The 288,358-nt window shown below is 40.9% G+C and overlaps 3 protein-coding genes across 5 annotated transcripts; 1 reads left to right on the top strand and 2 right to left on the bottom strand.

The window, feature by feature from the left end:
- Positions 1-77,440: 77,440 nt before the first annotated feature.
- LOC127441487 (BMP and activin membrane-bound inhibitor homolog) lies at positions 77,441-83,503 on the bottom strand. Its single transcript, XM_051698990.1, has 3 exons — positions 83,056-83,503; positions 82,278-82,559; positions 77,441-82,050 (listed from the first exon to the last, which is right to left on the bottom strand). Exons 1-3 carry the CDS (start codon positions 83,129-83,131, stop codon positions 81,632-81,634), a joined length of 777 nt encoding a protein of 258 aa, XP_051554950.1. The 5' UTR covers positions 83,132-83,503; the 3' UTR covers positions 77,441-81,631.
- Positions 83,504-86,623: 3,120 nt separating this feature from the next.
- Positions 86,624-106,983, bottom strand: LOC127441483 (WW domain-containing adapter protein with coiled-coil-like). 3 transcript variants are annotated; one of them, XM_051698980.1, is made up of 13 exons: positions 106,723-106,983; positions 106,480-106,513; positions 105,692-105,881; positions 103,840-103,916; positions 100,672-100,787; positions 100,473-100,585; positions 96,496-96,732; positions 94,743-94,865; positions 92,914-93,059; positions 92,342-92,433; positions 90,499-90,670; positions 88,194-88,321; positions 86,624-88,052 (listed from the first exon to the last, which is right to left on the bottom strand). In XM_051698980.1, exons 1-13 carry the CDS (start codon positions 106,761-106,763, stop codon positions 87,983-87,985), a joined length of 1,539 nt encoding a protein of 512 aa, XP_051554940.1. In that variant the 5' UTR covers positions 106,764-106,983; the 3' UTR covers positions 86,624-87,982. The 3 variants fall into 3 exon arrangements, with proteins under 3 accessions (XP_051554940.1, XP_051554941.1, XP_051554942.1); XM_051698981.1 differs by having other exon boundaries at positions 90,499-90,667; XM_051698982.1 differs by lacking the exon at positions 94,743-94,865.
- A 1,209-nt stretch (positions 106,984-108,192) lies between these two features.
- LOC127441480 (MAGUK p55 subfamily member 7-like) lies at positions 108,193-261,036 on the top strand. Its single transcript, XM_051698974.1, has 20 exons — positions 108,193-108,276; positions 108,369-108,451; positions 109,420-109,491; positions 115,441-115,559; positions 134,803-134,880; positions 136,563-136,643; positions 179,758-179,898; positions 183,252-183,333; positions 186,909-186,994; positions 187,306-187,380; positions 187,474-187,670; positions 188,435-188,493; positions 196,424-196,435; positions 196,620-196,706; positions 237,741-237,902; positions 244,870-244,950; positions 250,615-250,708; positions 252,232-252,340; positions 253,023-253,166; positions 260,292-261,036. The coding sequence occupies exons 3-20, from the start codon at positions 109,464-109,466 to the stop codon at positions 260,469-260,471; spliced, it is 1,815 nt and encodes a 604-aa protein (XP_051554934.1). The 5' UTR covers positions 108,193-108,276; positions 108,369-108,451; positions 109,420-109,463; the 3' UTR covers positions 260,472-261,036.
- Positions 261,037-288,358: the final 27,322 nt, after the last annotated feature.

Genomic DNA, 288,358 nt, shown 5'->3' with positions numbered 1-288,358 from the left:
CTGAGGATGGGTGCTTCCTGTTTCAGTTTCTGCCTGTAAGCGGGCAGAAGCAGAATGGAAGAGTGGTCCAATTTGCCAAATGGTGGGTCGGGGAGGGATTTGTAGCCATCCTGGAAGGGAGAGTAGCAATGGTCCAAAACCCAGTCCCCTCGTGTGTTGTAACTAATGTGTTGGTTGTATTTTGGTGCGACTGATTTGAAACTAGCTTTATTAAAGTCCCCGGTCACAGTGAATGCTGCCTCAGGGTGCGCGGTTTCCTGCTCACTTATACTCCCATACAGTTCCTTGAGTGCCCGGTCTGTGTCGGCTTGTGGGGGGATGTACACAGCTGTGATAATGACTGCTGTGAATTGCCTCGGTAGCCAGAATGGTCGACACAGAAGCATGAGAATTTCCAGATCAGGAGAGCAGAAAGACTTGATAGAATGTACGTTCCTCTGATCACACCAGGATTTGTTGATAATAAAACATACACCACCACCTCTGCTTTTACCTGAGAGGTCTTTCGCTCTGTCCGCTCGGTGCACGGAGAACCCCGCGGGTTCAATGGCTAAGTCTGGAATCTCCACAGACATCCAAGTTTCTGTTAGGCAAATAATGCAGCAGTCCCTCGTCTCTCGTTGGAAAGAGATCCACACTTTCAGCTCGCAGAGCTTGTTATCCAGAGACTGAACATTTGCCAATAGAATACTGGGTAGCAGGGGTCGATTTGCACAGTGTCTTACTCTGATGAGAACGCCGGCTCTGTTTCCCCTTTTCCTCCTGCAACATCCAAGACAAAAAACATAAGAATTGTGAACAAAACAAACAAAACACTACTATGTTGTGTCGGAGCTCGCAACGCAGCAGCCATACTCGGCGCCATCTTGAGTCACAGTCGACTTGTACCTGAGGTGCAGGGGACCGTACGGCGGTCGTAAGAGCATTGGGGGAGGTTACGTGACGGCCGGATGTGCTGGCTACGAGGCACACAATGGTCTGCCCATCTTGCACTGCCAGTTCACGTAACACAGTTCAGCTAGTTGTGGCATTTTGTATAGGGACCCCTAGTGTCACTACATCAACACAACGTCGAGTGAGTGACAGATAGGGAACGTCCTGGTTACTTTCGTATGCAACGTTCCCTGATGGAGGGAATGAGATGTTGTGTCCCTCCTGCCACAACACTGAACTACCTGCTGAAATGTCCGGGACCTTGTCTCGGCTCCTCAGCACAAAACCTGAATGAGTGGTTGCAAGCCAGCTCCTTTTATACCCGTATGTCCGGGGGAGTGGCATGCAAATTCCACTCGCCAATTCCCATTGGCATTTTCTCAAAGATCAGAGGTGTTTGGGGCTCCCAAGGGCGACCCCTAGTGTCACTACATCGACACAACGTCTCATTCCCTCCATCAGGGAACAGAGGTTATGACAGTAACCAGGACGTTTCTCCACTGAGCTTTACATGGATTATTGCATCAATCTCAAACCTCTACTGATCAGGATCCACATCGATCTCAAACTCTTGCCGCTCAAGAACAACCATAACAACAACAACAAACAAATGCGGTAAGTCATGGCATCCGCTCATATAATTTCTTCCTGCATTGCATGCCATATGTTTACTACAACTTCTTCCATCAGCAGTGAAGGATTCACATGTGATAAATGAAAGAAACTAGTCAGCTTGACGGAGAAGGTTAATGAGTTAGAGACACGCATCCAAACACTAGTGAGAAAGAGAAGCCGGTAGATGTTGTTTCGGATGTGGGTAGTACAGCAAGCAACACACACACATTGGTTCTGGCTCTAGAGCAGTGTTTCTCAACTGGTAAGTCATGACCCAAAAGTGGGTCACACTTCTATTCGGAATGGGTCGCGGACAGCAGGGAAAGGACAATGATTTTTCGGTGGCCGCCCAAGTGATAGAGATTATTTAATGATAATAAAATATATAATGAAGAGGTTTCATGATAATCTCTCATTCAGCTAAAGACTTCTCATTTGCACTGCGATATTTTCATGGTGCGCTTAGCTTTCGTGCGAGTGTAACGTTACCAGCCCACGCTAATGATCTCCTCTGCTCTCTAACGCGTACGCGCAACAGCCGGCCTTCCCACGATATTGTGGCACACAGACCGTAAAACTGATGTGACTCATTTCAATTCTAGTAAGACTTTTCTAGTTTAGGTAGTCAAGTCAAAGTCAAACCCATCAAACAAGCAGCCCTGACATGCCAAACAGCACTGATGAGGAAAAGAGCAACGCTGTGTTATGTGCTAAAACAATTAAATAAAATCATTACACATCATCACCTTTACAAAGTTTCACGATTTTACATGAGTAAAAGTAACTGTAATATTTTGAAAAAACATTTATAGTTTCATATTAAATAATCTATAGGTAGAATCTATTAGACCTCATTTTAATATCAACAGTGGCAGTTGTAGTTAAAGTTTCAAAATGTGTTTCGGCTAGTATTCTTTTCATCAATAGGCTACTATAATTTATTATTATTATTACTATTATTTTAGATTAGCTACACTGACCTAACCATGGTTATGAGGAGTCTTTCCTCCTGTGTAATATGTATGTTCTGTTTGAATGATGTTTGAAATTAGGAAACAAACGGGATAATAATGGGCTCATAACCTATAAATAAATCTGATCTTCAATTTTTACATTTACATTTACATTTATTTATTTGGCAGACGCTTTTATACAAAGCAACTTACAAAAGAGGAAAACATAAGCGAATAATCTTAAGGAGACAGTGGTATGAAAAGTGCCATATTACAAAGTTTCACTAGCATCAGAATAGCATTCAAAACAGATTAAACTGCAACAAGGAAAATGTTTATCATTTGCAGGGGTCTAATTGCACATGCAAGGAGGCCTGCAATGAGAGTGTTACAGTAGTCCAGTCTAGTTATGACAAGTGACTGAACAAGAAGTTGTGTGGCATGTTCAGAGAGGAAGGTTCTTATCTTCCTGATATTGTAGAGTGTAAATCTACATGATCTTGCGGTCTTTGAGATGTGGTCTGTGAAATTTAGTTTGTTATCGCTGGTTACCTCTATATTTCTGACCGTTTTGGAAGGCGTTACTGTAGTTGCACCCAGCTGCACGGTGATGTTGTGTTCAACAGCAGGGTTGGCTGGAAAGACAAGGAGTTCGGTATTGGTTGGGTTAAGTTGCAGGTGGTTTTCCTTCATCCAGGCCAAGATGTCTGCCAAGCAGGCAGAGATTCGAGCAGTCACTGTGGTGTCGTTGGGCTGGAAAGACAAGTAGACTTGCGTGTCATCAGTGTAGCAATGGTACGAGAAACCATGTGCCTGAATGATGGGTCCCAGTGAAGTTGTGTATATAGAGAAGAGAAGAGGCACAAGCACTGAACCCTGAGGTACCCCAGAAAGTAGCTGATGTGGCTTGGACACCTCACCTCTCCAGGCAACCTTGAAGGATCTACCTGAGAGATAGGAATTAAACCAGTCAAGCACAGTTCCTGTGATGCCCAGCGAAGAGAGGGTGGAGAGTAAGATCTGATGGTTGACTGTGTCGAAGGCTGCAGAAAGGTCCAGTAGAATCAGGACGGATGATCTTGATTCAGCTTTCGCCTGTCTCAGCGACTCTGTGACAGACAGCAGGGCAGTCTCGGTGGAGTGTCCACTTTTGATGCCTGACTGATTGTCATCCAGCAGCTTGTTCTGTGAGAGATAGGCAGAGATTGAAAACTGCCCTTTCAAGTGTTTTTGCCATGTATGGGATGAGAGAAACTGGTCTGTAGTGTTCTGTTTGTTTGGGGTTAAGTGCGGGTTTCTTCAGCAGCGGGGTTACTTGAGCCTGCTTAAATGTAGTGGGAAAAGTGCCTGTGTTGGGCCTCATGTACTCAGATAGAAGACAAAGGCAGGCCTAACCCAGTTGTAAAACCTAACTGAGGCCCACATACAAAGTCATAAATCTTACTGATAAAAACCGCACCAAAATCAAACAAAATCCCATGAAGCCTTGCTCACTAAAGGATCTAACTCTCAACTCCTATTGGATGAGGCACAGGACAGAACGCCCCTCAACCATGATGTCATCAGGAGTAGAAATACCTCTGAAATGCTTCCGGGATTTGCTTCCAGCAACTTTGCTCGCCATGCGTAGATGCAGCTCATCGCTGCTCTCAGGTGTAGCCTCGTGGTACAAGGAAGTAACGTCCGACTTGAAACTGTGGCCATACAATCTTCATCTCGCTGGACGAGTTGAGATTACTCTGTGTTTCATCGAACACTCTAACGGATCCGAAGGAGACTGCCAAGCAATCTGCATCTTCATCCGTTTGCCTGCAGAAGTGAAGAGAGAAAAGATTTCTCTTCCATCTTCAATCAAGTCGATGTCGCTGATTTCTCCATCAGCCCGCCGAGAATCATCAGCCATACCGCCCGCTGACAGAGCAAGGAAACGGCCTCCCGTCATCACCCGAGCCTTGAGAAACCGAGTCGGAGTTAAAGGACGGATGAACACACATTCTAGCCGCATCCTCATGTGATTCAAGTAAGAGGTTTACGTCTGGGCAGAGATAGAATATTATAGTGTGTTATTCTTGTGTATCAAGGTTATTGCTTGTACAGTTTACGGACCGCCAAGTCCGCTCATTGTGGCTAATACTCAAGGTATTAATTATTACGAATGAGATCTGCTGTGTTGTAGTCCAACCACACTGGACTGTTGTGCATTTCCGCCATCGTAGGTGAGACCGGCACACTGAGTTTATCCATTAAAGAATCAAAGACTGCGGAATGGTTTACGAGCCGTCCACCGCGTCTCTGAGTGATAAACTAACAGCTGCTTTCTCTCCCATGATCGCGAAATCGGCTTTGGGCCATCACTTTATTCTCTCTCGTACTAACCACAAATACACACATACACACACACACACACGTGACCCCTCACAACCATTCTCGCACAAATGTTTGGCTAGTAGATAGCTTCGTGATAAAGCTCAGCTTTGTCCCTAAGCTATCGTACAAGCGGATACACGCAGTAAACTGGCAGATGCCATTGACCGGTTTCTCTCCGCCCACATTCGCGGCCATATTCTCTGGCCAGAAATCTCGCATGACATTCTCTCCACGAGAGTCACGTCCACCATTTTGTGCGCATCCCTCCTTACACACACACACACACACACACACTCTCTCTCACACACACACACAACTTCCTCATGTGTTGTAGGATTATTTTGGTTACCATATCTAATCATATCACTGTTTAGTTTGTAGTTTTTAGTCGGAAGTTTATTGACTGCATTGTATTAATTATTAATTGATATTACTGCATAAATAAACGTTGTTTTGGTTTGTTTTGCACACACCTGTGTCAGCTGCTGACAGGGGATGTACGTGCTCAGATTCAAGCCTTCATTGTTTCTTTTTCGAAAATCGATGTCAATTTTCCTAAGAGAACAATCTAATATTGAGACTGTTATACTATCTGGTTATTAGTCCCTGATTCCAGGGTGGTGCCCCGGCGAAATTAATGCTAATTAATATTCTGTTGATTTTTTTGATAATTGATAATTATCTTTGATGATTGTTGAATTTGAAGGATCAATAAGCTAGTGTTAATTTTAATTAATGTTTCATCGATGTTAACAATTAATGATTATCTTTGATAATTGTTGATTTAAAGGATTAAAAAAGCTAACATTGATTCAAATCAATGTTCTATTGATTTTAATAATTAATAATTATCTTTGATAATTATTAATTATTGCTAATAACCAAACCTGCTCCTAAACGTAGCGCACTACATTTACTGGAGCCCCATATGAGGTTTTAATGAGTTAGATTATATTATTTAATTTAAATATTAATTAATAACTAAAGAAATAATTATAAATTATTTATGATAGTAACACTGATCTAAACAACCAGTAAAGCCCTACACCTGTAAGTAGAGATGTGTTAATTATGTGAGTGAGTGCAGGTAAGATGGACAGAGAGATGGCCTGGAGAAGGTGAGAAGGAATGGGGTCAAGGGAACAGGTGGTGGGGTGGTTGGAGAGGAGGAGTTTAGAGACCTCAGTGTCAGTCAGAGGAGAGAACATAGAGACATAGGAGTTGCATACAGGAGACAGGTGTTTGACAGGGTGTGGTGCTGAGAATGTATTGCTGATGGTTGTAACCTTATTAGTAAAAAATGTGGCCAAGACATCTGCTGTCAGTGATGTGTCAGGTGGTGGAGGAGGAGGGCAAAGAAGTGTGTTGAATGTTCAAAACAAGCTGCGAGTGTCTGTGGTGCTGTTGATCTTGTTCTGGTAGTAGGAAGTTTTTGCAGATTTAACGTTATCTGAAAAAGTTGCAAGCAGAGACTGATACTTACCTAGATCTGCTGGATCTTTAGATTTGTGCCATCTCCTCTCAGCTGCCCTGAGGTCAGTCCGATGTTCACGAAGGATGTCAGGGAGCCAGGGGCTGGGTGGTGTAGCACGTGCTGGTCTTGAGGAAAGAGGACAGATGTTGTCTAGACAGGTTGTTAAAGTAGAGCTTAGTGTGTCAGTGTCAGTGTTTACATCAAGGGTGGAAAATATATTTTGTGTGGGAAGAGAGGTAGAGACAGCAGTGGAAAGGCTAGAGGGTGAAAGAGAACGGAGGTTATGGCAAAAGGAAACCAAAGGTGGAGTCTGTTTTAATGTAGATGGGAGAGTCATGTTGAATTGAACAAAGTAGTGATCAGAGACATGTAAAGGAGTAACAAGGAGTAACTGGTGTGTCGAGGGGTGTGAGAGAAGGAGAAGTTGTTGGAGAAAGCAGCAGGTGTTTCTGTATCCTCTGGACGTATCCATCTTTCTGTCAGTGCCAGGATGCTGAGGGTGGACTGTGTGGCAAAGGCTGGAATGAAGTCAGCTTTGTTCACAGCTGACTGGCAGTTCCAGAGTCCCACTGAAAAAGAGAGCAGAGCAGGTGCTGAAGTGCAAAGTGGTCATAGGTTGTGTTGGTTGTGTTTTGTCTTGCATCTATATCGTGTAAATGGTCTGTAACAGATAGCAGGGATGTGCTTTAAGGCATATGTTATTCGTGAAGTAGACATGTTAGTATGTACAAGGAAAATAAAAAAGAGATCAAATTAAAAGATACTCTTTAAAGTACTATGGTGAGTGGCGCCTTGTCAGTGTCCTTGCTTAGTGGACTCGCACAGGTAGACTCGCTGGTCTTTACACAAGTAGGTCTTCACACGAGGAGGGCTTTACATGAGGGCTACCACTTCCGCTGCCGCTTCCATGTCAGCATTCACGTCAAATATATACACGATACTAATGAGCCGTACAGTGAATAAAGCAGGACATGCCTTAATGCTACTTAGCATAAAGCTAATCACATGGGCAAACAAAACTATGGGTCGCGCGAGGTGAACAGCGCAGGAACAAACGCGACTTAAGTACACCGCAAATAAATGATGCTACACTTTAGCAATAAATAATACTCTAAAACAAGTGAAGCACTTTTTATAGACACTAAAAACAACAATGGTTTTACACACACTGGACAAACAACTCTAAATCTTGCAGTGAATACCCTGGGACAAGTCAAAACAATATAGCACACACACCAACACATGTTTAAGTGATGCGAGTTCAAGCCAGTAAACAAACAGCACAAGTCTAGCAATGAATACCACTCTACAACAAAGTAAAACAATTAAATAAACACATTTAAAAAATAAAAATAAATAAATAAATATTTTTAAAAGAGGGAAGAGAAAATTTCCCGTAGATTTTTTTGTTGACATCAACAACAAAAATAATTTCACTTGATGCATGCCCTTATACTTGAAAACCATGAACAAAACTATGCAAGATAAAAGGAAATGCGACCCAGGATACATTAAATACAGGTTACGTTTATACTATAGTGGGTCTCTACTTGACTTCCAATGTAAAATCTAGTTCCCTAAGCAAAACCAGTTGAGAACCACTGCTCTAGAGCCCCTGCAGCAGGGCGTTTGGGTGACGTCTCGACGGCATACTCGCTCAGCAAAGCGATACCACTCTCCCATTCCTGTTAGGGTTTCCAATCGATTCTCCCCAATCAGCGATGCACCCACTGAGAATCATGTTGAAAGACCCTTAATAATTGGTAAATGTGGTAAGAAACGTGGATATAGAGACTCCAGCCACCAATGTTAAATGCATTTCCGGGGCTCAAGCGTCTGACATCAGAACAAATTTACAAGTGCTGGCTAATGCTAAACGTAGATTTTCAATTTTTTTTATTCATGTCAGCACTAACGATGTCCGGCTTCACCAGTCGGAGATCACTAGAGATAATGTTAAAGAGGTGTGTGAACTTCCAAAAACGATGTCAGATGCTGTAATATGCTCTGGCCCCCTCCCTGCTCATCATGGTGACAAGGTTTATAGTAGATTAGTGTCACTGAATGGCTGGATGTCTGAATGATAGCATAGGATTTATAAACAATTGGAAGAGTTTTTGGGGTAGACCTGACCTGATAAAGACAGATGGACTCCATCCCTCCTGGGAAGATGCCACTCTCCTCTCTAGTAATTTGGCTCATAGTCTTAATAGTGATAGTATTTGAATAATTGGGGCCCAGGTCAGGAAGCAGACAAACTGGTTAATCCGAATGTCTGCTAGCTGCCTTGAGACATCACACAGGTCACATAAACTACAACACATAGATTCTGTATCACCTAGATATCATACAGAGTCTGTGTCTGTTCCCTGAACTACCAAACACAAACCCCTCACTAAATCATTTAGAAAAAATGTGATTAAGGTCAAACTTAAAAAATAAATAAATAAAAACATCATATAAAGGTAGGGCTACTAAACATTAGATGTCTTTCTACCAAAACACTAATTGTAAATGAAATTATTACAGATCATAGTTTGGATGCACTCTTTTTGACTGAAACCTGGTTTAAACCAGATGAATATATTAGTTTAAATGAATCTACTCCCTCAGGTTATTGTTAAAAATATGAGCCTCGTCTGAAAGGTCGAGAAGGAGGTGTTGCTACAATTTAAAGTTAAGTTTTTGTTGTTACTCAGAGGACAGGATGTAAGTTTAAGTCTTTTGAACTAATAATGCTTAATGTGACACCGTCATATATAAATAAAAAATCTCTGTTTTCTTTTACCCTTGCTAGAGTATATAGATCACCCCGGCCGTACTCAGATTTCCTTGGTGAATTTGCACATTTTCTAACAGATCTAGTAGTTAATGTAGATAGAGCTTTAATTGTTGTTGATTTTAACATTCACATATGAAAATGACACATTGGGATTAGCATTTATCGATATTCTCAACTCCCTTGGAGTCAGACAAAATGTGACAGGACCAACTCATTGCCATAATCATATGCTAGATTTAATTCTGTCATATGGAGTTGATGTTGATACTATAGAAATTCTACCGCAGAGCGATGACATCTCAGATCATTACCTCGTCTCTTGCTTGCTGTGAACAGCTAATGTCACTCAATCTACACCACACTATCATTCAGGTAGAACTATTCTTTCGACCACTAAAGATAGCTTCACAAATAATCTTCCAGAATTGTCTCACATACTCAGTAAGGCAAAAAGTCTAGAAGAACTTGATGTAATAACAGAAAATATAAATACAGTCTTCTCAAGCACTCTTGATATCCCAATTAAAGAAAATTAAAGAAAAAAGTCCCGCACCATGGTACAATGATCACACTCATGCTCTCAAGAGAACAGCTTGGAAAATGGAGCACAAGTGGAAGAATACAAAATTAGAGGTATTTCACGGTGCATGGAAGTATAGTGTCTGTAGGTCAGCATATTTGAGCAAACTCATAGAAAATAACCACAACAATCCAAGGTGTTTATTCAGTACTGTGGCTAAATTGGTTGGGAATAAAGCATCGACTAACCCAGATATTCTGTCGCAGCACAACAGTAATGACTTCATGAATTTCTTTACTGATAAAATTGAAAAAAATCAGAAATAAAATTGGAACCATGCAATCAACTGTCACAGCACCTCAGAAAACAGAGTCTCATAATTTTCCTCATGAGCAACTTCAATACTTCACTGTCATAGGTCATGAAGAGCTAACAAAACTTATAAAAAAACAAAAGCCACAACATGTATGTTAGATCCAATACCAACTAAGCTCTAAAAAGAGGTATTCCCTGTAATCTCAGAACCTCTTCTTAATATTATTAACTCCTCGCACTGTTCGGGATGCAGGCACACTCAGTTTAAGTCTAGACTAAAGACTCATCTATTTAGCCAGGCATACACCTAATTTATCCATCAACTCAAAATTAGGCTGCTTTAGTTAGGTCTGCCAGAACCAGAAACATCTATCATGATATATAACTCTGCATAAAATGTAATGACATCTATGCTAATATTATTCTATTTGTTTCCATGTCTCAACCTTGGGATTCATATCCTGAGGTTACCAGAGCCGGCCAGATACAGCTCCGTTCCTGCTTGGTGTCGGACTCCACTGCTATGTGTCTCTGAGTGATGACAACTAAATGCAGCCGGTGCTAGCCAGACATCACTTCAATCTTTTACAATGGACTTCAGAGGATGAACTGATGCCAACTCTACTTGGAAGACATCAGATACTTCATATGCCACTTCCTGAACTTTGGACTTAGGATGGCCTAACAGTTGAACTGCGATACACCTCACTGATCTCTGCCTGCATCACCTTTGTCCATTAATGGACTACACTCTTGAAATGGAATACATAAACTATCATTTAATTGCCAAAAAAAAGCCTTCATCAGCCAACTAAGAAAGTACAATGCATCTATGAACTTCTGCAGTTAATCCAGGATGGACTTCAAAGACATTAGTCATTAATCTTACAATTCATAAAAAATATTTTATGTTAAACACTGGACCTTAACACTTTCTTAGTTTACTAACCTTAAACCATGACCTGCATTGCACATAAACAACTAATATTGGCAGTATATTCATGCTGGTTAGCCAGAGGGGAACTGGCCCCCACAGTGAGCCTGGTTTCTCCCAAGGTTATTTTTCTCCATTAACCAGCATCTTATGGAGTTTTGAGTTCCTTTCCACAGTCGCCTTCAGCTTGCTCACAGGGGTTCTAAATACAATTATTATTTAATTATTAAATTTTTATACAAAATTTACAATCATATTTAATCAAGCCACATAATAATCAGTCTAAGACTTTATGGATATAACAGTTACATTTTTTGTTGCATGATTTTCTGTAAAGCTGCTCTGAAACAATGTGTGTTATGAAAAGCGCTATACAAATAAAAATTACTTGACTTGACACACACAAAACCGCCTGTCAGTCAAACAGTGCGCTGCTGCAGAAGCGATGAAATAAAAAAGTAAATCTTTAAGATGTTCTTTATTTGTGGTTTTTCTTTCTCTATTCTCTTTCCCTTTTGACCCGTTATTGAGATGTAATGAGCACCAACTGGGGTATGCGTACTGCCGGTTGGGAATCACTGAGATAGATGGCCTTCATTGTGGCTTTGAATTTTAACCCACCAAATTGGCTAGTGAGTTGACAATGTTACCCACCAAGGTTGATTTTCACTCGCATTTGGTGGATTGGCGGGTGCTAATTTCAAACCCTGAAAGTAACTAGTTACTCACAACTTGAGTATTCTTTTAATTGGATACTTTTTTACTCTTACCCAAGTAATTATTAACATCATTACTTTTACTTCCAATTGAGTAATATTAATTAAGTAATTGTACTTTTACTTGAGTACAGTTTTTGGCTACTCTACCCACCTCTGAGGACCAGTTACACAAAGGTGTTGTGAGTGGTTGTTAGGTGGTTGCTAGGGTTTTCTGGGTAGCTCCTAGGTGGTTGCAGGGTGCTCTGGATGGCTACTATAAGGCATTACTAGGTGGTTGCTGTTCTGGATGGCTGCTAGAGCGTTGCTAGTTGATTGCTAAAGGATGTTCTAGGCGGATGCTACATGGTTGCTAGGGTGTTCTGAGTGGTTTCTATGGTGTTTTGGATGGCTGTTATTTTGTTCCAGTGGTGTTCTGGGTAACTATTAGGTGATTATTAGGTTGTTCTGTATATATCCTTCAATAAAAGTATATGTCAAAATCATACGTCAGAAAACAAGCCACATGATTTGAGGTATCATTCATGTCAGTAGCACAAACGGTGCAGGACAAGTTAAACACAAAAATTTTGTACTTAGGGTTAGGAGATTGTTCAAATTAGCAAGCACCTTAGTAAGCACCACAAATTCTTTTGAACGCATTTATTAAAGTGTAACCGGTCCTGCTCAACCTACGGGATTCGAACCAGGTCTCCGGCATGGGAGGCGGGCACACTAACGAGGAGGCTAAAGGCCACAGCCTCAAACATTAGTCGCTTGTGCGCCTCTTGAGGTGAGGGGAGTGAGCTTTACACACACTGCACAGCACGTACCAGCTGGCTATCATTACAAAAGTATTTATATATCTATATCTATATATATATATATATATATATATATATATATATATATATATATATATATATATATATATTATTACCAGGCACCAGCACTGTGCTTACAGATGATAATCATTCAGATTTGAACAACTATCCAACTGAGTATAAATGAAGAATGCATTGTTAGTGAATATTCTGCAGACAAGGGACTGATAAGCACAAAATCCCACTGTTGAGGGCTATAGGCCCAGACATGTCTTATGCTCACCATAGTAAGACGCAACAGAAGTGTGTAATAGATTTGCTATATGATATCAAACAGCACAGGTATTCTAACCATCTCAATGCTGTAGTGACTGAAATCTCTGCTCTTGACTGCAATGTGTTGTTTGGGGTCCCCAGTTTTAACTAACTTTGGCAAATGTTTTTATGCTAATACTATTTGCACTAAAATGTTCATCCCTCAGTTCCTGAAAGTGATTTTTTTTTTCTTTAAATTGTTTAGTATTAGAAACCACTCAAAAGGATGTATTCTGTTGATAACACTGGTAAAAGTTTCAAGAGGGTAAGTTAATCCTTCTAATGATGACAAAGATGATACTTTGATTCAAAAGCAGCCATTGCTTTTGATGCTGGAGAGACCACAGGGTTAGCAGGGAGCAGTCAGAGCATAGAAGGACAAGAGGGGTTTGATGGCAGGCCATGATAAGCAGGTAAGCCTCTGCCTCTCACCATATAGTCAGCAGGTCCAGACAGATCAGTGGTGAGAGTGAGGTACACATGTGATAGAAGATTAATACAACACATTAATCTCCTGTCACAGAAAGAAGCAAAAATAGTGTGTAACTAAATGTGCTTTGTGAACTGTTTTTGTCTTTAATTTGTCAAGAGGTGTAAAAAGAGAAATTACACTTAAGTTAAAATATGGCTAATATATTATGTCAAACTTTTACTTCCTTACTCCATAACATTGAAGTATTTAGCCAAAAACATTTCCAACTTTAATGTATTTAAAAGGATAGTCTACCAAAATTCAAATGTTGTCATCATTTACTTGTTACTCATTACCTATCATTACCCTCATGTTTTTTTTTTTTTTTTTTCAAACCCGTATGACTTTCTTTCTTCTATGGAACACAAAAGGAGATGTTTGGCAGAATGTTATGGACTGACCACCTTTCAGTTTCATTATTTTTACACACACTGACACATTTACTGACACATCTCCGATTGTGTTCCACGGGAAAAAAAATAAAAAAATAATGGGTTTGGAAAAACATAATGGTGATTATGTTAGTTATACTGTAAATTATTTTTGATGTTTTGACAGTATTATTGCTGTATTTCCAACTGCAACTTCTTGTAGATACTGTTTACGGTATGTTACTGTCAAACGGAGCTGTATTCTTTAGGAAAAAATTTGCATGAAAATAATTACAGTAATTTACTGTTAAATCGCATGAATTGCATCCAATCTCAAACCTGTACATACACAATTTAGAGGGGAAATTTGTGGTATTATTCAGTGATCTATTATCAAAAAGACAAAAGCCTGGAGATGTTTTCTCTGCATTGGACTTATACAATCACATAAAAAGTAGAACTGTATATGGGAATGCACCTGGCAACCTATGGACATTGATTCTGCACTCGACTTGTCACTTCAGCCTTGAGAGGAGCAGAAGCAAAGCGATCTCTTTTCAACAACAAGGTTAAATCGCACAAAAAATTGCTTAATTTTTTAGCAGTTTATAATATTTTTTTTTTTTTTCAAACTTTCATCATTTAGCAATGAAGATCTGCATGTAATTTTTGACAAGTAGCTTTGTAACGATAAAGTTTACGTACTCAAACAGATACTAGCATTAGTCATAATGGCCATTCTGTTTAGTACTCAAGTAAGCACTTGCAAGTTTTGAAGTACTATAAGTAACCAAATTACTTTGTCTGTGAACAAATGTTGTTTTTAAACCAGTCGAATGTGTGCAACTCGTTGGACACCCTGTTTTTATTTTTTATTTTGATGTGCCACTTTATTTGACCCGTCCATCTAAAATAAAGTTATGTAAAGTACAAATGTAACATCTCAGTCCTTTCTGAATGATGCACAACCTTGGTTGTTGAGAGTGTATTCTATTAATTACTCTAACTCTGTAAGCTAAAACTGTGCTTATTGTGGTTAGTTATACAGTATGGACACTGCAGTTTATTATACAACATACAAACAATTACCATAATTAATTTTATTGTACAGCTAATACACTGTATTTTAATATGCATAATACAAACAACTACCGTAATTAATATTACAGTACAGCACATACTGTAAATCATTATACAGTATGCTGTAAATAGTGTAAAAAACTGTAGATAGTTTTACAGTAATTTGACTGTGGTATGGAATTCAGCAACTTGCTGGCTATTTGTTGCCAGTAAGTTACTGTTGATTTTACATTAAAAAATTTTTTTTTACAGTGTATGACAGAATGTTAATTTCTGACCACTCTTTAGAAGTCAAAAGTTAAATATTTTCTTTTAATATTAAAAATTGTTGATGAAATCAACAACAGTGAATGGGATTTCATTTAAGTAACTTTGATGTACAAACCTAAACATATATCCTGAAACAGTGATTGTAACATAATTAAAAGCTTGTTTTAGGTCAAATGTTTTGGAGACATCTCCTCACAACCATATGGTCAGTTAAATAAAAGGATAAAAGTTTAAAACAGTTGTGTGAATATGATTTGATTAACTCAGTAGGATAAACATATATGCTTTTTAATAAGAGGACAAATACATGATGATGACTAGTGAAATATGTACATATGAAAAAAATAAAGTAAAAATATGCTAGTATTCCATTTCAAAATTATTAAAAAAAATTAAGTATAAATTCCCTAAAGTATTACTGAACAATATTATTAATGAAGTGCAATTACTGAAGTACTTCACACCCCTGAACATGTCCAAAACGTTCCTCACCACATTGGGTAACTTTCAAGCTGGGGGCCCCTTTTTGGGGTACAACTGGGAGAAACTACATAAAACGGATCTTATATAATAATTTTTAAATAATTTTTTAACAGCCATTGTAGCCAAATACATTCAACATGTTTAATGAGATACAAATCTAGATAAAGATAAACAACAGTTATTTTCAGCTATCAATCTATATTAAAGATTACACAACAGAGATCTGTTTCCCTGAGTAAACAAAATTACAATTTTTCCTTATTCTGCTGAAGAGGAGCAAAAGTCTTCTCACAGACCTTACAGAAACTAAATCCTTAACCCAACAGAGGAATCTCCTTCAGGTTAGTGGCAGAGCCCCAGGCTTCAGACAAACAGGCAAATTTTTGGTGAACCATTCCTGGTCCTGAGGCCAGTCCTGTTAGTCTCTATGGAACCAGGTTGTCCTGAAGACACAACAGACTCTTCTTTGTTTTCAGAAGAGGGTCAACAGTGCTAGTCATCTACATCTTGAAGGGAGAGGAACAATGGTACAGGTATTCAAGCAAACCCTATTTGGCAAATTCGTAAATCACATATTTTATTTTTTTTATCCTAAGCTTTTTGATTAGCCATGATCACATTATCAACAAACATAATTAACATTAGGCCTCTTTGTTAAGCCTGGAAGTGGATTCAATTTACTTACCACGTAAACATAAAATGAAGTAGACTCCCACATTCTCAGCTTCCTCTAGATTCTCTAAAACTTCTTCTACAGGACATCCACAGTCTCAGCTTTCTCTAGATCCCACAGAAGTTAATCTGCAGGTCTTTCACATCCTCAGCTAGTTCTAGATTCTCTTGAACTTTCTCTACAGGACTCTCACATTCTTAGCTTCCTCTAGATCTCCTAGAACCACCTCTGAAGAACTTCCACATTCTCAGCTTTCTCTAGGTTCTATAAAATGTCTTCTGCAGGACAGCCATATTCTCAGCTACCTCTAGATCAACTAAAACTTCCTCAGCAAGACTCCCATATTATCAGTTTCCTCTTGATGATCTAGATCTGTCTTCACAGGACTCCCACAGTCTCAGCTTACTTTGAATCCACTAAACCTTCCTTTACAAGTCTCCCATGTTCTCAGTTCCCTCTAGATCTTCTAGAATTTCATCTACATGACTCCCACAGTATTAGCTCCCTCTAGATCTTATAGAATGCCCTCTATATGACTCCACTTGTCTCAGATTTCTCTTGATTCTTGAGAACTTTCTCTACAGGACTCATACAGTCTTGGATCCCTCTAGATCTTCTAGAACTTCATCTACATGACTCCCACAGATTCAGATTCTCCAAGATCCTCTAGAACATCATCAACATGACTTTCACAGTCTCAGCTCCCTCTTGATCTTCTAGAACTTCCTCTACATGACTCTAACTGTCTCAGCTACCTCTAGATCCCCTAAACTTCTTCAACATGATTCCTACAATCTTAACATCTGTCGAAATGCCCTAAAACTTCCTCTACAGGTCACCCACATTCTGAGCTTCCTCTAAATTCTCTAGAACTTCCTCTACAAGTGCCTCTTAAAAGCACATTAAATTACTGGCCTTGAGTCAATATTTATAGAGATCTGACTACATCTGTTTGAATTCAAAGCCACGAACAGATATGTGAAATATCCTGAGGTGTGTCACATTTGGGCATAGCTCATCTGGGTGGCAGCTGAGAGCTGTCAAGGATGAAGGCATTGAAAAAAGGCATATGTAAATGATACGGCTGTTGGCATTAGTAGGAAATGAGCAAATGGGGTTTCCGTTCCTGAATCTCTTTTTCCCATCGGGGCTTCCAGGTCTTATCTTTTTATTGAGTCCATAAAAACAGAGGATAAATACACCAGCATACTTTGCCAAATTGTTCCCAAACTTGAGGGTAAACTTTGTGTGTTGTGTGTGTAAACACACTGAGTGGGAACTATTCTTCCAGAAGATCGTGAGGTTTATGACTGATCACCAGGCCAGAGATTGTAATTGTACTCTAACACAATGGCATCATACATATGCATTTCACATTATACCCTGGAGAAATTGACATCTTGCTTACATCTCAATAGAGATTGTGTCTCCAAAAGTTTTTAATTAGGTAACCACATTGAGAAAAACCTTGTTCTCTTGAATTGGACCTTGCAGCCAAGAGCAGTATTTCCTCTCATTTGGTGAGCTTAAAGCTTTGATTATTTGCCATATATTGTGTATTTTTCAATGCAAGTCTGTAATTATGGTGAATTATCAGGAAGCTGGGTTTCCAGTGGTTTACTGTTGATTTTGAGTATAAAAACATTGGAACAAACTTGCAACAAACACCTTCTAAAGAGCTTGTCTTGATTGTTTCTGTGTTTGCGGGTATGTTAAATACTTAAACCTCACCAAAAGCATGTTCAAAACAGTCCCTGTAGACCTGGTCTTACCAAAATCTAAATACATTTTTAGGTCAATCTCATAAAAAAAAAATAAAAATAAAAAAAAATCACTAGGTCACAATTCACCCCAAATTTAAACTAGAAATGAAATTGTACTTTGCATAAACAAAATGAAGCATATTTCAAGGACCATTTATATTTTCTGCATTATTTTCACATTTAAGCACATTTCCCCCAAAATTGTCATTGCAGTAATGATGCCAGATGCTTTGCTTGAGTATTTTTGTGTGTGTGTGTGTGTGTGTGTGTGTTTTGTAATTAGGGCCCAAAAACTGAAAGTGCAGAGACCCTATTGTTCTTCTAAGGATTATTAGGGCCCAAGCACTGAAAGTGCGGAGACCCTATTGTTTTTCTATGGATTATTATTAGGGCCCAAGCACTGAAAGTGCGGAGACCCTATTGTTCTTCTAAGGATTATTAGGGCCCAAGCACAGAAAGTGCAGAGGCCCTATTGTTCTTCTAAGATTACTGTTAGGGGGACAAACACAGAAGGTGCTGGAACCCTATTGTATCCGTTAAGATTTTCTTCTTCTTCTTCTTCTTCTTCTTTTTCTTCTTCTTCTTATTATTATTATTATTAGGTGGCCAAGCAGCGAAGCTGCTGGAAACTTATTGTACTTGTACTGATTTTCTTCTTTTGTTTCTGCCCTAAAAGTGTCTGGACATCAGAGACCGTAAGTCGAGGAGAAAACTCAAAGCCGCATATCAAATTTTGTGACAATCGGCCACACGGTGGTGGTATAATTAGCTAATTTGTGTTTTTGCTCATAACTCCGGAACTGTATAGGCTACAATATAAATTTGTAGCTTCTCTGTATCCACCAGTGCCCCACAATGAGGTAACTTGAATTTCCATTTCAGTAAGAAACTTTTTTACAATTTCGATTTATTCAAAAAACATACTTTTTCGAAATCGTCCAAGGCCGTTTGCCCGATTCTCACAAAACTTGGTATATATCATCTACAGACCCTCCTGACAAAAGGTTATCAAAAGAATTTTGATGCATCGAATCGTTCCAAAGATATAAGCAAATATGTTTCGTCCGTGGCCTATAATTAGCCTGTATCTTGTGAGTGCAATGGACAAGAGAACACTCTGAGGTAACATGCCAAGTTTCATTCATTTTTGATGCTAGGGGGCGCTATAACTTAAGAAATCCTATTTTTGCAACTGTGCTCAAAGCAAGTGAAATGTCACACCAAAATAGCTGTCCACAGCATCCGCAGGATCTTTTCTGTCAAATTTGATTATTTTGGTCATCTCGCAATATGTGCTTGGCCCTCGACAATATCCACTTGCGGCTATATTTAGGGGGCCAAGCAGCGAAGCTGCTGGAACCCTATTGTAATTGTACTGATTTTTTTTTCTGCCCTAAAAGTGTCAGGGAGTCAGAGACTGTAAGTCATGGAGACACCAAACTTGGCAGGATGATCCCAAATTCCCCCCACTACTCAGGTGCAGAAACGCACACCCATCTGACCCTAGGTGGCGCTATAATAACACTTTTACAAGGATTTCCATTCCCGCAAGAAAACTTTTGTATCACAAATATTTTTTTGAAAAACCTACTTTTTCAAACTCATCCTAGGCCGTTTTTTTTTTTTTTTCAATTCACACAAAAATGAGTATACACCATCTAAAGACCCTCCAGACAAAAAAACTTTAAAATAATTTTGGTATTTCAAATTGTTCTGAAGATATAATCAAATACATTTTGGTCTGTGGCCCATAATAACTAATTGGCCTTGTATCTTGTGAGCACAATTTTAAAACTTAGCAAAACTTTAAAAAACATGGGAAAAGGAACATTACTGTTTGTCCACCAGAGGGAGCCACATGACAAGAAATGTCTTCAAAGAATACTAACAGTTATATTCTGCCATTCAGCCACTCCTTGTAAATCAGATAAATAAATTATTAAATTAACAGATTTTTTTATTAATTTCTCCTTTGGAAGAATAGCTTCTGTTGTTCTTATTTGTCAGTTGCTTTGGATGAAAGCATCTGCTTAATGAAGAAAGGTAATAAGCATACATAAGCCTATAGATCTTGAATTTTTTGGGAAATGAAAACAAAGGCTGAGGGATAGATTTAAACCTTATTCGGACAGGATTAGTTTTATATGTGGATGTGGGGGAATTTAATAATTACCAGATCTTCAGTCATTTTAATTCCTTGTTATGTCACTAATTTTATTCAGACTTTTTACAATGTGCACATTCCCGCACTGGTAAAAAAAAAAAAAATACAGCGTGTTTTATCTACTATAAAATGCCCTGTAATAATAAGCCTTGGTGATATTAATAGCCTGTGAATTGACATGTTGGTAAAAAGCCTGTAAATGAGCACTTTTCAGCCATGTTGGTTAACAAGATGCCAGAAAATGTAAGACGCTGCTGAGTTCACTCCACGAACCTACTTAAGATTCCGAGTTGGGCTCTCTGCGTCATTATTCAAACTTTTTGCATCCATATGACCAAAGTAAGTTCTAGTTGTTGCTTCTTCCCCGAATACAATTTAATATGATAATATTGTGATTGTAGACTGTGTGTATCAACCACATGCTATTTGGCTTCTAATGAAGCTAATTCATTCACTAACTCACGCACTTAGGCATAGTAACGGGAGAGTTTATTCGTAATTAGTCAACAAACAGCATGAAAGATGAGCTCGCACCCGTAATTGCACTAATTCACACAACAGGAAAAATCCTCTTGCACTCTGTATTTCATTGGCTTTTGTTTATTGCCGATCTCATGCATGTCGGCATGAGTGCACACACCTGAAAACTCCTCAAACAAATTTCAAGCAGGTGACACTTATACTACCAGAGTAAACAGATGGACCAGTGCATACAGTGGTGGATTTAGGCATGGGTGACATAGGCAGTTGCCCAAGGCGCCATACAATCCCCCCCCCCCCCATCCCCCAGCATCCACGAGATCGGCAATAAACATAAGCCAGTGAAATACAGAGTGCAAGAGGACTGAAAGACATTGGGAAGCATCAGAAAAAATTAAACATCACCCACGGCTCCTGAAATGTGTCTCATCATTATTTTCAGCTGTTTTTTCCTGTTGTGTAAATGTTGTGTATTTGTGATGTTTTCCATCACCCATGATGAAGATAAGAGAAACTGACATCTGAACTCTCACAAAAGCAGATATCTTACGGACCAGCAACCTCTAGTTATAGTTAAAATACATTTTACATTCTGAGGAAACATGTTAAATGTCATGAATTTCCGATGAATGGGAGGCCAACACCAAATTTTAAATGATCAGGCATTTCAACTGACAGATGATGGCTGTAATACTACAGGATAAGAAGTCCTTTTAGATGGCTGAATAACTTGTATTTATGTATTACATCAATGCATAGAAATGTATTTGAAGAACTATGGTACACTGAAAATGTCTTCTGAGTTTTATATAATTAGTTTGCAAAGAAATCTGTCATCTCCAAAATGCTTGTAGATAAACAAATGTCTAATCTAATTTTTATATATCTTAAAAATATTGAAAACATATTGGTTAAGTTGCCAGATAATTAAATATATTGTTGTCCAATTAAAATGAAGAGACAATATTGTTTGTTTGTTTTAATAAAATATATAAAATATTATATTTCTATAAAGACACTTATTTAGTGTAGTGATAGGAATAATAAAATAAACACATATGTGCCTAAGTACAAGCATATAAGTGTTCATGAAAAGAGCAAATTCTCGTGTAACCTCACCAGCCCATAAGCAGCGGCAGTAGTAGGCTAATCCTAGATTACTGTACTCTTTCTAGCACGTTGCCTGCAGTATTATGACTTTTTGGTCATATTATACTGTATTATTATTATTATTTGTACAAATGTTATTATATGAGAAAAATAATTTTTGCATGCCCACATAACGTATGCATTTTGCATCAATCATCATTTCATTATGTTCTCCTTAATCTGATGTAGCCCTATGTTGCCTTTTTTGTTTTTAAATATTTAGAAGGGAGCTATATGCAGTGATTATATCAATATATAAATTGCTTTCCATATAGCGATGCTTATGATGCTAAATTCTTGCTGATTCTTAAATTCAGTTCCTGGTTACTAAATGTTCTACTGGATTATCTGTTCATTTTATTAAATTTAACACATTTCATGTCTCTTGGACTATCTATTTGGTGTTTTATGCACAACAGTAGGTAGTTTCATATGTTTTACCAATGTACAAAAACACAAAAGCTGTGTACCCAGTTGAGCTGATAATATATTTGTTAAAGTGTTTACATGGTTGTAGTTTCAGTTCTATAAAAATGTTGCACATTAGAGTTTAAACACAACAGTTCATGAAAACACATAGTTTTATAAGTTAGATGGCCACATATGTTTATTATAGAAATACATATTTATCTAAAAATAATTGATTGTGGACTTACAAAGTTTTGAACTGCAGATTGTAAATTGACATTCGATTGAAATGGACCTATTGGATCATATAACTCGACAGTGGAGAGCGAGAGCATTCTGCCCTGCTCCATTTGAATTTCTACTGCAATCTGTCAGGCACAGCATTAAAGAGCATGAACAAAACATTTATTGTTTGATTTCATGATAAAAGTGACAAATTGAAAGCTGAAACTAAAATCGTGTTTCTAAATAATCTACTTCTCACTCAAATGATAGTGCATATCACATTTGCGGATATGTTGCTGTAGCTGGTGCTGTTCAGTGCTTCAAATTTGCATTAAATGTGCAGATAATGATGCTGGTTTCTAAAGTCAAATTTGGCTGCTGTGGATCTGTGTGGGTTTCTATTAATGTATTGTCCCGTGAACAGTCTGTAGTACAGTATGGACTGACAACTTGCAAAACCGAAGTAGAACGCGAATAGCTATGGCAAGTGCTTTTGGACATCTGTTGTCAACATAATTTTTCAAAATAAATGTCCCACACTGAATGAACTAATTTTGTATTTAATATGAACATAAATTACATAGTTAAAATAAACAAACGTGAATAAATTAAAAGTAATACAAAATAAAATATTTTACTACACTTTTAAGATATCAAATAAAATGGTGAAATTAGCTTTATATTCATATGCTCAGAAAAAGTAATTGAAGATTCATTTTAATATTGTGTGATTTAGAATATTTTATTAAGATGAATACAGGTATTGATATGCATTTTGTCATGTTTATGTGTTTTGTTCTTGTATTTCATGTCTTTTATTTTGAATATTCTATTTCCTGGTTCATGCCATGTGGTTCCCTAGTCATGTGTTTCCTGTATTCCCTCCATGTTCATGTGTCTTGTTTTCATTGGTTTAATGTTTAATTATCTTGTTTAGAGTTCTGTTTGTTCATTGGTTTGTTCTCCCATGTCCATGTATTTAAACCCTCATGTTTTCCATTGTCCTTTGTCAAGTATTGTATATGTTTGGTACGATGTTCATGTCATGTCATGTCATGTCATGTCATGTCATGTCATGTCATGTCATGTCATGTCATGTCATGTCATGTCATGTCATGTCATGTCAAGTTTATGTCAAGTTCATATTTATGTCTAATCAAGTTCATGTTCATGTTTATGTTTCAAGTTTATAGTTAGGGTTTTATTGGATTTCACTTTTGTTTAATAAATTGCACATGGGTTCTTCTCTTCATCTTCGTCTTTGCCAGTGTCAGCAGCCAAACTTTACACATTTAGGAAAGAGGATGTTTTGTTTTATTTTGATAGTAGAATTGAACATAATGCATGGTATATTATAAATGTATTGTTGATTTATGGAAAAACAAAAATGTATTCATAAATGTAAATGGTCATCACAGAAACCAAATTTCACACACTTCAAAATAGAAGTATTACTTTAATATGTTAACAGGAAAAGCAGTAAAGCACTAAAGAGTATTAACTTTTATAAAACCTTGAATATCCCCTTTTGAATCTTAATGTTATATGCATTGTATATTGCATAATTTATAGCCTTTTGTATTCTGTATATTGTCAATATACCTTTTTGTAAGCATTTTTTTTTTAATTATTTTTCTTTTAGTTTATTTCTTATGCTTTCAGTTGGTTTGACTGTCATGTTATATTGATTAAAGCAATAATAAAAAAAAAAATATATCTGCTACATAGCTAATGGTAAAACTGTGCATATTATACACAGTCTATATGCAATTTGGAACAAAACATATTTATATTTGTGATCTCTGGGATAGATGATCCTTTTTTATTACAATAAACTTCAGTTTATTTGGGTGGTGGGGGTTCCGGTGATCTGCATGCTTCTATGACATCATTATAGCAATATCGTATCACATATCACATTTTTCAACAACTTATCACATTTTTCCTCAATATTGTGCAGCCGCGATTTTTCATCATACAATAAATACCATATCTTATCACCTGTTCTTGTCTTTTGATTTTCAAACTATTTTTTTATGTCTGGCTTGTCAGGACCAAGTTGTTTGATAGCCAATTTGTCTGAAATTGCAATAGAAATGACACACTGTTACACACAAGTTTATCAATAGCAGTTGCCATGTTCACAATCTGTAAGACTGCTGGCACATACTAAATTACCTTTGGTTTGATACTTCATTATGGGCAGACTCATTTCTGGCCCATGGCATCTCAATGAGGGCTCATTGCAGTACCATATTTGACCACAGATTTCATTTGAAAAATAAGGAGTGCTGTGGTGTTCAGGATAGCAACAGTTTCTTTACCCCACATGCACATATCTCTATCATACAAAGTGTAACAGAGTTTTCAGATAAATTATTTCCAACTAAATTATCCAAGGCCTGCTTTTAAATACATATTTCAGTATTTTTAACACATTACGGGTCAACAAATTCCATTATTGGAAAATGTATAGTATGGATCTAGGTTTTCAAATGGATTAATATTTAGGTTGGGCTCTGCCCTACCTGCCTATATGGACGAGCCGTGCCTGTGTATACAGTAATAAAATCAGAGACACCCTCCTTGATTCACATTCATTGTGCATATCACCAGAGAATTTATAGTAAAAAAAACTTAAACATTGACCTGTTTCTCACCCTCATCTATCATTTTGCTTCAAAAGATATGGATTTAACCACTGGAGTCGTATGGATTAATTTTATGCTACCTTTATGTGCTTTTAGCAGCTTCAAAATTGTGGTACCCAATTCACTTTTCAACAAATTTAGTTTAGGCAGTACCTATTCTGTCAATTCGTATTATTTGGCATCCACTGAATCATTTCTGTCAATTCTGACTATTTTGGTCATCTCTCCACATGTGCTTGGACCCCGATGATTGCCACTTGTGGCTATATTTATTAGGGCCAAACACTGGAGGTGCTTAAGCCCTATTGTTTTTGGAATGTTTTTTCACAATTATTAAGCATTCACCCGTTGTTTTAGGCATTCATCATGCTTGAAAACTCAAGAAACTTGGCACACACATCAGACCTGTGTAAAATCAAAAGTTATGTGGTGTTTAGGCTTGGGTGTGGTTGAGGAGCTCTATAGCGCCTCCAAATGCAGGCAATGGTTGGGATGAAGTTGCTCAGATGTGCACAAGATTTGGTATGGTTACTGCTCTCATCATGTTAGACAAAGTCCACTTGGTTGTATCTGACTCCACCCAACAGGAAGTCAGCCATGTTGGATGGAATGTGGGATTTTCAAATTTTCCCGCAGTGTTTTGAGGGGCTAACGATGGCTGAAAACTTATGAAAATTTACACAAACATTTGTCTTAGGACATCTTTTGATTTGATACTGCAATTCAGAATAGACGTGCCTCATTGGTTCCACAGTGCCCCCTAGTTCGTATATGCATATTTCATGCCTTTGGAATACTCAAAAACCCTTGAAACTTGGCACACCCATCAAAGTTTGCCAAGATTTTATAATTCCTTTGTCATTTGTCTTGGGTGTGGCCAGTGGACTCCATAGTGCCCCCTAACATTTCCGAATGAGTTTATTGCTGTGGTTGCCACAGAGTTTATCTGATATTCATACGTTTTGGTGGGGACATTGTTCTCACCATGACAGACATATTTCCCTTTGGCTTGTATTAGCTCCACCCAACAGGAAGTCGGCCATTTTGGTTTGTTTGAAAAAATGCATGCTCTGGAATTTGAAATACTCCACCTAGGGGATTTATGTGACAGGCACCAAATGATATATCGAACGGTGTTGCCATGGCGAGGTGATAAATGTATGGTGAAAAATGAGAAAGAGGAAGTGCTCATATCTTTGGCGTGCATTGTGTGATTTAGATCAAAATTTGAGATTTATATTTGGTATTGGGGGCTGATCATATTGTGGGGCATGGTCATAGTGCCACCAACTGGCAGCAGGAAGTGTGGCAAGTTTTACAGACTTTGGAATAGCGCTCTAATGTTTACCTGAATTGCTTCAAACTTCTTTAGAATAATGTCAGGACAATGCTGATGTGAAATTGGTAAGGATTTATTGATATCTTTTATAATATTGCCATGGCAACACATGGAATGTTATTATTCCTTTCTTTATAAATTAGGTGTGTTTTGAGGCACTTGAAATGCTTAAATTTACATGACATTTGGCACACACATCAGAGTTGTTAACCATTAGGGCTGGGCAAAAGTTCACAGGGGGGGTCGTGGGGGGTCTCTGTTTTGCCACCTTTAAAATATGCATTTTTGGGATGCTCTGTAGCACGCCTTTTTTCAGCTACAGTCTCCAAACTCGGTACATATAGAGATCTCATAACTCATCTCTGACATTTTTCAAACAAGTTTTATTATGCAAATGAATTTGGTAATTTTCATTATAGTCACTGAGAATATATTTCCTTTAGTGTTTTGATAAAACCTGTTCTTATACAGCATGGACAACCACAAGGTGACAAAATTGACCCCTCCATTTTTACAGAAAGTAATATGCAACTTTGGCTCTATTTTAAAGACTTTTGGGTAAATTAAAGCATTCTGGCAAAGTGTTCTTTGTTTATTAAAAAAAAAAAAAAAACATGTTGTATGATGCCGTGTTTATTTGTTGTTCTTACTGAAAAAATTAATGTATTAAAACTACAAATTTCTTTGAATTACAATCTGTTTAAATTGTAATTCCTAAAAAATTCCATTTGAAATTTTTAACTCTGTATCCTATTTGATACAAAACAAAAATGAAGGAATTTATCTATGCTGTACATGATTCGAACAGATTTTAATATTTTGTTTACTAGGTCTGGAGAGGACAAGATATGGATTCTGTTTATTGTTACTTCAGTAACAAAATTGTAAAATACATTTGAATAACTTTGAATTAATTAAATGTTCAATAAATTGTTTTACATGAAAAAAGGATACATTTCTTTAACATGTGTTTACAGCTATAGAGTATGTGTTTACAGCTTTAGAGTAAAATCACTTTAGTACCTACTAAATAGTGAGTACTAAAGTGATTTCACTCTATAGCTGTAAACACACTTTAACTGTTAAATGTACACATCTACAGTGATTAGTTCTACAGTACTTTATATATACTGCAATTTTAATATAATGTTACAGGTACCAAATGTGGGCGACATCATGCCAAGACATTGACGATCCTAAATTGCTAAAGGGATTTTTGATATATTGAACAGTGTTGCCATGGCGATGTGATAAATTAATGTAAAAAAAGGGAAACTGGAAGTGTCTCATATTTTCTGCATGCATCGTGTGATTTACATCAAAATTGAGCCATATGTCTGGCCTTGCAGGCTGATCACATTGATGTGGCTATTGTGGGTCACAGTCGTAGCACCACCAACTGGCAGAAGGAAGTGTGACACTTTTAAAAGACTTTGAAATATCCCTCTTATGTTTAGCTGAATTGCTTAAATTTTTTTGAATAATGTCAAGACAGTGCAGATTAAAAATTCTGAAGGGATTCTTGATATCTTAAATAGTGCTGCCATGGCAACACATTAAATGTCATTATTCCTTTTTATGTATATTCACATGTTTTTGAGGTACTTGGCATGCTTGAATTTTCATGATAATTTGCACAAATATCAGAATTTTCGGCCATTAGGCCTGGAAAAACTTAAAACATGGGCGTGGCTGGGGAGCTCTGTAGCGCCACCTTTTGATAAAAGTAGTGGGGTCAGTTTCTTCTACAGTCACCAAACTTGCTACATATATTGTTCTCATCAAGCTGGACAACTTTCAAAATTACAATCATTATCTCCACCCAACAGGAAGTCATTCATTTTGGATTTTCTGAAAATCGCAGGCTCTGAACTTTTAAATACTCCTCCTAGGGGATTCATGTGACTAACACCAAATTTGTGCAACATCATGCCAAGACATTGTAGATGTTTCATTGATAACAGATTTTTGATATATCGAACGGTGTTGCCATGGCGACGCGATAAATTAACGTCAAAAATTGGAAAAAGGAAGTGTCTCATATCTTCTGCGTGCATAGTGTGAATTGCATAAAAATTGAGCCAAATGTTTGTCCTTGTGGGCTGATCACATTGATGTGGCTATTGTGGGTCACAGTCGTAGCACCACCAACTGGTTGAAGATAGTGTGGCACTTTTAACAGACTTTGAAATATCCCTCAGTAATTAGCTCCACCCCACATGAAGTTCCTTATAACTTCAGTGTGCATTATATGATTTTGATGAAAATTCAGCTGTATGTTTTGTAATGGGCTGATCACATTTATGTGGCAATTATGGGTCATGGGCATAATACTTAATACATAATATAAATACTTACAGTAAATAGGACAACTTCTCTCTGTAGAAAGTTGACCCACATGAAACATAGGCAGAGTGTCCATCTACAGAGCCATACAAGAGCATTAGTGGAGGTTACAACTGCGCATGTCTATTTGGCACTTTATTTTCTTTGTCAAAGTGTATGATCCAGATGCGCTATTAAACTAGAGATGAACCGTGGAGCAAATGCTTACCAAATCGTGGGTGGTGAACTGTGCGGTTTGTTTTTTTACCGAGAACCGTTACACCCCTAATGGATAGATAGACAGACAGACAGACAGACAGACAGATAGATAGATTCACATGTATATTATATTATGTACATTTATTTTAACAAATAGCATTGAACATATTTACATACATAAAAGCTTATCCTGTATAATACACTTCTGTTAAAAACAATTGGCATAATGTTAGTGGACATTTCAAGTGAATAAAGCTGCCAAATAATCACAAATGCAGAAATATTAACAGAACTAGAAGGTAATAATGTTACTTAACCAATCTGATGTGGTTGTTGCATTTTCATCAGTGGACCCTCACAATGAAATGCATGCTGTTTTTTCTTCAATCATTGGACTGGATCATAAGCAGAGAACATGAAACATAAGTACTGTCGCTCACATGTCGCATGTTTTAAAAATGCACTCTTTTAACATTTTTAAATGTTTTCACTGGAATGTTCTAATTGCAAATTAGACTACAGAAGATTAAATTTGAGTTTTTTAGCTTTAATTGTATACCAAGTTTGTGAACATTGATTAAGTTTTTGATACAAAACAAAGCATTTGTTTGATAGCCACATTCAAACGGCCCACCTGTTGGCCAGTGACAGTTAACAAGTTTAAAATGGGCATGTAAGATGGCCCCTGTAGCACCCCCATTTTCACCTACATTCACCAAAATTGGTCCGTATATAGTTCTCATCAAGCTGGACAACTTTCAGAATTAAAATTATTAGCTCTGCCCAACAGGAAGTCATCCATTTTGTATTTTTTGAATATTGCATTCTCTGAACTTTTAAATACTCCTTCTAGGAGATTCATGAGACTGTCACCACATTTAGACAACATTATGCCAAGATATTGAAGATGCTAAATTGCAAACAGCTTTTTAAATATCAAAAGGTGTTGCCATGGTGATTCACTAAATGAATGGCAAACAGGAAGTGTCTCATATATTCTGTGTGCATGTTGAGATTTACATCAAAATTGAGCCAAATGTGTTTCCTTGCAGGCTGATCACATTGATATGGCTAGTGTGGGTCACGGCCATAGCACCACCAACTGGTGGAAGGAAGTGTGTCACTTTTAACAGACTTTTAAATATCCCTATTATGTTAACCTGAATTGCTTAAAAAAAATTAGAATTATGTCAAGACAGTGCAGATTGAAAATTCTGAAGGGATTCTTGATATCTTAAATACAGTTGCCATTGCAATGCATTAAAAGTCATCATACCTTTTTGTGTATATTCACATGTTTTGAGGTATTTGGCATGCTTGAATTTTCACGTTTATTGTTAATAAAATTATTTCTTATTTTTTATATAAATAAAATATAATGAAAATATCAACTGAAATGTAAAAATACTAGAAAATCATGCCATTTGTCTAACACAGTTCTGAGTGGCAATTACAAGAAATGTCCAATAGAGGGCAGCCAAGCTCCATTGTTGAATGAATCCCAACTCAAAGTCCCTTTTGGACTTTGAAGGGATCCCTCTCTCTTTTCTCCCCAAAAAGAGTGGAATTTGTTAACTGACTGGGAGCCATAAGTGTCTGCGTCGGGGGGTGTCCCTCCCAAGGGGAAGACACCGCGGAGACCACACACCACCCAAAAGGGGGGGGGGTATTTTGAGTGGGATACGTCACATGGTCTTACCGAGTCTTGTCATAAGTATGTCATGTGGAGAGGTCCCATGGTAGGTCCTAGGGGGAGGAGTTTCTACAAAGCATGGTGACAAGGAAGATGCAGTTTGCCATCAGGGAAACAATTTTGCAGAAGATATCACATGGGGTCGCCTTCGGGGAACCAGCCCATGTGGAGCACCTACCTCAGTACAGGGGCTCATTAGCGCACGTACTGGGCCAGTACTGGGTACTGGGGTACTGAGCCTGATATGCCATCGTGATGGCATCAATGATCCAGTGGGCGATCCTCTGTTTGGAGACAGCGCTTCCTTTCCGCTGTCCACCAAAGCAAACAAAGAGCTGCTCGGAGTTTCTAAGGCTCTGCGTGTGGTCCAAATAGATGTGAAGCTCACACCGGACACAGCAATGCCAAGGCTTGGTCTGCCTCCTCCTGGGGCAGCGCTTGCATGTTCAGCGCTTGGGCATATAGCCTGGTCGGGGTCTCAGGATCACGTGAGAGTAACCCAGACCGAACTCCAGGCACGATTCGCTGACAGAGAATGCCTGCAGGTCCCCTATCCTTTTGATGGCAGTGAGCGCAGTCAGGAGGGCAGTCTTCAAAGAGAGTGCCTTAAGCTCAGCTGACTCAAAGGGAGCTCCCTGTAGACCCCGAAGGACTACGGAGAGGTCCCATGAGGGGACGAGGTGCGGTCTGGAGGGATTCAACCTCCTAGTGCCTCTCAGGAACTTGATGATCAAGTTGTGCTTCCCCAAATACTTACCATCTACTGCATCATGATGTGCCGAAATAGCGGCTTTATACACCTTCAGGGTGGAGGGGGACAGCTGCCCCTCCAGCCTCTTCTGCAGGAAGGAAAGCACTGATCCAACTGCACATCTCTGGGGGTCTTCGCGTCGGGAAGAACACCACTTAGCGAACAGACGCCACTTCAAGGCATACAGGTGCCTCGTAGAGGGAGCCCTAGCCTGAGTGATCGTGTCTACCACCGCGGGTGGTAGGCCACTTAGCTCTTCTGCATCCCATCCAGGGTCCAGATGTGGAGATTCCAGAGGTCTGGTCACGGGTGCCAGATGGTGCCCTGTCCCTGAGAAAGAAGGTCCTTCCTTAGGGGAATTCACCAGGGGGGGCTGTTGTGAGGAGCGTGAGATCCGAGAACCATGTCTGGGTTGGCCAATAGGGTGCTACTAGGATGACCTGCTCCTCGTCCTCCCTGACCTTGCACAGGGTCTGTGCAAGTAGGTTCACTCGGGCAAATGCATATTTACGTAGTCCAGGGGGCCAGCTGTGTGGCAGTGCATCTATACCAAGGGGTGCCTCGGTCAGGGCGTACCAGAGCGGGTAGTGGGAGTATTCCCGGGAAGCAAACAGGTCTACTTGTGCTTGACTTAATCGACTCCAAATCAGCTGGACCACCTGAGGGTGGAGTCTCCACTGTCCCCTGAGGGTAACCTGATGTGACAGCACGTCCACTGTGGTGTTGAGGTCACCCAGGATGTGAGTGGCTCGTAGCGACTTGAGGTGCTGCTGACTCCAGAGGAGGAGACGGCGGGCGAGTTGTGACATGAAATGGGAGCATAGACCACCTTGGCGGTTTATGTATGCTACCGATGCTGTGTTGTCCATCTGGACCAACACGTGCTTGTCCTGGATCAATGGCCGAAATCTCCACAGGGCGAGCAGTACTTCCAACAACTCTAGGCAGTTGATGTGCCAACGCAGCCGCGGGCCAGTCCAGGAGCCGGTGGCTGTGTGCCCATTGCATACGGTGCCCCAGCCCATCTTGGAGGCATCTGTTGTAACCAAGACATGCCTGGAGACCTTCTCTAGGGGATCCCCTGCCCATAGAAATGCAAGGTCGGTCCATGGGCTGAAGAGGCAGTGACAGATCGGCGTGATGGCCACGCAATGTGTCCCGCAGCACCATGCCCACCTCGGGACTCAAGTCTGAAGCCAGTGCTGAAGCGGTCTCATATGCATCAACCCGAGTGGTGTGGCCGCTGCTGAGGATGCCGTATGCCCCAGGAACCTCTGAAAAAGTTTCAGTGGAACAGCTGCTCTCCGTCTGAACGCCTTCAGACAGTTCATCACCGACTGTGTGTGCTCGTTCGTGGAGACGTGCTGTCATCGAGACTGAGTCCAACTCCAGACCGAGAAAAGAGATACTCTGGACGGGGACAGCTTGCTCTTTTCCCAGTTGACCCGGAGTTGACCTCGGCTGAGGTGTCGGAGCACGAGGTCCCTGTGTGCACACAGCAAATCTCGAGAGTGAGCTAGGATTAGCCAGTCGTCGAGATAGTTGAGGATGCGGAGGCCTACTTCCCTTAGTGGGGCAAGAGCAGCCTCTGCGACCTTCGTGAAGATGCGAGGGGACAGGGACAGGCAGAAGGGGAGGACCTTGTACTGGTTCCTGGCCTTCGAAGGCAAACCACAGGAAGGGTCTGTGTCGAGGTGAGACAGAGATGCGAAAGTACGTGTCCTTCAGGTCTACTGCCGCAAACCAATCTTGATGCCGGACACTCGCTAGAATGCATTTTTGCATCAGCATCTTGAATGGGAGTCTGTGCAAAGCCCGGTTCAGTACTCGCAGGTCCAGGATTGGTCGCAACCCACCGCCATTCTTCGATACAGGCTGTAGAACCCTTTCTTCATCTTGGCTGGAGGGACAGGCTTTATCGCGCCCTTGTGCAGAAGGGTAGCGATCTCCGCACGCAAGGTACCTGGGCGGGTGCCTGGCGAACTGAATCATGTAGCCGATTCGGACGCTCTGGGTCAGCCACCGCGATGGGTTGGAAAGCGCGAGCCACGCGTCCAAACTCCGGGCAAGGCGGACCAAAGGAATGATCATATCGGACGTACCGGCGGGTGGGGCCTCGTGGCGGAGCGGAGCTCGAGGTGCCACGTCAAGGAGATTCAAGTCCCGTGGCCGTGCTGAGGCCAGGGACATCGAAGCACTTACCTGGCTCCTGCCACCCACCATAAGATTGGCCGAGGAGGGGGGAGGAGGAGTCTCGTCCCCGTAGTCCACTGGACCCAATCCCGTGTGGGTGTGTTTGTGCCACAGCTGGGCGCACAGGGGCGGGGGGACCACCGCTGGGGCGACATACCTGCAAAGATGGGACGGTGGATGGTGGTCGTAACGATGGCTGTGCACACTGAACATGTAACCCAGGGAACAAGAAAACCGCTCTTTTATTGATTTTTTGGTTACCGCAGCCTCTTGGACATGCGCCGAAATTAAATGAAAACTAAACAAAAGATTCTCCTCCCGGCCCTCCACCAGGGGATGGAGTGGTCTGCTCACCAGCTCCGGAGAAGCGGGTCTCCTTGCCCCTGGGTCGCCCATCTCAGGGGTGCTTCGAAGCCTTCCTCAGGTTCTTGGCGGCCGGCCGTGAGACGGGTGGCGTCTGACTCCTGTGCTTGGCTCCACGCCGCGGCCAGGCCATGGGGGCAGGCTGTGGTGGAGCCGGTGTTGTAGTTGCAGGAGGATGCCTTTGGTGACGAGCAGACAGGGTGCGGGGTCTTGAGCCGCGCCGGGGCAGGATGTGCTGTATGGCCTCCGTCTGCTGCTTCACCGCCGAGAACTGCTGGGCAAAGTCCTCGACGGTGTCGCCAAATAGGCCAACCTGGGAGATGGGGGCGTCAAGGAACCGTGCCTTGTCAGCCTCGTGCATCTCAACCAAGTTGAGCCAAAGGTGGCACTCCTGGACCACCAGGGTGGACAACGCCTGCCCGAGAGACCGTGCCATGACCTTCGTCACCCGAAGAGCGAGGTCGGTCGCCAAGTGCAGTTCCTGCATCGATCCTGGGTCAGAACTACCCTCGTGCAGTTCTTTTAGCGCCTTGGCTTGCTGTACTTGCAGGAGAGCCATGGCATGCAGGGCGGAGGCGGCTTGTCCAGCGGCATAGTAGGCTCTAGCCGTCAGGGATGACGTAAACCTACAGGCCCTGGATGGGTGTTTCAGGCGCCCACGCCAGGTGGCGGCGTTCTGCGCACACAGGTGCACCGCGAGCGCCTTATCCACCTGGGGGATCATCGAATACCCCCTGCCTGCTCCGTCATCAAGGGTAGCGAGAGCAGGGGAGCTGAAAGACTGGGACCGGGAAGTAAAAGGTGCCTCCCACGATCTTGTCAGCTCCTCATGCACTTCCGGGAAGAAAGGAACGGGGGCGGGTGTGGCCGTGGGCGGCGCCCCGAGCCCAGGAACTAATCGTCAAGCCGCGAGGGTTCATGGGAGAACGGAGGGTTCCACTCTAGCCCGCGCCCAGACACGAAAGACAGCGATCGTGGCCATCAGAAGCGGAGAGATATCGACCGCAACCAGGAATAACAGACAGACAGAAAGGCATCTTTAAAAAGACGTTCCGTGTGTGCCGCTCTTTTAGAAAGAAAATATACTCTTTTTTTTTAGAATATACTCTTTTAGTTATTTCTGCCGAAGCGCCCAGGGGCGTTCTCTGCAAACCACAGATGCAGAGGGGGAGAAGCCGCTGAAATGCGCCGTAAAATCCAGCAGAGAGAGGTGAATGAACTCGGCGGATGAATTCAGCTCAATTAATAGAACCGCTCGGCTCCGAAGAGAAAATCTGAATGAGTGGTTGCATACCAGCTCCTTTTATACCCGTATGTCCGGGGGAGTGGCATGCAAATTCCACTTGCCAATTCTCATTGGCCTTTTTAAAAAAAAGCAGAGGTGTTTGGGGCTCCCAAGAGTGACCCCTAGTGTCACTACATCGACACATCTTCGAGTGAGTGACAGATAGGGAACTATCAGGGGTGCAATAACATGCAGTATTTTCTCGAAGTTTAATTGCATAAGTTAAATTTAAATGTAAACACATATATTTACATTTAGCAGGGAAATAAATATGCAGTGCAAATTATAGTTTCTCCAGGGATACTTGTGTATCAGACGTTGGAAATGTCCCGCCCCTTACTAAACATAAAACCCGCATTTATACAAAGAATCCCTCACATTCACTTAAAATCCCCATTAGTTGTGTAATAAAATGTGATTAGAATTTTAAGTGCTATCAATACAGAAGGCTACGAATCTGAAAATGGCAATATATGCTGAACACTTGTATGCTGAAAGTGTTCATAAATGTTTTTACTGATATACATAACATTTAAGCATACGCCTTCAGATCAAATGGTTTTTAAGATCATGAGAACATTTCAGTCAAGTGTCCCCAAACTTTTGAACGGCAGTGTATGTAACATGTTTTTTAAACACTTGTGGAATTTAAATGTGTACACAAATGCTTAAATATATTAACTCTAATTGTATTTGTTCGTATATGGCCAGTGGCAATTTCTCAGGGCCAGCAAATCCTTCTCTGCTGGCGTAACATGCCTAATAAATACATATTTTTTCATCCTTTCATTCTCATTGACCTTTTTGATGTATTTTCAATTACTTTCCACTCCTAATTAATCTACAAACGAATAGCAAAAAACAAAAAAATGTATCCAATCAGAATTTATTCCATGATGCTTACAAGCAAAGTGTGCCAATTGTTTCACAAATCGCATGCCCGAAACCATGCTGGTTAGCCGAAACAGCGCGTGAGTCTGGGCTCCACCCCGTCAGACTTTCAGAATTCCACAGAATCCCTCAACAGTGTAAGTGAATATGCATCTAAAGCCAGATTGTCAGATTCATCAGTCAGTCAGATTGATTTATTTGTTCTTGTGGGTGTGGTCTTTAGGATATGTCCCAGTCCAGGCCTTGAGTGACGCAAGCACGCTTTAAGTGATGTAGGTCATTTGAAAGCGAAGAGCATGAGATGTTGCTGATGAGTCGGCTGTCACTGCTGGAATTGCAGTCGAGAAAGAGATCCTTATGGATTTACAAACCTAAGATGTTCTGCATGATCGTGCGATTGATTAATTAAACAGGAAAGGAGGGCTGGTTTTCACTTCAAGCAAATTGGTAAGTGCTTTTTGCATTGTTATAGCAACATCAGGAGTTTTTTAAGTGTAAATTAGGCTGCTTGAGCATTCAGTGTCGGATCAAGTTTTGAAAAGTAACCGTATACCCTGACGAATCAAAATGTATTGCAAGCAAAATTTAAATCTCAAATATTATTAGAGAGCTTTTTCTTGGTATTAGACATCCTTGGTTCTGGCTTTTGTGCATGGACGTGTTTTTAAAATGTCAATTGGTATTATTAGTTGACTGCCACGTAATGTATGATGGGCATACAGCGTCTTACTCATTGTGAAACTGTGTTTTCTTAATGGCATGAATCACACTGAAGGCCTAGACTTAAAATGCACAGGCCACGGCTGTATATGTCCATATACCAGATTTAAATATCAGTATGTAATGTAATAATGGCAACAGGACTAATTATTGAATCCTCATTTGTGCTTTTAGCTTACAGATTTATTGTATGTCTATTTTAAACTTACATATACATTACACATACATTTTATTGCATTCTCTGCGGCAGAAAATTATAGTACAAAAATAATTAAGGATCTTTCAATGCCCACAGCTTTCACTTAAATGTATGCTATTTTTGTGTGCTTTTTTTTTTTTTTTTTGGTTGCTAACTGCATATTTATTTATTATGCACTAAAATATTTACATGTAATTGCATTTAAAATGTAATTAGCACAATTACAAAGGTATATAATGATGATTTGTGAGTTTTCACTGCAAAACAACCCCAAAAAATGCAGCAAATTGCATAGCAAAACTTTAGAAAAGCAGCAGCAAATTCAGCCATTTTGTAATCCCAGCTAGCCAGATTACATGGCCACTTCCTAACCACACCGTAATTTGATGACCAAACTTTAGTTGTGGCAAAGTAACTGATTACGTTGCGACAACCGGAAAAGTTAAATTCCTGTATTCGTTGGCACAACGTAACTTTGGAACGGTGCCAATCCGTCATGACGATGATGTGGCAAGATTGTGGATCAGTAGTGTCACGGGGGCGACAAAGGACCCAAAAGCAGAGATGACGGTTCAATGGTTTATTAACAAAGTTCTCGATGTCAAGATAAGGCGCACCTGGCCCTGGCTGCAGAAGGCTGAAATCCAGCGAGCCGCAATGGGCTAGTGAAGGGTGTGTTCGTATGATAAGTGTGCTTTGTAGAAGTCATGAACAATCTGAAGAGAGACACCTGAAGCTGGTGTGGTGCGAAGCAAAGCCCAGATGATATATTCCCTGAGACGTGGGCACAGACTGAGGAATCGTCCTCCACATGATGGTGCTTGGGCCCGTCATCACTGCTTGCAGCTATATTTAGGGCCAGAGCACCGATGGTGTGAGGACCCTATTGTTCTTCTAGGCGTTTATTATTTTTTTCACAAATGAATCGCATTTTTGAGGGCCTAAACATACTCGAAAACTCATGAAACTTTGCACACGCATCAGAAGTGGCGAAAATGAACATCTGATATGGGTTTCAGAATTTTTTGTGGCAAAATGGCTCAATAGCACCACCTATAAACATTCAACGATGTGCGCTTTACGCTACGTTTCACCTACACGTAAAATCGGTACATATGTGTAACATGCCAATACCTACAAAAATGTCTCTTGGACCCATGCTCTAAACTCAACAGGAAGTCAGTTTTCACTGCACAGCGTGGCCGTGACGATCTGACAAATTCAATGTTTCTCCATGAAACAGGAAGTTGTTATAACTCATACATACAATGTTCAATCTGCCCCAAACTTCACATGTTTGATAATAGTCCCGGCCTGAATATATCTATGTGCAAATATTCAGTTATATTCATAGCACCACCTACTGGAAACAGCCAATTCCAGGTCTTGTACTTTAACAAACTCCTCCCAGAGATTTAATCAGATCAACATTATATTTAGTCAGTCTTAATCTAAAGGCCTTGGTGATGTTAAATTGCGAAGCTTTTGAGTTTTCGTTGAAGGGCGTGTCTGTGGTGACCTGACAAAGTTCGGTATGAAACGAGTCACATTTTTGAGGCCTAAACATGCTCGAAAACTCATGAAACTTTGCACTCATCTCAAAAGTGGGGAACATTTACATCTGATACTGGTTTTAGAATGAATTGTGGCAAAATGGCTCGATAGCGCCACCTACAAAATTTCAACGAACCAGCCCTCACGCCACATTTCACCTACACGTAAGAAAATTGGTAGGCATATGTAACATGTCAACGTGATCATATGAAGCCATTTATTATCACATAGTTGTTTGGCTCCTTTTTAAATCATAATGATAACAGAAATCACCCAAATGGCCCTGATCAAAAGTTTACATACCCTTGAATGTTTGGCCTTGTTACAGACACACAAGGTGACACATGCAGGTTTAAATGGCAATTAAAGGTTAATTTCCCACACCTGTGGCTTATTAAATTGCAATTAGTGTCTGTGTATAAATAGTCAATGAGTTTGTTAGCTCTCATGTGGATGCACTGAGCAGGCTAGATACTGAGCCATGGGGAGCAGAAAAGAACTGTCAAAAGACCAGCATAACAAGGTAATGGAACTTTAAAAAGATGGAAAAGGATATAAAAAGATATCCAAAGCCTTGAAAATGCCAGTCAGTACTGTTCAATCACTTATTAAGAAGTGGAAAATTCGGGGATCTCTTGATACCAAGCCTAGGTCAGGTAGACCAAGAAAGATTTCAGCCACAACTGCCAGAAGAATTGTTCGGGATACAAAGAAAAACCCACAGGTAACCTCAGGAGAAATACAAGCTGCTCTGGAAAAAGATGATGTGGTTGTTTCAAGGAGCACAATGCGACGATACTTGAACAAAAATGAGCTGCATGGTCGAGTTGCCAGAAAGAAGCCTTTACTGCACCAATGCCACAAAAAAGCCCAGTTACAATATGCCCGACAACACCTTCACACTCCACACAGCTTCTAGCACACTGTAATTTGGAGTGACGTGACTAAAATAGAGCTTTATGGTCACAACCATAAGCACTATGTTTGGAGAGGGGTCAACAAGGCCTATAGTGAAAAGAATACCATTCCCACTGTGAAGCATGGTGGTGGCTCACTGATGTTTTGGGGGTGTGTGAGCTCTAAAGGCATGGGGAATCTTGTGAAAATTGATGGCAAGCTGAATACAGCATGTTATCAGAAAATACTGGCAGACAATTTGCATTCTTCTGCACGAAAGCTGCGCATGGGATGCTCTTGGTCTTTCTAGCACGACAATGACCCTAAGCACAAGGCCAAGTTGACCCTCCAGTGGTTACAGCAGAAAAAGGTGAAGGTTCTGGAGTGGCCATCACAGTCTCCTGACCTTAATATCATCGAGCCACTCTGGGGAGATCTCAAACGTGCGGTTAATGCAAGACGACCAAAGACCTTGCATGACTTGGAGGCATTTTGCCAAGACGAATGGGCAGCTATACCACCTGCATGAATTTGGGGCCTCATAGACAACAATTACAAAAGACTGCATGCTGTCATTGATGCTAAAGGGGGTAATACACAGTATTAAGAACTAAGGGTATGCAGACTTTTGAACAGGGGTCATTTAATTTTTTTAATTGTTGCCATGTTTTGTTTTATGATTGTGCCATTCTGTTATAATCTACAGTTGAACATGAATCCCATAAGAAATATAAGAAATGTGTTTTGCCTGCTCACTCATGTTTTCTTTAAAAATGGTACATATATTACCAATTCTCCAAGGGTATGCAAACTTTTGAACACAACTGTATGTATAGTTCTCATCAAGCCGGACAACTTTCATAATTATAGATATTAGCTCCGCCCAACAGGAAGTCGGCCATTTTGGGCTTTTTGAATATTGCAGTCTCTGAACTTTTAAATACTTCTCCTAGGGGATTCATGTGACTGTCACCACATTTAGAAAAATTATGCCAAGACATTGAAGATGCTAAATTGTGAACAAGTTTTTTATATATCAAACGGTGTTTCTATGGCAAGGCATTAAATTAATGGGGAAAAATTGGAAACAGGAAGTGTCACATATCTTCTGTGTGCAATGTGTGATTTAGATCAAAATTGAGAAGTATGTTTAGTCTTGGGAGGTAATCACATGGATGTGACTATTTTGGGTCACAGTTATAGCGCCACCACCTGGCAGCAGGAAGTTTTTGCCATAGGAGACTCTTACAACAGTCTATAAATTGTCCTCTTATATTTACCTAATTGTTTCAAAATTGTTTAGAATAATGTAAAATTCCAAATGCATGTGTCCACCTTGCATTGTTTTTCGAAAGATGGAAATGGACCTGTGGTGCTTGGGCCCGTCATCGCTGCTTGCAGCTATATTTCCCATTATTCTCAAAAGTGAAACAATAGTTATTCTTATTGCAGTAAGATTTTTTTTCCAGATTTTTTTTAAAATCAACATAGATCATTAAAGTACAACAACTACTACCATGACATATAAATATACTATTTAAGTAATATATATATATATATATATATATATATATATATATATACTTCATGGTAGTAATCAAAAGAAATATATATATATATATATATATATTTCTTTTGATTACTACCATGACGTGTATATATATATATATATATATATATATATATATATATATCTTTTGATTTTGGCATGAAATATGGCCTGCACATGTTCTTGGCAGATTCACTGTTTCAGGTGCTTTTTCTTTTAAACTGAATTGAGTGATCTGTTGTCTCCATGCCAGTTCAGCTGGCATTCTTTATCTGACTTTTTCCATCTGTGTTTTGAGTTCTGTGTGAGGTCTTTAAAGAGAATGAAGAACTGATGGACCAGTCTGAGCAAGAGCTCACTCCACGTGACTCATTAGATGTGTAGCTTGTGAATGCTTGTGTCTGTGATCTCTCTGACCACCATCACAAAACAGACATTCCTCTCGTCTGAGATCTAATCAGGCAGGGAAGTGGCACCTCAGGGTTCTTCAGGTCAGATAACGACCTCTCCCCTGGAGCTGTCATTCTCTGTGACCATCAGACTGACCTCTCTCTCACTCTCTCGCTCTCTCTCTCTCACTCTCTCTCAGCTGATATTTTGATTTATACAGTGTTAATTTTTCAAGAGCTGCCAAGAAATTGGACAAAAGTATGGGAAGCTCTCAGAGAGGTTATTCAGGAAAGACGGTACCCTGTGAGCTTAGTTCGGAGTCCAATTATAAACACAGCTGAGCAGCTATTCAAGACAAACAAAAATGTATTTTAAGGGTAAATCAAAAAAAGTTTACATTTTCAAAGACATCAACTGTTAAAGTGTAATGCAACACTAGGAAGGGGTTATTGACCTTATTCAGGGTAGATGCCATTTTTATTTGACACAAATGAAAATGTGGCTGTCCATTCAATTCACTGTTCAGTTTTAATGTCTTAAAGGTAGTTCACCCAAAAATGATCATTCTCTCATAATTTATTCACCCTTATATTACCTCAAACTTGTACAACTTTTGTTCTTCTGCGGAACACAAATGTAAGATTTTTGAAAGATATATGGGCTGTTTCTAAATGTGCATTCATATGTGTTTTTACATTCTCGTGGACTCGCGCAACATCATCATCCACTGCCATAGTTCTATTCAATACTCAAGAATGCAAGTACCAAGAATGCATAAAATTACCTGCATGTGTTCTCGATCAGGCTGAATATCGAGGATGCATCGGATGGTGACTTTTGGGCAAGAACCAATGTCCCTGAATTCATAGCAGCACTACGGTGGCAAACGAAGGGCATTTATTGTTGTGTTTTCCCGCTGTAAGCTCACTAAAGTCTGACAGCGAGCTCGTGAGAGTTGTTATTCTCAGTCAACATTTGTTGTTTTGGGCATCATTTTAATAAAATAATAAACACATGGAGAAAACGATTGTTATAGAATTTATTCTTTTAACGTACAGCATAACCTACAAATCCTCACTGGTGCGATGATAATAATGCTGTCACAGTACATATTAAAGCTTGCAATAGATGGGCTCTTCATCCTCCTGTCCTTCCGAGTTCATTCTTCCAAGGTAGCTAGGCAAGACTGGTGATAAGAGCGCAAGTATGTTCTCTGTGGACTTTGCATTAAGAAACACCCACGATGTTTGTCTTTGTCCATACAATGCAAACTCTGCACATACACGTGCTATACATGCACTCTGTGCATGTGTTAAGCACTAGGAATTGTAATCAAGCTTCTCTCATGATCACGCCTAAGAGATGGCAGTGCCCAAGATTTATAGTGAATAAGGACTTACATTTTAATCTGTTTCTTACCAAAAACTGATCCTATCATTTCAGATTACATGGATTAATCCACTTGAGGATTACCTTGCCTTTAAAGTATGTCTTTTTTGGATCTTAAAAGTTTTGTTCCCTGTTGATTTGCATTGTATGGACAAACACACATTCTTCAAAAATCTTTGTTTTTGTTTCACAGAAGAAAGAAAGTCATGCACAATTGAGACAGGAGAAGGGTGAGTAAATGATAGAAGAAGTATAATATTTGGAAAGAATATGAAAGAATATAAAAAATTTTACAACACAAGCATTCCGTAATTTATTTGGCTACTGGAATGTTTTGGAAAGTGGGTCTTTTGGATCTTTTAGACTGTACTTCTGTTTGGTTTTTGAAGAAGTCAGAGAGGCAGAGATAGATAGAGTCATATAGCTTTATCTCTTATCAATCCTTTGCTGTGACAAAGAGTCAGGGGAGGAAGAAACATGCACTCACTGTTTTAACATAAAACAGGATCTGGACTGTTTGTCTTTCTGGCTGTCTGGAGTGATACTGTTGGCTTTTAATGATTAAAGAATAGTCTGGCACTGAGTGTGTTTGAACTGCACTCTCTAAGGCCCCATTATTTCAGTAGTAGTAGCGCTACCTTCAAAAACAAAAGTCAGAAACTCTTAGTTAATTTTAACATTGCCTTAATTAGCGAACTAATATGATTATGGCTATCTACAGTATATTGAACCTCTAACACTGCCTGAATTTTAGGATTACTGGTTAGATTGACAATCCCAGAAGCATCTCTGAAATGAGTATGTGTTGTTGGTAAATTATTTGGTGATAGAAGTTTTAAAATTGTTCCCATTCAGTAACCACATTTTCCACAAAGAATAAAGAAGAGCTTACCCTAAATCAGAGAAAAAGTGAAATGCCATAAGGTCATCACATGTGAAGGAAGATTAGAGTGATGTGTATGATTCAGAGATTATGGTCGGGGGCAGTCAGATGGATGGATGGATGGACAGATGGACAGACAGAGTAACACCGTGGACAAAGATGACCCACAACAGTCAGATTTAGTCTTTAGTGCACAAGGTCTTGAGTACAGCCCAACATCAATATGACTAAAGATGTTGTAAACAGATTAAAAGCGCTTAAAAAAATAAAATAAATAAAAATGTTTTACAGTCACATCCATTGATTCCATGAGAACATTACGTTTTATACAGAGGTTATCCTGCATGAAAATAACTTTATTAAAGCTTAAAATGAAAACAAACAGAGATGAACAAAGATAAATACTATGTGAAGTATGTTTGTGAAGACACCACCATCTAGCAGTGCATGTAAACAATGCTGCTATAATTAAATTACAAATAACAGACTATGGAGGGGTAAATAAATCAACAAGCGGCTTGTTTATGTTGGATGAGAAGCAGATTTTATGAAGGATTTTTTTTACAAGGCCACATCTCCAACAAAAATCATCAGACTTTGTTAAGAACAATTTAAATGGACAGATCACCCAAAAATACAAATTCTGTCTTACTCGCTCTCATGTTAAATCCAGATGATTTATTTATTCCATGGAACACTTGAGGAGATGTTATGCAGAATGTTAGAGACCCACAGCCTCTGTCACCTTTCACTTTATTGTATGGGAAAGAAATGTCAACATTCATCAAAATTTCTCTTCTTATGTTGCACAGAACAAAGTGAAGTCATACAGGTTTGGAATGACATGAGGGAGAGTAAATGATGGCAATTTTTTTATTTTTGGATGAACTAACCCTTTAAGAGCAGGAGTATAATGTATTTGTGTATCTGCACTACTATACCTTCTCCACCAAGCATGTATACATTGTTCAGTTCAGTACACCACATAACCACATCTGACATGCATGACAGTAAGTGCTTGCTAATTACAGCTCAAATGTTGCAGGACAAGGTTTTGTGTCACCAGCCTTCCGGAACAATCCACCGATTGTTGTGTGAGTTGATTAGACAGACAGGGTGGGGCTGTTTCCCCCAATTATCTCCATTTGGAAAAGTATTTTCATGCCTCCATGCTCACGACAGAAAGAGAATGGGAGTGGTTGGAGAGGTGGAAAAGGGGGAGGGGGGGGTTGGAAGCTGGAAATGTAAGTTCTGTTGGTTCGTGGTGTTTATGAGGTCTGTTCAGAGGTCCTCTCCAGGGTATTTAGTTCACTTACAACTCTAGTGTGGCTGGAAAACGTCGACATTGTGCCCAGAGAAAAGAGAGGAAGAAACAGGTCACATACCAGTAGCAATCCAAACAAAGTATATCAGATTTTACCGCTCACCATGAGACAGTTTATGAGTGAGTGCAACTCATTTGTGAATGGGTCCATGAGTGCACTTTGATTTTGTTGATACAGTGAGGCATTTCAACTGAACATTTACACTTTAGCTTATGTTTTTGTCTTTTTTATGCACGTTTGCTTGTGATATTTGTGAAAGGGAATAAAAGTAATTGATGTTGCTGTGCCTATAGTGTTCATTTCACCAGGAAACTGAAGCATTACATACAACGAGCCACATAAAAATTATTTTGCAAAAATTTATGTATTGTAATGTAGACCAAGTTGGTTATTTTGACTGTTTTTTTTTTTTTGTTTTTTTTTCAAAGCATCAACCATTGTGTACTGCAGAGCAATGCACAGATTGACAGCCTGTCTGGAACCCTGCAAAAACAGACAAGGGGAGTGATACAAGTAAAGTGTCCCAGTGCTGTTATATATAATATCAGAATTTTTGGAACACCACTTGTCCAATCAGATTAGAGGATTAAAATTAACTGTTGTATAAAACAGCAATGCATTTGTGGGTTTTGTTTGATGATTGCTGTGCCATCCCTTTCTTTGTTATTTTGGAAGTTTAGTTCCTGTTTTAGTCATGTGTTCCATGTCATGTTATTCCCTGTTTCCATGTCAAGTCATGTGATCATCCTGTTTCCCTCCATGTTCATGTGTCTTGTTTTCATTGGTTTATTGTCGAGTTCTGTGTGTTCATTGGTTATCATTGTCATCTGTTCTCTCTTGTCCATGTATTTATGCCCTCATGTTTGCCTTGGTCCTTTGTCAGGTATTGTGTGTTGTAACATTGTTTGGTAGTCAAGTCAAGTCAAGTTATGTCAAGTTATGTCAAGTTATGTTATGTTATATGTTATGTTATGTTATGTTATGTTAAGTCATGTCAAGTCAAGTCTAGTCAAGTTCATGTTTATATTTTGTTCACATTTGGATTTCACATTTGTATTAAACTGCACCTGGGTTCTGCACTTCATCATCATCGTCTGCCTGTCATTGCCAGCATCGTTACAGAATACCTGACTGCAAAATGAACTCAGCAGTTCAGCTTCTTCGTTTATGTTAGGGGAATCGTCCCTGGAGGAATATGTAGAGGACTTCTGCTCCCTGGCCTGCAGGGTCGACTTTTATGAGATTGCCCTCAAGGACTGTTTCCATTTTGGGCTGAATGAGCCGGTCTCCTCCCTGATGCCTGACGGTTGGAGTACCTACAGCCTGACTCAGTATATCGACCTTGCCCTACTGATAAGTGGTTCACTGTTCACTGTGGGGAAGGTGGATAACAAGCCAGAGTCCCACGTTATAACGACCAAGCCAGAGTCCCACGTCATGACGGCCGAGCCAGAGTCCCACGTCACGGCCACCAAGCCAGAGTCCTACATCACGGACACCGAGCCAGAGTCCCACGTCATGGCCGCCGAGCCAGAGTCCCACGTCACGTTCGCCGAGCCAGCATCCCACGTCACAGCTACAGAGCCAGTGTCCCACGTCACAGCCACCGAGCTTGCGCCACCTTCTGCCCCAAATCCTGAGTCTGCTCCATGCAATGTCACAGCCACACCTCGGCCTGCTCCATGCCACTTCACAGCCACGCCTGAGTCTGCTCCATGCCATGTCACAGCCACGCCCCAGCCTGCTCCATGCCATGTCACAGCAATGTCTCAGCCTGCTCCATGCCATGTCACAGCAACGCCTCATCCTGCTCCATGCCATGTCACAGCAATGCCTCAGCCTGCTCCATGCCATGTCACAGCAATGCCTCAGCCTGCTCCATGCCATGTCACAAGCAAACCTCTGCTCCACTGTCCTGGCCCACCTCTGCTCCACTGTCCTGGCCCGCCTCTGCTTCACGGTCCAGTGCTCACACCTGCCACGGCCAATGAGTCAGCATCCACGCCTACCACGGCCAAGTCAGGATCCTGCCGTACCATGTAACCACATCAAGTCACCACGCCCCCCCGCCCCTCCCCCCCAGCTCCCTCTTGAACTCTGTGTTTTTGTTTTGGGGCATCGGGAGCCACCCCTAGTGGGGGGATATGTCATGGTTTTATGTGTTTTTGTTCATGTTTTGTGTTAATGTCTTTTAATTTGGAAGTTTAATTCCTGTTTTAGTCATGTGTTCCATGTCATGTTATTCCCTGTTTCCATGTCAAGTCATGTGATCATCCTGTTTCCCTCCATGTTCATGTGTCTTGTTTTCATTGGTTTATTGTCTCGTTATCTTGTTTAGAGTTCTATGTGTTCCTTGGTTATCATTGTCATGTGTTCTCTCTTGTCCATGTATTTATACCCTCATGTTTGCTTTGGTCCTTTGTCAGGTATTGTGTGATGTAACATTGTTTGGTAGTCAAGTCAGGTCAAGTTATGTTATGTTATGTTATGTTATGTTATGTTATGTTATGTTAAGTCATGTCAAGTCAAGTTCATGTTTATGTTTTGTTCACGTTTGGATTTCACGTTTGTATTAAACTGCACTTGGGTTCTACACTTCATCATCATCGTCTGCCTGTCATTGCCAGCATCGTTACACTTGCTAAATGAAAGGGCATTAAACAAGCTAACTGGAGGGGATATTATAGCTACCACTGTGAGGCTAATGTTTTCCATCTGTTGGTTTAATTTAGGCTTTCTTCTTAAAACTCAACCCCCTAGGCTTATATGAAATGCGTGCTAGGGAGGGGCTTGAAGAAAAGATAAGCTGCAGTAGGCCAATCAGACGCAGCTTTACTGGACACCGTACCTCCCTTAACCACTTTAACTGGCACCTTGGGGTCCACAGATGTTCCCCTGTAATGATTTTTCTACCCATTAGCTAAATAGTTGTTTATGGCTGTGAAATGCAGGAATGTGGCCGTCTCAAAAAGAAGAGAAGGAATAATGAGGGATATGGGGAATGGGCCGCAAGGTACTGAAAGTACAAAGTTAGACAAATGTCAGAACCCGATTGTTACTACTGTAACATAATTTCATAGATAAAAAAAAAAAAAAAATGGCCATTGGATAGCCAAACAAAATGTAATTGTTTCAGTAGTCACAAACATTGCCATAAGAAACATTTATTGCTCAGAGACTGCTCTTTTATAGCTCTTAATGGAGGTCCTAGTTAATGTTTATTTATTAAGTTACGTTCAAGTATCAACTTTGTCTCATACGTTTCTCCTAAAATGCCTAAGGAGAAATAAAAATGAGACAACTGCTGACATGCAATAAGACTAAAGGACTATAAAATGAATGTGGATAGCATAGCATAATTGGGTCTTTTTAGTATATGATGAGAAACATTTGAGTTCATATGGAAATTGAAATTACTTTAGTATCTTGGCAAATCGGTTTGAGACGTGAGATAAATGATTCTATGTTTAATCGTGAAACTTTACATGGCGCAAGCTGATGTTCCTTTGAACATGTATACTGTTAGCCTGTCAGCTTGCATACTCTATGATCAAGCTATTAGGTGTTTTGACATGTAATATGTTAAGCAGATCAGCTCACATGGTGCAGATGATAGGTCCTTTGACATAATCATAGCCAATCAACTTTCTCTTTGTCTAATAATTTAATTTGTTTGCAGGTAAGCCGGTTTCACTACAGCACACTATGAGAGCAGTGGCAGATTTAGGCATGGGCAACATGGGCATCTTGCGGGGGGGCGGCACGAGGTACCCACACAGACAACAACTTTGGCGGCGTGTTGAAGCGGGTTTCGCCCAGGGCGCCATACAAGCTAGAACCGCTACTGTATGAGAATTTTCTCTCTGAAACCCTCCTCCTCCCCAAAGCTGTTTCATGAGGATTGTATGTATGTTTAATTGTGCAGCAGCAACATGTAAGCAGATCAAGTGCACCAAGACCAAACCAAACAAATTGTCTTATCCATTCAAACAGCTTAAATTTGCTGAAATGGAAAAAGTAAGAGACTGTACATATTATTCCAATTACTGTATGTTAAACTTCTCTAAAAATTCAAGGTTACAGAACTACACTCACACATTTTTGTTACTTATTGCATTTGATGCACATGGAAAACAATTTCAAATTACATTTGCAAAAAGTACAGAAATCAATAGACATAAAATATTCAACATCCACCACAGAACACAGAAGCCTTTGCATGATTAGGCAATGAGTCCTTGCTGGCTCAGTTCACATCAAACTATAAGCTATAAAACAAAACCCAGTTTCCTCTAAATTGCAATAAAACAATTCTGTTTTCCACTACTACAAAACCACCTAATACAAGATATTCACTCAGCATAGGTGTTAGTCACTGTGCCCGAAAACGGGCAGCCCTTGTTCTGATATGTAGAGAGCTGCTCCAGGGCTCAGTTGCTTTCTCTACCCACCAAAGGGCTTAATGAACTCCAGACCCCTCAGTAAAAGGACCAGGGACTCTCTTGTGTACAGTTGTTGATGGCGTTAACACGAACCTCCTGTTCGAACCAAATAAAAAGAGGCCTTTATGGAGAGCACAGTTTCAGAGAAGTTTTTTTTTTATGGAGAACAGAGGGAATGGTTTTCCTCATCCCCTTTCCTTTCATTTCCACCTCTTTCAGACCCAGAGCACTCAGAACCATGTAGTTTCATGTGATGCAATTCCCCAGATCATAAAATTTCCATGTACAACAAGATTAAACAGTACAAGCATTAAACAAATATTTATTGTCAGATAGGACTGAAATGCATCTGAACAACTCACGTTTGGAATTTATTGGATTGAACAGGGTCTATTTTAAAATGTGTTGGCCAAAGCGGTTATAAATACAGTGGGGTTTAAAAGTCTGAGTCTGAGTTCAAAAGTGTGACATTGTAAATCTGGGATTCAAAATCTAATTTAAACCTGAAAATTAACAGAATAGTTGTATGATTGTTAAAGATATAAAAAAAAAAAAAAAAAAAAAAAAAATACGTTATGACATAAAATGAATACGATTCTACACTTTCTAGATAAATCATCAAATAAGCATATTTGTGACATTGACTATGTTAACTCCTTTCTACAAAAAGTTCAGTTCCCTATCTGTCACTCACTCGACATTGTGTCGATGTAGTGACACTAGGGGTCACTCTTGGGAGCCCGAGACACCTCTGGTCTTTGATAAAAGGCCAATGAAAATTGGCGAGTGGTATTTGCATGCCACTCCCCCGGACATACGGGTATAAAAGGAGCTGATATGCAACCACTCATTCAGATTTTCTCTTCGGAGCCGAACGGTCATGCTCATTGAGCTGAATACTACTGTTCATTCACCTCTGCTGGATCTGACGGCACATTTCAGCGGCTTCTCCCTCCTCTGCACTGGTGCACTGCAGAGAACGCCCCTGGGCGCTTCGGCAGAAAAAAACTAGAGAGTATATTTTCTGAAAGAGTTTTTCCCCTCTAAAAGTGTATATATTTCTCTAAAAGAGCGCACACACAGAACGTCTTTTTAAAGACGTGTCTTTTTAAAGATGCCTTTCCGATTGTGTGTTATTCCTGGTTGCGGTCGTTATCTCTCAACTTCGGATGGTCATGATCGCTGTCTTTCGTGTCTGGGCGCGACCCACATGGAGGCAGCCTTTGTTAATGGTTCATGTTCTCACTGCGAGAACATGACCATGGCAACGTTGCAGTCGTGGCTTGCTTTCGTAAGAAAGCAAGCCACCCCAGCGGCTCCCCGCCTTGGTCCTTCTACCTACGGGTTTGAGGCCAGCGCGGCTAGCACTGGGGGCGATTTGGGGACCCCAATGGGATCGTCTCTGCCGGGTATCCCCCCGCGGACCTCCCATTCCCCAGCACGCTCCTCTGCCCCAATCGGGATTCCGGATGAGTTCACCGGCTCGTATCACAGCGAGTCTGGCTTCTTGTTCGGAGCCTGCGAGGATGATGAGCTCTCGAGCGCAGCATCGGAGAGCGGGCTTGTCCAGTCGGATGCAGAAGCCTCAGCTGGGCTTCCCCCTTCGGGGACGATCGCCCAGTCACAGGCCGATGCCGAAATGACGGACATGCTTTCCCAGGCGGCCGCGAGCGTCGGGTTAGAGTGGAACCCTCCACTCTCCCCTGAACCCTTGCAACTTGATGAATGGTTTCTGCGCTCGCGGCGCCGCTCAAAGCAGCCACGCCCCGCTCCAGTGCAATTCTTCCCAGAAGTGCATGAGGAGATGACGAAGTCGTGGGAGGCACCTTTTACTGCCCGGCCCCGACTCTGCAGTTCCCCCGTTCTCACTACCCTCGATGGCGGGGCGGCCAAGGGCTATACGCGATTTCCCCGGTGGATAAGGCGCTTACGGTGCACCTATGCCCGCAGAGCGCCGTCACCTGGCGTGGATGCCCTAAGCTCCCATCCAAGCCCTGTAGGCTCACGTCGTCCCTGACAGCTAAAGCCTACAGTGCTGCTGGACAAGCCAGCAAGTTCCTTGCTACCCCCATTTCCCAGGCGGGCCTATTCGGCGACACCGTCGAGGACTTTGCCCAGAAGTTCTCAACAGTGAAGCAGCAGACGGAGGCAATCCGGCACATCCTGCCCCGGCACGGCTCAAGATCCCGCACCCCATCTGCTCATCGCCAAAGGCGTCCCCCTGCGGTGACTGCACCGGCTCCGCCGCAGCCCGCCCCTTCGGCCCGGCCCCGGCGTGGAGCCCACCGCAGGAATCGGAAGCCACCCATCTCACAGCCGGCACCGAATAACCCAAGGAGGTCCTCGAAGTGCCCCTGAGACGGGCGACCCAGGGTCGAGGGAACCCACTCACGTGGAGCTGGTAAGAAGACCAATCCATCCCCCGGTGGAGGGCTGGGTGGAAAAATCTTTTGTTGCCTTTTTGTTTGATTTCGCCGCACGCCCAAGTGGCTGCGGTACCCAACAGTTCAGCAAAAAAGCGGCTTCCTTCCTCCCTGGGTCACATACCCGGTGTGTACGGTCGTCACCACGACTACCGTCCATAGGCTTTTTCTTGCAGGATTGGCGCTCCAGCGGTGGCCTTTCTGCCCCTGAGCGCCCAGCTGTGGCACACAGCCGCCCCCGATATGGCAGTCTCCATGGGTTACGAGGACAGGCCTCTTCCTCCCCCATCCCAGGCTGTTCCGGGGGTGGTCACAAGGAGCCAGGTAAGTGCTTCGATGTCTCTAGACTCAGCACGGCCACGGCGTGCTGTGGCACCTCATGCTCCACCCCGCCGTGAGGCCCCACTTGCCGGTACGTCCGACGACGTTGTCCCCTTGGTCCCCCTCACGCGGAACTTGGACGTGTGGCTCGCGCTTTCCAATCCATCGCGATGGTTGATCCGGACTGTCTGACAAGGCTATGTGATTCAGTTCACCAGGCGCCCGCCCAGGTTCAGCGGTATTCACTTCACCTTGGTCAAGGGCAAAAACACTGCCACCCTGTGTGCGGAGATCGCTACCCTCCTACGGAAGGACGCGATAGAACCTGTCCCTCCAGCCAAGATGAAGAAAGGGTTTTACAGCCCCTACTTCATCGTACCGAAAAAAGGCGGTGGGTTGTGGCCAATCTTGGACCTGCGAGTACTGAACCGGGCTTTACACAGACTCCCGTTCAAGATGCTGAAGCAAAAACGCATTCTGGCGAGCGTCCGGCATCAAGATTGGTTCCCGGCGGTAGACCTGAAGGATGCGTACTTCCATGTCTCGATCCTTCCTCGACACAGACCCTTCCTGCGGTTCGCGTTCGAGGGTCAGGCGTATCAGTACAAAGTCCTCCCTTTCAGCCTGTCCCTGTCTCCTCGCGTCTTTACGAAGATCGCAGAGGCTGCCCTTGCCCCGTTAAGGGAGGTGGGCATTCGCATTCTCAACTATCTCGACGACTAGCTAACTACTCTCGAGACAGGTTGTGCGCACACAGAGACCTGGTGCTCTCGTACCTCTGCCGACTAGGGCTTCGGGTCAACTGGGAGAAGAGCAAGCTCCTCCCAGTTCAGAGCATCTCTTTTCTCGGATTGTAGTTGGACTCAGTCTCCTTGACGACGCGCCTTACGAACGAGCGTGCCCAGTTGGTGCTGGCCTATTTGAAGGCGTTAAAACAGGGAACAACGGTTCCACTGAAACTTTTTCAGAGGCTCCTGGGGCACATGGCATCCTCGGCGGTGGCCACCCCGCTCGGGCTGATGCATATGAGTCCCGAGATGGGCATGGCGCCACGGGACACTTCGAGTGGCCATCACGTTGGTCTGTCACCGTCTTTTCAGCCCTTGGACCAACCTCTCGTTTCTACGAGAAGGTGTTCCTCTAGAACTGGTCTCCAGGCACGTCGTGGTCACGACAGATGCCTCCAAAACGGGCTGGGGCGCTTTTTGCAATGAGCACGCAGCCGCCGGCCTCTGGACGGGCCCGCAACTGCATTGGCACATCAACTGCCTCGAGTTGTTGACAATTCTGCTCGCCCTGCAGAGGTTCCGGCTGTTGATCCAGGGCAAGCACGTGTTAGTTCGGACAGACAGCACGGCAACGGTAGCATATGTCAACTGCCAAGGCGGTCTGTGCTGTCATTGTATGTCACAACTCGCCCACCGTCTCCTCCTCTGGAGTCAGCAGCTCTTCAAGTAGCTGCGAGCCACTCATATCCCGGGCAACCTCTAAACTACAGTGGACGCGCTGTTATGGCAGGTTAACCTCAGGGGAGAGTGGAGACTCCACCCTCAGATGGTCCAGCTGATATGGAGTCAATTCGGACGGGCACAGGTGGACCTGTTTGCCTCCCAAGAATCCTCCCACTGCCCGCTCTGGTATGCCCTCACCGAGACTCCCCTCATCATAGACGCGCTGGCACACAGCTGGCCCCCTGGCCTACGCAAATATGCGTTTCCCCCAGTGAGCCTGCTTGCACAGACCCTGTGCAAGGTCAGGGAGGACGAGGAGCAGGTCGTCCTGGTAGCACCCTACTGGCCCACCTAGACGTGGTTCTTGGACCTCAAGCTCCTCGCGACAGCTCCCCCCTGGTGAATTCCCCTGAGGAAGGAGCTTCTTTCTCAGGGACGGGGCACCCTCTGGCATCTGCACCCAGACCTCTGGAATCTCCATGTCTGGCCCCTGGACAGGACATGGAAGACCTAAGCAGTCTACCACCAACGGTGGTAGACACGATCACTCAGGCTAGGGCCCCCTCTACGAGGTGCCTGTATGCCTTTAAGTGGCATCTGTTCGCTAAGTGGTGTTCTTCCCGACGCGAAGACGCCCAGAGATGTGCAGTTGGATCAGTGCTTTCCTTCCTGCAGGAGAGGCTGGAAGGGAGGCTGTCCCCTTCCACCTTGAAGGTGTACGTTGCCACCATAGCAGCACACCACGACGCAGTCAACGGTAAGTCCTTAGGGAGGCACAACCTGATCATCAGGTTCCTAAGAGGCGCCAGGAGGCTGAATCCCTCCAGACCGTGCCTCGTTCCCTTTTGGGATCTCTCCGTAGTTCTTCAGGGTCTACAGAGAGCCCCCTTTGAGCCTTTGCAGTCAGCCAAGCTTAAGGCACTCTCCTTGAAGACTGCCCTCCTGACTGCGCTCACTTCCATCAAGAGGGTAGGTGACCTGCAAGCATTCTCTGTCAGAAAAACGTGCCTGGAGTTCGGTCCGGGTTACTCTCACGTGATCCTGAGACCCCGACTGGGCTATGTGCCCAAGGTTCCCACCACCCCTTTTAGGGACCAGGTGGTGAACCTGCAAGTGCTGCCTCAGGAGGAGGCAGACCCAGCCCTGTCGTTGCTGTGTCCGGTGCGCGCTTTACGCATCTATTTGGATCGCACGCAGGGCTTTAGAATCTCTGAGCAGCTCTTTGTCTGCTTTGGTGCACAGCAGAAAGGAAGTGCTGTCTCCAAGCAGAGGATCGCCCACTGGCTCATTGATGCCATAACAATGGCATATCTCGCTCAGAACATGCTGCCCCCGGTAGGGCTATGAGCCCATTCTACCAGAGGTGTAGCGGCTTCCTGGGCCCTGGCCAGAGGTGCATCTCTAACAGACATTTGCAGAGCAGCGGGCTGGGCAACACCCAACACCTTTGCAAGGTTCTGCAACCTCCGGGTGGAACCGGTTTTGTCCCAGGTAGTGACACGCAGCACAAGCGGATAAGCCCGGGATAGCTGGCCGGGTGTATTACTTACACATAGCGCCTTCCACCTCCCTTGGAGCTGAAGACATGTGCCATTAATTCCCAGTAGTGTTCACAAACTTTGTTCCCTGGTTAACTTCCTCCGAGCCCTGTAGCAGTCAAGTTTTTGGAGAGACTCGCTGCCAGCCCAGTACACATGCTAATTAAGAGTCCTGTTCTGGGGTAGGTGCTCCGCATGTGGCAGTTCCCTGTAAGGCTAACCCCATGCAATATATATCTTCTGCTAGTTAATTTCCCTGTTGGCAAACTGCGTCTTCCTTGGGCAGAGTCCCTCTGCCCCAGTCTCCATGTTTGTAGTAACTCCTCCCCCATTGGGCAGGATCTACCTTGAAGACTCTCCACATGGTTGGAAAGACCATGTGATGTATTCTTCCACTTAAATATCCCCCCCTCTCTTTGGGCGAGGTGTGGTCTCCGCTGTGTCTTCCCCTTGGGAGGGACACCCCCCGACTAGACCTGGTGGCCCAGTTGGATAACCCCTTTCTTTTTTAGGGAGTGGAAAAAAAAGAAGGGGAAAAGAGGCCACGACTGGGTTAAGCCTGTCTCTATCTTTTGGGTAGTCGACTTGTCCCCAAAAAGGGCTGTTCGACACTCATAACTATGTTGGGGGAGGTTACGTGTTGACCTGGTGTGCTGGCTATGAGGCACACAGTAGTCTGCCCACCACACACCGCCAGTTCACATAACACAGTCCAGCCAGTTGTGGCATTTCGTATAGGGACCCCTAGTGTCACTACATTGACACAACGTCGAGTGAGTGACAGATAGGGAACATCATGGTTACTTGTGTAACCTCCGTTCCCTGATGGAGGGAACGAGAAGTTGTGTCCCTCCTGCCAAAATGCTGAACTACCCGCTGAAATGGCCGGACCTTATATCGGCTCCTCAGCATAAAACCTGAATGAGTGGTTGCATACCAGCTCCTTTTATACCCGTATGTCTGGGGGAGTGGCATGCAAATACCACTCGCCAATTTTCATTGGCCTTTTATCAAAGACCAGAGGTGTCTCGGGCTCCCAAGAGTGACCCCTAGTGTCACTACATCGACACAACGTCTCGTTCCCTCCATCAGGGAACGAGCTTACACAAGTAACCATGATGATTTCCTTGCTTCCATTGAAGAACAAATATGCTCTTTGGAACATTCTAACCTCAAGCTAGGAAAAATTGTCACATCAAATCAGACATCACCTCGAGTGCATGCTGCCGTAAAGCAAAAGGGGGACATGCCAAATACTAAAAAAATACTAATAAATTCTCAAATTCAGGTTAATTTTTCAATTCAACTTTTCACTCAAATCGCAATGCTGATAATTTGTAATACAAAAATAAAAAATAAAAAAAACTTTATTGAATAAGAAACAATTTAAAACAAAATATTTTTCCATTTCAAGTGGACCCCACTGTATCTAACTGGAGTAATTATTAAAGACTGGTGCAATAGTTTTGCAGAGATCAAGGTCTTTGCTTAAACTGTTTAATAGTTTAAACTTTAAAGCACTAAGGCCAGATCAACTCCAGTTCTGTTCTGGAGTCCAGACAAACCACAAACAGATGCCAATTTACTGATGTGCCCATTTGTTTTTACATCCTGATCCCCTCTAAGGAATTGTTTCAGATGGAAGGTAATGTTCATTTGTGGGGTAACCACAAGTGTTTCCCGATGCCACTTCCACGTTTGATGAGGCTGTTAATACAAACAGACTACTGGCAGAAATCATTCTATTTGGAATGGCCAGAGGTGTCTCCACCATTCTTTCCACAAACAGTATTTCCTTTGTGGTGCAAGATAGATCAGATTCAGCACATATTTGTTCATTTAGTATGAATACGGTATTGTGGTAGATGGCATTGTGGTGTGGTGTGATGTGTTAGTGTGTGATGTGTGTACTTAATCTAAAACTACTTCAAAGGTGAAGGGTGTCATTTTCGATGTTTAAACACTTTCTCCTATCCCAGCTTAATATGCAGAATCAACTATAAGTAAGCCATATGTAGGGTGATATCCCCCCAAAAGTATAAACACTGTGGCTCGGTGGCACTATCAGAATATTCATCTGTTTGTTTGAGCATCCCAATCAGCCCAACACAGCAACATTAACTCAACCAATTGTGTGTTTAGGGTCTATATGTTTTTCCAACCAATGGAAGGCAGGGGGAGTGCTTAAACAATGACTTGAAAACCAACACACTATCATAAGGAAATGTCACTGACTACCCTGATAAATTTGTCTGTTTCTTGTATAATTTAAATTTGTGCCATTTTAATGTCCTTGTTAATTGAGAGAATCCATAGAATATTGATTTAAAAAAGATGTGTATATATACAGTATGTGTGTGTGTATATATATATATATATATATATATATATATATATATATATATATATATAAATATTTGTTACACCACAAAACTAAAGGTAAAATGTGATTGCAAATGGCAAAAAAAAAAAAAAAAACATTTAAATTAAATATCCACATTATTTTCAACTACCGATTTAAAATTATTCATTAGTCTTATAATAGTCAGATTTGTTTAACCAGCAAACTTTAGATGCTAATCTGACATTTTGTTACTGTCACACGTCATGCCCTTTGATGAGCCTTGCATATGGGTCAGACTAATCTCACAGTGATATTGGAAACAGTAAGCTGACTTTTCTTTAGCTAAAATCGGTCTGTGCTAACTGAAATTAGAAACACTGCCGAAGTGTTGTTGGGCATATGGGCACGAGTGAGCTCCATTTTCCAGGTATAATGTCCACAGAGGGGGGCCAAATGCAAGTTGTGAAGCTAGTTATTTTCGGCTGTACAGGCTGTAATAAAATGAAGAGGAATGCATATATTATAAACTGTACCCCCAACCCAAACCTAAACCTAAACCTATCCATCAGTGGAAATGTAATATTAGAGGGAAAAATAAAACCTCCAAATCGTGCTTGCATTGATTATGCGTACACAGTTACTTCCTGATCTGTACCCGGATCTCCCACTCTGCTTACACAACGCACTTCAAATCGCACAACAAGGAAAGGTAAACACACTGAAGCCGATGCAAAAATGTCTGATGGGAGATGCCGCTTGTTAGTGAGTCGCCATAATGTGGCTGATCGTAGGGTAGTGAAAGTCTCTGAAAGAACATGCCGACTTCCTGTGTGATCATGTTGCATGGGTGGAGAGTTCATTGTAATGATGAATGACTACCACTCTTATATCACTACTACACCCCATCATTGCGCAAAGCAGTAAACTGTAATAGAGCAATTTACACAAACCTAAATAACAAAAGGACAAAGGGGAACAATAAAAATAATTTTTGGCATGTTCTAAACTGCCACACACAGGGAAACAGAATGGTCTGCACTTATATAGTGCTTTTTTAACCTTAGCAGCTCCAAAGCAATTCACACTGTGACTCATTCACCCATTCATGCACACACTCACACACCAATGATGGTGGTGCTGCCAGGCAAGGTGCTAGTCTGCCATTGGGAGCAACTTGGGGTTCAGTGTCTTGCCCAAGGACACTGTGACATGTGGAGTCATGTAGGCCAGGAATTGAACTGCCAACGCTGTGATTAGTGGCCAACCTGCTCTACCACCTGAGCCACAGCTGCCCCTGTGTGACTAGCTCACAATCTGAATACAGCACACTGTGCCCAGTATATACTCTATAGTGCCTATGATTTAAAACAATATGTCAAATAGAAGCCATTATTCCAAGATAAACTTTTCAAATAGTAGTATGCTACATTGTTGTCACATGACCTCATCACATTACATGTGTAGAATCTTGAAAAACAAATGTTCAATTTTTTATTCAATTTTGTGTCAAATGTCGTAACTTTTGGCAGTCCGGCTATTAATGAATTTAATGGAAAAAAGAGATGTTGAATATCACGTCTGATATTACTTCTGGTTCATTCATGGCACTGGAAATTGAAGCTAAATTTGCAAACTGTGCACAGTATTTATAAAATGTATTGCATAAATAGCAAAGGTAGTATGTTAGTATGATATTCCAAACATAGTCACAGGGTTTGTTGTGAATGATGAGATATGATAATGATAAGCCTATGGGATTTGAATTATATGAGACAAATGTAACTGTTCTTCTGCCTGCACGCTTGGCCAAAGATAGCAGCTGTACTTAACTGATGTGAGAAAAGTTGACAAAGTACTGTTCTCAGCTGATCATGAGTACATGTTTCATGTTCATTTCATTCATGTTCATGTTCATTCATTCAAACCATTATGCTCTTAACCATTACGCTGTCTTTACATTTTTTACCACTTGTGGTGTTTCCGGTCAAAAATAACAGACCTATTAAAAATTGCTTATAAATCTCTAATTTTGCTATATTATCACCAAAAATTGGATTAGATCTTTTTGTCAACTCATTTTCTTTCAATTCATTTTTGAGTGAAAAAAAAAAAAAAAAGAAGAATTATTTGTGGATAATTTTGGCAATATTAAATTAAATATAAAAACATGCTTTACTATTTATCACACTAGTATGCTTTAATGTTTAAACAGGAAGTTTGTTTTGAAACACTTTTTATTGCACAAAGTCACACTTGTGGTGTTTCCAGTCAAAAATGACTGGCCTATTAAAAATAGTTTATAAATCTCTCATTATGCTATATTATCACAAAATTTTGGATAGTTTTTTTTTTACTTGTTTTGTTTCCATAGAACAGGCTTTGTATTTATTTTTGGAACTTATTGATCACAGGCCTCACTGACCTGAGCTTTTTGAGTGAAAAAAGCATACTTTATGGGTTATTTTGACTAAATGAAATACCATAAGAAAACATTTGTGCTATAAAAATTACACACTAGTTTGTTTAATGTTTCACAGGGAAGTTTGTTTTGAAGCACTTCTACTTTGTAAAAAAATGGCAGGAAATCACACTTTTGGTGTTCCCGGTCAAAAATGAATAGGGAAAGATCACAAAAAAACTAAGGCAAGTGGTCTAATGTCATGATCAAGGATGTGATCAAGAGCCTCATGCACAGAGAACCGATTGGCATTGTGCTGCCACAAAATGAATGATAAGCAAGGCCCTAGGCTTTATTTACCTTAGCTGCGGGAAAGCTTCTGTATATTAGTAAACATTAGCCCATTCGTTTTCACTATCGGGCCAAATGAGGGAGTGCTAGTGCGTGCCAGAGCCAGTTGTGTTCTCACCGTCCATCTGGGGATTCATCGTGCCTCCTCTGGGCTTTCTTGGGGCTAATGGACAATGGCCTTTAGCCCGCCAATAACCCTTGGGCCAAAGAAGGCCAACCTTACATTCAATATCAACTCGATATTCTAGATAACTAGATAACATGATACCTCAGCTTTAGCTTCCTTTTTTCTTGTGAAATGGGCGAGGTGTGTGACATTGGCACCAGCTATTGGCCCCGGATGGCCAGTTGATAGCCCTGGCTTGCACTGGCCCAATAGTGGAAAAGCAACTATTGATCTGCTTCTTTGTGAGAGCATGAAAATTCAAAAAAACATTGTCATAATATTTTGTCTGAAAGGTGTGATGAAAGAAAGATCGTGAAAGAAAGATTCTATTGGAGAGGGGTCACTGTTTTTGATACCCTGTTTGAACAAAGTCAGAAAGTTTTAGTCCAATAGGATAACATTAACTAGCATTTTTAGGCAAAAGAATATCCTCTTTGGATCAGAATGACCCAAAGACAACTTAAGGGTTAAAGGGATAATTCACCCAAAAATGAAAATTCTGTCATCATATACTCACCATCGTGTTGTTCCAAAAACAGTTGTCTTTCTTTTCTCCATGAAACACATCAGGACATATTAGGAAGAATGCTGAATTCACTTTAATTTTATGGAAAATGTGTCAAAATTCTTCTAAATCTTTCTTCTTGTGTTCCACGGAAGAAAGAATGTCATACAAATTTACAAAGGGTGAGTAAATTATAACAATTGAATTTTTGGTTGAACTATACCTTTAATTTGCCTCAGGCTAGCAGATTAATGTTATAATGTGAGTGAATGACTCTACGTTAGCAGCATTTGCTTTTCATTCAGGTTCATTCAGATAAATCAGTCTCAATGTGATCTCAATCAATTTCAATTCAGTTTAAAGTACTTTATTAGCATGATTGTATTTACATACAATATTGCCAAAGCATTAATACACAAAACAGATAATGACAAGACAAATAATAATAATAAAACAGTAACAAATAACAATAAAAATATAATTAAAATAAGGTGCCAGGTAATTAATAAAATAAAATAAAAACTATAATAACAATATACACTATACAATATAAAATAAAATAAGCATATAACAAGACATTATGACATAAAAAAATAAAAATACTGTGAACGGAGTACATTAAGGCAGTAATTGTTTTCTGAGGGTGTGCACTTCAAAAAATGAATTTTGCTGCAACTGATGCATGATTGTCCTCCCCCAGTAACACCTGCATCTATCTTTCTATCTCTTTCTCTCGCTCTCTCTCCCCTAGCCTGTTTTTCACCAGACAGCCTGCCTGGAACACATATAATTACAGAGCAGTGCATGTTTAAACGCAGAGATGAGCTCAGCAATCATACGGCAGGACCCAGCAAGGCATCCTTGTACATACACAGCTCAAAGAAACCACCTACACAAGAAGCAAGTAAAAAGAAAACAAGTCATTAAACAACAAATATGTTTTTGAAACACAATATATTTGTAAACCATTGTCAGCATTACTGTCACAAATTCTTGGAAGGGGAGGAAGTTTATCTGAGATGACAATTTGCTGACTGTTGTTCATGAGAGTCTCTGGGAAAAAAGTGATGTAACACCAAATAACAGGCATTTTAGGGTGAACTATTCCTTTAACCCAAAATTGTTTATCTTGGATGTGTGAGGCTTTTTGTGTGAGGTCTTATGTAAAATAAGACACCAGCAACTGATATTCTTGTTTCATGACACTAAAGATCTTATCGGATCTTTTAATTGGAGAGATTCATTATAGAGAACTGACTTGAAAGTGTGGTATCATGGTCTGTTTGTAATTCACTCATTCTTTAAAATCCATTAATCACTCCCAGACATTACATAGGCATTCATTCATATGTTTTCTGTGCACAGGCATTAGAGAGTTAGTTAAATTTAGATCCTCATTTTTAAATTTAGTTTTTGTCAAATACTGCAAAACCTGAAAGAATCCCAGTGCACAGAGATTGTGTAAAGTTAAGGGTAAGCTAAAGCAGGTAGGAAACTGTCACTGTGTTATGCTGAAAATGTGTGTATGGCTCCATCTTTGCAGCTTCTTACAACAAACTGCCATACTTTATTAGATGAATGGAGCCACAGTGCATCCAAGTACACACTTTGTCATAAACATTGTCGTTAAGTGTCAGTTTCACTGAAACCAAAATCCCCATCTAAAATTACCAAGCATGATATCTCACTTCGGTTGTGCTTCATATTTATCATAGATTTTTTTCTGACATTTTCCCTGTATTTATGGCTAATTAAAAGTAAAGCATTATTAAATCACCATGATGGAGCAGACCAAGTTTCTGAACAATGTAAATGTGACATGTACAACCCCAATTCCAAAAAAAAGTTGGGACAGTATGCAAAATGCCAATATAAACAAAAAGGAGTGATTTGTAAATATACTTTGACTTGGATTTAAACAAAAGCAGTATAAAGACAAGGTACTTCATGTTTTACCTATTAACAGCATTTGCTTTTTTTTTTCTGAAATTGATGCCTACAACACATTCCAAAAAAGCTGAGTCAGGGGCAATTTAGGACTAATAACGATGTGGCAAATTGAAATAACAAAGTGATGTGAAACAGGTGATGTTAAACAGGTGAGGCAATCGTGTTAATGTCTATAAGGAGCTTAAAAAGCCTTGTCATTCAAGAGCAAGGATGGGTCGAGGCTCGCCAGTTTTCCAACAGAAGTAATCCAGCGCATTGAGAATAATGTCCTCCAAAGACGAATTGGACGGATTTTGGCCATTTCCTACAGTGCACAATATAGTTAAAAGATTAAAAGAATCGGGCCAAATCTCAGTGCGTAAAGGGCAAGGCTGAAAACCACTTCTGAATGCTTGTGATCTCACATACCTCACACATCACTGTCTTAAAAACCATAATTTGTCTGCAATGAATATCATGACATGGGCTCAGGAATACTTCGGTTGACCTGTTAGTCAACACCATTCGCTGCTGCATCCACAGATGCAAGTTAAGACTCTACTATGCAAAGCAGAAGCCATACATCAGCACTGTCTAGAACAGGGGTCAGCAACCTTTTTGACATGGAGTGCCATTTTTTATTTTCCTGGTCAATGGCTGTGCCGACAACTTTTTGTTTAGCCTCCCATTCAGCTCATAAAAACACACTGCATGATCACGAGGAAGGATTACATCATGATGTAGATTGGAATGCAGGTGCAGAATTTATATAAATAAAATAGTCTGTTCCTCTCTCGCCGTTGCTGGCGTACCAGTGATTACCCCTTCATAGGTTGCCGACCCCTAGTCTAGAATATACAGTATATATATATATATATATATATATATATATATATATATATATATATATATATATATATATATATAAACTCTCCTTTGGATGATGTTTTCAGCTTGTCACATAATATTTAGTACAGATAATATGTACAGACAGGGCTTGTTTATCCTCTCACCTTTGTTCTTGTTTTATTTTATTTTATGACTTTTTGCCATTGACATGCAAGTGACATTTGAACATTATGTTCTATTTTTATCTGTCATATTATTTTAAATTTCCCTAATACATAGTATCTTTAATGCCCTCTCGATATAAGCAACGTGTTTATTAAAAATGGAAATGCTTAGTAAGCGTGAGTCTGTTCTATTTAATGATTTGCAGAGTTGGGGAACTAACTTTTAAAAGTGTACTTAAGTTATTGATTTTTAGAGATCGGCTCTGGTGAACTCTCTTTTGCGCACACACATACTGTACTGCGTGTGCAGAGAGAAAGCAAGCAGGCGGTAGGGTGGGCAAACTAGAGAGTGTAAAAAAGTCCTTTGAAACTTTCGCTGCTTTCAGAGAGATTTCGTCGCAATTTCCTGGTGAAATGAACACAAGGCGCTACAACAACTGTGCTTTTTATTTACTATCACACAAATCACAACTACAACGGCTGATTATGACTTTATAAACACTTATGTGGAGGTGGGGGCATGGTGAAGCATTTGTCCAGAGATAGAGAAATCGGTAAGGGTGCACACACCTGAGCACTATATGTCTAACACCTGTTTCTGACTGCAGTGAGCAATGGGGAGAGCGATATAAGGAGGAACAATGCCAGAGACTGAGAGAGAGAGTCACACAAAGCTATCTGTGTGTTAAATGCTGGAAAGCCATTTTGAGTTATTATTAAAGACTGACCTTTTTGAGTTGAAGTCATGTTTCCCATTTCCTCCTCTACCCCACAAACAAACTCTGTTACACTGGTGCCTAAACCCGGGAATTTGTAGGAAATATACGTCAGCATGGAGTCCTCACCGTTGGTGGAAGTTATCCAGTCCCTCGCCAGCATGCATCATGCTTAACATCAGGCCCTGATTGAGCTGCGCCAATAACCCTTGGGCCAAAGAAGGCCAACCCTACATTCGATATCAATTCGATATTCTAGATAACTAGATAACATGATACCTCAGCTTTAGCTTCCTTTTTTCTTGTGAAATGGGTGAGGTATGTGACATTGGCACCAGCTATTGGCCCCGGATGGCCAGTTGATAGCCCTGGCTTGCACTGGCCCGATAGTGGAAAAGCCACTATTGATCTGTTTCTTTGTGAGAGCATGAAAATTCAAAAAAACATTGTCATAATATTTTGTCTGAAAGGTGTGATGAAAGAAAGATCATGAAAGAAAGATTCTACTGGAGAGGGGTCACTGTTTTTGATACCCTGTTTGAACAAATTCAGAAAGTTTTAGTCCAATAGGATAACATTAACTAGCATTTTTAGGCAAAATAAAATCATCTTTGGGTCAAAATGGCCCAAAGACAACATAAGGGTTAAAGGGATAATTCACCCAAAAATGAAAATTCTGTCATCATATACTCACCATCGTGTTGTTCCAAAAACAGTTGTCTTTCTTTTCTCCATGAAACACATCAGGACATATTAGGAAGAATGCTGAATTCAATTTAATTTTATGGAAAATGTGTCAAAATTCTTCTAAATCTTTCTTCTTGTGTTCCACGGAAGAAAGAATGTCATACAAATTTATATAATTTATAAAAATAAAATTTTTGGTTGAACTATACCTTTAATTTGCCTCAGGCTAGCACATTAATGTCATAATGTGAGTAAATGACTCTACATTAGCAGCATTTGCTTTTCATTCAGGTTCATTCAGATAAATCAGTCACCTCATCATTGAGTATTACAAACCAAACAGCCAGACAATGTACAACAAAAAGGTGGCATGGAGCCAGCATGCATCATGCTTAACATCAGGCCCTGATTGAGCTGCGCCAGGACCAGGATCGCCGATTCCAGGAGGTGCTTCGGGCTAAAGCAGAGGACCGGCAGGCGATCCGGAGCTTACTGCACCAGGAGAAAGCCCCAGCTGTGACCCTGGACACAACAGCCCCAATCCGTCTGGTTGCCCTCATGAAAATGGGGGCAGAAGATGATCCGGAGGTGTTCCTAGACCTCTTCGAGAGGACGGCCGAGATCCGGAGCTGGCCGCGTGCTCAGTGGGCGGTCAGACTCATATCACTCTTTTCCGGGGAAGCCCGGCTCGTGACGCAACAACTACCGGTGGTGAATATCCTGGTGTATGACCTGAAGAAGTCCATCTTGCAGTGAGTCGGTTGCAGCCCCAAACAGCACCGACAACTCTTCCGTTCAATTAAGATGGTTGTGCGCGGCCACCCGTTTGCCTTCACGCAACAGCTCCGTGATGCCTGCCGGAAGTGGCTGCTGGCTGAGGACTGCGATGCCGAGGGAGTCATCGTTCTCGTGGTGCTGGAACGGCTGATCCATCGTCCGCCGAAAGAAACAGCGGAGTGGGTCCAGTGCCACCATCCGGCATCGCAGGAGGAAGCCGTCCAACTGGCTGATGAACATATGTCGGCATATTCGAGGGTAGAGCCCTCCCACTCTCTCTACCCTCCCTCTTGTTTTCCCCCTTCTCTCTCACTCTGTCCCTGTCATACAGCTCGTCCCGGTACCCCAGAGGCAAGGAAAGGTACCGCCAAAGCCGGCTCCCCGTTCCCAGGGGGTTTCCCTGCTTCCGGTGTACCCGATGTCTTTTTGCTCTCCCCCTCAGGTGGTTGAACCCACTGTCGCAAGTGCAGGTGTAACGCCTGGGCTGGCCGGTTGGAGTCACAGGGAACCCAGGCATTTCAGGGACCAATGCCCCGTTATGAAGGTGGGAACATTGGTCTGGGTCCCCAACACTCTGCGGGCTGCCCCCGATCGAGCTGGAGCATACAGAATACCTGTGAGTATCAGGGGAAGTACATATCAAGCCTTGGTGGATACTGGCTGTAATCAGACCACTATCCAACAGTGTTTGGTTCAAGATGAGGCTTTGGGCACAAATAAAAGGGTGAAGGTGAGGTGAGTGCATGGGGATATTCACAATTATCCTGTAGTGACACTCATTATTAAATTTCGAGGGCAAAATCAAAGAGTGGAGGCTGCGGTTAGTTCCCACCTCACCCATCCACTAATTTTCAAGAAAATTATGTGCGATGCGCTGGCTGGGGAGGCAGAGCCAGGGCCGTCTACGTCAGCTCCACATCAGGATGAAGTAAGGGAGGGGGAAGTCTCGGCTTCCCCAGCTTTTAGAGGATTCCCGGCAGGGGATTTCCCTCTGGAGCAGTTGTGAATGTCTAATGTCACGAACACTATGGGAAATGTATGGATTACTGGGTATTAAATCGATTTGCACAAGTGTTTACCACCCACAAACAGATGGGCTGGTGGAACGGTTTAACAAAACTCTGAAGAGTATGATTCGGAAGTTCGTACACGAGGATGCTAGAAATTGGGATAAGTGGCTTGAACCCCTGTTATTTGCAGTTTGAGAGGTCCCACAAGCCTCCACAGGGTTTTCCCCAATCGAGCTGCTGTATGGGCATCAGCCATGCGGCATGCTCTACGTCATGCAGGAAGCTTGGGAGGAGGGACCTTCAAACAGCAAAAATTAAATTCAGTATGTTCTTGATCTTAGAGCAAAACTTCACACTTTGGGTCAACTAACACAGGAGAATTTGCTCCAAGCTCAGGAACGTCAAAGCCGACTGTATGACAGGGGCACTCGCCTATGGGAATTCGCACCGGGAGATAAAGTGCTTGTATTACTCCCAACACTGAGCTCCAAATTACTCACCAAGTAGCAAGGGCCCTTTGAGGTCACACGACGAGTGGGAGATCTCGATTATGAGGTAAACGAACAGATAGAGGCGACGCACGTCAAATATACCATCTAAACCAAATTCTGGAGAGAGGCGGTCCCTGTGACGTTGGCAATGGTAGTTCTGGAGAGGGCAGAGCTTGGGCCAGAGGTGAACATAAAAGCCAATCATGTCACCCTGGTCACTTGTGGAGACCATCTCTCACCGTCTCAACTCATTGAGGTTGCCAAGTTGCAGAAAGAATTTGCAGACGTGTTCTCGCATCTGCCTGGTCATACAAACCTCATAGAGCACCACTTCGAAACTATGCCAGGCGTAGTGGTACATAGCCGTCCCTACCGGCTTCCCGAGTACAAGAAAAAAAGTAGTTCAGGAAGAATTAGATGCAATGCTCGATATGGGGTAATAGAAGAATCCCACAGTGATTGGTCCATCTCGGTCGTGCTAGTCCCTAAGAGCGACGGTTCGGTTCTGCGTGGATTACAGAAGTCAATGCGGTGTCTAAATTTGATGCATACCCAATGCTTCGTATTGATGAAATGCCTGATCGGTTGGGCACAGCTCGCTTTTGACAAAGGTTATTGGCAGATCCCATTAACACTGATGTCCCGTGAAAAACTGCCTTCTCCACACCGTTTGGTTAACACCAATTCATGACACATCCGTTCGGTTTGTTCGGGGCCCCAGCTAAGTTTCAGCACCTTATGGACTGAGTTCTCAGACTGCACTCAGCTTACACCGCTGCCTATCTTGATTGGCAGTGACATATGCAGCATCTGGCCATATCTGATTATTGTCACCCTCTAAGTATATTGTAACGGCCCTGGGTGACGTTGTTAATGGGGCCCCCCTAGGAGTTGTGGGCCCCTGGGCTTCAGACCGTGTAAGCCCATGCATTAATGCATCCCTGGCTGTAATAATGTGATTCTGTGAGACCAGGATGAAATGTGATCATGTTTTACAGTGTGTTTATCAGTGACATCAGAAAGAAGTACAGCGTGAATTGTTTTTGCAGCGTAGTTTCAATAAATTATCTTTTTGGACCGGTGTGGAAGTTTTGAGATGTTAAAATTACAGTATGTTGAATAGTACAACAGACATTATCTCAAAAATCAATATGAGCCCTTAAAAAAACAGCAACAATATTTATTGCCATGAATCCCACTTAGACATTATTCTAGTGAATTAAGACATTTTCACTGAAACCCTTTTAATGCCCACCTCAAAAAACAACAACAAAAAACTGAAATTTGAGGTACAACTATCTCGCAGATCAGATTATACTATACACATATTGGTGATGCATGGATAACCCAACTTAAATATAAATATGCACAAACAAAAAATAAAAAAAACCAATACATATAAAAACTCTTCTACTGCCACTTGAGGAACACACACCCTTTCAAAACTGCTTCAGAAAAAAAGTTCAGAAGTCTCTTAATCTCATCAGTGTGCTGATTCCATCTCTTCCTGTTTCTCAAGCACAGTGTCATGCAATCCAGCCGCCATCTCTGTGACCACGTCAGAGAGCTTAACTCAACTGGTCTGGTTGCCTGATCTCTATCATCACTACCAACTGTGCCCTATCAATAGTGTGTTTAAGCACTCATACTTTTTCAGCTTAATGCTCCTACTTTCTTTTGACACAAGGTCTTTATTAGCACTCACAACAACACAGTAAGACAAAGCTTCATAACGGTACTGTTCACTTCTTCAACAGGGCCATAAAGGAAAGCTTGTAAATTCTGTCCTAACTCTCTTCCAATCAAATGACACCCTAAACAAATAAAGTAACAAGAAAGAAAAACATCTCAAGTCAGTTTACATGTTTCTCCTTAGATCTTGTAGACGTTTGGGCTAACACAAACCAAATGGAGGGGAATGAATGGAAATGGATCACTTACGTATGTCTGGCAGCCACTCAACAAACAGGGCCTTATGTTTGAGCTAAATATGAAGATTTGAAACAAAATATGAGGCTGTTTCTCTTACAAAGCTGACTGTGTATGTAATGTTTCATGCTGCATGCATATAGTGCCCATATTCTGTGTCTATGTTATGTGTGATTAACATTCAAGACCAGCTGATGTATTGAGGTGACATCTGGTTTTGGTTGGTCATTGGGAGTTATTTAGTTGGCCATAAGGCAAAGTGACATCCTACGTACAGGAACAAACATCCTGGCCTGTTATTAAGTCCTCAGCCACTGGAATGCACTCCATCCCATGTGACAAGGAACTACAGTTTAATGTCAAAGATATGTGTGTAAGTGCGTGTTTATCTTCTCCATGTGTACCTGAGATAGAAAGAGGGAGATGATAATGTGGAGTCTAAGGGCTTGGCTCTGAAGCAGACAGCTTTCTGTAATTACGAGCATGACAGGACATGATAGGGGAAGATCTGTTGTCGGCTGCAGTAAGCCTCTATGGAGTTGTGTGCTCCTTCGATCAGCTACTATCAGCCCCATACTACATCTCCCACAAGTCAACACAACAGCTATTGACAGACAGCTACCCAAAGTATAGTATGTTGAATCAGCATGTACTGTACTCAGAACATTGCCTGACTGCTGCCGGTTCATAATGACAGCAACTTGTAGCAACAAAGGAAGTCATTTTTAATGAGCAACATGATAACATTAGCAAGAGCGATCATTGTCGATGTGTTGGGGCATCTCCAGCAATGCAACAAAGTTGCTGGAAGTTTAACTCTGATTGTCTGACATGGAGAGTGTTCCGCGACTGCTATCGGGTCCTTAAATAACATATAACATGCTAGAAAAGGCAGCCTGTGGACTTTTTGGTGCCCCCTAGGGTAAGATGGTGCCCACCCTGGGGGTTGGTGTACTACAAAGACAACATGATCACACGGGAAGTCAGCATGTTGTTTCCGAGAGTTCCGGTACCCTAGGATCAGCCACATTATGCCGACTCACTGACAAGCGCCATCTTCTATCAGACATTTTTGCATTTGTTGAAACCAGGAAGTAATTGCGTTCACATAATCAGTGACATGCGTGATTTGGAGGTTGCATTTTGTCCACGGACATTTCATTTTTATTTCACTGATGGCTAGGTTTGGGGTACAGTTTATAAAATATTAATTTCTCTTCACTGTATTACAGCCTGTAAAGCTGAAAATAACTTGCTTCACAGCTAGCATTTTGGCACCCGTCTCTGCACATTTCAGGTACAAAAAAGTTGTACCTATTCGTAAGAGCCAAGTTGTATGTTATCTTGCAATTTAGAAAAAAATTTCAGACATGAGAGTCATGAGACAATGTTACAAACTATCCGACGAAAAATCACTGATCCAAAAACAGTTCTTGGCTCTCATGTGCCAAAGAATATTTTTAGAAACACAAAAGGAAACTGATCCTAGATCAGCACATCTCAGACACTTACAGGTCATGATCTCTCCTCACCCTCCTGCACAGCTGTTCCACTACTGCACAATAAATCTTCCTGTCCTCAGCTCAAAAGCTTATGTACACCAACTAACCAGTATTTAACGAAGGCCACAAGGCGATGGAAGCCAAGAAGAGAAACGCTGTGGGGGAAAAGGGCGGTGCTGCTTTACAGACAATATTACACAAATAAGAGCCTTCTGAGAATACAATCAGTCACAGCTCAATTCCTCTTTCCCCTCATCCATCGGCAACAACTGCTTTTGTGAAGTAAATATTGTTTTTCAGCAATTTGCATGATACTTTTATAAAACAGAACGTAGTAGTTTCTGTGAAGCAGTGTGGCATGGCTTTGTGAAGATCTGCCATTTTCAAACTTGCATTAAAATCTTTGAACATCGTCCAAGAATATTACAGTTTTGAAAATCACTCCCTCGCTTAAACTAAATAAAAATAACTGCAGTTGGGTTTCTCAACACATCTCATATCTCTGGCTGTTTATTAGCTAAACACAAGGGTAAAACAGATATTAAACGTCTCTGGGTGTTTGTGTTGAAATCAAATAAGATACAGTACAGACTCATGTTATTTCATTCAGAGTGTGACTCCGACATTTTAGGGGGGTTTACTATACATTTTAAGATAATATTTCATAGAACATTGTGTGAAACCAAGCTTGTTCCTTTGTTATAAGACCTTAAAGGTTTAGTTCAACCAAAAATGAAAATTCTTTCATCATTTACTCACCCTCATGATATCCCAGGTGTGTATGACTTTTTTTCTTCAAGGTCGCTTTTATTGTGAAAAAGACCAATATTTAAGTACTTTGTAACTCTAGATTTTATGCTAACAATTTGACATTGATGTCCAGAACTTTGAAAATTCTTTGGCTCTGTTCTAAAACATAGAGAGCTGCTGTCAATTGTCTGTAGGCAGCTACCTTCCAAAGCAGTCATAACTGAAATGGAACATCAAAAGAGACTGATTTGTAGTGTTCTACAAAGGCAGTGACTTCTGTAACTGTCATAACTGTCAAGTGTCAACTAATGCTTACCGTTGATTGAAGCAGAATTTGCCATTATCAAAGGCTGCTAAGCTAATGACGCAATACTCTAATAAGCACCAAAGATACATAGCTCACACAAATATTAGGTGAAATCTTTTATTTATAATTAGATCAAACTATTTTTCAATACTTTCACTATTCAATTAAATTTAAGCAGCCTATATCTATAATCTCCATTTCTCTGAAAGCTGTTCCCTGTTCTGATGCCCAGAGACTATTTAGCCTGAGATGGATCTCTTGTATTAAAGGGTCATGAAACCCCAAAACAATTTTTTTGAGATGTTAACAGTACACATTGTAAATCACTGAAAACAATGATATCACTCATTATGTTTAATACTAAGGGGAAAGTGGTTAATTTTTCCGTTTTTTTTCTTTCTTTCTTTTTTATTTTTGTTTTATTTTTATTTTTTTACAATTTTTTTTTTTTTGAGCCATTTCGTTCTTCCGGAATAAAATCAGAAGTTTAAGCAACGTCACAAAATGTGAGGTATATGATTAAGGCCTCAGATGTGACTGGTTAGAGAGTACATGACTACGTCATTAGATTCTAAGCATTTCTTACAGTATTCATGAGAAGGAACGCTTCCATCCAATCACTGCACTGCTTCATGCATGATCTCGCATTACAGCGAAGAATGGCCGCAGTTCTCCTACCCGTGCCCCAAACATATAGTTATGTTAAGTCTCAAAGCAGTAGTTTTGGTGACAATGCCTGCTCTGAGTGCTGTTCTTACTTCATTATATCCAACATAATATCCAAATCTGTGATTTACAAACTGTTCTATTGTCTTCACACACTCAATCTTTTGTCCCATGACTGATATGGACCATTTCAAGGACTATTCGTTGGTCTTTGTTCTTTGAACATTTCCTACTACTTGTCATATTCATTTATAGTGACTTTAACAGGAATAACGTTACTAACGTTAATACTATTGTCATAAAATGCCATTATTACAATTTTGACCATATTGTTTGGTGGCTGAATGCTCCCTGGATGCCTGGAACTAAAGTACATCAAAGTGTTTAGATGTCTGAAAAAGCAACCTCAAATGGATGCATAAACCACTGCATTGAAGAGAGACAGCTGAATTCGTACAGTACTAACAACTGTAGCACACATCATATCTCTGGTAGGTGAACAAAATTTATGTCTAATTGTAACTAATTGTAAGTTTGACAGGTAGAGCTCTAAAAGTGACTATAGATAGCTCCCATTATAATGCATGATGCTGTGCAAGTAATTTACTATTAAATTTAGTCTTTTACCAGATGCTTTTATCCAAAATGACTTACAAATTAGGAACACAAAAAATAAAGCCTTACCTTGTCCGCAGGTCACGCAGACAGCTTTATTGAACGGCTTCATTGATTATAACAGGCACTATCCAATATTCCAAATAGCTCCGCTGAGGAAATAATTGTGAGCATTTAAACTATGATACAGTTTCATCGCCAATCTTGCGTAGACGCTCAGTATCAACAAAACATCTGGATAAGTCACTTCAGTTAAAGTTTGATGTTCTATGAGAAAATATTTTAACTCAGAGCCTTATTTAAAGGATCCGGTCATAAAACCGGAAGTTCTTCCAGGCCAGCAGTTCTAATTCCTTTGATATTATTTACATCCTTTAAACGGTCTATACAGCACAGTCCCCCCAAAACTCTTTTGTTTTTGTCTCCATTCACATTTTGATGTTCAGCCATCTCTATCGTGAGTCTGTTGTGGACATGAGTTTTTGTGCTTGACCTCCCCCCTTCCCCCTTCATACCCGCTACTCTCCCACCTTTCTACATATGTTCATGCCAATTTCATGAGCCTTTTTTTAAGTATGAGGTGTAAATGGCTGATGCTGATCTAGAGGAGTTTCTATCACGGTCCTGTCTCTGTCAGTCTGGATTTTGGTCTGACAGAGCCATGGCATTATCCATCCATGTCTGTTTTTGTGTGAGCACACGGTCTCTGTTTTATTCCCGGTCTTCTGTCTGTTGTGTTTCATGTCTGGAGTATGGTGTCTGGGTCCTGACTTCCTGTCTAGTTCGGTTCTGGTCTGTGTCGGGACCCGGACATTCATACTCCTTGTCTGTCTGTCGCGTCCGCGGATGCATGTTGCGCTCATTTTGCGCCGCGTGCCTGAGTCACGAAGCTGTCTTTTTGTTTGTGCTGAGGTTTGGTCACTTCGGTAAGGCGTCGGGTGTGTGTGTGGCCGAACTCTCACACAAGTATCTGCTCTCGTCTTGTTTGTCGATTGGCATTGGAGTGTATATCGTTTCATTGTCTTGGCGATGTGCACTCATGCCAATCGGATGTTTTGCCTGCTTGTGAGAGCACGTGGCTTTGTTATTGTTTTTAGTGTGCCACGTGCTTCTCAGTCTGACGTCATACCCCGTCTCTTTGTTTGCTCGTTATTGTTTCATTGTTTACACCTGCCCTGGATTAACCCTCTTGATTTCTCTCCCTATTTTAGTCTCCTCGTGTTTGCTGTCCAGTACCAGTTCATCTTGTATTGTTCTCTAGTCAGTACCTGTGTATGTTCTTCTGCATTCCAGTCATATTGTCACCTTCCTGGTTCCAGTGTGATCCGGTTTGTCCTGTTCCCCGTTTTCCCTCTGCCCTATTTTCTGGATTAATTTTGTCCCCTTCGGGGTTGTTTATATTATCCCCCTCATGGGATTTTGTTTATTTTTATTAATAAAGTATTTTCGGTTTTTCACACTGCGTTTGGGTGCTTACCTCTCCCCAAAACCCGTGACATTACGAACTGGCCAGCAAGGATTCAGCAGAGTTCAAAGGCATTTTTCTTTTCCCTTCTCCCTCCCTCGAGGCCACCTGCAGCCGGCAATCGGCCCATATCGCCCAACTCCGCTCTCTCTGGGAAGGAGAGGGCGATGTAAGAGACTTTGCTTCCAGGTTCATTATTGTGGCGAACAACTTGGGTCACTCAGAGGCTGAACTCAACAGTCTGCTGAATGGGTGCCTTAAGGACCCTCTTGGAGCCTAGGAGATGGAAGGGCTGGGGCCCATCTCCTTCTGGGATTTTGTGGGCTATGTCCACCACCGGAAGGAGTGGATAACACCAGAGTACAGGCAGCTCTCCCACCCTGGCCATTTCACCATTCCAGCCGGAGACTGCCAAGCCCCCAGCCATTCCCGAACCCATACTAGGAGGAGGAGGAAAGGAGCACCTTCTCAGTCACTGCTGGCATCTCCAGCCAAGAAAGTTGCTCCCCTGCCGCAGCCAACGCCCATGCCTACCACGGCCAACGAGCCAGCACCCACGCCTGCCACAGCCAATGAGCCCCCATGCCTGCCATGGCCTACGAACCAGCACCCACACCTGCCACGGCCAATGAGCCTCGTTCATGATGGCCGCTCCCACAGCAGTGCTCCCGGCTGTCCGGAAGAGGGGGAGGAGAAGGGCTCCTGCTTCTCAGTCGCTGCCAGTGCTCCCGGCCATGAAGGCCACTCCCCAGTCACTGCCAGTTCTCCTGGCCATGGAGGCTGCTCCCCAGTCACTGCCAGTGTCCACGACCACGGAGGTCATTCCCCCATCACTGAGACTGCTCCCCTGTCACTACCAGTGTTCATGACAAAGGAGACTGTTACCCTGCCAGTGCCTGTGCTCACAGCCACTAATACTGTTCCCCTGTCATGGCCAGTGCCCGGGCCTTTCCACAGCTTTGCTCCCTGAGCCTTCCAAGGCTTTTCTTCCTGAGCCTTCCATGGCTTTGCTCCCTGAGGTGCTCCCTCCTGAACCATGTCCAGCAGCCATAGCCCAGAATTCTGTCCCTTCTGACCTGAGGCCACCAGACCCCATCTCTTTCTTTATGTTCCCTTCCTGGTTTCCCTACCCTCCCTCCCTCTCTGTGCTTTCTGTTCTGTGTTAGTTTTCGTTCTGTGTGTTTGGTGTCTTGTTTGATGTTCCCACTTTGGGGGGTGGGGTGGGGTGGGGATGGGTTTGTCTCTCTGTCAGTCTGGGATTATCTACCCATGTCTGTCTTTGTGAGGGTGCAGTCTCTGTTTTATTCCCGGCCACGCGCTCTTCGATCTGTTGTGTTTCATGTCTGGAGTATGGTGTCTGGGTCCTGACTTCCTGTCTAGTTCAATTCCGGTCTGTGTTGGGACCTGGACATTCATAATCCTTGTCTGTCTCTCATGTTCGCGGACGCGCATTGCACTCACTTTGCGCTGTGCTCCTGGGTCGCAAAGCTGTCTTCTTGTTTTTGCTGAGGTTCGGTCACTTCGGTAAGGTGTTGGGTGTGTGTGTGGCTGAACTCTAACACAAGTGTCTGCTCTTGTCTTGTTTGTCAATTGGCATGAGTGTATATCGCCTCATTATCTTGGCGATGTGCGCTCATGCCAAATTAGATGTTTTGCCTGCTTCTGAGAGCATGCAGCTTTGTTTTTGTTTCTAAAGCGCTGTGTGCTTCTCGGTCTGATGTCATACCCCACCTCCTTGTTTGCTCATTATTGTTTTATTGTTTACATCTGCCCTGGATTAACCGTCTTGATTTCTCTCCCTATTTTAGTCTCCTCATATTTGCTGTCCAGTGTCAGTTCATCTTGTATTGTTCTCTGGTCAGTACCTGTGTATGTTCTTCTGCGTTCCAGTCATCCTGTCACCTTCCTGGTTCCAGTGCGGTCCGGTTGGTCCTGTTCCCCGTTTTCCCTCTGCCCGATTCCCTGGATTACTTTTGTGCCCTTCGGAATTGTTTATGTTTTTCCCCTCATGGGATTTTGTTTATTTTTATTAAAGTATTTTTGGTTTTTCACTCTGTGTTTGAGTCCTTACCTCTTCCCAAAACCTGTGACAGTTTCATGACACTTTAAAATGAATAGGAGAAATTGGAACACCCAATTTGATGAGTGTAGAAAAGAAAGTCCTGCCTTACAGGTAAAAGTGCCATTCACCTTTTAGATACAGACATCTCCTGTAAGTCAACTCGAGAATGTGCATGCACATTTGCTGAACCAGTGTTTCTTTAGTGTGATCTGAACTAAAGAAGCAGTTTATGAGACCATTGTTGTCACATTTTACTGCTGATTTGAAATATGTTAACCGTTTTTAGGGATTTCAGTCTTTCCTCATTCAAGTAGACAGGAGCTGTACTTTAATGCTGTTGACATCAATGGAAAATAGCTACCCCGCGAGCTTTCCCAAGATGGCCGCAAAGTGGACTGACTTGCCTTAAAAGGGACTTTCTTTAGACTAATTCACAAAGGAGCATACATATTATGCCTTAAAGAAAGTTTACAATCAAAAATAATTTACCCACCCTCATGTTTTTTTCTAATCTGTATGACTTTCTTTCTGTGCAAAACACAAAAGGGGAAATTGATTAATATTCCATTATAAATATTAGCGCTAAACAACGGGTTGTTTCTCACCAAAACCTATCGTATGGCTTCAGAAGACTTGGAAAATAACACAAGAATTGCATGGACTACTTTTATGATACTGTATTTCTGCATCTTTTTTGAATCTTAAAAGTGAATCACTACCCACTGCTGTTGCATTGAAAGACAGACCAGGATATTTATGAAAACATCTTTGTATTCTGCATAAGAAAAAAAGCAATGTAATTTCAGAATGACATGAAGGTGAATAAGTGATAATAATGATGGTGAACCATAACTTTAAATAAAGAGCAAAAAAATTTGATAATTTAAGACTTATTATGATCTAAAATCAACAAGTAAAATATAATTTTCATGGACTTTTTCATCATTTAAATTTTTTGCTTTGGACAAATAGTTTTAGCATCTTTTTTCAAAGACCCGAAATGGCTGATACAATTGTAACTTTTAATATACAAAGTGAAAACTATTACATTTACATTTATTAATTTAGCAGATGCTTGTATCCAAAGCGACTTAAATGCATAGGAAATTGTACCCTTTTATGTCTAACTTGATCAAATGTTTTAACAATTCAACTGATAAACATAACAACTGTATCCAAAGGTGTAGATTTGGCTTGAACACTGGGGGGGGTTGCAGCATGAAGCATTTGCATGTTTCCATTAATCATGGTTTAAATAATGTGTGTGTGTGTGTGTGTGGGGGGGGGGGGGGGGGGGTGCGGTACTTGTTTGTTTTGATTATTGGTTACCTCCCCCCATCCCCCCAGAATCTACACCCCTGCCTGTATCTCAGTGTGGCTGTTCTCATTCTCCCTTATTCTACATGTCTGTATTTCAGCTGTCATGGGTGAGAATATGTCCCATGTGCCCTTGAAGAGAAGACTTGCTATGCGCTCATGCATTAATCCACATTCCTCACACTGCAAGTTCAAAGTGCACACTCGCTCTGCTGATCATGTTCTGAACCGGCCTTGGATTTGAGGGAGTCTTGAAAGGTTGAAAGCATAAGGCATTTCTGAAACACCCGCAAATGCGACACCTTCCCTCTTTAGACACACAACTTAGAAACTCCTTTTCATTTAATGCTGTACAATGCAAAAAAAAAGATGAAACCATATAGGTCAGACCTATTTTGAGAGAGCTAGAACACTGACCCTGGTCATATTTTTTTATTAAGCTAATTTGATGGGTTTTGCAGGGTTTTTTCTTCTTCTTTAACATGTTTTATTTGACTGCAGGGACACTGGATTCCCTCCAGTTTCTAAGACTCTCATTAAACACTGATATTATCTGACATGTTTGAGCAGGCAAATATTAACAGCACTTCAGAGGACGAGAGTGTACTGTATGTATGAAACATGCTGATGGTTATTGTTAACAGCTCATAAACATTTGTGATTCCAATGGAGAGGTTCATAAATACATCCAAATATGATTTAATGGATTCAGACAAATTCCAAATACTGCAATCCGGACAATCATGAGACCCTCTTATGACCCAATAATGATTACCAATCCATAAACATGCTTCACAGTATGTTATAACCACAGATGTATTTTGCAGCACCAGTGCAGGGTTTGTCAAACACATTGAAATATCTTCTGGAATAAGCAGCACCCTCAAAAGCCCTACAAGGCGAAAGAAAAGAGTGGTTCTTTTTCTCTAGCCTGATGTTAACCTCTGCAAAAATGCAAATTAAACCATTTCAGAGTTTATGTTTTAAAATATATGTGGGCCAGGGAAGAAGTTCCCTGTTATTACTGTCAGAAGAACATGACTTTTATCCAATTCACTGCAGTAAAGCTTGCATTCTCCTCCAATGGCCAACAATAACTGTTAACTTCTTGTGCATTGAGCCAGAGGCTTAGTGTGCAGGGCTGCAATTATTTGGAAAGTGTACAGGGGACAAATTTGAGAGGAAGCATATGAAAGAGACAGTTAAGACTCAGTATCCCAAAGTGAACTATTTGTAAAATGACAGTACATGTTTTTTCCTCTGAGAGCATTTCCTGTATTACCTCCTAGTATAAAAACTGCTTTGTGAGGAAACAAACAACAGTGTTTAAAGCTGAAATGAGCAATTTTAGCGCCACTAATGGCACCAAGTGGAAATGCAAAAATAATGACTGTTTTCAAACAGGTTTCCAGACAAAGGGATAGTCCCAACCCAAACTCAAGCCACTGCTTGAGTCAATGTTGCTGTGCCAGGCTGGTAAAGATACTAAAACAGAGCAATTTTTTGATAGCACCACAGAGCCAGTGTTTACAATTTTCAGGGTAATCAAACTTCTTCTAGTCGTCTGCATATTATGCTTTGATTGTATTTAAACACATTTCAGCTTTAAGATCTACACTGACAAAATAAAGCCTATGGTTAAAGAGACATTCTATGCTATGATTAGAGATTATTTTTAAGGGGATTTTAGGACTCACTTCACTTTGTGTTTGCAATGCAGCAAAATTAAGGAGTACAAACAGACCGTCTAGCTCCACTGTCAACCACACCTTCCTTCAGTACAGTGGAATTAACAATAAGTAGTGTGAGAGGCTAAGTTTACATAGAGGATCATTTCCCATCTGACTTATTTTCCAAAGAATTCCAGCAGCGGTGTGAAAGAGTTTGAGGCTGACTGAGTGACTGTGGCCTGGGGAAGAGTTTCCAGGGAGAGTCAGTCAAAAGTGTAGTGCTACTGTAAAAGAAGACATGATTGTAATAGCTACCACACTACACTCCCATGCCCTCATGCTGCTAATGATTCCAATGTCTCAGTCAAGCGGTTGCAACTGTGTACGTGTTGACACAATGAGGCATTAGCCAAGACTTCTCCCTCTGGGGATAATGAGCTTGTCAATATCGTATGAAACTCAGCCTCACAGTACAACCCAATGTGGCGCCAAACACTCGGTGAATAAGAGCATTATAGAATCAAGAGTTTTGACAGCAAAAATGACACTACTAAAGCGATGCCTTGTTGAACATGTAAAATGTACAATGAAAGATCTGTACAGTGAGCAAAATCTAAGCAGATCAAAGGTGACTGGTGAATATTAACACTGAAATATCAAACAACAGCCCTGGTCCAAAACATAGAGAGCTGCCTCGCTGGCTACTGCCTATAAAGGGCTGTTCAGACCGAATGCAATCTTGTGCAAAAAAAGCTAGACACAGCCGAACTGTGAATTTGGAAACAGTAGTTGGATATTTCTTGTGCTAAACTCTTTCTGTGCTTCAGTTTATGGGTGAAATGTCCACAGAGGGACGCCACAAGCGAGTTGTTATTAACCGTAAATGTAATAAAGTAAGAGGAATGTATGTTTTAGTAACAGTACCTCCAAACCCCAACCTTAAACCTAACCGTCAGTGGAGTAAAATGCAACCTTAGAGGGGAAATGTTGCTTGCACCACCGGAGAAGGTAATTGCACATTAAGTGATGCAAAAATTTCCATCTAGTGCATGTTTACCAAGAAAAAAAATGGAAAAAGAAAGTAGACGCACACAAAAAAACATGTTCCGTGTGAACGGCTCTTAAGGCAGCATGATTATAAGAGGATGATTTGGAATGACCTTCGCAGCAATGTTGTGTGTAGTACAAATATTGCTTCTCACTCAAAACTCATTGGAGACTCAACTAATAATTTATTCCAGTAGATGTTGATGATAGCATATTGCTAACACTGTGATATTCTCATTAGCATAATAATAATAATAATAATAATATATATATATATATTTGGTCAAATTTGGTCAATTTAAATTAAGCTAAGCTATTTTTATCGATACTTTTCGATAAAGTATATTTAAAATTGACATTGCTTGAATTTAAAAAAAGGCATCTAAGAAGGCAGAAATAAAATGCTTCTAATTTTGGAACAGCCTTCTCGCTGGGGCCTTAAAACGCTGCCCGTGTAGGAAGCTCACTAGGTTTTGGAACAGAGCAAATACACACACCAGAGGTTATCTTTAACCAACTAGTCTAACACAACTAATAAAGCAAATCAACCATAGTCTCTTTATACAAAAAGTGCAAATTTCAAAATAGAAATATCTTATTTGGAATCCTTCGGTGATAAGAAATAATACCAGCACGAAGCCGCTCAACATTTCGGTCTACAATTCAAAACAGTCTCTCTTCTCCTCAAGCCTCTTATTCAAGTAAAGTGCTTCTAGAGTTACAAATATATGGTTAGCGCTTTCAAGTGTTCTCTTTTTATTTCTTGTTTGCAGTACCTCCTTTAGAAGGATTAAAATAAAAAGTCTTATCCCAGTGAGTCCTTTCCAAATCGACGAAGGATAACAAACTCCAAAGATGTCAGACAAACTCCAGCTTCCCTCGGCCACTATACTTTCCCCAGTGGACCAACGATAGAAGTCTCTGGCTACTAAGGTCAGAGTGCCGAACCTTGTCGCAGGTCAGGCAACTGTTCTCATGGCCTCCGACTGGCACCATACACTCTAGGTCCAGTTTGGCCACGTGACCCTTGGTGAGGTGCTGGCTGTGGAAGCTGTAGTGAAGGCGGGAGAGCATCTCTCGCCGCTGCTGTCGCAGTTTGCGGTTTTCGCTACGGAGCATGCGCAAGGCCAACATGATGAGGAGGACCAAGATGAGGCCACCAGCGATGGGTACGGTGATGACCGCAGCACGGAACCATACCTCCTTGGAGGATGGGATTTCCTGGAGTCGTGCTACCACGTGTCGACTGCCTTCAGTTTGATGTTGACTTCTTCTGTCTGAAAATGAACAGAACAATTGAACAATTGTGTCAAGTCTCAATGAAGATATTACAGAAAAGCACAGACAGAAGTAGTTTTATTTTATTTATTTTCACATTTTCGGGAGACTAAATTTAACGCTTCAGCTTCAGTTTATCTCAGAATGGCCAAACATCAGCCAACGTATCGGTCTATCCCTAACAATAACTAAAGACCACTCTTATTTTATTAAGATATCATCATACCATGACTTTCTTCTCCTCTGTACAAGAGATCTTGCAGGCCTCTGTAATTGCACATATCGTCATGGCAACACTGAAGTGTAGCAGGTCCATGGATGGTATCATAGGTTGACTCTGGATGGCAAATGTTTCCTGAGTTCAGGAGAGTGTCGTAACACCCATGAGTGAGAGGAGACTTGGTGCTTTGAGGGTCTAAGATGCGTGTAAAGCAGGAGTTCAGCTCCGATTTGCACATGTAACCAGTAGCCACGCAGTGGGGAGCATCGCAATAACATCTTATTTCTCCTGTTAAAACAAAATAGAAATTTAACATAGTCCTGCCTATGGCACATGTATTGATGAAAAGCACTTCATTACAAGTTTGACACATGAAAACATAATAGAGGTTAAACAGAGAAAACAACAACAGTTTGGCATTCAATTTCCATTACTAAGCTTTAAACTTTAATTCTGACATTTATTAATCATTATACATTATTGTATAATTATTCACCTATATATTATTTAAGGTTCATTTGATGCCATTTTGGTATATGACTAACATTACATGTTCTTTTAGACCTTTGTAAAGATGCTGATCAATGATAGTAATGCAAAACAATACAATTTTCGAATTAATGTTCATATTACATTACAATTACTGCATAATAATATTGCACTTAATATGTAACTATGCTAATTGCTTGTAAATACCCTGTAAATATTATTACAATTGAAATGAATTACATATGCATGAAGGCTAATGTGTGTAACATGGACACAGGTCGCTTCATTCACTAACCTTTAGTGAGGAGAACAGCCATCGCGCAAAACTCGAGCTGAAGCCACATGGAAACGAGACTGCTGTGTCGCTCCATATGAGAAAAACACTTTCGTCCTCCGTTTCAGATTTTCATCGAGACTGACTTTATACCCATTAAGACTGCATTACTGTCCGACACGTTTTCCAGCTCGCTCTGTTCAATACTTCTCTTACCATTTTTGGATGGAAATGATCACATCGCGGCTCCGTCTTCGCGGCTCTTCAAGACTTCCAGATAAAATCATCTGCACACAGAAGAGCGGTTGTTTGAATACGCGTTAAAGAGACATATTAGACATAATCCATTTTCTGTTTAAAGTTCAAAGCAAGACTCTTATGTTCGACAACTGCTCAGACGGAATACGTCTTTTGTAGTCTGCGCTTGAGCACTGTTGAAGACTTGAGAATGAGAGAGCAGCTCCTCCCATGAGAGTCATTGGGCCAGTGGGGCTTGTTCATTGACATACATGCATGTAGAGGCTGTGACTGTTGCCTCCCCATGTGCCCATAGACAGCAAATACAGTTTAACCCTCATGTTCTGTAGGAATTTACTTGACTTTCTTATTGTTTGGGGTGCCAGTGACCCCTACAATGTGAAAATAGTAATAGTAAATAAAATAGTTTGTTTTGTTCTACTGAAAAAATAGAAGATAGGTTTAGATAAGGGACAAAACATGTTTTAAATATTAGTTTATATAAATATATCTATTTCAAATATATATATATATATATATATATATATATATATATATATATATATATATATATATATGAAATAGATATATTTGTAGACAAAAATCTCAGCTAACGAACCGCATGAAAAAAAAAAAATTTTATATATATATATATATATATATATATATATATATATATATATATATATATATAAAAGCGTTTTATAAAACGCTTATGAAGTGACATTTTTCACTTCATAACTTACATCTTACTGTTATTTGTGTCAACTCCATCAGACACACTAAAAAGCATGCTATATTAATTTGATCCATCCAACAAGAGTGTAAAGTCTTAATTATCTAATAATGCTAGTATAGGAGTTGTGATAAAAAACAAACAAACAACAACAAAAAACAAAAAACATTCTAGACATTTTCTATTCTATTTTCACACTGTTCTAAAAAATTCTGAAAGAAATAACAAAATTGAATATTTTTCCATCTTAACCATGTTTCTACACTTGAGCCATTTTGTTTATTCCTCAGATAAAGCTGTCTCAGAGTTACAGCTGACCATGACATTGTCTGATTTAATCAGGATTATATATTTAAAAAAAAAAAAAAAAAATCAGTAGTTTTTTTTTTTTTTTTCATGGAAATTATAATTAAAAGTTTACTTTATTTGTTGTTTGATATCTTACAGGTCCTTATCTTTCATTTGATATTTATATTTATAAATGTATTGCATTTTTACATCAACACTTTGTTTAACATTGTGACCTCTTGCTGAGGACAGGTTAAATTACATGTGCTTCTAAGAGCATGCATAAATAAAAAATAAAATAAATAAATAAAAAAAATTCTAATGAAATTATTTAAAAATAAAAGTAATAAATGCCTTGAGTATACATATTACCTTTAGATTGAACTTTTTCAGTATTTTTATTATTGTGAATTTCTATATTTTTAACTTAGAGAATTTTTGTACTGTGTGTAGAACGTTTTGTCGATTATCTCAAGAAACAGTAAGGGGTTTTTAAAGCTCTCACACTGTTATCAGGCATACATATTTCAGAAAGGTAATAATAAATAAATAAAATATAAAATTATCTTACAACAATATACCAAATCATGAAGTATTATGATTTTTATATTATAAATGTTATTTATAATTTTATACAATTACTTTCAAACTATATATTAATATAATTTAAATGCATATACATTGATTCACATTAAAATAAAAAAATCTGCTTGAAATAAAATACAAAATATAAATTAAAATAATGATAATAATAATTAGAGAAGGAGAGGGAAAATATCTGGAGTGCCTGAGATCACAAACATTTTTATGGTGGATGAAAAACTTCTAAAACATTCTCATAATACTAGGAAATGATAAACTGTTTTTTGAGTGAATATTAAAAGACACTAAACAACATATGCTGCCATTCCTGTTGAGGACTTGGGTTCCAGAAATTGTGTCTTGTGTTTGACATGAAGTATCACCACAGCTTTTTGGAAAGTCATTTTTTAATAAAACGGTAACACTTACAATAAAGGTTCCATCCTTAGTTAATGCATTAGGTATCATAAACTAACAATTAACCATGTTTTTTTTTTGTTTTTTTTTACAGCATTCTTTAATCTTTGTTAATGTTAGTTCATAAAAATACAATTGTTCATTGTGCATTAACTAATGTTAACACATTCTAATTTTGATTTTAAGATGTATTAGTATATGTTGAAATTAACATTAACTAAGATTAATAAATGCTGTAAAAGTATTGTTCATTGTTAGTTCATGTTAACTAATGTTGTCAACTAATGTTAAAAAATGGAACCTTATAGTAGTGTTACCCATGAAACTGTTATGTACTATCCCAAACACTTAAAGGGATAGTTCACCCAAAAAAAAAGAAAAAAAAAGAAAAACAATTCTCTCATTTATGCCATTCTCATGCCTTCCCAGATGTGTATGACTTTCCTTCTTCTGCAGAACATAAATGAAGATTTTTAGAATATCTCAGATCTGTGGGTCCATACAATGGAAGTGAATGGTGTCCAGAACTTTGAAGGTCCAAAAAGCACATGAAGCAAGCATAAAAGTAATCCATAAAACTCCAGCAATTAAATCCATCACTTCAGAAGCAATATGATAGGTGTGGGTGAGAAACAGATTAGGTTTAAGTCCTTTTTTCCAATAAATCTCCACTTTCACTTTCTTTTCGGCTATTCACATTCTTAATGCATATTGCCACCTACTGGGCAGGGAGGAGAATTTATGGTAAAACAGGACTTAAAAATTGATCTCTTTCACCTTAAGTTGTATGGATTACTTTTATGCTGCCTTCAAATGCTTACTGGAGCTTCATTTTTCTGGCCACTATTCACTTGCACTGCATGGACCTACAGAGCGGAGACATTCTTCTAAAAATCTTTGTGTTTGACAGAACAAAGAAAGTCATACACATTTAGAGTAAATTATGAGAGAATTTACATTTTTGGGTGAACTATTCTGTTAAGTAATCAATTACCTTCTTGTTAAACTTCCTACATTCAAATTTGCACATGTAATTCCAAGAGCAAATCAAACCGGGTTTTGCATACCAAGAAAAAAAATTCCCCTGTACTTTAGCAAAACTATTCCACTTTGATAACTAGCAAGCCTTCTTTATTATTTACCATTGTAAATTGAATTCTAAACACTTCCTCGGTCCCTGCATTGTCTTTTTCCACATGCAATTAATCTTTGTCCCATAAGAGGGCGGACATTGGAAACTCTAGAATCTCTCAATGTCTTTCAGAAAAGTCAATTACAGAACAGTTAATTAAACCAGCCAAATGACAAAAGCAAACAAGTACCAAAACATAATGTGGTAAATGTTTATTTCCAGTAACTTTTAGAAACCATAATGTACAAAGCAACATACCCATTTCTAGTCTGACAGTGACCTTCATTTACACAGTGGAAAGCATTTAAATTGGTCTAAGCTCAAACTGCTCACTGGAGGGCAGTGAAGACAGAAAGGACAGTAGATCAGAAACTATGAATGCAAACGTCTAAAAGGATGCCCCTTTTTGCATTCTTGTCACACACAAACTGACAAACTGAGTAAACGCTTACTGAATTTTCAAAGAACTTGTTGATATTTTATGTGAAAGCTGAGAAAAACGTGATCTGGTTCTCCATATTCTCCCCCGCTGGCCAGCTTGCACAGCCCCATGGTCCCATTCCATTCTTGAAGGGTGCAATTTTGATGTGCAACATTAGCTCATGAATGAAATACAGAATCTTTTCACTGCATCATCCTAAACTTGGGAAATAAGGAAATGGCTTAACTTAAATCGAGGAGTTAAAGTACAGCTGAGCAAATCTAAACTAATACAAAAACAATAATGCAAAAATAGTCAAGAGTGCTGGGGTGCAGCATGAAAGTAATCTAAGTTAGATGTGTTAACTGTACATAACAGGGACAATAGAGGCATATAGTGACCAAACCATTTTACCAGGGTCATGATCTTGTAAAATGTGCATCTACCACAACAGCAAAAGCTTTTAAGTGCCTGTCATCAATTCAGAAATCCTTAGCACTGCTTTTGTTTGTCTTAGTGAAACAAGCTTGTTGAGATTTAAGGAAGATCACTTATACGTTCTATTTAATCCTGCTGAGAATCAGAAAATTATGCCTAAAGTTTAAGAATGAATACTCAGAAGTACATTGGGTTTATTTCAGTTGGTCACTTTGTTAATGCCACCACAGCTGGAAATGTCCTTGTACACTGACAGCCCTTCTGACATTATTCAAAATCACTGTCAGTCACTGCAGGATGGAGGTATATTAAACCTTCAGTGTGACAGTGAACTTTAGGATCCATAATAAGCAAAACCTTGAAGAACCACCACATGAATCACCAGATCCAATGTACAGTGTGATTCCTCAAAGGTTGCTCTGGGTTGGAGAGTGCTTCTCTGCACATATCTCTTATCACATGTGGATTGGAGAATAGAGAAGTGATGTACATCAAAGGATATTCAAATTAATTTATGATATCAGGACTTTATTGTGCCTTGATAAGCACGTTTGTCAGCTTCCTTCTCTCAGTCCTGTTACAGGCACTACAGCCAATAGTTCAACTGCAGTTCTGAGAGCTCGGCGGAGAGCAGAGGTCCCAAGAGCCAGTGGCTGGACTAATTTGAAGAGAGTGCCAAGAGCTCCATCATGATCTCTCAAACCATGAAGGAATTCTGATTCTTCAGTTTATCAAGTTCTTTGATCTGCTGTCTCAAAAACAGAATCCTGTGTGGAAACAATGAAAACAGTACTTTAAGCTTCATGAAATATTCCTTATTTAGTTTCAATACTGAAACAAATCCAAGATAATCTTGGATGACACAAGATGGAAATATATTTGATTTAGTCACAATCCGCATTACAGACCTTTGCTCTCTCAATGTGGCCTGGATTTCACACACTCTCACTAGCGAGCGAAGATTTTTAAGCTCAGTGCAGATCTCTGACATGTAAAGGGTTCCCATGTTGTGGATGTCCTCACACAACCGTGACACCTGGTTGACAGGAAATTGAGAGAGAAAATAAACAGTCACAGTTGAAATCAGAAGTTTACATACACCTTAGCCAAATACATTTAAACTCAGTTTTTCACAATTCCTGACATTTAATCATAGCAAACATTCCCTGTCTTAGGTCCGTTAGGAACACTACTTTATTTTAAGAATGTGAAATGTCACAGAATTAGAGAATTATTTATTTCAGCTTTTATTTCTTTCATCACATTCCCAGTGGGTCAGAAGTTTACATACACTTTGTTAGTATTTGGTAGCATTGCCTTTAAATTGTTTAACTTGGGCCAAATGTTTTGACCACTTCCAGAGTGAGGAAAAAGGCTGGAAAAATCACTCTGGACCCCACTTTTTTGAACTGTTGCCTTCTGGCTGACGCTTCAGAGCACCAGAACAGTCAGGCACAAGAACATTTTTTCCTGCTATCCATCTCATGAACAGTTAAAACTGTCCCACTGAACAATAATCATGTGCAATTCACAGTATAGTCTTTTTATATTCATCCAACCTCTTCTGCCATTACATTCCCTTGCACAGTATATAGCAAATTTGTATATATAGAACAGATTTGTATGTATATATTATTGTCTTGCGTATTCTATATATACTTTTTCTATTCAAATGTTTTTTTTTTTTTTTAAATTACATTTTTAAATATTTTTTTTATTATTATCTATGTCTTGTTGCTGTTTTGTATTGTTGTGCACTGGAAGCTCCTGTCACCAACACAAATTCCTTGTACGTGTAAGCATACTTGGCAATAAAGCTGATTCTGATATGTTTTGGGTTGCCTTCCACAAGCTTCTCACAATAAGTTTCTGGAATTTTGGCTGGAGGTTTGTAGGCCTCCTTGCTCGCACATGCTTTTTCAGTTCTGCCCACAAATGTTCTATCAGATAGAGGTCAGGGCTTTGTGATGGCCACTCCAATACCTTGACTTTGTTGTCCTTGAACCATTTTACCACAACTCTGGAGGTATGCTTGGGGTCATTGTCCATTTGGAAGACCCATTTGCGACCAAGCTTTTACTTTCTGGCTGAAATCTTGAGATGTTGCTTCTTTCCTCATGATGCCATCTATTTTGTGAAGGGCACCAGTCCCTCCTGCAGCAAAGCACCCCCACAACATGATGCTGTTACCCCCTTGCTTCACGGTTGGGATGGTGTTCTTCGGCCTGCAAGCCTCACCCTTTTTCCTCCAAACATAACAATGGTCATTATGGCCAAACAGTTACATTTTTGTTTCATCAGACCACAGGACACTTCTTGATAAAGTAAGATCTTTGTCCCCATGTGCACTTGCAAACTGTAGTCTGGCTTTTTTATGGCGGTTTTGGAGCAGTGGCTTCTTCCTTGCTGAGCAGCCTTTCAGGTTATGTCAATATAGAACTCGTTATACTGTGGATATAGATACTTGTCTACCTGTTTCCTCCAGCATCTTCTCAAGGTCCATTGCTGTTGTTCTGGGATTGATTTGCACTTTTCGTACCAAACTCTGTTCATCTCTAGGAGACAGAATGCGTCTCCTTCCTGAGCGGTATGATGGCTGCGTGGTTACATGGTGTTTATACTTGCGTACTATTGTTTGTACAGATAAACGTGATACCTTCAGGTGTTTGGAAATTACTCCCAAGGATGAACCAGAATTGTGGAGGAACAAAAATAGTTTTTTCTGAGGTCTTGGCTGATTTCTTTTGATTTTCCCATGATGTCAAGCAAAGAGGCACTGAATTTGAAGGTAGGCATTAAAATAAATCTACAGGTGCACCTCCAATTCAGTACCCCTCCTATCAGAAGCTAATTGGCTAATTGTCTAAAGGCTTGACAGCATTTTCTGGAATTTTCCAAGCTGCTTAAAGGCACAGTTAATTATGACCCACTGGAATTGTGATATAGTCAATTAAAAGTGAAACAATCTGTCTGTAAACAATTGTTGGAAAAATGTATTGTGTCATGCACAAAGTAGATGTCCTAAACGACTTGCCAAAACTATAGTTTGCTAATATTAAATCTGTGGAGTGGTTAAAAATTGAGTTTTAATGACAACAACCTAAGTGTATGTATACTTCTGACTTCAACTGTAGATATCTGATGTCTGATCATTGAAGATCTCAAACCTGCTTTACATGATCTTGTTAACATTTGATAAAAGTATGCTTGCACCTGCTTCTCTACATGTTCTGCAGGCCAGCCTTGAACATGTCTGATGAGATTTTCATCAAAGTGCAATGCTAGAGAAGGAGTGAAAGTGCTCTGGGTTCGAGGGGTGCTGACTGGGGCAGGGAGGCTGCTGCTACCCGCACTGCTATTAGAGCCCAACATACTCTCTTGACTGCTACAAAACAAAAATAGCACATTCATCATTCAATAGGGAAACATCTTCACCCTCTTAATCAGTAAAAACACAAAGGGCATATATATATATATATATATATAGAGAGAGAGAGAGAGAGAGAGAGAGAGAGAGAGAACTGCAAAATTATCTCTGGATAGTTTCTCTGGATTTACTATTTAGAGTGTGTTTGAGTACTGACAACATTTCTCCCAAATTCCAAATAAAAATATTGTCATTTAGAGCATTTATTTGCAGAAAATGACAACTAGTCAAAATAACAAAAAAGACCTCAAATAATGCAAATTTAGTAAGTTCAAACAAGTTAATATTCATTTTTAAACAACACAATACTAATGTTTTAACGTAGAAAGAGTTCAGAAATCAATATTTGGTGGAATAACCCTGAATTTCAATCACAGCTTTCATGCGTCTTGGCATGCTCTCTACCAGTCTTTCACACTGCTGTAGGGTGACTTTATGCCACTCCTGGCGCAAAAATTCTTGATCACTTTCCAGAGGTTTTCAATGGGGTCCAGGTCTGGAGATTGGGCTGGCAATGAGAGGGTCTTGATCCAGTGGTCCTCCATCCACACCTTGATTGACCTGGCTGAGTGGCATGGAACATTGTCCTGCTGGAAAAGAGCCACAGTGTCTCGCACCCACTGTGAAATTTGGTGGAGGATCGTGATGATCTGCGGGTGCTTCAGCAAGGCTGGAATCTTGGATGCAAGAATCAAGCCAAGTACGAAGTTATCCTGGAAAAAAAACTTGCTTCCTTCAGCTCTGACAATGTTCCCCAACTATGAGGATTGTTTTATCCAGCAGGACAATGCTCCGTCACACAGCCAGGCCAATCAAGGTGTGGATAGAGGATCACCGATCAAGACCCTGTCATGGCCAGCCAAATCTCCAGACCTGAACCCCAATTGAAAACCTCTGGAATGTGATCAAGAGGAAGATGGATGGCCACAAGCCGTCAAACAAAGCCAAGCTGCTTGAATGTTTATGCCAGGAGTGGCACAAAGTCACCCAACAGCAATGTGAAACACTGGTAGAGAGCATGCCAAGACGCATGAAAGCTGTGATTGGAAATCAGGGTTATTCCACCAAATATTGATTTCTGAACTCTTTCTAAGTTAAAACATTAGTATTGTGTTGTTTAAAAATGAATATAACTTGTTTTATTTACATTATTCAAGGTCTGAAAACAATGCAACTTTTTTGTTATTTTGACAAATAAATTTCTGCAAATAAATGCTCTAAATGACAATATTTTTATTTGGAATTTGGGAGAAAAGTTGTCAGTACTTTATAGAATAAAACAAAATGTTCATTTTACTCAAACACACACCTATAAATCCAGAGAAACTGATAATTTTGCAGTGGTTTCTTATTTTTTTTCCAGAGCTGTATTTAAACATATAAACCCAGCCTTGATTGCACTTACACATTGAACAGGTAGATGGTGCTCTAACATAACTTTTGATAGGCTGCTGCTACATTGTCAACAAATAAATGTTTACACAGCAGTCATTGCTGAAACAAATTTTACGATTGCAAAGAAGCAGGCCCATGTTTTCTGATTTTAATCATAAAAAAATAAATTAAAAAAAATAAAAATGAAAAAGGCTATTTTCTTACAATGTTAAGATTAAAAGAAATGATCATTACATTTGCCTGTGAAGACGAGGATCACTGAATTGTTTGTCAGAGTTGGCTGACTGCTGGGATGTTGATCCTGATCTCTGAATTGATGCAGTAACCTGAAATTGAAGAGGGATTGTTTGCATCTGAAATGTGTGTTGATAGTGCACTGAGAGGTTAAACACATAGATCCCAAAAAGTATACGGACACTAAAAATGTGTGTTACATTAGATTAAAATTGGTTACACCAAGAAGCATTTATTTTAAAGAGAGCAGTTCACAAAAAAAAAGTCTGGTAAGTTTAAGTTATAAAAATATAATTAAATATATACTGATCATAACTGATGTAATTATAATAACGATTATAACAGATTTACTTTTTCAATTATATTTCAACTGATATAATTGAGAAAAAATGGCTGATGTGCAATCATGGGTTTGCAGATGCTGCTTGATTTTATATTCAATATTTATGTAATGAAATTCATACATAAATTTTTTTTTTTATGCAAGTATGTATGTCCAGATGAAATGTTGGACGCATTTTCGTTTCCACATCTAAAGAAAAAGTAGTAAATAACTGTTGGCTGCTACTGACCTTTGGTTGAGAGAAGAGGGTTGCTAAGCTGTGCAGAGGTTTAGAGACAGCGTTGGTCTGTGGTGTGCTGACTCTAGGAGACAGATACGACCTCGGTGAAGAGGCATCTGATGCCAGTGACATGGGCGACTGACCGGACTGTTGAGCTGTTCATTAGAAACAAAAAATAAGATAAATTATACTATGGACCCCAGTAACTATCTAATGAAATCAAGAGTCCATACATTTAATTAGCAACAGATAAAATGTAAACACCTGAGACCTGATGTATAAACATTGCAATTTCCCACACACACACACAAAAAAAAAAAAAAAAAATCCAATCAGAAGTAATGCTATGCAGCTGATATTAGGCTATATTAACTGTTATTATTTCAATTATTTGAATTCAAAATGCATTAAAATATAAGCTGAAGGAAGAAAATATTGGTAATGGATGTGCTGCTTTGGGAGACTTTCCCGAAACATCATATGGAGGAAACTTTGACGAACTTGCGACTCCAGGTGTGGTAGTCAGCCTCTTTACTTGCTGAGCTACCCAGACCCCCCATGGAGGAATCATACTTTTAACGACTGCAAAGATTTCTTGGATCGTGATATTTTTAATTCAAGGCAATCTGCTTGGAATTGTGTTTGTTTCCCTTCCAGAAAAAACAAAAGCTTGTTTTTAGTGTATTAAAAGGTTCACATATTTTTGAGTGTGCAGCACATTGATTATATATTTAATTACATTGCAGCCTTTTGCCATTTAAGAATAATAATAGGACATATGATTCTGTCCGTGTTTTCCACACTGCGGAAATTTTTGGGCCCTACATGTGGTAACCGCGGTATAGCGAAATCTGATTGTTTAATTACTGAAAATGAATTCACATCCCAAGTCATACAGGAAGCATCACCACACTACCACCTTCAGGTGTGAATTAATGTGAAAAAAAAAATCAGCGGTCTGACCGTCGTCATTGTCTAAATTATACAACTCATATATTTTTGTAGTTAACACATCAGCAATGTTGGAATGAAAGAATTACATTTTGCACTATATCCATACTTAAACTATTTTGTCAGAGCAAAGCAGAGACGACAGCTGATGGTAACAGGGATTCGTTTATGAGTCAACTGTTGATGTTTCACAATGTGCAGGCTGTGACAAAACAATACAAATTTGAGTATCTGACACCTTTGCTGATTCCCGATTGTTAACATGTTTTGGCGTTACAAAATATTTTAGTGACACAAATAGTTTTATTACACAAGTATTTTCCAGGATAAATAATTATTTTCCAGAACATTTAGGTATTTTTCTCATTTACCATGACTTTTCCTTGGTTTTCCAGGATGCTTGGAATGGGGAGGGGAATGGGGAATAAAGCATGCGCATGTACACACAATCTTTTGCTAACTGGAATTTAAATAGGGAACTTTGTGTTGGTTCTGGCGCACATACATTTTTTATAAACCTGAAAAATTTTGTGTACCCAACATTTGACTTTTGTGCTTACCCACACTTATAGTATAAAATCTATGGCAAGTTTTATTTATGAAGCCCCTTGTGTGAGAATGCAACGCCTTTTTAAAATGTGTTGATCACCTATTTTTGAACAGCTGCAATATGAAACGCTAAAATATCTGAATTTACTATCCTAATTTGGTTAAATAAACATATCATGTTTCTGCACAGGGGTCTGATCATTTCTAGCTTTAGCCTTAAGAACAAACATGTTTGTGTCCATAGTCCTGGGTGTGTGTGTGTGTGTGTGTGTGTGAGAATGTTAAATATTACTAACACAATGGTGTAACACAAGTCATGACTAGGACTTCAGCAATACCTTGTGTGGACAGCTGAGCAGCTTGGGAAAGCAGAGTAGTGATGTTGAAAGTTGACGGTCCAGCAGTGAGAAGTTTATGAAGCAGAGACTGCAAGGAAGCTTGTGTGACAGCGGCTGTGAGGACTTGAAAAAAGACAAAGGCAGAAAAAGACAAACACACAAATAATCAAAGCAGTGCTAAACACTGAAAGCAAACTGAGAAAGGCTCTTTCGGTGAACATAAAAGCAATATTTTCTGCTTATTATACATTTTCTCAATGGACAGAAAATGCCACATATTGTGCACAAAAAACAGGTATCAAGACTACCAAATAATACAAAAACAAAAAACAGCTAGAGCACAACATTTATAACAGTTTGGGTGTAGGCCTAAGCAAGTATTTGCTGCTCAGTGAATACATTAGGATAGAGCCTTATTCTTTGTTTACTACAGACATCTTCACCAACAAAAATCAAAGGCAAGAAATGAGGTAATTTAAGAATGTCAAGGAAATCTATTCGTCCCTTGAAAGACCAAAAGCCCTGTGATTTCAGCAGAAGCCTGTTTGGAGCACATCTCATTCAACTAGGGTCTAGGAAGCATCTCTTCTTGATCAAGGGCGGACCACACACTTAGGCCCCGTTTAAACCTGGTATTAAGATGCATTTTGGAAGATTCGATTACAAGTGGTCAGTGTTAAATACAGCTCTAAATGGGGTGCAAAACATTTTGTGATCGGATCACAAAAATCACATCTGTCATCAAAAACACATGTGACTACATTGCATATGAGGTGTAAATGCTAATCTGCCTGAATGCATCCTGGACAACAGTGTAGATCCACCCCTCACCTGTCAATCAACCGCTGCACTACATCAACAGTTTAAACTTTGCCAGTTATGAGCGGCTTTAAAGGAAATAAATGGGAAAATAAGAAAATAAATAGGAATTTTTTTTTTTTAAATCTGAAAAAGCAGATACATACACAAGCACGAGAACTTCATGTAACTTCAGTGTGTTTGATATTGACATACAGAGGCACAGATGACAAGCACGCACATCTGAAGCTCAGGTTAATACTAAAACAACAGAGAATTCTGCTTGAAATGATGCGTTTGTGCTTGATTGAATTTGAACTGAATCTGAGAGAAATAGCGTGCCGTTTTTTCCTCACGCTTTCTTCGTCTTTATGACTTTTTTGTGGTTTAATATCATGCAGTAACATACTGACATAGTGATTGATAATGTCGTCATTAAATAAGAGACCAGAGAAACTCCCCTCGAAATCAGAAAACAAGTGGTCACAGGAGACGCATTTAAGCGACCAGGTGTAAACAGCGATGTGTCTCGCATGATCATGTGATCGGATCACCTGAGACGCATCTTAATGCCAGGTGTAAACATGATCTTACTCAATGGAGTAACACTTGGTAAGCTCTGCTTTGAAAAAAATGACACTTGAAACATGTGATCAATAGCACATTTTGCAAAGCCTTGAAAAGAAAATGGCAGCAGCAGCAGCAAGAAAAGTTGAAGGACTGCTAAAAACTCTTGAGTGCGAAAAGATTTATAAAACCAAAATAGTTTAAAATAAAGATTTGGGTTCTTCAGGAGTTAAACGGTAGTTGTCACCTGCCAAAATTTGGCAAACTATTCTTAAAATCAAGAAAGAAGCAAACAAAAAATGTAAAATCAATCTCACCCTTCAATCTCTCACATTACATGTTGTCATTAGCCTTGGATTCAGAACAAACTACGCTTGGACGAGCTTACCTTCATTGATTTTGCTTATGTCAGCATTGGCATGGTTCATCTGCAGGGTGGCTTGCAGTGCAGGCAGCAGCTGTCGGAGGAGTGCTGGGTCCTGGAGCAGAGTGGAGGCTGAAGCCTGCAAGGCAGGAGACACAGGCACCGTGGAAGATGAAGAGGAGCTGGATGTACTGGAGGGGTTTATGGAAGAAGGCTGAGAATAACTGGAGTTTGATATCGGCTTCTCCGCTAGAGTTGATTCTGATTGGAAGAAAGAGGATTGAGGGGAAACAAAGACAAATGTGTTATAAATAGGGCTGAAATGATTAGTCGATGTTATTGACAATGTCGAAAATAAAAAAATTGTCCACAAAAATGTTCATTGTAGAATAGTCATTTGATCTAATTTAACGTAACATGAGATCACATTAAACTCTAATGATGACGCACAAGAGCAGCACTGCAGCTCACGCCTGACTGAGGAGAGGAAGAATTACACAGCTCACAGTCCAGATGCACTCTAAACTTTCACAGCTTCGGTGATGTAGATCGCAAAGTATGAGGGAATTATAATGCAAAAATACAAAATAAGTAAATACAGAAGCACTCTCACTGTGGAATAAGTGGAGCTGGAGCTCTTTAAAGGAAATACCCCGGCGTTACATCTTAAAAGCAGTTATATTTAATGCGTTATATCTTTATTAAAGTTCAAATAATATGGAAGCAGATCATGTAAAATAACTAAAAACTCCGGTCAGCACCTCTTCTATGAGTTGCGCGAATGCCCTGATCTAAGGAGAAGAGGTTGAAACTGCATCCGGCTGATGCACACTCTTGTTACGGGGACGCTCGAGCGCACACGCTTAATGAAGCTAGATGTCACTGTGCATTTCTTATCGTTAAGAAAATTGGCAATACGCAGCTTTATTAATAAGAGAGAGTTTGTTTTTTTGTGATTTAAAGATGAATTGAAGTGAACATTCTCAGGTAACAATTTTTTGGGGGCCATTATACACTGCAACAAAATACCTTTTTGATTTGTTTTTGTTTTGGCTTGTTTTCCATTATAAATATCTAAAACTTCTTTAAAACAATATGCATTTTCTTTAGCAGCTATACTGCAGAAGAAAAAATTGTTATCTGAGAATGTTGATATTTTAAAATATCTAGAAATCCTTAAAAAAAAAATAATAAAAAAAGATGCATTCCCCTGAGAAGCAGCATATAAGATATTTAGACTTGCTTTTAGAGAATAGATCTTGAATATAAGTATATTTTGTCTTTACTGCACTCGCAGAAGTATAACTAAGTGAAAAACAAAATACACTTATATACAAAATACACTTCTCTTAAAGCAAGTCTAAATATCTTATATGATCCTTCCTTCTCAAGTAAATGTATCATGTTTTAAGGATTTTTAGACAATTTTAAATGGAAAACAAGACAAAAACACTTGAAAATAGGATTTTTTGCAGTGAATTTCTTTACTGAATTAAACTTAATGAAAAGTATTTTTCCCTTTAATTCAATGAAAGTCATTTACACTGCGTGCCCAATTATTAGGCAAGTGAGTATTCTAATCTTATCATTATTTCCATGCACATTTTCCAACTCCAAACCATATAAACTTTTTCAGGTGGTATGCATTTGTGTAATGAGGGAGGGTGTGGCAAAAGTGACTAACTCCTTATATCAAGATGTGCATAATTATTAGGCAGCTTCATTACCTAATAATAATAATTGTGCACACTAATAGTTGCCTAATAATTGTGCACACTTATATATTCCCCTGAGAAAGACAAAACTCAATTTTTCTTTGTTAAACATTCAGGTGAGGTTCAGTAACATTTTGGATTGACTGAGAGCATTGTGTTTGTTCAACATTAAAATTTATCCTGAGGAATACAATTTGCCTAATAATTGGGCACGCAGTGTAGAGGTATTTTTAAAAGATGATTTTGTCCTCTTTATTGTTAGTAAGCACGTTTAATACAAACTTTTATGTCGGGAACAAGCTGAATAATCAGTTAAGAGCTAATGATTAATCGTTGCAATAATCGCTGAATGGTCATATAATTGTTCTAATAATTGTTAGATTAATAGATTATCAAAATAATCGTTAGTTGCAGCCCTAGTTATAAACACCAAACTCATAGGAAATTGTATTTTTACTTACTAAAACCACTTTATTAATAAATGTGGTCTAACACCACCTGGCCCCGTTTACACCTTACATTTTTGGTCTGTTTTCACTCACAACCAATTAGATCGGCTCAGAAGAAATGGATTAAACCACTGGAGAGGTATGGATTACTTTTAGGCTGCCTTTATGCGCTTTTTGGAGCTTCAAAGTTTTGATCACTATTCACTGGCATTGTATGGACCTTCAGAGCTGAGATATTTTGCCAAAAATATTTTGTTTTCTGCAGAAAAAATAAAGTCACACATCTGGGATGGCATGAGGGTGAGGAAATGAGAGATTTATTTTTTATTTTTGGGTGAACTATTCCTTTAACATCCATCTCATGTGATCTGATCAAAAGTGGTTAGTCAAGACAGAATTTGAGATTCTAGAGCAAACTTATATGATCTACATTAACTCATTTAGCAGATGCTTTAATCCAAAGTGAATAATTTGTGTTGCTGTATATAGATACCTGGCATATCAAAGATCTGAAGTCTTGTGAATACAAGTATGGGTTTTTCCAAAATTTTTACTGGAAAGTTATTTTCTTTTAAACCCATACCTAACTAAAACCCAAACCCTTTGCTGTTGTCCAGGATGCATCAGAACACATTAACGTTTATACTACAAATTAGTGGTGTAGTGGTGTCTGATAAATGTAATGATAAAGGTGTCTGTAAATATCTATTTAAATTAATAGGTTTCATTAGCCTAATGTTCTTTCTATTTCTAGTGAAATGGGTAATAATTTTTAATTACTCTTAATTAATAAACTTATTCATACATAATACATAATAAACTATTAGGCATTGCATAGATAATATGAGTGTAGTGATGTTCACTATTGTATATCATTAAATATATATAAGAATTAATGGTAATTTGTATTATTTGTGTACTATACTGTGTTTTTCTGTGTATAGTGAAATTGTTTTCCTACTTAGAAATATAAATTGATATGATTTGATATCTTGAGAAAAAAGGCACCACTAACAGCAATTAAAGGCTGACAAAATAGCATTAGATATAATTACGGGACAACTCAGTTAACTGGCACAGCATCTGCAAAGATCATCTAAAACAAACACGGGTGTAGTCAATAATTTAACATAGTTTTTTTTTAGCATAAGTTGTATTTAAAAGCATAAATATTTTTACATTTAACAGCAAGTAAATTTAAAGCACAAATTATGGTGACTCCAGCGCTGCTGGCGCATAAGCATTTCACTGTAGATGCTAGAAATGTCCCGCCTCTTACTGAAACTGAAAATATGATTGGTTTGCAAAAATCCAATCGCATCTGATGGGTTGCTCAGCTGAGTTGGACTATCTTTCCCGTGCCGTCACTTAACCGCTCCTGCTACTCTGCGTGCTTTTAGAGAGAATCTGTACACATAATTTTTTTTTTTTTTTTTTTTTTAATAATCACAATTCACTCAACGGTGCTGCTCCAACACCTCAGTAGATTGAAAAGTTTTGGGTCAAAAGCCTACTTGTTCTGTCACCCATTCACATCATCACTCATTTTAGGTGAGCATACGCAAAATCCTTAGAAATATATAGGTAGGCATACAGTGTATGCTTGCATATGTATGCACTAGACTGCACTACTGCTACAAATGCAAAGTCGTCACATGAATTTCTGGTTTGAGTGATTCAATCATAATCTTTGCTTTGGATCCTGTTTACACTTGTATTTAGCGCTTTTCACTTGAAATCAGATAACCTGAGATGGATGTTAATACCAGGTGGTAAATTGGACCTTGCAGGGACCAAATAAACAACTGCCTGTGTTTCTGAAGGTTCTAATACTTACTTGTACTACTGAGGACGCTTGTGGCACTGGCCTGCATTGCCTCTTGTCTGTAGTCTCTGTCTTTGGGAAAGCTGTTAACCACAGTCTTTGAACCTTCTCTCGGTCTCTGTTCTCTGTTCAGACAGGATGTTTGGGGTCAGTTGATGGCCGAAGAGAGGCTGTGACAGTTATAAGTAACATGAAATCAAAAATAAATCACCTCTCCTGCCATTCTTTAGGTTTCTCCCACTGAGAGACCTCTGTCCTGCAGTTATAATAGTACTTTTTCCCAGAGGAACTGATATGCTCTGACCAGTCATCTGCTGGCTCACGAGGCTGTAGCAGACAGGAAACATGTGGGTTAATTTAGATGGACAGAGTAGAGAAATCTCCCAGGAAGTGAATGTGTAAGTAACTGTCATTTAAGAAGTGCAAATAGGAATGGGTTAGGAAATAGGATTGTCCACTAGTCATTCAACAACAGACTAGTCGATTAGTGAGTTTTTGATTTTAGCAGGGGTACCATAAAGGGGATGTCAGCAACCTAAAACCCTCTCTTAACTCATTGCATTGAAAGCACTGCCGTAATAGTCATCAAACTACAATCTTTTGTAACAAATGTACCACCTTCGGCAAAAAAGAACAAGACAATTAGTCAATCTGCACGTCATGCTGTGAAAACTGTTCCCCTTATTATGCATAATCCACAGGTTTCTCTTTGTTTGTTAGGACTATGATAATTTTGTGCAATAAAAAGGACAACTGTAACCTTTTATTAAGTTACCCTATTAAAAAGCTTTGCCTGGCATCCACTACATGTCACTAAAACATTAAATATCACCATATATCAGTTCACTATCACAAGAAATCATCTGACTGGTGTCTAGTGTCCAAGTTATACAGGGCTTTCTTAAAGGGATAGTTCACCCAGTAATGACAATTCTCTCATCATTTACTCACCCTCATGATATCCCAGGTGTGTATGACTTTTTCCCATCACCAGAACACATTTGAAGAAAAATAGAAAGAAATCTTAGCTCAATAAGTGGATGGTGATCCAATTTTTGAAGCTCCAAAAATCACAGACAGTCAGCATAAACGTCATCCATACGACTCCAGCTGTTAAATGAATGTCTTCTAAAGTGACATGATCGCTTTTGGCACGGAAAAATATCAATATTTAAGTACTTTTATCTTGCAAAAAGAGAGACATTAAGTATTTAGATATATTTTGATATTTAAAATATTTTTAATGTCATTCATTGGTTTTCAAAGTCTTAAAAGGAAATCACATATCCCTATTTTATTTTTTGATTTATATATTTGAAGCTGAATATGTAAAAATGACTTCTTAATGTGTATGAAGCACACATGCACCTTAAGAGATATGACAATTAATCATGTAAGTCCTAAAAGACATTAATCGTCATAGCCATAAAACTGACAATTACTCTGCTTATTCGCAATTATTTGTTTGACAATTAATCGTCATCCAAATTTCATAATCATGACAGCCCTCATTGTGAGTAAAGAAACAGATAATTACAGATCTAAATCCAAATCAACAAAGCTTCTGTACAGCATTTCTTCTACTCACTTGTAAACAGTGCTGCTCTTTCATGTGTGTCGCACCAACGTCAGTTCTCACGTAAACGTGATTACGTCACAAGCGCATGCCGCTGGTGACCGGAAGCGATGATTCAGAGTTCAAAAAGTACTTAAATATTGATGTTTTTCTAACCAAAACCATGTTGCTTTAGAATACATTAATTTAACAGCTGGATCGGTATGGATGACGTTCCTGCTGAATGCCTGTGATTTTTGGAGCTTCAAGTCAGATCACCATCCACTTGAATTTTAAGGACCTACTGAGCCAAGATATTTTTCTTCAAATGTGTTCAGCTAAAGTAAGAAAGCCATACACATCTGGGATGTCATGAGGGTGAGTAAATGATGAGAATTTTTATTTTTGGGTGAACTATCCCTTTAAAGGTTCACTCAGTAACAAGAGTGTTTAGGTTGAGCTAACACCCAACAGTGTAAATATAGCATCATGCAAAAACAGAAGTTCCCAGTTACCAACGTCTTTGTAAAAATGCACTATTCACAAACAGGATAATTGAGATTATAAACAAGTAATAATCAGACAGTTATAGGATCTCAAGAATTTGCACTCAGCACCATATGTAGAATAATCTTTTTCTCCAAGACTGTGTAAAAATAATTTTTAAACATCATTTAAAAAAAAAACAACAAAAAAAAATTATTCTACAAGGGCTGGGAAATATAGGCAAAAATGTATATTGCAATATTCTTTAAATGTTTGGTCGATGACAATATTTATTACACAGCTCTCTGGAATACTCTATTTTGATTGTCAATGGCGCCATCTAGCAGTCTGATATTTTTCAGTAACAACCGCTCATCCTGAGCTCATCTGCTTCTCTGATCACTGTGCCATTTCTACTAGAAGACTAATAAAATAATTTCAACTCAATGTTTCATGTGCATTTATTTATTTATTTGTCAAGTACTCTTGTAATAAGATGCATAAGGAGCAGTCAGACATTTATTAATTACAAAATAAATACACAGAAGTCCAGCGCAAACCAGAGGTGGAATTCAGCTGTTCAGCGATTTATTTCTTCTCACATAATTACATAATTTCAATCAATGTTTCATGTCCATTTATTTGTTTATTTGGCAAGTAGTCTGGTAATAGTCTGGATAATGAGAAGTCACATGCCCATTTTCACAGAAAAAACACCAACAGAACTCCGACACATACCAGAGGTGGATTTCAGCTGTTCAGCAATTTCTTAAATTATATAATTTCAATGCAAATCAATATTTTATGTTCATGTATTTGGCTAGTAGCCGTGTAATAAGCAAGAATGTACAGTCAGCCCGTTGTTATTGCAAAATAAACCCTGATAGGTTGATCAGGACCCCTATGCAAAGAGGGGTCTTGCTTCACCCTGAAGGGGTTTATTCTGCGATAACAACCAGCTGACTGTACATTATTCCTTTCACGTTTTTGTATTGATGGATAAAAATAATACAATAATTATAACCTCTGATTGGATTGCGCATTCCCTATCATGATGTGGCATTCTGCATAACCACAACAGGAATGATACTCAAAAACTGTTGTCTGTTGACACATTTTTGCCGGTAAATCAATTTAACCGCTCTATCACCCACCCCTTTACTGAACTATTACTTTCTATTTAAAAGTTTAGCAATTAGTAAAAAAAAAAAAATAAAAAAAACAACAGAGTACACCTTTAACACTGACTAGACTTTCAGTCAATCCACCGGCTAGTCGATTTTGGAAATACATAGTTCTCTACATCCATACAGTCAAAGAAAATTTAAGTTGACTTACTATCTCTGAAGTTCTGTTCTGATGAGGGTGAGAGCTCGAGACATGATGGGAGTTTTCTTGTGGAGAAGAACTGATGCCTGAAACATTAACAAGATTTGAAAAAAACTACCAAGCTTATGAAACTCCGAAGCCTTTCACAGAATATTAAACAATTTTATTGAAATAATACCTATAGTCAGGCTTCTGTACTTCTGTTTAACACACTGAGCAGCTAGAGATTACAGTCCAGTGACTGAGCTTTGGAAACATGGCCTTATGACAGGATGAGCTACAGTTTCCACAGACTAGTTATATGACCAACAAGACACTACACATGGCTTAATAGGCTTTGTGATTTTCACATTTTTGTTCAGTTAAAAAAGACTGCCAAGTAATCTGAGAATACCCATGTTAAAGTATGGTATAAGAAAACTAGCAACAGAACCAAAAGACAATTAAAAAACAGCCATAAAAGTGATGCTATAGGCTCTATAGCAAAGTATAGTATAGGGCCTCTGAATAGTCAGGATTACAAGAAAAACAGCACTGTGCACCTGCTGCAGCCTCATGCTTGTGGCAACAACAGGAAGTAGAATAGCGTGAATAGAGCGCAAGATGTCTCAGAGAGAGTATTCTCTGTTTGCATAATGTGCTTGTTTTACTTCCTGATAAAGTATGGCGATCATATTTACTACATGAACTTTAACTACCTTAGGCATGTGTTCAACATCAGTACGTTTTCTCAAATCATCTCAAACCCAACAGCCTCAAAATTTATTTTAATACCCTGTCATATCCATGTCTGATGGATTCAACTTTATTTTAAGGAATAGTTCACCCAAAAATGAAGATTCTCTCATCATTTACTCACCCTCATGCCATCCAAGATGTGTATGACTTTCTTCTGCAGGACACAAAGTTTTTAGAAGAATATTTCAGCTTTGTAGGCCCATTCAGTTCAAGTGAACTTTGAATCTCCAAAAAGCACATAAGGCAGCATCAAATTAATCCAAACAACTCCAGTGGTTATATCCATATCTTCAAAAGCAATATGATAGGTGTGGGTGAGAAACACCTATACCATCTGCATTTAATGTGCTGCTACTATGACAAAGAAATTTCCCCCTGCTGGGGTTAATAAAGTATTTTTCAATTTAATTCCAACTTTTAAGTACTTTTTACTATAAATTCTCCTCCTTGCCCAGGAGGAGGCAATATGCACGAAGAATGCAAATAACGAAAAAAAAAAACAAAAAAAAAACTCCTCTTAGGATAGAAGTGAACGCATAGGGGGGCTGTTTGTAAATGGAGATTATTAGTTAAAAAAAAAGGACTTAAATATGAATCTGTTTCTCACCCACACCTATCAAATTGCTTCTGAAGACATGGATCAAATCACTGGAGTTGTATGGATTAAATTCATGCTGCCTTCATGTGCTTTTTGGAGCTTCAATATTTTGGTCACCATTCACTTGCTTTGTATTGACCAATAGAGCTGAAATATTCTTCTAAAAATCTTCATTTGCATTCTGCAGAAGAAAGAAAGTCATACACATCTGGGATGGCATGAGGGTGAGTAAAATATGAGATTATTTTTATTTTTGGGTGAACTATTCCTTTAATCAAACAACCCATCCTAAATCCTTATGGTAGTTCTGTTCTGAAAAGTTGAGATCTAACATTGTAACTTTTAGAGAAACACATGAATTATAGCATGTGAGGACAACAAAGTTTAGAACATAAGGGCATCACAAAGCCCTTACTAACAAACATTAAAATTAAGAAATAAAGACATTTCCCCATATGATGTTGGGTTACTGCTGAATTAGGGCAACATTATCCATGTCCAACCTCTTCTTGCTCATGTTCTTACCGCTCTCCCTCTCTCTGGGCCTATGAATGTGCAGTGCTGTAGTTTGGCTGTGTGTTCCGTCACTGTGCTTTTTGTCTGGACTGTCCGATCGCCGCAGCATTTTAGTTGGTGGTGTGGAGTCTGATGAGTCTCGCATCTTCTCATGCCGATGGTCATTTGCCGAGTGACCCTTTGAATGGTATCTGACAGACTGCAAATTCCAATGAATGAGAAAATAACTACATAAGGTTTTAAAAGCCATTGAAATAATAAAAATAAAAGCAACTGAAGCAGGTAAAACCTGATACTTCTGATAGGAATTAAAAGAGGATGTTGACAAACTAGAACTAGATTAAGTGCACCCTTATCTGTGTTTTTGTTGACTAAGTCAATATACAATAACATTTGACACTATATCTGATGAGTTCACAAGCTGATAGTGGTAATTTATGTAACATTATAATTTATTTACTAATGGTAGTGGTAAATGTAATTAGGGTAGCTCACTTCAAAACGAGCTAGCAAGCTAAATACGTCATTTGCATAGAGATGTAAGCCCTCTAGACAAACCATTACTGAACTATATAACTAGCAGTCTAGTTAAACTAGACAATAATTTTGCCAAATATTGAAAACTGAACGCTATATACGTATTTGTAATGTATGTCTTAGTTTCAGTTAGCTAGCAGGAACTAGGCCTGTGAGCACTAGTGTTATACTACAAGTGAGCTACAGCCGGCTAATCCACAATTTCGGCTTCTCTCCCAAATATATAACTACTTTTGAGGGTAAAATACTTCTCTATGTACCTGGCAGGCTTGAGGATCTCTTCGATCATTACACCTGTAAAAGAGAGAAAAGTTAATAAAGTCAGAAACGCTTTTCGGCTAGCCACCTACAATGCTAACTTACTTAAAATGACTTAAAACAAAACAACTCGCTAGCAAACTAAGAGGAACCAATATAATTTGAAACAATTTCTTCAAACATGTGTAGTTTAAGGTTTAAAAGACAGAGTGAAGAGTGTAAACTGAAGGTAAATGTGTGTTTACCCATCACTGACTCTGGATGGATTCGTTGCATGCATTACCATTAATGCTGCACGAATGTGGAAAAGTGTTTTTACTGAAGCAGTTCTGCTGAACTACAGCTCTCAATCGCTTTACAGATTACTGTCGCCAACAACACAGTTTGATCTGTAAAAATAGCTTTTGCTGCAGTGCTATTCGGGAAAGGGCTGACGATCCATTGCTTCGTTTTGCTCGCGACTGCACCCCGCAAGTGTACGAGCACAGCGCAGCTACTAGTGCCAGACCCGACAGTTTGCTAGTGCTCGCCACCGGCCAGGCGCGCGACGCGCACGTGCACGAAGTCATTTTTGCTCGGGCTCATTTAGGTTTTGTTTTGTCAGCTGCAATTATGTTGACACATTAGTTTATACATTATAACTTACTCACGCGATTAGTTATTTAACTTTAAAATAATAATAATAATAATAATAATAATAATAATAATAATAATTATATATATATATATATATATATATATATATATATATATATATATATATATATATATATGTATATATGTATATGTATATATATATATATATATATATATATGTGTGTGTGTGTGTGTGTGTGTGTAGGGTTAGGGTCACAGTCACAGGCATGCTATGTACATTTTCAGTTGGTGACTTCTTAACAAATAATTTGTTTACATTTTCAGATAGGCAAATATAATATGCTTAAATTAGCCTACATCAGTTAACTAAAACAATTTTACGTGTATGACCAATAAATTATATGATGTTTTATAATATCAATAGTAGGGTATACCAGGGGTGAACAACACAATAAAATTAGCTAAGCAAATAAAATCTGAAAACGAAATTAAGCCACAACAGAAAGAAAAAGCCACATCAAAACATAATTAAGCCGCAACACAAAATTATCAGAAAAAAAGAAGGCTTAATTTTGTGGTGCTTATTTCCATTGTGTTGTGGCTTATTTTCATTGTGTTGTGGTTTAATTTTATTTTTCTGTGGCTTTTCTGTTATATTGCGACTTTTCCTTTATGTTGTGGCTCAAATTTTTTGTTATGTGGCTTAATATTGTTGTGCTGTGGCCTTTTCATTGTATCTTGGCTTAGTTTTGTTGTGGTTTAATTTCACTAAACTGTGGCTTTTCTGTTATCTTGCGGATTAACTGTGCTTGTGTTTATTTCTGTTGTGTTTTTAGCTTTTATTTGCTTTGCTAAAATTAATCTAGGCCACCATACTAAGGTAACGAATTAGCTTTGTATTTGTTTTAATGAGATAGTCAGGGAGAAGATGAGCTCACATAGAAGTTGTCACTGAAAAACACTAGGAAATGAGCTCTTTGTTTCCTTCTCTTGACTGGAAGATCTGTCAGTCTTCAAAAATGAAAATAAATAAATAATTTTGTCAGCTATTTACTCAAATTGAGTAACAAAATTTTGAGAGTTTTTTTACTTATTTGTTTGCTTGTTAGTTGCAGAGGGCTGCTGTCTGTGTGATACAGGAGCTGAAGAGGTCAAACACGATGCTGTTTTATTGAGTACTTCTGCTTGTCTGTTCTATTTGGGTCAGTATTGATGATGATCAGACAATGATACCGTTTGAAGTCTTTGCTTAGACTGTGAGTGAGCCATTATCACTGTATTTTCCTTCATTCAGAATTCATATGACAACTGGACTACTAGTCAACGAGAGTGGGCTACTGGAGAGTATTGGAAGTGGAACCTAATTCTGCAGACTAGGTAAGCTATGTAAGAGCAATATATATATATTTTTTTATTACAGACTTGCACAGACAGATTGTGATGTGAACAAAATTTTCTAACTGTCTGGAGATTGGGAACTATAGTTAGACTCAACCCTGTTGTAGTAAAGATTGCTTGTACCTATAGGAATATTAGGCTAAGATACATGAAAAACATGTATGTTGTTTTGCCATGTACTGTATGTTGGGTCCATTCGTTGGGTCACTTGAAAAATCTGTTACGCTAATACCAAGTGAACCGCAATAATGTGCTGTAAGGAATCCTTTTATCACATATAGTAACTGCACATGTATATGTATTTTATGTGTACTGAAAATGCATTTGTTTAGTGAAAAAGTGACTAACAAATGAGGATTACAGCAAAAGCGATTCATTCTAAGGAGGCAATAATAATAATAATAATAATAACAATAATGAAGAATTAATTTTAATTAAGATTAAATATTTTTGATTATAAAAAATATAAAAAGTGATGATCACTATAGTAAGATATTTGCAAACAAGATAAACTAATTTTATTTGTGACAATAAAAATCATGGAGTTTAATGGGAAATACTTACAACTAGATGGAAGTATCCTCATTTGTGAAACCACTTACAATTACACATTTACACAATTACAATCTTTATTTGGTTTAGTCATATATATATATATATATATATATATATATATATATATATATATATATATATATATATATATATATATATATATGTATTCACACAGAATTTTATTAAATGTAATATTCATTTAATTAAACAATAATAATGTTTTAAAATGTATAATGCAAATAATATCTATTGCATCCAGCATTATGGATCAACAGTTACAGTTTGTTCCCCATAGGCCATGTGCAAACATTGTCAGCATTCTTTTTATTTTGTTTTGTGGGTGATTTACCGAGGCATTAAAGCAAATCATCAAAATTTAATTTTATTCACAGAGTCATCACAGATCCTTCTTCTATTGTCATAACACCACAGAGTGATGATTAACTCAGGAGCTGGATCAGGAGGTGAGTAGGATGTTATATTGCTGTGAATTCTGAATGGTAAATTACAGTAGAAAGGTGATGAATGCAGTTTAGTGCTTGTGAATAATATGGCTCAAGGCTTAGGACTGTGTGCTGAGGTTATTCAATGGCATGTCAGAGGCCTCATGTAATGTCTAGGTTAGCCTTACACCAACTCAACCTGTGATAAAAAAAATTAAAAAAATCAACCTGTGATCTGTGAATGTAAAGTTATTTTTACTGATACGCTCAGCTTTGGTTAAGGGGAGGATGTGAACAGGTGGACAACAGCTGGACTAGACTATGCATCAGTTTCAACAGAGGGTGAGGGTTGCAAACTTTTACTTTGTGCCAGTAGAGGACGTTATTTCAATGAGAAAAATCTGTCTGATTGCAGTAGAGGCCCACTTGATTTAAAGAAAATGTATATTGAAGGAGCAACATTTAGGAGCAAAATTAGAGCCATGTATATAATACATACATACATACATATATATACAGTTGTGCTCAAAAGTTTGCATACCCTTGGAGAATTGGTAAAATATGTACCATTTTTAAAGAAAACAGGAGTGAGCAGGCAAAACACATTTCTTTTATTTCTTATGGGATTCATATTCAACTGTAGGTTATAACAGAATGGCACAATCATAAAACAAAACATGGCAACAAAGAAAAAAATGAAATGACCCCTGTTCAAAAGTCTGCATACCCTTAGTTCTTAATACTGTGTATTGCCCCCTTTAGCATCAATGACAGCGTGCAGACTTTTGTTATAGTTGTCTATGAGGCCCCAAATTCTTGCAGGTGGTATATCTGCCCATTTATCTTGGCAAAATGCCTCCAGGTCATGCAAAGTCTTTGGTCGTCTTGCATGAACCGCACGTTTGAGATCTCCCCAGAGCGGCTCGATACAACCACACCGTCTTTTTCCAGAGCAGCCTGTATTTCTCCTGAGGTTACCTGTGGGTTTTTCTTTGTATCCCAAACAATTCTTCTGGCAGTTGTAGCTGAAATCTTTCTTGGTCTACCTGACCTTGGCTTGGTATCAAGAGATCCCAGAATTTTCCACTTATTAATAAGTGATTGAACAGTACTGACTGGCATTTTCAAGGCTTTGGATATCTTTTTATATCCTTTTCCATCTTTATAAAGTTCCATTACCTTGTTACGACAGTTCTTTTCTGCTCCCCATGGCTCAGTATCTAGCCTGCTCAGTGCATCCACATGAGAGCTAACTAACTCATTGACTATTTATACACAGACACTAAATGCAACTTAAAAAGCCACAGGTTTGGGAAATTAACCTTTAATTGCCATTTAAACCTGTGTGTGTCACCTTGTGTGTCTGTAACAAGGCCAAACATTCAAGGGTATGTAAACTTTTGATCAGGGCCATTTGGGTGATTTCTGTTATCATTATGATTTAAAAAGGAGCCAAACAACTATGTGATAATAAATGGCTTCATATGATCACTATCCTTAAATAAAAGACAGTTTTTTTCCATGATCAGTCATATTTTCAAAATAAATGCCAAAATTTCACAATTTCTGCCAGGGTATGCAAACTTTTGAGCACAAATGTATATACAGTATATATATATATATATATATATATATATATATATATATATATATATATATATATATATATACACCAGTGGCCAAAAGTTTGTAATAATGTACATATTTTGCTGTTTCGAAAGGAAATTGGTACTTAATTCACCAAAGTGGCATTCAACTGATCACAAAGTATAGTCAGGACATTACTGATGTAAAAAACAGCACCATCACTATTTGAAAAAAGTAATCAAATCTAGACAGGCCCCATTTCCAGCAGCCATCACTCCAACACCTTATCCTTGAGTAATCATGCTAAATTGCTAATTTGGTACTAGAAAATCACTTGCCATTATATCAAACACAGTTGAGAGCTATTTGGCTCATTAAATGAAGCTTATCATTGTCTTTGTGTTTGTTTTTGAGTTGCCACAGTATGCAATAGACTGGCATGTCTTAAGGTCAATATTAGGTCAAAAATGGCAAAAAAGAAACAGCTTTCTCTAGAAACTCGTCAGTCAGTCATTGTTTTGAGGATTGAAGGCTATACAATAGTTGAAATTGCCAAAAAAACGAATATTTCATACAAAGGTGTGCACTACAGTCTTCAAAGTCAAAGGACATCTGGCTCTAACAAGGACAAAAAGAAATGTGGAAGGCCAGATATACAACTAAACAAGAGGATAAGTACATCAGAGTCTCTAGTTTGAGAAATAGACGCCTCACATGTCCTCAGCTGACAGCTTCTTTGAATTCTACCCGCTCAACACCAGTTTCATGTACAACAGTAAAGAGAAGACTCAGGGGTGCAGCCCTTACGGGAAGAATTGCAAAGCCACTTTTGAAACAGAAAAACAAAAATAAAAGGTTAGAGTGGGCAAATAAACACAGACATTGGACAACAGATAATTGGAAAAGAGTGTTATGGATCTTAACCCCATTGAGCTTTTGTGGGATCAGCTTTACTGTAAGGTGCGTGAGAAGTGCCCGACAAGACAGCCACATCTATGGCAAGTGCTACAGGAAGCGTGGGGTGAAATGTCACCTGAGTATCTGGACAAACTGACAGTTAGAATGCCAAGGATCTGTAAAGCTGTCATTGCTGCACATGGAGGATGTTTTGATGAGAATTGTTTGAAGTAGTTTAAGATGTTTTGAACATTGTTTTCAAATTGTAATGACGTTATTAATGTCCTGACTTTACATTGTGATCAGTTGAATGCCACTTTAGTGAATAAAAGTACCAATTTCTTTCCATAAGAGCAAAATCTGTACATTATTCCAAACTCTTGGCCGCCAGTATATATATATATATATATATATATATATATATATATATATATATATATATATATATATATATATATATACTCTATCAGTCAAAAGTTTTGAAACATACTCATTCTTTATTATTATTTTTTTTCTTCACATATAATAATAGTAAAGTCATCAAAACTATGGAATAACATAAATGGAACTATGGGAATTATGTTGTGACTAAACAAAATCCCAAATCCCAAATAAAAACTGTGTTATATTTTAGCATCTTCAAAGTAGCCACCCTTTGCCTAGAATTTGCAGACATGACTCTTGACATTTTCTCAACCAACTTCTTGAGGTATCACCCTGGGATGCATTTTAAACAGTATTGAAGAAGTTTCCATCTATGTTGGGCACTTATTGGCTGCTTTTCTTAATTATTTGGTCCAAGTCATCAATTTCAAAAACTTTTTTTTTTTTAATTAAATTTTAGTTTTATAATGAAATAATGGGGGCACAATTATATTTTTTCTACAAAACTCATTTCAAACATTTAAGCATACACCTTCAGATCAAAAGATTTTTAAGATCATGAGAAACATTTCAGTCAAGTGTTTCAAAACCTTTGACTGGGATATATATATATATATATATATATATATATATATATATATATATATATATATATATATACAGTTGTGCTCAAAAGTTTGCATACCCTGGCAGAAATTATGGAATTTTGGCATTGATTTGGTAAATATGACTGATCATTCTTTTATTTAAGGATAGTGATCATATGAAGCCATTTATCATCACATAGTTGTTTGGCTCCTTTTTAAATCAGAATGATAACAGAAATCACCCAAATGGCCCTGATCAAAAGTTTACATACCCTTGAATGTTTGGCCTTGTTACAGACACACAAGGTGACACACACAGGTTTAAATGGTAATTAAAGGTTAACCTCAGGAGAAATACAGGCTGTTCTGGAAAAAGATGGTGTGGTTGTTTCAAGGAGCACAATATGACGATACTTGAACAAAAATTAGCTGCATGGTCGAGTTGCCAGAAAGAAGCCTTTACTGCACCAATGCCACAAAAAAGCCCAGTTACAATATGCCCGACAACACCTTGACACGCCTCACAGCTTCTGACACACTGTAATTTGGAGTAACGAGACCAAAATAGAGCTTTATGGTCACAACCATAAGCGCTATGTTTGGAGAGGGGTCAACAAGACCTATAGTGAAAAGAATACCATCCCCACTGTGAAGCATTGGGGTGGCTCACTGATGTTTTGGGGGTGTGTGAGCTCTAAAGGCACAAGGAATCTTGTGAAAATTGATGGCAAGATAAATGCAGCATGTTATCAGAAAATACTGGCAGACAATTTGCATTCTTCTGCAAGAAAGCTGCGCATGGGACGCTCTTGGGCTTTCCAGAATGACCCTAAGCACAAGGCCAAGTTGACCCTCCAGTGGTTACTGCAGAAAAAGATGAAGGTTCTGGAGTGGCCTTCACAGTCTCCTGACCTTAATATCATCAAGCCACTCTGGGGAGATCTCAGTCTTGTGGTTCATGCAAGACGACCAAAGTCTTTGCATGACCTGGAGGTATTTTGCCAAGACGAATGGGCAGCTATACCACCTGCAAGAATTTGGGGCCTCATAGACAACTATTACAAAAGACTGCATGCTGTCATTGATGCTAAAGGGGGCAATACAAAGTATTAAGAACTAAGGGTATGCAGACTTTTGAACAGGGGTCATTTCATTTTTTTTCTTTGTTGCCATGTTTTGTTTTATGATTGTGCCATTCTGTTATAATCTACAGTTGAATATGAATCCCATAAGAAATAAAAGAAACGTGTTTTGCCTGCTCACTCCTGTTTTCTTTAAAAATGGTACATATATTACCAGTTCTCCAAGGGTATGCAAACTTTTGAGCACACTGACAGCCAAAAGTTTGGAATAATGTCCAAATTTTGCTCTTATGGAAAGAAATTTCACGAACCAAATAGCTTTCAGCAGTGTTTGATATAATGGCAAGTGATTTTCTAGTACCAAATTAGCAATTTAGTATGATTACTCAAAGATAAGGTGTTGGAGTGATGGCTGCTGGAAATGTAGCCTGTCTAGATTTGATCAAAAATTACTCTTTTCAAATAGTGATGGTGCCGTTTTTTTTACATCAGTAATGTCCTGACTATACTTTGTGATCAGTTGAATGCCACTTTGGTGAATTAAAGTGCCAATTTCTTTCTGAAACAGCAAAATCTGTTCATTATTCAAACCTGTGTTTTTAAATCATTTTTCAATTTAAATCATTGGTAATCAGAATACAGTTACATTCAAAAAGTATTTTGATTACTGAAGAGATTACTTTGCATTTTATTATAATTTGTTTCATTTAATATTTAGTCCTTTCAGATGGAAAACATTTATACATATAAATGATGCAATCCAAAGTGCATTTGAACAGTGGTGAAACACTTTCTTATGATGTGTTACATTCATACGAGCAGACAGAGAAGTAAGCTTGAATTAAGTTTGGAGCAGAAGAAATAGAAATAAACCTTGTGTAAATTGACAGCTTTATGCTAAGCTAAAATGCTATTTCTAGTCATTTTACATGACATGTTACCAGGCATGATCATATGTTTTTATCAAAAAAATTCATGTTGGATAATAATTTATTTTCTTTTTTTCTAGTAATACCTTTGATATTAGGGCAAAATGTATATTCTTGATAGTCATTTTTGTATTGTTTTCCTGTAAAAATATCAAGATCTTGTTTTAGAAACAGCACTGCATAAGATATTTAGGTTTTTCAGATGTATTTTTAACGTGTGTATTTTGTCTTACTGTACTGGCAGAGTTTTTATAGCCAAAACAAGTGAAAAAATCTACCAGTGTTGAAGAAGTAATCCAAAGTATTTAGAATATGTTACTGACCTTGAGTATTCTAACGGAATACATTACAAATTACATTTTATAACATGTATTCTGTATTGGAATACATTTCAAAAGTAACCCTTCCAACCCTGTATATATATATATATATATATGTATATAACTTATTTGTGAGTACACTTTATTGTATTCCTCTCCTTCATCTTTCACTTTTCATTTTCAGGTGTGTGTAGGCTGCTGGCCTCTTTGCTTTATGGGCTGGAGTCGCACATGGACACCACAGAGGACAGCACTTTTCTACAGGACATGCTCATGGGCAATACTCTGCATCTTCTTATTAAGGTCAGACTTTATTTTAGCTGCAACCAAATATACACTATATTGCCAAAAGTATCCGCTCACCCATCCAAATAATTGAATTCAGGTGTTCCAATCACTTCCATGGCCACAGGTGTATAAAATGAAGCACCTAGGCATGCAGACTGCTTCTACAAACATTTGTGCAAGAATGGGCCGCTCTCAGGAGCTCAGTGAATTCCAGCGTGGTACTGTGATAGGATGCCACCTGTGCAACAAGTCCAGTCGTGAAATTTCCTCGCTACTAAATATTCCACAGTCAACTGTCAGTGGTATTATAACAAAGTGGAAGCGATTGGGAATGACATCAACTCAGCCACGAAGTGGTAGGCCACGTAAAATGACAGAGCGGGGTCAGCGGATGCTGAGGCGCATAGTGCGCAGAGGTCGCCAACTTTCTGCAGAGTCAATCGCTACAGACCTCCAAGGTTCATGTGGCCTTCAGATTAGCTCAAGAACAGTGCATAGAGAGCTTCATGGAATGGGTTTCCATGGCCGAGCAGCTGCATCCAAGCCATACATCACCAAGTGCAATGCAAAGCGTCGGATGCAGTGGTGTAAAGCACGCCGCCACTGGACTCTAGAGCAGTGGAGACGCGTTCTCTGGAGTGACGAATCATGCTTCTCCATCTGGCAATCTGATGGACGAGCCTGGGTTTGGCGGTTGCCAGGAGAACGGTACTTGTCTGACTGCATTGTGCCAACTGTGAAGTTTGGTGGAGGGGGGATTATGGTGTGGGGTTGTTTTTCAGGAGCTGGGCTTGGCCCCTTAGTTCCAGTGAAAGGAACTCTGAATGCTTCAGCATACCAAGAGATTTTGGACAATTCCATGCTCCCAACTTTGTGGGAACAGTTTGGGGATGGCCCCTTCCTGTTCCAACATGACTGCGCACCAGTGCACAAAGCAAGGTCCATAAAGACATGGATGAGCGAGTTTGGTGTGGAAGAACTTGACTGGCCTGCACAGAGTCCTGACCTCAACCCGATAGAGCACCTTTGGGATGAATTAGAGCGAAGACTGTGAGCCAGGCCTTCTCGTCCAACATCAGTGTCTGACCTCACAAATGCGCTTCTGGAAGAATGGTCAAAAATTCCCATAAACACACTCCTAAACCTTGTGGAAAGCCTTCCCAGAAGAGTTGAAGCTGTTATAGCTGCAAAGGGTGGGCCGACGTCATATTAAAACCTATGGATTAAGAATGGGATGTCACTTAAGTTCATATGCGTCTAAAGGCAGATGAGCGAATACTTTTGGCAATATAGTGTATATGATTAGGTTAGTGTTGTTTGCTCACTTAAGTGACTGCTCTTAGCAAGTGCTGCGACTTGAACTGGGTGAAATTATGCAGTTCAAGTTGTTCCATCTGCTTGACCAGAACAAGATACAATATAGCTTCATTTACTCGCTTAATCACTCACACATTATCTTACTCTCTCACTCATTCATTTGCTCACTCATTCACTCACTCAGTTACGCACACTTTTATTCAGTCACCCACTCATTTACTTTAACACTCACGTATTTATTGACTCAGTCACTTGTGTACTCACTCACTCACACACTTACTCTCTCATTTATTCAGTCATCCACTAAAGTACATCACTTGTTAATTCATTCACTCAATCAATTATTCACTCAAATTAATTTAGTCACCTACTCAATCACTCTTGCATTCAAATATTTAATCCCTCACTCTGTTGTTCGTTAGTTCACACACTCATTCACTCACTCACTCACTCACTCAATTACCTACTCTCTTAATCAGTCTCACACTCACATATTTATTCCCCCACTCTGTTGTCCGTTCACTCACTCATTCATTCACACTCACTCACTCACTTACTCACTCACTCACTCATTCCTACACTTGCTTATACCACGTATCTGTTAAATGCTTGATTCTGATTGGTTGACAGATGTTGTAAGGTGTGCAATTATTTACCAGTAAACGCACGGCTATGAAGTAGGTCCAAGTCTTGACCGCATACGGTTCCATATCACTTCGCCAAATCGTTATTTCAAATAGTACAGGCTACCACAGCAAAATAACCAATTAATACAAAGACATTGGCTAAGTACATTGGATAAGAACGACAAACAATGTCTATAATATCCTACATTTATTTAAATTTCGGTTGAAAAGCGCTCTCGCCCTCCCTCTCTATCTCTTTTGCAATCAACTCACCCACTCTCACACATGCTGACATTGACACACCTAAATACACACACACAGACGTAAATGCACCCCTCGACTTGATCAATACAACATTTACCTTTCGATTAATTTCACTCAACATTGCTTGCTATAAGGAAATACTTTCTCCTACGACCTAGTTGAAATCCTTGTACAATAACGCCAATCCTCTGATTAGCAATGCTGTTTGAGCCCCAGCCCTCTAGGTGCACAGTTGGCCTATAAAAGCAGGTGCTCAACCACCATTTCTTCAGAATTTTCTTCCTTCATGACTGCAAACATTCGACTTCATCTTGGAAATCCTTCTCTGCTTCACCACCAAAATACACTTACAGCGGACGGTACTTTGCTGTGAGAAGTGAACAGGACGACTCGTCGCCTGTGCTCCTAGCACCTGCAGCGAGAAGGCTTACTGCTCCCCAGTGTGTTGGTTGGAGTTGTATGATTTCGAGGAGGACTTCGTGCCGGTGCAAGCCCCACGAGCCCCCCCAAACTTCTGATTTTGCATACAATATGTGTGTGATGAGCTCCGGCCCTCTGTTAAAGCGGTCATCCTCATCAGGTTTGGCAGTTCTGACAATAGGGATGACGCTGTGTCCCTCACAGCATCAAATATGAGCGACTGGTCCACGGAGGATATTGCCATTGCTTCCCCCAGTGAGGGTGAGGAGCATGTGCATTTCACTGATATAGAGCTGATTCATGTCCTCTTGCGGGCGGTTGAAGAACTTGGTTTACAGTGGTCACCTCCAGCCGAGCCAGAAATATAGATCCGCTTGCGTTCTAACTCGCCTTATAAGTGTTGGCCTTAGAGTCAGAGGACTGTGGTTCAAACCAGCCGTCGACTCAAGCTGATACGTGCCTTGATTAAGTCATGAATGTGATGCGAAACACATACAGTTACACACTGCTTATCCCCGCCGAGTATGCCGGGATGGTAGACAAATATGTTTCTATGTTGTGCTCTCACAAGAAACAGAAATGCACATGCTGCACATGATGCGCGCATTCGCACACTGTTCATCCCCGCCGAGTATGCCGGGATGATAGACAAATGTGTTTCTGCTTTGTGTTCTCACAAAGAAACAGAAATGTGCTCACTGCTCATGATGCGCACATTCGCACATTACTCATCCTCACTAGGAATGCCAGGATGTTAGACAAACGTATTTCTGTGTTGTGTTCTCATAAGAAACAGAAATGCACTTGCTGCCCGTTACGCGCACATTTGCACGCTACTCATCCTTGCTGGGTATGCCGGGATGGTAGAAAAACTTGTTTTTTGTGTCTTGTGTTCACATAAGCAATGTTCTCACGCAATAGAGAAAGCGCTTGTTGTGTCTGCTCGTGCTGCACCTGCTCGAGATGAGTGCGCGTTTACACGGCCTCCCTGCCGGAGTTTGCTGAGCGATTGCATATATGTTGTTTCTGTGTGATGGTTTCCACATAAACAATGTTCTCACAAAAAGTTTTCTCGCTGCGTGGACATGTGGTGAGCCCTTGCGGGCGTCTCAAATTGGGTGCTAAAAACATTAGAACATGGCTATACGATTCAGTTTGTACAGCGGCCACCTCGCTTCAATGGCGTTGTGCCATCTGTGGTCCCACTACAGGATTCACCGGTATTACGTGCAAAAATGCACAATCTCCACACAATAGAGACTGTCCCAGACTGCGACGCCGCAATGGGGTTTACATCCGTTATTTTCTCATTCCAAAGAAAGACGGCGGTCTCTGGCCCATTCTAGATCTGAGGTGCTTGAATCATGCGCTCGCAAAGTGCCCATTCAAAACATTATCTCAGAAACAGATCTTCTCGCATGTCCGTCCACAGCACTGGTTAGCGTCAATCGACCTTAAGGATGCGTCACAGGCGTTTTTTGAGATTTGCTTTCGAGGGAACTGCTTATCAATTGAGAGTCTTTCCTTTCGTCTGACTCTGGCTCCCCGCGTGTTCATGAAATGTTTTGATGCGGCGCTCATCCCAATGAAATTGAATGGTGTGCGTGTGTCTAATTACCTCGACGATTGGCTGCTACTAGCCCAATCAAAGGCCCTGTTGAGTGAACACAGAGACTTATTGCTTTGCCATCTAAAAAGCCTGGGTCTGAATGTCAGCTGGGTGAAAAGCACACTTCCCCCAGCCAACAAATCTCCTTTTTAGGGGTTCAACTCGACTCTGTGAGCATGCGTGCCGACCTCACAAGCGAGAGCGTTCAGAAAATTTTTCAGTGTCTGTCTCAGTTCAAACTTTTCAGAAAATACTGTGTTTTATGGCGGCAGCATCCACCATCATACCGTTAGATCTGTTACATGAGTCCTCTCCAGTATTGACTCTAATGAAATTGCCCACATCAAGCCTGGTGCCACGGACGCATATGCATTAGGGTAACTCGCCACTGTCTGGCTGCTTTAGCACCTTGGACAGCTTCAGCCTTCTATCAGCAAGGTATTATGCTGGGTCAAGTATTCAGATGAAATGGTGACCACGAACGCATCCAACATTGGTTGGGATGAGGTGTGATGAATGCCCGGCTTTCAGCACCTGGACAGGTGCGACACATCAACTGCCTAGAACTACTGGCTGTCTTTCTAGCCTTGAAGGCTTTCCATTCCGACATTATGACTCACCATGTTCTGATTCGTTCTGACAACACGACAGTAGTGGCATACATAAATCACCAGGGCAGAATCTGATCGCCACAAAGGATGAGAACGCCATCTCCAATGGAGCGGGCGTCATCTCCTCTCCCTATGCAAGACATATGTCCCAGGCCACCAGAATTACAAAGTGGATCTGTTGTCATGCCAGGGAGCGTTACCGGGGGAGTGGAGACTTCACCCTCAGATAGTTCTTCTGCAAAGCTGAAGTCAACCTATTTGCCTCCGTGGAGATGCCCACTGTCCCCTCTGGTATTCCATGCCCAAGCCCTGCTGGGGGTGGACACATTGGCCCACAAATAGCCTGTGAAATGCAAATATGTGTTTCCCCCGGAACACCTCCTTCATTCTGTCATCAGCAAAGTCCGAGAGTACAATGAAATGGTTCTGTCAAAAAAATCTGTCGAGTTGCATGTGCTTTAGTTAAAGACCACACTCCTGGTGGCTCTGGCCTCATTTAAATGGGTGGGTGACAAACAGGCGCTGGTGATTGACAGCTCATGCATGGAGTTCGGACCAGGTCTTTCAAAGCCAGGTTTTTTCAGCGCCCTTCAGGGCTCTGGTGGTCCATTTGCAAGCCTTCTGTCCCCCACCATTTAATTCAGATAATGAGCAATCTATGCATTTGTTATGCCCTGCGTGGCCATTACACACATATGTTGAGCGCACCCACCAGCAGTGTTGTAATACTCGAGATCGGTCTCGAGACCACTTTTTGAAGGTCTCTGTCTCGTCTCGGAATCGACTGCATTTTTACTCGGGTCTCAGACAAAGAGGACTCTGGATTTTATTGTCTGATTTATTTGTTAACATCATTACTGTGATTGGATGTAAAACTTCCTACTTTAATTATTCTCATTTCTAATTTGAAATTTTTGTTACTGTTAAAGGCTGTCACCCCTCCCCGCCCCCCTTCACACGCACTCCAAGAAAGTGAATGCAGGAGACAGGAGAAGAAACTGTGGCTGTCTGAGAGATGTCAGACAAATCTTCTGTAAACAATTTGTAATACAATTTGGCTACCTAAACCAGTGTTTCCCACCACTGTGCCCACAAGTGTGCCATGAAAGATTGTCAGGTGTGTCATGGAAAATGTCAGATTCCTTAAAATAAATAAATACCATTTTTTTCCGGTATTTTAGTGAAGGCATAGAGACAGTAGAAGAGTTTTAAAGTTGCCAATTCAGTATATTTTCCATTACAAAGTATTTTATGCAGCCATATTAAATATTTTGTCCATCATAACATTATTGTTCTAACAAACTCTCATGCCCACAAAATTATGCTTCATCATCACACTTGTAGTAAAAACATTCAGTCAGTGAACCAAATGAATGAATAGGATACAACATGTGTATTGTTTTACTCAAAGACTAAAAGCTGTTTATATGTGCACAGCATAAAGTTACAGATGTTATGAACAGATGTGGCTTACTTGTCGTGTTTCTCTCATGAAACATAAAAAGAATATGAGAAACTGTTACATATGATTACTAAAAGCGAATTCTCCTGTTTTAAACAAGTCCAAAAACACCATGATTCGATGTGTAGATTCTGAAGTACTGTAATCTTCACAGAGCCTTTGTCATCTGAACCAGTGAATGGAGGCCGGGCGGCTGCTCCAGGGTCCTAGTGCCTGCCGAATCCAACCTCTGTCAGTGTGACCTAAATGTTTTCTCTCTCTCTCTCTATCAACAACGCGATTTTGACCCAGTGCGACTTATAGTCAGGTGCGACTTTATTTCCGGAAAATACAGTAAATCAATTAATACATTAAAAATTAAAAATGTATTTGCTGTGCCGTTGCAAGAATTGATTTGCAAGAACAAATCTACAAATTGGAAAAGACACAAATTTGTTAGTTTTTCATTATCCAATTAGCGCTCTTGGCACCTTTGACCTCATTATGCAGTGTACCTATATTACTTGCGTTTTTTGCATAGCCGAATTTTAAACATTACAAGTTCACATTACTAAGACAGACAGAAAACATGGACAAGTTCTTGAAAAGGAAAACTATTGACTATGGTTATGTGGGATAGTGGTCTGCTATGGGATTTTTTAATCGTAAAAAGTGTGCCATGGCAGAAAAAAGGTTGGGAAACATTGACCTAAACTAAAAAGAGTTCATCTGCAAAAAAGCGTCCAAAAGAAAACACACAGCAGTATGTAAATTCTGTAATGCAATGTTACCGAGACGGCTGGGACCACGTCAAACTTTTATCGGCACTTAGAAAGGAAACATAAAGAAATGTAAGCTAAGTGTAAGTGATGCTAGCAAAGTTAGCTAGCTAACATTAGCAATCTGCCTCTTGCTGCATTCCATTCAACTCCAAAAGTAGGATTTTCCAACTTCCTACTGGGAAAAGTGCAATGGAACACCACTTGAAGTCGTAATTACAACTTGGAAAGTCGTGCGGAAATTTTAAACTCGTTCTAACTCATTCAGTAGGATCTTAAATTTCGCCAAGATGCACATCACGGCACCCAGGAAGCTGTACAAAATAAGTGATAAACATTGACTTTTATTAAATAATATTGATAAATTAGTCAAAGTTCCTACATTACATGATATTAAAGCTTGTTTAACAAATGATAGCAGAATAGCCGGTGTTCAAAACATAGTAAATTATACTCTCTTTTGATAATTGTACACCTGTAGCTCAAATGCTAGTGTTGCAGATTGATTATGAATTGGGTTGTTAGGAGACATCTCTGGTGACAGTCAAACACCTGCTAAGCTAAAGGGAGCATTGCAGTTTTGTTTCCTTTAACGTCATCTTCCGAGCATCTGGCATTGGAATGCCTTTAGTCGGAGATCGGAGATATCAAGTGGAATATCCCACATCCGATTTGTACCTAAACTCATCTTCACCCCTCACCCAAAGAGATTTAGTGAGTATTAGCTATATATATTAGCTACCTATGTATTTACAGTTTTTTAGGGCGCTAGTTTCAGTTGCTTTCCAGCTATTTGCCACCTAGCCAGGTGCGCAAGCTACCTAATTTAGTTAATATATATTGAGGGATGTAGCTAATGCAGTGTTAACTTTGTTAGAGATTGAGGGGACAGGGCATGTAGTGAAAAATTATTGTTCCCAAGGTACGTTTTTGCTGGTGATAAACAATGACAAGACAGGCCACATAAAGCTATGTAGCTAATGTACAGAAAGTTACGTTACATCAACGTTAGCTAATGTCAGCTCCGACATAACCGCTACACACCGTGGTAACGCTCCCTCACTTGGGTGAGAGAGATAGAGATGTGACAGCAGAGAGTGGAGACCAAGTAATGCACCTCCACTTATATAAAAAATTTAAATTTTAAATAGGTGGCTTTGCTTATGTTTGGCATTCTTTGTTCTATTTTCTAGATTTAGCTAAGTGGTAAGCAAATTGCTCACATTTATACAAGGCTTGTTGTTGGTTCAAAAACAACAAAAAAACTTACTATATTGTTTAAGAAAAGACAGAGAAAAGTGAAGACATTGAATAATTGTTTGATATATTCTGTACTTAATGATGGTTTCTAGGGGAAGAGTCATCCAGTAAACCTGATGCAATACTTGCACAAAATGTTTTATTGTTTTAGGTGGATGGGAAAACTTGGAAAAGGAGTGTTGAATAAAGATGGTTAAGTTGATTTCAGCTCCTAAGTGTTTGTTTGTATTTGTTTGCTCATAGAAAACAAAGGAAAATTCACACATAAAATTCACCTCTGCAATGCCTTTTGATTATTTTATCAAGATATTTCTCATGGTACACTGATACACACACACACACATACACACACACACACACACACACACACACACACACATATGGCAATTAAAGAGGTGCATGAAGAGGAATCTTCATTTGTTTTCTGTGGGTGCTTTTATGGGAATGTTGGTCTTTCAGATCAATTTGAGGAATGCCTATGGTTTGCATGTTCCACATTTTATCGTAAGTGTGTCATGCAGTGTGGGACTCGCACTGGTCTGGTCTTGGTTTTGACTCGGTCTCGCCTTGCCTTGGTCTTGGTCTTGACTTGGTCTCAACCCCTCAAAGTCTTGGTCTTGTCTCAGTCTCGATACTGTCGGATCAGCTCTTTAATTGTTATGGAAGATGCGCTAAAGACATGTCCATTTCCAAACAAGGCTCTCTCACTGGATTGTGGATGCGATCGCCCTCACCTACAAATCACAGGGCGTAAATTGCCCTATTGGTGTCAAGAGCATGGCGTCTTTATGGGCGTGGACAAAAGGTGTGTCTTGCAGCAGGCTGGTCTTCACAAAACACATTCGCGAGTTACAACCTAGACTTGGCATCCATCTTTTCACAAGTCCTTTCTGTCTTGAGCGCTTATTGACCTACATTCAGTGGTGAACCTAAGCCCTTTATATGGGTAGGTTACCTAATATATATGAATACAGCCACCTGTATATAGGCTGTCATTGGATTACCCCCCTTAAAGTCACAAGTACTTTCAATAAGAGTAAAACCTACTTTTCCAACCACAGTTGTGAAAAGTTAAAATTGTACTGTGTATTTCTATATGGTTCATATGGATTCCCAGATTAGATTAATTTACCATCTGGTGTTCACCACGTGGGGTTATTCATAAATGAATTATACACTTGAAGAAATATCTATAAGTTTTCACCCTGTAGGTCTGTGACATCTTATACATATTCTTATTCAAGTGCATGATGTCACGTAGTGCGGTGTGATGGGATTCGTTTCCCCGTAGCAAGCAATGTCGTGTGAACTGAATCGAAAGGGAATGTATCTGGATACACAAGTAACCTAGGTTCGCTGAGATGAAGGGAACAAGACATTGTGAAAGCTGGCCGCACTACTACTTCAGAGTATCTAGGTATGAGTATGCCCTTTGTTCCTCAGTCAGAAAATTCTGAAGAAATGGTGGTTGAGCGCCCACTTATATAGGCTGACTGTGCACCTAGAGGGGCAGGGCTCATACACCATTGCCAATCAGAGGATTGGCGTTATTATACAAGGGTTTCAACTCGGTTGTAGGAAAAAGTATTTCCTCATAGCAGGCAATGTCTTGTTCCCTTCCTCTCAGGGAACCGAGGTTACATGTGTAACCGGAGACGTTTCTATATTATCTGAAATATCTGGGGGAAGCACCCTCACGCTCCCCCTCTCTTTCACTCTCACACATACTCTCACAAGTGTACACACACACACACACACACACACACACACACACGCGCATTATGCACACACTTACTTGTGAGTGAAAAACAGAGCCGTCATATCAGCGCACACCTGCATCTCAGTGGGGTTGAGAACAGTTTTTAAGGTTTACAATGGAAAAGCTATATACTAAAATGGAGTCACACACTCCTGCTGAGAAGTGAGCTTAAACTCACATCTTGGTGATTTTGAAGCAATGTTACTTCTGACAAGAGATGCAACAAATAAAGGTAATCACACACGCGATCTCTCAGTTTCTCTCTTTCTTTTTTTATTTCACAATACAACACATACTGTGGACAGAAATAAAGACATGTACAGAGTAAGAAAGGGGAATATATATATAACTTACATATACTGTATATACATTGTGGCAGAATGATCTGCCCGTCCGGTTCGTCATCTTCGCCCCGCCTCTTAGGGCCGCCCTTCAGCAAGGCTCACAACGGGAGTTGGGCAGAAGAGCGAGAAGAGGTGCATAATTAATAAGCCTCATTCTGACAGGGTGAATGAAGCACACCTGATGGGAATAATGCTTCATCACCGCTGTCTTTAAAACGCAGACCGCACCTCTCCTCGGGGAGCCGGCTTCAAATCTCCATGTGTGCACACACTGGCATCCTCGCACGCCCAGGACCAGAGCTGGGAGGGTTCGGAGTTGGACGCGCTGCCAGACCCGTTCCTCGGACCCCCGGACGCATTAATGAGTCACCGGGGGTGAACAGCTCATGTCGCCGCAGATGTGCTAGATGCCGGGCCGCCTTCCCCTCACACCTGCCGCGGGCCTGGGAAGACAGGTCGCCAAGGACGCTTCTGCCCCTCGCGCCATGGACCCTGGAGGGGAGCGTGAGTGGCCAACGGACCCAGCTCATGCCTGGGCCATTCTATGGACACTTCCCTGCCCTTCACGGAGCCCTGTCTCACCGTGAGGATGCCAGATTCCCCCTTTATTATGAACACTATCCCCCCCCTGGACACTTTATTACCCCTTTTATGGACTTGTTATTTTTATTATTATTTCCAATAAATGCCTCTCCGAGGCTTGACGCCACACCCACTGTGTCTGTCTCTTGCTCACCCTGCCACAACATATATATATATATATATATATATATATATATACACTTTATAGCCATGATTTGATGTTACTGTCCCTGAAGAGTTGACCGTCTATGTACAGTTTGACCACGGTCAGTGCCACTCACTTTCCTTTTTCTCTAAACTGCTTCATCAATGGGATAAATATTTTTCTTCTCTCATGGATTTCTCTGGGTAATTCCTTTCCTCTACTCTTGACCAGTTCTTTGTGTTTGTAGTGTTCAAATTTTGCAATGATTGGTCGATTTGCATTATTGTGTGTATTGTTTTTGGAGCCGAGGTGATGAACGTGGTGAAAAGTGATGCTTTCAACAGTTTCTTTAGGATGTTTTAGGGCTGTAAGCATGATGTCTTTAATGGTGTGTTCTGGATTATCCTGAGGTTGTTCTGCTATTCCTGAGAATATCAAATTGTACTGTAGGCCTAGTGTAACGTATGCTGGAACTGCTGACAATGATGGCAATAACGAAGACGATGATGAGATGAAGAACCCAAGTGCAGTTTATTAAATATAACCAATAAACCCTAACTACAAACGTGAAACGTGAAACATAAACATGAACTTGACTATGACTTGACTACAAACATGGCTTGACTATAAACATTCACATTTAATACTTCACAACTACACAATGGAAAACATGAGGCTTAAATACAAGACATGGGAGAACATAAACCAATGAACAAACAGAACTCATAACAAGCTAATTAAACAATAACCCAATGAAAACATGACACAAGAACATGGAGGGAAAACAGGAATCACATGACAAGGGAAACAGAAACACATGACATGAACCAGGAACTAGAATTTCAAAATAAAAGACATGAATCAACACAATACACATGACACCTAGTATGGATTCTTTCAGTTGTTTATTTTCGGCTGTAATGTTGTCAACTTTCGTTGTGAGGGATTTGACTATTATTTGCGGTTCATTATTTTCTTTTTGAAGTGCTTGTGTCTGTGATTGACTGAACTCAAGACTGGTTTTTAAGTCTTTGATGTCTTGATGAAGCAGGTCTAGGACTGATAGTTTATTATTTACGGACTCTAATACACTGACCTCCACAGTCGGTCTGTATCAAAACAAGATGCTGAATCCATGGCGGAAGAAAGTAGGTCCACTCACAAGAGCGTTTAAGGGACGAAAACCATCAAATGTCTTGAGATAAAACCCTGATCGATGTGTTAAGGTGTGGTAACCATGGTGTAAGCGGATAGCTGTGCGTCGTGGCGCATTCCATCCTCAGGTGTGCATTTTTTTTTCTTTTTTCAATAATTCAACAGTCCATCGTTAATTATTCCTTACATATTTAATCCCTCACTCTGTCCTTCTATCACTACCTCAGTAGGTCAATTTATTCATTCACACTCACTCAACCAGACTTTCATATCTACATTCACTCATTCACTCACTCTCACTCACTTACTCATGCTCAACTAATGGGCACACTGGCATTTGTTCATGATGAAATCTGTTGTAAGCTGAATTCTCTAAACACTGCAGCGAGTGCACACCCAGCATCATCATTTGCTGGCAGACGGGTTTAATGAATCCAGCACATGCTGTCTGCGACACTGAGAGGGGGAAGTGGGGAGGGAGGGAGGCAGGAGAGGTCGAAGGGGAGATTGCGATGAAAGCGCAAACAGAGCTCAGCTGGACTGCTGGGTGCTTGGTTCAATGAGTCACATGTAGCTGTTAGGTAGTACTCAGTGCTCTTGCTGAAAGTTTGTCGTGTAAGGCAAAGACACAGTCAGATTTTCCATTTGATCGGGCGTAGACTACAAAACTGCAAATTGTTTTGATAGCAATGTCTGTCAGTGATACAGAAAATACTGGTCAGATTTATGAATACCTACATTAAATACTCAATATCTACCAATATTTAGAGTTTCCCCAGTGGTCTAAGAATGAACCATACTATCATAAGACATATACTCACTCAAGTATACAAACACCCAACTCCTGAGTGACCCCATCCAAGTTTAGTGTTTGTTACATTGACAAGTGTCTCTTTAGAGGCAAGCTATGTAATTATTTACGAGCAATACATTTCAGCGTGAGTCTGAAATATCTTAGATTGATATTCCATTTCTCACAGTACAGCATGTTCCAGCTAATGTCAGAGTCCAGAATCTCAGCGCAGAACGTAAATGTGCAACTAAAGGGTTATACTAAGTATGCTTGAAAAGAACATTCTCGGTTTTTCCAAGGCACTGACTGTAAAGGATATCGGACTCTTTTTCTGTTGGAAAATAAGCAATTACCAACAAGAAGAAACTTTACAAGAAATGTACTTTAAGAAACTGATTTAAATGTAGCATGTGATCTGACTCAGAATATATGTCCATAAATGAGTTTTTGCAAATCACTTGGCTTTTAATATTTCCCTGCAGCAGTAATTGGACAGAATTACGAGTGATTTATGTTGTGAAAATAAATATTTTATATATTTATTTAGCTTCATGTATTCAGATTATTTTTTGGCCTACTTCTATGTAAGGTGTGATAATTGGATAGGATGTGCTCTCTAAGACAGAGACAGCCAGTGTGTAGAGAAACTTTATGTGCAGTTTTGAGTATCCGGTCTTTGCTCCATACCAACATCCCTACAAATGGAGGTTTTTAGTGTGTGATTTCACCATTTAAAAAAAGTAACATTCTTTTACTTAATACAGCTGTTATGAAACATGTTCATCTTTATGAGCACTGTAAGCTGTGTGAGGGCCATAAATATGATTACATCTTTCTTGGCTAATATTTTAATAGCTTTCCCATTGCCTACACAGTACATCAAATCCAGCCAATGGACGGACCAATGGCCAATGGCTTCTTGTTGAAGCTCGATATTTTTTGTTTTTTTTTGTTTGAATGTCTTTGAATGATTTAGCACAGTCTTGTGGCTTATATGCTCAAAAGATTCTCAGGCCTGGTGAAAGTGATATATTGGTCAGATAAAACATAGAAGTGTCAATGATGATTCTCTTTTCTTTTCTTTTTTTTTTTTTTTTTGTCCAGATCAATTAAGTTGTTTAAAAATACATAAAAAATGCAATTCACACAAAATAATTACTTTAATACATCTCTACTGTGATAAACATGTTACAAATTCCTGAGTTTCAAGTCACTTTGATATTTTTTCAGCTGATGCCATTTGCACCCTGATGCAAATAATGGTATATGCTATTTACACCCCAGTGCAAATAGTGGCAGATATTATTGCACCCCAACCCTGGTGCAAATAATGGTAGATACTAATTGTACCCTGGTGTAAATAGTGTCAGATTCTATTTTCACCCATATTTAAATATTAACATACAGTATGGGCATCACTGCAGTGTGTTTATTATGTTTATTTAGAGTCCCACAGACACACTACATTAATCCTACCCCTAAACTTAACCCTTACCTTACCTTAGAAAGAATAACCTTGGTTTCACTTCAGTAACCATGGTCATATTTTTTGTAAATTTACAGTAACAACAAAATTAACCATGGTTAATATATTACCACTATATTACTGTACTAACACAATGGTTAATTGCATTAAAACTATGGTTTCTGCCAAAAAAACATGGTTACTACAATATTAGTAATACGGTGATGCAAACTGCACACAAGCGATGCCGGCCGCGGGAATGAATGAGATTGACAGACCCCGCATCTGGATCAAACCCTTCTTTGCACTCCTCGACATTCACCGTGGCTAAATCACTGTGATAAAATCAACATTTGTGTTCATTATTATCTATTATTTTAAGTAGTATTAAAGGAAATATTAAGAGTGGAAACAGGAAATCGGTTGGGAAAAAGAGTCGGACAAAAAACGGATTCAAACTGCGGTCGCTAGGACAACAATACACATTCACACACCGTCTTTACACCCCACACCACTGCAGCGGCATCTATTGTTTGGTTTGTCATAAATGTAATTATTTTTATTTTTATTTATTATTTATTTTATTTATATAATTTTTGCTTTAAAATATTATTAAAATTTGAAAAACCTTTGTCCACCAAATAAAAAAAAACTGCACATTTTGTTCAGGTTCAGGTTCGTGACTTATCTCTCTCTCTCTCTCTCTCTCTCTCTCTCTATATATATATATATATATATACACTATATTGCCAAAAGTATTCGCTCACCCATCCAAATAATTGAATTCAGGTGTTCCAATCACTTCCATGGCCACAGGTGTATAAAATGAAGCACCTAGGCATGCAGACTGCTTCTACAAACATTTGTGAAAGAATGGGCCGCTCTCAGGAGCTCAGTGAATTCCAGCGTGGTACTGTGATAGGATGCCACCTGTGCAACAAGTCCAGTCATGAAATTTCCTCGCTACTAAATATTCCACAGTCAACTGTCAGTGGTATTATAACAAAGTGGAAGCGATTGGGAATGACAGCAACTCAGCCATGAAGTAAAATTACAGAGCGGGGTCAGCGGATGCTGAGGCGCATAGTGCACAGAGGTCGCCAACTTTCTGCAGAGTCAATCGCTGCAGACCTCCAAAGTTCATGTGGCCTTCAGATTAGCTCAAGAACAGTGCGTAGAGAGCTTCATGGAATGGGTTTCCATGGCCGAGCAGCTGCATCCAAGCCATACATCACCAAGTGCAATGCAAAGCGTCGGATGCAGTGGTGTAAAGCATGCCGCCACTGGACTCTAGAGCTGTGGAGACGCGTTCTCTGGAGTGACGAATCACGCTTCTCCATCTGGCAATCTGATGGACGAGTCTGGGTTTGGCGGTTGCCAGGAGAACGGTACTTGTCTGACTGCATTGTGCCAACTGTGAAGTTTGGTGGAGGGGGGATTATGGTGTGGGGTTGTTTTTCAGGAGCTGGGCTTGGCCCCTTAGTTCCAGTGAAAGGAACTCTGAATGCTTCAGCATACCAAGAGATTTTGGACAATTCCTGCTCCCAACTTTGTGGGAACAGTTTGGGGATGGCCCCTTCCTGTTCCAACATGACTGCGCACCAGTGCACAAAGCAAGGTCCATAAAGACATGGATGAGCGAGTTTGGTGTGGAAGAACTTGACTGGCCTGCACAGAGTCCTGACCTCAACCCGATAGAGCACCTTTGGGATGAATTAGAGCGAAGACTGTGAGCCAGGCCTTCTCGTCCAACATCAGTGTCTGACCTCACAAATGCACTTCTGGAAGAATGGTCAAAAATTCCCATAAACACACTCCTAAACCTTGTGGAAAGCCTTCCCAGAAGAGTTCAAGCTGTTATAGCTGCAAAGGGTGGGCTGACGTCATATTAAACCCTATGGATTAAGAATGGGATGTCACTTAAGTTCATATGCGTCTAAAGGCAGATGAGCGAATACTTTTGGCAATATAGTGTATATATAGCTCTGGAAAAAAATAAGAGACCACTGCAAAATTATGACGTTCTCTGGATTTACTATTTATAGGTATGTGTTTAAGTAAAATGAAAATTTTTGTTTGGTTTTGGAAAAACCAATCCTCAGACTTGGGAAACATTGTCAGAGCAGAAGGAATCAAGTTTTCTAAGATGAATCTGCCAGATTCCATCGTTGCTGAAGCACCCCCAGATCATCACCAATCCTCCACAAAATTTCACAGTGGGTGCGAAACACTGTGGCTTGAAGGCCTCTCCAAGTCTCCGTCTAACCATTAGATGACCAGGTGGAGGATTGGTGATGATGTGGGGGTGCTTCAGCAAGGCTGGAACCAGGCAGATTCATCTTTGTGAAGGACGTATGAATCAAGCCACGTACAAGGTTATCCTGGAAGAAAACTTGCTTCCTTTTGCTCTGACAATGTTCCCCAACTCTGAGGATTGATTTATCCAGCAGGACAATACTCCATGCCACATAGCCAGGCCAATCAAGGTGTGGATAGAGGATCACCGATCAAGACCCTGTCATGGCCAGCCCAGTCTCCAGACCTGAACCCCATTGAAAACCTATGGAATGTGATCAAGAGGAAGCTGGATAGCCACAAGCCATCAAACAAAGCCGGTCTGCTTGAATTTTTGCACTAGGAGTGGCATAAAGTCACCCAACAGCAATGTGAAACACTGGTAGAGAGCATGCCAAGATGCATGAAAGCTGTGATTGAAAATCAGGGTTATTCCACCAAATATTGATTTCTGAACTCTTCCTAAGTTAAAACATTAGTATTGTGTTGTTTAAAAATGAACGTGAACTTGCTTTCTTTGCATTATCCGAGGTCTGAAAACACTGCATCTTTTTTTGTTATTTTGACCAGTTGTCATTTTCTGCAAATAAATGCTCTAAATGACAATATTTTTATTTGGAATTTGGGAGAATTGTTGTCAGTAATTTATAGAATAAAACAAAAATGTTCATTTTACTCAAACACATACCTATTGTATAAATAGTAAATCCAGAGAAACTCATAATTTTGCAGTGGTCTCTTAATTTTTTTATACAGTATATATATATATATATATATATATATATATAGTGTATATACATATATATATATACATACAATGGTGGCCAAAAGATTGGAATAATATACAGATTTTGCTGTTTCAAAAGGAAATTGGTACTTTAATTCACCAAACTGGCATTCAACTGATCACAAAGTATAGTGAGGACATTACTGATTTAAAGAACAGCACCTTCACTATTTGAAAAAAGTCATTTTTGATCAAATCTAGACAGGCCCCATTTCCAGCAGCCATCACTCCAACACCTTATCCTTGAGTAATCATGCTAAATTGCTAATTTGATACTAGAAAATCACTTTGCCATTATATCAAACACAGCTGAAAGCTATTCAGTTCGTTAAATGAAGCTTAAAATTGTCTTTATGTTTGCTTTTGAGTTACCAGAGTATGCAATAGACTGGCATGTCTTAAGGTCAATATCAGGTCAAAAATGGCAAAAAAGAAACAGCTTTCTCTAGAAACTTGTCAGTCAATCATTGTTTTGAGGAATGAAGGCTATAAATGCTTGAAATTGCCAAAAAACTGAAGAGTTCATACAAAGGTGTACACTACAGTCTTCAAAGACAAAGGACAATTGGCTCTAACAAGGACAGAAAGAGATGTGGAAGGCCAGATGTACAACTAAACAAGAGGATAAGTACATCAGAGTCTCTAGTTTGAGAAATAGACACCTCACATGTCCTCAGCTGACAGCTTCATTGAATTATACCCACTCAACACCAGTTTCATGTACAACAGTAAAGAGAAGACTCAGGGGTGCAGGCCTTATGGGAAGAATTGCAAAGAAAAAGCCAATTTTGAAACAGAAAAACAAAAAGAAAAGTTAGAGTGGGCAAAGAAACACAGACATTGGATAACAGATAATTGGAAAAGAGTGTTATGGATCTTAACCCCATTGAGTTTTTGTGGGATCAGCTAGACTGTAAGGTGTGTGAGAAGTGCCCGACAAGACAGCCACATCTATGGCAAGTGATACAGGAAGTGTGGGGTGAAATGTCACCTGAGTATCTGGACAAACTGACAGCTAGAATGTCAAGGATCTGTAAAGCTGTCATTGCTGCACATGGAGGATTATTTGATGAGAACTCTTTGAAGTAGTTTAAAAAATACTGAAAATTTTTTTCAAATTGTAATAGTAATTTTTCATGTTATTAATGTCCTGACTATACATTGTGATCAGCTGAATGCCACTTTGGTGAATAAAAGTACCAATTTCTTTCCATAAGAGCAAAATCTGTACATTATTCCAAACTCTTGGCTGCCAGTGAATATATAAGTAAAATAAATAAAACATTTTGAAAACATTTTTGCAAATTAATTATGAAGTCATATACCCTCTCGTGTATTCAAGGTGCAAGTAAAATAATTGTTGTGCCTTTTACTGGGTGGTTACACCACTTGACATTTTAAAAGTCAATAAATATTTTTGTAGAAAATGCTATAAATGTTTGCTTTTTTTAAAAGTATGAAACCAACATGGACAGAATTTAATTTCAATGAACTTACAAACTCTTCTAATTTTTATTGTATTGAACAACATTATTTGTCACATTTTGCTACTAGATGAATTTTGGGGTTGTCGGTCTGCAGTCTAACACCACTTCTCTGCTCACAGGTCTATGATAGGCTGCAGAAGTACAGGGCTCTGCATCCTGCTCCACTGCTGGATAGCGCGCAGGGCCTGGCTCAGGAGGTAAGTGCTCCTCTGGGGCATCTTGTGGAGTTTGTCTCCAGACCTGAGAGATCATACAATCCAGTAGGGCTGAAAAAGGATTCAGTTGCAAGAACTTTTGTCTGTTTAGTGTTGTGTTTTTAAAGCATACTGAAAGTTTTTACTAGTGAACACTCTTGAGTCACATAAATAGATGTGCTGCACACGCATTTACACAGACACTCACTCAGTTATTGTCTTATGTTTTATGAAAATAGTGGTTTGGCAGATGTTCTCCATATTCAGGGCCAAAATTGCTTTTTGTGTATCAATGCCCGAAAATGACCAAATTTCCACTTGACTCTAAAACTGTAGTCATACAGCATAATATCTGATGTTAATGTTATCAGTTATATTGTAGTTAAAGGGATATTTCACCCAAAAATGACAATTCTGCCATCATTTACTCATGTTGTTTTAAAACCGTATGACATCCCTATGACACATAAGGAGATGTTATGCAGAATTTTAGGCACTGACAGTCTCAGTCACCATTAACTTTCATTGTATCTTTTTTTTTTCTCCATACAGTGAAAGTGAAAGCTGACTGAGACTAAACATTCTGCCTTTGTGTTCCGCGGAAGAAAGTTTTTTTTTCTTGTGTATCCCTTTAAGCCCCTGTCCATTCTCATTACAGTTATCTCCCTTTAATAGTATTAAAACTTTTATTATAAAAGCTTTAATAAATCCTCTTCCTTACACATCTTGCGAAAATAATAAACCCTTTCTTTGTGCTGGTATCAGCTCAGTTCTGCAGAGACTCAAAACAGAAGGTTATCTTCAGCCTGTGACTATACATGCCATATTTCATTAAGGCAAAGAGTAGGTTTAAAGTGATATCACTTTCCATCTTACCTCTGCCTGAAAACGAGGGGGACATTTTGGAGCATTATGCCATTGAAAGTGTTTTCCTTACGTCACAGCTCAGTGTAAAATTTCAGTTTTGGAGATTTAATGTATGTTTAATGTCAGGTCCGGTGTCACTTGCAACCGCATCCAGTCTAGCTGGTCTCTGTTTGGCTGAGCCACAACAGAAACAGCAATTTCTCCAGGGCTTCTGGTACTGTGGCTTTTTGACCTGCTATGCAAACACTCGCATAATATTGTCAAGTGGGCTTGGATAGATTGAACCAGACTCTCAAGCATTGCCAAAGCATACTGGCACCAAATTGGTTCTTGATACCTGGAGCATAAACTAAGATAAATAAGATGGTCAGTGGTTAAAAGGGACTAATTCTTGCCAAGATGGCATATGAATTCTTTTTAAATTATATTTTACAGACTGTCATAACATTGTAACGTTGGGTACGTGGAGTGGAAGACGCAGGAGTAGATACTTTAAATATTTTAATAACAAGCGCTGGTGTGGAACAAAACAATAAATCTAGATGTAACACTTCAAGGACTGACAAAGGAATGAACAAAACAAGAGGGTATTTATACACAAGGAACTAAATGAGGGAATGGAATACAGGTGAGGATGATGAGGAGCAGATGGAAGTAACGAGGGCAGTGAACTATGGGAGATGTAGTCCAGGTGAAAACTTCAAAATAAGAGTCCTTGAAGAACACGAGGGAGACAGACTGTGACAAACATGCTGTATAGAGATTATTAAGTGGAGAATGTTGAATGTCTTTTGCCTTTGATAAAATTTGCCTTGCAGTTGGCAGAGGAGCTGCATGGAGTAGTTGCCTTCTCAGAGACGACAGAGCTTTTATACCTCCTCTCCAAACCTCATTTACAGGTGAGAAGAGAACATACATTGTAGTTCAGAAGTCCACATTGAAAATCTTGGATTCAAAATCAGAATCAGAATGAGCTTCATTGCCAAGTATGCTTACACATACAAGGAATTTGTCTTGGTGACAGAAGCTTCCAGTGCACAAACAATACAACAACATGACATAGATAATAATAATAATAAAAAAAGTAGAATAAAAATAAAAAGTGGACAGAACATAAAGTATATATAGAAATACACAATATGACAATATGAAGAAGAAGAAGCCTTTATTTGTGTCACATATTATACATTTTGCACATATACAGGCGCCCCTGGAGCAGATGGGGTCAAGGGCCTTGCTCAAGGCCTTAATCGCTGAGCCACCACTGCCCCCATATATACAGGTGCATCTCAAAAAATTAGAATGTCGTGGAAAAGATCATTTATTTCAGTAATTCAACTCAAATTGTGAAACTCGTGTATTAAATAAATTCAATGCACACAGACTTAAGTAGTTTAAGTCTTTGGTTCTTTTAATTGTGATGATTTTGGCTCACATTTAACAAAAACCCACCAATTCACTATCTCAAAAAATTAGAATACATCATAAGACCAATAAAAAAAACATTTTTAGTGAATTGTTGGCCTTCTAGAAAGTATGTTCATTTACTGTATATGTACTCAGTACTTGGTAGGGGCTCCTTTTGCTTTAATTACTGCCTCAATTCGGCGTGGCATGGAGGGGATCAGTTGGTGGCACTGCCGAGGTGGTATGGAAGCCCAGGTTTCTTTGACAGTGGCCTTCAGCTCATCTGCATTTTTTGGTCTCTTGTTTCTCATTTTCCTCTTGACAATACCCCATAGATTCTCTATGGGGTTCAGGTCTGGTGAGTTTGCTGGCCAGTCAAGCACACCAACACCATGGTCATTTAACCAACTTTTGGTGCTTTTGGCAGTGTAGGCAGGTGCCAAATCCTGCTGGAAAATGAAATCAGCATCTTTAAAAAGCTGGTCAGCAGAAGGAAGTATGAAGTGCTCCAAAATTTCTTGGTAAACGGGTGCAGTGACTTTGGTTTTCAAAAAACACAATGGACCAACACCAGCAGATGACATTGCACCCCAAATCATCACAGACTGTGGAAACTTAACACTGGACTTCAAGCAACTTGGGCTATGAGCTTCTCCACCCTTCCTCCAGACTCTAGGACCTTGGTTTCCAAATGAAATACAAAACTTGCTCTCATCTGAAAAGAGGACTTTGGACCACTGGGCAACAGTCCAGTTCTTCTTCTCCTTAGCCCAGGTAAGATGCATCTGATGTTGTCTGTGGTTGTGTAGCCAAATTCCTTGACACGTCTGTGTGTGGTGGCTCTTGATGCCTTGACCCCAGCCTCAGTCCATTCCTTGTGAAGTTCACCCAAATTCTTGAATCGATTTTGCTTGACAATCCTCATAAGGCTGTGGTTATCTCGGTTGGTTGTGCATCTTTTTCTTCCACACTTTTTCCTTCCACTTAACTTTCTGTTAACATGCTTGGATACAGCACTCTGTGAACAGCCAGCTTCTTTGGCAATGAATGTTTGTGGCTTACCCTCCTTGTGAAGGGTGTCAATGATTGTCTTCTGGACAACTGTCAGATCAGCAGTCTTCCCCATGATTGTGTAGCTTAGTGAACCAATCTGAGAGACCATTTTGAAGGCTCAGGAAACCTTTGCAGGAGTTGATTAGCTGATTGGCATGTCACCATATTCTAATTTTTTGAGATAGTGAATTGATGGGTTTTTGTTAAATGTGAGCCAAAATCATCACAATTAAAACCAAAGACTTAAACTACTTCAGTCTGTGTGCACTGAATTTATTTAATACACGAGTTTCACAATTTGAGTTGAATTACTGAAATAAATGAACTTTTCCACGACATTCTAATTTATTGAGATGCACCTGTGTATATATATATATATATATATATATATATATATATATATATATATATATATATATATATATATATATATATACACACACACACACACTACCGGTCAAAAGTTTTGAAAAACACTCATTCTTTATTATAATTTATTTTCTTCACATTTTAGAATAATAATAAAGTCATCACAACTATGGAATAACATAAATGGAACTATGGGAATTATGTTGTGACTAAACAAAATCCAAAATAAATAAACTGTGTTATATTTTAGCATCTTCAAAGTAGTCACCCTTTGCCTAGAATTTGCAGACATGTACTCTTGACATTTTCTTAACCAACTTCTTGAGTTATCACCCTGGGATGCTTTTTAAACAGTATTTATTATTTGGTCCAAGTCATCAATTTCAAAAACTTTTTTTTATTTATTAAATTTTAGTTTTATAATGAAATAAATTAATATGGTGGCACAATTATATTTTTGTCTACAAAACTAATTTCAAACATTTAATCATATGCCTTCAGATCAAAAGATTTTTAAGATCATGAGAAACATTTCAGTCAAGTGTTTCAAAAGTTTTGACTGGTAGTGTGTATATATATATATAATTTATTATAATTAATTTTTTTATTTTAATTTTTATTTATTTATCACACATTATACATTTTGCACATATACAGTGAAATTCTTTTTTTCACATATCCCAGCTAAGCTGGGGTCAGAGCGCAGGGTCAGCCATAATATGGCACCCCTGGAGCAGATAGGGTCAAGGGCCTTACTCAAGGGCCCAACAGTGGCATCTTGGCAGTGCTGGGGGTTGAACCCCCAACCTTCTGATCAGTAACCCAGAGCCTTAACCACTGAGCAAGGGAATGTAATGGCGAAGAGGTATGGTATGTTGGATAAATATAAATAGACTAAGCTGTGTATTGCACATAATTATTGCTCAATGGGGCAGTTTTAACTCTTCATGAGATGGATAGCCTGAGGGAAGAATCTGTTCCTCTGCCTGACGGTTCTGGTGCTCAGTGCTCTGTAGTGCTGACCAGAAGGCAACAGTTCAAAAAGGTAGTGGGCAGGGTGAGTGGGGCCCAGCAATTTTCCTCACTCTGGAAGTGTACAGTTCTTGAAGGCAGGGCAGGGGGCAACCAGTAATCCTCTCAGCAGTCCAAACTGTCCTTTGTAGTCTTCTGATATCCGATTTTGTAGCTGCACCAAACCAGACAGTTACTGAAGTGCAGAGGACAGACTCAGTGACTGCTGAGTAGAACTGAATCAGCAGCGCCTATGGCAGGCTGAACTTCCTTAGCTGGTGGAGGAAATACAACCTCTGCTGGGCCTTTTTCACAGTGGTGTCAATGTGGGTCTCCCACTTCAGGTCCTGTGAGATGGTAGTGCCCAGGAACCTGAATAACTCCACTGCTGTCACAGTGCTGTTTAGAATGGTGAGGGGATCAATGTTGGGGTGTTCATCCTAAATTCTACAATCATCTCCACCGTTTTGAGCATGTTCAGATCCAGGTTGTTTTGTCAACACCAGTGAACCAGCCGTTCAACCTCCCTTCTGTATACAGACTCATCGTCATCTTGGATGATGCTGATGATTGTAGTGTCATCTGCAAACTTCAGGAGCTTGTCAGAGGGGTCCTTGGCAGTGCAGTAATTTGTATACAGGGAGAAGAGTAGCGGGGAGAGCACACATCCCTGGGGGGCACCAGTGCTGATTGTACATGTGCTGGAAGTGAATTTCCCCTGTCTCACTAGCTGCTGCCTGTCCATCAGAAAGCTGGTGATCCACTGACAGATAGAGGTGGGAACAGAGAGTTGGTTTAATTTAGTCCGGAGAATAGCTGGGATGATGGTGTTGAAAGCCAAACTGATGTCCACAAAAAGGATCCTTGCATAAGTCCCTGGTCTGTCCAGATGTTGCAGAATATGATACAATCCCATGTTGACTGCATCATCCACAGACCTGTTTGCTCGATAAGCAAATTGAAAAGCATCTAGAAGGGGTCCAGTGATGTCCTTCAGGTGGGCCAACACCAGTCTCTCAAATGACTTCATGACCACAGATGTCAGAGCGACAGGTCTGTAGACATTAAGTCCTGTGATTTTGGGTTTCTTTGGGACAGGAATGATGATTGAGTGTTTGAAGCAGCATGGGACTTCACACTGCTCCAGTGATCTATTGAAGATCAGTGTGAAGATGGGGGCCAGCTGGTTAGCACAGGATTTTAGACAAGTGGGTGAAACACCATCTGGGCCTGTGCTTTTCTTGTCTTTTGTTTTCAGAAGACAGTGTTGGGGGATGGAGTCTTGTAGTTAGTAAATTGTTTCAGGCCTCTCCACACTGATGCAGGGCCGTTAGCTGATTTTTTATTTTTTTTTAGCTTATCAGAATAGCTTCTTTTAGCCACTCCGATTTCCTTATTCAGTGTGTTCCTGGCCTGATTGTACAAGATTTTATCCCCACTTCTGTAAGCATCCTCTTTTGCCTAATGAAGCTGCCTGAGTTTTGTTGTAAACCACGGTTTGTCATTGTTGTATGTTAAATAAGTCCTAGTAGGAATGCACATATCCTCACAGAAACTGATATATGATGTCACAGTATCTGTGAGCTCGTCCAGATTGGTGTCTACAGCCTCAAATACACTCCAATCAGTGCAGTCAAAACAGGTTTTATAGTTCCAGCTCTGCTTCATTGGTCCATATCTTTACAGTCTTTACTACAGGTTTAGCTGATTTTAATTTCTGCCTGTAGGTGGGAAGAAGATGAACCAGACAGTAATCAGAGAGTCCCAAAGCTGCTCTAGGGACAGAGCGATATGTATCCTTTATTGTGTTGTAGCAGTGATCCAGTATATTTCTGTCTCTGATTGGGCATGTAATGTGCTGTTTGTATTTGTGCAGTTCATGTGTGAGGTTTGCTTTGTTAAAATCCCTAAGAATAATAATAACTGAGTCCGGATATTTTTGTTCCATGTCTGTTTAAACCTGGAAATAAACTGAGTGGGGAATTCACTAAGAATGAATTGTGCCCGTTGAATGTGCTATTTATTAGCATGCACATTCTGCGCTGGTTTAGCAGCTCATTCACTAAAGGAATTATGCAGATCAGTCAACAGCAAAAAGTGTGCAGAATTTAATTTGCTCGCGCAATTCAGATTTTGTGGGCGGATTCTGAGCGCTATATAGCAGAGGATACCGCAGACCACTGTATTTGACACCCTGCTGGGACTTTACAGCATTACTGTGATCCAGACACTTAAATAATCTTTTAAATATGGCGAAAGTGCGCTTGACTACACCACGCATTTGAAAATATATAAGGCTATTGTAAAAATGAGGATAATTTTCTATCCGTTCTGGAATGGAACTTCAATAAATTGTCCTTGAAGGTCTCTGCGTTGTTCTGTCTTTTCTGAGCGCTGAAGTAAAGCAATTATTTTTAATTCACACATTTGATTCCATTATTCACTTTATCTGACTCCAATTTTATATTAATCTGACTCCAATTTTAAGTTGAACTCTAATTTATATTTAAGCTCTGATTAATTACTGATCATTCTTTTAATTTAACATTTTTAGTTTATTGATTACTCTAAATCCTCTTCTATTCATTGTCCTTTCGATCTTTGGAGACTTATGCCGGACGTTATTAAATTACGTAAACCTCCCGAAAATGGATAGCCAGTTCCTTTCTTAGTCAGCGGTTGTAGGGTTAACTAATATTGTCTGGTTTGGCTTGTCTCATAACCAGACGATATTGCCACTTAGTCACCTACATACAACTTGCTAAGATGGGCGGTGAGCAGTGACTGAGAGTCTTTAAATGGCTTTCTCCTACCCAGTTGTCCTGAGTGGTTTCTCCTATATTAAAGCTCCAGTATGGTCTACCCTGGTCTAATGAAATTCAAATCCTACCCGTCTGTCCTAGGTGGTTGTCCTACCTGGTTGTCCTGAGTGGTTTAAATTCAAACTGAGAGTCTTTAAATGGCTTCCTCCTATATTAAAGTTCCAGTAATGATTTCAGAGGAATTCAGAATAAATCAAATAATAACAATTTATTTGTCAGGTAGGATATAAAACATTGTTGCAGAAATTCAAATCAAAGCCAATTTCACATGATCAGAATAAACAAGCATTACTAAAAATAAAAGACAAGTCAAAGAAACATACCTGACAAAATTACATGCAGCGGTACAGCATGGGAGATCTGCTTACAGATCCCCAGAGCTTCCTGCCAACTTTCCTTAAATATCTAGACAGAATAAACATTGTGTACCAAATGGTATTATCCTTTGAACAATGAGAATTTGGGGGTGAATGGTTTCTTGACTTCCTGGGGTTTAACCTTGTTAACATAAAGAAGATCATTTCAACTGTAGGTCAAGGAGGGGGATAGACCTCCAGAATTATACAGTATTTGGCAAAGACCTTATAACTTTGTTACCATTAGTTTTATCAACATGGGAAAGAGACCACTATATCAGTCGCACAGAGACCTCTTAAATGATATCAAACACATACAGTTGCATTCTTTGTTTTCATGGTATTTGTTATATTTTTACATATAAATCTTGTGTCTTTGTGTTGGTCCAGAGCTGTTGAAGGGGAGAAGGGGGAGAGAGAAGGGTGGGGGGGCAGCAAGGTGATTTGCAATTTATCACACTATGGTGATATTCAGGCTTTTGTGAGAGAGTTCTATGACGTTGATTCTCGCAGAGTTCTTTGACTTATACCGGAAATGGCGCCTTTTGGTTGTAGACATTCTGGTGCCAGCCTTACACTATAATGCTCTTCTCCATCATATGATCAGTATTTGATGGGTTGAAATGTTCACAAACTTCTCTTTAAAAAATGTCATTTGGCGGTAATAGTGTGAACTAAATTGTGCCAGGCAACTTATGTGAATGAAACGATCAACAAATGAGCCTAATTTACATCAGTGGCGGCCCATGCATTTTAAGTCTAGGCCTTCAGTGCGATTCATGCCATTAATAAAACACAGTTTCACAATGAATAAGACACCGTATGCCTATCAAACATTATGTGGCAGTCAGCTAATAATACCGTTGACATTTTAAAAACACGTCCACGCACGAAAGCCAGAACCAAGGAGGTCTAATACTTAGAAAAAGTTATCTAATATTTGTGATTTAAATGTTGCTTGCAATAAATTTTGTTTCGTGAGGGTACACGGTTACTTTTCAAAACTTGATCCAACACTGAATGCTCAAGCAGACTAATTTACACTTAGAAAAATCCTGATGTTGCTATAACAATGCAAAAAGCACTTACCAATTTGCTTGAAGTGAAAATCAGCCCTCCTTTCCTGTTTAATTAATCAATCATACGATCATGCAGAACATCTCAGGTTTTTAAATCCATAAGGATCTCTTTCTCAACAGCAATAACAGCAGTGACAGCCAACTCGTCAGCATCTCACACTCTAAAATCAAAGTAAAATCAAAGCATTTTCACAAGAGAACATTTAAACGACACTGTAGTTTATGTGAAGATTTGTTTGTGATCATGAGAAAGGTGGAGGGTGGATCACAAAAGAGTGTGACTATCTCTGACTGACTGAATGTAGAAGCTGAAGAATAAATGCCTGCTTTGATGGTGGGCTGTTGTCTCTAGAAGAAAGATATATGAATAGCATTTAATGGAAAATTAATCCAATTGATGCTTGTTTCTTTCTTTTCTCTAAACAAGTCATCTGCTTTAGACATGCATGTTCTTCTTTTAGAGCAGTTGATCAAAACATAATCATATACAGTTGACAAAATATAAAAAATAAGCTTTCTCTTATTCAAGACACTAAGCATGCAATTGAAAAGACAAGGACAAATAAGTCACCTTCAGGACTGTAACTGTTAAAAAAAAACAGACTTACACATTAAGTTTGTTGAGTTTAGTTTTACTGAAGAGGTCCTTGACAGCTTTATTTTTTGATAAGTTTAATTATATGTTGATTCTTGGATCATTTGTTTGGCTCTCAGATTTTATGGAGCAACTTTCAGTTGCCTGAGTGAGGTGACTTTATATAACCAAGGGAAAAGACTATTCAACAGTGCTGATTGTTCACTTGTCTTCTGACTTCACAACATTTTTATTTTAGTTATGGACAGTTGATGCATGATGTCCATGATGTTTTATTTATTTTGTATCAACATAAAAATTTTAGGTTAAAGGGATAGTTTACCCCAAAATGAAAATTCTCTCCACATTTACTCACCCTCATGCCATCCCAGATGTGTATGACTTTCTTTGTTCTGCTGAACACAAACAAAGATTTTTAGCATAATATCTCTGCTCTGTAAGTTCATACAATTCAAGTGACCAAAACTTTGAAGCTCCAAAAAGCACATAAAGGCAGCATAAAAGTAATCCATATGGTTTGATCCATGTATTCTGAAGAGTTCCAATTGATCCTGGGTAAAATCAGACCAAAATGTATAGTAACTCCTTTATGGAGACTGCAAATTTCAGTGTTTATAGTGAAAAAATGACTTTTTGTTCTGAATATTTTGGTCTGTTCTCACCCGAATACAGTTGGATCGCTTCAAAAGACCACTGGAATATATTAAACCACTGGAGTCGTATGGATTACTTTTATGCTGCCTTTATGTGCTTTTTGGTGCTTCAAAGTTCTGGTCACCAATCACTTGTATTGTATGGACCTACAGAGCTGAAATATTATTTTAATTTTGTCTCTAAATATATAATAATTATAATAATAAATACAGTTGCAAGCAGCGATGACGGGCCCGAGCACCATGGGTCCATTTCCACCAGGTGGCTTTAGGAAACAATGCATGATGGACATGCATTTGCTCAAGTAAACAAGTAAGACACCATGTCTTACCTTCTGCTCAGACATAAAGTTTAACAACTTTGATGGGTGTGGCAAATGTAATAAATGTGTAATTAGGGTAAGTGCTGGAAAACCCTTGAACAGTCCAAAAAAACAATATTGTTATTTGACTTGTTGATATGATAATATCATGTAAGATATTAAGAAGCGTTTCGAATAAAAATAACAGGACTATTTCAAAGTCTGTTTTAAGTGCACTGGCGTAGAACTGGGTGAGACGGGGGGCACACTTTCCCCCCAGTGCTGTGAAGGGTGTGACACCCCCCCCCCCCCCCCCCCCCAATCATGCATCTGTCCTTTTTATATATTTTTATCAACGCTGAAAATTATTTCAAATTAGATACCTTGCACTTGCGTGGCTGTGAGTCTGTCATATTGATACAAAAAACTGAAGTCCCCCCTCCGTTGTAAGAGTTGGTATCGCCCAACTAGACGGCGGTGTCATGTGGTACCTGTTACTTTTCTCAGCGCTGACCAGGATGCATGAACTCACAGTCGTTTATTATTACTGGATGAGGATTTTTAAAAATGATTTTATAGATAATGCTGAGGCAGATTTTCATTGACAGATATGAATCCTTGCAATTATCAGTTTTTATTAAAAATAACTATCCAGTGTAAAATGTCTCCAAATGGATATAAAGTGTTCTTAGATTTAAATGTGGATGAATTGTAGATTCGGATTTTAGAACATCAAGCACCCCCTGCAGGAATAAAACTCACAAGACAGTCAGTGGCTGACCAAGTGCAATTTCGGTCTGTAACCCACACAAAACTTTCATATGAATTTATAAAACATGAAATATACCACATGAGTCATATGTGGAGTCAGTAAAGATGTTAAAGGTGTCCATAGAAATGATCAGTTGTTATTCATGGTGAGGAAAGCATATAGGCATTTCAAATGAGCAGGTAAGAATTTTAATTTTCTGAAAGGGTAAACTTTTTCTGAAACATTAACCCTAATGCTTTCTCTGAATGTTTGATATGATACAGTGTATAAATATTTAAGAGTATGCATTGAATTAGGGATGACAGGATTATACAGTTTTACTGTTAACCGCGATTAAAAATATCACGGTTAAATATATCACAGTTAATTTAACCATAATAATTTGTAATTTTTAAAAACAATGAATGCTTTATTTACATGTGGCAAAAATATTATATATAATCTAAAAGATTTTGTAAGCCTAAATGGGAAAACTATTGTGCCTGTGTGGGTACTGGAGCTGTTGCTATGGTTATGGATGGTGGCCATGGTGCTTTAATGGCCAGGTGTCATGAACTGAACGTGAACTTTCAATTCACGTGAAACTGAAGCTTAAACACACAAATTCCAAAATATAACAGAGGAATTCGATCTACCAGATTCATATCTATAAAAAAAAGCTACTTAAATTGGCTGTTTGGTAGCATTTAAATGACTGACTGAAGACGACGGATGTAAATTATGCAGACAGAAGTCATAGAAAGAAACACATCCTACAAATGGGACAGGTTGCTCCACTAGTCATCCAACAATAAACTAGTAAATTTAATATTTTTTAGCTGTGGTGATTTTAAAGTGATGAATTAAAGATGCCACTTTTTGTAATGTTCAAGCCTGCTGACAGCGCATGGTGCATTTGTGTGCAGTTACTATCAGCGAGTAAACTTTGAAAAGTTGCATCTTAAATCGTCCTCATTATTTAAGCATTGCTTCTGTACAAATTCACCGCATTCAACAATAAATGTCAGTTTTAGCCATGATCGGACTTTAAATCGCCTGCTGTAAGCAATATTCCCATTATTATGCATAGTCCAAAAGTTTATTTGTGTGTTGTGGACAGTATTTAGAGTCTGTTGCCGATTCTTTATGTTAGGGTGTCTGACAGACATCGGATTTCTTTAATAAACTGATGCAGAAGAAAAAACTGTTGAATGCCGTAAACTACATGTTGCACACCCACAACAATCTCCCGATTGGGAAGCTCAGCAAAAACCGCTTGAAGGGTAGTTTTGGGTACACGTGCGGTGCGAACACACTGTTGTCAGTGCTCTCAGAGCAGTCAATGTTAGAGGTCTGCCAGGTTTGTAAGTCAGTTTTTCAAATAGTATTTTGTGTTCGAACTTGTTTCGTCCACATGCTCACTGACATACGCGAACGGATGTGTTAGTGGTCGTTCACACCAACATGTTTTTGCCTAGTCCATTGTTTTCCATTGTAAACACGCACTGGACGAACGTCCATACCTGCTGCACCACGTCTCGCTATCTTCAGTGTCTCATGCAGGAACGGCACATTTTTAGACACCATGTCAAGTTAAAAAGAACTTCAGGTCTCAAAAACGCATCTCGAGACCCCTGCGTTTCATTCATTGTGCTGCGTCTAGAATGTTTTTTAATGCAGGTGTCACAAATCTTTAACGTTCTAAACAAGTTCAGGTTGGAAATAAGTGTCTGTTAAAATGTTTGACATGATTCCAGATTGTTCTGAACCAAGCAAATTTCAGCACTTGATAAATGGCAATGTTTTACCCCCCTTCTGCTCTAGTGTACTGATGGGCTGCCATGCCTTTTATGTTTACTTTTTCAAGACTACTATGAATGTTGCCTACGAGGCTTACATAAAATATTTATATAGGGTTTTGCTCACCCTGTTCACTGAAAAAAAAAAAAAAGTATTTTGTAAAAATATATGTATTGCTTTTTTTTCATCACTGTATTGTGGAAAAACTGGAAAACATGTATTATCTTTAACTTGATTTTTATTTCATGAAACATTTTGAATGTACTTGGCTACAATGGCTGATAGGATGAATTTAACTTTATAATTTAAAGTAAATTTTATGTAATTTTTAAGCAAAAATTTCCTAAATTGGGGCCAACTGGTCGGTTGCTTGGGGCCTCAGAAATCATAAACACGCCCCTGTGTGTGTGTGTGTGTGTGTGTGTGTGTATGTGTGTGTATTAGTTTTCTTATTATAGGGCTTCCCGTACCGTCCACATATCCCCCATAAATACGTCCACTTAGACGTTTAGACATTTGTTATATGATATGCATTTTTTTGCATCAGTGCTGTTGCATAACAAGAAAATGTGCATATAATTGTAAAACCGGTTAACCACGTTTTTTTTTTATCAGACTGTAATCTAACCATCAAAAGCTCACACCGTGGCATCCCTACATTGAATATACATTTTTTATTTATCTGTGCTTTAATTTGAACTGTTATTATGCATTGTGTAATGTGTTGTAATGAAACATTACGACCCCCTAACAAACCACTCCCTATTTACCTGAAGCAATTCAGGTAAATATAACAGGACTATTTTAAAATCTGTTGTAAAATCCACACCTCCTGCTGCCAGTTGATGGCTGTAACAGGTTCCTGCTTTATCAATAAATGAGGGAGCAGTGCGCCAGATAAGTATTTCACATTCTCCGTATTTATTCAGTTTCAAACTTTTCAGTGCTGACAAGCACAAGCACACACACACACGCACACGCACGCATGCACACACACACACAGAGAACGGCACGTGGCATTCTCTCTCCTCTGTGTAAAGCTCCCCTTTATCTCTCTGTCACCTCTCACTGCAACACAGAACAGCTGTTAGTAAAATTGCCCACAGGTGTAACTCCTTACTTCTCTCATCTCCCGGTTTCGCTCTCCATTCACAAATCGGCACTCGACCACGCCTCCACCTCCACAGTGGTGCTACGACCGTGACCCACAATAGCCACATCCATGAGATCAGCCCCCATTACCAAACATTAAAGGTGTGCAGCGAAGCCATTATCTGTATCTGTTCAAATGACAAAATTATCTGTATCTGTCTCTGATAGAACCGGGTGCGGTTCTATTTCCTTTTCCCCATTTTCTTCCATGAATTTATTGCCTTGCCATGGCAACAATGTTCGATATCAAAAATCAAAATCCATTCATAATTTAGCATCTTTAATGTCTTGGCATAATGTTGCCTAAATTTGGTGACAGTCACGTGAATGCCCTAGGAGGAGTATATAAAGTTCAGAGCCTGCAATTTTCAAAAAATCCAAAATGGCCAACTTCCTGTTGGGTGGAGCTAATGACTGTAATTATGAAAATTGTCCGGCTTGATGAAAACTATATATATACCAATTTTGGTGACTATAGACGAAAGTGGGAGTGCTACAGAGCCCCCCTTACACACCCATGTTCAAGGGGGCGCTGCAGAGACCCCCTTCATGCCCAACTACAATTTTTTTCTAGCCCTAACATCCGACAACTCTGATGAGTGTGCAAAATCTTTTCAGTTTTTAAGCATGTTAAGTGCCCCAAAAGCAAAAACCTTGAAAATAATAATAATAATAAATATAGCTGCAAGAAGCAATGACGGGCCCAAAAACCATGGGTCCATTTCCACCCGGTGGCTTTCAGAATACACTGCAAGGTGGACACATACATTTGGCATTTGACATTATTCGAAACAATTTTGAAGCAATTTGGGTAAATATAAGAGGACTATTTTAAAGTCTGTTGTAAGAGCCACACTTCCTTCTGCCAGGTGGTGGTGCTATGAGTGTGACCCAAAATAGTCACATCCATGTGATTAGCCCCCAAGACTAAGCATACAGTTGTGCTCAAAAGTTTGCATACCCTTGGAGAATTGGTAATATATGCACCATTTTTAAAGAATACATGTGTGAACAGGAACACATTTCTTTTATTTCTTATGGGATTCATATTCAACTGTAGGTTATAACAGAATGGTACAATCATAAAACAAAACATGGCAACAATGAAAAAAATTAAATGACCCCTGTTCAAAAGTCTGCAACCCTTAGTTCTTAATACTGTGTATTGCCCCCTTTAGCATCAATGACTGCGTGCAGTCTTTTGTAATAGTTGTCTATGAGGCCCCAAATTCTTGCAGGTGGTAAAGCTGCCCATTCGTCTTGGCAAAATGCCTCCAGTTCATGCAAAGTCTTTGGTCGTCTTGCATGAACCGCACATTTTAGCTCTCCCCAGAGTGGCTTGATGATATTAAGGTCAGGAGACTGTGATGGCCACTCCAGAACCTTCACCTTTTTCTGCTGTAACCACTGGAGGGTCAACTTGGCCTTGTGCTTAGGGTCATTGTCATGCTGGAAAGTCCAAGAGCGTCCTATGCGCAGCTATCGTGCAGAAGAATGCAAATTGTCTGCCAGTATTTTCTGATAACATGCTGCATTCATCTTGCCATCAATTTTCATAAGATTGCCTATGCCTTTAGAGCTCACACACCCCCAAAACATCAGTGAGCCACCACCATGCTTCACAGTGGGGATGGTATTCTTTTCACTATAGGCCTTGTTGACCCCTCTCCAAACATAGCGCTTATGGTTGTGACCATAAAGCTCTATTTTGGTCTCGTCACTCCAAATTACAGTGTGCCAGAAGCTGTGAGGCGTGTCAAGGTGTTGTCGGGCATATTGTAACAGGGCTTTTTTGTGGCATTGGCGCAGTAAAGGCTTCTTTCTGGCAACTCGACCATGCAGGTCATTTTTGTTCAAGTATTGTCGTATTGTCCTCCTTGAAACAACTACACCATCTTTTTCCAGAACAGCCTGTATTTATCCTGAGGTTACCTGTGGGTTTTTCTTTGTATCCCGAACAATTCTTCTGGCAGTTGTGGCTGAAATCCTTCTTGGTCTACCTGACCTTAGCTTGGTATTAAGAGATCCCAGAATTTTCTACTTCTTAATAAGTGATTGAACAGTACTGACTGACATTTTCAAGGCTTTGGATATCTTTTTATATTCTTTTCCATCTTTATAAAGTTCCATTACCTTGTTACGCAGGTCTTTTGACAGTTCTTTTCTGCTCCCCATCTAGCCTGCTCAGTGCATCCACGTGAGAGCTAACAAACTCATTGACTATTTATACACAGGCACTAATTGCAATTTAAAAAGCCACAGGTGTGGGAAATTAAACTTTAATTGCCATTTAAACCTGTGTGTGTCACCTTGTGTGTCTGTAACAAGGTCAAACATTCAAGGGAATGTAAACTTTTGATCAGGGCTATTTGGGTGATTTCTGTTATCATTATGATTTAAAAAGGAGCCAAACAACTATGTGATGATAAATGGCTTCATATGATCACTATCCTTAAATAAAAGACAATTTTTTTGCATGATCAGTTATATTTTCAAAATCAATGCCAAAATTTCACAATTTCTGCCAGGGTATGCAAACTTATAAGCACAACTGTACATCTCAATTTTGATCTAAATCACACATTGCACACAGAAGATTTGAAACCCTTCCTGTTTCCCATTTTTCGCCTTTAATGCCTCGCCATGGTAACACTGTTTGATATATCAAAAATCTGTTCACAATTTAGCATCTTCAAAGTCTTAGCATGATATAGTCTAAATGTGGTGACAGTCTCATGAATCCCTTAGGAGGAGTATTTAAAAGTTCAGAGACTGCAATATTAAAAAAATCCAAAATGGCTGACTTTCTGTTTGGTGGAGCTAATAACTATAATTATGAAAGTTGTCCAGCTTGATGAGAACTATTTATGTACCAATTTTGGTGACTGTAGGTGAAAATGGGGGTGCTACAGAGGCCGTCTTATAGGCCCATTTTGAAGGGGGCACTACAGAGCCCCCCTACACGCCCATGTGTGAACTTTTGCCCAGCCCTAATGGCCAACGGCTCTGATGTGTGTGCAAAATTTAATGAAGTTTTAAGCATGCCAAGTGCCTCAAAAACACCCAAATATAGGAAGAAAGGAATAATAACAATTAATGTGTTGGCATGGCAACACTATTTAAGATATCAAATATCCCTTGATGATTTTACCTCATCAGTGTCTTGACATTATTCTAAAGAATTTTGAAGCAATTTATGTAAACATAAAAGGGCTATTTCAAAGTTTGTTAAAAGTGCCATACTTCCTGCTGCCAGTTGGTGGCACTATGACCGTGACCCATAATAGCCACATAAATGTGATCAGCCCCCATTACCAAAAATACAGCTGAATTTTCATCAAAATAACACAATGCACATAGAAGATAAAAGGCACTTCCTGTTTCCAATTTTTTGCCATAAATGTATTACTTGGCCATGAAGACACTGTTCAAAATATAAAAAATATGTTCGCAATTTAGCATCTACAATGTAATGGCATGATGTTGCACAAATTTGGTGCCAGTCACATGAATCCCCTAGGAGGAGTATTTAAAAGTTCAGAGCCTACGATTTTCAGGAAATTCAAATTGCCAACTTCCTGTTGGGCGGAGCTAATGATTGTGAGTATGAAAGTTGTCCGGCTTGATGAGAATTATATATGCACCAAGTTTGGTGACTGTTAGTGAAAATGGGGGTGCTACAGAGGCGGTCTTACATGACCATTTAAAAGGGGTCACTACAGAGCCCCCCTGCACACCCTCCCCCCCAACTTTTGCCTAGTCCTAATGGCCAACAACTCTGATGTGTGTGCAAAATGTAATGAAATGTTAAGCATGCCAAGTGCCTCAAAAACACCCAAATATAGGAAGAAAGGAATAATAACAATTAATGCGTTAGCATGACAACAGTATTTAAGATATCAAACATCCCTTTACAATTTTACATCAGCAGTGCCTTGACATTATTCTAAAGAATTTTTTAAGCAATTCATGTAAACACAAGAGGGCTATTTCAAAGCCTGATAAAAATGCTTTACTTCCTAGTGCCAGTTGGTGACGCTATGACCATGACCCATAATAACTGCATAAATGTAATCAGCCCCCATTACAAAACATACAGCTGAATTTTCATCGAAATCATACAATGCACACAGAAGTTATAAGGAATTTCCTGTTTAACATTTCTGCCCTTACCTTATTGCCTCGCCATGGTAACACCATTCTAAAAATCAGTTTGCAATTTAGCATCTTCAATGTCTTGCCGTAATATTGCCTAAGTTTGGTGCCAGTCACATTAATCCCCTAGGAGTATTCAAAAGCTCAGGGCCTGAAATTTCCAACATAGCCGACTTCCTGTTGTATGGAGCTAATGATTGTAATTTTGAAAGATGTCCGGCTTGATGAGAACAATATATGTAGGAAGTTTGGTGACCATAGAAGAAACGGACCCCACCACTTTTGTCAAAAGGTGGCACTACAGAGCTCCTCAGCCATGCCCATGTGTTAACTTTTGCCCAGGCCTAATGGCCGACAACACTGATATGTGTGTGCAAAATAATGTGAAAATTCAAGCATGCCAAGTACCTCAAAAACATGTGAATACACATAAAAAGGAATAATGACATGTAATGCGTTGCCATGAGATTATTCTAAACAATCTTGAAGCAATTTGGCACACTTCCTGCTGCCAGGTGGTGGCGCTATGTCCATGACCCAAAATAGTCAAATCCATGTGATTAGCCCCCAACATATCTCAATTGTGATCTAAATCACACATTGCACGCAGAAGATATGAGACACTTCTTGTTTGCAATTTTTCACCATTTAATTTAATACCTCACCATGGCAACACCATTCGATATTTCAAAATCTGTTCGCAATTTAGCATCTTCAGTGTCTTGGCATAATGTTGTCTAAATGTAGTGACAGTCTCATGAATCCCCTAGGAGGAGTATGTAAAAGTTCAGAGACTGCAATATTTAAAAAATCCAAAATGGCCAACTTCCTGTTGGGTGGAGCTAATAATTATAATTCTAAAAGTTGTCCAGCTTGATGATAACTATATGTATAAATTTTGGTGACTGTGGGTGAAAATGGGGGTGCTACAGAGGCTGTCTTACATGCCCATTTTAAACCTGCTAACTGTCACTTGCAAACAGGTGGGCCATTTGAGTATGGCTATAAAAAATGCTTTGTTTTATATCAAAACCTTCATCAATGTTCACAAACCTGGTATCAAATTCAAGATTAAAAACTCAACTTTCATCTTCTGCAGTCTATTTTGCAATTAGAACATTACAGTGAAAACATATTTTAAAATGTTAAAAGAGTGCATTTTAAAACATGCGATATGTGAGCCACAGTACTTATGTTTCATGTTCTCTGCTTATGATCCGATCCAATGATTGAAGAAAAAACAGCATGCATTTCATTGTGAGGGTCCACTGATGAAAATGCAACAACCACAAAAGATTGGTTAAGTAATATTATTACCTTCTAGTTGAAGTTCTGTTAATATTTTTGCATCTGTGATTATTTGGCAGCTTTAATCACCTGAAATGTCCGCTATCATTAGCCAAATATTTTTAACAGAAGTGTATTATACAGGATAAACTTTTATGTATGTAAATATGTTTGATGATATTTGTTAAAATAAATGTATACATAATATAATATAAATGTGAATCTGTCTGTCTGTCTGTCTGTCTGTCTGTCTATCTATATATCTATCTATTAGGGGTGTAACGGTTCTCAGTAAAAAAACTAACTGTACGGTTCACCACCCATGCTTCGGTAAGCATTTACTCCATGGTTCATCTCTAGTTTAATAACGCAACTGGATCATAAACTTTAGCAAAGAAAATAAAGCGCCAAATAGACATGCACAGTTGTAACCTCCACTAATGTATCTGTATGGCTCTGTAGATGGACACACTCTGCCTGTGTTTCATGTGGGTCAACTTTCAACAGAGAGAAGGTGTCCTATTAACTGTAAGTATGTTAAATCATTTGATGACATCACAGTTCTGCACGCATTAATGTGAAGTTGAAAATGGCAAGCGGAGAAAACAAGTCACAAGATAGAAGCCCCTACGTCATTCAAGTCTCCTGTCTGAGAACTTTTTATTTTTGTGGTCAATCACAACAGCGATGGTCATAAAACCTTTACAAAACAGGCACTGTTTGCAGACATTGCTTGACGCGAGTGCCGTATACTGGTAATACATAGATGTTTGATTATTTATTTATGCTGACATCACCCGTGGATAGATAGCGCACAGTGCACACAGAGCCGCAGGTGAGCCCGAAACTGCACACAGACACAATCCCTTCTGTCTTTAAACAAGCACTTGGTGCTAGTTCGGACAGATATGAAACAAGAACTATAGCGCTTGGGGTGTTCATTGTCAAAGTTATGTTGCCCTACTCCATTGATGAAGATATGGGATTTCCACATATGTTTAAAACACTTGTGCTGCGTTACAACATCCCTTCTAGCATCCATTTCAACAGCAAGGTTATTGTGGTGAGCAGGGCGTGGCCAAGCAGCATCGGGCATAGTGAAGCTGGAGAGCTAAATGGTAAATGAGTTCCACCTGTGCGCCACACTAGTCTCACGTTCCAGGGAGAAGAGAAGACAGTGGCAGATGGGGAGAGAGAGACACATGGAGCTGTGTGTGTGACTGTGTCACAATGACTGCTGAGTGTTGTTGAATGAGTTTGATTATTGTGCTGAAAAGCATGTTTATGTATTGAGGTACACTGAAAAGTGTGGCATTAAAGTCTTATGCGGATTGTTCTCCCAGCTCTCACTTCCTCCTTCATAGGAAAGGCAGAGGTCTGCCACATATATATATATATATATATATATATATATATATATATATATATATATATATATATTTATACACTGGCGGCCAAAAGTTTGGAATAATGTAAAAATGTTGCTGTTTCGGAAAGAAAATTGGTACTTTAATTCACCAAAGTGGCATTCAACTGATTACAAAGTATAGTCAGGACATTGCTGATGTAAAATACAGCACCATCACTATTTGAAAAAAGTCATTTTTATCAAATTTAGACAGGCCCCATTTCCAGCAGCCATCACTCCCAACACCTTATCCTTGAGTAATCATGCTAAATTGCTAATTTAGTACTAGAAAATCACTTTCCATTAAATCAAACACAGCTGAAAGCTATTTGGTTTGTTAAATGAAGCTTAACATGGTCTTTGTGTGTGTTTTTGAGTTGCTACAGTATGCAATAGATTGGCATGTCTTAAGGTAAATTTTAGGTCAAAAATTGCAAAAAAGAAACAGCTTTCTCTAGAAACTCATCAGTCAATCATTGTTTTGAGGAATGAAGGCTATACAATGCTTGAAATTGCCAAAAAAAACAAACAAAAGAATTCATACAAAGGTGTACACTACAGTCTTCAAAGACAAAAGACAACTGGCTCTAACAAGGACAGAAAGAGATAGGGAAGGCCCAGATGTACAACTACACAAGAGGATAAGTACATCAGAGTTTCTAGTTTGAGAAATAGATGCCTCACATGTCCTCAGCTTGCAGCTTCATTGAATTCTACCTGCTCAACACCAGTTTCATGTACAACAGTAAAGAGAAGACTCAGGGGTGCAGGCCTTATTTAGAAGAATTGCAAAGAAAAAGCCACTTTTGAAACAGAAATACAAAAAGAAAAGGTTAGAGTGGGCAAATAAACACAGACATTGGACAACAGATAATTGGAAAAGAGTGTTATGGATCTTAACCCTATTGAGCTTTTGTGGGATCAGCTAGACTGTAAGGTGTGTGAGAAGTGCCCGATAAGACAGCCACATCTATGGCAAGTGCTACAGGAAGCATGGGGTGAAATGTCACCTGAGTTTCTGGACAAACTGACAGCTAGAATGCCAAGGATCAGCAAAGCTGTCATTTTTCACATTATTAATGTCCTGACTTTACATTGTGATCAGTTGAATGCCAATTTGGTGAATAAAAGTACCAATTTCTTTCCATAAGAGCAAAATCTGTACATTATTCCAAACTTTTGGTCGCCAGTGTATATTCATTTTTAATTGTTAATTTTTAATTTTATTGCTAACTTATTAATTTTGCATTTTTGCGATTAATTTAATATAGTTATTTATTGAAAAAAAATATGTAGATCTGAAGATTATATTGTAATGAAGTAATTTTCCATTTTTATATATCCTTAAAATTGCTTTAAATTAAATTAACAAATGTAATTCAATGCATTAGGTGTTAAGAGTGCGTTAAAGTTTAATTTGAGCACAGAAGTCATTTAGCCTTGTAATTTTGTTGCAATTATGTGGCAATAGGTCTCAATTTCTTTTATTGTTGCATTTTTTCTCTGTTCTCCTTCAAAATAAATTAAGTAAATGAACTTTTAGTCTGCATTCATTATTCATAAGCACAAATGTTTAAATAGCCTTTAAATTATGTTGGAAAATAAGGACATAAATTAGGTTAGACTACTGCATGTCCGCACATAGAATAATCATTCAAAGCAAAAATTACATAATGGTAACCAACAAACAACTATTGTTCCTCGATGTTGCCACAACGTCGTCATGACGGAGTGGCACAGTTCCAAAGTTACATTGTAGCTACGAATCTAGGAATTTCACTTTTCCGGTTGTCACAACATAATCAGTTACGTTGCCACGACAAAAGTTTGGTCATCAGTATATGGTGCAGTTAGGTAACGCAAGAAAACTTATCTAAGGTTAAAATAGACATACAATAAATCAGTAAACTAAAAACACAAATGAGGATTCAATAATTAGGCCTGTTGCAATTATTACATTGTTTTATATTTAAATCGGGTATATGGCCATATACGAAATACAATTAGAGTTCATATATTTGAGCATTTATGTACACATTTAAATTACACAAATATTTTAAAAAACATGTTACATATATGAAAATTGCCATTTTTGTCATGATGACATATACAGTATATTGCATATATCTATATACAGTAAGTAACCTTTTTATATCAGTAAAACATTTACTTTCAGCATACAAGTGTTCAGCATATATTGCCATTTTCAGATTCGTAGCCTACTGTATTAATAGCACATCAAATTCGAATCACATTTTATTACACAACTAATGGGGATTTTAAGTGAAGGTTGGGGATTCTTTGTATAAACGCGGGTTTTTGTGTTTCATTCGCAGCACGCAGGGTGAAGATTAAATGCTAGCTGTGATGTATGTGTGCTGTCTGTGGTCCCGCAAAAGTTTAGAAGGATTTTGATAGTGAACGCACAATGTGGAGGAGGTGCTTACCGGGGCGGACGTAGACATTTTTTCATGGGGTGGCATGCAGACTATGAGGGTTGGCAACACCAAAGCAAGCACCCATGCATAGTTCTTATGGATCAAGGTACCAAGCTTCATTGCAACAAGTACTAGTTCATTAACTGGAGTCACAATCAAATTATAAATATCCATGAATTTGCGATACAACTGTATTTCCACAGGAATCACATAGTAACCATTTTGCTACTGATTTGCCAACATAAAAAAAAATCTCCAGAGTACCAAGACATTATCTATTAAACATATCAACAAATTCTAAATGTTCCTTGACAAAAAAACTGGCAATCTGGAATGAACTTCACATTATGCAGTCCAAATAGTTTTATTTTGTTAAGTGTACCTATGGATGGAGGGTGCATGCCCAGTGTTATTCTGCTAATAAAATCCTGTAGGCCTATCAACTTTTAGCAGCTGGAATAAGCCATTTGAAAGGGAACATTAACACAAAGTTAGTTCTAAATAGAAATAAACTCTAGGAAAACTGTACTTTGGGAGGCAGTGCTGCGAAACTCATGAATATTAATTATTTTACGCACAATAAGAGATTCTTTTAAATCACCTATTTTGATAAACAGTCATTCTTAATGACCAATTCAAGCACTCAAATGGATATTTCACATTATATGGTAATTTCATCTCTACATCTGCCACTATCAGTCTTGGGATTTTGTTAGTTGTTAGTTTGTTAGATGAACACATAGATCAGCAATTTTATGAAGAACATGACTGATTGGTCTAGTGGTTACTTTTTGGGTGTAGTTTTTAGAGGTTCTGGTTTCTAATTAACCCAAATATAAATGTTTATTGTAATAAACCAAGATTCCATATGTATGTCAGTGGATGGGTGTTACACTTTAAAAATAAAGTTCAATACATTTTGTAGGGAGACGAGATTAGCGGAAACACAGACACATTTATTGACCTTTCTATATTTGAAAAAACAGCTAACTCTGAAATTCAGACAGCGACAACCACAAACTATCTGCTCCAGCAGCGGGAATCTGTGCCAGAGCATCGGTGACCAAGATGGTACACCTCACGAACACCTGTCTTTCATCACACAACCCAGCCATGAAACGTCCTGGTTACTTGCATAACCTCCGTTCCCTGATGGAGGGAACGAGACATTGTGTCGATGTAGTGACACTAGGGGTCGCTCTTGGGAGCCCAAAACACCTCTGGTCTTTGATAAAAGGCCAATGAAAATTGGCGTGTGGTATTTGCATACCACTCCCCCAAACATACGGTATAAAAGGAGCTGGTATGCAACCACTCATTCAGGTTTTGTGCTGAGGAGCTGAGACAAGGTCCCGGCCATTTCAGCGGGTAGTCCAGCGTTGTGGCAGGAGGGACACAACGTCTCGTTCCCTCCATCAGGGAATGGAGGTTACGCAAGTAACCAGGACGTTCCCTATCTGTCACTCACTTGACGTTGTGTCGATGTAGTGACACTAGGGGTCCCTATACGAAACACCACAACTGGCCGAACTGTGTTACATGAACTGGCTGTGTGTGACAGGTAGACCACTGTGTGCCTCGTAGCCAGCACAGCAGGCTAACACGTAACCTCCCCCAACGCTTTTATGAGTGTCGAACGGCCCTTCGGGGACAAGTCGACTGCCCAAAAGATAGAGACAGGCTAGCCCAGCCGTGGCCTCTTATCCTCTTTTTTTTTTTAACCGACTGGGGCCACCAGGTCTACGTTGGGGAGTGTCCCTCCCAAGGAGAAGTCACCGCGGAGAGCACACCCCGCCCATGGGGGGGGGGGGTATTTGAGTGGAAATACGTCACATGGTCTTGCCCAGCTTTGTCGGAAGTATGTCATGTGGAGAAGTCCCATGGTAGGTCCTACCCTACGGGGGAGGAGTTTCTACAAACATGGTGACTGGGGAAGAGGGGCCTCTGCCCAAGGAAGACGCAGTTTACCAACAGGGAAACGAATTAGTGGAAAATATACATTGCATGGGGTTACCTATGGGGAACCAACACATGCGGAACACCTACCCCAGTACAGGGCTTAGTTAGCACATGTACTGAGCTGGCAGCGAGTTTCTCTGCAAACTCGTCTGCCACAGGGTTTGGTGGAAATCATCCAGGGAACACAGTTTGTGAACACTACTGGGAGTCAACAGCGCACGTCTTCAGCTCAGGGGAGATGAAGCGATACACCCGGCCAGCTGTCCCGGACATACCTGCTTGTGCCTGCCACTACACGGGATGAAACCAGTTCCACCCAGAGATTGTAGAACCTTGCAAATGTGTTGGGTGTTGCCCAGCCCGCTGCTCTGCAAATGTCTGTTAGAGAGGCGCCACCGGTCAAGGACCAGGAGGCCGCCACACTCCTGGTAGAATGGGCTCATAGCCCTGCCGGGGGCGGCACGTCCTGGGCGTGATATGCCATTGTTATGGCGTCAATGACCCAGTGGGTGATCCTCTGCTAGGAGACAGTGCTTCCTTTCCGCTGTCCACCAAAGCAGACAAAGAGCTACTCAGAGACTCTAAAGCTCTGTGTGCAATTCAAATAGATGCGTAAAGCGTGCACTGGACACTGCAATGTCAGGGCTGGGTCTGCCTCTTCCTGGGGCAGCGCTTGCATGTTCACCGCCTGATCCCTAAAAGGGGTCGTGGGAACCTTGGGCACATAGCCCGGTCGGGATCTCAGGATCACGTGAGAGTAGCCCGGACCGAACTCCAGGCACGTTTTGCTGACAGAGAACACTTGCAGGTCTCCTACCCTCTTGATGGAAGTGAGCGCAGTCAGGAGGTCAGTCTTCAAAGAGAGTGCCTTAAGCTCAGCTGACTGCAGGGGCTCAAAGGGGGCTCTCCGTAGACCCTGAAGAACTACAGAGAGGTCCCATGAGGGAATGAGGCACAGTCTGAAGGGATTCAGCCTCCTGGCACCTCTCAGGAACCTGATGATCAGGTCATGCTTCCCCAAGGACTTACCGTCCACTGTGTCGTGGTGTGCCACTATAGCGGTTTCATAAACCTTCAAGGTGGGGGGACAGCCGCCCTTCTAACCTCTCCTGCAGGAAGGAAAGCACCAATCCGACTGCACCTCTCTGGGGGTCTTCGCATCAGGAAGAACACCACTTAGCAAACAGACGCCACTTCAAGGCATACAGGTGCCTCATAGAGGGGGCCTTAGCCTGAGTGATCGTGTCTAGTGGAACCACTTAAGTCTTCCACGTCCCTTCCAGGGGCCAGACATGGAGATTCCAGAGGTCTGGTCGTGGGTGCCAGATGGTGCCCTGTTCCTGAGAAAGAAGGTCCTTCCTCGCGAGGAGCGTGAGGTCCGAGAACCACATCTGGGTGGGCAAGTAGGGTGCTACCAGGACGACCTGCTCCTCATCCTCCCTGACCTTGCACAGGGTCTGTGCAAGTAGGCTCACTGGGGGAAAGTCCAGGGGGCCAGCTGTGTGCCAGCACGTCTATACCGAGAGGTTCCTCGGTCAGGGCGTACCAGAGCGGGCAGTGGGAGGATTCTTGGGAAGCGAACAGGTCTACCTGTGCCTGCCCGAATCGACTCCAAATCAGCTGGACCACCTGAGGGTGGTGTCTCCACTCTCCCCTGAGGGTAACCTGCCATGACAGCGCGTCCACTGCAGTGATGAGGTCGCCCGGGATGTGAGTGGCTCGCAGCGACTTGAGGTGCTGCTGACTCCAGAGGAGGAGACGGCGGGCGAGTTGTAACATACAATGGGAGCGTAGACCTCCTTGACGGTTGATATATGCTACCATTGCCATGTTGTCTGTCCAAACTAACACATGCTTGCCCTGGATCAACAGCCAAAACCTCTGCAGGGCAAGCAGAATTGCCAGCAACTTGAGGCAGTTGATGTGCCAATGTAGCCGTGGGCCTGTCCAGGAGCCGGCGGCTGTGTGCCCGTTGCATACAGTGCCCCAGCCCATTTTGGAGGCATCTGTCAGAACCACGACGTGCCTGGAGACCTGCTCTAGGGGAACGCCTGCCCGTAGAAATGTGAGGTTGGTCCAAGGGCTGAAGAGGCCTTGACAGACTGGCGTGATGGCTATGCGATGTGTCCCGCGGTGCCATGCCCATCTCGGGACCCGAGTCAGCAGCCAGTGCTGAAGCGGTCTCATTTGCATCAACCCGAGCAGAGTGGCCACCGCTGAGGATGCCATATGCCCCAGGAGCCTCTGAAACAGTTTCAGTGGAACCGCTGTCTTCTGTCTGAATGCCTTCAAACAGGTCAGCACCAACTGTGTGCGCTCGTTTGTGAGGCGCGCCGTCAATGAGACTGAGTCCAACTCCAAGCCGAGAAAAGAGATGCTCTGAACTGGGAGGAGTTTGCTCTTTCCCCAGTCGACCCGAAGCCCTAGTCGGCTGAGGTGCGAGAGCACCAGGTCCCTGTGTGCACACAACACATCTCGAGAGTGAGCTAGGATTAGACAATCGTCGAGATAGTTGAGGACCAAGGAACCGTGCCTTGTCGGCCTCTCCCATGTCGACCAGGCTGAGCCAAAGGTGGCACTCCTGGACCACCAAGGTGGACATCGCCCACCTGAGAGACCGCGCCGTGACCTTCGTCACCCGGAGAGCAAGGTCGGTTGCCGAGCACAGCTCTTGCATCAATCCCAGGGCGGAACTACCCTCGTGCAGTTCCTTTAGCACCTTGGCTTGGTGGACTTGCAGGAGAGCCATGGCGTGGAGAGCGGAGGTGGCTTGTCCAGCGGCACTGTAGTCTTTGGCCATCAGGGATGATGTAAACCTACAGGCCTTGGACAGGAGCTTTGGGCGCCCGTGCCAGGTGGCGGTGCTCTGCGGGCATAGATGCACCGCAAGCACCTTATTCACCGGGGGAATCGCCAAATAGCCTTGGCCGCCCCACCATTGAGGGTAGTGAGGGTGAGGGTGAGGGAGCTGAAAGATCAGGACCGGGCAGTAAAAGGTGCCTCCCACAACCATGTCAGCTCCTCGTGCACTTCTTGGAAGAAAGGAACTGGGGCGGGGTGTGGCTGTGAGTGGTGCCGCAAGCCCAGGAACAAATCATCGAGCCACGAGTGTTCAGGGGAGAGTGGAAGGTTCCACTCTAGCCCGACGCTCGCGGCTGCCCGGGAAAGCATAACGAGGCGGGGAGCCACTGGGGTGGCTTGCTTTCTTATGAAGTACATGAGTACATGACCCATCCACGAACGCTGTCTCCGTGTGGGCAGCGTCCAGACACGAAAGACAGCGATCGTGACCATCAGAAGGCGAGATATAATGACCGCAACCAGGAATAACACACAAACGGAAAGGCATCTTTAAAAAGACGTTCCGTGTGTGCCGCTCTTTTAGAGAAATATACTCTTTTTTAGAATATACTCTTTTATTTCTGTTGAGCGCCCAGGGGCGTTCTCTGCAGTGCACCAGTGCAGAGGGAGGAGAAGCCGCTGAAATGCGCCGTCAGATCCAGCAGAGGTGAATGAACAGCCGTGGGAATTCAGCTCAGTGAGCATCGACCGTTTGGCTCCGAAGAGAAAATCTGAATGAGTGGTTGCATACCAGCTCCTTTTATACCCGTATGTTCGGGGGAGTGGTATGCAAATACCACTCGCCAATTTTCATTGGCCTTTTATCAAAGACCAGAGGATTTTCGGGCTCCCAAGAGTGACCCCTAGTGTCACTACATCGACACAATGTCGATTTATATAAGAAGGAAACACACTGTGTGCCAGTACTCCCCATTAACAATCAGCTCACCTGGTTACCCCACACCTGAGAGCAATTAAGAGAGAGGAAGCAAAAGGCAAAACACACACTCTACATACACACAAACAATGCGGCCGAAAAGGCCATCACAATGGGTGACATATTTTGCTTTTCTATTTCCCGGAAAAGAGCGTGAGCTGCAGAAAAAACTGCTGACACTAAATGACACTGATAACAGCCACAATGAACATTTATCATAAGATTCAAAATAACACATACCAGCGCCGGATCGCCAATCAAAATATACATAGATCAGATGAAATAGCAACTCCAACTCAAGAACTCGAGATGTTTAAAATATGAAATGAGAAACATAGTTAACTGAAGAACATAGTTACACATACTTAGACTATACATAACATACGAAAGAGGGATCCCTTCTAAACACGACATGCAAAATCCTGGAAGGGACTGAGAAGTGGTATTTTGTGAATCATTTAACAATGGGGCTCTATTTGACATTTATGGTACTGTGTCTGATTAAAGTTAATTGCCACTCAGAACTAGGTTAGATTTTCTAGTATTTTTACATTTCAGTTAATATTTTTATTATATTTTATTTATATAAAAAATAAAAAGTTTGTGCAGTACATTTTCATTACAATAAAAAGACCTCTATAGCTTTTTTATTTCACTTTAAAAACTGCTTTCACTTGCTCAATAAATTGCAATGTCAACAGTATTTAAGATATCAAATATCCCTTTACAGTTTTACAACAGCAGTGTCTTGACGTTATTCTAAAGAATTTTGAAGCAATTCACGTAAACACGAGTGCTATTTCAAAGTCTGTTAAAATTGCTTTAATTCCTGCTGTCATTTGGTGGTGCTATGACCATGACCCACAATAGCCGCATAAATGTGATCAGCCCCCATTACTAAACATATAGCTGAATTTTCATCAAAATCATACAATGCACATAGAAGTTATAAAGAACATCTAGTATCACATTTTTGCCCTTAACTTATTGTCTCACCATGGCAACACCGTTCAGTATATCACAAAGATTATACCGATTATGACACTGGCTAGGACCCAATTTCTTGTGTATTTATCCCCTATACTAATGACCACCCCATCGCCTAAAATATAGAGTCTGGGGTAAAATGAAATTTGAGTGCCCTATACATCACACATAAAACTCTGAACCCTCAACCAGAATTCTTGGATCTTAATACACCACCAAAAAACATGAGTTGTGTCCCCATCTTCTGATTGGCATCACCAGCAGGTGGGTGTGTCTTTAAGACCAAGCCTATACAATCTAGAGGGGGTTAAATAGAATCTATGTAAAATTTTGAATTGCATAAGGCGCACCTTTGCTTCTGTAGATGGAGACTTGACATTTTTTAGAATCCTAGCCCACACTCCCACACTCCCTCTAACTAAATTTAAATCTTTATCCCATAATCTCTTGAGAAAAGTTAAAGCTCCGTCCTCCAGACTCTGATTAAGCAGGGAATAATACACTGATGCCTCATGGCCTTTTCCAAAAGCAGTAATCACCACTTCCAGAGTATCTGCAGCTTTGGGGGGAATGTATGCTACTCCCAAAAATAGTGCAAAGCAGGTGGCGCAGCTGTAAATACCTAAAGAATTGAGACCTGGGAATCCCAAAATGTTGAACCAAATTTTCAAAGGATCTCAACACTCCACTCTCATATATGTCACAGAACGTATTAACCTCCCTCACAATCCACTCTGCAGCAGAAAGGGGACTTATTAATACATAACTTTGGGTTCAGCCATATGCTCGAAGCAACATTTAAATAAATGTCCAAATTAAACACTCTGGACACTTTTGCCCATACCGCGTGCAAATGCGAGATAATGGGGTGTAACTTAACTTCGGTTAATTTGATAGAAAGGCTTTGCAATGGCGAAATACGGGCAAGAACTTCCTGTTCAATACAAAACCAGGGAGGGGCTCTCTCAGGTGGAAGTAACCAATGAGCCAAATGTCTGAGACCAAATGCATAATAATAAAACAAAATCTTGGGTTGGCCTAGCCCACCTTTGTCAATCGGCCTATGCAACTTATTGAAATATAATCTGGGATGTTTACCATTCCAAATGAAGGACTTTGCTATGCTATCAAATTGCTTGAAATAAGAGAGGGGGAAATCTATAGGGAGAGATTGTAGCAGGTAGTTGAATTTTGGAATACAATTCATTTTAATAATATTAACCTTCCCAATCATAGATAAATGTAATGAAACCCACCTGCCCACATTGCTCGAAAACCTTTTTATTAAAGGGTCAAAATGAACTCTAACTAAATCACACAAATTTGCTGGGAATAAAATACCCAAATACTTAATGCCCTGTTTGGGCCACTGGAAGGCGCCTGGCTGAAAAGCCGTTACCGGGTAGTATTCTGTCAGAGCCAAAGCTTCGGATTTAGACCAACTAACTCTGTACCCTGAAAACTTAGAAAACAAATTAATAATTCTGTGTAGGCAAGGCATAGATCTAGTAGGGTTGGAGACAAATAATAAAATAAAATCTGCGTAAAGCAAAAGCTTATGCACCACACCTCCCGCCACCACCCCTGGAAAATCATCTTCCTTTCTTACCGTGGCTGCTAATGGTTCCAGGGCAAGACAGAACAATAATGGGGAAAGAGAGCAACCCTGCCGGGTGCCCCTATCCAGAGTAAAATAATCTGAAATTAATCCATTTGTTTGTACCGTCTACAAAGTAACTTAATCCAACCAATAAAAGTATTCCCAAACCCATACATTTCCAAAATCTTAAAAAGATAATCCCATTCTACCATATCAAATGCCTTTTCGGCATCAAGTGAGATGGCAGCGACCAGAGTCTGATCATTCGTCACTGACCACATGATATTGATGTGATGCCTAATGTTATCAGAAGAGCTATGGTCCCGAATAAACCCCACCTGATCTATATGTACAAGAGATGTCATAACTTTACTTAATTGGTTAGCCAAAATTTTGGACAATATTTTAATGTCTAGCTGGATCAGGGAAATTGGACAGTAACCCTTACACTCATTTGGATCTTTGTCCTTTTTAAGAATCAAACTGATCCGGGCTTGTGTCATGGTTGGCGGAAGCTTTCCATTCTTTAATGGTTCCGTATAAACTTCTAGCAAAAATGGAGCCAGTTCTGTAGCATAAGATCTAAAAAATTCAGCGGCAAAGCTGTCTGGCCCCGGAGACTTGGCTGTAGGCAAGGCCTTAATTACCTCGCCAAGCTCCTCCAAGTTTATCTCAGAATCATGAGAATGTTTTTGCTCAGTCGTCAGTTTAGGAAGTTCTAATGGTTCCACAAAGTTTCTAATATCTTCATCAGTAACGAGATGTGGAACTATAGAGATCATGGTAGAATTCTTTAAAAGCATTATTAATATTAATGGCTGAGGTAAATATTTCACCACCAGCAGATTTCACTGAGGGAATGGTAGAAAAAGACTCTCTCTGTTTTATAAATCTACCCAGAAGCTTCCCTGCTTTGTCCCCCAACTCAAAGTATGACTGTCTTGCTCTGAATAGCGAAAACTCCACCTTCCGTGACAAAATAGTATTATATCTGTATTTAAATCGGGTCAATTCTCTGAGGCCATTAGATGACATTTGCCGCTTCAGCTCTGCCTCGGCACTTTTAATATTCCTGTCACAAATCACGCCTCTGTAGTTCCTCCCGCTCACCACCAGAGGGCTCCATCACCCAGGTATTGACTTTAACTCTCTGAACTCCATTTCCCATAAGCCCCATACCTGGCAATGATTACCTGTTCACCTGTTTCCAATCTACTCAGCTATTTAAGTCTCACTCTCACTCTCTCTCATTGCGAGTCTTGTTTTGCCCTGGCTGACATTTCTGAGCGTTCTCTGAGTTTATTTCATTTCCTGTGTTTGATCCTGGACTGTTTACCCTGTTTTGACCTGTTGCTGCCTGCCTACTATTACTGCCTTGATTTCCTGGATATAACCTGTGATTGTCTGCCGCCTGCCCTGACCACTTGCCTGTTTATTAAACACTTCTCTGGATGACCTTGGATATTAATGTTGCTGGTGATTGAACCTATGCCTGTCTGTATTACTATGTTTATTATTATTAAAGCTGCACATGGACCTCAACTTTGTTGACTCATCATTACAATTCCCTTCCAGTTCCACGAGTTCTTGTGCTTTGGATTTTTTGGTGAATGAGCATACTTTATGATCTGTCCCCTAAGAACCGCCTTAAGTGCCTGCCAAGCCACGCCCTCAGAGGATACTGAGGACCAGTTGTCAGTTGTGCCAACTATATGATTTCTGTTTCTCTGTATGTGGCAACACCTCTAAACACACCAGGGTGTGATCTGAGACTAAAATGTTTCCAATTGAGCAATCAACAACAGATGAAATGAGGGACTTAGATATATATATATATATATATATATATATATATATATATACTGTATATATATATATATATACACTGTATATATAAAAAATCTATTCTGAGTAAATCTTATGGACTGAAGAAAAAAATTTATAGTCCCAGCCAGATGGGTTCAGAAGTCTCCAGATATCTGTAAGACCAAGATTTTTACATATCCTGTGAAGCATCACTGTTGCTCTAGGGGGCTTGCACACTTTTGCTTCACTATGATCAAGGACTGAGTCCATCAAAAGATTAAAGTCTCCTCCCAATATTATATCATGAGGGGTGTCAGCGGCTTGCAACATCCCTTCAAGATCTATAAAAAATCCCTGATCATCAATGTTAGGTGCATAAATATTAACCAAAATTAGACTTTGTCCCTGAATTTCAGCTAAAACAATAATGACTCTACCTAATTTATCTTTACTCTGTTTGAGACATTTGAATTGTAGATGTTTACTTATCAGTGTAATGACTCCCCTGCACTTACTCGAGCCAGCAATATAAAAACAAACACCCACCCCATATCTTTCCAAATGTTTCAGCTTCCTGCGGGGAAATGTGCATTTCTTGAAGAAACACTATATCATATTTATTACACTTAAGAAGAGAAATAACCTTCCTTCTTTTTATGGGGTGCCCCAACCCATTCACGGTCCACTTAGAGAGAAACAATCCACTCATATTAACATTTGACATTTTGACATATAAGAAAAAATAGACTGTGTGTCAAAAACAGGATAATAAAGACCACATTCCAACATTAGTGCCACAATCAAACACCAAACATCCCCTAGAACAGAAAAAACAAAACAGAAAAATGCACGCATTAACCCCGCGCACGACAGCGCCAACTGGCATCCATCCCTCCAAACTCAAACAGTCCATTCACGCCTACATGAGCCCCTGCGACAACCTTGCCGTCGGATTGCTCAAGTCCAGTATTTCTATACAAATTTTGTGAGACAGAATTACACAGCAAAATTTAATCTATAAAACAAACTCCAGCCAATAGGCAGAAAAAACACAAAGAGCTTGTAGCTTCATCCATAAAACTGTCCTGAAGATGTGTTTTTTCTACAAAATAAACTCCAGCTGCTAGGCAGAACCAGCACAAAAAGAGCGTGCAGATTCTTCAGACAGTCAAGTGCCGGTCCACTCGGCTGCAAAATGAGTGCAAGCAAATGACTTACTCCAGTGACTTAGCCAGAAATACTCCACAAAATAAACTCCAGCCGATAGGAGGACTAAGCACAAAGAACGTGTAGATTCATCCACAAAACTGTCCCGAAGCTGTGTTACTCAAACAAAATAAACTCCAGCCGCTAGGCAGAACCAGCACAAAAAGAGCATGTCTTCAAACAGTCAAGCAAATGTTCAGTGAGCTGGTCCACTCGGCTGCAACGTGAGTACCACAAGATGACTTACTCCATTGACTTTATGAAGGACATCGCTTGCTGTGGAATATCCGTTGATGTAAAAGTTTCTTGCATTCCTTGAATCAATCACGTTTCTCTCTTGTCAAATTCACAAAGTCTGGGAACAAGAAAATGCTGTGGTTCTTCCAAGAAAGCCTTCCTTTACTCCTCGCCTTGTGTAAAACAAGATCTTTGTTGGATGATCTCAGAAATTTGGCCAGAATTGATTGGTGCCTGTCTCCTTCCATGGATTGTGGAACTGGAAGCCTGTGAGCTTGCTCGATTTCCAGCTTATGGCCTGCTATTTTGAGCAGACTCGGAAAGAGCCCATCCAGGAATTCCACCATATCCTGTTCTTCCACTCCCTCTGGAACTCCCACGATACAGACGTTATTCCGCTGGCTACAGTTTTCCATGTCCTACAACTTCTCCCAGACATGCTCTAAATCCACCTTGGTTGCTAGTGGATTAGCAGATTATTCCCTCTCCGATGACTCCAGATAATTGATCCATTTCTCGACATCCCCCACTCTTGTAACCATATCAGTGAATTTCGCCTCCATGGCAGTGATCGATCGACATATCACAGCAAGATCCTCCAAGTCAACAATGACCTTCGTCAACATTGCCGACATGTTCAGCATCTCCCACCACATTTCCCGCATTTCTCCGACCAAATCCACTCCCCGAGCCTGCAATATTCAAAAAAATGCACATTCAATCCAAAATAGCCGACTTTCTGTGGGGTGGAGCTATGACTGTAATTTTGAAAGTTGTCCAGCTTGATGAGATCAATATACGTAGCATGTTTGGTGACCGTAGAAGAAACTGACCCCACCACTTTTGTCAAAAGGTGGTGCTAAAGAGCTCCCCAGCCACATCCATGTGTTATCTTTTGCCTAGGCCTAACGCCGACAACTCTGTGAGTGCAAAATATCATGAAAAATCAAGCATGCCAAGTACCTCAAAAACATGTGAATATACATAAAAAGGAATAATTACATTTAATGTGTTGCCATGGCAACAGTATCTAAGATATCAAGAATCCCTTCAGAATTTTAAATCTGCACTGTCTTGTAACATGAAATCCCTTGGAGCAGTATTTCAAATTCCAGAGCATGCATTTTTCAAACAATCCAAAATGGCCGACTTACTGTTGGGCAGAGCTTATGACTGTCAGCATGAAAGTTGTCCGGCTTGATGAGATCTACGTATATGTGTACAAAGTTTGGTGGCAGTAGCTCAAAAAGGATGCAGAGCCCCCCGAACATGCCCATCTTCTAGGTGGCACTACAGAGCCCCCCCGCACATCCCCCCTGCAACTTTGCCAAGCCCTAATGGCCAATGACTCTGATGTGTGTGCAAACTTTTAAGTGATTTCACGCATGTTAAGTACCCCAAAAGTACCGAAAACCTTGAAAAAAAGAAGAAGAATAAATATAGCTGCAAGCAGCGATGACAGGCCCAAGCACCATGGGTCCATTTCCACTCGGTGGCTTTCGGAAAACAAAGCATGATGGACACAGCAACAACTCAACATTAATGTCAACTTGGACCCTAAACATACAATGAGTAATAGATATACAGTATGCCACCATTACAGTTTGACTACAACTTAATGTAATTTAATTAATTGCCATGACAACCCTATTAAAGCTATCAAGCATCCCTTCAAAATTTTCCATCAGAAGTGTCTAAACAACTTTGAAGCAATTAGGGTAAATGTAAGAGGACTATTTTTAAGTCTGTTGTAAGTGCCAAACTTCCTGCTGCCAGTTGGTGAAGCTATGACCATGACCCACAATAGCCACATCCATGTGATTAGCCCCCAAGAAAAAACATACAACTCAATTTTGATCTAAATCACACAATGCATGCAGAAGATATGTGACACTTCCTGTTTCCCTATTTTTGCCATTAATTTAGTGAATTGCCATGGCAACACCGTTCGATATTTAAAAATCTGTTCGTAATTTAGCATCTTCGATGTCTTGGCATAATGTTGTCTAAATGTGGTGACAGTCTCATGAATCACCTAGGAGGTGTATTTAAAAGTTCAGAGAATTCAGAGAATTCAGAGAATCTATCTATCTATCTATCTATCTATCTATCTATCTATCTATCTATCTATCCATCTATCTATCTATCCATTTTTAATTGTAATTAAAAATTGAAAAACGGCACTGGTGCATCATATCTTGACATCGAGATCTTTGTTAATAAAACCATTGAACCTTTGTCCCCCGGTGACACTATTGATCCATGGCCTTGCCACAATGTCATCATGACAGACTGGCACCGTTCCAAAGTTACATTGTGGCAACGAATACAGGAATTCCACTTTTCCGGTTGTCACAACGTAATCAGTTACATTGCCACAACTAAAGTTTGGTCATCAAATTACGGTGTAGTTAGGAAATGGCCATGTAATTTGGCTAGCTGGGATTACAAAATGTCTGAATTTGCTGCAGATTTCCTCAAATTTTGCAATGCAATTTGCTGCATTTTTTGGGGTTGTTTTGCAGTGAAAACTCACAAATCATCCTTATATTCCTCTGTAATTGTGTTGATTACATTTTAAATGCAATTACATGTAAATATTTGAGTGCATAATAATTTAATATGCAATTAGCAATCAGAAAAAAATGCACACAAAAATAGCATACATTTAGGTGAAAGCTGTGGGTATTGAAAGACCCTTAATTATTTTTGTATTATAATTTTCTGCCTCAGAGAATGCAATAAAACTAACGTATTGGTTACTGGTGTAACCTGTGTTCCCTGATGGAGGGAACGAGACGTTGTGTCTATGTAGTGACACTAGGGGTTCCCTCTTGAGAGCCCCAATCACCTTTGCTTTATTCAGAAAAAGCCAATGAAAATTGGCGAGTGGAATTTGCATGCCACTCTCTGCCCCAGACATACGGGTATAAAAGGAGATGGCGTGCACCACTCATTCAGAGTTGTGCTGAGGAACCGAGAGAGAGTCCCGGCCATGTCAGCGGTTGGTTCAGCACCACAGCAGGAGGGACACAATGTCTCGTTCCCTCCATCGGGGAACAGAGGTTACACCAGTAAACAAGACGTTCCCTGTCTGTCACTCACTCGACATTGTGTCGATGTAGTCACAATAGGGGTTCCTATACAAAATGCCGCAGGTGCTGAACCGTGTCGCAAGTTATGGAGGAGCAGACATGGGCAGGCTACTGCGTGCCTCGCAGTGAGCGCTCGACCACATCATGAACTTCCAGCGAGTTAGGTAAGGCGTCTCCCGGGTTCCAACAAGAGTGGGAGGAGACACTTACCCGAGGAAGCTACAGGTGGTGGCCTTTCCTGATTTTTGTATTAAGTAATTTCCCGCCGAGCACCTGCTGGAATAGCGCTGGGGAAGTGCTCTTCCCTCTCCAGCAGGGAGAGCACTACGGAGACCACATCTTACCGGAGGGAGATTAACATGTGTAGAATACCTCACATGGACTTACCGATGGGGAAGTTCACATATGGAATGATGCCACTGGGGAGGACTCAGATGTGGAGATTCAAGAGGTCTGGCCGCAGGTGAGAAGGTCCTGCCTCAGGGTAATGCACCAGGGAGGGGCTACTGCCAGGAGCATCAGGTCTGAAAACCAAGTCTGGTTGGGCCAGTATGACGCTACCATCTGGACTTGTTGCCCATCCTCCCTGACTTTGCACAACATCTGTGCAATGAGGCTCACTGGGGGAAACGCGTACTTGTGCAGCCCCCGAGGCCAGCTGTGCGCCAAGGTAACCATGCCGAGGGGAGCCTCGGACAGGGAGTACCAAAGGGGGCAGTGAGAGGACTCTCAGGAGGCGAACGGGTCCACCTGCACCTCTCCGAATCTCTCCCAAATCAGCTGGACTGCACGGGGGTGGAGTCTCCACTCTCCACGTTACCTGCTGTGAGAGCGCATCCGCTGCACGGTTGAGGACACCCGGGAGGTGAGTGGCTCACAGAGACCTCATCGTCTGCTGACTCCAAAGTAGGAGGTGGCGGGCGAGTTGCGACATGCAACATGAGCATACCCCACCCTGGCGGTTTATGTATGCCACAGTCGCTGTGTTGTCCATCCGGATCAACATGTGCTTGCCCTGAATCAATGTCCAAAGCCTCCGCAAGGGCAGCGATACTTCTAGCAACTTTAGGCAGTTGATGTGCCATTGCAGGCGGGGCCCTGTCCAGAGCCCCGATACTGCCTGCCCATTGCCCCAGCCCGAATTCGAAGACCTTCTCTAAGGAAACCCCTGCCCATAGAAACACCAGGTCTGAACAAGGACTGAAAGTTTGATGGCACCGAGGCGTGATAATGACATGCTGGGTGCCATGGCGCCATGCCCACCTCGGGACGTGAGTCTGTAGCCAGTGCTGGAGCAGTCTCATATGCATCAACCCAAGGGGGTGTACCGCCACCGAGGATGCCATATGCCTCAGGAGCCTCTGAAATTGTTTCACCGGGACCGCTACCTTCTGTGTGAAGGTTTTCAGGCATGCCATCACCGACTGTGCATGCTCGTTCGTAAAGCATGCCATCAGGGTGACCGAGTCCAACTCCATACCGAGAAAAGAGATGCTCTGCGCCGGGGAGAGCTTGCTCTTTTCCCAGTTGACCTGAAGCCCCAGTCAGTCGAGGTGCCGAAGCACAAGGTCCCTGTTGTGCACACAATAGATCTCAGAGTGAGCTAGGATCAGCCAACCATTGAGATAATTGAGAATGCGAATGCCCTTCTCCCTCAGCGGGGCCAGGGCAGCCTCTGCGACTTTGGTAAAGACGTGAGGAGACAGGGACAGACCGAAAGGGAAGACCTTGTACTGGTATGCTCGTCCCTTGAAGGCAAACCGAAGAAAGGGTCTGTGTCAAGGAAGGATCGATACATGAAAGTACTCATCCTTCAGGTCGATGGCCGCGGACCAATCCTGATGTCGTACAGATATGTAAAAGCCCTTGTGCAACTCGGCTAGGATGCCACTGAACCTGGGCGGCCGTCTGGTGAACTGGATCATGTAGCCGAGCTGGATCGTCCTGATGAGCCATCGTGACGGGCTGGAAAGCGCTAACCATGCTTTGCACTAACAGCACCAGGGGGACGATTGGATTGGTTCGCAGCAGGGCAGAGCAGACGCCCCACTGGGAGGATCGTCCAGGGAAGGCATGCTGCTCCGTGAGCCCGCAATGGTGACCAGTGGCTGGGGTGGGCGAGCGGCCCCAAGAACCATCGTACTTACCTGTTTGAACCACCGTACTTACCTGTTTGCCGGCTTTCTTTCAATGGAAAACAAGGGAACGTGAGATACTTGCGTCCCGCTCACTGACCGGAAAGACTTTCAGCACCTGGCCATCGTGAGTGCGAGGGCCGGAGGTGCTGAGCATTGGAGAATGACCCAGAGAATGAGGAAACCTCTCTTTTATTGACAATTTGGGTGCTGGAGCCCAGAAGGCATCCGGTGATGTTGGGATACCCACCTCATGCTGACCCAGGTGCGGGAGTGGGGCCCATACGCACACATGGGTCAGAGTCGTCAATGAGCACTGCCTCATCCCTGGGTTGCCCATCTCAGGACTACCTCGAAGCCCGTCCGGGGTTGTTGGCGGCCGGCTGGCGGGCAGGCATTGCCGCCTTCCTGTGGGAGGATTTTCTTCTCAAAGACCAGCGTACGGGTTCTGATGGTAGGGGAACCGGGGACAGCACTGCAGGAGGATGGCCTTGATGAGAGGCAGATGGGGCGCGGGACTTAGGAAACCTATAAGTGGCTGAGCTGCACCATGGCAGAATGTGTTTGATGGCTTCCATCGCCTTCTTCACCGTAGAGAACTGGTGGGCAAAATCCTTGACAGTGTCCCCAAAGAGGCTCCCTTGGGAGATGGGCGCATCGAGAAAGCGGAATTTCTCAGCGTCACGCATCTCCGCAAGGTTGAGCCACAGGTGCCGCTCTTAGACCACCAAGGTGGACATCGTCCAGCCCAGGGCGCGCGCCGTGACTTTCGTCGCCAGTAGAGCGAGGTCGGTCATGGTGCGCAGTTCCTGCATAAGCCCTGGGTCGGTCCTACCCTCGTGCAGATCTTTGAGCGCCTTGGCCTGGTGGACCTGCAGGATGGCCATGGTGTGCAGGGTGGAAGCGGCCTGACCTGCGGTGTTGTAAGCCTTCGCCACGAGTGACGAAGAAAACGTACACGCCTTGGAAGGGAGACTTAGTCGGTTCCTCCAGGTGGCTGCGCCCTGGGGGCATAAATGCACCGTGACGGCACGCTCTACATGGGGAAGCTCGATATATCCCTTAGCTGCTCCGCCGTTGAGGGTAGTTAGGGTGGACGAGCCAGCGAAGTGTGTACGGGCAGAGAAAGGTGCCTTCCACGAATTCGTGAGCTCCTCGTGCACTTCCGGGAAGAAGGGCACTGGGGCGGGGTGCAGCCGTGAGTCGTGCTCCGAGCCCAAAAACCAATCATCTAGCCGCGAACGCTCAGGCCAGGGCGGAGGGTTCCACTCCAGCCCGATGTTCGCGGCTGCCCGGGCAAGCATGGCTGCCAACTCAGCGTCCTCCTCATCCTGAGCTCTACTGCACGAGAGCAGGAGCTCAGAATATTTGTCCGCTTCCGAAAGCAGAAGCCCACCCTCCGATGCTGCAACCGATAACTCGTCCTTGTCGTGAGCCCCGAATGAGATATTAAATCCGCCCTGAGGTGGACCGCCTACCTCGCTCGTGAACTCTACCAGGTAGAGCGTGCTAGGGGCTGGGAGGTCTGCGGAGATTGAGCCGGCAGAAACGCTCCCAAAAGGTCAATGAGAATGAAAAGATGAAAAATATTTATTTATTAGGCATGTTACACCAGCAGAGAAGGCTTTGCTGGCCCTGAGAAATTGCCATTGACCTTATACAAACAAATACAATTAAAGTTCATATATTTGAGAATTTATGTACACATTTGAATTCCACAAGTGTTTCAAAAAACATGTTACATATATGAACATTTTCATTTTTGTCATATTGTCATATTTTGTATATTGCATATATCTACTGTATGTAATTGACATTTTTATATCAGTAAAAACATTTATAAACACTTACTTTCAGCATACAAGTGTTCAGCATATATTGCCATTTTCAGATTCGTAGCTTACTATATTAATATCACTTCAAATTCTGATCACATTTTATTACACAGCTAATGGGGATTTTATCAATTTTGTATAAATGCGGTTTTTGTGTCTCATTCTCAGCACGCAGGGTGAAGATTAAATGCTAGCTGTGATGTACGTCTGCTATCTGTGGTCCCGTGAAAGTTTAGAAGGATTTTAATAGTGAAAGCACAACATGGAGGAGATGCTACACTGTTAATATGGAGACGATACAAACAGCAGCTGTGCATTTGGATATGTTGCAACTGCTTCAGGCTTTTCAAGCATTTGTTTGGCCACTGTCAAACATGAAGAAAAGCGATGTGAATCCCATAATAACATAATAAATTTGATAACTTCATCTCTATGTGTGCTATTGTCGGTCATGAGATATTGTAAGTCAGTGGAGAAGTACATCAATCAGCGCTGGTAAAAAGAGTCTGTCTGGGTGGTCAGTGGTAATTAATTTGCCCACTGCATAAGAGGTTAAACGTTCTAATCCATCTATATAAAACTATATATTTTAATTAACAAAGATTGCATCCGCACCTCAGTGGATGTATATTTTGAGTGGGGACACATTTGTTTGCATTTTTCTTTGGGATTCGACTGGAAAAGGGCGCAAACTCATGAACTTGCAGAGCGATTATTGTAAAAAAATTTGAAGCAATTCAGGTAAACATAAGAGGGATAATTCAAAGTCTGTTAAAAGTGCCATACTTACTTCCGCCAGTTGATGGCACTACGACTGTGACCCACAGTAGCTACATCAATGTGATCAGCCTGCAAGGACAAACATTTGGCTCAATTTCTATGTAAATCACACCATGCACGCAAAAGATATGAGACACTTCCTTAATCCATTTTTGTATGTTATTTTATCGTGTCGCCATGGCAACACCATTCAATATATCAAAAACCCATTCACAATTTAGCATAGCCAATGTCTTGGCATGATGTCGCCCACATTTGGTACCTGTAACATGAAATCCCTAGGAGGTGTAGTTTAAATTCCAGAGCATACATTTTTCACGGCCGGCCCCCAATCGGGCTAATCAGCCGAGGAAAGGGATAATGCCGAGCTGGATGCGGCAGTTTGGGAGAGAGAGAGCCACACGCAGCTGCCGTGTGTTTGTGTTTTGTGTCTTTTTGTTTCATTAAATATTACTTTGACTCTTCAGCTGGTTCCCGCTTCCTCCTTGCCCATTTTAAACCTTGTTACAGACCACCCCCACCAAGCCCTAATAGCCAACGACTCTGATGTGTGTGCAAACTTTCAAGAGTTTTCACACATGTTATGTACCCCAAAAGTACCGAAAACCTTGAAAATAATAAGAAAAATTATAATAATAATCCTTAGAAGAACTTTCAGTGCTTGGGCCCTAATAAATATAGCTGCAAGCAGCGATAACGGGCCCAAGCACATCTGGTCCATTTCCACCTGATGGCTTTCGGAAAACAATGCAAAGTGGACACATGCATTTTGCAATTTACATTTTTCTTAACAATTTTGAAGCAATTTGAGTAAATATACGAGGACTATTTTAAAGTATGTTGTAAGAGCCACACTTCCTGCTGCCAGGTGGTGGCGCTATGACCATGACCCAAAATAGTCAAATCCATGTGATTAGCCCCCAAGACTAAACATTTAGCTCAATTTTGATCTAAATCACACACTGCACACAGAAGATATGAGACACACATCCTGTTTCCCTTTTTTCACCAATAATTTAATGCCTCGCCATGGCAACACCATTCAATATATCAAAATCTGTTTGCAATTTAGCATCTTCAGTGTCTTGACATAATGTTGTTTAAATGTGGAGACAGTCTCATGAAGCATCTAGGAGGAGTATTTAAAAGTTCAGAGACTGCAATATTCAAAAAATTCTAAATGGCCGACTTCCTGTTGGGCAGACCTAATGACTATAATTATGAAAGTTGTCCAGCTTGATGAGAACTATATATGTACCAATTTTGGTGACTGTAGGTGAAAATGGGGGTGCTAATAATCCTTAGAAGAACAATAGGGTCTCCGCACTTTCAGTGTTTGGGCCCTAATAATATATTATAATTACATAAAATAATAATTATTAAAGAATTAGCCAAATGCTGTAAAAATAATAGATTATGTATAGCATGTCACACTGTAGGACACATTCGCTTCCCAAAGGTTTTTTATGTATACTTCCAATGTACATCAGAAGTAATTTAAAAGTTGAACTGAAAAATGAATATGAATTTCAGAATTTCTTAGTCTTTTGTATGAGCCCCTTTTGCTTTAAAAAATAGCTGGCATGGACTCCACAAGTTTTTGCAAAACCTGATGATCCATGTTATCCAGTATGATTTAAGAATGGTCCAAAGAGCTTGTTGTGTTCTTCAATGACAACAAGGAAATCTGACGTTTTATACAAAGGAGTTCAAATGTACTATAGCACAAATTTGCTTGCATTTGATTAGTGACCTACAAACAGGGTAGAATCTTAAATATACTTCATACATTCCTATTCCTTTCCAGATCTACATGAATTTGTACAAAAATCCATGATTTTCAATGTTGACCACTGGACCCCAATGTATATATACATAATAAATTATTCTTAAAAATTCTGATAACAGAACTCCTTACTAAATGATCTCAAACTTTTTTCTTCATTTTTCTCTTTAGGGTCTTCTCTCAGTGCATGACATAGTGGCCCAAAAAGACTATGACCCCCAGCTGCCTCTTCTGCCACCATTACCTGATTACAAAGAGGATGTGGAAGAATCAGTAAAGATCATATGCTTGGTTAAAAACCAAGAGCCTCTGGTGGGTCCATCTGGTTAACAAAAAAATAAAAATAAAACAAAATAAAAATAATACGAATGCAGCCCATACCTGTATACAGTGCTGTGAAGATGGTTTGTGTTAACAGGGGTAACAAAAGTAGAAACTCTGCAGTTAATGCATGTGTCTGCCTTGAACTGTGTTAAATTGTCAAATACCTTTACATAGGGATAACTCATAAATAATTCAGAACACACAATTGTAATGTCTTAAGACTATTGTTTGACTAAGTTCGATGTAATTTACTGGTTAACTTTCCAAAAATTATACTGTGAGTTATTCATCGTGTTTATATTAGGGTCATGGCACTGAAACTGATCTTGACAACTTCACAAAATTGTTTTTGATTAGAATCACCAGAAAAATATTATGACACACACTTAGAGTCAAGATATGGATTATAATAGTAAAGAGTATCAAAGCGGAACCTGGATCAGTCTGTCCCTCAGCTCTACCTCCAGAATCATATTTTCCATCACTGAACAAAACCATCTGCGCTAACATTTGTGTTACTTAGATGTGATGCTTTTGAATACAAATAGGAAACACAGTACAGCACTCACCAAATAAAATGCACGACATCAGAACGAACCCTTTCAAACAAGGTTTATCTTTTTATTGCGGGTTATCCATCCCGTTCTGACACACATTGTGACAGCCTTCCCAATCATAATGCGTATCTTGTAAAATGCCTTTTCCCCCCATTATGAGTCCTTTCGTCTATAACATCTAGTGAGTGGTGCTGAATGAGGCAGCCGTTTGAAAGGAGCCTTATGAATGCCAGAGAATGAACGGAAAGTGTATCATCATTTTTGGTACATCCGTGATGAAGAGTCCATTTCGAGCCATCCGCACACTGGACTGAATGTTTTTTTTTCCATCTGTTGTCTGCCATGATTGTGTTTGGAATGGAATAGTCTATGATGAAATAGTAAAGGGCCTCATGTTATTTTACAAAGACTGATGTGTACTGTACATGTCTTAAGTCACAAACCAGTCATCAGTTTAGAAGTCATTCAACCAACAAATAGAAGGATAGTGAAAACAGAAAATACCAGTCTCATGTCTGGGTTGTGTTCTGTTTGTCTTGTGTGTGGTTATGCTTGTGTCATGCATTAAAAATTGAGATCTGTTTTTGATCTATCTAAAAATGTGTGCCAGAGCATGTCTGTAAATTCAGACCTTTTAAACATCTTTTGTTCCAAACCTATCTATCTATCTATCTATCTATCTATCTATCTATTTGTCTATCTGTCTGTCTGTCTGTCTGTTTCTATCTGTCTGTCCGTCTAGCCGTCCATCCACTTCTTTCTATCTATCTGTCTGTCTGTCTGACTGTCCATCTGTCTACTTGTATCTACCTATCTTTCTGTCTGTCTGCCCATCTGTCTAATTGTATCTATCCATCTTTCTGTCTGTCTATATGTCCATGTCTACTTTTATCTATCTATCTATCTATCTATCTATCTATCTGTCTGTCTGTCTGTCTGTCTATTTGTATCTATCTATCTATCTATCTGTCTGTCTGTCTGTCTGTCTGTCTGTCTGTCCGTCCATCCGTCGTGTGTGCCCGTCTGTCCGTCTGTCTGTCTGTCCATCTGTCTACTGTATCTATCTATCTATCTATCTATCTATCTATCTGTCTGTCTGTCTGTCTGTCTGTCTGTCTGTCTATCCATCTGTCTGTCTATCTATCTATCTGTCTGTCTGTCTGTCTGTCTGTCTGTCTGTCCGTCCATCCGTCGTGTGTGCCCGTCTGTCCGTCTGTCTTTCTGTCTGTCCTTCCGTCCATCTGTCTGTCTGTCTGTCCATCCATCCATCCATCCACTTGTATCTATCTGTCTGTCCATGTGTCTGTCCGTCCACATGAGCCTGGTGTTTCTCAATGTCTCTGCATAGTGATCTACTGTATATAGCCACCTGTATCACCCAACTAGTGGCAATTTCATAATGAGATACCAATAAATATGGCTGTATTTCCCATCATCGGGGTTAATCCGCGCCCAATGACCCTTCACGATTGCGTGTTAAAGCACCTTCTGTAGTGGCAGTATGACCTGTGTGTACATTTGAACTCTATCAGACTGGGGGCTAACTTTTTATAGATGAAGAATAGTGTTGCCATGGGGCTACATGAACCTTAAATCTGATTGTCCTGTCTCTGAACAGGCCATTTCAGAGAAGCAAGGACCAAAACTCATCTATTTTCTCCACACCATGGGTAGGGAGTGATAAACATTGGTTCATGGTTTCTCCATTTTCTATTTAAAAAGCAGCTTCCCTCATGAGAAATCACTAGAAAGTTCTTCACAGACCATTTTGTGCCTCTGATAGGGGGCTGAGCCCTGTAATTAAGAACAACAGGCCATTTTGGCCTCTTCCGTGGTCAAGGAACTATGCAGGGCCTCCTAACTCCTCTATCAGTGTCCCATGTAGCCTGGTTAGTTTTACCATCATGTACCTCATCGTCTGCTTTCCACAAGCTTGTTGGATCTTCAAGAGGCCTCATGAAACCAGTCATCTGAGAGGCCCTGTAAGGACTGAAGTGTTCACTTCACCATAGTTTGGTCTACAGTTTATTTCAGGACCTCAGCAAGTTGTTAATTTATTTTGGAAGGTTTAACCTAAACACTATTAGTTTAGCTGTGGTACGGTGGTCACAGAGGGTGTGTTGGCAATGGCTGTCCTCAGAGTCGATGCGCATGTTTTGTTACATGAATAAAACGACAATGATTATTTTCTCTAAGTGAGAAGTTATGTGATATGAGATCATGCTAATGGATATTGAATTGAGGCAAAACACAGACATGTATCTAATCCATCAAGGTCAAACCTTATGTGTGTTTGGATCCAATGAACCTGAAAGTTTAATTACACTGGCTGCTAATTTGTTCCTTCAGACACCAAAAGAAATGTATCAGATGTTTGACATATAATGTCAACAAGCTGTGTGATTTAAAAAAAAGCTCTCTTGTCTTAATTTGTGACTTCAAGAATAGAGTTTCCTCATCAGGTTTTGCATTCTCATGCAACATTTAACATGCAGCCCCCACTGCATAACTTGTTAAAGACTCCTGTTATGATACTGTTATGATACAAAAACACACCTGTTTTTGCACCTCTCTAAAGATATTTTTGTCCAGATGTACTTGGAATTGTCTTGACAGTCCCATGTTCATTTAAAAGGCAAACTGATTGTTTGCTTGTTATTGATCCCTCCAGATATTTGAACTTGAGTTTCACAGTCTATTTGCTTTGAATAAATGCTGGAACCTTAAGATTTGTATTTCTGCATGACAGCTTACTGACCCTTGATAAACATTTCTCTGTTTCAGGGAGCCACCATAAAGAGAGATGAGTCCACTGGAGGACTAGTGGTGGCTAGGATCATGAGAGGAGGAGCTGCTGATCTAAGTGGTGAGAAACATTTTAAATGTAATACAAGCTCTATATAACCATTGTGTCCTTGATCAGCCTTCTTAAAAATAACCATTCCAATTAGAATGCAAAAAGCATTATACAGCCTGATGCCAAAAAAGAGCCCCCCCCCCAAATAACTTTTTATTTTATAGCTCTTCTGAAAATCATATACAGTTGTGCTCAAAAGTTTGCATACCCTTGGAGAATTGGTAATATATGTACCCTTTTAAAGAAAACATGAGTGAGCAGGCAAAACACATTTCTTTTATTTCTTATGGAATTCATATTCAACTGTAGGTTATAACAGAATGGCACAATCATAAAACAAAACATGGCAATGAAGAGAAAAATTCAATGACCCCTGTTCAAAAGTCTGCATACCCTTAGTTCTTAATACTGTGTATTGCCCCCTTTAGCATCAATGACAGCGTGCAGTCTTTTGTAATAGTTGTCTATGAGGCCCCAAATTCTTGCAGGTGGTAAAGCTGCCCATTCGTCTTGGCAAAATGCCTCCAGTCTTTGGTCGTCTTGCATGAACTGCATGTTTGAGATCTCCCCAGAGTGGCTAGATGATATTAAGTTCAGGAGACTGTGATGGCCACTCCAGAACCTTCACCTTTTTCTGCTGTAACCACTGGAGGGTCAACTTGGCCTTGTGCTTAGGGTCATTGTCATGCTGGAAAGTCCAAGAGCATCCCATGCGCAGCTTTTGTGAAGAAGAATGCAAGTTGTCTGCCAGTATTTTCTGATAACATGCTGCATTCATCTTGCCATCAATTTTCACAAGATTTCCGTGCCTTTAGAGCTCACACCCCCCCAAAACATCAGTGAGCCACCATAATGCTTCACAGTGGGGATGGTATTCTTTTCACTATAGGCCTTGTTGACCCCTCTCCAAATATAGCACTTATGCTTGTGACCATAAAGCTCTATTTTGGTCTCGTCACTCCAAATTACAGTGTGCTAGAAGCTGTGTGGAGTGTCAAGGTGTTGTCGGGCATATTGTAACAGGGCTTTTTTGTGGTATTGGTGCAGTAAAGGCTTCTTTCTGGCAACTCGACCATGCAGCTCATTTTTGTTCAAGTATCGTCGTATTGTGCTCCTTGAAACAACCACACCATCTTTTTCCAGAGCAGCCTGTATTTCTCCTGAGGTTACCTGTGGGTTTTTCTTTGTATCCCGAACAATTCTTCTGGCAGTTGTGGCTGATATCTTTCTTGATCTACCTGACCTAGGCTTGGTATCAAGAGATCCCCGAATTTTCCACTTCTTAATAAGTGATTGAACAGTACTGACTGGCATTTTCAAGGCTTTTGATATCTTTTTATATCCTTTTCCATCTTTTTAAAGTTCCATTACCTTGTTATGCAGGTCTTTTGACAGTTCTTTTCTGCTCCCCATGGCTCAGTATCTAGCCTGCTCAGTGCATCCACGTGAGAGCTAACAAACTCATTGACTATTTATACACAGACACTAACTGCAGTTTTAAAAGCCACAGGTGTGGGAAATTAACATTTAATTGCCATTTAAACCTGTGTGTGTCACCTTGTGTGTCTGTAACAAGGCCAAACATTCAAGGGTATGTCAACTTTTGATCAGGGACATTTGGATGATTTCTGTTATCATTCTGATTTGAAAAGGAGCCAAACAACTATGTGATAATAAATGGCTTCATATGATCACTATCCTTAAATAAGGATAAACAAATTTTGCATGATCAGTCATATTTTCAAAATCAATGCCAAAATTTCACAATTTCTGCCAGGGTATGCAAACTTTTGAGCACAACTGTATGTACTGGTGCTTTAAATAATAATAATAATAATAATACACACACACACACACACACACACACAAAGAATAATAACAAACACGCGCGCGCGCACACACACACACACACACACACACACACAAAACAGAAACACTGATGTGAAGAACCTGTAATGTAAGATCAAAATATAATGTAACCAAGTTTTTAGATCTCCAAGGAATCATAGAGCCAATTCAAAAACACTAAACTAAAAAAATAAGAAGAGGGTACCTGAAGTGTTGTGCCTAAGGTGTTGCAAAGAACCGTCAGAGAACGTTTATTTATAAGAGTTAAGTCTTCAACTCAGATTGGGCTATTAATCCCTGCACTTAGTCTTGAAGTCGCTTGAATGGATGAATAAATAAATAAAAATAACACTGGCTAAATGATAATGCTTAAGTGTTTCTTTAGCTTCAGGCTTTTTTTTTTTTTTCTTCTCTTTTTTTTAGCCCTGTGAACTTCTAGTAAGTAAACTTCTGTTAAAACATTTTTTACACACTAAATGTGTCTACTAATGATGTCCAATAGTGCATATACATGTATTACAGTTGATTTGTCATTTTTGTTATTTAAAAGTCATGAAAATTCCCACCAAAGTGTCATGCTATAATGTCATACATGTAGTTAACATTTTATTTATCTTAAATACACTAAACTGAATAATAATTTCACACTTTTTGTATAATTTGGCAAGATTGCATCTTTTTTTGGAAATGACGCCTAATAAACAATTTCTGTAACACTTTAATTTACAGTGTCCATGTTACACATATTTCATGTTACTATTATCAATTACTATAGTAATATGTAAGTATAAGCAACTCTATAAAATAATTACACAGTAAATATATGTAGTTCATTATTATTACGGTAACACTTTACAATAAGGTTCCATTCGTTAACATTAGTTAATGCATTAGGTATCATGAACTAACAATAAACAATATATTTATTACATAATTTAGTAATCTTTGTTAATGTTAGTTAATAAAAATAGAATTGTTCATTGTTAGTTCTTGTTAGTTCATAGCGCATGTACTAATGTTAACTAATACAACTTTCATTTTAAAACTGTATTAGTATACTGTATGTTGGAGTTAGCATTAACTAAGATTAATAAATGCTTAATAAGTATTGTTCATTGTTAGTTCATGTTAACTAATATTGTTAATTAATGTTAACAAATGGAAATTTATTGTAAAGTGTTACCATTATTACTCAGTAATTACCCACAGTAAAATGAACGCTGAATAAAGTGTGAACAAATATTCTGCTCACAAGTGATATTAACAAGAGATAAAACACATCATTTGTCTCATGTTTCATTTCAAGCATACTCTCCACTGACACTTTTTTCTACTTGGTAAACACATTTTAGAAAAAACAATATAGAAATCATTTTTACACAATAAATTTGGAAAAGTTTGTTTATTTAGCATTTGTTTAAATTATCATAGTTTTAGACATGTAATAATTCTATTAATTTTAATATTGTTTAATATTGAAAGTTTGCGCCTTGGCCAGGGGTTATACAGTAAAATCTATACTTAAACATTATTTGAAAGGTACCAAGAATAAATGATGAAGGCATGGTAAAAAACAAAAAAACAAAATCAAGTCAGCTGTTTCCAAGTTAGTGTTATATTTATTACAGATTATAGATTAAAAACCGGGGGGAATTAATACACTACGTTGTATAAGTATAATTTATTCTGCAATGTTGTTGCTTTCCAACTCATTTTGTCACTGGCAAATGCTACAGGTCTTATTCATAAGGGTGATGAGCTCAAGGAAGTCAATGGAGTTCCAATGGAGGACAAGAACCCAGAGGAAATTATTCCCATACTAGTATGCCTCTCTTTGTGTGTGTTGGTGTGACTGTATTTGAACTTTGTGTGTGTGTGTGTGTGTTTGTGTGTGTGTGTGTGTGTGTGTGTGTGTGTGTGTGTGTGTGTGTGTGTGTGTGTGTGTGTGTGTGCATGCTTGCGTGCATGTGTGTATCTGTGCATCAATTTAATGTGATGTGTTTGTTTTTGAGGGTTTTCTTAAGGACAACAGTTCTGCATTCCGTCTCGGTTCATGTGTGTTATTGAATGTGAGATTCAATCTGTAGCTTGTGAGCTTGCTTTGGACCTGTATCTCATAATCACATCCTCCAGGCCCAGTCAGAAGGAGCAGTGACCTTCAAAGTAATCCCAGGCACCAAAGAAGAGCTGGAGAACAAAGATGCCAAGGTCCCTTTATCTAAATCACAGCGATGCATTTTACACTCCACATAATCAAAACCAAATTTGGAGACATACAAATGAGTTTGTGGATTGTTTCAGACTTTTGTGAGGGCACTTTTTGACTACGATCCCAAAGCAGACCCTGCTATTCCATGCAAAGATGCTGGGTTGAAGTTCAGGAGAGGAGATGTGTTACAGATTGTAAGCCAAGAAGATGACACCTGGTGGCAGGCCAGACGGCATGGTGACGCCAACCTCAGGGCTGGACTGATTCCTTCTAGACAGCTTCAGGAAAGGTAAGAAAACTCTTGCAATCAGACTCTTTCTAAGCTTTACTTCAAGTCTAGACTGACAACAATGAGAGTTTTGCCAGGACAGTTTTCTACTGAAGTCTGTAAACAGCGATAAGAATATATCAAGCTGATGTGCTTGTGCTATTTGTGTGTCTGCCCAAAACCATTCCTTCGTGACAGCTTAGAAAGGTTACTGTAGTACTTGATATGACTCTGAATAGACAACTTTGTGATATTGAGAAATGTGTGCAACTTGTTGTATTGAAGGGGAATTTCACAGAGCTAACTGTGTGTCATGTGTATTTTGTTGATTCATGTCTTTTATTTTGACAAGTTTAGTTCCTGTTCCCTTGTCATGTGATTTCATGTTTTCCCTCCATGTTCATGTGTCATGTTTTCATTGGTTTAGTTTAATTAGCTTGTTATGAGTTCTGTTTGTTCATTGGTTTATGTTCCCCCATGTCCATGTATTTAAGCCTCATGTTTTCCATTTGTGTCTTTGTCAAGTATTGAATGTATGTGTTTGGTACACTGTTGTTAAGTTAAGTCAAGTCAAGTCATGCCATGTTAAATCTAGTTCATGTTTTGTTTTTGTTCACGTTTGGAGTATGGTTATTGGATTTCACGTTTGGATTACTACACTTTCTAAATAAACTGCACTTGGGTTCTCTTCACTCCTTCATCATCGTCTTCATCATTGCCAGTGCCAGCAACATTACACTGTGATAGTTAATGGTTTTCATGTGGTTCCTATGTTTTCTCTGCAGGCGAGTGGCTTTACAGAGACCTAAAGCTCTGTTTCACCCAACCAGAGTGTCACTGACCGGTAAGCTTGGTCATCTCTGATCAGTAGACATAGCAGTATTCAAACAAAACCCTGCTGAAAAGATCAGCATGAATTTTCTGCTGAAGCTAGTTGACCAAGGAAGACTTGCTGCTTATGCTAGTTAAGAAGAATGGTGGAGACACCAGCATCCTAAAACATAACGTGTACCTGGTGACCAGCAGTGCTGGTCTTTTCAACAGCTGTTATGATAATCACACCTGTTTTTGCACCTCTCTAAAGGTATTTTCATCCAGATGCTTGCTAAAAACTTCACTTTATTAATCAAATTAATTGCATATAACAATATTTGCTGGAAAGGGCCCCCATAAAGATACTTCAGTATATAATAATCAGAACATTTGTAAAAGGATTTATTATGTAATAAATATAATAATTTAAAGACATTACATTGTGGCAGACAATAAAAATGTGGCTTTAGAAGTCAATATGTTGTTTGGTTTATTTACAGTTGAAGTCAGAAGTTTACATACACTTAGGTTGAAGTCATTAAAACTCATTTTTTAACCACTCCACAGATTTAATATGAGCAAACTATAGTTTTGGCAAGTCGATTAGGACATCTACGTTGTGCATGACATGAGTCATTTTTCCAGCAATTGTTTACAACAGATTGTTGATGACTATATCACAATTCCAGTGGGTCAGGAGTTTACATACACTATGTTAACTGTGCCTTTAAGCAGCTTGGAAAATTTCAGAAAATGATGTCAAGCCTTTAGACAATTAGCCAATTAGCTTCTGATAGGAGGTGTACTGAATTGGAAGTGTACCTGTGGATGTATTTTAAGGCCTACGTTCAACCTCAGTTCCACTTTGCTTGACATCATGGGAAAATCAAAAGAAATCAGCCAAGACCTCAGAAAAATATATTGTGGACCTCCACATGTCTGGTTCATCCTTTGCAACAATTTCCAAATGCCTGATGGTACCACGTTCATCTGTACAACAATAGTACACAAGTATAAAACCATGGGACCATGCAGCCATCATACCACTCAGGAAGGAGAAGCATTCTGTCTCCTAGAGATGAACGTAGTTTGGTGCGAAAAGTGCAAATCAATCCCAGAACAACAGCAAATGACCTTGTGAAGATGCTGGAGGAAACATGTAGACAAGTATCTATATCCACAGTAAAATGAGTTCTATATCGACATAACCTGAAAGGCTGCTCAGCAAGGAAGAAGCCACTGCTCCAAAACCACCATAAAAAAGTCAGACTACAGTTTGCAAGTGCACATGGGGACAAAGAAATGTCCTCTGGTCTAATGAAAAAAAAAAGTGAACTGTTTGGCCATAATGACCATCGTTATGTTTGGAGGAAAATGGGTGGGGCTTGCAAGCCGAAGAACACCATCCCAACCATGAAGCATGGGGGAGGCAGCATCATGTTGTGGGGGTGCTTTGCTGCAGGATGGACTGGTGCACTTCACAAAATAGATGGCATCATGAGGAAGGAGAATTATGTGGATATATTGAAGCAACATCTCAAGACATCAGCCAAGAAGTTAAAGCTCAGTTGCAAATGGGCTTCCAAATGGACAATGACCCCAAGCATACCTCCAAAGTTGTGGCAAAATGGCTTAAGGACAACAAAATCAAGGTATTGGAGTGGCCATCACAAAGCCCTGACCTCAATCTGATAGAAAATTTGTGGGCAAAACTGAAAAAGTGTGTGTGAGCAAGGAGGCCTACAAACCTGACTCAGTTACACCAGTTCTGTCTGGAAGAATGGGACAAAATTCCAGCAACTTACTGTGAGAAGCTTGTGGAAGGCTACCCAAAATGTTTGACCCAAGTTAAACAATTTAAAGGCAATGCTACCAAATACTAACAAAGTGTATGTAAACTTCTGACCCACTGGGAATGTGTTGAAAGAAATAAAAGCTGAAATAAATTATTCTCTCTACATTATTCTGACATTTCACATTCTTAAAACAAAGTAGTGATCCTAACTGACCTAAGACAGGGAAAGTTTTCTGCGATTAAATGTCAGGAACTGTGAAAAACTGATTTTAAATGTAATTGGCTAAGGTGTATGTAAACTTTTGACTTCAAGTATCATTGAACACAAGTCTATAACTAGCCATTTCACTGCTTTTCAGCATCTCTTGCCACATATTTAGCATTTTTGTTCCTGTTGGAAACAGAAATAAACTGAAAAGAATAGACATATAAAAAAAGACTGAATGATATTGTCCAGTTTAACCATTTATTTTAAAACATTCTTAAAGTACAGGAAAACATGTGCTCTTAATTTTTTGATTTCTAATTCCTGAGCTCCTGTTGGAAGAGGTGTGCAAACAAAGACAAGACTCAACACACCTCAGTTGGTCTCAGAGAGTGATGTGGAAATGGTTGTGGAAATGTCACAGTTATGATAACTACAAAGTATGTTAGTGACAGTCTGAGATGAGAGGGTGCCAGGCATCTTCCTGGAGCATCTCTCTAGAGATGTGAGCTGAATAAACGACCTGATAAAGTCTGAGGAAGTGCTGTAAATCACAGTGGTTCTGCTGGACATTTAAAAAAATGTTTTACTGCATGTGAACACATTCATGCTGAGGCACAGAAAGATTGCAGATGCCCTGTTAGTCCATCTTTCATTGCTAAAGATTTGTAGTGTAGACCAACACGTGCTTGCCCTGGATCAACGGCAATAGCCTCCGCAGCCTCGAGGCAGTTGATGTGCTCATGCAGGCGAGGTACTGTCCAGGAGCCAGCAGCTGCATGCCCATTGCACACGGCGCTGCAGCCTGTCTTGGAGGTGTCCGTCGTAACCACTATGAACCTGGACACTTGCTGTATGGGACGCAGGAACGCAAGGTCTGTCCAGGGGCTGAAAAGGCAGTGGCAGGTGGGCGTGAGAGCCACGCGATGTGTGCCGCAGCGCCATGCGTACCTCGGGACTCGGGTCTGGAGCCAGTGCTGTAGAAGTCTCATATGCATCAACACGAGCGGCGTGACCGCCGCTGAGGATGCCATATGCCCCAGGAGTCTCTGAAAGTACTTCAGTGGGACTGACATTTCCCACCTGGATAGGTTCAGGCAGTTCAGCACCGACTGCACGTGCTCGCATGTGAGGTGCGCTATCATTGACACCGAGTCTAACTCCATGCCGAGAAAAGAGATGCTCTGAACCGGGGAGAGCTTGCTCTTTTCTCAGTTGACCCGAAGCCCTAAATGGCTGAGGTGCATGAGCACCAGGTCCCTGTGTGCACACAGTAACTCTCGAGAGTGTGCTATAATCAGCCAGTTGTCGAGGTAATTGAGTATGCGAATGCCCACTTCGCTTAACGGGGCAAGGGCTGCCTCAGAGACCTTCGTGAAGACGTAAGGGGATAGGGACAAGCCGAAGGGGAGGACCTTGTACTGATATGCTGGACTGTCGAACGCGAACCATAGGAAGGGTCTGTGTCGAGGTAAAATCGAGACGTGAAAGTACGCGTCCTTCAGGTCTACCGCCGCGAACCATTCTTGATGCCAGATGCACATCAAAATGTGCTTTTGTGTCAGCATCTTGAACGGGAGTCTGTGCAAGGCCCAGTTCAGAACTCGCAGGTCCAAGATTGGCTGCAACCCACCGCCCTTCTTGGGAACGATGAAGTAAGGGCTGTGAAACCCCTGTCTCACCTCGGCTGGAGGAACAGGCTCTATCTCACCCTTCTGTAGGAGGACTGTGATCTCTGCCCGCAGGACAGCGGCGCTCTCATCCTTCGCGGAACCGGGGCGGGCGCCTGGCAAGATGAATCGCATAGCCGGGTCGAATGGTTCTGGCCAGCCAGCGCGACGGGTTGGAAAGCGGTAGCCATGCGTCCAAACTCTGGGCAAGGGGCACTAATGGAAAGATCGCATCTGACATTCCTGGGGGTGGGGCCTCGCGGCGGGGGGGAGCAGGGAGTGCCGTTTCAGGGAGCGGTGCTCCGACCCGAGGTAGCCGCGCTGAGGATACCCTCGAAGCACTTACCTTGCTCCGGCATAAGGCGGGCCGACGACTGAGGAGGAGGGCCTCTCGGGCCGTCCTCGAGACTCGTCACCACCGGCCGGCTGGGGGTGTGGTTTGTGTGATGCAGTGTGGCGTGCGAAGGTGGGGGGCTGTGTTCATGAGGCCCAGGCTGCAGGCGCTCGGTGTCATAGGGACGGCGACTGTGAGCACTGGCGGTGTGACCCAAGGAGAGAGGAAACTGCTCTTTTTTTTGACAATGTGGGTACCGCAGCTCGTACCGCAGTGCCTTGTCCGCGTCCCTCATCTCGACCAGGTTCAGCCACAGGTGGCGCTCCTGGACCACAAGCATGGACATCGTCTGTCCGAGTGCGCGTGCTGTGACCTTAGTTGCACGGAGGGCGAGCTCGGTCGCCGAGTGCAGCTCTTGTAGCACACCGGGATCAGAACTACCCTCGTGTAGCTCTTTCAAAGCCTTGGTCTGATGGACCTGTAAGAGGGCCATGGCGTGCGGGGCGGAGGCGGCCTGACCAACAGCGCTGTAGGCTTTAGTGGCCAGAGACGACGTCATCCTACAAGCTCGGAAAGGGAGTGCCGGGCGACTCCGCCAGGTGGTGGCACTCAGTGGGCACAAGTGTGCCGCGATCGCCTTATCCACCTGGGGTATCGCGGCATAAACCTCGGCTGCCCCACTGTCGAGGGTAGTGAGAGCAAACGAACTGAAGGATCGGGTTCGGGCAGAGAAAGGTGCCCTCCACGATCACGTTAGCTCATCGTGCACTTCTGGGAAGGCGGGGACTGGAGGGGGGTGTGGCCACGAGCGGTGCGCTGAACCCAGAAACCAGTCGTCAAGCCACGAGTGCTCAGGGGCAGGTGGAGGGTTCCCTCAAGCCCAACACTCACGGCGGCCTTGGCAAGCATGGTGGTCAGCTCTGCGTCGGCCTCAGACTGGGCTGCCACACCCGAAGGCAGCAGCCCAGTCGAGTCCTCAGCGTCCGACATCACCAAGGCACTCTCCGATGCAGCGATCAACATCTCATCTGGCTCACAAGCTCCAAAAGAGACATTAGGCTGGCACTGAGGCGCGTTGCCTGTCTCATCCCAGAACTGGACGGGCGCAAACGAGCCGGGGAGTGGGCGGTCCATTGGGGTTTACCCAGCGGAACCGTACCCATTGAAGCCCCTGAATCACCTTCAGCGTCAACCAGGGCGGCCTTGTACCCGTAGGTAGAAGGACCAGCGGGGGGGACAGCTGAAGTAACTTTCCCTCGAAAGAAGGAAAGCCACGACCGCAACGTTGCCATGGTCATGTTCTCGCAATGAGAACATGAACCATCCACGAATGCTTCCTCAATGTGATTTTGGCCCAGGCATGTGAGGCAGTGATCGTGATCATCAGAGGCGGAGAGGTAACGACCGCATCCAGGAATTGAACAGACACGGAAGGGCATCTTTTAAAAGACGCGTCTTTAAAAAGACGTTCAACGTCACTGTGCCTGCTCTAATAGAGGAAATATACTCTTTAGAGGAAATAAACTCTTTTAAAGCGCTATCGAAGCACCCAGGGGCGTAGTCTGCAGTGAAGTGCAGAGTGGAGAGAAAGCCGCTGGAATGCGCCGTATAACAGCACATGCTTATGAAGAGGTGAATGGATCAGTAGTAGTATTCAGCTCGCTGAAATACAACCACTCAGCTCCGAAGAAAAAATCTGAATGAATCCGCATTCCAGCCTCCCTTTTATAGCCATATGTCGGGGGGAGTGGCATGCAAATTCTACTCGGCAATTCTCATTGGCCTTTTCTCAAAGATCTGAAGGTGTCTCGGGCTCTCAAGATCGACCCCTAGTGTCACTACATCGACACAACATCGAGTGAGTGACAGAAGGGGAACTGAGTGGTACAAAACTTTGTGACTCTTCATAGAATTGTAATCTGAACATCCCCAAAAAAAACAAAAAAAAAAACAAAACAAAAAAAAATTTGATGAGACATGATTCGATGAGTTTAATTAGTCATAAAAAAAAAAAAAGAAAAAAAAGAAAAGGTGACATCTTTGCTGCTCGCGGTCAAAATTGACCAACCATTGGAAATGTCCCTGACACAGAGCATTTATTTATTTGTCAAACACAATAAATCTGCCACAATGCAGAACACGCACACACAATCACACAAACACACACACAAATCAATGTGTGAGACTAACACAGCCAAAAAACTGAACAAAGACACGCAGAAGAAAGACACACACACATTCACACACACTCAGGCACACACACACACACACACACACAAATGAATGTGTGAGACTAACTTGTGTGCGAAAACTTGTCAAATAAAAGTCTTAAGTTGAATGTTGCAATCTGCACTCACAGACAATAATCAAAAACCTGTGTTTTGAATTTAAAGTTGCAGAGAGACATTCATATAAATCCAACGACAGACACAAACTTGTATTACATATTTACTTTGTACTTTAATTCACTTTCACAGTACAACCACAAATCAGCAACTACAACCTCTCAAATCTGCGACTGCTTTTGCAACAACTTTAGCTAAATACCTGTAGCAAAACTCACTTGTACACTTGTAAATCCAGATCAGTTTTTCAAGCTCTTGTAATTGGTCACGACTTCATTGGCCCCGTCCCCACCCAACACCGGTAGTCTGCTCTCTCACATCTGGATTTACAAATGCACAAGTGACTTTTTACTTTTTTTTTATTATTTTTTTTACTTTTTATTTTACTGTGTGGCTTCCTTTAAACAAACATATTGCATTTCCTCAATGATAATGAAAATCTTACCTGAACACTACATGAGCCAAAAATACAATCAAATCCTAAATACGCTGATACTCTCATTAGTTCTGTGGTCATTTCTGTCTCAAAATCTAAATGTAACATCTATATGTTATTGCAAAGTCTTTTTCCTGCAGTATAAATCTTTGAGGGAATTGAAGAGGGGTGGAAAAGGGAAAAACCAATAGATGGATCAGGAATATTTCAATCATCTCATCTTGAAAAGTCATTGTAGGTCTGTTCAAAGTGACAGTCTTCCCTATAAAAGCTCCATCTGTTGGTTGGATGCAAGGAGAGTGACAGCTGCTCCGCGACTCAGAATCACCACATGGTGATGATGGACGAGGTCAATTTATGGCCTCCCCTATAATACACTCACACACAGAGCTCAAGTCCAAGCACAAGGTCACCAAAATGCCACATGTTAAACTCAAGTCTGCACTACCATTTTTACTGGCTCTGTAAAAGCATGAAACACATCATTCCCCAATGAACCGCAGGTGAGGACACGGCCAGGACAAGTTGAGCTTGGTCACAGAAAATTGCAATTACTATTTAGAAAATCCACCTTGGCCACAGCTTGACGAACAATTGGATTGAATGTCAAAGTCTTGCCCCTTGGCAGCCACTGCACTGTGGCTTTGAAAGAGCAGGCCCCACACACTGTGAGCTTTGGATTTACTGTACTTTAAGGATTTAACCTTTAAGAAAAATAAAAACATGTTCGCTCTCTTCCAAAATAATTTTAATTTTCCTTTCTCTTTATACAGTTATATTCCTCAAAAACCTTGCTATCATTTCAATGTTTACATCCTAAAACCACCAAGTGAAAGAGTGGAGATGAGGAGAGGTGTTTAGATTTTTTATAGGAACGGGCCACTCTTTTTCTTGCCATCTGTGATGTTCCAAATTTAGGTAGTAAAACGACATCACATGCTCACTGATTATACAGTAAGATTGATTGATGAAGTGCTTAGTATTTCATTCTATCTACGTAATGTTTCTTTCTATAACAAAAAGCATTGATACCTGGGCAATCTCAGATTTTGAGAAAAATTAGATTCTTTTTTATTCCAGAAACTATATTTTCTCTCAATTTTCTTGTGGGTGCAATTTCTAAAAGAGCTTCCCTCTCTTTTTCTCTCTCTTTGCCCTCTCACTCACACTGAACAGACAACATGGAAGGTAATTTTTCATCCTTTTCAACACTGTCACGTAACAGAAAGCCGACTCTAATTTGCCAGTAGTTTTGTCTTAAATGTTTACATCATATTTAGAAACAGTAATGTAGAAATTTACCCCATTCTCTCACCACTTCTTGATTAAGGGTTGCTTTAACTGCATGTCACATGTATCTTAAATTAATTAGAGTGCATTTTTTTCTCTTCTTTCTGCCTTGCATTCACCCGATCACCAGAGGATGTGGACTATGGAGCAATAAGTGGCATACATATAGGTGAGGATTCATTTGTCTAAACTATTACCTCCTCGCTGTCAAGTTCTTTTATACTAAGCACATAATGGTTTGCACCGACTAGTTGTGGGTCACATGACTTCAAGGGATATTTCACCCCAAAATAAATATTCTGCCATCATTTACTCCCCCTCATGTTGTTCCAAACCTGTATGACCTGTTTCTTTCGTGGAACACAAAATATGTTAGACTGTATGATAGTCTCAGTCATCCAAATATGTTGATCCATTAAGTATTTTAAGCAACATTGTCGAAATGGTACAAGCTTATCCTACACAAATGCATGTGACATCAATTCAAAAAATTAGACCGGAAGTCATCCAAAAGCAATCAGATTAGATGAACTTTAAAAATGTTTTTCAAGAGATTACTTACTGACTGCAATTTTAGTCTTGTAATTTGTAATCAGTACCAGATTACAGTTCAGAAGTAATCTACCCAGCACTGAATGTGTAACTGCCAAATATATTAGAAATCAGTGAAAGTGAAAATAAAAATTAACCTGGAGAGCTTTGCATTCACAAAGCATGATATGAACCACACTGTAAACATCGGACATCGTCTGATGTCTGTGTCATGGTCCTGACACTCTGTCAGTCTGGGTTTTTGTCTGACAGGACCGTGACATTATCGTCCCATGTCTGTTTTGTATTTCATTGTCTGTCTTTGTGTGAGCACACGGTTTCTCTCCCTATTTTAGTCTCCTCATGTTTGCTGTCCAGGGCCAGTTTGTCTTGTTTCAAGTCTTGTGTGATCCAAGTCAAGTCAAGTCATTTTAATCTGTATAGCGCATTTCACAACACACATCGTTTCAAAGCAGCTTTATAGAAAATCATGCATTAACAGAAAATGAAACTGTAATATATATAATGTCTTAGAGACATCATTGCGTAGTTTGATCAAATATGATTGTGAATTGTGTTTAAAAATAAGTAATTAAATAATAATTGTATTTAGAACCCCAGTGAGCAAGCCGAAGACGACTGTGGCAAGGAACACAAAACTCCATAAGATGTTGGTTAATGGAGAAAAATAACCTTGGGAGAAACCAGGCTCACTGTGGTGGCCAGTTCCCCTCTGGCTAACATCATGAATATAATGCCAATATTACTTGTGTATAGTGCAAGTCATGGTTTAAAATGATTAAACTATGTAAGTGTTAAGAGTCAGTGTTTAAACAAATATTTTGTATGAACTGTAAGATTAATGACTAATGTCTTTGAAGTCCATCCTGGATTAACTGCAAAAGTTCACATAGATGAATTGTCCTTGTTAGTTAGCTGATGAAGGGTTTTGTTGGCAATTAATTGATAGTCTGTGTATTCCATTTCAAGAGTGTAGTCTATCATTAGACCGAGGTGATGCAGGCAGAGATCAGTTAGGTGCATCACAGTTGAACCAGCCGGTAATTTCTGTGAGGTCTATCCTAAGTCCAAGGTTCAGGCAATGGCATATGATGAATCCCATGTCTTATGGTTGGAGTTGGCATCAGTTCATCCTCTGAAGTTCATCGTAATAGACTGAAGTGATGTTTGGCAGGCACCAGCTGCTATTAGTCGTCATCACTTAGAAACACGTAGCAGTGGAGTCCAACACAAGCACGAATGGAGCTGGATCCAGCCGGTTCTGGTGACCTCAGGATAGGAGTCCCGAGGTTGAGACAGGGAAACAAATAGAATAATATAAGCATAGATGCCATTCAATTTATTGCAGAGTTATAGATCATGATCAATGTTTCTGGTTTCTGGTTCCGGCACACCTAACTAAAGCAGCCTAATTGTGAATTGGAGGATAAATTAGGTGTATGCCTGGCTAAATAGATGAGTCTTTAGTCTAGACTTAAACTGAGTGAGTGTGTCTGCATCTCGAACAGTGTTAGGGAAACTATTCCATAGTTTAGGAGCCAAATATGAAAATGATCTACCTCCTTTTGTGGATTTTGATATTCTGGGAACTACTAACAGGCCAGAATTTTGCAATCGTAATGAACGTGATGGAATAAAGCGTGGTAGAAGGTCACTTAAGTACCGTTCAAAGCTTTGTATGTAGTTCACAGAATTTTAAAATTAATAAGAAATTTAACAGGTAGCCAATGTAACGACAATAAAATGGGGCTAACATGATCATATTTCTTGGTTCTAGTCAGCACTCTGGCTGCTGCATTTTAAACCAATTGAAGTTTATTTACTGATCTTGCTGGACATCCTCCCAGTAATGCATTACAATAATCTAGTCTTGAGGTCATGAACGCATGAATTTCGGCATCAGCAACAGAGAGCATGTGTCGTAATTTAGCAATATTTCTTAGGTGGAAGAATGCTGTTCTACAGACATTGGTAATTTGATTTTCAAAGGACAGATTGGTATCAAATACAACACCTAAGTTCTTCGCTGTTGAAGACTATGTAACAGTACATTCATCGAGAGTCAAATTATATTTTAGCGGCTTGTTTTAAGAGGTTTTTGGTCCAATAATTAGATCCAGTCGATCTTGTGTAGTCGGTCGGTTTTGTTTGTTCCTCATCCCATCCCCGTCCGGTCCAGTTGGTCCTGGTTCCCCGTTTCCCTCTGCCCCAGCACTGGGTTGTTCATTTTCCCCTATAGGGTTGTTTATGTTTGTTTTCCCTCTTCTGGGAGTTTTGGTTGAGCTTTTTTCCCTTTATTTTATATTTAATAAATTCCCTTTTATTTCTTCAACTCTGCGCCTGGGTCCTGTCTCTGCATTCTTTGACAGTCTGACTTCATTTGAAGTGTTTATTTTATTCTATTTTTATTTTATAAGTGTTTATATCACATACAGTGCGCAATACACAAACATACATAAAATACTTGAGCAAATCGCTCTGAAACTAATCAAGTGTTGACCAGAGGCTGACAAAAACTATAAGCGAGTGGGGCAGAATTTTTTTAACTGTTTAGGACAATTCAAGCAGTATGAATCTGGCAACTGAGACATGCAAACCTTTAGTTTCTCACAAGCGTGATCTCAGCTTCAATTCTAATGTTGCATTTTCGCTAAAAAATAAAATTTTTAATAAAGGGTTGGGGTGAGGGTAAGGAGGTACAGTTAATAAAATATGCATTCCTCGATAGTAAAATATACATTCCTTGTGATTGTATTACATTATTTAAAATTAAAAATGCAACTCCCCTTTCGTGGCACCCTGTGGACATGTTACTTATAAAGAAAAGAACAAAGAGTTAGGTTTTTGCATTAGCTGAGTCTGTACTGAACAGTCCCTTTGAAACAATGTAGGTTAGCTTAAGGTATCGTAAGTAAATACTACAGGTTTCTGTCTCTGTATCTTTGGATAGAGTCTCAGAGGTTGTGGCGAGTCATTCTCAGACCCACTGTCTGACACACCATTGTCACTATCAATGTCAATGTCAATGTCATGACTAAAGTCATGATCAGAACATGATCAGAATGTTCCTGAACTGAAGGGGCAAATCCTCCACTTGGATTCCTATTGCAAATAAGGACACGGTCACAAGGTTGCCTTGTGTTTTCAAGGTCCTTTGAATTTTCTTGTCATAGTTAGCTTTTCCTTGAGCTGCTTCTTTTGAGGCTGTCTTTGGTGCAATCTGTTATGCCTCATTCATTATTTTTTTCCAGCCAGCTGCATAGTCCTGTTAAGTACTGTGTGCCTCATCTGTTTTCAGGTTGATGAGGACATCAATTGGTAGGTGGGGAGATCTTCCAAAAAGCATGTAGTATGGAGAGAATACCATTGCTTCATTCCATGTACAATTGTAGGTGTGAACCTCTTTGGCTAAGGAATTCTTCCAGTCCACCTTCTTTTCCTCAGCAAGGGTACAGAGCATAGACAGAAGAGAATGAATAAATCGCTCCACCTGCCCATTTCCTTGGGGGTGGTAGGGTGTTGTGTGTGATTCATGGATTCCACAGAGTTCTTTTAACTTCATCAGCAATTTGCTGTCAAATTCTTTGCCCATGTCATGGTGAATTTTGCAGGGGAAGCCGAATTTTAATGCAAAGTCATTGAAAATCTTTTCTGCAACAGTCTTAGCAGATTTGTCTCTGGTTGCATAGGCCTGTGCAAATCAGGTGAAATGATCCATCGCCACTAAGATGAATTCGAAGCCCTGCTTGCATGTCTCCAAGTGCAAAAAAGTCTATTGAGACCATTTCAAATGGGTAGGTAGTATGGATTGTGGTGAAAGGTGCTCGAGTCTGTCTGACTGGCTTTTTCTTCAGACATTCACAGACCTTTGTGACAAAGTGTTCCACCTCCCTCTGCATTCTTGGCCAATAGAATCGATCTCTGATGAGACGGAAGAGTTCTCTCCATGCCCAGATTACCCATTTTCTGGTGTAGCTCTCTTAGGACCAGTGAAGGGTAAGACTTTGGAAAGAGCAGTTGTTCTCTTTGCCTGGTTTTTCTATGCAGCACTCCCTCCTTATCTATGTAAAGTTTCAACATCATGGCCACTTCAGGGTGCTCAGCCTTAACTGCTTCTCTACTTGGCTGTTGGTTCTCTTTCTTGTATTTCAGAACTCTTCCAATAATTCTATCACTCTCCTGAGCTTCACGAAATTGTGCTGAAGTCAAAGGTGGAACCAGGTTACTCTGGTCACTGTCCTTTACACAACTTAAGGCATCAAAGTGCACAAACCCTGTTCCTTGTGAGGGGCTTTCACTCTTTACCACCACCTCTTCCATGGAGGCCCTGATAACATCTGGCTGCATTTGTTCTGTATACTTCTCCATGTACTTGTCAATGTTAAGAGGCATTCATGAAAGGCCATCGGCATCTGCATTGCTCTTACCTGGACGGAAAAGTTTAAGTCAGCAAGCTGCACTACCCATCTATGCCCTGTGACATTCAGCTTGGCGGTGGTGAGCACATAGTTTAGAGGATTGTTATCAGTATAGACAACAAAAGATGGGGTGTAGTACAAGTAGTGTTGGAAATGCTCACAAACAGCCCATTTCAACGCCAGAAATTCCAGCTTACCAGAATACATGTGGTAATTATTTTCCAGGGGACTAAGTGTTCTGGATCCATAGGCTATCACTACCATCTTTCCATTCTGGTGCTGATATAATACTGCACAAAGCCCTTCCTGGGACTCATCACATTGCAATACAAATGGTTGCGTAAAGTCTGGAAACCAAGGATAGGAGGCTTTGAAAGGCAATCTATGATGTAATTGAGAGTTTCTTGATGGGACTGTGCCCACTTGATGAGAGTATGTGATGACAGGTGGCTTTCTTTTCTCTTATGGTTAGGCATGCATTTCTGTGATACTGTTTTTGGCTTGGTTGAGTCACTTTGTTTTGTTGTCACTAGCTGGTATAGAGGTTGGGCGATGCGAGAGAAGTTGGGAATGTAAGAGCGATAATATGAAAGGAGCCCTAGCATTTTTCTCAGGTCACCTACTGTGAATGGTGTCTTTTCCTTTAGAGCCTACACAGGTGCAATCTCTTCTGGGTCCATAGTGTAACCTTCACCGGACACCATCTTCCCCAGAAACCTCACTTTGCATTTGAAGAGTTCACACTTTTTCGGAGTGAGCTTTACACCATGCTCTTTGTATCTCTGAAGCACTAATCTGACATGAGCTAAGTGGTCTTCGAAACTGCTGCTATGGACTAAGTTATAGTCTAATATGGCTGACAGATTGTGTCCCTGAGGCCCAACAGACAGCTTTCCATGCTCCTTTGGAATTCTGCTGGAGCCAAACTGACCCTGAAGGGAATCCGTACCTATTGCTACAGCCCCCATTGAGTTATGAATGCTGTTGGTGGTATGCTTTGCCTTGATCCAGAACAGAAAACCATGTGCTTCCACTCAGTGAGTCCAGCATGTCTTGCATTCTGGGAATGGGATGGCAATCGGGCACTGACTTTTGATTTAATTCTCGGTAGTCACAGCATAGCCATAGACTGCCATCTTTTTTTCTTACACAGACTATTGGAGAAGAGTATGCAGATCTGGAAGGTGTCACCCAACCTTGGTTCAACAAGTCCTGCAGGTACTCCTTTACTTCAGCATGCGAGGGCTTTGGGATAGACATGTAGGTTTTCTGCACTGGCCATGTGTCATGGAGTGTTATGTGCATTATAAGGGATGAAATTCAACAAATGTCATTGTCATTATATGCAAAAGCTTGACATTCATCCCTCATGAGATCAGGATGGCACCACGGATGGCAGCCATGGTGTGGAGCTCTCCAATTCTTTTGTTGTTTTTGTTTGTTTGTCCTGTGTTTAGTAATCTTTTTCCAATCTGTTTTACCAGGGACAAACTGCTGAACATTCGGCAGTACATACCAGACAAACTTTTCCCGGTTTTTGTCTATTCGGACGCTTTGCATGACATTTTAGTCAGAGGCGCAGCTGTGTTGTTTAAATGCGCTATGAGATGCAGGTGAGGGAAACGGGCCGGCGCACTGGCCAAGCTTCATCAGCATGGCTTTCAAACAGCGCTGCCAAGTCATTCATCTATTCATCTCTTCCTAACAAAATGGACGAACTACATCTCCTCACCCATACAAACAAGGACTTTTCAACCTCTGTTGCCTTGTGCTTCACAGAAACCTGGCTGAGTGAAGCCATTCCGGACAGTGCGTTACATCTGCCGAGCTTTCAGCTGTTCAGAGTGGATCGCACTGCGGAGTTAACGGGGAAAACGAAAGGTGGTGGAACATGCTTTTACATCAGTGAAAGTTGGTGTACAGATATAAAAACTTTAAAGAAGATGTGCTGTCCTAATTTGGAAGCTCTCTTTATTAACTGTAAGCCTTTCTACTCGCAGTGGGAGTTTTCATCGTTTATTCTGATGAGTGTTTACATCGTGCCAAACTTGTGTTTGAATGCCACGCTGCAACAGCTGGCTGATCAGATCACCGACTCAGTTATTATTATTCTTGGGGATTTTAACAAAGCAAACCTCACACGTGAACTGCCCAAATACAGACAGCACATTACATGCCCAACCAGAGACAGAAATATATTGGATCACTGCTACACAACAATAAAGGATGCATATTGCTCTGTCCCTAGAGCAGCTTTGGGACTCTCTGATCACTGTCTGGTTCATCTTCTTCCAAACTACAGACAGAAACTAAAATCTGCTAAGCCTGTAGCAAGGTCTGTAAAGAGATGGACCAATGAAGCAGAGCTGGAATTACAAGCCTGCTTTGACTGTACTGATTGGAGTGTTTTTGAGGCTGCAGACACCAATCTGGACGAGCTCACAGATACTGTTACATCACATACCAGTTTCTGTGAGGATATGTGCATCCCTACTAGGACTTATTTAACATTTAACAATGACAAACCATGGTTTACAGCAGAACTCAGGCAGCTTCGTCAAGCAAAAGAGGATGCTTACAGAAGTGAAGATAAAATGTTGTACAATCAGGCCAGGAACACACTGAATAAGGAAATCAGTGGGCTAAAAGAAGCTATTCTGATAAGCTGAAAAACAAGTTTTCAGCTAACAACCCTGCATCAGTGTGGAGTGGCCTGAAACAACTTACTAACTACAAGGCTCCTACCCCCAACACTGTAGTGGACCAACAACTGGTTGATGACCTGAATGTGTTCTACTGTAGATTTGAACGGCCCAATCTCACACCCCACACCCCACACCCGCTCTGACCTGCACTTCACACAAACATCAACACCTCCTGAAACCCCACTCCTCCCCCTCCTGCTACTCAAACTGCACTTAAGATCTGTGAAGAGGAGATGTGCTGTGTCTCCCGAAAAACAAAAGACAAGGAAAGCACAGGGCCTAGATGGTGTTTCACCCACTTGTCTAAAATCCTGTGCTAACCAGCTGGCCCCCATCTTCACACTGTTCTTCAATAGATCACTGGAGCAGTGTGAAGTCCCATGCTGCTTCAAACACTCAATCATCATTCCTGTCACAAAGAAACCCAAAATCACAGAACTTAATGACTACAGTCCCGTTGCTCTGACATCTGTGGTCATGAAATCATTTGAGAGACTGGTGTTGGCCCACCTGAAGGACATCAATGGACCCTTTCTAGAGCCCCTTCAATTTGCTTATTAAGCAAACAGGTCTGTGGATGATGCAGTCAACATGGGATGGCATCATATCCTGCAACATCTGGACAGACCAGGGACTTATGCAAGGATCCTTTTTGTGAACTTCAGTTCGGCTTTCAACACCATCATCCCAGCTATTTTCCAGACTAAATCACACCAACTCTCTGTTCTTATGTCTGTCTGTCAGTGGATCACCAGCTTTCTGACGGACAGGCAGCAGCTAGTGAGATGGGGGAAATTCACTTTCAGCACATGTACAATCAGCACTGGTGCCCCCCAGGGATGTGTGCTCTCCCCACTACTCTTCTCCCTGTATACAAATGACTGCACCACCAAGGACCCCTCTGTCAAGCTCCTGAAGTTTGCAGATGACACTATTGTCATCGGCCTCATCCAAGATGACAATGAGTCTGTATACAGAAGGGAGGTTGGCTCACTGGTGTAGTCAAAATAACCTGGAGCTGAACACGCTCAAAACAGTGGAAATGATTGTGGACTTTAGGAGGAACACCCCAACATTGACCCCCCTCACCATTCTAAACAGCACTGTGGCAGCAGTGGAGTCATTCAGGTTTATGGGCACTACCATCTCACAGAATCTGAAGTGGGAGACCCACATTGACTCCATTGTGAAAAAGGCCCAGCAGAGGTTGTACTTCCTTCACCAGCTGAAGGAGTTCAACCTGCCACAGGCACTGCTGATACAGTTCAACTCAGCAATCACTGAGTCTGTCCTCAGCACTTCAGTAATTGTCTGGTTTGGTGCAGCTGGACCCCACTCACCTAGCCCACTACCTTTTTGAACTGTTGCCTTCTGGCAGGTGCTACAGAGCACTGAGTACCAGAACCATTAGGCACAGGAACAGTTTCTTTTTCCCTCAGGCTATCCATCTCATGAACAGTTAAAACTGCCCCATTGAGCAATAATTAATGTGCAATAAACAGCTTAGTCTATTTATATTTATCCAACATACCATACCTCTTCTGCCATTACATTCCCTTGCTTCTGTATATAACATAATTGTATTTGTATATTGTACATACGTATATACACTATATTGCCAAAAGTATTCGCTCATCTGCCTTTAGACGCATATGAACTTAAGTGACATCCCATTCTTAATCCATAGGGTTTAATATGACGTCGGCCCACCCTTTGCAGCTATAACAGCTTCAACTCTTCTGGGAAGGCATTCCACAAGGTTTAGGAGTGCGTTTATGGGAATTTTTTACCATTCTTCCAGAAGCGCATTTGTGAGGTCAGACACTGATGTTGGACGAGAAGGCCTGGCTCGCAGTCTTCGCTCTAATTCATCCCAAAGATGCTCTATCGGGTTGAGGTCAGGACTCTGTGCAGGCCAGTCAAGTTCTTCCACACCAAACTCGCTCATCCATGTCTTTATGGACCTTGCTTTGTGCACTGGTGCGCAGTCATGTTGGAACAGGAAGGGGCCATCCCCAAACTGTTCCCACAAAGTTGGGAGCATGGAATTGTCCAAAATCTCTTGGTATGCTGAAGCATTCAGAGTTCCTTTCACTGGAACTAAGGGGCCAAGCCCAGCTCCTGAAAAACAACCCCACACCATAATCCCCCCTCCACCAAACTTCACAGTTGGCACAATGCAGTCAGACAAGTACCGTTCTCCTGGCAACCGCCAAACCCAGACTCGTCCATCAGATTGCCAGATGGAGAAGCGTGATTCGTCACTCCAGAGAACGCGTCTCCACTGCTCTAGAGTCCGGTGGCGGCGTGCTTTACACCACTGCATCCGACGCTTTGCATTGCACTTGGTGATGTATGGCTTGGATGCAGCTGCTCGGCCATGGAAACCCATTCCATGAAGCTCTCTACGCACTGTTCTTGAGCTAATCTGAAGGCCACATGAACTTTGGAGGTCTGTAGCGATTGACTCTGCAGAAAGTTGGCGACCTCTGCGCACTATGCGCCTCAGCATCTGCTGACCCTGCTCTGTCATTTTACGAGTTGCTGTCATTCCCAATCGCTTCCACTTTGTTATAATACCACTGACAGTTGACTGTGGAATATTTAGTAGCGAGGAAATTTCACGACTGGACTTGTTGCACAGGTGGCATCCTATCACAGTACCACGCTGGAATTCACTGAGCTCCTGAGAGCGGCCCATTCTTTCACAAATGTTTGTAGAAGCAGTCTGCATGCCTAGGTGCTTCATTTTATACACCTGTGGCCATGGAAGTGATTGGAACACCTGAATTCAATTATTTGGATGGGTGAGCGAATACTTTTGGCAATATAGTGAATATATATATATATATTGTCCTATTGTGTATTTCTATGTGTACTTTATTTTCTATTCACTTTTTTTTCTGTTTTTTTATTATTATCTCTGTGTTGTTGCTGTATTGTTTGTGCACTGGAAGCTTCTGTCACCAAGACAAATTCCTTGAATGTGTAAGAATACTTGGCAATAAAGCTCATTCTGATTCTGATTCTGATTCTTCTCTCTGATTCTTTTACAGCTTCTTGCTGAGCTTCAGTGAGATGGTCGAGATTTACAGGGGGGTCCCATTCTTATGTCTTTTATGTCAACAGGAAGTGTCTTTTCAAGTACTGACTCACAGTTTTGGATTTCCTCATCAGAAGTGTTCTCAGGCTCAGTGGATTGGACTGCAGCAGGATAGACTGTTTTCACTGACTATAAGTAGCCCAGGATTTGATTTTGGTTAAGAGTGATGTTTTGTTTTGCTGTATTGGCAATTGATATAGCTACATATATGATGTGCCTCTCAGGAATCTTCACTAGTGCCTCATTGAGTTCTAGGCCTTCTTGAAGTGGGTTTAACTCACCAGGAGAAAAGATCAGTTCCTGACACCTGTACTGAGAACTGACGTGAGCACGGATCATTACAGTTGTGATCTGATTTGCAGGCAGAAACACAAGCTTTCTTCCTGTTTTTAGAATGCCAACATTCACATCTTTCTCTGGGTTTTGTATGAGTCTCATCATTGTGTGTCACTCTTTGTGTAATAGAGAATGCAGATCTCATTCTGCAAATTATTTTCCTTTTCTTGTGCTCTGGTGTGTTTTCTTTCATTTTTACCACCACTTCAATGACATAATAGCCAATTATTGGATCTTCAGCTACTGTTTGGTCACTGGAAACTAACATGGGCACTTTCAACAATGGTGCTGGGAAAAATCCTCCATCCAGCTGAAAGTTAATCTCAACCCAGCCTATAAACGGGATTTCTGTGTTGTTAGCTGCTAGGCCAGTCAGTGTCACCTCTCCTAGTAATTCTTCAAGAGGCTGAACTATGGTGTCTGGGAGGTGATGTCATTGCCAGACATCACTCAAAATGCTGGCCTGTGCTCCAGTGTCCCACAATGCCTCTATTGGCTGATCATTCAGGTAGGACTACTGATGGCCCTGTCTCAGCAGCCTCTGGCCATTTCCCGAGTGTGGGCTCTGTATTCTGCATCCACGTGAAAAGTGGCCTGTTTGTCCACATTTAAATCAGTGTTGACAGTTTTAACCTACTTGCTTCTCTTTGCTTCCCTATATCTAGATAATGCTGTCTTATTACCCACAAGGTCTCCATTGCTGCTGTGATCATCTATTTCATCTCAGCTTTGAGTTCCTCTATGATATTTTGAGTGTTTGGGATCTCATTTTGGGCAACACTTAATTCTTTAGCTTCCTTTCCTTTTACAGTTCTGATGGCCACAGCACTACCATGTTTTTTGCTGGCTGTGCAGTTGGGGCAAGCGAGTACTCAGATTGTGGTTCTGTATGGAACTCATGTATACGGGGAGGTATACCTGCGTATAGCCTTTTTAATTTATCTTGTCTTTCTCCTTACAGCTTAGCAGCCTCATTCACGACTTCAGTGAGGTCCTCATCTGTTGTCCTGATGTTTCTGAGGTAGGGTTTAATCTGAAATTTCAAAGTGTCACTCAACAATCCAGTTTCAATTGAGCGAAGGAATTTACATTGGATGGTTTCTCTGCTATAGCGGTCATCATCACCACTACTGCTTTCCATAGTAATTTCTTTTTCAGTTCAGTTGCCCTGAAGATAAAATTCTGAACTGCTCTTTGGATTCTTGGGATGTTTATGAGCTGGTGGTAAAAAGTAGTTGTGATGTCAACCTTATAGTGGCCCTTTAGGATTGTATACAATGATGGCAGTGTAAGTCCACGCTTAATCTCCAACATACACTATATTGCCAAAAGTATTCGCTCACCCATCCAAATAATTGAATTCAGGTGTTCCAATCACTTCCATGGCCACAGGTGTATAAAATGAAGCACCTAGGCATGCAGACTGCTTCTACAAACATTTGTGAAAGAATGGGCTGCTCTCAGGAGCTCAGTGAATTCCAACGTGGTACTGTGATAGGATGCCACCTGTGCAACAAGTCCAGTCGTGAAATTTCCTCGCTACTAAATATTCCACAGTCAATTGTCAGTGGTATTATAACAAAGTGGAAGCAATTGGGAATGACAGCAATTCAGCCACGAAGTGGTAGGCCACGTAAAATGACAGAGCGGGGTTAGCGGATGCTGAGGCGCATAGTGCGCAGAGGTCGCCAACTTTCTGCAGAGTCAATCGCTACAGACCTCCAAAGTTCATGTGGCCTTCAGATTAGCTCAAGAACAGTGCGTAGAGAGCTTCATGGAATGGGTTTCCATGGCCGAGCAGCTGCATCCAAGCCATACATCACCAAGTGCAATGCAAAGCGTCGGATGCAGTGGTGTAAAGCACACCGCCACTGGACTCTAGAGCAGTGGAGACGCGTTCTCTGGAGTGATGAATCATGCTTCTCCATCTGGCAATCTGATGGACGAGTCTGGGTTTGGCGGTTGCCAGGAGAACGGTACTTGTCTGACTGCATTGTGCCAACTGTGAAGTTTGGTGGAGGGGGGATTATGGTGTGGGGTTGTTTTTCAGGAGCTGGGCTTGGCCCCTTAGTTCCAGTGAAAGGAACTCTGAATGCTTCAGCATACCAAGAGATTTTGGACAATTCCATGCTCCCAACTTTGTGGGAACAGTTTGGGGATGGCCCCTTCCTGTTCCAACATGACTGCGCACCAGTGCACAAAGCAAGGTCCATAAAGACATGGATGAGCGAGTTTGGTGTGGAAGAACTTGACTGGCCTGCACAGAGTCCTGACCTCAACCCGATAGAGCACCTTTGGGATGAATTTGAGCGAAGACTGCGAGCCAGGCCTTCTCGTCCAACATCAGTGTCTGACCTCACAAATGTGCTTCTGGAAGAATGGTCAAAAATTCCCATAAACACACTCCTAAACCTTGTGGAAAGCCTTCCCAGAAGAGTTGAAGCTGTTATAGCTGCAAAGGGTGGGCCGACGTCGTATTAAACTCTATGGATTAAGAATGGGATGTCACTTAAGTTCATATGCGTCTAAAGGCAGGTGAGCGGATACTTTTGGCAATATAGTGTATCTCTCAAGGGCAGACCTGGGGTTACGACTCTTATTACAGCCTCAGTTATTTCAGTTTCTGAGTGGCCCTTGTCTAGTCCCACTCCAATCAGAATTAGGCTAGGGTAGGACAGCTTGAATTTTTGCCCACTTTCTCCAATTTGCCCCCAAATCTTAAACTCCCTTCTCAGTGTCACTTCAGTCAGCTTTTGGGCTGGTTCAGTTTTCTTGTCATACTTTGTGTTACTTTTAACACGTTTGCGACTGTATTTTTTCACTCTTTCGTTCTTACAGAAACTTTCTTCATCTATAACTTGTGGGCAGCTCAGATACTTCTCTTCCAGCCCTCTCACCTGAGTGGGTCCCTCTGCTGTCACTTCCACATCAGTGATGCCTCATCTTACCTCACTCATAAATGAGAGTAAATCTTTGAAGCACTGGCTGGCCTCAATTTCATCCTCATCCTCCTCTATTTTATCCAGCACCACCGTCTGGACTTACTTGAGGGCCAATCAGCATCTAAACCATCACATTTCATGTATCAGCAAACCTCTCGCAGATGGTCCTCCTCTAACTGCCACAGTGCTGCTCTTGGTTGTGAAGGTGCTGGCTGTTCTTCATGTCTAAGCTCGTCTCTGGATGAAGAGGTACTCTCTGCCACTGTGCTCTACTTCTCGTTGTCTGGCTTGCCAAAATATATGACATGTATAGAAAGGAACAGATGCCTTTTCAGATGTAGCACATTTATTTATTTATGGGCGGGGGGGGAATCTGTTGGGGAAGATAATAACATGAAAAAGAGTTGTTAGCAGAGCATCTCTACACTCTGGCATTCACTGCCCATAACTACATCACCTGCAGTAATGAGGATGTTTTTTCACAGGTCGCTGGTCAACAACACTTCCAGCTCTGGCCTCAGGTGGCAGTGGTTCAAATTTCTATAAGCACAGATCGATTTCAGTAGCAGAACTTTCAACCTACTATTGTCAAATTTGCTGTGTGATCAGTCTGACCATTCTCTCCACTCACATGCTCTCTGTTAACATTGTGTTGGACTTGCCAGAAACTGCTGCACACTGTTTGTTGAGCTATTACATAAAGTAAATACTGACCTGTCAATTAGTTATCTACTTTTATGGATGAGTAGTTGATTAGTAAAATTAGTAGTTGTGCAAGCTCTACAGTGCATGGGCATTTCATCCTGAAGCCCAACATGTGATTTGTACTGTTTTGGTCAGTATGCTGATGAATAAGGAGGTTGTTAGAGATGTCAATATCAACCCCTTATTTGTCCATCTCATATAGTATTTGTAGTCTCGCATTATGTTCCCACACCATTATGAGGATGATGTTTATTCAAGATGAGGCTCATTAGTTTTAGATTTAGCCTGATCTGGTTTGAGCATTCATGTTTATGGGAAAAGCTTTGTGCTGCTCCATTAGTGACAAAAACCATCAGAAAGGTGAACATGCACTATGCTCATTTAGCAGCATGGCTACTGGATGAGTCTAGCAGAGACATGCCTCGTTTTCAGCTCTTTGGCAAACCTTGGCACCACTTCAGAAGTCAGTATGTCCACTACGAATCACCAGGACACAGAATGGCCAAACTAGCGTCAGTGCTGCTGCAGTCCCCCAAGAAAACATGCTTAAGATATTACAGTGGGGCCAAGCCATGTAGGGATTACTTTGCCAGGTCCAGAATTTCACATTTATCACAGTGGTGGTGTAACAAGTATGTGATGGAAAATGGAAGTTTTTGCCATCGATGGAGAGCTCTGATAGCACTGGATGCTTTTTGAGCAATTGTTAACATTCTTCTATAAATCTATTCAACATTATATTCTTCGAAATTTTAGAGGTGCTGTTCAGAGTAACCACGCAGAGATACAATGCCCAGGGCAGTGATGGATATGAAAAGGGTCATGGAGGAAAGGTGTGGTGGGATATTAAACTGGGGAAATCTGGAAAAGGTATCAGCAAATACCAACAAGACTATTTACAAACCAGATTATTTAGTCAGTATGCAGCCCCACATGATAATGCATGGCTAAAATTCCAGATCGTTTGCTTACTTCTCCAGATCTTTTGGATGTTTTTGTTGTCAGGTAGCTGCAGCTTGTGTGTGTTAGTAGACTCTGGTTATAAGGCAATCGCAAGTCTTCATTAGACAGATAATGTTTTTAACATGCAGTCTGGTGCAACCGATCACATATGATATCTTATGCATTTTACTGCTTGTGACAGATAATATAGATTGAGTACTTGGTGAGGTTAAGTGCAGTATGTGGTTTCTGAAGAACCATAACAAAACGATATCATTGAATTCCCCGTCATATAAGCAGGCTCTCTTTCCAAATTCTGCAGCATGGGATGTGGTGTCTTTGTTGGCTCCCTGCTCCCTGCTATTGATGATTTAATGGCTCATCAGAGGGGCACCATGCCTCGTTCAAGGATTGTGAGGGCAGCAGACTGGAAATGTAGAGGGTATCCAATGTTTTCAGGGGTATGTTTCACTCTTTTATAAAGTTGATGTGTGAGGTGGTCAACATACTTTTTATCACATCTTAATGTGTAGAGACAACTACAGTATAAGTTAGCCATTTATATGTTGATTTCATGAAAGTTGTAAGCTTTGTGGTGCTATCAAAACATTTCTCTCTGTTTGTGGATCCCGAAAAGCCCAACATTGCAAAACTGGCTCAACATATGCAGTTAGGTTTGGGCGGGACTATCTAGTTGTCCAACCAATGGAATACAGGGGTTGTATACTGAATGGACAATCTGTCTGAAAACTGTCATTATTTTTGCAATTCCATTTGGTGACATTAGTGTTGCAGAAATTAGACACTTCCCTTACAAAAAATAACTGCAGTTCCCTATCTGTCACTCACTCGATGTTGTGTCAATGTAGTGACACTAGGGGTCATTCTTGGGAGCCCCAAACACCTCTGCTTTTTTGAAAAAAGGCCAATGAGAATTGGCGAGTGGAATTTGCATGCCACTCCCCCCAGACATACGGGTATAAAAGGAGCTGATATGCAACCACTCATTCAGATTTTCTCTTCGGAGCCGAGCGGTTCTATTCATTGAGCTGAATTCATCCGCCGAGTTCATTCACCTCTCTCTGCTGGATCTTACGGCACATTTCAGTGGCTTCTCCCCCTCTGCATCTGTGGTTTGCAGAGAACGCCCCTGGGCGCTTCGGCAGAACATTTAAAAGAGTATATTCTAAAAGAGGTTACCCTCAGGGGAGAGTGGAGACTCCACCCTCAGGTGGTCCAGCTGATTTGGAGTCGATTCGGTCGAGCACAGGTAGACCTGTTTATTTCCCGGGAATCCTCCCACCTATCCCTCTCCTCGGCTGATTAGCCCGATTGAGGATTGACGGCCCGGCCCCACCCTCCTCCTTGTCACACTCCTTCCTCCTTTGCCTCAGGCTGGGGAACCCCCTGCTCCCCCCCCCCCCCCCGCCCTTTCCAGGCCGTCCCCGCCTTCTGCGACCTGGGAGGGAGACGAGGTGAGGGAAAAACAAAACAACAAAAAGAGAGGGAAAGGCCAACACAGAGCAACAGTGAGAGAGAGAGAGAGAGGAGAGCGAGGAAAAACTTACTCGCCAGTTCCCAGACACACCGTCGCCTGGTCCTCGATCACTCCTCCACCCTCTGGCGGACAACAGCTGCTCATCCCCAGGCAGACCAGAGCCAGTCCTCCGACCCCTGGCGGACGGAATGCCCCTCCATATTTAGGCAGCCGTTAGGGAACTCCTCTGCCCCTGGCAGCGGATCTACCGCTCTAGGCGGTCAGCAGCGAGCTCCTCCTCCCCTCGCAGATGGCAGCCATTCTTCCGACCCCACTGTGTTTTGGTGGCCGGTAGGGAACTCCTCCGCACCTGGCAGCGGCCCCACTGCTCCAGGCGGCCGGCAGTGAGCCCCTCCTCCCCTCGCGGACAATGGCCGTTCCTACGCATCCAGGCGGCTGGTAGCATCTCCTCCGTCCCCCGGCGGATGGCCGCGGCTGCTCCATTGGGGTGGATGTTAGTGGCGAGGACTCTACGACGGCGCATCCCTCCTCCTTCCCGGGTTTCGGCACCAATGTAACAGGGTTCAGTGGAAAGGAGGAGGCAGAAGCTGGATGAAGCATCAAAGTAATATTTTTAATAAACTAAAACACAAAGACACACAAAAGTAAATCTATACAGGGTAGCTGCCTGTAGCTCTCTCTCTCTCTTTCTCCTGAACTGCTGCATCTCGTTGAACCTTTCCCTCTCCTCGGCTGATTAGCCTTCCTCCTTGTCACAGAGTTCTCTTTAAAAAATCCTCCATATACAGATTACACTCTTTTCCAATTATCTTTTGTCCATTGTCTGTGTTTCTTTGCCCACTCTAACCTTTTCTTTTTGTTTTCCTGTTTCAAATGTGACTTTTTCTTTGCAATTCTTCCCATAAGGCCTGCACCCCTGAGTCTTCTCTTTACTGTTGTTCATGAATCTGGTGTTGAGCGGGTATAATTCTGTCATGGTTTTATGTGTTTTGTTCTTGTTTTAATGTCTTTTATTTTTTATTTTCTGTTCAGGTCATGTGGTTTCATGCTATGTGAATTCCTGTTTCCTCATGTGTTCCTGCTCATGTGATGTCTCATGTTCATTGTGTCTGTTTCCAATTGGTTCATAGTCTTGTTATTGGTTCTATCATGTAATTGGTTTATGCTCACTGTCTTGTTATCTTGTTTAGAGTTCTGTTTGTTCATTGTCTTATGTTTCCCATGTCCATGTATTTAAGTCTCAGTTTCCATTGTATCAGTGTCAGGTATTGTTAATGTAACATTGTTGGTGTACGTCATTTCATGTCAAGTCAAGTCAAGTCAAGTTCATGTTTATGTTTATGTTTTTGGATTTCACGTTTGTATTAAACTGCACTTGGGTTCTTCACATCATCTCGTCTTTATCTGCCTGTCATTGTTACTGCCAGCCATCATTACAAATTCAGTGAAGCTGTCAGCTGAGGACATGTGAGGTGTCTATTTAACAAACTAGAGACTCTGATGTACTTATCCTATTGTTTAGTTGTACATCTGGCCTTCCACATCTCTTTCTGTCCTTGTTAGAGCCAGTTGTCCTTTGTCTTTGAAGACTGTAGTGTACACCTTTGTATGAAATCTTCAGTTTTTTGGCAATTTCAAGCATTGTAAAGCCTTCATTCCTCAAAACAATGATTGACTGATGAGTTTCTTGAGAAAGCCGTTTCTTTTTTGTCATTTCTGACCTAATATTTACCTTAAGACATGCCAGTCTATTGCATACTGTGGCAACTCAAAAAAAAAACAAAAAAAACACAAAGACAATGTTAAGCTTCATTTAACGAATCAAATAGCTTTCAGCAGTGTTTGATATAATGGCAAGTGATTTTCTAGTACCAAATTAGCAATTTAGTATGATTACTTAAGGATAAGGTGTTTGAGTGGTGGCTGCTGGAAATGGGGCCTGTCTAGATTTGATCAAAAATTACTTTTTTCAAATAGTGATTTTGCAGTATTTTACATCAGTAATGTCCTGACTGTACTTTGTGATCAGTCAAATGCCACTTTGGTGAATTAAAGTACCAATTTCCTTCCAAAACAGCAAAATCTGTACATTGTTCCAAACTTTTGGCCGCCAATGTACGTCTTATTTGTGAAGATGTATATTAATGTGCATGTGTACAAATGTTGGAAATTATTCACATTAATAAAGTTACATTCCCACTCCACCACACTGGGAGTGGGAGCTCTTACATAGATGAAAAATAGAAAAAAAGAGGTTGCGCTAATCTAACAGTTCCAAATATTTTCCATATTTTCTCTACTATATGTGGTAAATGTGGGGCTTTTCTCTCTCTCTCTCCCCCTAGAGAGAGTTTGTGTGTTTGTTTGCGTGTTGGAGAGAGAGAGAGAGAGAGCATGCGTGCAGCTGATGATGCGCTGTCATCTCAGCGCAAGAAAAATGAAAGCTTGAGCAAAGTGCTCCGTGTTCACTCTATTTACACTTTAGTGTTATTCCAAATATATTTGCATAGCCTATATTTGAAAATGTATGTTCACAAAATACACAGAACGCAGTTCGTGAACTAAGGAATATTCCTCTTACTATCACCATATGGAACAAGCGCAACTGAATTTATGTAGGCACCACAATCTTTTAGTGGGAGAACTAACCAACAAGTCAACTAAACTGTACACACCCTAATACAAATATTACATGCGATGTAGGTGATTATGAGGAAGCAACTTTCTTTGTGTGGTACACATTGGAAATGGCTGACATGATTGGAAGTAAACTGGGGGGCCTAACAGATTTGTCTCAACCTTTCAGTAAAGATGACTTAACTCTTATGTTGTGTTCTGGTCATTTTGACCCGGATTAATTTTTCTTTCTTATTTTTTAGGAATAAAATTCCTTGACTTTGTTCACATATGGTAACTGAAAACACACACACACACACACACACACACACATACATACACACACACACACACACACACACAAAATGGACCATTTTCTTCACATTTTATTTCACTTTGTTTCACTTGTGGTGTTCCCGGTCAAATATGACCAGCCGTTGGAAATTAATGGACTACAAAATAGAGAAATATTAAGTGTTCAGGAGCATCCCATACTTTTAGATGAGCACATATGTGGAAGTGTGTTTGCACACACAAAGTCCTCGGACATGTGCACACACACACACACACACACACACACACACAGAGAGAGAGAGACACATACACACGCACACACAAATACAAATACACACATCATGTGTTGAGCGCCCTCTTGTGCATCGTCTTTCCATGTACACTCTTTGAGAAATATTTCAAGATCTACTTATCATATTATGTTGTGTTTGGGCTTGTTTGAATCGGTATAGTCTGCTGTAAGTTGCGATATGTCATTGTCTATGTTACATGTATGTTTCAGGAAGTAATAAGGAAAAACATGACAAAAAGACACTTCTGTTTATTATATTTTTTTGTGTCTGTGGAAAATCATACACTAATACTCACTGCAGTTTGACCTCTGAGTGAAACAAATTTGCTCATTGCCATCTACTAACTGAGACCTTTCCAACGATATATATAATACTGATTATCTAACTCTGAATATAATTGTCGTGATAACAAATTTGATGATGATAATGAAACTTATTAAAATTAAAAAGCATTGGTTAAGAATTGGTAGGGTCAGCTACAGTTGAAGTCAGAAATTTACATACACCTTAGCCAAATACATTTAAACTCAGTTTTTCACAATTCCTTACATTTAATTGTAGAAAACATTCCCTGTCTTAGGTCAGTTAGGACCACTGCTTTATTTTAAGAATGTGAAATGCCAGAATAATAGTAGAGAATAATTTATTTCAGTTTTTATTTCTTTTATCACATTCCCAGTGGGTCAGAAGTTTACATACACTTTGTTAGTATTTGGTAGCATTGAGTGACGTACGGGACTCAAACCGGTATCTCCAGCAAGGGAGGTGGGTGCGCTAACAAGGAGGCTAAAGGCTACAGCCCCTAGCATCAGTCGCTAGTGCACCTCTTGAGGTCAGGAGAGTGAGGTTTATACACATTGCACAGCTATCTATCAGCTGGCTCCTGTTACAATTGCCTTTAAATTGTTTAACTTGGGTCAAACATTTTGGGTAGCCTTCCACAAGCTTCTCACAATAAGTTGCTGGAATTTTGGCCCATTCCTCCTGACAGAACTGGAGTCAGGTTTGTAGGCCTCCATGCTCGCACACGCTTTTTCATTTCTGCCAACAAATTTTCTATCGGATTGAAGTCAGGGCTTTGTGATGGCCACTCCAATACCTTGACTTTGTTGTCCTTAAGCCATTTTGCCACAACTTTGGAGGTATGCTTGGGGTCATTGTCCATTTGGAAGACCCATTTGCGACCAAGCTTTAATTTCCTGGCTGATGTCTTGAGATGTTGCTTCAATATATCCACATAAATTTCCTTCCTCGTGATGCCATCTATTTTGTGAAGTTCACCAGTACATCCTGCAGCAAAGAACCCCACAACATGATGCTGCCACCTCCATGCTTCACAGTTGGGATGGTGTTCTTCGGCTTGCAAGCCTCACCCTTTTTCCTCCAAACATAACGACGGTCATTATGGCCAAACAGTTAAATTTTTGTTTCATCAGACCAGAGGACATTTCTCCAAAATGTAAAAATTTGTCCCCATGTGCACTTGCAAACTTGGCTTTTTTATGGCAGTTTTGGAGCAGTGTCTCCTTCCTTGCTGAGCAGCCTTTCAGGTTATGTTGATATAGGACTCTTTTTTCTGTGGATATAGACACTTGTCTACCGGTTTCCTCCAGCATCTACACAAGGTCTTTTGCTGTTGTTCTGGGATTGATTTGCACTTTTGCACCAACTATGTTCATATCTAGGAGACAGAATGCATCTCCTTCCTGAGCGGTATGATGGCTGCATGGTCCCATGGTGTTTATACTTGCATACTATTGTTTGTACAGATGAAAGTGGTACCTTCAGGCATTTGGAAATTGCTCCCAAGGATGAACCAGACTTGTGGAGGTCCACAATTTTTTTTCTGAGGTCTTGGCTGATTTCTTTTGATTTTCCCATGATGTCAAGCAAAGAGGCACTGAGTTTGAAGGTAGGCCTTAAAATACATCCACAGTTACACATCCAATTCAGTACACCTCCTGTCAGAAGCTAACTGGCTAATTGTCTAAAGGCTTGACATCATTTTCTGGAATTTTCCAAGCTGCTTAAAGGCACAGGTAATTTAGTGTATGTAAACTTAAACCCAGTAAACCCACTGGAATTATTATTATTATTATTAAATTATAATTATCATTAAATATGCCCCCTACTGGCCCAGTATAAGCTCAGCTGAATGAATCCTTCTATCAAAAAAATAAATAAAAATTATTATTATTAAATATATATGTATGTGTGTGTGTGTGTGTGTGTTTAAAAAAGGAGTACAAAACTCAAAAGTCATAATTAATAAAAAAAGAAGTTTATAAAAGGATCTAATACAATATCTTGTGATAATATACATGTATGCAATATGGGAGATTTATAAATAATCTTAGTTGGTCGGTCATGAGGAACACAGCACAAGGGTTAACCCTCCTGTTATGGTCAGGTCATTTTTGAGCCGTTTAAGAGTTAAAAACAGTGAAAAAATAGACTTAATCTTAAATTGGGTCAAAATACTTTTGGTTTATCCTCAACATTGACAATATTAATATGTAATATATATATATATATATATATATATATATATATATATATATATATATTATTTTTATTTTATTGTATTTGTTTATATCTATGGAATGTCAAACTTTTTGCCTACACATATTATGTTCGGGTCAAATCTGAACCGGGGGTAAATAATGCTGGTTTTCATTGCAGCTGGTAAGTTTCTCTTGAGTGAAGGGTATCACAAGATCTCTCTCTCTCTCTCTCTCTCTTAAAGAGTTGATAAATATTATTGCTACTTTTAATTTATCAAAATCAGCGAAGATTTTACCTTAAAAAAACATGTGCATAAAAATATGAAGGCAATCATTTTAGGCGACCATTTTTCAAGGTCTTCTACTTCCAGAAGTGCAGAAACAGAAACCGGGAGGCAGTAGACATCTAATACATCGCATACAACAGTGTTTCAGCTAAATATTTATAATGTTGATGATGTAGAGTTTTTAGAAAATAATTTATGAAATATGATACGCACAGCTTTATAGAGTAAATATTTGCAGATATTATACACAGAACTGCACATACTGCCAAAACTGTGTGTAGTACTCACACACACACACACACACACACACACAAGTTTGTTTCACTATATCAGTGAGGACATCTCATAGTCTTCCATTGATTTCATAGCAGGCTAATGATGTTTTCTATCTCCTAACCCTACCCCTAAACCTAACCCTCACAGAAACCTGTGCACATCAGTAGATTTAAAGCATGTTATGATTTGGCTGATTTATTGGCCTTTTTTATTAGTGAGGACCACCTAAAATGTCCTCATTACTCCTCAACAAGTTGATTATGTTTTTCTTTCAGATTAATTAAATATGTAAGTAATATAAAGCTTATTTTAAGTACTGTAAATCCTTACAGTAAAGCTAAAGATTTACTGTATATCTATTGAACATATGTAGTACCACAGCTCACAATTAGGTGGTGCTCTTTCCAATTAAAATGCTTCCATAGAAGCCTTTATTCAGTGTGAAAACATGTAAGCCTATGCCAATTTTCATGTTCATAATTTATAAATAAGTGTGCTGTAAATTTACTGAAAATCAATTGAACTCTATACAGATCATTTGTGACTCGAACATCACAGGTGTCATTATTTTTAAACATAGCAGAAGGGTTAAATAGAGTTTAATACTGATGAACAAATATGATGTACAGTATTGTAGTTGGGCATCCTGATGAAGTTGGTTGTCATCTAGTTTTGTGTCATGTTACTTCCAGACAGACTCAGAGGTTTCTCTGTTTGAAATGTTTTTTTTAGGCTGAGATCCATTGGTCCTTGTCTAAACTGCTCTGCCATGTTACAGACTCTGGAAAACAACATTAGAATTACCATGTTCCTTAGTCAATCCTAACAAAACAGCTTCCAAAACTCAAAAATCCGTGTAATTTATAATAAGACAGAGACTGTTTTACCAGCTCAGTGTAATTTCACTGATGTCAGAGCTAGGATATGTCCATATCATTTCAGTAAGTCAAGGCCTAGCAGTGCCCACAACATGGCTTCTGCCGAGACCACATGTATGTGGTTAGAAAACAGCTTCAGTGCAGCCCATGAATTAAGATACATTAACCTTCTGCAGTGGTGACTTCTACACTGTGTTATTTTCTGAAATTGGTCAAGTGGCCATGTTCCTGTCATTATTCCGACACGGGAAATGCTGCAGGCTACAACTCTCTAATCTCTAGATAAATTCAGCCTCTGCCGTCCATCAGCACTACCATCTTGTCACCATGCACTGGCAGTATTATTAAAGACAGGGCCTGATGAAATGTAGTTTTTTTTTTTTTTTTTGCCAGTTTTCTTGAATAGGATGGAAACATGCAGTAATGTTTGTTACTTTTTCCCAGGTCATCTGGACAGAGAAGGGCATTAAGGCTGATGGAACTATAGTATCATAGAAGTTTGCTCTTTTATATATATATATATATATATATATATATATATATATATATATACTATTGCTAAAGTAACTCTGAAATTCCTCTGCTATGCATTAATTAATCAGCAAGAAACATTTTTACACTGTTAAAAGTGAAAATGTGCAGTTCATGCCTAAAGGAGCTAATTCTACATGATTTGACCCTGAACTGTAGTCACGTTGATTCAGTTACAACAAAATATATATATATATATTTGAATGAATAAAACCAGTTGATTTAGATCACATGAAGCACATTTTAGGTTACTTAACCAAATGTATCTATGTGTCGAATATAATGGAAAATTTTTATATATTATATATTTGATGTTCTTTTCTTATTTGCTTGAGTCTGCTTAGTTATCCTTTGCTTATTAAGAAAAGAAACAAAATGCTAGAAAGACAAACGTCCTTGTTACTTGCATAACCACCGTTCCCTGATGGAGGGAACGAGACGTTGTGTCGATGTAGTGACACTAGGGGTCACTCTTGGGAGCCCGAGACACCTCTGGTCTTTGATAAAAGGCCAATGCAAATTGGCGAGTGGTATTTGTATACCACTCCCCCGGACATACGGGTATAAAAGGAGCTGGTATGCAACCACTCATTCAGGTTTTATGCTGAGGAGCCGAGACAAGGTCCCGGTCATTTCAGCGGGTAATTCAGCGTTGTGGCAGGAGGGACACAACGTCTCGTTCCCTCCATCAGGGAACGGAGGTTACACAAGTAACCAGGATGTTCCCTATCTGTCACTCACTTGACGTTGTGCACAAGGCCGACACATAACCTCCCCCAACACAGTTATGAGTGTCAAACGGCCCTTGGGGACAAGTCGACTACCCAAATGATAGAGACGGGCTAGCCCAGTCGTGGCCTCTTATTCCCTTTTTTTTCCCACTCCCTAAAAAAAGGGGGATTAACCGACTGGGCCCACCAGGTCTAGTTGGGTGGGTGTCCCACCCAAGGGGAAGACACCGCAGAGACCACACCCCGCCCAGAGGGGGGGGGGGGGTATTTAAGTGGAAATACATCATATGGACTTGCCAAGCTATGTCGGAAGTATGCCATGTGGGGGAGTCCCAAGGTAGGTCCAGCCCTACGGGGGAGGAGTTACTACAAGCATGGTGACTGGGGCAAGGAGGCCTCTGCCCAAGGAAGATGCAGTTTGCTAACAGGGAAACGAATTAGTGGAAGATATACGTCGCATGGGGTTACCTACGGGAAACCACCACATGCGGAGCACCTACCCCAGTACAGGGTTTAGTTAGCACGTGTACTGAGCCGGCAGCGAATCTCTCTGCAAACTCGTCTGCCACAGGGCTCGGAGGAAATCAACCAGGGAACACAGTTTGTGAACACTACTGGGAGTTAACGGCGCACGTCTTCAGCTCAGGGGAGGTGAAAGGCGCTATGCACAAGCGATACACCCGGCCAGCTGTCCCGGACTTACCTGCTTCTGCATGCCACTACACGGGACGAAACCGGTTCCACCTGGAGATTGTAGAACCTCGCAAAGGTGTTGGGTGTTGCCCAGCCTGCTGCTCTGCAAATGTCTGTTAGAGAGGTGCCCCTGGTCAAGGCCCAGGAGGCCGCCACACCCCTAGTAGAATGGGCCCGTAGCCCTACCGGGGGCGGCACGTCCTGGGCATGATATGCCATAGTTACAGCATCTATGAGCCAGTGGGCGATCCTCTGCTTGGAGACAGCGCTTCCTTTCTGCTGTCCACCAAAGCAGACAAAGAGCTACTCAGAGACTCTGCGTGCGATCCAAATAGATGCGTAAAGCGCGCACCGGACACAGCAACATCAGGGCTGGGTCTGCCTCCTCCTGGGGTAGCGCTTGCAGGTTCACCACCTGGACCCTAAAAGGGGTCATGGGAACCTTGGGCACATAGCCCGGTCGGGGTCTCAGGATCACGTGAGAATAGCCTGGACCGAAATCCAGGCATGTTTTGCTGACAGAGAACGCTTGCAGGTCTCCTACCCTCTTGATGGAAGTGAGTGCAGTCAGGAGGGCAGTCTTCAAGGAGAGTACCTTAAGCTCAGCTGACTACAAAGGCTCAAAGGGGGCTCTCTGTAGACCCTGAAGAACTACAGAGAGGTCCCATGAGGGAACGAGGTGCGTGCGGTCTGAAGGGATTCAACCTCCTGGCACCTCTCAGGAACCTGATGATCAGGTCATGCTTCCCTAAGGACTTACCGTCCACTGTGTCGTGGTGTGCCACTATAGCGGTTACATACACCTACAAGGTGGAGGGGGACAGCCGCCCTTCCAACCTCTCCTGCAGGAAGGAAAGCACCAATCTGACTGTGCATCTCTGGGGGTCTTTGCGTCGGGAAGAACACCACTTAGCGAACAGACGCCACTTAAAGGCATACAGGCGCCTCATAGAGGGGGCCCTAGCTTGAGTGATCGTGCCTACCACCGCGGGTGGTAGATCACTTAGTTCTTCCGTGTCCCGTCCAGGGGCCAGACATGGAGATTCGAGAGGTCTGGTCGCGGGTGCCAGATGGCGCCCCGTCCCTGAGAAAGAAGGTCCTTCCTCAGGGGAATTTGCCGGGGGGGGGGCTGTCATGAGGAGCGTGAGGTCCAAGAACCACGTCTGGGTGGGCCAGTAGGGTGATACCAGGATGACCTGCTCCTCGTCCTCCCTGACATTGCACAGGGTCTGTGCAAGTAGGCTCACTGGGGGAAAGTCCAGGGGGCCAGCTGTGTGCCAGCGCGTCTATACCGAGAGGTGCCTCGGTCAGGGCGTACCAGAGTGGGCAGTGGGAGGATTCTTGGGAGGCGAACAGGTCTACATGTGCCTGTCCGAATCGACTCCAGATCAGCTGGACCACCTGAGGGTGGAGTCTCCACTCTCCCCTGAGGGTAGCCATGACAGCGCGTCCACTGCAGTGTTGACGGCGCGGCCTCACGCATGAGCGTGCACAGTCATTGCTGACCTGTTTGAAAGCATTCAAACAGAAACAGCGGTTCCACTGAAACTCTTTCAGAGGCTCCTGGGGCATATGGCATCCTCAGCGGTGGCCACTCCGCTCGGCCGGGATATGAGTGGCTTGCAGCGACTTGAGGTGCTGCTGACTCCAGAGGAGGAGATGGCGGGCGAGTTGTGACATACAACGGGAGTGCAGACCGCCTTGACAGTTGACATATGCTACTGTTGCCGTGTTGTCTGTCCAAACTAACACATGCTTGCCCTGGATCAACGGCCAGAACCTCCACAGGGCGAGCAGAATTGCCAGCAACTCGAGGCAGTTGATGTGCCAATGCAGCTGCAGGCCTGTCTATAAGCCGGCGGCTGCATTCCCATTGCAAACAGTGCCCCAGCCCGTTTTGGAGGCGTCTGTTGTAACCACGACATGCCTGGAGACCTGCTCTAGGGGAACGCCTGCCCGTAGAAACGTGAGGTCGGTCCAAGGGCTGAAGTGGCGGTGACAGATTGGTGTGATAGCCATGCGATGTGTCCCGCGGCACCATGCCCATCTCGGGACTTGAGTCTGAAGCCAGTGCTGAAGCGGTCTCATATGCATCAACCCGAGCGGAGTGGCCACCGCCGAGGATGCCATATGCCCCAGGAGCCTCTGAAAGAGTTTCAGTGGAACCGCTGTTTCTGTTTGAATGCTTTCAAACAGGTCAGCAATGACTGTGCGCGCTCATGCGTGAGGCGCGCCGTCAACAAGACTGAGTCTAAACCGAGAAAAGATATGCTCTGAACCGGGAGGAGCTTGCTGTTTTCCCAGTTGACCCGAAGCCCTAGTCGGCTGAGGTGCGAGAGCACCAGGTCCCTGTGTGCACACAGCATATCCTGAGAGTGAGCTAGGATTAGCCAATCATCGAGATAGTTGAGAATGCGAATGCCCACTTCCCTTAACGGGGCAAGAGCTGCCTCTGCGACCTTCGTAAAGACATGAGGGGACAAGGACAGACCGAAAGGGAGGACCTTGTACTGATTCGCCTGACCCTCGAAATCACAAGTAGGGTCTGTGTCGAGGTAGAATCGAGACGTGGAAGTATGCGTCCTTGAGGTTTACCACCACGAACCAATCTTGATGACGGACGCTCGCCAGAATGCATTTTTGCGTCAGCATCTTGAACGGGAGTCTGTGTAAAGCCCGGTTCAGTACTTGCAGGTACAAGATTGGCCGCAACCCACTGCCTTTTTCCAGTACAATGAATTAGGGGCTGTAAAACCCCTTCTTCATCTCGGCCGGAGGGACAGGCTCTATCGCATCCTTCCGTAGGAGGCTAGCGATCTCCGCGCGCAAGGTAGCAGCGTTCTCGCCCTTCACCGAGGTGAAGTGGATTCTGCTGAACCTGGGCAGATGCCTGCGAACTGAATTGCATAGCCAAGTCGGACGGTCTGGATCAGCCATCGCGACGGATTGGAAAGCACAAGCCATGCATCCAAGCTCCGAGCAAGGAGGACCAAGAGGACAATCTTGTCGGACATACCGGCAGTTGGGGCCTCACGGCGGGGCGGAGCCCGAGGTGCCACACCATGTTGGAGCCGTGCTGAGTTCAGGGACATCGAAGCACTTACCTGGCTCCTTGTGACCACCCCCGGAACAGCCTGGGATGGGGGAGGAAGAGGCCTGTCCTCGTGACCCGTGGAGATTGTCACATCAGGGGCGGATTTGTGCCACAGCTGGGCACGCATGGGCGGGGAGACCGCCGCTGGAGCGCCAAACCTGCAAGGATGGAAAGGTGGACGGTGGTCATGATGATGGCCGTGCTCACCGGGTACGTGACCCAGGGAATGAGGAAACTGTTCTTTTGCTGAACTGTTGGGTACTGCAACCACTTGGGCATGCGGCAAAATTAAATGAAAAAGCAACAAAAGATTCTCCTCCCTGCCCTCCACCGGGGATGGAGTGGTCTGCTTACCAGCTCCAAGGAGGGTTTCGTCGTCCCTGGGTCGCCCATCTCAGGGGCACTTCGAAGCCTTCCGAGGGTTCTTGGCGGCCAGCCGTGAGATGGATGTCATCTGACATCTTCATCACCCGGAGAGCGAGGTAGGTCGCCGAGCGCAGCTCCTGCATCAAATCTAGGGCGGAACTACCCTCGTGCAGTTCCTTTAGCGCCTTGGCTTGGTGGACTTGCAGGAGAGCCATGGCATGCAAGACGGAGGCAGCTTGTCCAGTGGCACTGTAGGCTTTGGCTGTCAGGGACGACGTGAACCTACAGGCCTTGGATGGGAGTTTTGGGCGTCCGTGCCAGGTGGCGGTGCTCTGCGGGCATAGGTAAACCGCGAGCGCCTTATCCGCCTGGGGAATCGCCAAATAGCCCCTGGCCGCCCCGCCATCGAGGGTAGTGAGGGCTTCTCATGCACTTCCGGGAAGAAAGGGACTGGAGCGGGGCGTGGCTGCTTTGAGCAGCACTGTGAGCCCTGGAACCAATCATCGAGCTGCGAGGGTTCAGGGGAGAGCGGAGTGTTCCATTCCGCATCAGCCTGTGACTGGGCAACCGTACCCGAGGGGGGGAGCCCAGCTGAGGCTTCTCCGTCCGACTGGATGAGCCCGCTCTCTGATGCTGCGCTTGAGAGCTCATCAGCTTTGCAGGCTCCGAACAAGAGGTCGAACTCGCCATGAGACGAGCCGGCTGACTCATCCCGAAGCCCGATCTGGGCAGACGAGCATGCTGGGGAATGGGAGGTCCGTGGGGGGATACCCAGCGGAGGTGGACCCATTGGGGTCCCCAAATCGCCCCCAGTGCTAGCCGTGCTGGCCTCATACCCGTAGGTGGAAGGACCGAGGCGGGGAGCCGAAAGCAAGCTGCAACCGCAACGTTGCCATGGTCATGTTCTCACAGTGAGTACATGATCCATCCATGAACGCTGTCTCCACGTGGGTCGCGCCCAGATACTAAAGACAGCGATCATGACCGTCAGAAGTTGAGAGGTAGCGACCTCAACCAGGAATAACTCACAAACAGAAAGGCATCTTTAAAAAGATGCGTCTTTAAAAAGATGTTCAGTGTGTGCCGCTCTTTTAGAGAAATATACTCTTTCAGAAAAATATACTCTCTTTTTTCTGCCGAAGCACTCAGGGGCGTTCTCTGCAGTGCACCAGTGCAGAGGAGGGAGAAGCCACTGAAATGCGCCGCCAGATCCAGCAGAGGTGAATGAAAAGTCAGCTCAGTAAACATCGACCGTTCAGCTCCGAAGAGAAAATCTGAATGAGTGGTTGCATACCAGCTCCTTTTATACCCATATGTCCGGGGGAGTGGTATGCAAATACCACTCGCCAATTTTCATTGGCCTTTTATCAAAGGTGTCTCAGGCTCCCAAGAGTGACCCCAAGTGTCACTACATCGACACAACATTGAGTGAGTGACAGATAGGGAACTACTGTCAAGAGATTCTTATCTAGTGGGAGTCCAGTAGGCCACTCAGATCAAATTAATCTTCAGGCCTTGGTTTAATTATCTCTGTCAAACTTTCCTAGCTTCTTTTTTATTTATTTATACAGAAGCTGTTTGACCTTCAGGCTGTTTTTTTACTCTCTGTGCGGGACATTTTAAGCATGTGGAAGCATTTAAAGAATTCAGCAAGATTGATATTGGTGAGGCCAATCAAACAAGTGAGATATGCTTTACATCTGTTCGTCAGTTTCTCAAACAAGACTGCTATGACTCGCCACTTAATGATTTCCAGGGACATAGATGAACATCAATAGCTATTCACATCAATATGCTCTGTAATGTATTTATGACACTATTATTATTGGTAATTACCATGTGAATAGGACAATTGTTGTATGACCTCCAGTTTTCATTTCTTACCACACCAACAAAAGTGCTTTCCTGTCTTTTGACAGTGATTACCTAACATTTTTACAATTTTGTTCATAAAATGTGTCAGTTATGTTAAATATTACATCACAATAGTGTCACAGATTCAAGAATGAGGACCCAATTGCAGGGATGAGGAAAACATTTGGATTTTATTAAATAAAAGAATACAAAGAGGGGAAAACTAACTCTCACAGGGGAGAACAACTGATAAAACTGAAAAGTAAAAAACAATGACAAACTCTTGAAGAACAACAAACAGAAAGACAAGATTACAAACCAGACTGGGAGACAGAGCCAATGAACACCAACTGAAGAACATGAGAAACAAAATGATCCGACAAACACAATAGGAAAAAGCACAATATATACAGGTAGGGCACATGAGGAACAGGTGAAGACAATTAACATAACAAGGATGAAATGAGGGAGAGTGATGAGGGTAACGAGGAGGCGGGGTCAGGGAAGTACATCGCAGACAAACACAAAGCCATGTGCTCACACACAAAACTAAAATAGACATGAGTGCACATAGTGATGAAGGACCAAACACAGCCATGTGCACTCACACAACACACAAGATGAGACATGGAGCATGAATGTCCGGATTCCAACCCAGAACAGAAACCGAACTTGGCTGAGTAAGGACCCAGACACCATGCTCCGAACATGAAAACACAAACACAGAACATGAGTGTCAGGATCCTGTCACCACTAAAAACATGACTGACAAAGTGACAGGATCCTGACAAATAGTGCTTGGTGTGATGTATAACACTATGTAACACAATTTTTTTTCCTGGGTAGTAAGTGTTATTTCCTAATTGCTTATGCCTCAAAAGTATAGAAAATGGCTATTATTCCCCACAAACTTTGCTTTTGTGACCAGGACAGTGATATTTTGAAATGTACCTAATTCCAATGAGAAAATGGGCGAATTGGTGTCTTTTTGTTCACATAAAGTAAAAAAAACACAACATATGAATCCAAATTAACATGTATTTATACTAAAGTAATACAAAAATGACTACAAAAGATTTAGAATTGAGTCGTTTTTCGAGATTTACGATTATACTGTAAATCACTTTGACGAATCAGCCCCCAAATGTACTTATCATACTTCAAGGTGTCCAGCAAGGTCTTGATGCTGTTGTAATCCTCTTTGAGGTGCACCGAGTGAGCCAGGGGAAGAGACTGGTGCTTGTTACCATTATGGAGCAGCACAGCTTTGAGGCTCCTGGATGAGCTGTCAATGAATAGGCACCACTCATTTTGGTTACAGGCGATTCCGATTGCCTCGAACAGACTGGTCACATTGTGGCAGAATTACAGCCCATCTTGACGGGTGAAGAAGCTGGAAAAAGGTTGATAACGCTTCCTCTGATCTGTGACTTGTACACTTTCATCCAAGTTCCACTGCTTGAGCCTAGATGTCAAAAGCTCAGCATTGGACTTGGTGAGACCAAGATCTCTAATCAAGTCGTTGAGGTCTTTTTGGTTGGGGTATTATGGGTTTCTCTCCTCAGCTCCACCTCTGAAATTGTCATCTGGATCTACAACGTCTTCCTCGCTCTCTGACTTGGTGCTCTCTTCTAAAGACGGCTGCTCTTTCTCCGGAGGAGTGGGTACGGAGAGCTCATGGCTGTGTGGCACCAGGGCGATGGATGAAGGAAGGTCCGGATATGTGATAGCAGGTGCATTCTTTCCAGTCCGACGTTTGGAAGGGTTCACCATGCAGAAGTAGCAGTTGCTTGAGTGGTCAGTGGGTTCCCACAAAATTCTTGGGATAGCGAACTTCATGGCTCTCTTTTCACCTCTGTACCATCCTACAAAACTATATTTATTTCACCCATGACTAATGTGTAAGAGATTCTCGCAACATTTTTCATATATGATATATTTTTCAATAACATTGACAATTGTAAAACATTTTAAAATAAAAAAATTTAAAGCAACAATTGTCCATCTTATCTTCCAGAGTTTTTTTGTAGTGCTCGTAGGTGAAATGAGGTGCCCAGGGTTTGTCTTGATCCCCAACAGGCATGCCGAAATATGCCTTGTAGGCCTCACACATCTTAGCAGATGCTTCCACGGAGTACTTTTTTGCTCTTGATAAACTGGCCGCAGACATAGCAAAATGCGCCTGCCGGATGCTTGCAGCCTCTTGATGCCATCTCAGAAAAATGCAGATATGTATCTACTTTGGCAGATGGAACTAAACTGAACTGGTGGGCTTAAAGCCCCTGTATTTATACTATTTATATTACTGGAAAGTTCTAGAAAGTTCTAGAGGTTACTCCAAGTTTACTCAGCCCTGAATCTATCTGGAATGTTCTGGAAAATAGGTACATTTCAAAATATCATTGTCCTGGTCACAGAAGCAAAGTTTGTGGGGAATAATAGCCATTTTCTATTCTTTTGAGGCATAAGCAATTAGGAAATAACACTTCCTACCCAGTAACCAATATATATATATATATATATTTAATTTGGTACATGGTGTAATTTTTGCCACAAACTCTGAACCTTTGTTGTTGATCACACAATACTTCAATTGATTTGATTTGGAATTAATGTTTCTGATGTCTGAATGTTTCTCTGCTGAATTGGATAGTTTATGAGATATGGGCCTTTGGGATTCCATATGCAGTGATCCTGCAGTTCTGTTATGTTGCAAAAAGTATTGAAACAATGTGGCTTTTTTTAAATTCTCTGTTTCTTTTGAATGAAACAGTCTGTACTCATTAATCATATTTAAAGCTGCATATCAAAAGTCTCTACATGGGGTTGGTGGGTTAAACCCTAAGATAGTCACTGCTATACATCAATCACTGTTCATACAGTATATCTGGATGCCTAATGTGTTGTTATACTGAAAAGAAAAACTTTTATCCCCGATATTAAATGTGACATATTAACATCTTAAGGATCCAAGAAGGGCAGTGAACCATGGTGGAGCAGAGGGGCCAGGCGGACAGCCAGGCGATGTGGAGACTCTGAGGGTGGAGTTGCCAGGGATGGAGGATCAGAGGTGGTGCCGCAGGAGGCGAAGGCTCAGGGGACAGAGCCGCTGGAGGTGGAGACTCCGAGGACAGAGCTGCCAGGGATGGAGGCTCAGGAGAGGGAGCTGCAGGAGGCAAAGGCTCAGGGGGCGGAGCCGCAGGAGGTGGAGTCTCAGGGGGCGGAGCCCCTGGGATGGAGCTGCCGGGAACGGAGGCTCAAGACGCTGAGCCGCAAGAGGCGGAGGGTCAGGGGGCAAAGCCGCAGGAGGCTCAAGAAGCAGAGCAGCAGGAAGTTCAGGAGGCGGTGCCACAGGAGGCAGAGCCTCAGGAGGCAGCGTGGGCAGAGCTGCAGTAGGAGTCTCAGGAGGCAGAGTGGGCGGAGCCGCAGAAGTTTCAGGAGGCGAAGCTGACGGAGCCACAGGATTATCAGGAGGCAGAGCGGGCTGAGCCGCAGTAGGAGAAGTGTAAGAAGCCACTGTAGAAGAAGCAGATGGAGCCGCAGAAGTCTCAGGAGGAGGAGCGGGCAGAGCTGCAGGCGGAGGAGGAATGGTTCATTTTTCACAGTGGCTGAGGACCTTGGCACTCATACAGTCAACACACAGCCATAGTCCACTGCCACATCCCCCACCTCAGAGACCATACCTGCCGTAGTCCACGAGTCAGCTCCCACGCCTGCCATGGTCCACAAGCCTGTGCCCACGTCTACCACGGTCTATGAGCCAGCACCCACGCCTGCCTCATCCATCCCAGAGCCAGCACTTGGAGCCTCATCCTTCCCAGAGCCAGCGCTTGGAGCCTCATCTGTCCTACAGCTAGCACCTGAGACTTCTGCGTCCCCAGCTGCCCTGACCTCCGAGTCTCCGCCTTCTGATCCTCAGCATCCTGCGGCCTCACCTTCTGATCCTTGGCCTCCTGTGGCACCATCCGCTCCGCCTCCTACAGCTCGGCCTCCTGTGGCTCCGCCCGCTCTACCTCCTGAGCCGCATACTGCTCCACACCCTGAGGCTCCGCCTCCTGTGACTCCATCCCCTGAGCCTCCTGCGGCTCCGCTCCCTGAGCCTCATACTGCTCCACCCTCCTGCGGCTCTGCTCCCTGAGTCTCCAGCGGTCCTGCCCCCTGAGATTCCAACATGCAGCTCTGCCTTGTCGGGCCCTGTTCCACAGCCCAGGCCTCCTCCCTGCCCACTTCCTGGGACCGCCTCCCTGGCGACCAGACCCTGCCCCCTTCCTGGGACCACCTCCCTGGCCGCCGGACCCCACCCCCTTTCTGGGACTGCCTCCCTGGCTGCCAGACCCCATTCCCTTCATGGAACCATGGCCACAGCCCTGTCCTCCGGACCCTGCCCTCTTCCTGGAACTCCTCCCTGGCCGTCGGACCCTGCCCCTTTCCTGGATCCTCCTCCCCGGCTGCCAGGCCCTATTCCCATCTTTGGGCTGCCCCCTTGGTTTCCCCCGCCCTCCCCCACCTTGGCTGGTTCTGTTTTTGCTTTGGGGCATCAGGAGCCACCCTGTGGGGGGGGGACTGTCATGCCCCATTCAGTCTCCACCACTCCAGGCATCAACTGCTCTAGGTCTCCCGCACTCTAATCAGCCACACCTGTTCCCAATTACCTTATCAAGGACTCTATATAAACTCACTTCATTCACTCAGTGGAGGTAGAAACTCTGAGGATGGAGCTGCCGGGAACGGAGGCTCAAGAGGCTGAGCCGCAGGAGGTGGAGGGTCAGGGGGCAGAGCCACAGGAGGCTCAAGAGGCAGAGCAGCAGGAAGTTCAGGAGGTGGTGCCACAGGAGTTGGAGCCTCAGGAGGCAGCACGGGCAGAGCCGCAGTAGGAGTCTCAGGTGAAGGAGTGGGCAGAGCCACAGAAGGAGGAATGGTTCATCTTTCACAGTGGGAGTGGCTGAGGACCTTGGCACTCCTACAGTCAAAATACAGCCAGAGTCCACTGCCACATCCCCCACCTCAGAGACCACGCCTGTCGCTGTCCACAAGTCAGCGCCCATGCCTGCCACGGTCCACGAGCCAGCGCCCACACCTGCGATGGTCCACGAGCCTGTGCCCATGCCTACCATGGTCTACGAGCCAGCACCCACACCTGCCTCGTCCATTCCAGAACCAGCGCTTGGAGCCTCATCCTTCCCAGAACCAGTGCTTGGAGCCTCGTCCATCCCAAAAGCTAGCACCTGAGACTTTTGCGTCCCCAGCTGCCCTGACCTCTGAGTCTCCGCCCTCTGATCCTCAGCCTCCTGTGGCATCGCCCTCTGATCCTCAGCCTCCTGCGGCCTTGCCCTCTGATCCTTGGCCTCCTGCGGCCTTGCCCTCTGATCCTTGGCCTCGTGTGTCTCCTTCCACTCTGTCTCCTTCAGCTCTGCCCGCTCCGCCTCCTGCGGCTCCATCCGCTCCACCTCCTGAGCCGCATACTGCTCTGCACACTGCGGCAACAAAGCACCACTTCAGAAGTGGGAAGTAGGAAAATTCAGATAGCACATGAAGGCAACATTAGAAAGTCAGTCCATCAAGAGCGTCTAGAGTGGCAGATCGTAAAGAAATGCAGTAATGCTCCGATATTGAGAACGGGTGAATTAACTGCTCAAACAAGCAAGTTATTATGACAAAGAGTGACACGACGCTCCAGATAGTGCTACGAGTCCTGTGGCTCTCAGCTCCTCTGGCAGCGAGGGAGAGAGTGAAATTTGCAGAGCGATCGCATGCCGGAACCAGACTGGTTCTTGAGTGCTTACGGACCACGAACTGTTTCAGAAGGAGATCAGTTCTTTTCAAAAAGAGCATTCAGGTACCTCAAGCATTGTTTTATTTTGCTCAGTCGAGTGAAGAGGCCAGTTTTCTGTTTCTAAGGGCACAATGTACACAAGCAACAGCACAGGCCTGCATCAGGGGTGTTTGAGTGTGTGTGTGTGTGGGCCCACTTTTAATTAAGAGCATACTGTTATATTTGCATTAAAGGCGATTGGCTCTTTTAACTGTAAGGTGGGACTTCCTTTCTATATCCGTTGGGCGCTTAGAGCTCCTTGGTTTAGTGTTCCTGTTTCTCCCATTCATTTTAATAGATGTGGCCCATCTCTGCTAAATAATCTCTGGTATCGGGGTGCTACATGACTAAAATCAGACCTAGATAACAGACCTAAATAACACGATTGTAGTTTGGTATTAACTCAGCATTTTTACACGTTAAACAGACTTCTAAATAAATCCTTTGGATTATTGTTTTTTTTATTTATTTTTTTTTAAATATAATAATAGTGCTATCAGAGTAGGATTTTATATATAGTTGGGAGACACAAAGTAATCAAACCCGGTGCTCCACCCTAACAGAGTTTAGGCGTGACACACCTAATAGGGCTGTCAATTGGACAGAGAAACTAAATTCAAATTTTTACCTTAAAAGTTTTCTAAATTTGAATTAAATTCTAATGATAAAGTCAGCTGATTTTTTAAATTGACGTTATTTCCTTTGTCCACAAGAGGGCACATTAAATATATAACCATACAGCACCGTGTTATATTATTGCAAAGAACATTCCTGGCTGTTAAAAAAAACTTTCCATTCCATAAACTAAAGTGCATAAAATACAAAATAAAAAAGTTTTAGTCGGTTCATATCCTCAAATTTTAAGTCAAATGTAAAATGAGGGGGGAAACGTTTCAATAGGCAGTTCTGTGTTAACATGGTGTTACACTTGCACTGGTGCCACAGTATATACTAGCACAGACTCAAACTTCATAATAACAGCGATATACCACAGTATTTTTCATTAATTACAGAAGGGTACAATTATTCCCAGATAGCAGTGGTATTCGGCTGAACTTGTGGTAAAGCGGCTCATGATCCCTGGTCAGGGGCAGTTCAAACAGACGGAACACAACAGAAAGGAACAGAACATGAGGATCTTGAGACACACATTTCCAACTTGAACTCCTTTATAGACAAACCTATTGCTTAATCTGAGAAATGCTTATAAGAGAACAAGATGCAATGGCCAAAGACCTCCACCTACTGTAAGGGGTTGTTCACACTGAACGCTTTTGCAACCATCCAGTTTACCATCTAAACGCGCTAGACGAACGTCTTTGTTTTTCTTTGTTTTTGTTTATTCAGCGTCTTGTGCAGGAGCGGTGTTTTTTAGATGCCGTGTCAAGTTAAAAAGAACTTTAAAATGCGTCTCGAGACACCTGGTTTCTGTACAACTGTATTTTGTAGCGCTTCTTCTAGCATTTTTTAGTGCAAGAATGCGATCCGTCTGCAGTCATCGCCAGTGCTTGGCACACATCCAAAATTCAAATGCACAGTTTCTTAAATTCGATGAATATTCACATTTTGAATTTAAATTTGACAGCCCTAACATCTAAGAGGGTATAGGCAAAGTCTTTCTAGCAAGTCAGTCCACTGTTGGCCATCACGGGAGGCTATTTCCAGCCATGCCAGTGCAGCTCCTATCTACTTGAATGGAGCAAGATCAAAATCTCAAAAATGGTTGGCCAAGATTGCGATCAAAGTACATATTTCAAATCAGCAATAAAATCTGACAATACTGGAATCGTAAATTGTCATTCTTAACCTCATATTACGCAAAAAAAAAATTCCCAGCTTGTATAGCTAATGCACATGCACGTGATTTGATTGACAGGTGATGTCTGTATATAAAAGGTGATTGGCTCTTTTAACTGTAAGGTGGGACTTCCTTTCTATATCCATTGGGTGCTTAGAACAACTTGGTTGAGTGTTCCAATTTCTCCCATTCATTTTAATAGAAGTGGCCTATCTCTGCTAAATAATCTCTGGTAGGGGGTGCTACATGACTAAAATCAGACCTAGATAACAGACCTAAATAACGCGATTGTAGTTTGGCATTAACTCAGCATGTTTACACGTTAAGCAGAATATAGTTGGCTTCAAAGTTGCGTGTATTCACAGGAAGACATGATGAGCAATGTGCATGATGAATGCTTGCAACGTATATTTTTGGATGAATAACGTACAAAAGATAACGTACATCTGATTTGTACCAAAATTAAAGTGTAAAGAACATAAGAAATACACAGAGCTGTAAAGTTTTCCATGTTGTGCTGGCTGTGTGAGTCTTGCTGTTGAGCAGCTAAATAGCTCATTTTATTGGTTGGTTTTGCATGCTAATATGACACAAAATGTCAGCCTGAAAACATCTTTGTCACTTCCTGATATCCTTCCTTCAAATATTTGATTATTCATTGTGTCATACACTTGGCCAGATGAAAACTGTAGCTTGACTATGCAAAAACCAACTATAGCTCAATTATAACTGTGCATGTACACTCACCGACTTATTTTTAAGCAAAACCAAAAACATCCAGTGAGCAGCACGGAAATGCCTTGTTGATGAGAGAGGTCAATGGAGAATGGCCAGACTGGTTCAAGCTGAAAGAAAGGCTACGGTAACTCAGATAAGTCCCCTGTGTACAATTGTAGTGAGCAGAATAGCATCTCAGTAAGCACAACACATCAAACCTTGAGGCGGATGGGCTACAACAGCAGAAGACCATGTCAGGTTCCACTTCTGTCAGCCAAGAACAGAAAGCTGAGGATTCAGTGGGCCTACCGTCTGTGTACCTCAGCAGAAATCTAGATTCATCAGACCAGGCTATGTTTTTACAGTCTTTAACTGTCCATTTTTTGGTGAGCCTGTGCCAACTGTAGCCTTAGCCGCAATCAAAAAATCACTGAGATCACATTTTTTCCCCATTCTGATGGTTGATGTTAACATTAACTGAAGCTCCTGACCTGTATCTGCATGATATTCTGCATTGCACTGCTGCCACACAATTGGCTGATTAGATAATTGCAAGAATAAGTTGGTGTACAGGTGTTCCTAATAAAGTGGTCGGTAAGTGTATATGCACTGACTGTCTCCAGTCTACTGATACAGTTTTTTGAAGGGTAGTTGTCTTTGAGAAATGTTTCTGCATCCTGGTGAATATTACTGATCTGCTGGGCAATTTCTGAAGGGAATGCTTTTGTGTTTGAAAGTTTTGCTCCACTTTGCTGGATCTTTTCTTGCACCCTAATAAGTGCTTGTATTTCTCAGAAATGTAACAGGCAACTGGTTTTGCCAGGCTGATTGTTTTGACTACCTCTTTGATTGAAGTTTTCGAATTTTTCAGTTTTGTTGACCCAACTTTGGTCCTCATGCTTGGCATCAGGTTCCAAGAATCAATTCCAAACCAAGACTAGACATTGACAGTTATCTAAAATATACACTAACATACAAGTCATACACTCTTGTCTAATACGAAACAGATGCAAGTACTGTCCAACTGTCCAAAATATTTTTGGCATCTTTACATGGTAATGAATTTAAGCAAATTATACTGTAATTTCTAAACACATTACTCAATATAAAATAAAAGAGAATCCGAAAATCAAGCCTGACAGATTATGACCTATGTAAATTCAGTTCATTACAAACAATACAAAGAACCCAAGTATTGTTATAGAACTAACTACACATAATATTAAGTCGGTTGATTTAGTTGTCTTCTTTGCCACAGCTGGTTTAAGGAGAAGTTTCCGCTTAAGCAGAAAGGACAGCAAAAGTCAAGTGAAACAGAAGATGGGTGGAGGTCATCGCGGCATCTATACACCAATATATCAGGAGGTCTTGCCTTACACCAGAAAACCTGATGAGCCCTATCATCTTGTGCTTCTAACCGGTGAGAAACATTTTACAGTGGCTTAAAGGAATAATTCACCCAAAAATGACAATTCTGACATAATTTACTCACTCTCATGTAATTCCAAACCCATATGTCTTTCTTTTTTATGAATATCACGGGTCGTCATTATCAACAATGGTAGGCTATAGTGACTCACTATAAAGCTCATAAAAAAGTGTCATAAAAGTAGTCTTAGTCATATTCCAAGGCTTCTGAAGGCATACAGCTAGAAACAACCCAAAATGAGTGCAATGAGAGAAACTCGTCACAGTGATTGGCTTGTTTACGTGATGAAATAATTATCTCATTATTTACTCTTTACACTTTAAGCCAGTGGGGTCCAAAACTTTCATGCTTCAAAAAGGCAGCAAAAGAAACCCAAATGACTCAAGTGGAAAATCCATGTCTTCTAAAGCATTACTATCGCTTTGTGTGAGGAACACACCAAAATGTATGTCCTTATTCACTATAAATCTTGACATCCGGCCCAATTGGAACACAGTGCACGTTTTAAGACGGTGAATCTTTGACCATGCACATGGGTGCATTTTACCTTGCCATCTGCATTTTCAAAATAGCCCAACTGTGCATGAAAACCATGAAAACCTGTTAAGACTCTGTCTGGTTTGTGAACAATGCTCTGTGCACGCGTCAAGTGCGTGAAAATGTTTGAATGATCTTCTCTCATGAACACTCAAAGGAGTCTGCAGATGTCAAGATTTATGGTGTAAGGATTAAACTTGAGTTTGAGTTTGAGACGGCATAAGGGTGAGTAAATGATGAGACAATTACCATTTTTGGGTGAACTGTCCCTTTAAGGACATTCTTTCCTGTTCTATACTGTGAAACATTTATAGACAGAGAGAGAGAGTGTGGAAAGTTAAATTAACACATGGATCTGTAGGCTATATATCTGTTTTCATTGTACTGCCTGGCCGTAGATTTGGGGTCTGCAAAATGTTCACCTCAGTGTCATTTCCAAAAGAAAACTACATATGAGCCAACAGAAAAGACGTGCTTATACTCTAAACATGAGAGTTTACCATAATCGAAAGTCAGCGGTCCTTTTGAGCAAAAAACCCAGAACTGTCTCTTCAAGGGTTCGATAAAATGGAAGTTCTCACTTCTCACTTGCTGAGGGTGTATATATAAATATTCCAAATTGAATGGCATCTTGGCAGGTAGAATTTCTATTGTTTAAGAAGTTGTAACTATATGCCAAAAACATCATCATTGTTCTGGTGTTTGCATAATTACAAATGCATGATATTCTACTTAGAAATCTGATGAGGCATGTGAGATCATTCAAGCTTTTCCCCTTTTTTATACACTGACAAAACAAAAATGCATCCCTTTGATAAATTTAGAGCATTAATTCTTAGATATATCAGAGGTGTGAACAGCGGTTAGCAAGGGGGTGCGGGTTGATGCAAGGACTCTTTCTCAAAAAACAACAGAAAATGTACAGGAGCTCAGTGATCTCTTTCTCAGTACTGAAGGACTTCAAGTGTGCCTTGACAAAGCTAGCCAAAGAGCCAATATGTTCAAGGACCTCATGGATATATTTCAAAGAAGTTAAATCATCTCAGCAAGGTCAGAATTTGGTTTATCTGCCATTGAAATATAAGAAAAAGTGAAATAAAATATTGTGTAAACCTTCCTCTTCTCACAACACATTTTTGGATTTGTATATTATTTTGTTTCTGTCCCAACAGCACAGTGTCTGTAAAAATTTTTTATACATACCTGACTTTTCACAACCTCTTTTCCCTGTCTGTCACTCACTCGACGTTGTGTTGATGTAGTGACACTAGGAGTTCGCTCTTGAGGGCCCCAATCACCTTTGCTTTATTCAGAAAAGGCCAATGAAAACTGGCGAGTGGAATTTGCATGCCACTCTCTGCCCTGGACATACGGGTATAAAAGGAGATGGTGTGCACCACTCATTCAGACTTGTTCTTCGGAGCCGAGCGCATGTGCGTTCGTCCCGTCACTTTACCTTCTGCTGCTGGAATTTACGGCGCATATCAGCGGTCACCCTCGCATGATCGAGTGTTGTGCTTCCCCTGGGCGCTTCGGCAGCTGAGTCCACAGGTGTTAAAAGAGTTTATTTCAAAAGAGTATATTTTCTCTAAAAGAGCCGTCTTTTTAAAAGATGTCCTTTTGACTTTGTGCTACTGGGTGCGGCTGTTATCTCTCCCCACCGGATGGCCACGAAATCTGTCTCATGTGCTTGGGTCGCCAGCACACCGAGGCAGCTTTTGTGGAGAACATGCCCATGAGAACATTGCGGTTGCGGCCCTCTTCCTTTTTCGTGAAGCAGAGAGCCACCGCGGCTGATTCCCGACCCGGTCCGTCCAGGGTTGAGACTCAGGCGGCTGCGTCGGCGAGCACCGCGGGTGATCTGGATGTGGGAGCGTTTCCGCCGGCTCAGTCCCCACAGACCTCCCATCCCCCAACACGCTTGTTCTGCCCAGTAGAGTTCACGAGCGAGGCAGGCGGTCCACCTCAGGGCAGATTTAATGTCTCATTTGGGGCTCGCGACGAGGATGAGTTATCGGTTGCAGCATCGGAGGGTGGGCTTCTGCTTTTGGAAGTGGATGAATCTTCTGAGCTCCCGCTCTTGGGCGGTAGAGCTCAAGATGAGGCAGACGCTGAGTTGGCAGCCGTGCTTGCACCAGGCTTGCCCGGGCCACGCCCCGCCCCGGTGTCCTTCTTCCCGGAAGTGCACGAGGAGCTCACAAAGTCGTGGAAGGCACATTTCTCTGCCCGTACATGCTTCGCCAGCTCATCCACCCTAACTACCCTTGACAGCAGAGCGGCTAAGGGATATGTCGAGCTTCCCCAGGTAGAGCATGCTGTAGCGGTGCATTTATGCCCGCAGGGTGCAGCCACCTGGAGGAACTGACCAAGGCTCCCTTCCAAGGCGTGTATGTTTTCTTCATCACTCATGGAAAAGGCTTACAATGCCGTAGGTCAGGCCGCCTCTGCCCTGCACTCCATGTCTATCCTGCAGGTCCATCAGGCCAAGGCGCTTAAAGATCTGCACGAGGGTAGGACCAACCCAGGGCTTATGCAGGAACTGCGTACCACTACTGACCTCGCTCTACGGGTGTCAAAAGTCATGGCGTGCACCCTGGGCCAGACAATGTCCACCTTGGTGGTCCAAAAGTGGCACCTGTGGCTCAAACTTGCAGAGATGCGTGATGCCGAGAAGGTCCTCTTTCTCGATGTGCCCATCTCCCAAGGGGGGCACGGTGAAGTAGCAGACGGAGGCCATCAACAAGCCTCCAAAGTCCCACGCCCCATTTGCCTCTCACCAGGGCTGTCCTCCTGTGGTGTCGGCCCCGGCTCCCCCACCATCAGAGCCTGCACACCAGCCTCTGAGAAGAAGATCCTCCCGCAAGAAGGCGGCACCGCCTGCCTGTCAGCCGGGCGTCAAGAACCCCGGACAGGCTTCGAAGCGGTCCTGAGACAGGCAACCCAGGGATGAGGCGATTCTTGTTGACTGGCCTGATCCAGGTGTGCACAAAGGCCCCACTCCCGCCCCTGGGCTAGCACGAGGTGAGTACCCTCGTAACATCTCTGGGTACCTTCTGGGCCCCGGCACCCAAATTGTCAATAAAAGAGCAGTTTCTTTATTCCCTGGGTCATTCTCCAATGCTCAGCCCCTCCAGCCCTCGCGCTCGCGATGGCCAGGCGATGAAAGTCTTTCCGGTCAATGAGCGGGACGTTGTTTCCGTAGAAAGAAAGCCAGTAAACAGGTAAGTACGGTGGTTCTTAGGGCCGCTCACCAACCCCAGCCACCGACCACCGTTGCGGGCTCGCAGGGCAGCACGCCTCCCCCAGACAATCTTCCCGGTGGGGTGTCTGCTCTGCTTCACCTCGAACCACCCACCCCGGGCGTGATAAATCCAATTGTCCTCTTGGTGCCGTTAGCGCAGAGGCTGGAAACCTGGTTAGCGCTTTCCAACCTGTCGCAAAGGCTCATCAAGACAATCGCCAGACCCAATACCTTTGCGAGGTTCTACAACCTGCGCATAGAACCAGTTTCGACCCGAGTGTTACGGGATAACAACAGGTAGGCTGGGCAGTCGGTCGGGTGTATCGCTTGCATTTACGACTTTCCCCTTTTAAGGTGATAATGTGCGCTATCTTGTCCACAACAGTTCCCCGCAACCGGTGAACACTGGACGCCTCTTTAATTCCTTAAGCACTATTCGGTGGCGAACTCGGCGGAGGAGTAATGCCGCTAGGCCCAGTACTCATGGTATGCCCCTTTTCAGGTGAGCCTGCGTACGTTTCGTATAGGAACCCCTAGTGTCACTACATCAACACAATGTTGAGTGGGTGACAGACAGGGAAGGTCTTGGTTACTGATGTAACCTCTGTTCCCTGATGGAGGGAACGAGACGTTGTGTCCCTCCTGCCGTGGCGCTGAACCGACCGCTGACATGGCTGGGACTCTCCCTCGGCTCCTGAGCACAACTCTGAATGAGTGGTGCACGCCATCTCCTTTTATACCGTATGTCCGGGGTGGAGAGTGGCATGCAAATTCCACTCGCCAATTTTCATTGGCCTTTTCTGAATAAAGCAAAGGTGATTGGGGCTCTCAAGAGCAAACCCCTAGAGTCACTACATCGACACAACGTCTCGTTCCCTCCATCAGGGAACAGAGGTTACATCAGTAACCAAGAAGTTTTGTTGCCATACTTATACCTATATTTCATGTTGCTCATTTTCATTGTTATGCCTCTTTCTTGTTTATTTTTGTTGTTATAGCTACCTCTTATTTTTTACTTTTTTGTTGCTGTTGTTATACTTCTTTCTTGTTGCTCTTTTTTGTTGTTATACCTCTTTCTTGTTGATCTTTTTTGTTGTTATACCTGCTTTTTTCTGGTCACAAAGTGTCTCAAGATTCAAGAAATATAGTATTCAAGAATATTGATGGAGCAACATAATTTGCATGGGAAAAAAATAACAACAGAAGGTTATTTTGATTACAATCGTTTTTTTTTTTTTAAAGGTGGCAAGGGAGCCTTTTACCCCACACCTGGGGTAAAAGGCTCCCTCACTTGGGGTAAAAGGCCCCCAGGGGGGTTATATTGATATAGAGTTGATACCTGGGCAATATTTATAGGGCACAATTTGTCAATTTACACAAATACTTTTGAGACAGCAAGATGATTTTTTGAGTAACAAATTAAGATAGTGCTTATTCAAGATAAACACTTTTTTTGGCTTTTACCCCAAATACTATCCTTTCACTTATTGGACAGTTACTGACATTTTTTTTATATAATCACTTTGAAAAAAATCGAAAATGACAAATTAGTATTTTGTCTCAAAATAAATGTTATAATTTCCAGGATAATTATCTACATACATTTACAACATTTAAAAAAATATTAAATATAAGATCAAATTGCCTCAAAATCAACCTTTAGATTTTGCAGTTCATAGTGACAAACAGGTGTTTAGGAAAGTTCTGTGGTAGTTTTTGATGCTATTTAGTGTTTTGGGAGAAAATAACATCAAAGGAGCCTTTTACCCCATGCAGCCTTTAGCCTCGTTGTACCCTACCTCTTTCTGTTGTATTCATTTTTGCATTGTGAAGCAACCTTGGGTTTGTTTATTGCACTACATAACAATTATTATTATTGACTTGACTATTATTATTATTATTATTATTATTATTATTATTATTGCATACCTGCTGAAACTGTATTTTCTATAACAGTTAGTTAAACCACAAAATAATTTGTTTTCTTGCATATGAAACAAACAAGATGTTCACAATAGTTTCAGCCCACCAAAACAGTCTGCTCATCTATTCCAAATGAGCAGGTTGTTGTACAAATTACTAGTTTTACTTTTAATGTATGTCATTCTTATGAGTTTTTGTTGGCCACGGGAACAGAACGTTAACGTCTAATTCTCTGACCTCTGATTGCCTAGGGATGCCTATGTAGAACTATTACTTAAAAGGCATACTGGAATGAAAACATACTGTATCTTCCTTAATGTGTTTGTTCAACTGACCAAAGACAGAGTTAGCAAATATTTCGAAGACCATCAACCCACAGGTTTGTTGGCAAGATGAGTTCTGGTGATGCATTGGTGGATGATGACAGCAAGGGCAGGCAGAAAGCCCACATGAGGTCAAACAAGAAGATTTAATATTTTCATTTTTTACCCTCAGTGTGATTTCTTCTTTCCTCTCACTCTGTGAAACTCATTGGCTGTGAAAAGCAATACTGAGCCAAACATGAATTTAAAGTTATCAGAATGGCAGGAATTTTCAGAATCATGAAGGCCAGTTGCAACCAGTGATGCAATCGCGTACTTTAATTTCTAGAGACACACTTACAGAGACTGTCCCTTCTGTTTGTGGCTGGCAGACACTGGCATTTAGACTCTCTTGAATGAGCACTAGACAGGTTCTTGATTTTCACTACAGTAGTATGGCTTTTCTGTCTGGGGGTGTGCGGGCCAGAGCAGGGACTAGATCTGTGTTTTGGAAAGGGTACGAGTGGCGGGAGCCACAGCTTGAAATCAATACCGCATTACCCCATCATCCCAATGCTTACGGCCCACTGATGGAAACAGCAGATGCCTGCCGGAATAAAGGAGCACTTCATGGCCCAGACAGTCCATGAACATTTTAAATACAGTACATGTCAGCCTACAAACAAGGACTACACTGAAGCTGTTCATGTACCACTCAACCAGCCAAGTCTGCAGTCTTTTATATGGGCTCAACATAAAAGAGAAAATGTTTGGACGGAGATCATGACTGAAGTTTGATGAAAATATATACTGTGACACTGGTGATTTAGATAAGCATGTATTTACTGTATATTGAGTGAGTTATTCAGTGAGTGTGGACTGCAGATTTTATTGCTATGTCAGTGTTGATTAATTGAAGAAAAAGTGTGTGTCTGCGTGTATGTGTGTTGTACAGGGCCGAGTGGGGTTGGAGTTACTGAGTTGAAGAGGAAACTTCTACTCTCTGATCCAGAACACTTCAGTGTAACTGTGCCATGTGAGTTCATATAACATATCTGCAATAAATCAACCTGACAGTATTTGTCTGATTTGAACAATCAGTAAGGCTGACCTCCCATTAGCTGATTGTTCTGCTGATTTTTATTCATAAGCTTCATTTATATTTTTTGCCATGTGTTCACAGCCCCAAAGACTCAACTCCCTGCTGAGCAAGTTTAAAATTACTAGAGACAGTAGCTAGGCCTCGTGGCCTTGAGCTTTTTCTCACACTAAAGCACTGACAAGCTATGGTGCTGCTCAGATCTGATCCAGAATTTTTTTATTTTTTTTTTCACAGCAAATACAAATTGATGCAAATGATGATTGTATTCCATGATGATTGTGTAACCAGTAGGGCTGGGAGTCGATTCCAAAAATATTAGATTCTGAGGCACTGGAAATCAAGAGTAGAATCGACACTGCTCAGGACAATCAATTCTACTCAGGGGCGTGACATGTTTGGACTGTTTATTCCATCTAACACAAAACTTAAACACATTCCAGAGTATCCTCAACAGCACCTATTCAAAATACAGATTTTAAAGACCCATATTTAATTCATTGATCTGCATATATTATTGATAGAAATTTTTAAGATCTATTGTCATTCATAGTATCAATTATAAATAATATAAAGTATGTGTCATGGTCCTGTCACTCTGTCAGTCTGGGTTTTTGTCTGACAGGACCATGGCATCATCGTCCCATCTCTGTCTTGTGTTTCGTTGTCTGTCTTTGTGTGAGTTTCAGTTGTATTCCCTGCCGTACGCGCTTCGGTCTGTCTTGTTTCATGTCTGGAGCATGGTGTCTGGATTCTGACTTCCTGTCTGGTTTGGTTTCTGTCTGTGTCAGGATCCGGACACTCATGCTCCATGATATGGGTGCATCACGCTTATGTCATTGTAACAATTAAAAGGTCGGGCAAGGAGGTGGCGGGAACCAGCTGAACAGTCAACATAAAAGTTTAATGATATAAATTAACTTAAAACAACATAAAATATAAATGAACAGACACACATGCAGCGCGGCCGGCTGTGCTCCATCACGGCCCAGCCATGCACTCCTCCACATCACACTCCTCCCCTGCCCGATTCAGGTCAGGGCTCCACCAGTCTGACTAACTCCCCCCTTCTCTGGGAGGAGACGCTGCCCTTCTGGCCATTCTGTCAGCCGGTGGTCCACCCCGCCTCCTGCGAACCTGGAGGAGAGACGAGGGGAGGCGTGGGGAGAGGGAAAGGGTGAGCAGAGACACACAAAGAGAGAGAGAGAGGAGAACTTGCTCGCCGGCTCCCAGACATGCTGTTGCCCGGTCCTCAACCACTCCTCCGCCCTCTGGCGGACGCCAGCTTGCTCCTCCCCCGGCAGTCAGCAGTGAGTCCTCCGGCCCCTGGCGGACAGAACCGCTCCTCCCCTTCTCGGCAGATGGCCATGGTTCCTCCAGCTCTTGGTAGCCAGCAGCGACCCCTCCGTACCCAGGCAGACGGCCACGGCTGCTCCCCTGGCGAATGGCAGCAGTGAGGACTCCGTGAGAGCACATCCCTCCTCCCTCCCGGGTTTTCGGCACCACAGTAACAGGTAAAGGACGGGCAAGGAGGAGGCAGGAACCGGCTGAACAATCAACATAAAAGTTTAATGAAAAACTCAACATAAAACCAACCTAAACAAATGTGCAGCGCGGCCGCATGCGTCTCTCTCTCCTCAACCATTGCCTCTGGCCGCCCCTTATCTCACTCTCCCGCTGATTCAGCACCAGCCGTGCTCCATCATGGCCTGGCCACACCCTCCTCCTCGTCACAGTCATCTTGGTGGCATGCACTCACATCAATAGTTTATGTCTGTCTCTCTTGAACACGGGTGTGCCTCGCATAGCCCTCACGTTGCACTGTGCGCCCGGTTCGAAAACTGTCTTGTGTTTCATGTCCGGAGCATGGTGTCTGGATCCAGACTTCCCTGTCTGGTTCAGTTTCGGTCTGTGTCAGGGTCCAGACACTCATGCTCCATGTCTGTGTCAGTCATGGAAACGCATTGTGCTCGCTTTGCGCTGTGCGCCCGGGTTGTGAGCTGTCTTCATGTTGTGCTGAGGTTCGGTCATTTCGGTCTGAGATTTCGGGTTTGTGTGTGGCCGAACTCTCGCACAGGTGTCCTGTCTTGTTTTTGTCACCTGTTTCATGAATTGGTTGGAGTTTGCCTTGTGATATACGCTCAGGTTTTGTTTCGTTTTGCTACGCATTCTCTTTTCTTGTTTATCGGTTGGCATGGGTGTATGTTGCCTTATTGTCTTGGCGATGTGTGCTCATGCCATTCGGGTGTTTTGTTGTCTTGTGAGAGCACATGGCTTTGTTTTGTTTCTGTATCGCCACATGTCTCTCTACGTCATACCCCGCCTCCTTGTTTGCCCATTATTCATTTATTAGTCACACCTGCCCTGTCTTGTTAACCTGTTGATTTCTCTCCCTGTTTTAGTCTCCTCATGTTTGCTGTCCAGTGCCAGTTCGTCTTGTTTTCCAGTCGGTCTAGTTGGTTGGTCCTGTTTTTTGTATGTTCAGTCCTGTTCACGATCCCTTCTCTGTTCGGTCCGGTCGGTCCTGTTGTCCTGTTTCCCCTACCCCAGCCTGGATTACTTTTTCCCCTTCGGGGTAGTTTACTTTTATTGTTTTTCCCCATTGTGGGAGTTTGTGTTTGTTTTTGCTTTTGTAAAAATACATTTCCTTATTTTTAACTCTGCGTTTGGGTCCTGAGCCTCTATCAGTCTCTGCTAAATCGTGACAGTATGCTTTATATTGCACTGGTTATCATAAGGTTTTACTTTGCCTCCCGTTTTGTTCTTAAGAATTGAACAAAATTTTTGGAATTGAACAGCCCTAGTAACGAAGAGTTTTTATATTCTCCTACACTTGTCTGACAAATAAGATAAGAAAGTGAAGACAGAACAGTTTCTGTTTTTGAATGTAAATCTTTTTCTTACTGATGCTGTGTATGAACATATATGTTCTACGACAAGCCCCAAAGGAACAATAAACATTAGCTATGTAAAGTCTCCACAAGTTGCATTATAATTCAGTCTTTTACAGTTGTTTGCGTGATGCTCCAGTTCTCATTATGGCAGTTCATGACAGGGAATTGGAGATAAATGTTGTTTAATCTGTCACCCTTCTTCGATTCTTAGTCAGTGTATGTGACAGAGCTTTAACAGGAGAGGGCAAGATTACAGCAAAAAAAGAAAATGTCATTTCCAAATTAGAGTTGTTTTGAGTCAACTAGTGAGATGTTGACCATAAACTGTGTGCTACTTGAAATGTAGTTCATACCTTCAAGCAAGTAAACTGACAAACAGGAAACAAGAACAGCCATATTTTCTAAAACTAAAGCTAATGTGTGCTTTGATGCCACAGTTTTGTAAATGTTCATGAATAAAATGTATGCAGACCATCACATTTTCCCACACTTAGGCCTAAAGACTGTACGCTGAAGAGACTGCCAGAGTGGAGGTGGAGAACAGAATCAGCTTTTAACTTCAACTCTGATGCCCAAGAATGATGTGGACAGGGGACAATAGAGTGATTAAAGATAGGGACAATCACAGCTACTAACAGCTAGGTTGTCAATGCAGTGATTAAGGGAGCCATGTGACTTTCCTCCCCTTTCTGGAGCAATGCCATCTTCCTGCCATAGGCTGGTGTTCATCTTGCCAGTTTCTCCCCTCTGGAAGCTCAAACTAACAGCTTGCCATATTTCTGACTGTCATCCAAGCTTCCGAACTGTAATGAAACAGGGTTAGGATTTAACTCTGTCTGACATGTCTACATTTATTTGATTTATGGCGTTTGAGCAGTGAGTGCAAAAGTCGATCAGTAAGACGGTGGCAGTGATTTAATGCCACCACAGCTAATGACAACAACAACTAATAAACAGCTTTGATTCTGCTATTGGATTTTACTTTGAGTGCTTTGGAACAATATATTTTGTAACAGTCTGCTGCTGGCCCAAGAGCTCCATATAAAGTCTTGTACTTTAATGCTGCACTGAGATGAGGTTGTATTTGCTGTTTAATGACTGGGAATAGCATTTTGTTGATGGGCTTCAAGATCAGTTTTGGCAATAATGGATCAGTTTAATTTTAATGCAGTGAGCTTAGTAATTTGCCTTATCGCATTGTACGCATGCTCCATAAACAAAGTTTTATGTGTGCACACACACATGCACAAATCACATTTGGCTTGACCTGTTGCCCCCCCAGTGGTGGTAAAAGTTTATAGTTTATTTTGGAGTATGTGGAGAACGTGTGGACAATTATAGTTAGGGTGTGTGGCAAGCTCCTCGAGCCTAGTTAAGCTCACCTCTGAGCATACTTTCTGTGTGACTCAGTCTAGTTAAACAAGGGCCATCACACTACCTAACCCCTGCTCAGTTTTGGTCACACGTTACCAGACTGCCTTTCCATCACGTTTCCTTCATAATATCGATGCACTCAAAATGAATTCCAAAAATTGCCAGTGTACTTTTATACTGTGTTTGTAAAATTCATAATTTAAGTTGAATTGGAATTAGAACTGGAATAACAGAAAGAGGAATTTACTGAATTGCATTTCAAAGAAATCCAGTCACACAAAAAGTTTTGCAAAATAGCATAAATAATAACATAACTAATTTTGACTAATTATACCTATTTAATCCCTTATATGATTTAATCCTTTCTCAGTTAATTATACTTCTCTAAACTGATTTCAATACTGTCAGAACAATTAACACAGCCATCAAAACAGATTTTAATTTCGCAAAGCACCACAAAATATCCAACACATTGCTTTCAGACTTTCAAACTTCATAAAATTAACAGGTATAAAATAGGAGCATTCTGGGAAATTAAGTGTTCATCGACAATAGTCTAAAAAATAAAAGTTAAATTAATATACATGTAAAATAAAAGTTTCGTTGGAGTAATATTAGGTGTCTAACTACTATGTAGCCTACTTGAGTTCACATAAATGTACGTTTTATGTGCATTGTACTTACATTTAAAGTACCATCATTTAATTACATTTGTAGTTACACTGCTAACCTTACCTCTAACCCAACCCTTACCCTAAAACCTAACCCTACCCCTGCACCTAAACCTATCCATACTTCAAACTCAGTAGCAGCAAATGTGAATCTTGTGAGAATGTAGTTAAACAGTAAATACATTGTATTGTATGTATTTTAATGTTAGTACATAGTAGTTAAAGACACCAAATATAAAGTGTGACGAAAGATTCAATAGGTGGCATTTTAAACAGTGAATAATAATATTTTTTAATGTATCTAAAAAAAAACGATATGTTGTGCGTATGATAACATATTAATGGGTAATTCATACCGATAAATTAAATGTATTATTAAAAACTACCCTTACAGCAGTTATATGAATTTCATTCCATTTTGATTCTACTTTCTTTAATTCATCCTATTTGCTACCTCAATTCAAATTCTAATTAAATTCAGGAATTAAATTGGAATTTGAAAGGCATTCTTAATTCAATTCTGTATGGTGCACAGCACTGGCTTTTACATAAAAATGTTTCATTGCATTTACATTGTCGTGAGGTGTATCAGCCAGATAGTGTAACTTAATTTGGAATGAATAAGACCTTTGATTATTGCCAGATTTTTTTTATTTCAACAGATACCACTCGGGAGCAGAAAAAGCAAGAGAGAGAAGGGGTGGAGTACCACTTTGTCTCCAAACACACATTTGAAAAAGATATCCTCAACCACAAGTAAGCAAAATCCCCTGAGTGGTACCCTGCCCAAATTGTAGTTTATTATAGTGGCTAGTATTGGGTTGTGTTGTTTTAGTTTGCTTGCATTGCTTGCTTCACTGAAGTTAATAGTCATCTACAAATGTTAAGTGATACAGCTAATATTTCAAATAGTTACCTGGTTGTTTTTATCCAATACTAACTGAAAGCTGACTACTCTATTCCAGTCTTTAAATATGCTCCTTGAATTTAAATCACATTTAATCCTTTTTAATGCTTAAAATGCAGAGATCACAACCAAAATTGACAGGAAATACTCATTCTCCCATTTTTACTCAAAAACAAGGGGAAATCTCTAAAGCATGTGTCCATGAACAGTGTCATATTATATTAAACGAAGGGGATATTTTAAGAGCCCTCCGTGGTTTGAAATGACTTTGTGCCTTGTTAGTTGGACACAGGGAAAGAAGTCAAAGAGAGTGAGACAGGAATGACAGAGAGCAGACAGACAGACTTACCAGAGAGGCGGGCTGCTTTTTGCATTACTCCACCAAATTATCATCATTTTTGTTTATCATAAAAATGCCTTGGAGCCAAATGCTAAAGCCTAAGGTTACTGCCAGAAATCAGCAGTCACAATTGTGCCTGTGATGACTGATGTCAACTTGTTGACTGCTGAAAAATGTAAGACAAGAATATTTACATGAAACCATCAAGTAATTCCATTTCACTTGGGTAGAAGTGTGGTTGACTTTCACAAGGAGACATAAAGGCATGATGTATGTGAAAACAAGGTTATCTGTTATGTTAATATCGAACTGGATAATCTGTCAATTAAAATGAAAGTAACAAAATGAAAAACTGTCTTATTTTCTATTTGAATGTGACAGACTTTGTATTTGTACTTTATCATTCACAATTAGGAACACCCTGACTCTAATAGAAGAAAACAAATACCCCATTGTGTCCAGATAGAATGATTCATTACTGTATTACAATATTTGGTATGAGAGTAATGAGACTGAGATTTTTTTGCATTACAGTAATGAGAATGTGATTTTGTTTGGTGGTGGTGGGGGGGGGTGGGTATTACAGTAAAGGGAAAGTGATTTGGGGCATGAGAATGTGATTATTTGGTATTACACATTAAGAGAATGTTTTTTATATGTAATGAGAATGCTATTTATTTAGTATGAAATTAATTAGAATGATATTTGTTATGAAAGCCACTATGTAAAATATGACCCAGACATTTCTTTGTGACATTCACCAAGATTTATATTTGAGTGCCACAAGATGTAATTTCTTTTCATGTCATTTATGTCTTGTTAGTTATCAGAAATATCCAGAACTTGTTATCCAAATCACTCCAAGTTTTCAAAAGGGTGGTAATTAAATTTAAATTCAATTATTTAAAACGATTACAATTAAATTATTTAAATTAAATTTCAATTAAAGAAAAATCTAAATTATTATCGAATAATAGCAAAAGGTCTATATTCTAAAGCTGTAGTTCCTGCTCTCTGAAATGACTCACACAGGTTTTTGGAGTATGGTGAACACAAAGGCAACTACTATGGTACAAGCGTGGATTCAGTGCGCAAGGTTCTAGCGGAGAGCAAGGTGTGCCTGTTGGATATGGAACCCCACGTGAGTAAAACATCATTCATGTGTATGAGTGCCAAGAGCCTTGGATCAGGTATCCATGCATGAGGGTCTTCAACAGCAACGCCCCCTTTCAGCATATGATACAAATACCACAATTAGTCTTCGATCTCTCTATTTCCAAGAGTATTATTGAGATGGAAAAGGAGAAACTGGGATAAACAGAGTGAGGGAGAGCCAGCGAGCAAATATGTCATATTTGTTGACTTTGGAACATAGACTCAAGGGCAGGAATTATGTCATTCTGGACGGGGAGCTTCTGTCAGCTTCACTCCAATTGGTACATTTCCTGTGGTCTGATTATTTTTCATCAGCTTGTAACATTTATAGAAACATTCTCACTATATTAACGAACATACTATATGGGCACATATTTCAAATGATGGCTCATGCAGAACGGCTCGTGCAGGATTTTGGAAATGATCAAGTGTTCCATTGTAGTAAAGCATACAGATGTAGTTTTCTGAGCATTTGAATGAAAATGGCTTTAAATGAAATAGTGAAGTTACAACAGCATGGACATGTTGATCCCACGGACAATGACTAAACAGCTGTATTATTTTGAAGAATAGTTCTCATATCTGTTGTCATTTAGCTGTGTTTACTGTAGCATAATGACTCAAATGCAATCAAAAAGCTAACTGTTTGTTTCTCTATTCTCTAATAGGCAATATCAGCCTTATACACAACTGAGTTTAAACCTTATGTTGTATTTGTAAAGCCCCCATCTATTGAGCACTTAAGACTGAGCCGAAGAAAAGCTAAAGTTCTGTCGTGTCCAGATGAGCAGACACCCACAAAAACATTTAAGGTAAGAGATAATAATGATTGTAGTTTCCTGCTGTCGCTATCAGAACGTTTTTGTACATTATTATCCTTACAGACTTATACTGTCAGATAAAGAACATTTTTATAGGTTTTTCCACTTTAAAAAGTAAACTTAGAAATTAATAAAGGAACTTTTTAACAAAACTTTATAAGATGAAGACTACCATCATATCAGAGCTCCTGTGGCTCGCCTGGTAGAGTATAATACAAGCAACATGTGGGACTCATGAGTTTGATAGCCAGGGAACACACAAAATGGTAAATGTAAACTTTGAACACATTTTATGCATAAATGTAACAGTGGCTTAGAAAAACTATTTCATTCTACATAAGGCAGGTCACCCCATCATAGTGGCAACCATTTTAATATCACATGACCAGCCAAATACTACTCACTTTATCTTGGTAACCCCCCGTTCCCCCCTGTTGGTGAACACTCATATTTGACCAATATGCCTGCAAATGGGGTATTTCTGCAATGGCATCAGTAACCAAAAACATACTTATGGGTGATGCTTCATTCACATAAAGAGTATAAATATAGTATAAAGTCTCAGTATAATGTCCAAGACCACTGTCATATTTGCCAGCGTAACAAGGAAAAAAAACGTATTTCACCTTTGCATCTAAAATATTCTGCCTGATCTCATGAACATTACGTGACAGTGTCAACATTTCTGCAAAACAAAATTGCTTCATTAAGCATGTCGCTGCAGTTTCTGAGTGAAATGTCCAGCGGGGGCGTCAAAAGCGAGTGAAATTATTTTTATGGTTAATATTAGATGAAGGTTTTGATGCATTCTTGGCTGGGCTCGAACCACAGACTGCTGAGTTCAAAGTCCATCACACAAAGTCCAGGTGAGTTAACACGGAAGCTAAACACATTGGAATAAGTGAGTAAATGTAGGTTGGTCTGTAATACAAGCGTTATAATGTGTCTTTTTTCAAATAATGCATTATAGTAAAAGTGTTTCGATATCACAACAGCTGTGTGTGACTAATAGTGCGAAAAATAAGTGTGTATAAAGTCATAATCAGCTGTTGTAGTCCTGATTTGTGAGACAGTGAATAAAACACTCAGTTGTTGTAGTGCCTCTAGTATTAATTTCACCAGGAAACTGCGACAAAATGAGAACTGGGCATGTAAAATTCAGTTTGCAAAATGTACTTATAATAACATTCATTCTATGAGACTAGGTAGCAAAAATTATATGTAAAAATTAAAAAAAAATTATACAATAAAAATTAGAGGATCCCACATACTCAATTCATGTCCTTCCTGATGCTACACCAGAGTACAGTACACACCAGAGGTGGACAAGGTCACGTCCTGACTCATCATCTTGACCTTACTTTGGCCTCTCTTGCATTTAATGCACCTCTTTGGCAAAGGTCCCTTTTAAAATCACTCCAGGGTGGGCTGCAGGTGTGCCCCGTGAACACACACAGGTTCTCCCTACTTTCTGAGACTTTGTCTGGCTTGGGGTTGAAAGTTTCCTGGTTATCCCACCGAGACACATCTGTGTCATGCTATGAGCATGAGCACCTAAGTCCACTCCGGGGTCTTATAAAATACTTATGTCATCTCTCTCACACCTGGATGTTGTTTTACATACTACCAAGCTGCTGAGTGCCCTCCGGTGCAAATGTGTTGCTCATCTTTCCATATTAACCCAAAACTTACTATATAACTGCATTTGACATTACTTTTTTTCATGATTCAGCGGCATGACTCTTCTTTACTGCCGTTACAGTACTTGCTCCATACAAGCCAAAATCTCTCTCACTTATAATGTCACATCATTTTTATAATTCATAAACTGCTAAGTGAAATACCTTTTGAGGTACGGAGAGACATATTTATAGGCAAGATGTGTTCTAGCAGACCATCTGCAATTATGCATAATGTGTTAAATGTCTTCTCACTGTTAAAAATAGTGGACAGTCTCATAGCAGAGCATTTCTCACACTGACCAATGACCTGAATGAATTTAACTCTTAAATATACTGAACTTGACTAGTATCTTTACTCTCATGCCAGTTTTTCAGAGTTGTCCAACTGATGCAATAAGATGCAGTTTTAGGTAAATAAAGCAAGTAATATCTGGATTAATATCTTGATTATCTGAAATCAGAAGAAGGAAAACAGTCTAAAGCAATGTATTTCCCCAATGTATTGTGTGACGTGACCAGAATATCCTTCTGACATAATCCAGTAGATTGAACGAAACTTCTTTATTCTTGGCACCCTACATAGACAGATAGAGTATATTCAATACTAGCTCCAAAAGTGCTTCAATGAGAAATCATTACCATCTTTGATTACCCACATTATAGAGTTATTTTTAGGTTACTAGTAGAGTTGGGGTACTCGAGTTTGGACTCGATTCCGAGTCACGAGTCCAGTTTTAATGGACTTGGACTTGTCACAGACTCGGATGCATTTTTATTCTGACTTGACTCGGACTCGAGCCTTTGGGACTCTGGATTTTTTCTGAGTCCAGCAGAGTCCTTGGCATTTGTGATGCAATGAATAATAAATAAATAAAAATAATGAAACAGAAATAAATTAACACATCTCTGTCCGCATGCCGCTGTAGCACCCCCTGAGGTCATAGGCGAAGCCAGAGTTTGTTTCACTGTCCTGAGCAAACACACACACGCACACATACAGGTGCATCTCAATAAATTAGAATGTCTTGGAAAAGTTCATTTATTGCAGTAATTCAACTCAAATTGTGAAAATCGTGTATTAAATAAATTCAATGCACACAGACTGAAGTAGTTTAAGTCTTTGGTTCTTTTAATTGTGATGATTTTGGCTCACATTTAACAAAAACCCACCAATTCACTATCTCAAAAAATTAGAATATTTTGACATGCCAATCAGCTAATCAACTCAAAACACATGCAAAGGTTTCCTGAGCCTTCAAAATGGTCTCTCAGTTTGGTTCACTAGGCTACACAATCATGGGGAAGACTGCTGATCTGACAGTTGTCCAGAAGACAATCATTGACACCCTTCACAAGGAGGGTAAGCCACAAACATTCATTGCCAAAGAAGCTGGCTGTTCACAGAGTGCTGTATCCAAGCATGTTAACAGAAAGTTGAGTGGAAGGAAAAAGTGTTGAAGAAAAAGATGCACAACCAACCGAGAGAACCGCAGCCTTATGAGGATTGTCCAGCAAAATCGATTCAAGAATTTGGGTGAACTTCACAAGGAATGGACTGAGGCTGGGGTCAAGGCATCAAGAACCACCACACACAGACATGTCAAGGAATTTGGCTACAGTTGTTGTATTCCTCTTGTAAAGCCACTCCTGAACCACAGACAACGTCAGAGGCGTCTTACCTGGGCTAAGGAGAAGAAGAACTGGACTGTTGCCCAGTGGTCCAAAGTCCTCTTTTCAGATGAGAGCAAGTTTTGTACTTCATTTGGAAACCAAGGTCCTAGAGGTCTGGAGGAAGGGTGGAGAAGCTCATAACCCAAGTTGCTTGAAGTCCAGTGTTAAGTTTCCACAGTCTGTGATGATTTGGGGTGCAATGTCATCTGCTGGTGTTGGTCCATTGTGTTTTTTGAAAAGCAAAGTCACTGCACCCATTTACCAAGAAATTTTGGAGCACTTCATGCTTCCTTCTGCTGACCAGCTTTTTAAAGATGCTGATTTCATTTTCCAGCAGGATTTGGCACCTGCCCACACTGCCAAAAGCACCAAAAGTTGGTTAAATGACCATGGTGTTGGTGTGCTTGACTGGCCAACAAACTCACCAGACCTGAACCCCATAGAGAATCTATGGGGTATTGTCAAGAGGAAAATGAGAAACAAGAGACCAAAAAATGCAGATGAGCTGAAGGCCACTGTCAAAGAAACCTGGGCTTCCATACCACCTCAGCAGTGCCACAAACTGATCACCTCCATGCCACGCCGAATTGAGGCAGTAATTAAAGCAAAAGGAGCCCCTACCAAGTATTGAGCACATATACAGTAAATGAACATACTTTCCAGAAGGCCAACAATTCACTAAAAATGTTTTTTTTATTGGTCTTATGATGTATTCTAATTTTTTGAGATAGTGAATTGGTGGGTTTTTGTTAAATGTGAGCCAAAATCATCACAATTAAAAGAACCAAAGACTTAAACTACTTCAGTCTGTGTGCATTGAATTTATTTAATACACGAGTTTCACAATTTGAGTTGAATTACTGAAATAAATGAACTTTTCCACGACATTCTAATTTATTGAGATGCACCTGTATATGCATGTGCAGAGCGGAACACTCATCAGTCAACCTATACACTTGAATGTTACTACGGAGACTACTGTATAACATTGATTACGTTGGTGGCTGGCACGACGAACACATAAAGACAGGTATGTAGCCAATGTACTAGAAACGAAACAAAGCGGTTTCACAAGGCACGGGACCTGACAACTGGTAAAATCACATGCGCCGTTTGTGCAGCCAATACGGTGCTCGAATCACGGCTTCATCATGGTTAAGAACTTAATTAAGTCAATTTACCCACATCATGTCTCTCACAGTTTACTAAAAATAACATATCAAAATGTAAATTCCCGAAAAAATATAGCATATAGGCTTCTGTAGTCTCTTGAGGTCCACGCAGTGTTGTCAACTTGAACTGGTCCTTGATGAATTAACTGTAACTTTTTAAATAGTCTGGAAAAAAATAGTTATTGCTAAAGCAGCTAGCAACTCTAAACAGATAAATAGCACCTATTTATTGATTTTCTATTTTAAAAGCATTGATGAGCTGCTTAAAATATGTTCTTTTGCCGTTTTTTTCCACAATAAAATGCACAATAAAATATTAAGATATTTTTGGGCAGCAAAATGTTTAGTTTGCAGAGAAGAGAAGCAAATTTGTTGCGTTGCACGTTGATTTGACGATACTTTCATTATATTCTTCAGCAAATCAGCTAAAATATATCGTTAGTCAGTGCAAATGCCCAAATAAAAATGCATTTTCAACAACGAGCTGAAAGAAGCCAATCCATGTCTTCACGGAACACGTGAAAATGTAAGAGAGGTGTTTTCTGTCACTGTGAATGGTAATTTTCCCCACGAGCACTGAGGGAAATCAGACAATGTCACATTCAGACAGCTACACTGCATTTTTTACATAGTACAAGCACTTAAATGTTGAGATGTGGGGATTGTATTTTGAATGTTAGGTTCCAATGTTGGGAATTTTGTGTTAAAATGTGTACTTGACATGACAAGTCTATTCATAATTACACATGCAATATGAAATTATATGGATAGAATAGGCTACATGGAATTTTTTTATGCTAAAAAAAGCTAAATGTGGTTAAATCGTGAAAAACAAAATGTAAAATAAAATAGTAAATACAGTTAAGTGCAGAAGTTTGCATACTCCTATTGTTTTATAGGTTTTCACACCCTTTTTAGAATTGATACAAATATAAGAGAAAAAGGTTATATATTTTATGTTGTACTGCCCTTCAAAAGCTACATTACACAACATTTGTAATTTACACAAATCATCCTGTTCAAAAGTTTGCATCCCCTTGGTTCTTGTGTTGCCTTCTTGAGCATCAATGAATGTTTGCACCTTTTGTAATAGTTGTGTATGAGCAAGGACGGATTAAGAACTGAGAGGCCCATGGGCCGATACATCTTTTCACAAAATTCATCATAAAACATAATAACAGAGGGTAACTGGTGTATATTACTGTATGACCACATGTAAGGGTCAGTGATGCTAATTGTTTTGTTCAGATCTATTAAATTATTAAAAAGTAAAAATGCAGTTCACACAAAACATCTACCTGAAAACACCTTACACCAAGAATACACTTTAATATTTTCTGAATATATTCTGGGGCTTAAAGTAAAATATGTCATCTGGCTTTTAAGACTCATTAAAAGCTAAAATTCTTGAAAAAATATATATTTGCATAACTAGTGCAGAATAATCTTTTATTATTATTATTATTATTTTAAACAACTGTTTTAAAATAAGATACAAAATTTAAATTAAAAACACTTTTGTCCTCCAAATCAAAGTCATGTGGTGTAACAACATTTTGTTGTTTATGTTGACAAAAACCATAAAACAGAGCAGGCACTTTTAGACCCTCAGGACATGAGTGTGAAGTTAAAAAAAAAAAGAAAAGAACATCTTATATTTATTTTGACATTTTTATGAAAGGCACATTTTGTTCAGGTCATGTGGTGTAACCCTGAGAAAACGTCTTGATATTTTTGACTAAAAAATTCATAATATTAACAAAAAATATTTTTTACCTTGAAAAATTTGTTTAATAACTTTTTTGAAATTAATGATTGAGTTGTTTATGCTCTCATATATTTAAGGTGCAAGGAAAGTATTATAATAGACCTTTTTCACACTCTGGGTTTTGGAAATCGGAAGTAAATATTTGCAGGGTAAATTTCGACAGCGGTGAATGGGAGTGAATGGGGGATCACAGCAAATATTATTTTCACTTACCCACTTGCTCCAAGACCAAAAAAAAAAAATCCGCTATTACGTTTAAATGACTTTCCAGAAGAGGAAAAAAATAGAGAGAGGCGGATTAAGACAGTAAAATGGGAGAAGATGCCAAATTTACTGTCACTCTCTCAGCTGCTGCAATAGAAACCCCCTCGCAACTGTGGTGATTCATTTTTTAAAACTAATTCCAGGGTAATATAACACAAAGCATAATGTTATACATTTACTCTCAATATTTAAAAAATTTCTAATATATAAAAAAATTTTTTAGAAACGCGTCATCACAGTCTGTGAAAAAGGTCTATACTTTTTATTTGGTGGTTACACCACATAAGTTTAAAAAAAAAATTTTTTGTAGAAAATGCTACAAATGTTTTTCAGAAATGAAAGAAATCAATATGGACACAAAGATTACATTTCGAACTTGACAAGTATTTTAAACTAGATTTTTAAAGTATTTGTTATTTTTAACACCTTGGACAACCTTATTTGTCAATGACCAATAAGCATTACCACCTAACTTGTGCCATTTCTTTCATATTTTTTCTGAACACAGTAGCCTACTATCATTCACATGTACCACCTTTCTATTCAAATTATTTTACAGGAGGAGGACTTTGATTATATAATTGCCATTGCCCAAGATATGGAGAATAAATACGGCCATTTGTTTGAGAAAGTCATCATCAATGATGACCTGGCCATCGCATTCACTGAGCTGAGAGACGAACTCAAGAAGATTGAAACAGAGAGTCACTGGATCCCCAATACATGGGCTCATGTCTGAGAGAGCAAATTATGTAAACTGAACTAGTAAAAGGAATGATCACTTTTGAAATGTTTTGGAGATTTTCAGCATATAAAAAACACATCATATTATTGTAATTATATGCTTATAAGCAGTAGTGTGCTGGCCAGTCATGAATTAAATCCCCTCATAACCACCAAACTCATGACACTGGACTGAAGTGTTCTTGTTATTCCTGTGCTTGAAATAGGTTTGTTTATGTTGAGAAACAAGTAATTGTAAAGAATTTTCATCTCACCCAAATTCCTATGTAATGATGTATATTATGTTATATTACTGTATGATTTCTATACAGTTATTGCTTTTGTGCACAGTTGTACCTTGTGTTCTGACATTAATCACTTGCAGACTCTCCTGAGCAAAGATGTGTTCTCAGTTTGGTTTAAGTGGTGTGGAGCAAGACTACAGTTTTTTCTTAAATTGTGACTGCAAGATTGAACTCTGGATTAGACCTTTGAAACAGATCCAGGTAGCTCTACTATGTACCAAACATTTCCAATCCAAGTGTAGATTTGTTCTTGACATTGAATTCAACTCAGGGCTTTGCAATGATTTAAATGTCTCAGTATTCCTGAGGAACACTAACTTTACAGGTAGATGAAGTAAAATGGATCAATGCAGCGCACCTCAACTGATCTTACCCATTTTTTAAAGGATAAAACACTTGCAAAGAGTGATTCCCATGACAATTCTTCTCAAACATTTCCTTTGGATCTGGAAGTTGGGAGGAAGAGGCTTGTTGGAAGGTTACCTTAGTTGTTTCTCCAGAAGCCAGAGCAGGAAGTGGAGTTTATTTTCACTGTTGGGGGGGGGGGGGTCCTGGGGTCAACTTGGATGGTTGCCTGGCCAGTACGGGGGACAGAACTCCACGTATATCTGCCTTTTACCTTCTAATTAAGCCAGAATGTTAGGATGCTTGAATTGGAGAAGCAGACATCGATCCTTACACCAATCCATAGTAAGACAGATACAGTTGTAAAAATTACAGAGTGACACATCTGCACGTAAAAACACATTAATGTATACAAGATTCACTTCATATTTTCATTGTAGCTATTTGGCATAGTCCAAATCTTAGACAGTACTCTGACTGGATTTTACCGTGGTAAATACATTTGATGGATACTGCAAGGCTTTCTGATGCATTTTACACTATAAGCATGGCCAGACTGGTTTTCACAGAGTTTAAATCTAAAATATACTGGTAGATGACCTATAACATCCATTTTTAGGTTAAAATTTAAATGTGGGAACGCATATATTGTACAACAAAACCACAGAGAAAACTGACATGCTGCTTCTGAAAGTTCATGTACCCTAAAATCGAAAAAAAAAAATAAAAATAAAAAAAAATAATCAGAAATGTTTGCATTAGTTAAAGCCTGAATACATTTCCTCTATTGCTACTGATAGCCTAGAGTAAAAATAAATGTTTACTCTCGTGCTACTAATGGCAAGTTGCTCGAGAAGCCTCAGAGACACAGGTTCTGGTCCCGTGGAAACCAGGAAGTAACCGTGTTCCCATAAACAATGATGAGCCCGATTCAGATGTTGGATTTTTGCTCTAAGATTATAGTTTACTCCACTAATTGTTAGGTTTAGGGTTGGGGTATAATAATAATAAAATAATATGTAATAAAAAAATATATATATTCCTGTTGACTGTTTCATTTACAACTAAAAATACAACTCGCTATTTGCGCCACTCTGTGGACATTTCACCTGGAAACTGGAGCTCACACATGCCCATACGTTCAAAAACACTTCCAGGTTGAACTGGGAACTGATCAGAGTTTCGTGAAGCACAGACCAATTTCAGCAGCAGAACTTTCAGCCTACTGTTGCCAAATTCACAGTGTGATTAACTATTCACCTTTTTGCCTACACTAGTTCTTATTAAATGGACATGCAGTGTGACAAATATTGGAAATGTAGTCCCTAAATTAATAGGATGTCATAAAATTGCATGCATAATAATTACAACAGAATCAGCAACAATGCTGTTTAAACGGTTTTAGATTGAGTATAGCATGTCACACCACAGGACATGTCAACTTTCCAAATGTATTTCATGTCAACCACCCATAGGTCTATGCTATATATATATATTTAATTATGCACCTGCTAAGCAATCCAATTCAGGGAGCTCTTTCTTAATAATTACACATACTTTTAAGCTCAGAGTACTGTCATTTTCCATTCTAAGTTTCCATGTATCTGCGGTGGATGCTAAATTAATATGTAGTCAGGCATGACTCTTTTCTAAATGTCAATTAGTGTAGTCTTCTTTGCCTCTGGTTATTGACTTATAATGACAAGAAAGAGGCTAGAAAAAAAAAATAATTGATGGAAAACCGAATACTGTATTTATCTGGTTTTGTGTGAAGGCGCTGGTTGGGTAGACAGCCCAGGCTTTGTGGCTTTATGAGAGGTCAGGTTCCTTCACAGGGTGACGTCATCACTATTAAAGGGCTATCTGAACAGCGAGGCCGGAGTGTGTTAAACAGACCAGGATACCTCATGCGCGCACACACATACAATGAAACTGTCCAACAAAAATATGGCCAGCCCAAATAGAGCTGCGGACAAGGATTTAAAATAACTGACTGATTTAAATATACTATCATTATATGGTGAACAAAAGATTTGTACCTTAATGATTATCACCAAGTACAGCACCAGAAGCATTGTTAGTACAATGTTAATGTTAACTACACAAAACAAAGCATACTTTATTCCCAATGTCAGACTGCTTTCCAAACTACAGTCACGTTCTGGCCCTCATTAAATTCAGACCAACCTCTCGGCAACAGAACGATCATTTGTGGTCAGTAGAGTAAAATTAATTAGTTCCAGAAACTACTCCATGTTAAGGCTTACAATATCTAATCACACAGGGATGAAGTTATATTATTTAAGCCTGTGTCATTTTTTTAATCATACTGACTCAGGATTAGTGCTAAAAGACAGAACACTAAAGAAGTGCGCTCTAAATGGTCCCCAGTGGGCCACACCTTCCCTTGCTCAAAGCCAGAGTTACTCCACAACCCACAGTCAGAGCAAACTGTAAGAGAGGAGTGTTTCACTTCTATCTCTTGAGATCCCACACTGCACAGCACACATTATTTACTCTTTTCATACTCTGTATAACATAGAAATAAAGGATATAGATTGTTGCAATAATTTGCATTGTAGGTTTGTCTTGCTTTTGGCTTGTTTGCACAATTAGCACAACAACCCAAACTTTTGGGTGTGCTCCATTCAGAAGTGATCATTCCTATGCCCTCTTTGAAGACTTCAAACTTTACTATGAGAACTTCAGGGGGCTGAAAGTTGTGATGCTCAAAAATAATGGTCATTCAGAAGTATTTTTTATTTTATTTTTATTTTTTATTGAAAATTCTGTTTAAAACGACCCTACAGCATGTCTACCATGATTATTCTCACTGAGTGCAACTGCTGTGTACATTTTTTATTTCCCTTTTTAATTTGTAACTAGTAGCACCTAATAAACATGCAAAAGAAAACAAATTATAAATTAAAGAGCAAATAGTTTTCTGAAAAATGTATGTCTTCATATGGAGACAGCAGGCCTAAGCTGTGAAATTTTCAATAATACCAAGCTATAGAAAGTTAGATTTCTTTTTATTATTATTATGTTTCCAGGAGTGTTGGTCATTCGTGTTTTTAAGATGTTACAGACATTACAGCTGATTTTCTGTAAAGCTGCTTTGGAACAATGTGTATTGGGAAAAGCGCAAATAAAAAGCTATACAAATAAAAATATTTGACTTGATTTGACTTTTATTTTACAATGTTTTTTTCTACTTTGGCAACAAAATCTCAATGTTCTCTCTTTGCACTGTCAAACAAACTTGTGATAGCCAGTGCTGAAGCATTTTACCAATCAGAAGTAAACATAATAAATTCTGATTCAAAGTAATTGCCAGTATCATCTAATCACTGCCAACCATGTTCAAATAAAATGATACATTATTAGTTCTGAATCTATGTACTGATTATCATTGTCCCATGTTTGCTAACCATGTTGAGTGGTGCAGCACAATCTGCAGCCAGAAACTGAACTTTTGAACAGAAGTTTGGAGTGAATGCACTTGGCTGCATGGGAAAGCTATAGGATGCTCTCTGGCTCCCTTGCTCCCTAATTAGTGAATGACTTAACTTACAGTGTGTTGTCTGACTGAACTGTTCTCAAAACAGTTTGAAATGCACCTTATTTTCATCCTAAATCCATATAAAGCCTCTGAAAGCAAAATGTTTTGGAATGCACCCATTGATTCTTAATGTTATAATGCACAGTGAATATAGGATTTCTAAAGTAAGTAAGGCTCATTGTCCTCACAGGAAGTCATCGTGTTTAACAGTGTGCTGTTTCGTGTTAATCGTTGAAATTTTCACAATGCATATTGTATAAAATTAGAGGTGTAAATCTTTTGATTCAAACAGGTTTCAATGTAAAAACTTAATGAGGTTTCTTACCAGATTTTAGTTTTGTTGGTGTTTCTCACAAAGACAAACTTCACTGAGATCGGCACCATGTTGTTTTGTCACATGATGAAATTTTAACCCTTTAATTACAGCCTAGAGGGTCCTGAACTGAGATCAGTCAGTGTTAATGAAATTAAATTATGCGTAGCATATAGCGAAGCCAAAACACAATGTACGTGGATGAGGACATGGGGTCACACAAGGTTAAACAAGATTAACCAGCTTCCTCAGAAAGACCATGCTGTTCCACCAGCTAGACCTGTACCAAACCAGCACTAACCAGCCAAGACCAGCATGGGAATTGCATGCTGGTTAAGCCAGTCTTTTTAGCAGGGTTTGATGGCCAATGATAGTTGCCAGTACAGGGCTTTGGACTGTGCGCATTGTTGTGGTGTCATCAGCCAATCTGCATTGTTCCGGCACCTCCAAAGTAATCAGTCACATTTTGTGGAATTTACGGCTCAGATGTTTAGCTGGATAATATGTGCAAAGATGGCAGGATACAGGTTGTGTACTTTAGGGGCATCATTAGCTAGCTGACCAACTCCTATTGAGATGAATGGGAATGCTAAAGGATAGCTTTCTAGAAGTATTAAAGGCCTTCTTATTCTAAATCTAACTAGTATTTATTGAAAGCAAAAGTTTTAAGTTGCTCTGAGTTTTAAAAAATGACACATTTAAAAGACAAATACTTCAGTTCAGCAAGTTTCCTTGTGTTCTATGACAGAAAGCACACAATTTAAATGTTTTTATAGTACCAATAAACCAATAACATAATACCATAGAAAGTGGTAACATTTAGTTCAACAGTCAATGGATCCAATTCCAAAGACAGGCTCCAGAAACAGACTGCTTTTGTACCAGCAAAATGTTTTATTTAGTCTTCTCATAAACTTGTCCCACTTTACAGCATCTGTGTTGGCTCAATGCAAAAATGGCTTTGTGATTTTGCATGCTAGAGCTAACAGTTCTTTAGCAGACCATTCTCTCTTTCCAATTGTGGATTAGTTAAAAACCACTACTCCTCCCCAACCATTGAAATGTTTCAATATTTGTTTATTGAGGCCGATAACATCATCGGCATACAGTTACAAAGACTGCTCAACCACTCTGGTGCACCACACAGGTGCATGTCAAGGCTTTTAATAAGTCGCGAACTCCTTTTTTTCCAGTGGCATGATTACGTTGGCTATGAAAGTGAAGAATTCCCCAAAAACTTGTACTGTATAACCAAGCAAGACTTCTGTCTCTTGGCGCCAAATGGCGAACTAAAGCATGTAATCATTCTGACAGTTGGACAGTTTCAATTAAGCGTTATTTATGGAGACCTGAGGAATACAAGACACACTCTGGAGAAGCAGAGGGATTCAATACATATCGAGCGCCAATCACAACAGATTCAGGCAGAACATGCCATTCTTACAGCTGACTGAAGCAGATGAGATTGATTAGTAAATGAACCACCATACACTGGGTGAATCTGACCTCATCATCAGCATCAGATGTTAAGCAATTCCGTGATTGATATAGATGAAGATGGATAAAAACAGACCACCTCTTAGAATGAAAGATCCTTGGGATGGAAATATGCCACAAATGTTTCAATTTTATGAGAACTTCGCTTAAACTCGAATCACCAAACTTTCTCTTCCTGAATGACAAGCTGAGCTTGGGTCATGACCATAACCGTAAAACCACCATCCTGTGTGATTCATTGTGTCCATTCATTTATAAACACAAACCCTCATTTTGGTATTCTGTCCCCTGCTAGTAAATGAAAGAGTGTGTGCTTGTATTGTTGGGTTCCTCCTTTCTAAGCATGCGACCCTGAAACCAGTGCACATTCCCACTGGGAAGGTTGTCTAGCTGACTGACTGCTGCCATACATTCAGTGTAAAGTTTTCCAGAGACAAATGTGCAACAGCCAATAACACCTACCTTTACTGCTCCATACTGAATAAAAATACAGAAATGTACCATAGATCTTCACTTTATTTCAATAATTGGGTAGCTGACATGAAATAATTTTGGGAAGTTTTACATGTCCCGTGGTATAACATGATAAACTTAATTTTAAACTATTTTAAATAGCATTTTGCTGATCATTTTATAATTATTATGCATGCAGCTTTTAAGACCTCATATTAAGTGAGAGACTACATGGAGTATGTGTACTTTAAAAAATGCATTTGTCACACAGCAGGACCATTTTTGACCCCCCAAAAAGTTATTTTTACCTAAAATGTGATGCTGACCAAAAAAAAGCTTATGGACATGTTATGCATGAACTACCTGATTAACTCTCCAAAAACCCAGTTGACATGACAATGAAAGCTGGATCAACAAATGCTTGGATCTACCTCTTGCCTTTCCTGATTTTCAAATCAAATCCCTTTATTGTCACTCAACCATATACACAAGTGCATCATGACATGACAATCTACAATAAACATCTAATTTACACATAACACAATTTACAATCTTGTAATCAGTTGGGAATAAATATGCAAGTGTTGTGTTGACATTTTGGCTGTCGGGTGATAGTCAGTTACCAGTGTGTTATTAAGAGAAAGTATAAAATGTGAGAGTCCATTCTGAGACTAATAAAGTGAGTGCTGATATATGTATCATGAGCGATCAAGAGTTCAAAAGTCTGATCGCTTGGGGGAAGAAGCTGTCATGAAGTCAGCTGGTGCGGGTCCTGATGCTGCGATACCGCCTGCCTGATGGTAGCAGTGAGAGCAGCCCATGGCTAGGGTGGCTGGAGTCACTGATGATTCTCCAAGCTTTTCTCACACACTGCCTGGTAGATGTCCTGGAGGGAGGGAAGCTCACCTCTGATGATGTGTCTGGCTGTTTGCACCACCCTTGGCAGGGCTTTGCAGTTGAGGGCAGTGCTGTTTCCGTACCAGACAGTGATGCAGCCAGTCAGGATGCTATCTACAGTGCTGGTGTAGAACAGTGTGAGGATGTGTGGTTCATTCCAAACTTCCTCAGCCGTCTCAGGAAGAAGAGGCACTGATGAGCCTTCTTCACAACGGCCTCTGTGTGGACGGACCATGTGAGTTCCTCAGTGATGTGGACACCGAGGAACTTGAAGCTGCTAACCCTCTCCACTGGTTCTCCATTGATGGTGATGGGGCTGTGTTCTCTGTCTTTTCTCCTGAAGTCCACCACAAGCTCCTTGGTCTTGCTGACATTGAGGGAGAGGTTGTGCTCCTGGCACCAGCGTTTCAGAGTCTGTTTCATCATTGTCAGTGATCACCAGTGTTGTATCATCAGCAAACATGATGATGGCATTGTAGCTGTGTGTTGCCACGCAGTCATGTGTGTAGAGGGAGTACAGGGGTGTGCTGCTAACACATCCCTGCAGAGCTCCAGTGTTGAGGGTCAGTGGTGAGGAGATGTTGCTGCCCATTCTGACCACCTGACGTCTGCCCGGCAGGAAGTCCAGGATACAGCTGCACAGCGAGCTGTTTAAGCCCAGAGCCCGGAGTTTCACATCAAGCTTGGAGAGCACTATGGTGTTGAATGCTGAGCTGTAGTCTACGAACAGCATTCTTACATACAGTATGTGTTCCTTTTTTCCAGGTGGGAGAGAGCAGTGTGTAGTGTAAATGCAATGGCATCATCAGTGGAGTGGTTGCTGCGGTAAGCAAACTGCAGTGGGTCCAGTGATGCAGGTAGTACACAGCAGATGTAATCTTTGATTTTTCACTGAAACTCTGTTTCCCTCCAATATGAAAACCAAAACTCTTGTTTTTCCATAGGATGTGATTTACAGCGATATCCGATCACTTCTTAATAGTGCAGAAACTTTGCGTAGAGCCGTGGGCCTGTGGGTTTAATGGACTATGACCAGAGAGCACATAAAGAGCCAGAGAAACCTCCTGTTTACCTCTGACCAAATCATTCACTGGGCCAGTCAGGTTGGATCTGGGATTACAAAAATGTGCTTTCCCTTACATTTCTCTTCTGTGTTGTATTCTGAATGCATGGATAATATATGTTCACAGGCAATGCATGGTGTATAACTGCAACAGTGGGATTTGTGGCAGATTTGTGTGCAGAATTTAATTTTATACCTGGGATTATCTCTCCTCTTTGTAGCAAGACGTGATAGTGAAACATGAGGCTTTCCTTCCTCAATGTTAAATAGCTGCATCTATTTGTAAGAAAGAAAGAAAGAAAGAAAGAGCATTTTAAAAAGAAAGAAAGAAAGAAAGAAAGAAAGAAAAAAGAAAGAAGGAAGGAACATTTTAGAAAGAAATAACTTTTTAGAAAGAAAGAACTAACATTTTAGAAAGAAAGAAAGAATATTTTAGAAATAAATTTTTAAAGAAAGAACGAAAGAAAGTAGGAACATTTTAGAAAGAAATAAAGAAATAAAGAACTTTTTAGAAAGAAAGAAACAAATAACATTTTAGAAAGAAAGACAGAACATTTTAGAAAGAAAGAAAGAAAGAAAGAAAGAAAGAAAGAGTTTAAAAGAATGAAAGTTTGACTGAAAGAATGTAAGAACATTTTAGAAAGAAAGAAAGATTGTAAGTTTAAAAGATTGATAGTTTGATTGAAAGAAAGAAAGATTTAAAATTTAAAAGACTGATAGTTTGATCGATAGAATTAAAGAACATTTTAGAAAGAAAGAAAGAAAGAAAAAAAGAAAGAAATCCAAAATATATGCTTTCACTTCTGGTGGTAACACTGTCCATTGGACTCATTCTTCATTAATTTCCATATGATTTGCTGAGACTCTACATTAAAAAGTTTAATGTCTTGAAAATGAAACCAATGAAAAAGACCTCTTTAATCCTCATGTCATTGTGCATGCAACCAAAAACACTCTCATGAGTCACTTGATATTTGAAATGGCAGAAACATGAATGTAATTAATGTTTTTGAAAAATATCCACAAAGAGCTCTATTTACTGCAATCGTAACCACCCTCTACTTAGGGTCATCTATTCATATGGATTTAGTTTGGCATAAAGAAGCATTGGGCAGCACCTATTTTCCAAGAAAAACACTTTTTTATGTGGCTGCTGCAATATGGTTGCCCATTGAAAGTGAAACTCTAAGAAGCAGGACACTTTCTCTCTGGAGTCTTACAACATACCTCAAACAGTTCTTGAAGATACAAACAGATACTGTGTGCAGGTATGCAAGCAGAAGTGTTGCTACTTTGGGGCCTTGGCAGGTACAACATTTGTTGCCAAAAACATCAGTTGAGAGAAGAACATGAGACCATATCCTTCTCAAATAGTTATGTTATGTTGTGTCAGGAGATTGCTCTTTCCATCACAAAGTATTCCACACAAAATCAGCAGATCCTCTGAGGAGGCGGGATTCGGACCATGATTTCAGCGCCGTTGATTGTAGAAACTCCCATCGCGGTGATTTACAGATGTTTATTTTCCTACACAATGAGAGGCTGTGAAAGAGGCAGCAGCCATCTGGAGTGGCCCTCGGATGGGTATTAATTCAATCTGCCCTGTTAACGAAATGTTATGGCTTTTACTCATGCATCAGATGCCTGAGAAGTGGCTCAGCCATGCATGTTGCAGCGTTCTGCCTGAGAGGCAAAGTCATCTGTCCAATAAGGACTTACACTGAGGTGAATAAAGTCTGTGTTTCTCTTTTAAACACCTTGTACTTAAAACGTATTTGTTGAAAATCATTAAGTGTCTCAGTCTGTCTTGAACAACATGACAAAGCTAGATTGCTCCCATTGTAATCATTCAGAGTGTAGGCTTGAATATTTTGGCATTGTTTTGTTCGCTCTCAACAGACACATCAGTGCTACATTGGTGTTCTGATTTGTTGTGTTGTTCGCTTGCAATCCAGACACAGAGGTGGTAGTTGAATTCTCAAAAAAGTCTGCATTGTGGTTACGGACCACCCTACTGAAAGACCACCATGAATTGGTAACACTTAATAATAATGGTCCGTCATTAATAGGTAATTATGCAGGAATTAATGCAGGATTAATGAGTAGTACTACATTAACACTTTAGTTAATACTATTAACTAATATGGAACCATGATTTACCAATCAGTAAGTAATAGTGAACTGAAGACTGAGGTAGTTCATTGTTAGTAGTAATTACTGAATTTGATTTTCCTCATTGAGAACTATCAACTAACTATGGCTAATTTAAAATAACTACTAATTAATTACTAATCAAAACATTAACATGTGCCTAAAATGTGAATGATTATGTTTTTATTGTGAACATGATCATGAAATGCGCCTTCAGAGAAACATGCACCTCACGTGTGTTCTTTGTGGGAATTAATTTATGAATGTAACAGCTCTCTAAATCATGGCTACAGTGTCTGGTAGAGTATCATAGTCAGCTTACAGATGTATGTGCCCAACATGTGGGATATTTCTTCTGTTCATTACAAATTATTAACTTAGGCGGGTTTGATATTGCTGGAGGTCTTTTTAAAATAATTTTGGTAACCCATAAGTAATGAGTCAAGTTTTACCACATAAACATGAAGGAATTACTAATTATTTTAAAGTGAGGGTCATGGTAACACATTATTAATTAATGAATACACACTTGAATATACACAAAACATTTTTTACAAAAACTTTTTTTAATGAAATTTGTATTCATAGATACTGTAGGCTAATCTTACAAGAAGTGTTTCATTTTATGTGACGTGCATTTTTTTCGGAGTAACTTAATTGATCCAATGAAAAAAATGAATGAGTGTCACGTCCATCAAGCTTCTAATCCAATCAGGGTTTGCCATTTTCAATGCTCGTGCTGAAACTGAAAGAAGAGCGAGTGCAATTTTGCTCTGCCCTCCCGTCACTCTACCTGCACGCAGTAAACTTTAACATACATTTTGTTCTGTTCAGACTGAACATAGGCAAAGGAGGAAACATGTCAAATTAATTTGATAAAAACTGTACGTATTTACAGAGTGGATTGTCTAGGGCGGTAGTTCACATGTGGAATCAGCCTCATGCTTCACGCCGGTTTTCTCTCCATTTTCTGTTGAAGTCTTGTGGAGATCAACACACTTGTTGACACATAATTGTATTATTTTACTTTATGTTAAGAGATAAGACTTTTAAAACATGTAGTAACCATGAGCACCAGCAATTAAAAGCATTATCCTGCTAAAGGTTTGTAGCCTATGCAATTATGTTAAATTATTTCAGTGATTCATAATTCAATGGCAGAATTTTTTTTTTTTTTAAATCTGTGAATCTTTGTTAACTATCTGACGAATAAAATGAATAAAATGTAGGAACAAACACTTGAGTATTCATTACTAACTGACAAGTAACACCTCAGTTACTATTAATGGTTTATAATATGTTTTCACTTTAGAATAATGGTCCAGATAACCTTTAACTCCTAAGGAAGGAAACAGCAAGATCTCATTAATTAATAATACGTTACCATGACCCTCACTTTAGAATAATGGTCCAGATAACCTTTAACTCCCAAGGAAGGAAACAGTAAGATCTCATTAATTAATAATTCATTATCATGACCCTCACTATAGAATAATGGTCCAGATCGTTATTAATTCCTTCATACTTATGTGGTAACACTTGACTCATTACTTATGGGTTAACAGAATTATTTAAAAAAAAAAACTTCAGCAATATCAAACTTGCAGAATTTAATAATAATTTAATGAACAGAAGAGATATCCCAAGGAATACACAGGTTGGGCACATACATCCCTATATTTCTGTAAAGTAAGCTAATTATGGTTATGGCCGTATCCAGCATAGACACTGAGGGGGATATGCCCCCTAACTAAAGTGTTAATGTAGTACTACTCATTTGTCCTGCATTAATTCCTGCATAATTACCTTAATGATGGACCATTATTATAAAGTGTTACCCATGAATTTCCATGCTGGTCCAGGCTGGAGTATGCTATTTAGTGCTGGTTTAGTGTTGGTCTGACTGCTAGAACAGTATTAGCCATGCTGTTCACCTGCTAGAAATTCTGGTCAAGCAGCATGGTCTTTCAGGTGAAGTCTTGTTGGTGAATCTAGTTAAGAAACCTGGTGGAAATACCAGCACCCAAAACACAATATTTGCTGATCTTTTCTGCGAAATTCGAATCACTACCCCCGGGCTCTGAGAATCCTTGCGCAACGTGCTTTCAGTAGCACCAGAAAGAAAGGTGATCACAGTTGAATTCTCATTTGTAAGTCAATTTGGATAAAAGTGTCTGCTAAATGAATAAATGTAAATGTAAATGAATTGATGCAGTGTCTGATGAGAGATTCCATGTCATCAATATGAGGTCGATTTTTAGTTACCGGAACATTTGGTAGGAATATGTTGATTTCCTATGTCATGCGTTGTTGTAGTACAGATGTTTTCAAACTTGGGACCAGGGAGCCCCAGAGCGCCTCAAGGAGGTGCTAAAGGGGGTCTGTAAAATATATCAGTGAAAAAAGTGTAAAAATCGAAAATATATTATGAAAAAATTAATGCTTAAAATAGTTAACATTTACCCAATAAATCATAAATCAATCATGATGTGATGAATAAATCATGAGATTAATTTAGATTATTCTATTGACTGTCCTTATTTTTAACAGTAAGAAATAAAATAAATCTGCATTTAGTATTGGAAATATACAGTGGTGTGAAAAAGTGTTTGCCCCCTTCCTGATTTCTTATTTTTTTGCAAGTTTGTCACACTTAAATGTTTCAGATCATCAAACAAGTTTAAATATTAGTCAAAGATAACACAAGTAAACACAAAATGCAGTTTTTAAATGAAGGTTGTTATTATTAAGGGAAAACAAAATCCAAACCTACATGGCCCTGTGTGAAAAAGTGTTTTCCCCACCTGTTAAAACATAACTTAACTGTGGTTTATCACTCCTGAGTTTTTTTTTTTTTTACCGCCACACCTGTTCTCAATCAAGAAATCACTTAAATAGGACCTGCCTGACAAAGTGAAATAGACCAAAAGATCTTCAAAAGCTAGACATCATGCCAAGATCCAAAGAAATTCAGGAACAAATGAGAAAGAAAGTAATTGAGATCTATCAGTCTGGAAAAGGTTATAAAGCCATTTCTAAAGCTTTGGGACTCCAGAGAACCACAGTGAGAGCCATTATCCACAAATGGCGAAAACATGGAACAGTGGTGAACCTTCCCAGGAGTGGCCGGCCGACCAAATTTACCCCAAGAGCGCAGCAACGACTCATCCAAGAGGTCACAAAAGACCCCACAACAACATCCAAAGAACTGCAGGCCTCACTTGCCTCAGTTAAGGTCAGTGTTCATGACTCCACCATAAGAAAGAGACTGGGCAAAAATGGCCTGCATGGCAGAGTTCCAAGACGAAAACCACTGCTGAGCAAAAAGAACATTAAGGCTCGTCTCATTTTTGCCAGAAAACACCTTGATGATCCCCAAGACTTTTGGGAAAATACTCTGTGGACTGACGAGACAAAAGTTGAACTTTTTGGAAGGTGTGTGTCCTATTACATCTGGCGTAAAAGTAACACCGCATTTCAGAAAAAGAACATCATACCAACAGTAAAATATGGTGGTGGTAGTGTGATGGTCTGGGGCTGTTTTGCTGCTTCAGGACCTGGAAGACTTGCTGTGATAAATGGAACCATGAATTCTGCTGTCTACCAAAAAATCCTGAAGGGGAATGTCCGGCCATCTGTTCGTGACCTCAAGCTGAAGCGAACTTGGGTTCTGCAGCAGGACAATGATCCAAAACACACCAGCAAGTCCACCTCTGAATGGCTGAAGAAAAACAAAATGAAGACTTTGGAGTGGCCTAGTCAAAGTCCTGACCTGAATCCTATTGAGATGCTGTGGCATGACCTTAAAAAGGCAGTTCATGCTCGAAAACCCTCCAATGTGGCTGAATTACAACAATTCTGCAAAGATGAGTGGACCAAAATTCCTCCACAGTGCTGTAAAAGACTCATTGCAAGTTATCGCAAACGCTTGATTGCAGTTGTTGCTGCTAAGGGTGGCCCAACCAGTTATTAGGTTTAGGGGCAATCACTTTTTCACACAGGGCCATGTAGGTTTGGATTTTGTTTTCCCTTAATAATAACAACCTTCATTTAAAAACTGCATTTTGTGTTTACTTGTGTTATCTTTGACTAATATTTAAACTTGTTTGATGATCTGAAACATTTAAGTGTGACAAACTTGCAAAAAAATAAGAAATCAGGAAGGGGGCAAACACTTTTTCACACCACTGTATATACTGTATCTATTTTAGTTTAACTTTAGGACAGTGACAATATAAAAGCCAGTTTTTTACATTTGAATTTGGAAAATTATTTAATTTAACAACATACTGTCCTTATAATATCATGCTTACTATTTTTCTCACACAGTTTAAATGGATATTTATTCATAAAAAATATTTAGTTTCAACCTTTATAAATCAGGAAGGGGATTCCCTCCCAAGTGGATCATCATATTGTTTTAAAACCCTTTTGTAGCAGCTAGACTATAATTCTAGTACTTAGCCCAGGTCTATGGTTGATAATTGGTTATATCAGGGAAGATCAGTCTGAACAGTGACACATAACAATATCTACACTTGATCATATTATAAGCACAGCCTTTTATAGGCTATAGAGTTAAGCGTACATGACACACATCTTTACTGTATGTATTAACTTAAGTTCATCAAACATAACCACTATATATGTAAGCTGGAAAAGTGAAATTTTAGAAGATTATGTTGGATTGCTAGCCCTTTCAATGAGAAAAAATAACTTACAAAATTCCTATACATGCAGCCAAATTTTATGCTATTCCACCATGATGGGAGATTAATTTTCCATTGCAAAATATCCTAATTTGTGTGTCTGGTCTTCCATTTTGGATGGCCTTTTTGGAGGATTATGCCTTTGGTTGTTTATCTTGGTTCACTTTAGAATATCGGGAGTATTCTTAAGTCTTTCTAAACCTGAAAAATGAAGATGATGTTAAAAGATGGATATTTTCTCTAGGTCTTTTTATCTGGCTGAAAAAGTATTCTAATACACATACATACTGCCTTACAGTCTCTGACTAATATGTCAATAATTTAACCTACAGCAAAAACAAATGACTGTTAATACACCATTCAGTTTCCGTCAGTATAGGATGATGTTTACCACATGGCCCTCTACCATGCTACGAGGTGCCAGCTGCCTCACACATGGGCCAAGGGCAGTTTGACACCATAAGTCACTATAGAGCTGGAGAATTATGCCATCATCATCCTCATCATTTTCATGACGAGCTCATTATCATCCCAACACCTCATTATGCTCCATTTGGGCTCAGCCATACTCTAAACAGGGAGTCATAAATAACAGTGATTATAATAATGAGAGCAGTAATTGCAGGTGCAGTTTCCACCATGTCGTTAGCAAAGCTCCATGTTCGATGCTGACCCATGATGAGTCTAACGAGAAACGTGAAATAACAAACGTTTTTGGAGGCTCACCTCTCATATAGTCAATTGGCTGTGAAAGGCATAAAATTGCCCATTGCTTGTGGGCGGAAACCAGCATGATGCTAAGTAAGACGAGGTTAATGTGCTACTAGGGGATTTCATCTTGATGCTGAGACCTGGAGTTATGACCGAGCGTAAAAACATAAAAATGTCAGCATCCCAAAAAGCGCTGGAACGAGTCAATGCTATCAGAGCAGATTACAGACCCTAGTAACAGAGACGTATGAAGCTTTGTTTACAGAAGAAATGCAGTCCATTTGAAAAACCCAGGAACTGAGGAAAGTCTTGACACATTCTCGCAGCTCTCAGAAGAACACATTCATTGACTGCTCAACTTGCAAACATGACACTAAGGATGTGAAACAAGATGTGGCCCATGAGGTGAGGGAGCCATGTGGTGCATGGTATATGCACAACTCTGTGGCAGGCATACAGTGTTTGGACTAGAGGACTTGGTATGAATGAACATATGGAAGCTATTTGTTGGGTTAATGATGCATTAGTATGAAAACGTGATCGATGGCAAAGTCGTAATTATATGATGCAGTAGTAACTACAGTGTTTTAAACACCCAGGGATTTTGGGGAGTATACGTGGCATGGAGCAACACATTCACAAAGCAATTCATCAATGGAAAGACATAGTGGGCATTGCCTCTTCAGACTGGGCTTATTTTTCAGTAAAATAAAGAAGCCTGAAGAATTAGATGTGCAATCGTTTGATAGAAGAAGACTGAATCGTAGTACAATTTCCACTGCCTACCACGTATAAACCTTGATAGTAAGGCTGCACCATGTAACATGATTGCATGAAAAAAATCAACATGTTGCTACCAAATGTAAAAAAAAATACCCTGAATACATTCTGCCAATTTGCTGACCAGCGCCATCTCCCATTAGACATTTCTGAATCAATTAAAATGTGTTTATCTTTTTTTATGGTTCTACTAGCTCCTTGTGTGAACAGCCTCAGAGACACGGGTTCTGGTCCCATAAAAAAAATACAACAGGAAATAATCGTGTTCACATATTCAATGATAAGTGTGATTTGAGGGTTGTATTTTCCCTTAAAGATTAAATATTTACTCCACTGACAATTAGGTTTAGGGTTGGGGTTTGGGCGTATGGTTAACCCTGTAAACCCTGACACATGAAAGAATTGTCAGAAAATTAAATTGTTTTGACATTAAACTGTTTTTAGTACCATTAGACAAAATATAAAAAGAAATCGTAAAGAAATAAATAAAAAAATTAATTACAAAAATTGCACGTTTTTTTTTTATTTTTATTTTTTTATTTTTTTTATCATCAGGTTTTAAAGGTCTTTGTCCTCCTGAGGTCCAGAAATTCATTTTTGTATAGGACATTTGTTATTTAAGTTTTTCTTAGCCCATACATGCTATAGTGGTAAATCTTAGGGAATTATCAGAGAACTCCCTGGGCTTTTCAGAAATACCAAATGTTTGAGAGTTTGGTCATGACAACTTCCTCTCCTTGGTCTATAAATATGGATTGAAATGGATCACAGTTCATTTCAGCACATCAAATACAATATGAATATTTTTTTTCAATAAACAATTTTTAGCATGTGTATTTTTATTCACCAAACACTATATTGACATTTAAAAAATGGAAAATTGTAAAAAAAATAATAATAATTTGCTGGGTCTCAGGACCCAGATGACATCATAATAGCTCATAATGTAAAATAATGAGATCTTTATAATGACAGAGCAGGCTGCATATGTGAAAATACACAGAAATATTAGTTCACACTTTAAATATATCTTATAAAAAGTATGTCAGAATTTTCAAAGCTTAAAAAATATTATAGTGGGCATGAATGGAATGTAATGGTGATTGAGAGATATACATGTAATTTCAACATGCTTTTTCAATAAAATAATATACAAAATTTTTACCAAACATAAGTTGCTCAATGAGTACTCAGCAAATACTCATTTTAAAATATCAGTAACAATATAATTATTACTGTCACTTTTACTTTTTTTAAATTCATTTATCCCAAACATAAGAGTAATTTTTTGCGGAAGTCTGTCACCATATTATATAGATCGATAAAATTAAAACCATTTTTTTTTCTCACAAATAACCACTAAATGGGGCCATAAACGTGAAACTCACATATCATACATTCTTTGGCAATTCAGCTTAAACAGAGAGTGAAACAGGGACCGTCAAATATTATGTATCATATTAGATATATATACGGCATTATAGGGTTAATAAAATATACATTCCTGTTGACTGAATTACTGTACATCATTTACAACTAAAAATACATCTTGATTTTTGCACCACTCTGTTGACACCACAACTGAAAACTGGAGCTCACACATGGACATATTTTCAACCACACTTTCAGCTTCAGCACCTTCTAAGCAGCTTCTAAGCAGCATGAAAAACTGTCGTTTGAAAAAATGTGACAATGTCATTCTAATTTTGAATACATTAAAGAAAGTGGGCAAATGGATATGCCTGTGATTGGTTAATGTTTCACTGCAAGAACACACATTGCAAAAAAAGTCACAACGAAAGTAAACTTTTCACAATTAGTTAATTATGGCAGCTGTAATCTTGATTATTTATTCGATTATTTATGGCCCTATTTGACATGCAACATTTTAACTTTAAAATGTTGTAAGATTTCTGTATCACCATTTTTACACTCTTGATTCAGCAAAGTTTGGATGCTCTTATCAAAATATCAGAATCCAAACTCAGAATTCAGACTGATGCAACAGAGGGTTCTGATGGCATCCACTGCAATAATCTTTCTAATCATACTGTACATCAAGCCAAAGTTTGGTAGCAATCCAATGTTCTACAATCTCTTCACTTTGCATCATGTGATATGTTACAGGATATGTACTTCACTTCCATGGTTGTTGTAATTCAACCATGTCTCTCAAACTCTGTAATATCACAATCATCTTAACACAGTACAGTCTTGTGGCAAAATACTTTCTTCTTGATTTTAACAGTTTTCACACTGTCCTGGCTTATGCTTTTCTAAGAATAAGGACACTGCTTTGTGGTTCTCAAGTGCTGTCATTTGGTAGTGAGTAATTGTCTCCTTTTCAATGTCCCAAACCTTAGTGGTCATGTAGGTGCTGAAATAGGGTGAGCCCTTTAAGAGCCACCTGCAGAAGAGCAGACAGAATTATACCTGTCCCAGTTATTGTCCTTGTCCTCAATATATTTAGCTGCTCTCAAATGGGTTAAAAGAACTATTTTCAACATACTATAACTTATGTGCATGAAGATGCAAGGGTAAACCTTGTTGAGCTTCAGACACAACTAATGGAGCCACCCTTTTAGTTTCCCTAAATTCAGCACCTAAGCCTTTTAAATCACGAAGGACCAGTTAAATATTATGTCCTGTTTAGCATCAGCTTGGGTGCATGAAAGAGATTGTTTAAGGCTATAGAAGTGAATTTCAGATAAATAATTTCTAGTCTCCTCTTAGAAAATGTAATACACCATATTGTCTAAGAGTTTTCATCATCTGGTAGAATACTGAAGTACCTGGTGCATCTCTCTATTGGACCATTCTTCAGCGAACTAATGGGCAAAACAGCGAATATGAGAAGACGCTAACATTGGTATGTCATCAAACTCAATTTACTGTGCTCTGTGGAAATAATTCAACCTTGGTAGATTTATTAGCAAAGAAAAACACATGACGCAAATAGTCTCTTCTGGGATTTAACATTTTGTTAGACATGGAGATATGTTGATTAGCAAATGTTTAAGGAATTATGAGCAGACAATGTTAGGTTGGCTGGTCACATATGGAAATAAAATTACATCAGGCAACCTCCAATTTCTTTACAGTCTGGTCTTTATAAAATGGTATTAAAACTTTTAGTGCAGCACTATTGATTCATATTTTTCTCGTCATCTCATGTAACAACAAAATGTGCAAGCACCTCACTGCAGTAATCTGACTCAGCTCCTGTCATGGCCGTAACCAACAATGAGGTCAGCGAGGTCCGGACCTCTGTAAATTTTTCATTTTCAAAAATAAATTTTGAAGCTATATACAACTGAACAACACGTGACTGCAATTTTTAATTGCCTTAGGTCAGTTCATATCAGACAAATTCACTAGACAGTGCAGCGCATTGAATCTTTAGTTTAAAATTTGTTCAAAAAGTTTTAATATCATTAACAGGCTGTAAATTACTATCCAGAGGTCCAGACTGCTGCTGTAGCAGCCCAAATATGGCGCTGTCACGTGGCACCTGTTACTTTTCTCAGCGCTGGTCTGAACGGAACAATCACAGCCGTTTATTATCACTGGATGAGAAATTATTGTATAGATACTGCAATTGTCAGTTTTTTGTTATTCAGTAATTATTCAAAAAGTTTTTAATATAATTAATCTGCTGTTAATTACTGTTAAGAGATTCAGACTGATGCTAAAACAGCACATACACGGCACTGTCATGTAGCACCTGTTACTTTTCTCAGCGCTGGTTAGGATGGAAAAATCACAGTTGTTTATTATCACTGGATTATTGTATAGAAATTATTGTATATAGATAGTGTTGCGGCGGGATTCCATCCACAGGTGCAAATTATCGTTTTTAATAAAAAATTACTATCAAGTGTAAAAATGTCTAAAACGTATATAAAATACGTCCTGAGATTTGAATGCGGATCAATTGAGGATTACTTTTTTCTTAGCTGTCAAGCGTCCCCTGGAGGAAGAAAGTTTTGTGGCTCAAAGGTAACAGTTTAGCAATTTTGGTTAGTTCCAGCAATTGTATAACTTTAAAAAATGTCCTGGTTACTTGCGTAACCTCCGTTCCCTGATGGAGGGAATGAGAAGTTGTGTCGACACTAGGAGTCACTCTTGAGAGCCCGAAACACCTCTGGTCTTTGATAAAAGGCCAGTGAAAATTGGCGAGTGGTATTTGCATACCACTCGGAAGTATGTCATGTGGAGAAGTCACATAGTAGGTCCTAACCTACGGGGGAGGAGTTTCTACGAGCATGGTGACTGGGGCAGAGGGGCCTCTGCCCAAGGTAGACGCAGTTTACCAACAGGGAAATGAATTAGCAGAAGATGTACATAGCATGGGGTTACCTACGGGGAACCACCACATGCGGAGCACCTCTGAAGTCTGCTGCTGCTGCTTCACCGTCGAGAACTGCTGGGCAAAGTCCTCGACGGTGTTGCCGAATAGGCCAACCTGGGAAATGGGGGCAGCAAGGAACCGTGCCTTGTCGGCCTCTCCAATCTCTACCAGGTTGAGCCAAAGGTGCCGCTCCTGGACCACCAAGGTGGACATCGCCCGCCCGAGAGACCGCGCCGTGACCTTCGTCACCCAAAGAGCGAGGTCGGTCGCCGAGCACAACTCCTGCATCAATCCCGGGGTGGAACTACCCTCGTGCAGTTCCTTTAGCGCCTTGGCTTGGTGGACTTTCAGGAGAGCCATAGCGTGCAGGGCGGTGGCGGCTTGTCCAGCAGCACCGTAGGCTTTGGCTGTCAGGGACGACATAAACCTACAGGCCTTGGACGGGAGCTTTGGGTGCCCACCGCAGGAAGCAGATGCCACCTTTCTCACGGTCAGCCGCCAAGAACCCGCGAAAGTCTTCAAAGTGCCCCTAAGATGGGCGACCCAGGGATGATGAAACCCGCTGCTCTGGAGCTGGTAAGCAGAACACTCCATCCCCCAGTGGAGGGCAGGGAGGAGAATCTTTTGTTACCTTTGCATTTAATTGTGCCACATGACCAAGTGGCTGCGGTACCCAAGAGTTCAGCAAGAGCAGTTTCCTTGTTCCCTGAGACACATACCCAGTGTGCACGGCCGTCATCATGACCACCATCCACCATTCCATTTTGGCAGGTTCGGCGCTCCAGTGGCGGTCTCCCTGCCCCTACATGCCCAGCTGTGGCACAAATCCGCTCCCGATGTGACAGTCTCCACGGGTCACGAGGATAGGCCTCCCCCATCCCAGGCTGTTCCGGGGGTGGTCACAAGGAGCCAGGTAAGTGCTTCGATGTCCCTGAACTCAGTACGGCCACGACACGGCATGGCACCTCAGGCTCCGGCCCACCGCGAGGCCCCACCCGCCAGTACGTCCGACGAGATTGTCCCCTTGGTCCCCTTCACCCGGAGCTTGGACGCATGGCTTGCGCTTTCCAACCTGTCGCGATGGCTGGTCCGGATCATCTGACTCGGCTACGCAATTCAGTTCGCCAGGCGTCCGCCCAGGTTCAGCGCCATCCACTTCACCTCGGTGAAGGGCGGAAATGCCACTGCCTTGTGCGCGGAGATCGCTACCCTCCTACGGAAGGATGTGATAGAGCCTGTCCCTCTGGCCGAGATGAAGAGGGGGTTTTACAGCCCCTACTTCATTGTACCGAAGAAAGGCGGTGGGTTGCGGCCAATCTTGGACCTGCGAGTACTGAACCGGGCTTTACACAGACTCCCGTTCAAGATGCTGATGCAAAAGCGCATTCTAGCGAGCATCCGGCATCAAGATTGGTTCACGGCGGTAGACCTGAAAGACGCGTACTTCCACGTCTCGATTCTACCTCGACACAGATGCTTCCTGCAGTTTGTATTCGAGGGTCGGGCGTATCAGTACAAGGTCCTCCCTTTTGGCCTGTCCTTGTTCCCTCACGTCTTCACGAAGTTCGCAGAGGCAGCCCTTGCCCCGCTAAGGGAAGTGGGCACTCGCATCCTCAACTATCTCGACGATTGGCTAATCCTAGCTCACTCTCGGGATGTGTTGTGTGCACACAGGGACCAGGTGCTCTCACACCTCAGCCGACTAGGGCTTCGAGTCAACTGGGAAAAGAGCAAGCTCCTCCCGGTTCAGAGCATCTCTTTTCTCAGCTTGGAGTTGGACTCAGTCTTGTTGACTGCACGCCTCACGAACGAGCGTGCACAGTCGGTGCTGACCTGTTTGAAGGCGTTCAGACAGAAGACTGCGGTTCCACTGAAACTCGGAAACTCTCAGAAACCCTGGGGCATATGGCATCCTCAGCAGTGGCCACTCCACTCGGGATGATGCATATGAGACCGCTTCAGCACTGGCTTCAGACTCGAGTCCCGCGATGGGCATGGCACCACGGGACACATCGCGTGGACATCATGCCAATCTGTCACTGCCTCTTCAGCCCTTGGACTGACCTCATGTTTCTACGGGCAGGCGTTCCCCTAGAGCAGGTCTCCAGGCATATTGTGGTTACGACAGACACCTCCAAAATGGGCTGGGGTGCTGTATGCAATGGGCACGCAGCCGCTGGCTCATGGATGGGCCTGCGGCTACGTTGGCACATCAACTGCCTCGAGTTACTGGCAATTCTGCTCACCCTGCGGAGGTTTCAGCCGTTGATCCAGGGCAAGCATGTGTTAGTTCGGACAGACAACATGGCAATGGTAGCTATGTCAACCGTCAAGGCGGTCTGCGCTCCCGTTGTATGTCACAACTCGCCCGCCGTCTCCTCCTCTGGAGTCAGCAGCATCTCAAGTCGCTGCGAGCCACTCATATCCTGGGCGACCTCAACACTGCAGCGGACGCACTGTCATGGCAGTTTACCCTCAGGGGAGAGTGGAGACTCCACCCTCAGGTGATCCAGCGGAGTCGATTCGGGCAGGCACAGGTAGACCTGTTTGCCTCCCAAGAATCCTCCCACTGCCCGCTCTGGTACGCCCTGACTGAGGCACCTTTCGGTATAGACGCGCTGGCACACAGCTGGCCCCCTGGACTTCGCAAATATGCGTTTCCCCCAGTGAGCCTTCTTGCACAGACCCTGTGCAAGGTCAGGGAGGATGAGGAGCAGGTCATCCTGGTAGCACCCTACTGGCCCACCCAGACATGGTTCTCGGACCTCACGCTCCTCGTGACAGCCCACCCCCCCGAGGAAGGACCTTCTTTCTCAGGGACGGGGCACCATCTGGCGTCCACGACCAGACCTCTGGAATATCCATGTCTGGCCCCTGGATGGGATGCAGAAGACTTAAGCGGCCTACCACCCGCGGTGGTAGACACGATCACTCAGGCTAGGGCCCCCTCTATGAGGCGCCTGTATGTCTTTAAGTGGTGTCTGTTCGCTAAGTGGTGTTCTTCCTGACACGAAGACCCCCAGAGATGTGCAGTCGGATCAGTGCTTTCCTTCCTGCAGGAGAGGTTGGAAGGGCGGCTGTCCCCCTCCATCTTGAAGGTGTATGTAGCCACTATAGCGGCACACCACGACACAGTGGATGGTAAGTCCTTAGGGAAGCACGACCTGATCATCAGGTTCCTGAGAGGCACCAGGAGGTTGAATCCCTTCAGACCGCACCTCATTCCCTCATGGGACCTCTCTGTAGTTCTTCAGGGTCTATGGAGAGCCCTCTTTGAGCCCTTGCAGTCAACTGAGCTTAAGGCACTCTCGTTGAAGACTGCCCTCCTGACTGCACTCACTTCCACTAAGAGGGTAGGAGACCTGCAAGCGTTCTCTGTCAGCGAAACGTGCCTGGAGTTTGGTCCGGGCTACTTTCACGTGATCCTGAGACCCCGACCGGGCTATGTGCCCAAGGTTCCCACAACCCCTTTTAGGGACCAGGTGGTGAACCTGCAAGCGCTGCCCCAGGAGGAGGCAGACCCAGCCCTGACAATGCTGTGTCTGGTACGCGCTTTACGCATCTATTTGGATCGCACACTGAGCTTTAGAGTCTCTGAGCAGCTCTTTGTCTGCTTTGGTGGCCAGCGGAAAGGAAGCGCTGTCTCCAAGCAGAGGATCGCCCACCGGCTCATTGACGCCATAACAATGGCATATCATGCCCAGGATGTGCCGCCCCCAGCAGGGCTTCAAGCCCACTCTAACAGGGGTGTAACGGCCCCCCGACGTAGACCTGGTGGCCCCAGTTGGTTAATTCCTTTTTTTTGGGAAGAGGAAAAAAAAAAGAGGATAAGAGGCCATGAGTGGGCTAGCCTGTCTCTATCTTTTGGGCAGTCGACTTGTCCCCAAAGGGCCGTTCGACACTCATAACAGCGTTGGGGGAGGTTACATGTTGGCCTGGTGCGCTGGCTACGAGGCACACAGTGGTCTGCCCGTCACACACCACCAGTTCACGTAACACAGTTCAGCCAGTTGCGGCGTTTTGTATAGGGACCCCTAGTGTCACTACATCGACACAACGTCAAGTGAGTGACAGATAAGGAACATCCTGGTTACTTGCGTAACCTCCGTTCCCTGATGGAGGGAACGAGACGTTGTGTCCCTCCTGCCACAACGCTGAACTACCCGCTGAAATGGCCGGGACCTTGTCTCGGCTCCTCAGCACAAAACCTGAATGAGCGGTTGCATGCCAGCTCCTTTAATACCCGTATGTCCGGGGGAGTGGTATGCAAATACCACTTGCCAATTTTCATTGGCCTTTTATCAAAGACCAGAGGTGTTTCGGGCTCCCAAGAGTGACCCCTAGTGTCACTACATCGACACAACGTCTCGTTCCCTCCATCAGGGAACGGAGGTTACGCAAGTAACCAGGACGTTTTGTTTCCGGTGAAGTTACTGTTGCATGTTTACTAACATTCATGACTTCTGAGTATTTTTATACCAATTCCTGCAGTTTCGAGATTCCCAATTTGTGTGTCTCTGTCAAAGACCCAATGGTCTAAACATTGCAAGCAAGTGTAAGCCAGTAAAGTATTTTTGGAGCAATAAATCAGTGTTCAGACACTTGCCATTTTATCCTTTTAGTAGATGTTTAAACAGATCTTAAAGCCACTATAGGTACGCGATGGTTCTCCATGAATGTATGCTCATCTCAGGTTGTTTATAATGTAGCGATTTCATAGCACAGAAATGTATATTAATTTGTTTAGCATGTAACCATTTCTCTGTTTTAACTACTTGCAAACAAACAATTAAACATTTATTATTGTATTTGTTATATTTCTGCATGTCAGTTTCATGTTCAATAAAGTATTTCATCATTATTAAATCCTCATTTTGTGTTTTTATATTACAGTCTTATTGTTTTCAGTGCATAGACCTACTGTTGTAGTTACGGTTCACTTGCATTGTCCACTAAGAATGTAGAATGCAATATAAAAATGTAGTGTCTTCAATTGAAATCATATTAGCCATTTCACAAGTTTCACCTCTTAAATTGATATGTGTAGTAAAATACAAACACAAATTTGCATTGTGTAGTGGATAAAACACGTTAAAAATCATATTAAAATATAATTAAGAGTGTTGTTTATTTTCCTCAAAGTAAACAAATAACATAATATCAACATGAAAATAGCTCGTCATACCATGAGATTAATCCGCGCAGAAGAGCAGTGCAGAATCACAACTGACGTAAAGTGTTCCTCCACAAGTAACTTGTAGTTTTATGCTTCAACCGCTAGAGGACCAAAAGTTACATTGTGTCACTTTAACTGGTAGACTGCACAGACTAGCTGACATCAACCGAAAAGGAAAGTTGTTTTAGTGGCGGAGCAAGGTACTATTTTTGGTGGAAGTATGGGGCAGGACTATGTGTTTGTTCGGCCAATGGAAGACAAGGCAAAAGTTTTGGAAACCTTTTTGAAGACAGTCATTATTTTTTGCAATTCCGTTTGCACAGAAATTACACACTTGACCTTATCTCTTCTTTTATTTATTTTTATTTTTTTCATTTTTACAGTCATTGGCATGACTGTGCCTTAAAATATGCCTGCCTTTTGAAAACTCTTGCAACAGTGCTCACCCTGCGATTGTGGTATTGACTTTGCCCAAAGACTCTTGAGGGTAATTCTTCTAAGGATTTATATTAGTAGAATGACAGAGGTCTAAAATTGTAGGGCTATCAACTGCTCGCTGAACTACACAATGTATTTTTGCGGTAAATGCACCCAGATGAGATTTCCTGCTCCTGTATGGCAAAAAATAATGTACTAAAACTATATGGTAAAACGAGAGTGAAGAATCACTTAATAGGACTAAGTACAGCTTTATGTGCCAGTACCAATTTAATTTTTATGTCAAAGCCAATGACAAGGTAATCCGTAAGTCTGGCTAGCACCAGGGGGAAATGTGATCTGTCTTGGCATGGTACTTATTTAGATAAGACATGTGGAGTTGGTTATGGAGTCTGAGACGGGCTGCAGCAATGCTCCTCTCTACAGACAAACAGTGATACCATGACTTTTCAGATCCACTGTTGCCCTCTAAAGATCAACAGCTGCCCAATCAAAGAAACAGATGTGACAAAAGCAACCTCTAACAAAATCTAGAGGAACTGCAAAAAGCCAAACACAAATCACAATGGGAACAGAACATCCCATCGGTTAATTTGTTCTACAATCACATCTATACCAATCAGCAAAACATTACGCATTATAATAATCACAGCATTCATCCATCCAATCTAGCTCACCAAACAGCATTTGCTGCAATTTTAAAAAGAACTTCAGAACTAACAGATCAATCTAGAAACATAAGAACCTTTAAAGTTTTTTTTTTTTTTTTCTTGTTGTTCCGTCTAGAACACAATTCAGGATACAAATACAATGCACACATATTTAATGGGACAGTGCCATGTACCGCATTTGCCATAGTTTTTCCAGGACAAGAAGGTCGCATCTGTGACCAAATTCCAAGAATCAAAACGATCAAGATTAAAAGAGTACTGAAACTATTAACCGGATAATACATTCACTGAAGCTGTTTCTATTCAGATAAATTCTATGGGAATATGAAAGTGATTTTGTCATTTACAGACATGCTGTATGTTCTCTCCAGGCTGTGCTCTTTTTATTGTCTGTTGCAGAGCGTTTGTGGCTGTGGTGTTTGTGGTTTTAAATCTGCTCTAATTGGTTCTATTGCAGTAATCTCATGTTGCTCATGTTGTT

This window comes from Myxocyprinus asiaticus, chromosome 5 (genome assembly GCF_019703515.2).
Source record: "Myxocyprinus asiaticus isolate MX2 ecotype Aquarium Trade chromosome 5, UBuf_Myxa_2, whole genome shotgun sequence".
Classification (NCBI taxonomy): Eukaryota; Metazoa; Chordata; class Actinopteri; order Cypriniformes; family Catostomidae; genus Myxocyprinus; species Myxocyprinus asiaticus.
The sequence above is the reverse complement of the archived record's forward strand: the minus strand, read 5'-3'. Positions and strand labels throughout refer to the sequence as shown.

Bases quoted from the DNA above. Each gene is read 5' to 3' on its own strand.
- LOC127441487 (XM_051698990.1), bottom strand. From the start codon at position 83,131: ATGGAGCGACACAGCAGTCTCGTTTCCATGTGGCTTCAGCTCGAGTTT. The intron at 82,560-83,055 runs GTTAGTGAATGA...TTGTTTTAACAG, and splicing joins GGCTGTTCTCCTCACTAAAG to GAGAAATAAGATGTTATTGC. The intron at 82,051-82,277 runs GTATGATGATAT...GTTCATTTTCAG, and splicing joins CAGAGGAGAAGAAAGTCATG to ACAGAAGAAGTCAACATCAA.
- LOC127441483 (XM_051698980.1), bottom strand. From the start codon at position 106,763: ATGGTAATGCATGCAACGAATCCATCCAGAGTCAGTGATGG. The intron at 103,917-105,691 runs GTAAGAACATGA...TTAATGTTTCAG, and splicing joins GCCCAGAGAGAGGGAGAGCG to GCATCAGTTCTTCTCCACAA. The intron at 94,866-96,495 runs GTAAGCTCGTCC...TCTTTTTTCAAG, and splicing joins CATAAGCAAAATCAATGAAG to TCCTCACAGCCGCTGTCACA.
- LOC127441480 (XM_051698974.1), top strand. From the start codon at position 109,464: ATGATTAACTCAGGAGCTGGATCAGGAG. The intron at 237,903-244,869 runs GTGAGAAACATT...TGTGTTGTACAG, and splicing joins TCATCTTGTGCTTCTAACCG to GGCCGAGTGGGGTTGGAGTT. The intron at 244,951-250,614 runs GTGAGTTCATAT...TTATTTCAACAG, and splicing joins CTTCAGTGTAACTGTGCCAT to ATACCACTCGGGAGCAGAAA.